Below are 288,358 nucleotides of genomic sequence, written 5' to 3'. Positions count from 1 at the left end.
TGGGTTAGGCCTCGTGGAGGTAGTGTTATGCCAAAATCCTTGTCATTAACCATCCACCACCCGACACAGATTGTCAAGTTGACACAGAGATTTGAACATTTACACGTAGCCGATGTATTCATCACATCACATTCTCACCGATGAAGATCCTCCTTCTCACCAGTGGCCTGCGACGTCTCGCGACCGAATTCAACATCGACGTGAGCTCGGAAATCGAGTGCAGCCACCTCCCTTGACTCTTGACCTTCAACGGACCTCATGGTCCACCCCAAATCGCATCCACCGCACAAACCATGGCAGATGCGGATATCTGAGGTACAAATGGGAAATTAAAAAGTCTCCAGTGTGCAGCTGTGATCATCCAGAACAGACCATACAATGCAATGCCCGATTGACAAATACGAAGGAGACATCGCAGCGATGCACTCCGCTGTTCCTGACTCGGTTATCTAGCCTGACCACCTGAATGTGAAATTGTTGCTCTGCATCTACATCAGCCATATGAAAGAAAGAAAGAAAGAAGACTTCACTCTGCTTAAATATCCGCCATGACATCACCTACTCAAAAAGCTTGGGACATTCCAATTTTTTTATCATTTGGACTTCAATACTTTTAGCATGTTACTTATTTCATATCATTGCAGTGGTTTGGTCACGAACCTCCGATTCGCATGGTTGGCTACGTACGGTGCAAACAAAGTTCAACATCTTCTTGGTTTTTTCGGTAAAGTCACGTAGAATGAAAATAATAAAGTTAATTTAGACGCTGTCTTTCTGACAGACCTGTTCTTCACCTGAGGACGGCTGCTTGCGTTGTGGCCGAAACGTCGTGAGAATTATTTTATTATGTTTTATTTTTATTATTTTATTATTTCCATTCTACGTGACTTTACCGAAAGAACCAAGAAGATGAATCCCTGCAGTCACGAAAGCTTTAAATCGAAAGTTCAACATACCTCCAAAAACAATAACTTAGCAAAGAGAATCACAGATATCGAGCAATGAGAGATCTGACTTGTGTATGTAGAATCACTGTAAGGAGATATGCATAGCCACATAATTACTTTTAAATGCCCGATAAATACAACCGAATAAAACATGCGTTCGCTAATTTGGCAAGTCTGTATCAACTAAAATGGTCTACTGCCAAAAGGGAAATTTCAAAATATTTTCACTGAGGTCTCGGTTAACTTAGCCCATCATCACTGTGGGGTTAATTAAACAGCTATCGCTTATTCCGATGAAGATACTTAACCTTACTGCAGAGATATGTCATTGAGTGGTGCTGCCTGAGGACATCTAACAGAGGGACAGAGATGTGTATTTTTATAAAGTCACACTCATCACACAAAGTGCTTGCCACAAATGAACCACAATACCTTGCTGATCTCGTCAAGGAGCAATAAACCATCATGTGAACTCCGGTCATTTTCGCAGAGGCTTTTGGCTAACCATCGAACAAATACTGTCACTGCACCGTGCGCTTTCAGATGCACTCTTAAATCTAGATTGAAAACTCATTTCTTTCGAACTGCTTTTTGTGTTTAGTCTGTTTTACTTTGCCCGCACCTCCGATTAGCATGGTTGGCTACATACTGTGCGAAAGAAGTTCCACATGCATCCATACAAGCGTTGCTGACAATGTTAATATGCTGAGGTGGCTGTATCGCTCAATGGTAAAATGGTATGATCACGTTAGAGTGCTGGGCATATCTGAGATCCTGGGTATAATCTCTGGGCTCCTCTGCAACATCGAATCAAATTCTCCTGTGTAATAAATTCCGTTGCTCTCACGGTGAGAGAAAAAAAAAACTTGCCCAGAAACTTTTTTTTCAAAACCACTCATCTGCATAAAGTAAGAGAATGCAGCTCTACCGTTAACTTAAGGGAGACTTATGAAGGTTCTCAGGCATGCAATCTAATTTCCTGGTTAGTTCACACTGACATGTATGGCTCCACTGTCTATTGGGCCTTTGAAGTGGATAAGCACTGGATTTGGAGGTCCTTAAATTCCAGTTGCACCATTTTAATGTAAGTGGTGAAAGTGAAAATGATGAAGGTATAAACGGGGAACGCATATTTCTTTGATGCTCAGCCACGGCATTTATGGATATTATCACTTATTCGTTTAATGACATGTTATCTACCAACAATAATTGGGAGTCTTTCGACTCTTTTGAAAATATAGGAGCCTCTGCTATGCTCTCTATATATTTAAACACATTTACAGACACATTTTTGGACAGATTATAACATTTCAGTATAAACAATGTGAAGTATATCTCCAAACTTGAAAAAGCTACGAGCAGTTTATATTTATATTAGTGATATAATGATCGGAATACCACAATTCAATCATGATAGCCAATTTTCTTTCCAAAGGACAGCCACTTTTTTCCACAAACATGTACCCTTTTGATCAATCCCAGAGGCATGGTGAGTTGTGATGACCGTGGGCTGGTATTTGAACTTGCAACCTTTCTGGGTTTTGAGTTAAGCCTCTATGCCACAGCGTTCAGACTGCAGTTAATGCTTCCAAAAGGGTAAAAAAATAATTTCCATTGCTTAAAGCAAATGTAAATTGTGCTCGTTTTCAATTTGGGAAGGAAAAATTGACACGGGGTTAAGCGTTGTAGATATGCGTCCAGGTGACTTTATTGGGACCATTAAACTCAGATCCACGGTCATCTGAAACTGAATAATGTGTCTGGCCAGGTACCAATTATTCAAACAATTATAAGGTTCAAAGATGGGTCACTGTAAGTTCCCTGTGAATGCGCCTTTTTACTTTCTTGGCTCTAAACCAATTCCAAGCCTTAAAGGAAATTATATGCTTTTCTAAGCACGCTTTTATTTTTTATGCATCATGCTATATTACCTGCTGTCTTAAATGCCATTCCTATAAGCAAAACCTCATTGATCCAAGCCAGCTGCAGGCTGCAAATATTTTTATTTAATAAATAATGGCTTGACGTCCTTGTACCATTATAAAATCTTTTTTTTAGTTTCGAGCAAGGGGGGGCGGGGGGGTTGTAGAAAGTGTAGTTATACGTTTCAAAAACAAATCTGTTGCCAAAGTTAAATTTTTGACTTTTTGTATATATTTATTTATTTGTCTAACAAAGGGTGTGTGTGTTAAGAGCCTTGTGGTAGTGGCATACAGGCACATGCAGCTTGGAAGAATGTGCTTTGTGGGTGTGATAGGTCAAATCCATTGTCTTAACCTCATTAGGGAATTTATAAAGGTCAGGTTACAGAGTCGCAGCCTTCTGAATGTCTTTGCAAATGTTCACCTCTTAAGGAATCCTGAGAATTCTTTGAACCTTGAAAGTCGAAGACCTCGGAACAATGAGGTTACACACGTGTGCACGTGTATGTGTGTGTGTTTGCTGCTACACCTTGGGGTGCGACAGGGATGTCCTCTGGCTCCCACATTATTTAACATCTATTTCGACTGCGTAGTTCGTGAAGCCTTCAATAGCTGTACCGGGGGAATTACCATTTGGTACAGATATAATGGGAGGCTGATCGACGCCCGGGTGCGATCAAGGGATGGCTCCCTATTGGTCAACCACGTTATGTATGCCGATGATTTGGTAATAGCTGCTCATTCAGAAGAGGAGTTGGAGACGCTGCTGCTGAGACTGGAGCGTGCCACTAAGAGGTGGGGCCTTACCATCAGCCCCACCAAAACTAAGCACCTGCCTGGGTATTTTGTACCATCTGGCACTCCACCCCCACAACTCCCAATCGGTGATGGGGCAGTTGTGGAGAGAGTGGAGAGTTTCCCATACCTGGGCAGTGTGCTTATGACCGGCTCCAGTTTATCAGCAGAGGTCTCACTCCGAATCAGTCGAGCGGCAATATCTTTTCATCGGTTGCGTAACGCTGTGTGGAAGCTACCTGGTCTGTCGCTCCGCACGAAGCTTCAGGTCTTCTCGGCCACGGTCATTCCCTCCCTTCTCTACGCTTGCGAAACGTGGACCCCCCTAGTGGAGCATCTTCGCCGGTTGGAAACATTTAGGCTGGCCTGCCTACGATCCATCCTGGGTTTAACCAGGCTGGATTGTGTGAGGAGCTCACAAGTCCTTGAAAGATCTGGGCAAAGTCCTATCAGTGAGCTCCTCCTGCAGGCAAGGCTGCGTTGGCTGGGTCATGTAGCCCGCATGCCCAGCCACCGCATGCCTAAACAGCTTTTGTTCGGCCGGATCGAGGGGGCTAAACGGGCGCGGCACGGGCTAGAGAAGAGATGGAGTGATGTGGTACAGGAGGACGTGGAGCTGAGTGGACTTGCCGATGACTGGTACCAGCGGTGTCAAGATCGGCCTCAGTGGAGGAGGCTCGTGAAGGACGCTACTGGGCAGTTGGAGGCAGTCGCCCTCCAACAACAACGGAGGGCGGAGGAGCGACGCTCACAACAACGAGCGGAGCGCTGGGTGGCTAAAGCACAGCAAGTTGGCACAGTAGGGGGCACAGGTGGTGCATCAGCCACTCGTCTCGGTCATCTCGGTCAGTCGACCCGTGGCACCTGGGTCTGCCCCGTGACCTCCTGCCAGCGGGCGTTCGACACTTCACGTGGCCTCAGGGTGCACATGGCCTGGCACAAGCGTCGTGGTGACGTCACCGCCACTTAGTGGCGAATGGCGGTTGTTGTTGTTGTTTGCTGCTACACAGGCGTAACGATGCACAACAACAGCCATTCACGTTTAGGGCCTGCGTTGCTTGTGATGCGGCTGCTATGACCAAAAGGAAGTGTTTGCACAGTCGAGTCCCTTGTCTGCCTTCCATAATGCACTCCATCATCAGCAGCAGCAGCCATGCTCAATCCACCGCTGCATGAAGGTTTCCCACAAGCCACCAACACAATACCTTGGCGATTTCGGCATAAACCATCAAGCGAACTCCGGCCATCCTCGCTTTTTTTGGATAGCGATCGAACAAAGGACGGCCACTGCATCACGCGCGCTATCAGATGCGCTTCTGCGGCCGTGGCTTCCCGATAGCCATTCGATATTCGGAAAGAGCTGGAGCTATGCACTTTTAAATCATCTGGATTGAATACTCATTTCTTGAGCTGCGTTTTGTGTGTAGTTTGTTGTCCCTCCCCCGCACATGCGATGAGCACGGTTGGCTACGTACGGTGCGAAAGAAGTTCAACGTGCGTACATGTATGACATGTTCAAGCTGTAGAATTGCTTTTGTGTGCAGACCCTTGTTGATTCGCTGCTGGATGAGCACCTCGCAACATCGTGCCGGTCGTGGGCAATATTTGAGGATACTTCAGCGCGCTCGTCACTGTGGTTTAATGAAGGCGTGAAGGGTAAATATGGTTCGCGTGAAACGTACTGCACTTTATATTTCTGAGCTGAAAACTTGGTTTGTCGTGTTTAAGTATAGACGTTTACGTTTTTGTCGCATTACATTAAACAATGTGATACTAAATCTTGACTTAAAGCTTTCGTGACTGCAGGAATTTGTATTCTTTTGGTCTTTCGGTAAAGTCACGTAGATAGGTTCAAAGAAAATAACAAAAAAATAACAAACAAAAAATGACCAAAGAACACGTGATACTAAATATATTCTATTATTTTAAAAAATACTGTGTGCTTGTTTTTAAAGTTTACATTCTCTCGAGGTTGCTGCATTGCAAAATACCCCACGATAACCTCCTTATCTTCTTTATGCTTGCAAGAAAATCTGTTTGCCTTCAACATGAACCTGCTATACATGTTTCACGTTCAGGGCAGTGTGTGTGAATATATAATGATGATGGGAAACTATTCCCAGCCTACAAGCGTGCCGCACATCCATAGCAGCACAAATGATAGGCCTGTGAGTATATCAGTGCACAGCGTGTTGTTACTGGAGGCTGGCCTTGTTCAATTTCAGTCGATGAAGAGTTGAATCTGGTCACATGATACCGAGTAGGAGCATAAGGGGGAATATAGCTCATCAAAATTATGCAAGTAAATGTGCCACTTAAATATATTTAAAGGCAAAGTAATATTTATGTATACTCTCAAATTGCAAGATACAGTGCTCATTCCTACTGCTGGCCCTGAACTAGTATTGAAACGTTTCCAAGGCCCTGGCAAGGAGTAAATCGTTGCGTACGAGCACCACTATTGATTTATCTCAAAATGGTACTCATTTGATCAACCACAAAAGTTAGACATATAACGCAACTGCAATTTACATCGTCTGATAATCAACCTCTAAAACCACTTGGGATTTGCTGAATCCTATAATTAATTCTGCCTTACGATTTATCCTATAAACTAGCCACTGTCATCGCTGTGATCATTATTCCAAGAGTATCATTTTCTTTCAACTCGGAGGGAGAGTCATTGTGCCAAGTTCATATTTAATGCATACACACATAACCCAGTCGCTTACCAGTTCACAGTGTTTGCTTAGGACCAAAACCCTCACAATCTTAGAAGCCCCACAGTCATAAAGAGCACTGTACGGAGGAAAACAATTGCACGTGGTTCTCAATCATTCTCTGTTACCACAAGACCTTTTTGATCTCGTCAAGGAGCATTAACCATCACGCAAACTCCGGCCATCGTCGCAGAGGCTTTTGGCTAACCATCGAACAAATACTGTGACTGCATCGCGCGCTTTCAAATGCACATCTGTGGCCGACTGGAATGCTCTTCCTTCCGATATTAGGAAGCCACTGGAGCTATGCACTTTTATATCATCTAGATTAAAAATGCATTTCTTTATAACAGCTTTTTGTGTTTAGTTTCTTGTCCTTCCCCTGCACCTCCGATTAGGACAGTACGGTGCAAAAGAAGTTCAGCATACATACATGCAAATGTGACATGGAGTCGGCATAAGTAAAGGCAAAGTCCATTGCTAATCCCTTAGACATATCACGGCATCGGCTGCTCTGTGTGAGCGATGTTGTCATGGGGAGGGTTACAACTGCATTCCCTCGCATTCTTATTCTTCTGACGTGGGTTGCTGCAGAATATCAGACTTATTGTAGCATTGCTTCATTGAGACACACACACATAGCTCCCATTGGAACCTGAATTCAGTGCAGTATATTGGGGAGTCACACTCAAACTTTTCTCCAATCCTGCAGGTCACCATGGGACACTCAACCGGTCCCTTGGCTGACAATTCCCCTTGCTCCTCTTCCTCCAGCCGGTCTCCATGCCTTCTCTTCCCTCTCCTGGGCCATCCAGGCTTTTCCTTCCTTCCCGTAAGCCTCTAAACAACCCCACCCATCCTAGTTGTAAGTTCAATAACATCTTCGATCAATGTTAACCGGGAATTCATCAAATTGACCCGTTTTTTTATCAGCCATGGAGAACCCCTGAAATAGCTGAGAGCCAAATCTTGTTTAAATATACAAACATTTTCTGGATTATTATTTATTTTAAGTAGTAGGAAGGCTGTGAAAAAATATGTTCCCATTTAATTCAGGAAGTTGTCTTTAGGTGCGCTCATAAAACAATGCACGAACATCTTTGGCATAACGTGGCAGATATTTCCATGGCCGTATAATTTCTTAAAGGTGTTGTCAGATGTGTTTGCTTTATGAACAGGTGAGCGTCATGTTGTATATGGATGTGTTTGCTCTAAGCATGCCACAGCAACTGTGCTGTGCCCGTTGTTAAACAAGCACTGTATGTGTGCAACACATTTCAAACTTGAAACAACACATTATGCACAAGTGTCCCACTTCATCACAAATTATTTTTTGTTAAATAATTCACTCTTTTGTGGGAGCTGGAAATAAGATAATGAAAGTAAATACTCTAACGAAGCAGCGTGCTTTACAAACAAAATGTAGGAAATATAAGTTCCAAAGCGTTGAAGCAAAACAATAGAATAGGTTTTTTTCTTCCCTAAATACAGTTGAGGTCAATGTAAAAAATAAACACTCGCTGTAGTTTTATCTCCTCAAACAAATTCTGTCAGACTAGAGAGGACATCATGGGACCTTTCTTGCCAGTACCAAAGTATTCTATTATTATTTGATTTGATTTTCTACGTGACTTTACCGAAATAACCAAAGAGTAATTCCTGCAGTCACGAAAGCTTCGAATCTAGTTTGAACCACCTCTACGGGGAGGGTTTACTCACAACTCACACTTTACTCCTAATTTAGCAATCTTTGGGAGAACGTTAATCAACCAGGCTATGCGTTAACTGTGTGTTAACCGACTCTCTGTGTCGAATTACATTACACTCTCTAATTTTGCTAAATTTGTTGCAAACTTCCTATTTCTCGCTCGGTGTGTCTTTGTGTTGTGTGTCTCTTTCTGCATGTGGGTCTGCCTCTGCTGTTTCGGTGTGACTTTGTTTTGTGTCCCTTTCTGCTTGTGGGTCTGCCGATGCTGTTTCCGTGTCTGTGTTTTATCACACTTTACTTCTAATATAGCAATCTTTGGAAGAACGTTATCAACTAGGCTATGCGTTAACTGTGTGTTAACCTACCCTCTGTGTTGCATTGAATTACACTTCTAAATTTTATAAAAAATTTCTTTCTCAAGCTTTCGAGTTTTTTGCTCTAAACCATTGTCTCTCCTCCGGCCGCTGTGGTCCGAAATTCCACACTGCTCCCTCCTTGTCCCCTCGTCTGTCAGCTGGTCCCCTCGTGTGTCTGCCTCCCCAGTCCTCTCTCTGCCCCGGCCCCTCCCCCCTCTCTCTATTTAAGGCCTCGGCACAGAGTCCTTGTCCTTCTGTTTGTCTTTGTGTGTGTCTCGCGCTGTGTGTCTTAGTGTGTGTCTCTCACTGCATGTGTGTCTGCCTATGCTGTTCCCGTGTCTGTGTTTTATCATTCATTCTTACCTGATGGCGGTTGCTTGTGTTGCAACCGAAACGTCGTATTCTACTACTATTTGATTTGATTTTCTACGTGACTTTACCGAAAGAACCAACGAGTATAATAATTGGTTTTACTATTCCTGGAAATAAAACAGTTGTGTTAAGATGTTATAACACCAAACAGAAACCTTTTGCAAGGAATCACGTCTGCATTAACCACACGTACTTGTGGTAGAACATACAAATAACAACTACATGCTCCGGCGATATATGCATTGTCCTTGAAACTGATTGGCCTACACCAGAGACAGCTTCCTGTAGAGTCTCGTCTCACCAGTGTCAGACCAGAAAAGGCCAAAAGGCTCGGGGTGAGCAGCTACATCATGGGATCTTTCTTGGCAGTATCAAAATATAAAACGTGGTTTTACCCTTTCAGTTTCAAGGACAATGCATATATTACCAGATCATGTTGTTGCTTGCATGTTCTACCACAAGTACGTGTGGATAATGCAGAGATGATTCCTTGCAAAAGGTTTCTGTTTGGTGTTTTAACATGTTAACACCTGTTTTATTGCCAGAAAGGGTAAAACCAAATCGTATAGGCTATAGATTCGTCAGAAAAAAACAAATATTTTCTCTTCATTCTAGATTTGAAACTTTCATGACTGCAAGGATTCATACTCTTTGTTTTTTTCGGTAAAGTCACGTAGGTAAAACAATTAATAAAATAAAATAAATGAAACAACTAAATTAAATCACGACGTTTTGGAGGCAACACAAGCCTCCCTCATCAGGTGTTAAAAGGCACGCTACAGTTATTTCGCTGTGCCTTTTTTACACCTGATGAAGGAGGCTTGTGTTGCCTCCGAAACATCGTGATTTAATTTAGTTGTTTTCATTTATTTTATTAATTGTTTTACCTACGTGACTTTACCGAAAAAACCAAACAGTATAAATCTCTTCTTCAGTTTAACACGTAGTAGGAGACTTTCGCGACCAATATCATCCATAATACGTATTTTTTTATTAGATCGCGTAAGTATGTAAATGCGTCGTTAAACCTCCACCACCCGACACAGCCAATAAGTAAGGGTTGTCACGTAAACATAACGTGCCAATTCGTTACTAGTACAGCACACCGGTGTGTTGGAGAGCAAATCCACAACATTTTACAATCTGAGTACGACGTTTCGCCAGCAATTACAACTAGCTTCATCAGGCGGCAGCCAGATTTGTGGAGAAATCCTCCTGTTTCGTTCTTTAAATAGAGGGGTATGTATGATGACGTCAATTGTGAGCCCTTCACGTGTGAAGGGGGGTGGGTTAATGAATGCAGAGAAATTACAATGGGTATCCGTTACCGGTCGGGTTACTCATATGGTAGTCATCGTACATTATGCATGCACATGATGCATGCACAATGTTCTTGTATATCCTGTCGTTTTTGTGCACGACAATAGCAGTACTTGATATTGTCTGCTCACATGTAATCCCCATCGACGTATAGGTGACCTGTATAGGCATGCAGTTAAACAGTGTGTGACTTGATGATTAGCTTCCAAGCAGCACTAAGCCTGCAGCTATCCGCACGGTTTCAATAAATGTTACGCCTCTCAATTTCAATATATTCTCTAATTAGTGTTGGCCAGTAGTAATTGCTTTTGCACAGAATTTCAACATTATCAGAATCAATTGAATGACATTGTTGGCACGTGCGTTCTGCCACTGCCGACAGCTGTGTTCGGGGGTATTCTCCTTCACTGTTGCATTCAAACAGCGCACAAATCAGTGGTGGCACTCGGTGTATGGATATCAAGTAAAAGCGCATGGACCCAAACGGACCAAGGTGCCCCTCAATTCGTGATAAAATAAGGGTGCGTGAAATATCAGCTCAAATTACAGTGGTACCCAGGAGATCGAATTTAATTCGTTCCAGAACGCCATTCGAACACCGATTTGTTCAAACACCGAATTAATTTTCCCCATAAGAATTAATGTAAATGACATTAATTGGTTCCAGACACAAGAAATCTCTCATTATAAAGCATTTTTACACGAAGTTTACAGTAATTACATGCATAAAATTATACAAAAAAAACAAGAAACAATAAATAAATTGAATAAATGAATAAATATATGAAATAAATGAAATAAATGAACATTGAACTTCACTTTACCTGTAGTAAGGAGAGTTGATGGCTTGAGTGGAAGGTGGTGAGGAGGTCGTGGTGTTATTGTTTGGAAGGGGAGTCCCCTTCCATAATAACGTGACTGCCCTTCTGGGGTTCTTTCTCGTTTGTGCCTCTTTTCTGCCACTAACTGTCAGTCACTTGAGCTCTTTCTGACTAAAAATGTATCTAAAGAGGTTTGTTTCTGCCTCCGTTTTAGGATGTTTCGAAAATGACACATTGCATTATCATTAAAAAGATTGCTCATTGGGTTGGCTACTGCCTTATCTGGGTGATATTTTTAACTGAGCCTCTCATACGGTAAAACCTTTGTCTGGGCAAGCGTCATGCACGCTGGCCATACGCGTCTGAGCCGTCCAGGTTCTTTCAAGTCGCAATTGCCCGTTCGACCTCCGAATTTCGTTCGTTTTCCGGGGCAACAAATGTTCGGAAATATCTCTCGAACACCGATTTGTTCGAGTTCTGGTGCGTTCGATCTCGAGGTTCTACTGTATAATAAACATCGCGAGCTGATTCGCATGAAACGACAATTAATCTCTCTCATCTCTCTTCTCTCATCTCGCCATAGCTCTATAATTGTCTATACTTTTCTTATCTCACTACGTTTACAATATATGTCTTATCTCCATCTCTTCTGTCATCTCATTAGCATTGTATTATTTGAAAGGGGCTCAAAATGAATTATACCCTCGAGAGGAACTCTCCAGAGCTTCATCTCGCGGTGGTCCTTCTGCCAGAAGTGGCATGAGCATGCAATTACAGGACTGCACCCTTACCAGAAAAATAGGAAATTAGTTCAGCAGAATACAAAGGGTTCCACCGGTCACGCAGGTTTTTTTTTTTTTGCAAACAAATAACAGCTGATGCGTTGGACGTTCTGCTGGTGCATGGATTGGCTCTGTAAAGAGCTTAAAGTGGATATTTTGTTGACGATGTTTGCGTTTGGTAGAATGAGCCAGATATATTAATTTCGTATAGTCTGCAGTTTGTTGGTTACCGACTTGTTACAGCCACTTCACACATAATTGTTGCAGTTAAGTTAGTTCCCAGTGAGGCTTTTGAGCTGACAGAAATAGGACTCATTCGGATATTGACCAAAGCAAGAGGGAGACGTTGCAGCAAATGGTATTCGGTGTGTGAATGTGCTTGTGAAATAAAAGCACCTTACAAAACCATGAAATAATTCCCTGGCATTATTAGCCCATTGTAAATTGACTCTTTAAAAAATGAAACATTATAACCATATCTTGGATACGACATTATTTACCAAGACCTAAATACGTTGCAGAATGTGAATATTTATCAAAATCTACCCGTGAAGAGTGAACCTGACTCACAAGCAAAAGGTTGTGAATTAATATTTTGGTCAGTGGGTCGTCTGAGTCTATCATCCCTCTGGAAGTTCTTAGTAGAACGTCAGTGATAGTCACATGCCATGGGTAGCGGAAATGTGGAAATCACACGATGGCTCAGATAAGTGTCACTTAATGTGCAAATTTATTGAGGGACTGCATGTTGTCTTGGTGTGCTCTGGGACGGTTCTTGCTGTTGTTTTGCTGTCTTGCCCACGCTTGAGAATTGGTGTACTTATGCAATTTGAACTTAAAAAGTTTTCTCTTTTATTTGCTTTCTTTTTAGTTATTTGCTTACCGTTATTATACTTTGCACTCCCATCGTTTTATTTGTCATGTTTGTTGTTGGAACTTTCTGACCCGCCCTGACTGGACATGTGTGAAAAAAGAGCTTCTTAGATCATCGGATTTTCCAGGATAAATATTCGGAATCTTGTTGATGCTATTATATGAGTCAATGAAGGGGATTTTAATAACAAAGCAATTCGAAATAATATCTTGGCCTTTGAATATACGTCGATGCATGTGTATGCATGTTGAACTTCTTTCGCACTGTCCGTAGCCAATCATGCTAGGGTGCTGTGGATGTTATGGCAGGAGAGGGTTGGCACATTGGATGTCCATTACAGTACGCGGCCAGAAAGCGTCCCGCAGAGGTAATCAGGAAGGGGAGGTTGTGTTGGGTGCGGCACTTGAGCAGGATGGAGGAAATCAGATTGCTGAGGTCAGTGGCAAAGTTAAAGACCTCGATCCAGATGGTGAGATACTTTATGAGCAGTCCGTGGAGGTGGAAGGTCAAATGACGACCTGCAGCAGCTGCGGGATATCTCAGAAGGCAGCAAGCGATGGCGAGGTGTGGTCGTATTCACGGCATTAACTGATACGACCTCTTGACGTTGACTAATAATTATTTTAGCGCATATGATAGACATGGATCGTTTCAGAAATGAGGGTGTAACTGGCATGAATCTAGTGTGATGCAAATGTATTGTATATTATTTGTGCTTGGACTGGCTTGGTTTGCTATCCTGTGTTGCTGGCACTGCTAGATCCGATGAATATCATGGAGCCCAATATGGAATTTGAAATGTAATGTGAAAACCACAGCTGAGTGGGCAATGCATTCAAATGAATTGGGGGTGTTTTCTGCCGGTCACTGTGTTCAGATGCAGCCCATGCCTTGCATGCAAGTAAATCAGTGACGTGCGTTATTGCTCGGTGGTAATGCTCTCAGCAGGAGAATTAAACAACCAGAAGTTGCAGTTTGTAAATATTATTTGGTTGATATAACTCTGATATATAAACAAACTTGTTTTAGATGTTGGGGATATTTTATTCATTTTAATTTCATAGGAATTGGATGCTGTATGGTATCATTATTATCAAGCCATTGACACCATCATACAAGTTCGTCATCCATAGTTTATTGTTTTATAAAAGCGGCAAGAATATTAAACGGGGATGAAATTATGATTTGTTTTTTTATATAATGCGCGCGAGGGTGTCTGAGAGCAAAATTCCACATTCCTATGGTGAGGAGCAGCCTTTGCGTTGGATAACTGTAGCTCGATGTTGCTATAATAAGCAGCGATGTTGCAAGATGAAAAGCAGAAAAATTACATTTGAAAAATTACTAATTTCAGAAAATGTACGTCTATATACAAGCTCCAAACATAATTGGCCAAATATTGACAATTGCGGTGTCATATAAAGTTAATTTACCATTGTAAGATAATTATAGTACTAAACCATGAGACGGGTTCCACGGTAATGAAACGTGTGCCTATTAAACGAAGTTGTCATTTCATGCAAAAATGGAAATTAAAACGTACTTGTGAATTTAAGTGCCACAGTGGTGACTCCTTTATTATTATGGTCACAAAGCGAGCTCATTGAACAACTGCCAGGGAATTTAGCATTGGTTTAATAATATATTCCTAGCAGTGGCCTTGCAATAAAAAACAAGACATGCTCTATTAAATGAACGGTACTAATTTTTCGATTTGAGGACGGCTGCTTGCGTTGTGGCTGAAACGTCGTGAGAATTATTTTATTATGTTTTATTTTTATTATTTTATTACTTCCCTTCTACGTGACTTTACTGAAAGAACCAAGAAGGTACTAATTTTGTCAAATTATTTAGCCATCATTCTTCCATCGCCATGGAAATTTGTACCATTTTGGAGAAAACCAGCACCATCGGAATGTTGAATTCCCAAATGACCCATACTTACTTGAGCTGGGAGATGCCTTGACTTTTGACTTGGAGCCTCCTTTGCAAGTTGAGCCAATTGTATTGTATACGAGTGCCGTGGCCTATCAATCATATTTTAAAAGATATTCCTTTAAAACCGTGCAGTGCAAATTATAATTATCATTTCGTAACTTTGGTGGCACAATGTCCTCAATGATAACCAACACTAAGTAACAATGGTCATCATATTATTTAGAGGATATTATTTTGCTACTTAGCCTAAATTCCCATTGCCGGTACTGCATGGCGTCGACTGCTATTTTTTATCTCCATGTGCGTCGATTCTATGCCTCTTCTCAAGTCAAATCCCCTTTTCGTTTTCTCTTAACACCAAACGATCGAACTCTCACCTCCATTATCTCCTCGCCAATATTCGTCACCCCGACTAAGGATCTTGCTACCGTTTCCTTAGGTGTTCCCAAAGTCCAGCATAACGTTCTCATCAGCTCTGACCTTTCAAGCACTGTTCAGCGCACATGGGCACACATAAACAGTTGGGCCTACATGCTGTAATTGTTTCTTGTGAGCTCATTCACCTCGCGGAGACTTGCTGCACAGAAAAGGAGTTCTGTGTCATCATCACTGAAGACCAGCACAGCTGGTGCATATTGCAACAGTGTCGATCACATTCTAGCCTGGGGAGTAAAGGTATCACATTGGTGGTGTTGCTGCGGTAGTTATTCAAATTACAGGGCATTTTTTGGGTCCCTTTTCCATCTCCTCAAAGATAATTGGAAAGCGAAACTGCACAGTACACAGACTACGTGTAAATGGAACATGTCAGGGGGATTAACATACACACCTGGTGTGGTGTTAGTCTGGCCCCTACGCACAGGTGTTGTATTTTACGCATTCTAGAATAAAGTGTTGCATTTGTTTAATGCGACGCGGGTTCACTTCCATCCATTTCCACGACAAAAAATGCAATCAAGCCCCCGAGCGTTCCTGGAACTCAATTCTTTGCGCAGATGTTTGGGCGTAGGAAATGTCGGCCCGTGATTGCTGGCGTGGTAATGCCAACTGATTCTCTCTGATGCGTTTTCATCTTGCTCCGCGTGTTTGTTTTTCTCTTCACAAAGTCATATACGGCACAACCTCAAACACCGCCGTAGCAATATCGCAGATTATTTCATCTTTCAAGAGGTGACACTCAAAGACGTTGATGTTGGAGATAGAACCCCTTAAGCAGCTGCCGACAGTCGACATCGTGGTGAGCAAGCTCACGTAAAAACCTCTTTATTTTGTAGCTGGTCAGTGGTAGGCTTGTGATTTTACCACCTGACATATTGATATATTTGACCCTTTCGGATGGTGGAGGTTATATGTCAATGACGTAATTAGATTAATTTATTTCATGAGAAATAAGTAAGGCTAAGTGCAAATTGTCCAGAAGTTGCATTCAAACATAAATAAAACACATGATTTTTCTGAATTGGGCTGCTATAAATTTCCACGTGATACGCCATTTTGTTGAGCTATCATTTGTGGCCACGTCGCTTCTGGGAAAAAAACTAGCTGTATAGCTCCAGTGGGCCTTAAATGGAAAAAAAATAGTTGAGTTTATAGTTTCAATATGCAGTGAGGGAAAAAGTATTTGATCCCCTGCTGATTTTGTACGTTTGCCCACTGACGAAGAAATGATCAGTCTATAATTTTAATGGTAGGTTTATTTGAACAGTGAGAGACAGAATAAAAACAACAAAATCCAGAAAAACGCATGTCAAAAATGTTATAAAATTGATTTGCATTTTAATGAGGGAAATAAGTATTTGACCCCCTCTCAATCAGAAATATTTGTGGCTCCCAGGTGTCTTTTATACAGATGAAGTATTGGAAATGACGGCAGGAAACTCCTTTGACGGGAACACACTTCTTTTATTAAATCTTGACTTGCAACGATACAACGCGTGGCCTCTCTTCTTCACAATACGGTCACCATACAACGGTACAACTCGTGACCTCTTCTCTCCGCTCCACACTTCTCTCGACTCCCGTAGATTCTGTGCTGCTGGCTCTCTGTGCCTCGTGTAGACTCCGCGCCTCGGCTACACTATTCTCTCGTCTCGTGTAGACTCTGCGCCTCGGCTACACTCTTTACTCGTCTCGTGTAGACCTTACGCCTCCGCTACACTCTTCACTTGTCTCGTGTAGACTTTACACATCTGGCTACACACTCTTCAGTACCCGTCTCGTGTAGACCTTACATCTCCGGCTACACAGTCTTCAGTACCTATCTCGTGTAGACCTTATACTCTCTCTGGCTACACCGTATGCATTACTCGGCTCGTGTAGACCTTTCTCTCTCTCTGGCTACACCTTGTACATTACTCTCCATTACTCTACATTACTCTCCCTTACTCTCCATTACTCTCCATTACTCTCCTCTCCGGGCTCTATCTCTGCACCTTCGTCTTCATTCCTAGATGGTTCCACTTCCTCCCGGGAGACGGAGCGGATGCGGACCTCAACGTCGGCACCGCTCCTCAGTTACCCAATCACCACGCGCTATCTCTACGATCCGTTTCTGCCCAGCGCGTGTTTCCACTCCTCGACCAATCACACCGCGCTGCCACCCGATCACTCCCTCTCAGCGCATCGCCGGCACACAGCCAATCAGCAGCACTACCCCCACCCGCGCGCTGACGCCTGCTCCTCCCCGTCAGCGCGCGTCACCACACACACCCACGTACATACGCGCTGGCACACGACGTATACCCCCAGCGCGTATCACCACTACATCACCCCCTCCTACATAGCTCGCAGCCGGCCCGGCTGCTAACAACAACCAACCGCAACGATAAGACGACAACCAAAACAACACAAAAAAAAACCCCGTAACCCCCCAGTGTGCCCCGTAACATAACAACAACAACAACAAGAACTATGTACAAATTGACAACGAACACAAGAAAAGTCAACAACAACACAATACAAGCGAATTCCAGAAAACGAACGCGCCCAGCGTCCCTGCGACTACACGCAGTGACGAGGCGCTCCAACTGCCCCGACTCCTCACGAGGCGGATCACGCAAAGTAGCGCGACCTGGCGCGAGTCCGTCTGGTTGGTCCGTCGTATGGGGCGGGACACTGACGACCGTCCGGCGGTTCCGGCTGCTCCAGACGGCGCGGAACGGGCCTGAAAGGGCCGGCCCCGCCGCGGAGATCCGGCCGCCGGTGGTCGGCAGCTGTCAGTTCCGAGACACCTGGGAGCAGATCAGGCGAAAATACGTGTGGATCAGGCAGAGACATTTCCCCCTGTGGGTCGCCGGTCACGTGACACGCTCGGCCCTCACGACACAAGGGGAGGCCATATGGAGGCGAGAACGGTTTCAGTCGGGAGGGGTGAACGTACCAACGGCGCTTTCCCCACTTTATCTGAACGCACTGGGGCCGTGCAACGCGCACGACCTCCACGGGTCCCCTCCACGGTCTCAACAATTTAGGCGACGTAGCCAAGGGTGCCTGAGGGCAATGCAGCCAGGCCCTGTCACCTGGTTTCCATTCGTGCATGGACACCTTCCGTGCCCGCAACCGTTCATTAGCAATTTGGCGAGCCCGCGAATTAAGCCGTGCGGCCTCCCTCGCCTCTGTCAGCTTGTGAATATTAAACTTAATATGTTCTGCCAATTTAGAATTATTTCGTGGAGCGGACAGGCCAAGTTGCGTTTCCATTGGCGGGTCAGCTTCCCGACCGTACATCAAATAGAATGGGGAAAACCCCGTAGCTGCATGGGGGGCCATTCTATACGCGGCAAGGACCCCCGGGACCTGCAGGTCCCAATCTACATGTGCCTCACACACCTGCTGGCACAGCATGGAAGTCAAAGTTTTATGAAGTCTCTCCACCATCCCGTCTGGCTGCGGGTGGTACGGGGAGGTACGCACCTTCTTGGTACCCAACAGATCGCACACCTCTTGCAACAATTTACTCGAAAATTTTTTACCTTGGTCGGTGAGCAGGCGTTCGGGAGCCCCCTTGTCCAGGACATAGCCCTGGACGAAGGCGTCCGTCACAGCCGCTGCCGACTGGTTAGCGAGAGGCCACGCCATAGGCCATCGGGTAAAGTATTCGACCCCCACTAACAAGTATTTAATCCCTCTCAGCGTGACTGGAAAGGGCCCCAAAATATCGAGTGCAACGAGCTCGTTAGTGCGCGAGACCTGAATAGATTGCAGCGGTGGATTAGCTGCCACGGGCGGTGGTTTACGTCTGGCGCACTCAACGCAACCCTTCAGAATATTTACCACATCACTTCCCATTCCCGGCCAGTAATAGTCACGCTGAAGCAGGGCAAGCGTCTTGTTAACTCCCAAATGCAAGAGACGTTCGTGGGCCGCCAAAACAACCCTCCCCCTTACAGCGGAAGGCACCACGAGTGCGTTCCGCCGGGACAAACTGTCCCATCTTAATAACATGCCCTGCTTAAGTACATAGGAGCCGGTGCGCTCCTGGTCCCCCTCGGGACCCCCCACCTTGCGGCGCAATGCTAGCAGCGAGCTGTCCGCCATCTGGAGACGGCCCCATTCGCTGAGCGACAACGAGAGCAGCGAGTCCCGACCCTGAGAGGCAGTGGAATCATCCACGATCGGTGCGCCCGCTGTCGCAACCAGTGCCCTCATCTCCCCCTCAAGCGTCGGTTTACAGCGCGCCGATCCCGACAAACACGCGCATTCATTACAAGGCAACAACCGCGACAGGCAATCGGCATTTGTGTGTCGCAACCCCTTACGGTACGTAGTCGTAAACTGATAGTCCTGGAGGACTTCCAACCACCGCGACAACTGGCCCGAGGGTTGGGCGACCCTCAATGAATACTGTAGCGCCGCGTGGTCCGTTCGGACCGTAAAGTGACGACCATAGAGATATGGTCTGAACTGTTGCACAAAAAAGACAATGGCAAGCAGCTCGCGACGGGTGACGCAGTAGCGCTGCTCCGCCGGAGACAACACCCTACTACCGTAGGCGACAACTCTTTCGACACCCCCGACGACTTGGGATAGCACCCCCCCAATGCCCGTGTTGCTAGCATCCGTGTCCAGCAAAAAGGGACTCGTAAAATCGGGATAACACAAGGGTGGGGCACCCACCAAGGCGTCCCGGAGGGAGCGAAACGCGGCTTCCTCCTCCGGTCCCCATTTGAACTTCACTCCCTTCGCCGTTAGAGCATGCAAGGGTTTTGCAATAGTGGCGAAGTGCTCAACGAACCGCCGGTAATAAGAAGCAAACCCGATGAAACTACGCACGTCGGAAACGGACGTAGGTGTCGGCCAAGAGCCGACACAATCCGTCTTCGCGGGATCGGTGGAGATCCCCGAAGAATCGACAATGTGACCCAAGTATCTAACCGACTTACGAAGGAGGTGACATTTGGCCGGTTTAAATTTTAGCTTAGCCGATCGCATTCGCAAGAACACCCCTCTCAATCACTGGAGGTGTTCTTCAAATGTTTTACTGAAAACAATGACATCGTCCATATAAATCAAGCATGTATCCCACTGCAAGCCCGACAAAACCAACTCCATAAGTCGCTGAAACGTCGCTGGAGAGAAGTGAAGTCCCATGGGTAACCGGTTAAACTGGAACAGCCCCCCTGGAGTCCGAAATGCTGTCTTAGGTTTCGACTCTTCGTCGAGTGGCAACTGCCAAAACCCCGATAACAAATCAAGAGTCGAAAAATATCGCGCACCAGACAATGCATCGAGGGACTCATCCATCCTGGGGAGCGGATACGCGTCAGCCACAGAGATCTTATTCAGGCGACGGAAATCAACGCAGAATCGCAGGGACCCGTCCTGCTTTTTAACCAGCACAATAGGCGCTCCCCACGGGCTGGAGGAGGGCGAAATAATGTCGGCTTCTAGCATTTCGTTAACAGCCGACTGAACATGTTCCTTCTCCTCAGGACTCAGTCGGAAGGGATTTAGCCTGACCGGCGCCGCATCGCCCGTTTCAATGTGGTGGTGCAACAAATCCGTGCACCCAATGTCATACTTATGTTTACTGAACACATCAGAAAATTCTATGAGCAACTCGCGCAGCGCACCCAACTGCACCGCCGACAAATCGTCCGAGGCGGCGCATAGCGAATGGACCCACTCAAGGTCCTCCCTTAGCTCAACGTTCTGCGTGGGGCTCGAGCCCACCTGCGCAACCAACCCATCATCCACAGGGACCCGCGCCGCGTGAGCCAGCACGGTGCCCTGTTGAATGACAGCTGGCCGCGACCCCGCGTTCAAAACCACTACAAACGGATCCCTGTCAGCCCGCACCAAGGTGTGAGCCACCGATAAATCAAGACCCCCGACAGCCTTGTTAGAAGGACCCAAAAGCATACTTTGTTCCGAAGCCTCCCTCACCCACGGTTTCCGCAGCCGGAGGGGAATTAACATCTGTGAACCCGGGGGCACATGCACGGTCTGTGTCGCCACCGCTTGTATCGTAGCGCACGCCGTCCGAATGTCAGTAGGGCTCGTTAAAAATGCAATCCGGCGACCCGATGGCAGTTCAATGCATCGTTGATCGATAAGAATTTTAATGGGCATTTTAGCCAAAAAATCAGTGCCCAAAAGACAAGGAACCGCCAAAGAAGACGAAACGAAAACGGGTCCCGACAATTTGATATCTCCAATGCAAATGGACGCCCTAATCTGACCGATAATGCCCAACGATCCCCCGTTAGCGGCGTAAAATGGCACATCCACCGGGAGCAGCGGACGACATTGGACTGGAAGAATATTATAAATGAGGTCCGATATAATAGTTGCCGACGCCCCCGTGTCCACTAACACCCTAATCAAGACCCCATCAATAGATCCCGTAACAACGGACGAACCCGCCGAAGCAGCCACAATTCTATGCCCCAATTCCGCCCATTCAATATCTCCCTGGTCCCGGCCGAACCCCCCTGGCCGAACCGAATCCCCGAACCTTAACCGGCCCTCCTCCGCTGCGACGCGGCGTCCCATGTGTGTCGAGCATACAGACCGAGCGTGTGAGGTGCCGCGACTTGCCGGGGATTGTAGAGATGACTTGGGCTCTCGGTCGTCGTCCAGCCGAGCCCCCATGGCGCGCTGACGCGGAGCGCGGCACCCGGACGCCACGTGGCCCCGGAGGCCGCAGTTATAGCACGTGACGAGGGTCGGAGTAGATCTCGGCTGCTCCGACTTTCGGCCTGATCGCAGAGGCGACCGAGCCCCCGGCCTCCAGTCCCCTGGTCGTCCCGCGAAGAACGCCTCCTCTCGTGGGCTGACGACTTGGGGTTCGGTGACCACCGAACCCGGAGCTGCGACGACGGCAGCGTTGCAACCAACTCCTTGTTTCCGTTGTAGGGCCTCGTGCGCTTGAATACTCGTGGCGACTCTCAAAGAAGAAATATCAATCTCGTCAGCTGTGTTGATGGGGACCCCTAGGTCCTGCGCCAACTTAAGCAGCTGCTCCAAAACCATCGCGTCTTGGCCCTCCTCGTCCATCCGAGGGAACGCAGCATCGGCAAGAGCCAGCAACGCCGTGCGATAGGCCAGCGCGGTCTCCGTGGCCGCTTTCCGTCTTGCGTAGAAATGATGGCGGCACGCCGAGGGAGGTCCGTAGACCCTGGCCAACAGACCCAGCGCATCCTTCAGCGTGGAGCGGTCCGACTTCCGTGCGGACCTGAAGGCCGCGAGCGCGTCGTCGTCCAGCATGGCAGGCAACGCCCGCAGCGCCGTGGCATCGGACCACGCGGACATCTCTTGATGCGCCAAAAACCTCCGCTGAAATTGGCCCCAGTCTCCGCCTTCCGCCTTGAAGGCTGACAACGTGGGCAGACGCTGCTGAAAAATGAAGTCATCCGCCTCGTGGTTCCTCTCCGCCTCTCCGTCGGTGTGTAAGATGGCGGCTCCAGCGGCAGACGTAAAATGGCGGACCCCATCACGCGCCGATGACGTGGATGCGCGCGCTTGGGACCCCACCACCACGTGGCGCTCGCCGTTCCCGCCAAAAGTAGGCCCAGGCGCAATGGCGGGAATCCCCCATTCGTTTTGGCGGGAATCTGCGGGGCGACCCTGTAAAATGTCCCCCACCGTCCCCGCTCCTCCCGACGAGCTGATCTCCGCCAAGATGGACGCGGCGGCGAGCAGCAGCTCCGCCAGTCGGGAGTGCGCCTCACGAAGCACGGCCTCGGTCCCCGGTCGCTCGCCCGGCGCCGTCGACGGATCCTGTAGCGTGGGCAGGTCGTCCTCCTCGTGTAGACCTTATACTCTCTCTGGCTACACCGTATGCATTACTCGGCTCGTGTAGACCTTACACTCTCTCTGGCTACACCGTATGCATTACTCGGCTCGTGTAGACCTTTCTCTCTCTCTGGCTACACCTTGTACATTACTCTCCATTACTCTACATTACTCTCCCTTACTCTCCATTACTCTCCATTACTCTCCTCTCCGGGCTCTATCTCTGCACCTTCGTCTTCATTCCTAGATGGTTCCACTTCCTCCCGGGAGACGGAGCGGATGCGGACCTCAACGTCGGCACCGCTCCTCAGTTACCCAATCACCACGCGCTATCTCTACGATCCGTTTCCGCCCAGCGCGTGTTTCCACTCCTCGACCAATCACACCGCGCTGCCACCCGATCACTCCCTCTCAGCGCGTCGCCGGCACACAGCCAATCAGCAGCACTACCCCCACCCGCGCGCTGACGCCTGCTCCTCCCCGTCAGCGCGCGTCACCACACACACCCACGTACATACGCGCTGGCACACGACGTATACCCCCAGCGCGTATCACCACTACACAGGTAACGAGCTGAGATTAGGAGCACACTCTTAAAGGGAGTGCTCCTAATCTCAACTTGTTACCTGTATAAAAGACACCTGTTCACAGAAGCAATCAATCAATCAGATTCCAAACTCTCCACCATGGCCAAGACCAAAGAGCTCTCCAAGGATGTCAGGGACAAGATTGTAGACCTACACAAGGCTGGAATGGGCTACAAGACCATCGCCAAGCAGCTTGGTGAGAAGGTGACAACAGTTGGTGCGATTATTCGCAAATGGAAGAAACACAAAAGAACTGTCAATCTCCCTCGGCCTGGGGCTCCATGCAAGATCTCACCTCGTGGAGTTGCAATGATCATGAGAACGGTGAGGAATCAGCCCAGAACTACACGGGAGGATCTTGTCAATGATTTCGACGCAGCTGGGACCATAGTCACCAAGAAAACAGTTGGTAACACACTACGCCGTGAAGGACTGAAATCCTGCAGTGCCCGCAAGGTCCCCCTGCTCAAGGAAGCACATATACATGCCCGTCTGAAGTTTGCCAATGAACATCTGAATGATTCAGAGGACAACTGGGTGAAAGTGTTGTGGTCAGATGAGACCAAAATGGAGCTCTTTGGCATCAACTCAACTCGCCGTGTTTGGAGGAGGAGGAATGCTGCCTATGACCCCAAGAACACCATCCCTGCCGTCAAACATGGGGTTGGAAACATGCTTTGGGGGTGTTTTTCTGCTAAGGGGACAGGACAACTTCACCGCATCAAAGGGACGATGGACGGGGCCATGTACCGTCAAATCTTGGGTGAGAATCTCCTTCCCTCAGCCAGGGCATTGAAAATGGGTCGTGGATGGGTATTCCAGCATGACAATGACCCAAAACACATGGCCAAGGCAACAAAGGAGTGGCTCAAGAAGAAGCACATTAAGGTCCTGGAGTGGCCTAGCCAGTCTCCAGACCTTAATCCCATAGAAGATCTGTGGAGGGAGCTGAAGGTTCGAGTTGCCAAACGTCAGCCTCGAAACCTTAATGACTTGGAGAAGATCTGCAAAGAGGAGTGGGACAAAATCCCTCCTGAGATGTGTGCAAACCTGGTGGCCAACTACAAGAAACGTCTGACCTCTGTGATTGCCAACAAGGGTTTTGCCACCAAGTACTAAGTCATGTTTTGCAGAGAGGTCAAATACTTATTTCCCTCATTAAAATGCAAATCAATTCATAACATTTTTGACATGCGTTTTTCTGGATTTTTTGTTTGTTATTCTGTCTCTCACTGTTCAAATAAACCTACCATTAAAATTATAGACTGATCATTTCTTTGTCAGTGGGCAAACGTACAAAATCAGCAGGGGATCAAATACTTTTTTTCCTCACTGTATGCCTTAAACACTTACAGCCTTAAAGGAGAAAATCACCATCGACATCCGTGATCAATCCACTGTTGGACGAAGGCTTCCTCCCCACACTATTGCCGCATCTCTTGTGGTCCCACGACCCCGGGAAATCAACCAGCCCCCTGCACGCGGACCCATCTCATTGCTCAACCTCCACGGGAGGCGTCCTCTTGGGGGTGTTCCCCTGTTTTATTTTTATTATTTTATTATTTACCTTCTACGTGACTTTACCGAAAGAACCAAGAAGGTGTTCCCCTGCTTTTGCTGCCTATCAGAACCGGAGTCATCGTCGCGCACCGGACGTCATCCCTTCGAGGAACTGTCTTCTGAAGCCAGGCCGCTTTTTGCAACGGTCACAATTGACCCATTGACCTGTGTGTGTTCCCATTTTCCGTCTCAAGCATGTATCCCTCCATTCTTGTTTGCATACTTCTTACGTTTCTTGTTCCGTCCACGACGTCTCAACGTGAGAGTTTCCAACGTCGTCGTGGCGGGCAGTTCCGTAAAAAAAAAAACACGCGGCAATCTCGAGTTCCTTGGGCGTTACACTGGGCAGACACCTCACCTTTGAGTCGTATATCAGTGCCTTAATCCGTCCATGCACTCGCCACACACGAAGCCCTACGTCACATCAGAAAATTCACAGATAAAGATGTCATAAATGCCATCGCGTGCGTGTCGAGCATGCCCCACGCCGTGACTGTTGCAGCCCCTCTGCCGTGCACGGGAGTCAACGATGGCCTCAGATGAACGTCTCCAAAAGAAACCTCCCTAGCTGGAGTCGTTTGCCTGGCCTCACCTCGAGCGAGACTCTTCAAACCCTTCTGAAGGAGCTGCACTGGCAAAGACAACCAGTAAACCAACCTACATGAGCAATGGCATCCGCCCTTAGTACCGTCACCGAAACCTACGCTCATCTGCTGTGGAGCTGCTGCAACTGCCCCTGCTGCGTGAAATCCACTCGGCTTAGGCCAGCAGGACGGAGCTGTTCATCTGCAGGCCCCCGTGGTTTGGAACAGCCTCTGGCAAAGGATGTTGTGGCGATCGGTGCTTTCAAGGCTGGACTGAACACCTTGATTTTCTCTTTTGTTTAGTTAAATTTCATTTTCTCAGTGTCATCCACGCTTCCAACTCAGCCTTTTGCTGAATATGGCACGTTACAAATATTCGATTGATGGATTATTTAGACATATTGGCACGTTGGTTCTCATTGAACAGTTCAACTTTCCAAAAACGTCCCAACCGACTCTCGTCTGCCTCTTTAATCTCGTCCTTTTGTTCTTGATCCGCCTTCGACGACTGCCCTAGGTTCACGCATCCAGCTGTGTGTTCCAGTGGCGTCCCTCCCTTACAGATATGTGCGATCATCAAACGCATTGGCATTAGTAAACTCTAAAATTGCTCAATAAATTATTATTTTTTAGATTGGGAGACAGAAAAAAATGTTCCACCAAAACGTTGACTAAGGGTATTAAATGTTGTGCTCGGCTTTTTTTTACATCAGAATCACAATATTGATTTAGAGTGCAGGAGAAATCCCATGGGCTGTGAAGCTCTTTTTCGCAGACGTCCAGTTGGGGACACGGAGTCAGAAAGTTACAACAAACAATACAAAAACCTTAGATTTAAAGCTTTCGTGACTGCAGGGATTCATATTCTTGGTTCTTTCGGTAAAGTCTTGTAGAAGGGACACAATAAAATAATACAAATATAAAACAATAAAATTCTCACGACGTTTCGATTGCAAAAATATGAATACAAAACCGATAGGAGTGCAACGTATAGGAAAGGTAAGCAAGGCACTAAAATAAACAAATAAAATAAGAAAGTATAGAAGTGCAATTCCTGCCGATTTTTCAACGATAAAAGCAAGCTTGGGCAAGGCAGCAAAACAACAGCAATAACAACAACAGTCCTAGACCACAGCAAGACAACACACAGTCGCTCAATACAATTTCACACCAAAATGTAACTATCGATACACGGGGGGTGAGCATCTGAGTTACAAATCACATTCGCCAAAGCTTCTGATTCTGATACATTACACAAGCCCAATCAGCGTTGAATTGTGAATTGACGTAGCGATGAAAGTGAACGGTCTCTCAAAAAAAAGTTCAGACCACACACAAATCTGGGTAGTGCACCGCTTATGTACTTCAACGAGGAATTCAGTGTTAATCGCAAAGCACGGTGATTACTGGAATACCGTACAGGACTTTCACAGCCGCCCCGCCCCCCCGGATTAAACTTGGTGGAGACGCTCATCGTTGCAAGTTCAATCTGGCGAGGCATCCTTTCCCTAATCGTTTCGGAATTAGCGCGCACACGTGCAAAAAACGAAAAAGATTCCATCCGACAATTACGTCGCAGCCGTCAAGCGTTACGGCCAAATTGTACGTGATTCGCTAAGCACCCGTATTTTCATTTATTGGGGATTTCCTTCTGAATTCTTGCGGCGAAAAGCGCAGCCGGTCCGGGCTCGTTGAACCAATCCCCTTTTTTGTTCCGCTCGCTAAAAAACAACGCCGATCGTCGACTCGGGGGCAGTGCGCGCGACGTTTGAGAGCGAAAACTTTTTGTTTTTTCCCCGAGCCGGGCGCTATCGTTTGTCGATTCCGTGGAAGCTGCGCAATTGCAATCTGAATACGCACCCGGCATTATCGCCGCGCGCGCGCAGTTTATTGGGGGGACGGGGGAGACGAGCTAGAAGTGGTCTGATGTAGTGCCGGAGAGCTTTTGTGCTGCCTGCCCTTCGGCCATATGGCTGTATTGTGCCGTGCGTGGACCCCCAAGCCATGCAATGCTTCTGCCCAACATATAAAGCCCCATCTGCCGGGGCGCATAAACTTGGCAATCCACCTCCCCTTTGATTTCCCTTTGCAGCAGCAGCAGCAACAGCAAAGTCGCCCGGCATTCGTAGCACATGCATCGATGTCGTGTAGAACAGCTGCCTTTGGGAACAGGAGATTCTTTGGAATTGAACAAATCAACCCGACGATGTCTCAGTCCTAGCTTCCTACCTGCATTCGTGTTTTATAGCCCAGGCGTAAAAAAACACACACACACACACCGCATTTCACCTCTTTAATTCCTGAAAAGCAGAAAGATTTTTTAAAAGTATTTTCCTTCGTTGCTCCCCATTTTCCAATACAAGTCGCCAGAAACAAGGAATTAATCACCCGCTACATGTAACGCGTGGCTCTAAGTAGAACATCAAAGACACGTACTGCAAATCATGACTTCCCCCCCATGTTAATGTGTAATCATCACTTAGCATATACTGGTTGATATACCGTTGCATGCTCGTCTCTGCAACTCGCCCTACAATAGAAGACTGATAAGGATGAGCAACGTTTGGCTACGCACAGTGTGAAAGTAGTTCAACATACCTACATGCATATTCGATTTCATGTAATGATTCTCAAACCAATTAAAAGTGATACATACTCATATTGTTAAAATCACCTAAAGCGTACAATCGTAGTGTGGTTCTGTTATTCCTGAGATTAAATTAGCCTTGTATAGAGTATATTAATGTAAATAACTGTATCTTACGCATAATCAGGTGATCGCATTAACCACTTTGAACATTAGAACTTCTGTATAGGATTGCTTTGTTACTTATGAAATGGCATGTAATCAGTAGTCAGTAGAGACGGATTACTTTTCAAGTTACCCTCAAACAATGAAACCATCGTCGGTTTAAAGCACTCCCCCCACCAAAGTAGCGCAAAGTATACCCTGGATGCGATTGCGAACTTCGGATTCGTGCAGTCACTTGTCAGAGTGGAATTAATTAAATCATAAGCACAGCGGTCATTACCTGGAATGTGTAAACCCACAGAACAAAACGTGAAGACATCGCTGCTGTTGCTTAATCTTTGTCATTCTCACAGTGAAAAAAAGGCAACGTTTAGGAGGGTAGGCGATAACAAATAAATAACTCAACCTTGCCTGTTTATAAGAGCAGGTTAAAGGTACACCGGTGCCATTGCGAAATATATACGACCTGCAGTATAGATAGAAACCTCCTATAAGTAAGTACAAGTGGTATATTGCCCTTCTGAACATTCCAATGTTTGTGTGCATTGTTAGGAGCGATAAGCAGGAGCGATTTTAGTTCACGCACAGCTGATAATGGCATTCTACTCTTGCTTATGGCAATAATGGCACTAAGGATTATGTTTATCATTACTTTAATAGGCTTTTTTATCCTGAATCGTGACTGATGACATAACTGTTGATAATGTTGGCAATTTACACACAAGAGCCAATATTTTCGTTTATTTATTTTACAGAACACATTACTACAGCCTCTGAATGCTTAATTACCTTTGCTTAAAAGGATATCTTCATACGGAGGGAATGTTGCCCCGCTGTAATGGTTAGCGCACCGGACTTGCAATCCAGATATCGCCGGTTCGATCTTGCTGCTGGCGTGGCAGTTGAAACAACGAAAGCAAAATTTTTGTTTTTCTTAAAGCCACCCCGCGCATTTGCCCACCCAGCTGTATAAATGGGCACAGCGCGAGTTCGTCTTTCCGCAAGTTGCGCGGGGTGGGGTAAAGCGTGGGTACCCCCACCTCTACCAAGACGTCTGGCCAACGTGGAAGAGCAGGCCCCCCCCCCCCCCCTCCTTGCAGAGGAGGACTGGAGGCTGTAAGTCAGCAATTTCCGGGCGGCACGTTTACCGTCATATCGATAAATACAGCATTTACTCGTATCTGTGTAAATGAGGACGAGGTTGGTGCACATCTCTCACGGTAGCCTTGAACCCAGTGGTGGAAATTCTACATTCCCATGGTAGGGGTCTAGTCGCTCAACATGATGACCGTTGTTGACTCCCGACAAATTGGGAACTCGTTCTGAAAACTCTCGAGGGGCGATAGGCCAAGTCGATAGCTGACAAGCAATTACACCTGCAAACGCCCAATTGTGAGTCTAGCACTGTTAGACTACAGTCCTTGCTGGCCAGATGAAAACAAAACACGTGCACACAAACATACCATCTCATATAACCATTCCCCTACATTGAGCAAGACGGGCCATTCACATGAGGCGCCTCCATTGATGATTGTAATTCACTACCTGCGTGACCCTAAGGGAGGCATATTGAAATTGACTCGCACGTGCCGGATACTAAACCTGGGTCATCTGAACCTCTAACCACCCACCAGGCCACTGTTTCCCGACACACGAATGAATTCGGTTCACCACGTGGGAGGAAGTTTAAAATACTTGATCCCTTTTTGCAAGGCAAACCAGAGATACCGTGCGTACGTCGTGGGAGTGGATGTCCGCACTCCACATGTTGGGCTGTGACATAGCATGTGGAAGCAAGCACAGCAAGTCTGCTTCTACAATGTTTTATTTGACTAGGTACGGCCCACTCAGCTATTAAGCTCTTTTCACAAGCGACCTGGCCACACATGATAACTCAACCAAGTGGCTTATGACGTGGAAACTCATAGCAACCAAATATTCTCAACGAATGTTGATTCTAAATGTGGACGGAAAACCCGGAGGACCCGGAGTCAAATCCACGCGACCACGGGGAGAAAATGCAAACCCCAAATATTCAGGTGGCAGAGTTGGGATCGAACCCACGACTTCCTGCATACCAGGAAAGGTAGTTAACATCTCGCCACTTTATTATTTGAATGATGCACTCGTACATAATAAGGACAACAGTCGTAGACATATCACAGCAATGGACAATGACAGCTCCACCCGATGCTTTCCAATGCTTTGAGAGACAGAAACCTCCCCCAAACAGCACTGCTGGTTTTCCTGAATTCATCCCCATACTTTGCAAACCCTTTTCCTGTACAAACAAGGACACTAGCCTCAACAGACTGTTGGGGCAAGTGCTATGAGCGAGCGCCTATGAAGGCCGGCAAAGCATACGAGGCGGGTGGGTGGTCAACACCACGCCCGGCCGCCTTTGTCTCCCCCGAGGCGATGTTCACAACTCCGCACCAGATACTCGTATTGAGGCCGAGTCCACCTAGGGGAGACCCACCCAGTACCGGTTGAGATAATCGTCACTGGCGGCCGTGGGGGCGGGAATCTCAACCGAGTCGCCGCCGGGTTCGTAGTGCAGCACACTAACTACAACACTAACTACACCACTAACTATACCACTAACTATACTAACTACACGACTAACTACACTAACTACACGACTAACTACACCACTAACTATACTAACTACACGACTAACTACACCACTAACTACACTAATCACACCACTAACTACACGTCTAACTACACCACTAACTACACTAATCACACCACTAACTACACGTCTAACTACACTAACCACCACTAACTACACAACTAACTACACTAACCACAACTAACTACACTAACCACCACTAACTACACCACTAACTACACTAACCACCACTAACTACACTAACCACAACTACACTTACCGTGTGTGGGTGAGTGTGTGCAAACATCCACCCACACACACCACGCACCCACATGCGTTTGGCGTGGTGTTTGCAGAGGGTGGGATCGGAGCAACCTGCACATGCCAATGCCCCGCATTCCACGCTTGCCCGTCTCGGGCACATGGGCAGCACGCACGGTTCTACCCCAAGGCCCGGCCACCGTCGCCCCGTGTAATGATTGACCTGGGATTCCGTGGGGCGCGCACACACAAAGTTCCGCCGCTAACCCACACAGCCCACCAGCGAGCAGGCATTCCCGCATTCCTGTGCGCGCCCCTTTGATTGGGACGGGCTTTAGTGGAGCAAAACACGGGCCAACCAGGCATGACACCGTGACGGAGTCGCAGAAGACGAATGATGCTCGCCACTTGCCCCATCCACTGGTTCGCGCTCTGAGAAATAACACATGAGCACTTGGGTAGAGCGGGCGGTTGTCCACACTGATGATGTTTTATAGCTGAGCTCAGAGCAGCGCTCCGGCTCACGAGTGGACGGTTACAAAGAGCGAACGCTGACTTGCAGGACAACTCGGACCCATCATCCCTCTGGGGTTTGAGGGAAATGAGTACCGCACATTTAGGAACGCATTATGCACTGCGGCGGAGCATTATGGGTAAAAGCAGACACATTCGTTTGCATTCTGACCACAAGTACTGTGGTTAATGCAGACATGATTCCTTGTAGAAGGTTTCAGTTTGGTGTTTTAACATCTTAACACCGGTTTTGTTGCCTAAAAAAAGGGGAAACCCTATTTTCAGCAGACACATTATCCCACAGGATTGGTTTGAACAAGCAACAGGTCTACTTCCGTGGTTCGGCTCACGACCGACAAACAGAGATGAGTTCTGGTCTGTGGTGAGCCAAGAGATGAACACAAGCCCGACATTGATTTGAGCACGAAGACTCTTTGTGACTTTGACATTTTAAACAGCAGTGTTCTTTGGACACAATTTTGGCTGCCATGGTACTGTGGAATTATCATGTGTGGCTCAGAATTGCCGATGGAGATGAGCAGCGACTTGCTAGGTTGAATATGGAAAGACATTTGCTATGTGTTGTCCAATAGTTTTCAAAACTGGGAATGTAATCAATGTTACTACTGCCCGCTTTGATAACACGATGTAACACAATTTTTGTTCCTGGGTACTAAGTGTTATTGTTTGTATTGCTTATGCCTAAAAAGTATAGAAAATGGCTATTATTCCCCACAAACTTTGCTTTTGTGACCAGGACTTTACGTAAACGAAAGACACAAATACACACGTATTCGCAATGAAAATCGGTACATTTCAAGATATCAATGTCCTGGTCACAAAAGCAAAGTTTGTTGCGAATAATAGCCATTTTCTATACTTTTGAGGCATAAGCAATTAGGAAATAACACTTACTTCCCAGGAACAAAAAAAAATGTGTTATAGTGTCAAATTCGCTGGCAGCTTTTCAGCCGTTCACCAGGCTACTGAAGCCATCGACTGGCTCTCTCACCAATCTCGATATGAACGCATCAAGACTAATATTGCTGATCAACTCCCCACCATACAAAACATGAGAAAAGTGATCACTTGATCTGTGATGCATCACATGATCGTTAGCGGCCTATTGGTGAGGTTAGTTAATGTGTTTTGCTTGGTTTTGAAGTTTGCACCATCGTTGGCAGCCTGACATTCGTGAATTTCAACAGTGATTTTTTTTATAGAAGGAAATATATTACCGTGACAGGAACATAATAATAACCATGAGCCGTGATATAAGTTAAAGGAGGAAAAACAAATTTTGTAAAATGCTTGTTTTGATCATGAATGTGTCCTGCATTCATACGGCATGTGATGTAACTGTAGTAATAAGCGGTGAAATTTTAGAAATGTGTGCTCTATCGTATTCCTAGAAATTATCAAAGTTGTGTTTTATTGCTTTAGTATATAATACAGGTCGGTTTTATTGCTTACATACCAGTCTTCAAAGTCCCAATTGTCATGCATTTTTTAAGGGGACGAAAAATACCGAAGTGAATTAAAATAATTGATGACTTGATGAATGACTTATTTTAATTAAGCCGACTGAGAGATTGTAAAGATACAATCGTTACAATTTTTTTAATGGTGGCATACACAATAACGATTATGGAATGTTTATAATTAAGCCATCAATGTCAATGTTTTTGGAGTTATATATTACATTTTTGGATTATTCTTGATAATTCCAAAGTATTATGGACTGGCAAGAAACAAGGTTCCGTTTTGTTAAAATTGCGTGTGTTTTTTTAGTCCGGTCAAATAGCCAAAGTAATGTTGTGTTCAAATGAGCATTACCGCAATGCTCATCTTCTGTTTGCAGCCCTGAGCGAGTGGTGAAAATTCCACGTTCCTATTATTATTGGGATGGGTCTGTCCATAGGACCTTCTCACAAAGTGGTACTTATTGTATAGACCTCACAATGGTGATGGGTTTAATCAACAAATAACCATGATTAGAACTCGCAATCTTCCGAATGCGAGTTGCTGTTAAAATGGGTCTATTGTTAAGGGGGAGGGGGCTTTGTGTTTTACTTAACAGGGAATTGCACCTATAATTCCACTGTAATTCATAGCTGTAAAATCGGCTTGTGCGCAGATGCTCGGTAGATTTTTGCATCCGAGAACTGTGAGGAATGGCAACGACTTGGGGAGGTCTTCATCCAGCAGTGGGTTGATCATGGCTGATGATGATGATAACCTACTCACGATCAACAGGTCATTACAGCCAGTGGCATTGATGCAAACCGTCCTATCAAAAAATGTCCTCTTCTAGATCGTGCAACTGCTGTGCAGTTGTGAGGTCCGATCTGAGGTCTTTCCTTTTTTTGACAACATGTGGGTAGCGCATCAATGCATGTTTCAGTTGCCTGCCCGACTCCGTCATGCACACGTCACACCCATCGCAACGTCCTCTTCCTCTTCACATCTCCATCAGTTGTTTTTCTCCCTTCCATTCCAGCCATGACATTCCTCTCAGCCTGAACGGGAATAGGTGTTAATTGCAGTGAGGCAATGATTAACGCAAGGCAAACAGAGCCTAAACATATTTGTGAGCGTGCACGTTCCTGTGACAGTGTTTTCGTAATAATCGAGTGGCATTGATTCGATGTATGCAAGGCGTGCCAGCATAGTTCAGAATTGTCCTTTATTTTCTGCTGTAGAATAATTGCCAATAAAAAAGATCGGCGTGTGCACACATGCTGAGAGATGACATTCGCCGGCGTGCGTTGATGTCTTCAATTCAATTTGGTAAGCGTATCCACATTCAACCAAATGAAACGTCAAGTATCAAGAAATTACAATTTACAAACATTTATCAGTTCACTGCTCGATGAATGCCTCCCCATAGCCGTGTCGGTTCTGGGGGTTGTTATCCCCGTACATGACGACTGCGAGTTGGTAAATGGGGGCCCCAAGATACCAGTCGCCACTCACGTTAGCTGCGGTTGTGAATCAAAATCACGTTAGCTGCGGTTGTGAATTAAACTCACGTTGGCTGCGGTTGTGAATTAAACTCACGTTGGCTGCGGTTGTGAATTAAACTCACGTTAGCTGCGGTTGTGAATTAAACTCACGTTGGCTGCGGTTGTGAATCAAACTCACGTTGGCTGCGGTTGTGAATCAAACTCATGTTGGCTGTGGTTGTGAATCAAACTCACGTTGGATGTGGTTGTGAATCAAACTCACGTTGGCCCTGGTTGTGAATCAAACTCACGTTGGATGTGGTTGTGAATCAAACTCACGTTGGCTCTGGTTGTGAATCAAACTCACGTTGGCTGTGGTTGTGAATCGAACTCACGTTGGCTGTGGTTGTGAATCAAACTCACGTTGGATGTGGTTGTGAATCAAACTCACGTTGGCTGTGGTTGTGAATCAAACTCACGTTGGATGTGGTTGTGAATCAAACTCACGTTGGCTGCGGTTGTGAATCAAACTCACGTTGGCTGTGGTTGTGAATCAAACTCACGTTGGATGTGGTTGTGAATCAAACTCACGTTGGATGTGGTTGTGAATCAAACTCACGTTGGATGTGGTTGTGAATCAAACTCACGTTGGCTGCGGTTGTGAATCAAACTCACGTTGACTGTGGTTGTGAATCAAACTCACGTTGGATGTGGTTGTGAATCAAACTCACGTTGGCTGCGGTTGTGAATCAAACTCACGTTGGCTGTGGTTGTGAATCAAACTCACGTTGGCTGTGGTTGTGAATCAAACTCACGTTGGCTGTGGTTATGAATCAAACTCACGTTGGCTGTGGTTGTGAATCAAACTTACGTTGACAGTTTTTTATTTTTATTTTTGTCACACAATGCGCTAACCACCGTGCCACCACTCCACCCCTCAATTCGGCTACATTTCTGAAAACGAGCGGAAGGTAAAACTCTGCATTAATGAGCTCACCCTCGGCTGCACTACAGCTCACATGTCAATCAAAACACGAGTTAACAGTAAACGTGCATTGATCAATTGGTTTTAATTATTATTAAGCACACAATACTGTACATGCATAGGATCACACGTGTAAGAATACATTTTGTGTATGCAAAATGTAATTGGTTCGTATGACTCATGCAGCCACTCGAGAAGCGACGATTCACTGCAGTGCATAACTAATCGATTTCTGAATCAAACTATGACCCTGATGTTATGCTATATCATGTTATATATGTATTACTCCTTCGGCAATTACCATGCTCCTTGGTATCAGTGTAAATGCATATTATGAGCAGTCAAACCATTTGAGAATGGTAAAACTAACCAACACACAGACTCACGGTTGTTGTATTTGCACTGTGTTAGCCCATGACACGGATGCACTTCTTCTCGGTATCACCTTGCACGATTAGTGCCTAAAGCCTCAATTCAAAACAAGCTGAACACAGGGTGGCTTGCGTGGCTCAGGGGGTTAATGCACAAGCCAGAACATTGAGCCAGTACCTTCGAGACCCTGGGTTCAAATCCGGGCAGCCACCCGCAGCGCTCTCAAGAGGCGGGCGTGCTTGGTCTCAGCCGTGCACCATGGAGGGCCTAGCCAGACCTATAACCCAAGTCACATCGTCATCATCATCATCACGTTCCTAATGCTGGATAAATGTCCAACTCTGGTGGCAGGACACGAGAAGATGGTCTCGGCAGAGTTTGCCATGCATAATAATGCAGAGTAAAATGTATAGTTTTCACTTAATTCAACCTCGTTTTCCTCGAAAGCATGCAAATTTGAAACATGTGGGATGATTGATAGGAAAAAAAAATGGCATGGCATTGGCAGTGATGCACAAGCACAAATAGCAACAACTCAACACATTGGTCACTAATACCATAACTAAAAATTTAATAAATACACACAGTAATGGGTGGCGTTGTGGGCAATGATTCCATCATGAGAGCAGAGCGAACGCAGAAGATGTTTCATAGCAGTGATCTCTGCCGTCACGAAGGCCCATTTGCCAAAACAACGTCACGTAATATATTCGTTACGTATTGAGCTTGTGTCATTCGCTGTGGAGCATGAAGGAGCAATGCCAATTGTTGGGCAAGAACACATTTCTTTGAAGCTTCTTTTTGTGTTTAGTATGTTGTCCTCCCCCCTACCTCTGATTAGCACGGTTGACTACGTACGGTGTGAAAGAAGTTAAACATACAAAAAGTTATTGGAGAAGAATGTTCCTGTCGTCATCTGCCAGGGACATTCTCTGACATCACGCGAGGCTTTTTTTTGTACGAGCGGTTAATTGAAACGTGAATTAAATTAACAATATTTATTTTCTTAAAGTCACGATAACATAATCATCAACTGACTGAAGCCACCAGAATGGCCAACGGTTCAACACAATTTACAAAAATAAATAGATTATTGACTCAAATCGCAACCCTGAATTGTGACAATTCTTGATACCACTTTTCTATTGGCACATCCGAGCGGATGCAGGACAAATGAGAGAGCAAAAACGGACACAAAGAATAATAATTCATAATGATGGTTTGTTAGGTTAGATCATGCAAGTATAAATGTGTCTTTAAATTTTAAGCTTTCGTGACTGCAGGGATTCATATTCTTGGTTCTTTCGGTAAAGTCACGTAGAAGGGAAATAATAAAATAATATAAATATAAAACAATAAAAATTCTCACAACGTTTCGACTGCAACACAAGCAATCATCATCAGGTGTGAAATCCACAGCAAGAAAATTTGAAAAAGAACCAAGAATATAAATATGTCGTTAACCCACCACTGCTCGACACAGCCAATGAGAAATATTGGTCGCAAAAGTCTACGTGTTAAACAATAAATAAATCTTCAAATTGAATCGTGACCCCGACTCTCGGGGAGATACACACTTTCCGTGCCTATCTAAAAGCCCAGCATATGATCATATCACCTGGAACGCGCCCGATCTCGCAAGATATTCGGTGGGCCAAGCAAGATTGAGCCTGAAGATGCCATGCATAAAACAGGTGTTCTCGGCTGCTGCAGGAGCTACATTGTGAGCAGCAGAGTGGCAGAGGCGGTCACATTACATGTTGTACTCTACTATCCCCCTAAGGTTCGTTCTCACCCGCCTTCACCAAACCCGCACTTAATCAGCCGTGGTAAAGTACGGTCAAAATAACCCCCATGACCCGCACGGTCTAAGTGGAGGCCCTCATCCAGCAGTGGATGGACACAAGGACCGTCCAGTAGTACACCTGGGATATTCATAATGACGTATTTTGGGTTAGATCGCGTACGTATAAATGTGTCGTAAGCCTCCAACACCGGACTAAGACAGTGAGGTTTGTAACGTAAGCAAAACGTGCCAATTATTTACTACTTCTGTCCACAGGTGTGTTGGAGAGTAAATCCACAACATTTACAATTTGAGTTAACGACGTTTCGCTGGTAATTACATCCAGCATCATCGGGCGATTTGCCAGAGTAGTGGCACGACGCATTTATGCTCACTCGATCTAACCCAAAAAAGCTTTATTATGAATAATAATAATATTGGTCGCGATAGCCTACGCGTTAAACTCACCTGGGATATGTTGCCGGCTGTAAAAACCCCATAGCAATAAGGCCGTTTGAGTTCAGCGTTTTCAGTGCACCTCATTCCGTATCCCTGTTCTGACCACCGATCACACTCGCGAGAAAAAGGTTGGGCAAAAAAACTTTTCTCAGTCACTCTTTCACGCAGAATAAAGGGCATCTATCTAGGAGAGGTGTATACAACAGAGATAGTTGTGTTTGAAAAGGGCTCTAAGTGCATTCCTGACAGTGAGTTTAGAAAGCAAGTGGCCATCTAATGGGAGAGACTTTTTTTTCTCTTGCACTCTGCCTTAAGACAGCAGCGATTACCAAGGACTCCCCGCTGTAAACATTTACCCCGGATTTTGTCAATTTCGACGTTTAGTTATATTCACGGCTTAAGAAGTAATATATTGCACGTGTGTTGTTGTATATTTTTGTTCGTTTTTTTACTAGTTCCCTATTCCTCTAGCATGTAACGTACGTACCTAATTTTGTTGTTTGCATAACCACATACTTAACCATGATTGTAACTGAGATGTGTACCATCCTAGGGCGCCGATTAAATAGAGCCTGACAGCTTATTGGGCCCTTCCTGTTGAAATAAATAAAATATGCCGCAAATCTACTTGCTCGGGATTTTGTGGGAGAGTTGAAAGATAAACCTTACAATGCCATGGCACGTTTGGTGTACATATAAACCCATGGAAATGGGTGAAGTTATTTTGATTTTATCAGCCTTCATTGCCCGAGACCAGTTCATTCATACACCATAATAGTGCTTTGTATAACCTAACCATCTCTTGTAAACATGTTACAATGCACATTTTTGACGTATCTGCGATTATACTGATAACTGGACGTCTCTGAGTTCGCGTCGGGTAAGACTCAGCCCATAATCTCTTATGGTTGTATAAATTAATACCACTTTGTGGTAAGTTATCAGTGATTTTCAAACTCAGACAGTAGCTCCCAGCCATGGGAACGTGGAGTGATATCTTCTGGCACAAAGCCACCAACAGAGATAAGTGTTTCCCCATTGTCCATTTGACTTTTTATAAACTCACTGTCGAGTAAAGGTGCAGCCCTGCAATTCCTTGCTCGCGCCACTGCCAGTGGAAGGGCCTCCACTTGGATGCGCGCCTCCAGAAGGTGTTTTGGCCTACTCTTCCATTGCTGAATTTATAATCGAGTTGATTAGTAGGATTTGGAGTAGGAACGTATGCAGTCTGGAATACCCTCCGACTCCTACGTCCGACAAATAAACTCTATCATATTGTTCCAATCTGAACTAAATATCTTTTTCATTCATCCAGGCAGAGACTGAATTTTAGGTAATCACTTTTTTGGACATTGGACCGATTGATAGAAATTTGGGCGTAACTTTTTGGCACTCCACCTGCTGAGAAGGTTTCCTGGCTTAGTTGGGAAGCTGGGTGTGTGGTCTGGGATGCTGATACCTCATGGACTAATTTCTTTGTTGTGAACAATTTTTGTTGTTGTTTGTGCTTTTTTTGGTGCCCTTTCCTATTTAGTTTCTTCATTTTAGACTTTGCTCGGCAGTGGGGTTTTCATTTCCTCGTTGCATGTGTGCGTGTTGGTCTTCTTTCGCGCTGTTTGTAGCGAACCACGTATATGGGATTTGGTCCTCATTTATAATCAATGTACAGCGTTGTGGGATGCTGTCGGCATGAATGACGCTATAGAACATTAAAGTATGACTAAACGCTTTTTAAGAGGCGCGAGGACCCACAATTTACCCCAATGCACGCGACCTGTCGATCAACAAGCTGTGGTGTGACCAATTTATATTGCAGAGTGCACAGAGGCAGAGGGAAATTTAAGAAACTTGCCCCATTGTGTCAAGTGCCGTGCCGGGGGATGATATCAATTATCCCTGGACAATAATACACGAAGAAACACAAAATACAATTTAAAAAATAATTTAACTCTCATATAAAATCCAGTTTTTATGTTACAATTTAGCCACAAACAATGCTTATTTGTTTAGAAAGTACAAAAAAAGAAATATATGTGTATACAACGAGGAACTTGTTATAAAAGCTCTCGATTATAGGGTCCCCAACTGTCCTTTTATTATCATTATTATTGTTCTGTTAGTCATGAGAAAGAGCCGCCACGTTGACGGTCACTTCAAAGACATTCCACCGGCTGTACACGCGGCACAGAGATGGGAAGGTTGAGTGGCTGTTTGCCAGCCCATGTTGCTGCCTCTGTGCTAAGCTGTGTGCAGCGATCCAAGGTGAAGCCCGGGCTATGGGAAGTGCTGATGAATGGGGGCAGTTGTGGAGGAAGGGCCCCGTGGTGGGGAGAGATTGTTTTTTCACCGCTTTGACTCATTTCCTCATAACTACAAGTCACCGCCTCACCTTCCGGCAAATGTTCAGCTGAGTGGCTTCATTATTGGACGGTTTGTTCTTTTCCATCGGTTCACGTTCAGATTGTGCAGTCTTTGTATTCTCCGAATTGTTTTCTTGCGTGTTTTGTTGCTAGGTGTAACGGCGTACGTCTCTAAGCCAGGGTTGGTGGATCACCCTTTGATCCTGTGTGAGACACGCAACCCCGGAGGGATAGTGAGATACCTGAAGGAGTCCGTATAAACGATAGCTTGATGACCAAATTTTGGGGCTAAAAGATAATTTCCCCAAACGTGATCTTATCGAAATGTACGTGTTTCTCCGCTGTAAGGAAACGTGTTTGCCGTTGATACTGATGGTAAAAAATATATCTTCAGCCATTGCTTGACACACCACGACCAAAACAATGACATTGCTAATTAATAAGACCATAATGTGCTTATATGTCATAGAAACGTCACTGCCAATGGGTAGTTATTGGCCATTTTATAGCCATTAACAACAGTCTAGAAACGCGTTTTGAAGATTGCCGTTCAAATATCAGTCATGATTCGACTAAGCCATTCATCCATCTATGTTCAATAAAATAAGTGCCACTTTTTTTGCAGCCAACCAGGGTTGTTTTATGTATGTGAATGTTGAATTTTCACCTTTTGCTCAAGGCCACTAACGAACTACCCAACTGCTCGTTTGTTCACGGTGAAACTTTAGATTTTACCTGCCTTGGATGCACGTGTGTCATAACGTCTTGGAGTCAACATTAATGCATCTAATAAGGGTGTTGTCAGGAATTAATGTAAAGTAGCTGAATCACATATTTAATAAACACATAGAAAAATAAACGCCGCTTGAGCAAGCATACCCTGTGAAATGTCGGAAGGTCATTACAGTTTAAATGTTGAAACTTATTATTTTCGTAAACGTTCTATTGCAATAATATTATCACGTGCATGATTTTAATCTCTTACATGTGCGTCTTATTCTTGTTGTTTTACAGCTGGATGTGAAAGGCATATCACTGTGAAAGAAGAACTTTGAAAATCAAGGAGCCTGATTCACATCTAACAGGAGCATGTCTGCTATTTCAATGTTTAAACTGAAAACTGTTCAAATGAATGAATGAATGGACGCTTTCACGTAACATCGCTCGCTCACACGTTCTTTCTCTAATCCGGTCACGTGCTGCTATATTGTAGGAGCACTTGGCTTACGTGATGCCGGAAGGTTGCCAATGCAAATCACGGTCAAAAATCAACTCAGCCTATAATCCCTTTGGGGTCGATAAAATACCTAACGTGCTGTGGGAATGTGGCATGTTCGCTATTGGCTGTAAGCACCAACCTTACTCATAACACTGTGTAACACATTTGTTTTTCTTTCCTGGGTAAGTGTTATTTAATAATTGCTTATGCCTCAAAAGTACAAAAAATGGATATTATTCCCCAAAAAACTTTGCTTTCTTTGTTTAATCATTTTTGTATTACGTTAGTATAAATACATGTAAATTTTGATTCATATGTTGTTTTTTATGACTTTATGTGAACGACAAGACACAAATTAGCCCGTTTTCTCATTGAAAATAGGTACATGTCAAAATATCACTGTCCTAGTCACAAAAGCAAAGTTTGTGGGGAATAATAGCCATTTTCTACACTTTTTAGGCATAAGCAATTACAAAATAACACTTACTACCCAGGAACAAAAATTGTGTTACATAGTGTAATAATTCTTCAGGCAATGGAAGGTTGACTTTAGACAAGTACATATCATGTATTTCATGAAATACTTTTGTTGAGTTCTGCATTTCATTTCAATTTGACTGTTCCATTATTTTCACTCATCTGCAGAGTAATGCAAATCCCACCTTAATTTAATGCATTTCTATATGAAGTGGACGCTCTGTAAAGGGACTGAATTAACCGGTATGTTTAAGGCACGTGGCCCGTTAACATATACTGTATGTGGAGGTCAACTTACCTGTGTATTCACAGGTTGACAAATATGACAATGATGCCTGTTCATATTCGTCATTACATAGGAATGCAATTCATTGTGAACCCTCATATATATTTTACGTAAATTTCCTCACGCTATTCTCAATGCTGTCAAAGAACTTCTCAGTATTATTGGGTGGGGTCACGAACGCCTATTAAAATGATATATATATGCATGATGGTTCGTATTGTTTTGACGCATATTAACGGTAGCAAATTTAATTAACTAAATAATTTCTAAATGCCACAATTGTAGTTAGGGCATCATATCATATATCCAGCATATCATCATTGTCAACAGCAGAAGTCGTGGTCGATCCACTGCTGGACTATGGTTCCACACCATTGCCATCTATCACATTCTCGCTAAAGGACAATCTATCGAGGCCCTGCTACAAGAGCTTATTTCGTCACTCCATCTCCATGGTGCACCACGTCCTCTAGGTCGTGTTGCTTCCTTTGACTGCCACTCCACCGTCAGCCTCAAACACCAGCCATCGTGCCTCCTAGATATGTATTCTTCTCAAGCCCACACGCATTTGTTATTTATCTTTACTATAGTTTACTCTCCTATCGCGTGTTGCTGCAACCTTCTGATCTGTGAAAAGAGCTTCATAGTTTATCCAATTTTTCCAGGATAAATAAAGATTCTGATTCTGAGTGTGATTTAACTAAATATTTACTCTGATCCACGTGTTGCTTTTTCTGTCCGTCTCAGTGTCATTCCAAGCGTGAACCTCTCAATGCATCTCTGCACACTATTTAGCATTCGTTTAATTTGTAAATCAATGTCCATGTTGATGAGCCATGTCATAGCAGGTGGCATGTACTTATTAAATCATTATTTCTTTGGAAAAATAATGGTCGAGGTTTCCCTCGCTTTATGCGGGTCCGGTTTGTATGACTTCGCACCGCATACGCAACTAGCCTTTGGCTACCAAAAATTCGCTCTCTGCAATTTGAATTCACTCTACATGTTGCTACGTGATCGGACATGGGGCAACATTGTGTCGCGTGTACTGTGCATGCTACTCGGCATGCAGCTTTTCTCCTCGTACGATGCATTGTGAGTCAGGGTGACTGTGTGGTCCATGCCACGTGATTTCGCTTTTTGTGCGGACTCTTTTTTGGAACACATTTACCGACTAAAGCGAGGGAAAGCCGTGCACTATTTTTCGTCATGAAGTTCAGTTTCCCAAAAGCACTCCAATCTTCTCTTATACATTATTCTTTATTCCTTCATTTTGATCCCACTTCACAATTATAGATACACTGCTCTGTTTAGCAGTTGTATCCCTCTGATAGTGAAATTGTTGCACTTAACTTTCTTTTTATTTCATATTCATTAAATAATTTCCTGTTATTCATTTCATTGGCTGGTGTCAGGACTGTGTCGTCAGCAAATATTAGATGTTGAATATTTTCTCCTCTTGTGTTTTTGGCTTTGTTTTTTCTTATTTTAATGTCACGATCTTTACGTGCGACGTTTGAGTGGTCATGTCATTACAAAAAAAAAATCTTCTAATGTCACTGTGAATAACTGTGGCAAAATCGTGTCACCTTGTCCGACTCATGTATCTGTTTTACTCGCGACAGAAAGAAAACACCCCATTGCAGTTGTTCTGAGATCTTGACGTTTTTATAGCACACAGAGGCCGTGTGTAATGATATTTGATATTAACTTCGCTTTTACCACAGCATGTGTACTCCATGTGCCAAGTGGCAGAGGGAGCCTTTCCATTGCGACCGTGTGAATGTGAGCTCGGCTAAACCACCGAGAGGTCAGGGGTCGCCTGTATGTGAGCGGTGCTCTCCCCACGCCCGGGCGTGGTATATTCACCGACCCACACTGGGCAAGTGAAGCATGGCCACGTGTCATTCCCTCAGCTGGTCGTGCAAACTGAAACTCCAGTCCTCAGCCACCTGCAACTGTGGGTTCAAGAAACATGGCTTCGGCAAGGTTGTTAAAGGCACTAAAACTCAACTATTTTTATGTTACCAGGTAAAGCCCACTGAGCTATAAAGCTGTTTTTTTAGAAGCGACCTGGCCACAAATGATAGTGCAACGAAGTGGCTTAGCATGCGGACATTTATAGCAGACAAATACTCTCAATGCATGTTTCTAAATGTGGAGGGAAAAGCAGAAGGACCCGGAGAAAAATCCAAGCAACCACGGGGAGAACATGCACACTCCAAATATACAGGCGTCAGGGTGAGGATTGATCTCAGGACCTCCTGTGTACCAGGCGACACAGTCAACAACATCTCGCCACCATGGCACCCTAAAGGAGAAAGGGATGTTAAGAATCACTGGGTAAAATAAACATCAGGTAATTTTCTTGGTTTGACCATGGCTACATACAACCCTGCGAACTTGCTGAGATAATAATTGAGATCGTTGTATATTGGGACATTAGTTGGTCTCATTGAGGTGAGATGAAAAGACGCAACATTTTCTATCTCATAGGGAGAATTCACAATAATTGCGGAAGAGTTGCACTTCAGCATATTGAAATAGAGGGCAAAGATAATTACAAGGAAAAGCATAATAATTTACATCACATTTTTGGTGGAGTAAATTTACATAACATAATTATAACATGGATATCACCACTAAATATACCATACAGGGATTTATTTTACTTAATTTAGAACAAAAAGTTATTTAAAATACGTCACATTTCATATCGTTCAACGTCATAATCGTATTAATAATAACCTGCTTTTCCAGGAAGGCATGAATATTTTTTAGAAATGAATTTCATGAAAGTCTTTAAATGTTTGACGGATTCCCATGTGCGCAAGAAACTGGATTTCCTGAAGCAAACCCAAACATATGAAAGAGGAGATAACACTCACCCTTCACACTTAAAGATCATAAAAATACTTTCTCTACTGCCATCCAAATGCATTAATTTGCTCTAAACATCTGCAACATTTATATGTGACCCGTCAACCATTGCTTTTAGTGTTCGTGAGCACTCAACAATGTGTCTTTCATTTACTCAAAGTAAAATGTGCCTTAATGAGTGAATTTGATCGATAGATCGGAATGTCCCACCTGTCACACCCACCCTGGTTAATGTCTGAGCCATGTTAACTATTCACAGCAGTGTTTTAATTACTTCCCTCTGGTTAACACCGCATGGCTTTCTGCCAAGTCCGTCGATGTTGTCAATCTATGTTCAATAATTTACTTCATCGTTGTTTATTAAGCAGCCATGTGAATGCGAAGTGTCCAATAATACAGCAAATGCTCCGCATTGTTGAAATATAAGTTGTGATCATTTCCCATGTATTCATTATTTTTTTATATTTTGTCTTCATTCAAAGTAGCATGCTGATGAATGTAATATCTTTGAATATTTAGTCAATTACATGTACTGTATTATCTTTCAAATAACACATAAAAGTATACATGATGTAAGCAGCAGGTCTTAGGGACATTATTTGTTATCTCTCCAACCATCTTCCTCCAGTTTTTGAGCGACTATAAATAGTTGTGGTTTCACATAATCCACGTGGTGATGTTCTCTACCCAACATATTATACATCTGCCTTTCATTAACCACAAACTGTTCATTGCAAGATTTGCGTCGGCTAAACCAGATCGATTACCTGTTGCCATAACCCTCATCATCGGACATGGTCAATCCACTGCTGGATGAATGCCTCCCCAAGCTGCCGTCATATCTCACGATCCTGAAATGCTGTGAAGTAATCTGCTTAATTATTTAAAACCTCTCGAACCGCGTTGTATTCATTGACTGCCACTGTTGACATAACCGAGGCACTAAAATGACTTTGCGATGAATTTGCTTTCATATGATCCTGTTTGTGTCTCTTTATCGTGGACAACATCATTGGTTTTGTCGATGGTGTGGTGGATGCAGGGCAGCCGCCTACAGTGCTATCTTTCAAACACAGTATATTGTCATTTTGTTCATGACTTGGAGCTATAAAGGTGGGCTTGACAAATGCACCCAATGAAGTGAAATTGTCGTGTTTCTTGTTGAAATATTTATCTTTCCACGTGATATTGAGGTTGGTTTTTGTTGCGCTGTGCAACTGTGGCTCTGATCCGCGCGTTGGATTTCTCATCGGCTGATATTGTAGAGGTGAGGAGTTTGCAAGCGGTGACTTATTCTGCGTTTCGATGCCAGCTGGTGTTTGGATCGCAAGTGTGGCACTGCACAGGCACGAGTTGGAGAACGATGCCCGGCTAACCCTCCGCCCCCCCCCCCCCCCAAATCACTTTACGCTTCGGCTTGTCAACGCGAATGAGCATTTGAAACACAGCGGCTCAGTGCCATAATTTGAATAAAACAAAGTCTGTCGGCCAAATCACCTGCACTTGTGTACAACTGGAAATGCACTTTCACCACTTGCATTGCTAATTTGAGCTGGGACAAAATAACGTTTGACTATCCCTGTCCAGTGCTCATTAAAAAAAACATTTAAACGTTTGAAATATTTACCCCCAGAAAAGCTTCACTGTGTTTAAATGCTCTCCTTTTGTTACAGGAAGGGTAGGATTGGGGTGTAAAAATGTTTTGCATTTGGAAATAAATTAGAGACTGGAGAAAACGCATGCTTCGTTCACTGCAGAGCAAAGTATTGTTTGCTTGCACTTACTGTGTTACAATATATAGAGAGATGGCACCAGGCCATTTTAGTTTTAGAGCTCGTTGAACATTGTACAGTTGAATATAAAACTATAACAATAAAACTAAACTTTATATTTTACCAGGTAAAACCCACTGAGCTGTATAGCTCTTTTTTCAGAAGCAACCTAGCCACAAATGATAGCTCAACGAAGTGGCTTATCAAGTGGACATTTATAGCAGCCAAATACTCGAAACGCACGTGTCGAAATGTGGAGGGAAAAACCGGAGGACCCAGATGGAAATCCACACAACCACAGAACAAGCAAAATCCAACTATACAGGCGTCAGGGTTGGGATGGCACCCACGACCTCCTGTATACCAGGCGAGGTAGTTAACATCTTGCCCCCGCGGTCCCTTATTGTGTACAAGGAATGACTGTGAGTTTGTGAATAAAATCCACAATAAAATCTACATGTTTGTTGCATTGAATAATTTTTTTATTATCATTGTCAGTTATTTTTTGTTAAATATAGCTGGGAGGAAATTAACACGTTACACAATCACGTTCCTGTTTGTTATGAAACCCAAGTTTAGCATGCTCTAGGTATTGTGCCCAACTGCATGCAGGAAAAGTCTCAATTTACATTGGCAGCACCGAGTGAACCAGGTTGGCTTATTCGCGATAGCTACCGCTGTGAAATGTGCTCAGAGTTCTAGTTTATTCAGCCAGAAGTAACAATACATGGCCTCTGTCTTAAGCATTAGCAATAATAACGTGAAACAGATTCAGCAGTCACTTTCTGTTCAGCTTACTAGTTTGTCTTTGTTATAGCAATACTATATTATATATTTGAATCTACAGGGTTTGTTTTTTTATTAGGTACGTATTGTCGATTGGCAAATGCATGCTAGAGACAGCATACAAACCATGCTGTCCTTATTCTCAAGTGATATTCGGTGATCCATTCAATCCAGCATTTAAGTACTATAATTGTCACTCACTCGTCACAATACTTGTGCTGCTAGAGCCTGTTGCAATGTAACGTTTAGCGTCTCGTTTATACGTAGCGAAAAGCCGTGTTGCGTCTTCTTTAAATACCGTACAACAGACCCCCAAAGTGTGCCTTGTTTGACGCGACAATAAAGTGCCATCATTTTCGAAAAGGTTGTACAAAAACGATAAAAAAAAAACGAATTTTTGTTTTCTTTCACATGGACATCATTATTATTATTAAATACATAACGCAGGAATCCCTACACAAGAGACTCCATGTAGAGGACAGTGTCAGAGTCCTGACTGTGCATGGAGCTCAGCCCCGTGTCCGAGTCATTATCATTCACCTCGCCCTTCGTCTCTATCGATAGGCATGGCGAGGCGGTGAAAAGCTCCCCGGCAAAGCTCTGCGTGGCAACGTGCGCCTGAGCTGCGCTATGCTCCTCGCTGGCGTCGATAATTGAGAGCTCCTCTTTCTCTTGTACGTGCATTGTGGACAGCAGGCTCGAGAGGTAATCGCATTCTCTCGCCCGGCACTGTAACGTGGCCTGACATCTGTACAAATCGCGTTCCACGGAGCTCATCTCCGCTTGAATAACCCCACTTTTCTTCACGCTTTCCTCCAACAGAGAATCCGTTAGTTCCGCTCCCGCGAGCAGGTCGGCTTTGGCCCGGCAACGGTCTGCGGCGCTGTGGGTGGTGGTCCTTTGCTCGTCGCTCGTGAGAGCAGAGGTCTCGTGGGGCCAAGCAGGTTCGGCGCCCGCCACATTGTCACAATCCTTAATCTGGGCCCCGCCGCCCTGCTCCTCCAGGATTTCCAAGTGCAGCCTCGCGGCGAGCTCCTCATAATAGAGCAGCTGATCTTGCAGATGCGCGATCGCCTCGAATTTCACGGCACGCTCGCAGGGGGACGCCTCGCCGACGCCCTCTGAGCCGCCCTGTGCCAGCCTCCCCGCCTGCTCCGTCTCGACGCCCCGCAGGTACGCGTCCTGCACGTAGTTGGCTCCCTCGCGCTCGCACCGGTCCATGTGGATCTTCGCCTCGTGCCTCTCGATCTCCTCGTCCATGGCTCGGATGCGCTCCTCCTGCTCGCGGATCGTCTGGTCCTGCGACAGCACCACCCTCACCAGCGTCTCTAGCCTCTGCACGGGCGACGGTTCCCGGTCGATGGCGGCCGCTTGCGTGCGCTTGCGGTTCATCCTGGCGAGCTTGCGGAATGCCTTGCGCACCATGCGCCTCTGCTTCTCCTGCAGGCCGCCGTCGGCCTCGCCATCCTCTGCGTGCCCTGACCACTGCTGCCGCTGCTGCTGCTGCTGCTGTCCCTCCTTGCTCTTCACCACCTTGGCCTCGGCGGTCCGGGGCGCGGACGACCCCACACCCTGGTGGCGGCCGGCTCTGTGCAGCGAGAAGTGGACGTTCTCCTGCTCGCTGGCCCATGCCGCCCAGAGGCGCAGCAGCTTGGTCTTGGGCGGGAGGACTCGGTCCATGCCGCGCCATCGCTCCACGATGCAGTAGGCGCCGTGGGGGCCCGCCGACGGCTTGGCGGGGCGCTGGGGAGAGCGCGCGCTCTCCTGGAGCAGGGCCCTGGTCACATCCTCACAGGTGGTGCGCTTGGTGAGGCCGGAGACCAGCTTCTCCTCGTGACCCACCACGACGGTGATTTTGACCTTGCTCTGCTCCATCCAACTCCTCGGTGGCTGCGAACATAGCAGGATCCGTGACAAAGACGCAAACACAATTACGTATTTATCCATGGTTACGGAATATATGACTGCTAAATATGGGTGCAGCGGTTTGCGCAGTCGTTATCGCACCGTGCTAGGACCCCAGCAGTTCGAGTTTGATTCTTGGCAGCGGCCAACAACAGCGGCGAGTGATATCTGAACTGATCCTGCACCGTTCCCACCCCTCACCAACCCGCACTGACCAGTACGGTGAAGTATGGTCAAACAACCCCAAAGAACACACCATGAGAAGGCCTTCATCCCACTGTGGCTTGACAAAGGGCTGTAAATTAAACCAAATTATATCCACCTCGTTGGCAACGTGGTCAGAGCATTCCATTCACAAGAGGCAATGAACGAGTTCAAATCCCAATCGCCGGTTGACTCAACACACACTCCTTTAAGGGTTGATAAAATAAAGCTCACTTAGTGACAAGTCGACACTGGTTGTTCTGTGGAGAGACTGGACTTACCATAGAAAAGTGTAATTTCCACTACATGCTCATTGGCCCAACGAATCTCAAGACCATTTTTAAGTTGGACATCGCTTGGCCAATTTCCTTAATGGATATTTGTATCCAACTCTCTTTTCTCAAGAGATTTAAAGAAGGGGGGGGGGGGGGGGCATGGCCCAAACTGTCACCAATTTATGGTTGCTTTTTTATCTTTTAAGTCCACAGTGTTATTGACGAATGCGTTGAGTTTCTTTTTTCAGAAGTACGCTGGGCGTAGACTTCACTTCTGGGCCAAACAGTCAAAAGAAATAAGTTGTCATGCCGGCTGGCAATGATGGTCATATAGCCACGCTTTCCTGTTAGAGTCGACTGTCACGAGCAGGCAGGCCACACCGCACGAATGACGACTCTTCTATTCATTGCACATAACCGCGTACAATGTTAATAGTTTCAAGGCGCATTCTTGTACGCAGTTTAATTGTGTATAGCATTCGGTATGCCGATCATTTACTCAACAATACGTGTGCATTGATGAAGCAAAATGAGTTGAATCAACAGTAGCCTTGCCTTTGACTCGGTTGAGATGTAGGAATAGAAAAGCCATCTTCTGTTACTATGCCAATATTGTCTTCCGGTATTTATTAACTTTTTGCTTGTTTGTTATGAAATAATCAAAAGCTTGTCTTCAACCGTCACGTGCTACGTGCCAGTTATTAAGTGTTTTAGTGGCACTTGCGACAAGTCCGTGCGCGCCACATCACCGGAAAAGTTTTCTCATGGAAGGTTTTATCAAGAAAAAAAAGAAAAGGTGCGATGGAAGCCTCGGCACGCGTGATACAGCTGAATGAAACTTGCCCTTGCGCAGTAAAACTAATCTGTGACGTGTTTAAAGAGGGTTTGTAATGAGAGCGCGACTGGCTCACGGAGCCGCAGGTTGGTCTCGAGTATCGATAGGTGTAGCACCCACGCTACGGACCCCGGCAATCCCGAGTTCGATTCCTGCTCACGGCCAATGAGTGGCGAACATTTTTAAGAGTCCCGGGCCTCCCCTGGGTCGACTCAGACTTAAATAAATACGTGATGCGATGTGTACGTATAAGAACTGGGGAGACAACGGCGGCCGGACACACCGCACCCTCGTGTGCTGTGCTGGCCTTCATAGGTGCCCAATGACAGCACTTCCCCGAACAATAAGTTAAAGGCTACAGTCAACAACATACAGTGATAGCTGACTTGACCACAATCACTGAATGGTACAAATAGCGTTCGCGTGTTCGGTAAAAAACGGCACATTAGTTTTGAGTGCATACATGGCATGTGTTATTAATCATAACACCAAACTTTGGTGAGACCAACACAACTTTTTGAAAGTACCGCAAACTCGTCATTTTTCCCCCCGTCATCGCTCAGCGAAGCGAATGTGAGAACTTCCTAGAACTGTCCACAGCATCACCCCGCGTCTTTACCCAGAAAGGGACCCAGCCACGCAAACTCTGCTCAGGACGCCTCTGGGGACACGAGGCCGACCTCGTCAATGTCTTAATAAACCTACAACAACAATATCGACAAGCGGACGATACGTTTCCTTCATATTTGTCTCCCTGCCACGTAACATTGCCGCGTAAATTAATTCACTGATGAAGACGCATATTAAACACGAACAAGGCACAACAATGCCGTTCTCTCGTGCGTCACTCATACCAACAATAAAAAAAAACCTCGCTGAACAGCGATAAACTCTTTTAAAATGCCGAGGGTTTCATCTCCACTTCGTCTTGAAAAATGTCCACGGGCACTGTTCAATGATTTTTCACTTCATCAAAGCGACCACCTCGCCTCGTACGGACCGGAGTCTCCCGTGCCGCCGCGGGGCTTAATGAGAATAACGCCGCCTGTGAGCGAAGAGTGGCAGGAATCCCTTACCGGCCTCCACGTGAGAGTCCCAGGTGCCGACGCAGCCGCCGCCGCCGCTTCTGCAATTTGCCGCTGCTCGAGGCTGACTTTGGACGTAGTTCAAGTCACGGAGATGTGAAACCTCCACGCACCCCGGTCACGCTGAGCCGTTCGGTTAATAAACGTGACTACCCTTAACACACCCCCCCCACACACACGCGCGTTCATTCATCAACAAGTGCACTCCACTACGGCACCAAAACAAAAAAGTGAGCGCTTCTCGCTCGCTCCTCTCAAAGGGGGCAAAAAACGCGTCCGTGTTGTTTGTCACTCACGGCAAACTGCATGGGGCGCCCTCTCCAGCACTCCTACAAATGAGCAGGGGGAGCTGTGGGTTTTTTTTTTGAAAGTCGTAAAAAGATTTGTTTCTATCCCCCCCACCCTCTCTGTCCTCTTTTTTTCTTTCTTCGAAATACTTCCAAAAGGGTCCCTCCCCTGCCACCGCAGTGTGCTAACACCCCCCAGCAAAACCCCACCCACACACGCACGCAGACAGGCACCACATCGCACATGCCACTGGCCTCTCTCTCTCTGTACATTTCTCCCCTTTTGTTCTGTTTTCTCAGCAGCTTAGGTTGGTGAATGGGGTCTGCAAAGTGAGTGACTTTACCCAGAGGTGCGTTTGCGCGCGCGCACGCATCCCAAGAGCAAATGTTAAAGCGAACCGGGAGCACCAACAGTGCCAACGAACGAGACCCAGATTTTATTAGACGGCTGTAAGTGCCCCTCTGTGCGCACCTTTGCCACGCCGTGCGTGTGTCGGCGCGTTACACTCAAGTCACGACACCGAGCACTCAAAGGGGGCGGGGGGGTGTTAGTCGTTAGCACGCTGTGATCCGAACCCGGGAGATACCAAATAAACTGAAAACTGAAACTGACCCAAGTTCCGGCCGATCCCTGAAGATGGCCAAGATCAGTGGCGAACATCCGAACCGGTCCCGGGACTTCCTCTTTAGTCGACAGCGGCTTCAATGAGGGTGCCAACGTCGGCGCTGGAGGAGACAAATGCGGTCGGGCGTTGTCCTGGCCTCACCACCCCATCGTGCGTGCCTTCGCATGCCCTCGCTAACGGTCTATGTACAATTCTGTAGGGCAATCTCAAGTCAAATATTCAAAGTTTCCCTTTTGCTCAAATGAGTATTCGTGGCCCTTATCTCCGTCGGCTGCTCACGGTCGTTGGTGAAAATGACACGTTCTCGTGGCAGGGCGAGTCTGTCCATTCGACAGACTACCAATGATTCCTTCCCTGGAACGTGCTACTTGCGTCATTGGCACAGGTAGGAACGATGAGCTGGGTTCTGTACGACCATTCTGGCAGGAGACACAGACATTCTTGAGCGACACGCACACAAACCACGGGTTATTACCGTACCAGAGAGCGTCACGTGCAATAAATGGAGACGTCCAAGAGTCTGTGACATCACCCTTCCTAAGTGGAGGCAATTTACGCAGGTGTGATGGCCCAAGTCCCAATCTAAACATTTCTAGTGCCTAAGTTGTGTCGTTTAGTAAGTGCCTCCACAAGGGACGCTGCCGTGAAGGGATGGTCTGCACAGTGGACTTCAGAGGTCGTCGGTTCGATTTCTCAGCACCGCAGTGAGAACGTTTCCTAAATTCTCGCTGTGCCTCTGGGTACACCATAGTCGCTGGGCAGCTCGCGCACGTTTGGGATCAAGTGTGGGCACTCCCACCTATCCGGACAGCATGGAACAGTTGGCTAAATACACTTTAAAGGGTCTTTCTTGAGCTCCCTTTAGTAGAGGCCCTTCTGCACGCAGTGGTGGTGAGCAAGCTATTGCAGGGCTGCGCCTACACCTTTATTTCAGGTTTTTTTCTTTTTCACCAGGTCTTATTTTCAAAATACTAAATGTTATCTTAGAGGGCTTTCACCTGGTGAAACTGACAGTGACCTGTATATTCAGCCTCTGTAATGACAGTGATCTACAGTGTCAAGATGTTCGACGCACCACAATGAGGAAATTGACCACAGCCTGTGTGAGTGTAAGATAACATATGAAAGAAAACACGGGATGACGTGAATCAATTACACAATCAGATCCTCTACTAAACGCGAGTGATAGCCAACTCAGCTGGAGAAATAAGTATAACCCGTAAAAACAAAGTTTTTCACTATAAATCCTTTATATGCGTGGCGGCTAGAGTCCTCTCGTCCTCTGGCTTGAGATGGCTGCCACCTATGGGTCAGATGATTGCATTGCACCATTAAGCAATTGGTAATTAAATATAATATTTTTGTCCTAAAAAGTGTAAAATTTTGGAAAAAAATTTTCACGAACATTAATTGTCACGCACAACGAGTCTGTGTGGAAAATGTCAGCTCGATTGGATCACGGGAAGTGGGTTAAAAAACGACCGAAAGATTTGCACGGTCCTAAGCAAGCAAGCGAACTTAATATAAAGAATTTTAAAAAAGACACACATATTGGAAGAAAAATGTGAGGGCCACTTTTAGCTTACACTTGTTTTATGATTGTTATTACACTTGGTCCCAGGAAAGTATCATTGAGTCTCGCGACTGTTTTAGGAGGGTCCTGCCAAGCTCTGTCATGAGGTGGCGATGTTTCTGGACGTAATGTGTATTTTTCCAATCGTACAATTTGCGGGCAGTGTTTTTTTTTCGTATCAAATTCGGAAAATTTAGACCATGATGCTGGCACATGACAGGCGACTCTTGCGAATGACTTCACGGGATCTTCAATGTCCATCGCTGTGAGGCAAATGGCGCAAATTGTGCACGGTCAATATGCACTCTCAGTGTTAACCAGGGCGTCCGTTGGTTTCAAACCGTGAACCTCTGCAAAAACCGTTGGGTCACGGGTCGGCAACCACAACAACAAGAAGATGCATTGTTAAATCTTGACTACAGGAATTCATATTCTTTGGGTCTTTCGGTAAAGTCACATCGATAGCTTCATTTCTGTTATTTTCTTTGAACATATCTACGTGACTTTACCGACAGACCCAAAGAATAAGATGCATTGCTTTCGAATTAGGTAAAAAAACTCAACATTTCAAGAGTACGAGATGGTGGTCCTGAATAAAGAACGTCACGAAGCGGCGACCATAAAAGAGCCTCAGGTTGCCCACCCCTGCACGAGGGTCATGTCATGGACTGTTTTCTGTGGCTATTTTCAAGAATGTCTAAATTATCTGTTCACAACTTTACAATGCCACATCATTTAACATAACGCATAACGTGTGTGTGTGTACCAACAAAGACAAACGATATTTGTCTTTGTTGGTATTTATATCCGATGTTAAATATAAATACTTACCTATATATGAATAATCGTGCGTGATGTGTGGATGTCTATTATATAGGCAGGGCCGGATTAAGATGTTGTAGGCCCCTGGGCTACAGGTACTCTGAGGCCCCCAATAATATTTTCAAAAGGAAAACAAAGTTAAAGAAAAATAGAATGTATGTTTACGAGGCTAACAACAAATACAATTCAGCATTCACAAGTGAAATAACTTTTCACTTAATCTCTGGAGGCCCTTTAGCTGGCAGAGGCCCCTGGGCTGCAACCCCTAAAGCCCCGTGCCTCAGTCCGGCCCTGGATATAGGTAGGAAACATGAATATTTTGTTAATATATTTCGAGTAGACCCTAATTTACTTTTCATAAAAGTGTAATGTAATTACCTCCTGAGTATTAGTTCAGTATGTGTAGCAGCGTGCATATGACATACTCTAACATTATTTAATTGAATCTATCCCAACGAAAAAAAGTGCATTGTACTTGAATGGGAGAGGTTATCCTGATCTATTGATGTGCACGCCGTACATCTCAGGGAGGCGTGGCACAGCGCTTAGCACACCAGCTACAAATATGTTCGATTCCAGACCACGGCTAACATCAGTGGCGAGAGTTTTCCAAACCACTCCTGGGCATCCTCCACCCCTCTCTTCACCACTCCACACTGACGATTCAGTGTTCCTGTTAACAGTTCTAAATGTTAAAAGCTCAACACATTTGTCAATAACACTGTCACCTTAAAGAGGAATACAAATTAATAATAGGCGGCGTTGCGAGAAATGGCAACTTATTTTCTAGCCAATTGTCCTTGTACATCACTGCTTATGCATCATCACCAAAAGATTTGTTATAAATATCGACTATTTTACGAAGTTTCATACTATGTGAGAAAAAAGTTTTGCTGGCTGGCTGGCTGAAGGAATGGGCAGACGCTCACGTCCCAAAGGATGTAACAGGCTGCTAGTTGTTATACAATTTCAGTGTTGGTGAAGTATGGTCAGCCAACCCCAATGACTGATACGAAGTGGGTGTGGGGAGACCATCGAAGAGTGTACTGAGAGAGCTGTAAACTATTAGTATTTTTATACAACACATTAATACATAATAAGCAAGAACGTGGATTTATCGAACATTGCATCTCAAGCAATCAGTAAGTTTAAGACTTTAAAATCGCAAAATAAATAACACGGTCTTAGCTATCCTTCACACTATACGCCGTCTGCATCACAGTGGACTCAAAAGATCCCGTGACATTTGAAAAAGAGGGCATTGTGTGCCTCCGCCACAGTCCAAATTTCCCACGTTTTAACAATGACTCGCAAGTTTATTACAGCAAACAGAATAGCAAATACAACAACGCCCCCTACTGACAGACCAATGCCCACTTGCGGGCCATTGCTGCCATCAGTAGGTCCTCTAGGGAAAATATGAAAACTACAAAGCTACATCTGTGCATTGGAATGATTGACATGATGTTGTGATGCCATGCACTTTAAGATTCTGGGTAATTTAAATGCCCAATGAATGCAAATATGTGTATCCTTATACAATAATTAAATTATCTATTATTCCAAGTTGTCCGTTGAATGTCCATCGTGTTTTGGTCTAAATCCCACGGATACTCTAGAGAATGGCTGCGTGTAGAAAACCATTCAACGTTCCACGCTTTAACGTCAGAATAACACCGTGCATTAGCACAGCTGTTTTTGAACATCCATAATCAAACGTTGGCAACATTTACATCGAGGAACAAGTCTAAAGTTTTCCACGAGTTCCATGGGCAAGCGACGGTGTTTGATGAAGATGCGCCCCCTGTTGCATTTTTTCAGTATTGCCATGCTTTATGAAATATATTCGCGGACATGCACAGCCCTTTTCGTCAATCCACTGCTGGATGAATGCCTCTCAGCGCCGTGCGTCTCGTGGTGGTTGTTTGGACCATACTTCACGAATGTCAGCGCGGGTTGGTGAATGCGGTGAGCATATAGGTGAGAGCATATAAGTGGAGTCCAACAATGTGTTTTGCTACAATGGCTTCTTACCACCCACATACTAATAAATAGAAAGGAATAACGCACAGGAATATTACCAACACAATAATAGGCATCGTGTGTTAAAGGAATGTTCGGCCATCGTGTGGTGGATTATGCAAAATCCATTGTCTTGGATGTTGGTGGGATGTGCCTGAAATCGTGCAGTACAACAAGTAGGCATCAGGCCCGCCTGTGCGACCTCTGTGTGTTATCCCCTCGTACGGGTCCTCAGGTTTACACTCACACGCCAAACACACGCAACAAATGAACATGCCAAGCAAGAACCCTCCTGCAAAAAAAGAGTGTCGAAACTCGTGATTTTCTAGGTAAATATTGAAAAAAAATATTACGTCGTTACTTTATAAAATTATACAGTACACAATTGTAATAACTTATTATTATGTATATAGCTATTACAGCATCATATCTTAACATAGCATCCCTATCATCCAAATCTGGTTACCCCATGCATTATAGCTCAATGTTACTGCGTTTATTACTTGTCACTGTGACCTCTACGCAGCGTATGCGCTCAACATAAATTATGAATTTACACCAAAACGTGCCTCTTTGTCGAAGTGTATAGTAGAGTCCCATAGTCCACACTTGTCAATGGCTAAAGGAGAATAATACATCCAGTAAGAGATCAAATTAGAGTGCGCCACGGTGGCGAGATGTTAACTACCTCGCCAGGTATACAGATGTTCGTGGGTCCGATTCCGACGCTGATGCCTGAATATTTGCAGTGTGCATGTCTCTCTCCCCGTGGTCGCGTGTATTTTTCTCCGGATCTCACAGGGGTTTCCCTCCACATGTATAAACGTACGTTTAGAGTGTTTGGTTGCTATAAATGTCCACATGATAAGCCACTTCGCTGAGCTATCATGTGTGACTAGGTCGCTTCTGAATTTTTTTTATAGCTCAGTGGGCCTTACCTCGAAAACACTTTTTTAAATAGTTTAGTTATATAGTTTTAATATGTAGGAACAATGTGAATAGTTTGCTTGGCAATTCAGAAGATAAGTCACCTTCAGTTCAGGGTTGTTCGTTTAAGATTCCTCGGACATGAGGATTCCGTGGAGTCGAGTGATGTCCCTTTGAGAATGTCTTCAGATCAACCACTGAAGCCTGGGCTCCGGGGAGAGGGTTTTCATTCCGTAGAGGAATGGCATATGTCAACGGTAAAGGTGCAGTCGTGAAATTGCTCGTCTACGACACTGCTGGCACAAGAGCCTCCACTAGAAGAAACTCTAGAGAGGATGTTCCATCTACTTTTACACGCTGGCCAGACGGGAATAGGTGAGAGTACCCACACTTTTCCCCACCATACGCGAGTTGCCGAGCGACTATGCCATACCCAAATATATAGTGCGGTAATACCCCGGGGATGCGTTCCTGACAGGTGGGAGGACGCAACGATGTAAATCAAAGCAATCTACAGGGTAGCTGGAGGCGAAGGCTGAGGCGACGGATACGATGCTGTGTGCGACGTAAATGTGGGCTTGAGGCACCGCAAATCGGGTCGTGGTAATAATAAGGTGGCGACGTATTTGCGAAGCGACGTAAAAGTAGGGAGCTATACATTGGTATACCGCTGTACTACCGAGTGGACAGAGGCAGGCAGATTTTACGGCACTATTGTAGTGTACTAATTCAGAGACACTAGTAGGAGGCACTCTCTCTCTCTTGTTTATTCCGACCTTCACAGCCATAGGGGATAACTACATACCGGGTCAGAACAGCCAACATGCTGCCAGACCCACAGCTCAAAGAGACAAAGACCATGACGACGGCAGCACAACAAGTTGTACTCTAGATGGCAGCAGCCCTGACTGTGAGTCGGAGCTCGCCTTTTATCCTCCCCAGCGTGGCCAGGCTCCGCCCTCGGCCACTCACCCTTCTACATCTCCCAGAAGGCTCCGGGCCTCGCCCACGTGTCCCACTGGTTAGACCGAGCTGCTCCCCATAATCCCTTTCTACCAGTTCCCAGTGCTACGCGCTCCAGTGACTAATTTTATGCCACTACACTATGGTTCTGTAAAATCACAAACTACATATTTTGAGATATATTACAATCTAATTGATAAGACTGCACTGTATTGATAATTATGTAATTAGGCACATCCAAGCATTCGGATTCGTTTCAACATTTCGTAATAAAATATTTTTTATCAGGCCTCATAGCGCTGATTATTGTCTACACAATTATTGTTATAATTTTAAACAGCGTTCAAATGACTAAATCTGTAGTCTATAGTGTATAGCGTGATTATTTATAATTTAGCGAGCATTGCATGTATTCATATTTACGTTTTATTTCTCGTCTCCTAGATGCTCGGGGGCTATAATGTTATTGATATTGTTGCAGTATACCAACACATGTTGTGAATTATGGCATGTAATTAATATATTTATGTATTTCTTACAGAACACTGACACTTTGGCGGTAGCAAAAGAACATTAAAAAACGAACTTCTCTTCATCCCCCGGTTTCCCGTGGCAATGTCAACGTGTTACAAAAGTTTCGCCTCAAACGCAGAACAGATAAAACAATAATTAATTCTGCCTAACTTTTAGAGTGCCCTGCTAATATATATATATTAACAATCAAACTGCTTTGAGTCCTCCTCAAGAATTTTCTAACGTCCTATTTAGTTATATGTATAACGATGCAATACAACTCTGAGCGTCCTTGTCGTTATTTCATAGTATTTCTTAAATTGTACTTTTCTCGCTTAGCATCCCCACCACGCATATTATGCGAGAATGCCACCCAGCCGGATATTGCAAGTGTCAGTTCAATCGCGATACGGCTTTGCGGCACTTTAAAATATCTTTGAAGTATGATGTTGTTGCAAATTATATGCCTACCTTTCAGAGACGATGCCACCGAAGAACGCGTTCTGATGTTATTCATGATGCGAAAAAGTGGTCGTCGCCCGAACTGGTAAGCTACGGAACGTCAGATCGGCATCGTCCTTTGATGAAGGCATCGTCAAAGCCGTCACCAGCTCTCACGACCCCGCAGAGCAGCAATCCACCTAGCACCGTCGAACACGCATTGATTTAATCGCTCCATCTCCTCTGTGGATGTGTATATAGGCTGTATTCTCAGACATTTCGTATTTTAAAGATTGCTTTTAAAAGAGAGACATTTGGTGTTTGCACTTAAACGCTGCACAAATGTGTACAGTCGCGTTATTTTGATATTCGGTTGAAATGACATGTTCATGACCACAAAAAATAAAAACGATATCCTGATTTACTCAGAGGAGTTTTGTCAAATACTAATACACATACACTCATGCATTTGTATTAATGTCATGCAGTTAGAATCCACAAGTGGTGGTATATAAACATTCGCACGAGTAAGCACAGCTTATAATTTTAGTTGATTCTCTAATGTTTCACACGCGTCCCATAACGGCCAATTCCTTACTATGAGGACATCGTGCGCTGACGCTAATTCTCATACGGGTTGTGTACAGCAACACCAGCCACTGGATTAGGGCTGAACAATTAATCAATTTCAAATCGAAATCGCAATTTGAAACAATGCGATTAGCAATTTGCAAAGGATGCGATTTTTTGCGATTTGAAAAGTACTATTACTTTCTTATTGGAATTGTTTCATTTATTATTATTAGAGCATTCTTTATTTATTTATTCAAATAATACATTTATAAAATAATAACAATATCACGACGTTTCGATCGCGACACAAGCAATCGTCATCAGGTGATGAGGCAGGAAAAATATATGTAAAGTTAAATAACTAAAAAATTGTTCTATGTTTTATTGTTCTATTTCAATTAAAGCATTTTAATAAATACATGTTGGAAGCAATTCATATATTCTAAGTTCTCATCCTTGCATTAGAATATATAGAGCAGTTTATATTTTGATGGAATCATGTGGTAATGCTCCATCACATGTTTTAAATCTATTACACAGTGAACATTGAATTGAAGCTAGACTTATAACATTTTAATCGCAAATCAAATCGCAATATCTGTCAGAAAAATCGCAATTAGATATTTTCCGCAAATAGTTCAGCCCTACACTGGATCTCAATATACAGAATAATGGATACACAGTTTAAACATTTGCAACTGCACGCGTGCCCGCGTTTCAGGAGCGACTGACCCTATCAGCAACGTCAGCAGCCATGGTCAATCCACTGCTGGATGAAGGCTCCCTCAAGTCGCCCGGCAGTCGCTCATCGCTTCTGCAAAGGCAACAATCAGCGTCGACGCGAGAGCTGATTTCATCACTCCATCTCCCCGGCGAAAGTGCCTCCCTGACGCGTCCCATTGCTCGGTTTTTTCCAACTGCGTCACCGTTTCGCAATGCTTTCATATGTTAAACATCTTACATTGGAATACGGCCGCACCCACGGTGCCCTGCTGCTGTAGATTAACCGTGGGGTTGCATTGTTGCTCGTGAAAAGATGACATTGCCATCGGGAAGGTATCTTGTTTGAATGCGTTGTCCAAAATTAAGGACCGCGTGGGCCTCACGATTACATCTCGTCGAACACGTGTGTTAAAGCTGTCGCCGTGTTAAGATCCTACGTCGAGTCCCGTCTACCACAAAGACACCGTCAATGTACATATGTGAATGTTGCCCTGGCTGTGATGATGTACTTGTTGTATTTGCGTGGCGGCGTATTTGTGAAGATGTACTTTATATTCAAGTGTGTGCGGTGATATGGTGTATATGCGTCTCTTGCACCAACTAACATAATCTACATTCTATATAATCACCATTCCACACATTCGTCAATAACACTACCCTAAAATGAAAACATCATAGGCGACCTTGATTTGAAGCTTTCGTGACTGCAGGAATCCACATACACTTTGGTTCTTTCGGTAAAGTCACATAGGTAGAAAAAATAATAGATTGCGACGTTTCGATCGCCACACAAGCAATCGTCGATTGCCGAAAGAACCAACGAGTATAATAGGCGACGTTTCGGGCATTTGCCCTTCTTAATCATCCATCATTCCACTGCTGAATGAATTTCATCGCCATCACGATCCTGAAGTGTCCATAATCAACCTCGCACCTGCACACACGAGCTGATTTAAATCGATAAATCTGGTTTACATCGTAACGTGTAAAATAAGTATACATGGTATATATCCTGCAAACGTGTTCACCTTTTCACAAACCCACGTTGTGGCATTAACAATAAGAATTTCAAACGCTCACTCGACATGCGTGCCATATAGCCTAAGCGTCATGTATCCCCTCTGCGGAATCACATTCTCAATACGGCAACCGTGAAACGCGTTACCGTCCCCACCCCCCTCCTCATCGGCGGGCATCTGGCTGCGCGAGAGGTGGCACATAAGAAATATTGCGGCGATCGCATTGATGCACAATTACTAGTTTGTTGAACAGCGTCACACACGTGCGTGCAGATAGATGCGTCTGGGGGACAAGCAAGGATTGGTGGGTGGGGGTGGTTGGTTGGTTGGTTGGAGGGAGCCGCTTTTTTATTTTTAATGGGATTCTTTTTTTTCGCTTCTTCACCAGAAGCCATGGACGTCAGGAGTGGCTATAAAAGAGCACCGAGAGAGCCAGGAAGCGCCAGTGGATGAGCAAAACGTGGTCGAGTTTGAAGGCGCATTCAGTGGGGGGGGCACCCGCTGACGCAACTGCTGATAACCGCTGACCGTCTCAACTTGTCTCGAACACCTCCAGAAGCTCTTCGCTCGTCCGAGGCGACGACGTCTGCGTGTGAAGATGCGACTGGCGGTGATAAGTTCGCTCCTTCTTCTAGCTTCTTTAGGAGAGGCGGTGTCTGGTAAGTTGACGTGATGTTCGTCGCTTGTATGTTAGGGGGGGTTTCGTAGGGTATTGCTCACTATCGCCAATGTCTCTGTAATCAGTTTGTTTACCCCCTGGGGGTAGTCTATCTACCCCTTCTTGTGATTGGGGTAGATACAATGAATAAATACAACTCGATGAGAAGCCCATGGTGTTCAGCCGTTTGATACACTTTGTCCGGCCACGGTAACGTGGAGTTTTCACCATTAGTCCACGGCTCTCGCTGGAGATGTGTGAATTCCATCGCCTGTTTGAACGGGGACACGGCGTTGTGCTGTATCATTTTGTGTTGATTTAAACGAGCACATCGACTGTAATTTGTTGTTTGCGTGCGTTGTATAAAATAGTACACATGGCTCTGCTTCATATGTGCCATTAGCAGAACGGTCGGCAATTATATATGTTTTTTTCATTTTAAGGCAGTGTTGTTCGCTAATGTGTCTAGTAGTTTACAGTTTCTCTTTACCCAAAGGTGAGAGCCCATTCATTTATTGGTTGGTCGAACCAAATTTTACTCCAAATATAGCCACGGCGAAATGTGGAAATCAGATGAAAAAAGGAAAAAAAATTGTAATTTTGAGAGAAAAAACATATTTTGCAGGAAATTCCCTTTCCACCAAGACATCAGGTATGATTTCTTGGGAGCAGATACTAAAATTAAATAAAAACGAAGCAAACATTATTACTTAGGGAAAGCTTTTTTTAAAACAAAGGCTGAATGTTGTGTTTACAAGTAGACCTATAATTACATAGCAGGTTAAAGACAAATTGCGGTCCATGCCCTTAGCACAATCGCTCTGTCGCATGTCGCTTACTGCGAATTGGTCATTTAAACGTATATTCGTGTTTACTCGTTAGCTCACGCTCGTCTACTGCCAATCTCTCAGCTGCGATGTCCGCCGCACGTCACGAGGGATTCAATGAAGGCGGTTTAAGTGTAAATGTAAATACGTTCATTATCTACGCACAGTTGGTACAAAGGTGGACTGGCTGATACCAGGACGTGTGAAAGCGCGGATGCGACACAGGGCCCGCGTGCTCGCGTGATAGTCACGCTCCTATGCGTCGCCAATTCACCGCGCATATTAAACGCATGAGCAGCTAATGCGGCTCTAAACAAAATTAACATGAAAATGAACACAATACAAACTTCAATTCAGAACCGCGGCACGGAAAAACACGTTTGGGTTTTAATCTTTCGTTTTACAATTGCTGCCACCTAGCGAAAGGCCCGGTCCGCGACAACGCGAAACATAAACGACACGACTCGCGCGCTTGTGTGTGTGTGTGACTTGTGTGTGTGTGTGACTGTGTGTGTGTGTGACTGTGTGTGTGTGACTTGTGTGTGTGTGTGACTTGTGTTTGACTTGTGTGTGTGTGACTGTGTGACTTGTGTTTGACTTGTGTGTGTGTGACTGTGTGACTGTGTGTGTGACTGTGTGTGTGTGTGTGACTGTGTGTGTGTGACTGTGTGTGTGTGTGTGACTGTGTGTGTGTGACTGTGTGTGTGTGTGACTGTGTGTGTGTGACTTGTGTGTGTGTGTGACTGTGTGTGTGTGTGTGTGACTGTGTGTGTGTGTGACTGTGTGTGTGTGTGACTGTGTGAGTTTGTGTGACTGCGTGAGTTTATGTGACTGTGTGTGTGTGTGTGACTGTGTGTGTGACTGTGTGTGTGTGTGTGACTGTGTGTGTGTGACTGTGTGTGTGTGTGACTGTGTGAGTTTGTGTGACTGTGTGTGACTGTGTGTGTGTGTGTCTGTGTGTGTGTGACTGTGTGTGCGCGTGACTGTGTGTGTGCGACTGTGTGAGTGTGTGACTGTGTGTGAGTGTGTGTGACTGTGTGTAGCGGTTAGCGCGCTGCGCTATGAACCTGGCGACTCGGGTTCGGTTCCCGCTCACGGCTAACACCAGTGACGATTATCTGAACCGGTCCTGGGCCTCCCCTAGGTCGACTCAGCCTTAAATGAGTATCTGGTGCGGTGTGTAGTAATCGCCACTGGGGAGACAAAGGCGGTCGGGCGTGGTGCTGGCCACCCACCCCCTCGTGTGCCGTTCCGGCCTTCATAGGTGCTCGCTAACAGCACTTGCCCCTACAGTCTGTTAAGGCTATACGGGGATCTTTTTATCTTTGTGCGTGACTGTGTGTGTGTGACTGTGTGTGAGTGTGTGTGTGTGTGACTTGTGTGTGAGTGTGTGTGACTGTGTGTGTGACTGTGTGTGTGACTGTGTGTGTGTGTGACTTGTGTGTGAGTGTGTGTGACTGTGTGTGTGAGTGTATGACTGTGTGTGTGTGACTGTGTGTGTGTGTGACTTGTGTGTGTATGTGTGTGACTGTGTGTGAGTGTGTGTGACTGTGTGTGAGTGTGTGTGACTTGAGCGACGTCACTCCCGGGGTTTATGTCTGATATCGTCTCAGCCGCGATGGTAAAAGGGATGTGGGAGGGTTGACATCAGACTTTCATCATCGGCAGCAGCAGCCACGACCCATCCACTGCTGGATGAAAGCTGACCCCCAAAGCCATCGCCAACTCTCTCAAGAATAGGCATCTGGCGATGTAATTATCCTACCTTGCACATATCGTCAAGGAGTATAAACCATCTCGCGAAACTCCGGTCATCCTCGCAGCGGCTTTTGTTTAGCCATCGGACAAAGACGGTCACCACAGCGCACACTCTCAGATGCGCGCTTCTGTGGCCGTTTGGAATGCTCTTGCTTCCGATATTAAAAAGCCGCTGGGGTCTACGCACTTTTAAAGAGAACCGCTTTTTTGTGTTAAGTTTGTTGTCCTTCCCCCGCACCTCCGATTAGCACGGTTGGCTACGTACGGTGCGAAATAAGTTCAACATGGTACTTACATCCACGTTGCAGATTCATGCGACCCGATTTCACCAATCACTCCATGCCCAGTGCCCTCCTCAATGGAAGTCTTCCTGTGCGTATTTAATTCCTTGGCTGCCAGCCACTCCGCTATTATTCTTGACCATCTTCGATGCTCGCAACGTGCCCAGCCCAAGCCCACCGATCGAGTTGCAGCTATAGTACGCGACAGTTTCACTGAGGTCAATTAGAACAAAGACAACGATCCCCCGTGTGGCCTTTAACACGCTGTTGAGCAAAGTGTCGTTCGCGAGCACCCATGAAAGTCAAAACAGCGTAGGAGGGGATTGTGGGTGGTCAACACCAGACCCGGCTGCCTTTGTCTTCCCCAGTGCTGTTGTTTAGACACCGCAGCAGGTACTCACTCACGGCTGAGTTGACCAGGAGAAGGGCCAAGATAGGTTCAAATGTTTGGCTGTGCGGGAATCAAACGTGGGGCGCCGGGTTCGTAGCGCAGTGCATTAACCACTGCACCGCGGCTCCCCTTAATATTAAGTCCATATTGCGAGCACTTTCACGCAGGCACGTGTAGGTGAATTATTTATAACCAGGTGAGGGATTGCGAGATCCAGAAGCAAATATTGAGTACTAAATGTGCCCTACTCTACTGAGAATACTGGCTTTTAACGCATCGCGAGTCTCATCGCTGATTGTGGCACCTCCGATTAGCACGGTTGGCTACGTACGGTGCAAAAGAGGTTCAACATGCGTGCACTGGCAAAGGCTCGCGGTGATGCCCCGTTGACTGAATGGTGAATTGCAGGAATGATTGTCACGTAACAGAAGCTTGTTGCTGGATTACAATCATTCGTGCATTCATTCGGGAAAGTATCAGCGAGTCGCAAGATCCCCTTTTCAAGACGGTCCCGCGTTGGGATGTTTGGCGAGGTCCTTAAAGGGTTTTCCGCTAACATTTACACATATATGTGTGTAATGTGCCCAGATAATGTCACGTTGTATAATTCACCAAATATAACACATTTCAGACGTGTTCACAAATGGCAATGTTGTATAATGTTAAAAAGTATGTCGAAATAACAAAACTGATCGTAATTTTCAACTGCAATTCTTCAAATACACCCCGCGTTAGTAGTAGTGTCTTATGTTGATCATCCCCACTCTAGGACGGCCTGCCAGCGTTCCGGAAAAATCAAACCCTGCGAATACAGTTCTTTAATTCAGTACCACATGGCACGAAATGTGCAAACCCTTTTATTTTAACAATTTAATCCAGCACTCTTGTATATTCTCACACCCATTACTTAACGAGTATTCACAATGATAATAATAATAATGCACACCCTCTTTGTTTATGCATTTCTGGATGAAGGCTTTTCCTTAAACCGTACCGTCGTGAAGGTTGTTTGACCATACTTCACCATTCTGGATTGTGGAGGGGGGGGGATTGTGAAGGTGGGGCACCCACACTTGTCACCATCATCAACGTCTCAGCGCAGTGCGCTAACCAATGTGCCACCGCTCAACCCCAAGATTATCCCATAAAATAAAAAACACACTGACGTCTCACGTGCGTTAACAAAAAAAACGTCGGTTCACGTCCCTAGCCAGTGTTGGAATATCTCCGTTTCTATGGCACGGACCAGTATGCCCAAAGGAAAAGCGGCTCCTGACTTCCTGTGTGCCGTGAACTGAACTGAGCAAACTTTTTAAAGCTGGCTCTAATCAGAATTTGATATCCGAACAGGGCTTTTGTTATCTCACTGCTGTCGGATATTATTGAACCCAGCTGTTTGATGTTGCTCGTGCGTCCGTGTTACCCAGGTCAGGCACGTGCAGCTCTTTGGCTTCCCCTCTTGCGGCTCTGAGCTTGAAGCCGTTTAATTGTTTTTATAATGAAACAATTAAATCTTAAACGTTAATTTACGTAAAGATAATCCATTAAATATGACAGGGAACGGGTCACTATGGAATGTCTTGGTGACCACAACATGTACACACTGTAGTGTCAAAGAATAACTTCGGGAGGACATAAATATACGCGGTTTGTTCCATCACCTATTTTGCTCCATTAAGTCAGAATGTGTGTTGTCATCTGCTGCTGTGTTCGTGTACAAGCAGCTCTGCGTGCGATGCGGCTCTCCAACTATTTTGGTCAAAGACAACAAAAAACAACGTCTCTTCTTCGTCTTCTTTCAACGGATGCCGACCCCTGGATCCAGAGCTATGTTACGGGCTGTGTACTCGCGCCGTGACATCGCGTGTGTGTGTATTCAGACACGGTCGTGTGTGTGTACTCTCACACGGTACGTCTTCTGTGAGTACGCCGTCAGGGTCGCCTGGCGCTAATTCCTGCGGACACGGACTGCGCCACTGCACATTGCTCTCCGCAATATGCAAGTCATTGAACCTCTGCGACGTTATGGCGACACCTCTACACTCATTGCGATACCATCTGAACGTTTTTTGCTCTGAAATATAAGACGCACCGTCCCCTGCCCCCTTGCATTTGAATGCAAAAAGCCAAGGCTGCGTCTTATAATCCGGTAGGTGCATGTTTACAGTATATACTGCATATCATATATACATTATCAGACATCTATACCTTTACTGACACCGGGCACAAGTTTGGGTGCGTCTTACTTCCCGGGGCGTCTTGTAATATGGAGAATACGGGATACAACTCAATAGAACTGTCGGCGTGTAGTTCGCACACAGTTCCTTGTAATCACGCTGAGCACACCAAACTAATATTCAGCCCTTTCGTTTATCCACTGCCGGATGAAGGCCTCCCCACGCCATGTCGGCGGTTATGGGTCCGTTGTTTTATTACCATACAGACTACACCACCCTCATCATTGCGGGTTGGTTAAGGAAGGGAGAGCAGTGCCCGTTCTAATATCACCGGAAATTATATCACTCACTGCATCGCGCGCTTTCTGATGCGCTTCTGCGGCCGTCTGGAATGCTCTTCCTTCCGATATCAGGAAGCCACTGGAGCTATGCATTTTAAAATTTACATTGATAACTTATTTTTTTGGAACTTCTTTTCGTTTTGAGTTTGCTGTCCTTCCCCCGCACATCCGATTGGCACGGTTGGCTACGTACGGTGCGAAAGGAGTTCAACATACATCCAGTGACCAGGAATACAACTCAGGTTAGGGGTGATAGAGCAACTAATTTCCTATCTTGTATACATGAACGTCAAAGCGTTATGGAGACGATGCTAACAGTGATATACAGCCTTCCCCCCAGTGACATTTGGAAACATTTACCAACATCATCTTCATCATCCTTTCTCCGATCAGCACGCTTGACTGTGTACGGTGCGAAAGGAGTTCAACGTAAATACAAAGTACAAAGAAGCCTCGAAATTCGATGACACCCTCAAATATAACTTGAAATGAAAGCAAATTCATCTTAAAGTTTCGATGCAATGTTGTAAAGCTCTCCGATTGCGTCGTCAAATTTAATTCAGTTACTAAAGACGGTGACAGCACTTGGAACGAAACGTCGGACATCGTGCTGAACAATAAAAACGCGCGGTACAACCCGAAAACACATCGGAGGTCTGCACAGCACAACCGAAAAAAGCTGCGCTGGTATAATGCGGCAATATTTTAGACATGAGGCTACACATGTGGATGTCACAGTGGATTGTGAATGCCTCACTTTGTGCTGCTCTGAAAGGTATTGCGATGGATTTTCATTGAGCCAGACACTTATGTCATATAGCAGTTGTATAGATGATGATGATATTGCAATGTTATATTAAGAAAAATATATCGAAATAAATTATATCATATCATTATCAGACATGCTCAAACCACTGCTGGATGAAAGTCTCCGCAAGCCGTTGACACCTCTCGCGATCCTGCGTTGCAACAGTCGCTGATTGCATCTCTCCATCTCTGCGGTGAACGCGCTCTCGGAAGCGTTCAATCCATTGGCTGCCACTCCGTCGTAATTCTTGACCGTCGGCCATCGTGCCATATCGCGAGGTGTCCTGGATAATCCCACGTCATATTCTGAACAGTATGAATTGCGTCTTTACTCAAGCGTGCGTCCTCTATTCAATGTGTTCCTCTTTCTGGCTTGCAATGTCGTTCTGAGCATCCATCGAGATACCTTAAAGGCATGTGGAGTTCACCGCTAGCTAAAATCCATCAATGCAGAGAATAACTTCGCAATCAGCCACTTTTGAGGTCCAATTTTAATGGAAACTTTAAGTGGTTAGAATATTTTTTTAGATGTTTTTTAAACTCAACCCAACAATGTCGCTTCAATTCCTGGCCATGCAATGAAGAGTGGTACGTTAACCTACCATGCACGTCACCTTTGTCGATGCAACCCTAAATGAGTACCTTGTGTGGAAACATCAGCACTGAGGAAACATACATTTAGGCTTAAAACTTTCGTGACTGCAGGAATTCATATTCTTGGTTATTTCGGTAAAGTCACGTAAATAGAAAACAAAAAAATCAATAATGAAACTAAAATAAAAATAATAAGATAAAATAAAAATACAAATAATAAATGTTAAATAATAAAAGCAAAAAAAAACACGACGTTTCGATCGCAACACAAGCGGTCATCATCAAGCGAAGAGAAAAGAGGGGACAAGCCTCCAAATGTAGCTGCTGATAAGGGCTCCAGAGTGAGTTGGCGGCGGTAAGAGCTGCGCAAGCAGCACGAGCTGCGGCAGCAGCGCGCTCACGCAGGAGCAACGCAAAGGGGGAGTTGGCGGAGGTGAGCTTGTGCAGCACAAACAGCATGGGCGGGGCAGCCAGTAGCAGACAATGGGGGGGAGGAATGGGGCAGAGACAGGGGGAGAGAGAGGGGGTGGGGCAGAGATGGGGGGGGGTAGATATGGGAGAGGGGGCATTGCACCTCGCTACACCCATCCACACTGCTGACGGTAGAGGTTGACAAGAAAACACATTGAAGTCATGACCCAAAGTGGTTGATGACATCTTTCCAATGATTCGTCTCGGTTGAAATTGTGTCTGTATATAATGGATGGCTTCGTGAACGAATCTTTGTTGATAGCCAGTCGGCTTGCAAAGTACCATCGTCTTAGACAAATCAATTTCACGTGAGCCAGCCGCATTAAAGTAATGATCAGCTACGGCAGAAGTATTGGTCTGGAACTATGTGCACTTTTAAATCTAGATTGGAAACTCATTTCTTGCGAACCGCTTTTTGTGTTTAATTTGTTGTCCTTCCCCCGCACCTCCGATTAGCAACATACAAAAAACAAAGATCCGCCGTATAGCCTTCACAGACTGTTGGGGCAAGTGCTGTTAGCGGGCGCCTCTGAAGGCCGGCACGGCACACGAGGGGATGGGTGACTAGCACCACGCCCGACCGCCTTTGTCTCCCCGGCGGCGACGTTTTCACACACCGCACCAGGTACTCATTTAAGGCCGAGTCGACCTAGGAGCGACCGAGGACAGGTTCAGATATTCGTCACCGGTGTTGGTCGTGAGCGGAAATCGAACCCGGGTCGCCGGGTTCGTAACATAGCGTGCTAACCGCTGGACTCCCGCTCCCGAACATACAAAGACAAAGATCCCCCATATAGTCGTAATAGACTGTTGGGGCAAGTGCTGTTAGCGAGCACCGACGAAGGCCGGCACGGCACACATAATACATACATGTAAAGAGGCATAACAACTCAGCAATAAAACACCACTGCTATACACGTGAGAAAGCATTCTACAGGTGATAGGGTTTCTTGGTGAGTCCATCATCGTTAACAAGGTAGATTCACAAATCAGCCCAAAAACTAGTGCAGCCATTTAACGTAAACCATGGCACAAAATGAGCATTGCTTTTCGCTTTAAAACCCATTACACTCGTAACCACGCGAGCTAATGGAAATTACAAGATTGCTTTTTTTTTGTAAACGAGACTTGATATCTTGAGCATGACAAGTTAAACGATGAATTTTTATCCAATAAGGTAGAATACGTGAGTAATGACCTTCAAATTATATGACCATCTTTCAATGCACGTGCGTATGTGTCTAATGCCTTTGAAAATGTCCGTGTGAATAAGACCGATGCTCCCTGAACGTCATTTTAATCGATACACGACATTTGACTTCTTGCCGTTTGACTCCTTAATCCTAACAAACCGAATACATAATGCTGTTTATAATGCAACATTTAATGAAAACTTAAACAATCAATACGCTTCGCTGGTTTATCTATCCACTTTTAAATTAAAAAACACTTTTCAGGACAGGGGAACTTTTTTCCCACCGAACAACCGAGACTGACCTCCTACAAAGTGGCACTACTCGATACATTTCATCGACCTCAGAGGAATGATGAAGCCGAGTCGACACCCGACTAGAATATGAACTCGTAGCTTGAACGAGCTTGTTAAGAAGATTGGTTTATTTCGCTGATTTAATCGACGAAATGTAACACTCAGCCTCTTCTTGTTTGTGGTCGATTACTGAGGTCCCTTCTTTTTTTAAATGGCGGCTGGCCCGTACAAACAGCAGCCAGTGTGACATGGCTGGGGGAATCCTATGAGCTATAAAGCTCTTTGTTCACAGATGGCCAGTCGGGCGGGTCAGAAAGTTACAACAAAACAAACAGTACACAATGACAACAGGAGTGCTAATGTATCATCAAAGATGATGTTGATGATGATAACGTCATAAATCCTCCTCCATCACATCCCGTTCAGCGGAACATGTGACAACGGAGATGAGACTTCTCCCCCCAGCTATTCGTCTGTTGTCCGATTACTTCAATAATCCAACCAACACAAGGCGATTAAACAATTGGAGAGCCCGGCTCGTGCTCGCAGCCTTCCAGCTGCAATGCAAGCACCCTCAACCACAGTGCCACCCAGCCAAATTATTATGTATTATATAAATCCAAGCATATGTAATTCCAGGAGTCACACAATGGGCCTTCAAACGGCGTTACCAGTAATTTAATGTATAATCATTTGAGTTTCCACGCTCTGGAAAGCTCGCTAGCTGTCGGGACAGCTTGCTCAATATTTTTAGTTGTTGTACCCATTACTCAGTTTAACATAATAGAGGTTTTTGGGTTTGATCGCGTAAATATAAAACGTGTCGTTAAAACCCGCCACCATCCGACACAGCCGACTGGTAAGGGCTGTCACGTAAACAGAACATGCCAATTAGTCACTAGTACAGCACACCGGTGTGTTGGAGAGCCAAGCCACAACATTTACAATCTGAGTACGACGTTTCGCCAGTAATTTCAACTAGCTTCATCAGGCGACAGACAGATTTGTGGAGAAGTCTTAATGTTTCGTTCCACAAATAGAGGTGTAGATGTGGTGACCACGCTTCTGTGCTCTTGTGCCATGTGGGGGGTGGGGGGTTACTGAGGCAACGTACATTATGCATTATGCGAGCCCTTTGAACTTGTCCTTCCTGCCTATTGTGTAATCCCTATTGAAGTAAGCTGTCCTTTGTATGCATGCATTTAAATCATGTATTATTTAATGATTCGCTTCCACGCAGCACTAAGGCGGTAGCTATCCGAACAGTTAAAGTTTGTTTTAGTTATTTCAATTTCGATAGATTATCTAATTAGGCTTGGCCAGTAGTAGCTAGTTTTGCACAGAACTTCAACATTATCAAAATCAATTGAGTGTCCTTGTCGGCACGCATGTTCTGCTACTGCTGACAGTTGCATTTGGGAGAATGTAATATTTCTCTGATGTTTTCTTAGTCTCGTGCTGATCATTCGTCCTGTTTGCCCAACATAAGATTTACCACACGTGCAGTTAATCCTCTACACACCTTCTGTTGATAGCTTCGGTAAGACATCTTTTGGTACCAGATATTAAATTTCTGTATTTTATGTACCGTGCCAAATCTGACCCGGAAGTTTTGTTATTATTATCATTACTTAGTTTGGAATTTTTAATTCACGCGATAAGAGGAGCCAGGCTGCCCCGAGAGAACCCATTCGCACGACGACAAAAATACAAAAACTCGTGCACACTCCTCACGTACAGGCTAGAAACACCTTGTCTGCGCTGCTGACTGCAGGCAGCAAGAGGCTTGACCGCACCTCCGGGTCATTTTGTCGAAAGCAGCAACAATCACGTACCACGTGCACAGTGAGCGGCGCAGCTGTAAAATGGTTTTCTTGGCACAAATATAACAATCCCTTGACGAAATGCCGAGGCTTAAATGCATTACATGCAATTATCGAATGTTTACCACGGGTCCCGTGTGGTCATTGCATTTATCCAGAGAGCTGCTCAGTGCGGTATCTATTTAGAAGACTCATTACGAAATCAATTTGTATAAAACGGCGCAATTGCCAAAGGGTAAAGTAAAGTAATTTCGCTTGTTGCTTTTGTGACCGGTGGGAGCGCTTTAGTGTTGTTCGGTTGCCAATTTTATGACACTTGTGTCTTCACACGAAAACAGTGACGACCGCGAAAGCCGCAAAACACAACGTGGAAACGTTACGTAATCTCCCATGGAATATCAATCACATTGTGTCATTACAGCGTTTGCAAGAATAAGCAACTCTTTAATTGTGCCATGAACCATAATTCTCTGCTCCAACAAGCATAGAATGGTGCTCACCTCCTTTGGCAGCTCTGAGACGTCGGTAAAAATTCAACATTCCTATGAGAGGAGCCAGCTGTCACTAATAGAACGACTGCAGACTGACCACAAAATAGTGAATCATTTATTGACCCTGGAGGGATGATTGGCTGAGTCATCTGATAAACAAGATTCTAACTCGTCTAAAATGTATATATTTGAAAGATGATGATTCCATGGTGCACCTCCGACTAGCAAGGTTGGCTACATACGGTGCTAAAGAAGTTCAACATATACACACGCACAGGTAATTGCTAGCACATTGGACATGCAATGTAGAGGTCAATGGCACGATCTCCAGGCACGGCAGTTTAAATAATTGTGCAAGTTTCTTAACTCCCGCCATCGCAGTATATCAGTGGGTCACGTGTGGTGGGGTAAAATATGGGTACTCTCACCATCTTCCAAGATGTCTGTCCAGCATGAAAGAGGATGCCAAATACATTCTAGAGGGGCTATTCCGAGCTCCCTCAAGCGAAGGCTCTTCAAAAGTAAACTAAACAATATATATTTTTTATTTTACCAGGTAACCCACTGAGCCAAATAGCTGTTTTTCAGAAGCGACCTGGCCACAAATAATAGCTCAACCAAGTGGCTTATCACGTGGAAATCTATAGCAGCCAAATACTTGAACTCATGTTTCTGAATGTGGAGGGAAAACTCGGAGGACCCGGAGAAAAATCCACGTGACCACGGGGAGAATGTGCGAACTCCAAATATACAGACGTCTGGGTCAGGATCGAACCCACGACCTCCTGTATACAAAGCGAGGTAGTCAACATCTCGCCACCTGCCAGCAGTGACATTAACAAGCAATTGAAGGGCTGCACACATACCTTTTGTCTATGTGCAAATGACAAATATGGAAGTAATATTAACTGTTTTTGCATAATGGTGATATTAAGCCGGTTGTGAATATCACGTGTGCTTCTATTTCTGCAAGGGACACAGCTTAATTGCACATGTATTCACCAATTTACATTCACCACTGCATACAAACCTATTGTGCATTCACTATAACATGGAATTGTAATAAAACTTATCTTAATCAAGGGTAAAAAAACCATTGTTTTTAATTCGTGGTTGGATAATATTATAATACTGTACATCTCTGATTTTGACAAGTCTGCTATTAAACACATGACTGAAAAATTATCATATTTAAAAATATGAATTAAAAAAACTACATTGACAACTCATATATGTTAATATGCCATTATTGACGTGTTGTATCTGTGTTGTTCTTTCTTTCGTTACCTCCACAGTGTTTGAACTCAGAGACATGGGTCACAATCAGTTGGAGACGCAGGGAAATAAACAGGTACCTTTTACACCTGCCAGTATTTATTATCATTACCATAAGCCATTGTCTATTCACGACTGGATGAAAGTCTCCCTATGTTGTCGTCATCCCTCATGGTCCTAGGATGCCACAGTCCATCGCACTCGTGCGTATGAACTCATCTCTCATCCTCCCAGCGGCTTTTGGCTAACCATCGAACAAAGATGGCCACTGCATCGCGCACTTTCAGATGCGCTTGTGCGGCCGTCTGGATCGCTCTGCCTACCGATGTTAGAAAGCGACGAGGGCTATGCACTTTTAAATCTAGGTTGAAAAATAATTTCCTGAAAACTGCTTTTTGTGTTTAGTTTGTTGTCCTTCTCCCACACATCCGATTAGCACGTTTGGCTACGTACGGTGCGAAATAATTTTAACAAACATACATACATCTCCTTGATACATTTCCGTGATACTCATCCTCTTGAGCAAATTCTCTACTTCGGCTGCCATTCTATCACTCGTTTTGTCCGTCGGCAAATAATTCCTTCTCGTAGTGTGTCCTGCCAAGGCTCGCTTCGTTTCATTTGCGTTCACTCTTCCAATTCTGTATCCATGAACTAGCATAAGTACCCGGCTTTGCCCGGGTGAAAAATATATTTCTTAATAACCTTACATATATACACAGATGGGCTGCTACCCCTGCCCCCCCCCCCCCCCAGCCACGATCTCCTCGGCCGCTGTGCAGTAATATGTACGGCCTATAGTGTGGTGGGGTGTCGAGGCCTAGTACCGTGCAGAGCCTCCGGCCTCGCCTAGATTGCCCACTCGGGTGAGGCTGGGTACCGGGGCCGTTACCCCCCCCCCCCCGCGCTACAATAATACTGTCTAATCACTATAATTTTATTATCTACCGACCCTATAATAGTAATTGCACACATTGTGGTGGGGGGGGAGTGAAGAGGACGTGAAACTTTGATGAATTTACCTCAGAGTCGCGTGGTGGGTGTCGAGGCCTAGTACCGTGCAGAGCCTCCGGCCTCGCCTAAATTGGCCACTCGGCTGAGGCTGGGTACGGGTGCCGTTCCCCCCCCCCCCCCGCGCTACAATTATACTGTCTAATCGCTATAATTTTATTATCTACCGACCCTATAATAGTAATTGCACACATTGGGGTGGGAGGGGAGTGAAGAGGACTTCAAACTTTGATGAATTTACCTCCGAGTCGCGTGTTAATGTGTGCGCATATTTTTTACGGGAATTAAAAATGGCGTCCACCCCGCAGCGAATGCGTCGCTAGCCGTTGCCAGGGGCAACCGCCGTGGAAAACCAAACGGACCAATCGTGTCTCGCAAATCCCTCACATTTCGTCCAATGAAACTGCATATGGTCCGGCGACACACAGACAGACAGACACACACACAGACACACAGACAGACAGACAGATTTGCGATTTTATATATATAGATTTAGTGTGACACATCAGTATTTAGTTGGCTGACAGCAGACAAATAATAGGCTGAGTCGAGCATTGACTGTAATTCGAACTTGTAACCTTCCAATTGTCGCAACTTTCCGAATGCAGCCACGCACTGTAACCAGCTTGTACCCCGGCTGCATATAGCATGGGCCCTACATACATATAACATTGGCCCTATATACAGCAGCCTCACTTGGAAATCTGTTACCATTAGGATGTGGGATAAAATAGATGTAGGGCCTTCATTGACAATTACAATCTAGATAAGAATACTGTTGACATTGTCAGGGGCTCTTTATTTTAAAACATCAAGGTGCAACCAAAAAGTAGACAGCTCATACTTTGCAGAAACTTACCAATACTCGCTCAGACCGACTTGAGTTTGCCGCTTTGGAATTAGGCAAAAATATATTGAAAGTGACTTTAATGAGCGTTCACGTGACGGCAGTGGGTTGTGCATTCTAAACTTTTTAATGTGAAAAAAATACGTTGTGACGTCCCAACAGCATGTCCCATGGTAGCTTCTAGTTTTTTGTATCATTAAGAAAGCTTGTAACTATTGTCATACAGCCCAAAACAGTCAGCCAAGTCAATCCTACTGCATGAGTTTTCGCAGTTGTACTGCGTAGCTCTCCCCATGTGTTTTTCGTTGCAAGACACTATGTCCAACGTTTTATTCCAGGTCCTGGTAGCTTCTTCAGGAAGTGAATTTAAGAAACTCCCAGCACACGGAGCAAAACTCTTGGACATAATTTCAAACAAAAAGTGGTACAACCCAAAAACACATCAGAGAGCTACGAAGCCTCAGCATTCAGCAATCAGATAACAGCTGCTCACGTTGCATATTTTTTTTATTTTGCCAAATAAGGGGGCACAGAAATTCCGCAGACAGAAGCCCCAAACGCAGTACTCACGGGTTGGTTGAAAGGGAGAGAAATGGGTGCGCCCACCCCAATTAACATAGCGACTGCGAGCGGGAGCACGACATTCGTTTAAGTGGAAGGGAAAGGAAAAGGAACAAAAGTGAAGGGGGAGAGAAAAGGTGTGGGGGACGTTGCATCTTTCTTAAAACCTGCTGCTCCCGCTCCCTCCTCCCCCCGCGCGCCACGCCGTCCGAGCAGTCGTCTCAGCTGCTGACCTTCATGGATCAGATTTGGAGCTTCCTCCAGAAGCGGCGGCTGCTGGAGATACCGAAGAGGCGGAGGCCGCCGTACATCCTCAAGCGAGACTACGGCACGTGGAACCCCAAGCGGCCGTACATCCTGCGCCGAGACGCCGGCGGCGTCGGCACCAGCGACGAGGAGGGCCCCGAGGCGCGAGGCAGCCAGGAGTGCCAGGAGTGGCACCAGAAGGGATACGACCTCATGAAGACGCTGTGCAAATGGAGGGGTTTCTAAAATAACAACTCGCACGAATTCAAACCACCGTCCTGTCCGTCCGTGGTGTACTGCTGTCCGTAACGCGTTCCTCACTATGATGTTTGTCACGGATTATACTTTAAGGCTTGGAAACCAGGACACTGGATTCTCAGAAGCAAGCGATCACTGTGCAGTGAAATGTCGTTATGACGCATGTATAGGGACCCTATATTGTACAACTTTACGATGCAAATACTTTAGTAATTGCTATCTGTTTTAAACTTCTCAACCTGACTAATTCGTATGTTTGTTTGCCTTGGATTGACTAATACACTCAAGAGAAAGTAAATTGGTCCAAAGCGCTACTTGTGCTATGATGTATGTTGAACTTCTTTCGCACCGTACATAGGCAACCGTGCTAATCGGAGGTGCCGGGGAAGGACAACAACCTAAACACCAAAAAAAATATGTGGCAGAGTGTTGCATGATGGGTCGTCACAAATAGCATGGACACGGGGATCACAGAGCAACACCAGACGACTTGGCAGCAGGGCCATGCTAGAATAGTGGCGAGATGTTGACTCCCTCACCTGGTATGTAGGAGGTTGTGGGTTCGATCACGAACCTGACGCCTATATATTTGGAGTTTGCATGTTCTCCCCGTGGTCGTGTGGATTTTTTCTCCAGGTCCTCCGGTGTTTCCTTCCATATTTAGAAACATGCGTTTCTAGTATTTGGCTGCAATACATTTCCAGGCAATAAGCTACTTCATTGAGATATCGTTTGTGGCCAGGTGGCTTCTGAAAAAAGCGATATAGCTCAGTGGGACTTACCTGGTAAAGTAAAAATAGGATCGTGTAAGATTTATAATGAATAGGCCATAATTTGCAGCAATCAGTTACACTAATGATCATAGCTTCAAAATTACATTAATCTGAAACGCACGTTCATGTAAATTACTTTAGTTTGATAAAAAAAAAATTAACGTTATATATCGTAAATATGCTGGGGATGTTTTTTTTTATAGTATACGTCAATGTAAAGAGTATGTTCATCTTTGTGTGGCATTATAACGAGATTTCACTGTGTTGGGCAGCATCAAGAGGAGTTACTTTTTATGTTTTCCTTATTTATTGATTAGCAAGGTAGTTAGGTGGTCAAGGAAAGCAATGCCTGCAACCCAAGCACTGAGCGAGCATTGCTGAAATCCCTGGTCTCACCAAAACTGACCACCGAGTATCCTGGAATGTAGCTAAAGTAACTTGGTCTCTGGTTTGACAAACATAACTTCGGTATAGTTGATGATTTTAAAAAACAAATATATGCGTTATGCTGTATCTACAAATGAACCTTATGGCGGGACCCTGGGGTCCCGAATACACGGAAGTCAAAATCTTAATTAATTTATTTTTGGCAACTCCGTCCCACCGTACACATAAACGCTGCGACCCACCTGGCACGGATCATTCTGTTGTCGTGTCGTCCAAGCACAGCGAGGATGAATGCGCAGAAGATACAAAATTTTGATTAGCGCATCGTGCAGAGCTCGTCGAGAGTAATAGATTCCCGTATCGTTCGCCTTCAACAGACATACAATTATGTCGCAATGCAGTTTATGCGAGAGCCGGTGGCTTATTGGACCCCGGGGTCCTGCGATAAGGTTCATATGTGGATCAGTATTTTTTTACGAGAAAATAAATCTGGCCTTTAAAATAGGTGCCTGCATTTGATACACTGCTGTGGATTTCATTGGATGATAGGCTAAGAAACAAGAGGAGGTTACAATGGAATGGGGTAGATGTACAGGGTGAAGTAGGATAGGTTACCATGAGATTTGAAGCGGCCTTTCAAAGGCTGGCAAAAAAAGTAGAAAGTCTGCAAACAGACAGATGGTGTGAGTGACAGTGTAAGAGGAGGCATTCAAATTCAAGTGGTCAACTGTGCAAGAGTGGAGGGAATCAAGCAGAAGGAAAGAAGTGAAGGTGATGTGTGGTGACGTCAAAGGCATCAGCAGCGATTACCTCTAAACCCTACCATGTCCTTGTGTACTTACCTTTGTAAAGTGTTAACGTTGGTAGTTTGCGATTCTTAATTTAAAAAAACACACTTGAAGGTAATTGCGCCCATGTAAACGCAACCAACTTCCCCGGCATTGTGTTCACGAATCGAAACTAAATTTCTCCGAAGCAAATGCAAATCAAGCCAATCTGTAACCTTGCCTCCCTGAGAATCCAGGTGTTAGGTTTTCTTAGCGCTCTTGAACAGCTGAAATTATCCACCACATTTGTTTCATAGTGAGTTTTGTTATGCCGCATGAAGAAAGAAAAATAACATTACAAAAAGTCATTCCAAATGTATTGCTTAATTTGTTTGGCACATGCAGTGGTACCTCAAGTATGACGGCTGGTTATAATTAGCAAAAGTCGTGCATTCATTTGTTGACTTCCTCTGTGTAGCGGAAACCGGGTTTGGCTTTATCTTCCTGTTTGCGTCTCACAGAGCCTTTAATCCCTGCACGTGGTCACCTATGGTGTCGTCAGCCTCCACTACCCACCTGCTCACATCGAGTTATCATGCCTGTCTCTTGGCCTCTCTCACACAGTTATCTCATGGCCTTACATCCTCTCCAACAATCTCCCAGTTTCTGACCTGTAGTTAAACATTGCTTTTAAAACTGGTTTATGTATGTATGTTGAATTTCTTTCGGAACGTACGTAACCAACCGTGCTAATCAGAGGCGCAAGCAGAAGGGATCAGTTTAAGGTTACATTCTTTTGGATATCAATTTCAGATTTCGTTTCATGCCTTCATAATAACTTCCATCATTTATGAACTACATTTGTTTATTTTAATACATGTTCATCGGTGAATAAAATGTTGAATCGTACATTTCGGGCTGTAAAATAATACATTTAATCTGATTTAAATTTGAGTTTATATGTTTTTATGTATAATTTAAGCAAAAGTGATGCCATGTGAAGAACATATTGGCGGAACGGAAAAGATGCCATTGAAGTGACGTCACTTCCTCTGATATCACGTTTTGGAATTCGGAATTTTGTATCGAAGCCCAATTTTTTTATTTTTCAAATTAATCACCAACAAGGAACATATCCCTAGTATACAGCACGGTATTTCATTGCATCGTGATTTGTATGTGTCACGTATATTTTAATCATTAGGATGACCTGAGTCTCAAGAAGGTCCTGCTAGGGATTTGGAGCCAACTTCTTGGGTATTTTTTTAAAGCAGGAAAAACACAAAGTGGCCAGAGAAAACCCACATGCATGAGAGGAGAGTCAAACCTACGTTCTTTCCTCCCTTCTACATCCACCTTATTGCCATGCAAATTATCTCCATCTTTACCTGATCCACCAAACTTGAATTCAAACCACCAAGACCCCTGTCCCATACTTTTTTTTATGAGGTACTACTGCAAATATGAATATATTCATTTTATTTCATATCATACAGTACAGTGCATATGTGGTTTTCTCAAAGTGGAAATATAGAGTGACATATCTTCTGATCAGAAATAAATTCCTGAAAGCTAGTAATATAGAATATATATTTGATTTTGTGAATAAAGTGTATAGCTATATTATGTTGTTTATATACATCATACTTTATGCACACCATAGGCATTTAACTCCACGCTAGTGCATACTGCTTAACTGCATACAATACAGTAGTTCGTCTCAGTGCAGTGCTGTGCTCGTGTACTGTTAGCACCATTTTCCCGCTGTTCAGAGCGATTGAATTCTGGATAGACTCGCCTCCACCATAGGAATGTGGAATTTACACAGCTGGCTCAGGGCCACCAAAATGGGGATGAGCACATTTCGGCGACCCCATTCGATTGGCACTTGTGTTGCCACCTGTCCGATGTTTTTACCCACACAGTCGAGGAACTGGCAAGCTGTGTTCGGGTGACAGGAATTTATTTGAACCCGAGACCTGCACAGTCTTGACAGACCTAGGGCGACTTAAGAAATATGGCTGGGTTTGGTCCGTGGAAGAGAATGTGCAAACCGTATTTGTAACTCACCACCGTTAAATTGTGTTGTCCAAAAGAATAACTACGTTGCGGACACGAGCAAGAGTCCAAAATTGACACCGTTATAAACCTTACAGATACTGTAAGTGCGTGCCCATCCCCACTACAGCATATTACAATGCACTTTGTTGCACAATAAAAGCATTTTTTGGCATCGACGATTGCACTGCAAAAGCCGGCCGTCACAGGAACATACGCGACCGTGAACACTGTTAATATACAGCAGAACTAAAAAAAGAAAATCAAAGAATCCCTGTAATTAATGGATTGCCAGCGATGTGCTTGCTCTACTCTCGCCGTGATCCGTGGGACCGCCCGTGAAAATCGACATCCACATCTCTTCCGGCAATCGGCTAATTTCTCCTATAATCTGCGGGACACAACGTCGGAGAAGATTGCAGGACTGTTGCAGTGCGCAGCAGATTACAGGATCTGTGCGATATGTTCTCTCCCGTATCACCGTGGATTATTGGAGTTGTGCTGTAGAGTAATGCCGTGTAGAAGCTTGGACATGCGGAATAAATGTACAATGCATATTTCACTTTCAATTCCAGTACAGCCACTAATGAATAGTCGTTGAACTTGTTGGGTACGGTATTGTATTGTCATCGGTTTGTCACTTCTGAGTTACAAAAAACCAGGACATATCATGAGAAGAAATATGTTCTTACATTAACATATGAATTGAGAATTACACGTAAATGTATTGTCTTGATTAGCGTACCAACTTAGGCAACTGATAAAAATTGAGGCACTTTAATTTCCTAGGAAGACTTGGACTTAAATTTCGATTTAAAGCTTTCGTAACTGCAGGGATTCATATTCTTGGATCTTTCGGTAGTCACGTAGAAGGGAAATAATAAAATAATAAAAAATAAAACAATAAAATTCTCACGACGTTTCGGCCACAACACAAGCAGCCGTCCTCAGGTGAAGAAACCGTCCCGAAAAAGGGTATGATCCTGGAAAAACCAGGGCAGCTGACAAGCCTGGCATTACATAACGTAGAGCTGGATATCCTGCTCGAGAGCACATGACGTCAACCTGGTCCCGAGGCCATCAGATAAATGGAATCATCTGTAAATGGGCACTTGTCAAGTGGTTTAACTATTGCTTTTCATTGTGTTTGGTCAAATGCTTAGAGAATGATTGCACTTCTTGATCATATGTTCTTCAGCGTCATTCTTTATTTAATGTCAATTGCTTACCACTATTGCCGTCTTGTATGTCGAACATTGCTGTTTTAATCATGGTTTACGTACATTACAAATGGTAAGTCATCCATACAAGAAGTGACCTGGACATAGAGGCCAACATTGGTTTCCTACAACTGTAATGCTAAATGTACCTATTTTAAAACTAAAGCTTCACATGTTTCATTGTCCATAATAAACTGTAGAAACAACAATGTAGCTCAATGTATTTTGTTCCCCCCCCCCCCCCCCCGAGAAGATGTAGCATCTATGTATAGAAATGTTGTCAGAAGGTCTGGGTAGTGATAGTGGGAGTTTGGCTTTCTGCAGCCCCCCCACATGCTCCAAGTAGACGTCACCTCACTCGTGCGTGGTAGTGATGCTGCTGCTGTTCCTTGTGTGAGTGTATTCGTGTGTCTGTGTCTTTGAGTGTATGTCTCCGTGTGTGTGTGTTTTTCATGCTGCCCGATACGGCTGCCCTACATGACACAATTACAACTGTCTGGACCATAGGACAGGTACCACACTGATTGCAGCAACAACTACCATGACATCTCCCTTCTCAACGTGCCAGAAAATGTCCTCCCAAAAATTATTCAACATCGCCTTGCCAGGCACGTTGAGGAAATGCTTGTGGAGCCCCAATCTGGTTTCTGAACGATGCGGTCCTGCACAAACGCTTTATTACAGGTGGGAACAACAGCTCCACACTGCCCACCAGGGATTATTTGTCTGTCTGTCGTGCATAGCCACGCCCTCGATTTGATTTCATAGAGCACTTCGGGCGGGCTCAGCACCACGTGACGCGCCGCCCCACGCAGCTTACGCCGCGTGACACGGATCGCACGAAAGCGCTGTCCAACCAAGTTCCTACCTGCCCACTCCGAAGGGACGTGTTTACACCATTGGAACCTCCTTTGCCAGTAGCAAAATATGATAATTGTTTTTTTACCCTTTTATCTGGCAACAAAACTGACACCTTCTTTTACAAGGAGTCATGTTTGCATTGACCACAATACTTGTGGTCGGAATGCAAACAAAAAACACAGCTCTGATAATGTATGCACAGTGGTTTGAAATGTATTTGTCCACACCCGAGGCAGCTTTTCTTAGAGCCTAGTCTCACATGGCGTTGGACCAGATGATGCCAAAAGGCGCACAACTCAAAGACAATGCACCATCAGAGTATGAGAGCTCAAAATAAGCATTTACACCATTGGAACCTCCTTTGCCAGTAGCAAAATATGATAATAGTTTTTTTACCCTTTTATCTGGCAACAAAACTGACACCTTTTTTTTACAAGGAGTCATGTTTGCATTGACCACAATACCTGTGATCAGAATGCAAAAAAAATACACAACTCGAATAATCTTCTTGGTTCTTTCGGTAAAGTCACGTAGAAGGGAAGTAATAAAATAATAAAAATAAAACATAATAAAATAAAAATAAACGCAAGCAGCCGTCTTCAGGTGAAGAATGAGACACTGCCAAGCTAGGAGCTTATATATAAGTTGAGTTGGAGGTGGAAGAAGAAGAGAGCCTTAACAAAAGAATATGCATATCAAGAGGAATTTAGCATATTCATGGGAAATGCGTAGGAGGTGGGTGGGGGGGTTTCAAAATCATATTATGCCCATGCATTATGTAGGATCAGCAGCACCAAGGGAGGGTGCAGGGAGTAGCATTAACAAAGGCAAGGAATGTTAATAGTATGTAGCTGCAGTTACTAAACAACCACGTAGAAAACTAAAGTATAAACTACATAAAAAACTAAAGTATAAACTGCATAACACCATCAGTATATTTACTATACTCTACAATAAGCTGAGTTACTAACAGCAAGTATTACATTACAATTCTACGTCGTAAAAATTATATAATATGCTTCCATCTAAACTTTATTCTCTTACATCACACGAGCATACACCGTACTGCCATAGATAAACCCAACATTAAATTATATACTGTCTTGCTATAAACCACCTTATACATTTTAATATAACACTATGTATTATTCTACCCACCCTAATGTGTATTACACTGCTATATGTTTACTATACAATTACGATACTATATATTACTTTGTACATTGTATTAAGCATATAAATGTTATACTATTTGTTATTATACACTGTACCATTGACCGTCGTGTCAATGGGTGAGTCGTGGGGGGAAAAAACTTGCAGCGGAGCAAAGAATCCATTCCCTGCGGAGAATACAATGCCAGTGAGTGGAACGCTGTCTGAAAGTCACCGTAAACGTGAACACAATCAGTTAAGATCCGAAATGGTTTATTACGTCCTTCCAATGATTGCTAAGCCAGAATCCATAGTTGAAATTGTCTCTGTGTTTGTATATGTGGATCGCCCCATGAACGAATCTCTCATGATAGCCAGATGGCTTGCAGAGAACCTCTGTCTTGGAGAAGTCAATGTCATGTGAGCCCACTGAGTTGTAACAGTGATCTGCCACGGCTGAGGTGTTTGTCCTACCGTGTTTCAAGTCTGCTTTATGTTCACGGATGTGGTCCGAGACATGTCGTTTGGTTTCTCCAATGTAACTGCTACCACAGAGGCAACTTAGTTTGTAGACGCCAGGGTACTGTATGTCTGGAACCACATCTTTTACAGACGGGACCAGATCACGGATTTTATGTACTGTGTTGAATCGGACCTGGATCTTGTGTTTAATCAGGATTTTGGAGATCGTGTTTGTGACCCCAGCAATGTAGGGTAAGGTGATGGTCTTGAAAGGCTCCTCAACAGGATCCTTCTTGATGGTTGGAGTGATGGCTTTGCGGATTGTGTAGTCGGAGTAACCATTAGCCTTAAGAACTTGGCGTACGTGCTTGAGTTCACTGGCAATGTGTTCCTGGTCGGAGATGCATTGGGCTCTATGGTATAGAGTCTTGATGAGGGAATTCTTCTGGGATGGATGGTGGTGGGAATCCGGTTTTAGGTAAGCATCCGTATGGGTGGCTTTCCTGTAGACAGAGTGGCTCATTGAACCATCAGGTCTCCTTTTAATTAGGACATCCAAAAAGGGTAGCTTGCCATCTTTTTCGATTTCCATGGTGAATCTGATGGCTGGGTGTATGGAATTGATGTGGTCGAGAAATTGGTCTAGAGCAGGCCGGCCATGTGGCCAGATGACAAAAGTGTCATCTACGTACCTCTTCCATAAGGTCGGGCGTAGAGTGGCAGTCTGGATGGCGAGTTAAATTTGTCAAGCAAATTTAACTCGAATAATGTTTTATCATATTTTGATACTGGCAAAGGAGGTTCCAATGGTGTAAATGCTTACCCCGAGCTCTCATACTCTGATGGTGAATTGTCTTTGAGTTGTGCGCCTTTTGGCATCATCTGGTCCAACACCATGTGAGACGAGGCGCTAAGAAAAGCTGTCTCGGGTGTGGACCAATCAATTTCAAGGACAGTGCACATTATCAGTTGTGTTTTTTGTTTGCACCTGATCATTTCTGCTGAGGCGTTGGAAACGGTCCTACTGAACCTAGAACATGCCCCATATGAGATGGGGCCTTACTTACCATGCGCCTCAATAAGACAAAGCACATGCTTGCATATTTTATGTCATAAAATACTCCACCTTCTCAACCCCTAATTGAGTGACGGGACATCTGTAGAGAGAGGGGTTCCCATATCAAGGCAGTGTGGCTATGGCCAGTTCCGGTTTTACATCAGAGGTTTCACTCCAAATCAGTCGAGCAGCATTATATTTTCATCGACTGCATAACACTGTGTGGAAACAACCTAGCCTGTTGCATCCATATTGGCTACGTACGGTGCGAAAGAAGTTCAACATACATGCATAAACATGAAGCTCCGGGTCTGCTCAGCCACAGTTATGCCCTCCCTTCTCTATGCTTGAAAAACGTGAGGCCCTTTAAAGGAACATCCACACCAGTTTGAAAAATTCAGGCAGGCGTATCCACCTCCCGATCCTGGTTTTAACCAGGCAGGATTTTATGAGCTCATAGATCCTTGAAAGATCTGGACACAGTCCCATCAGTGAGCTCCCCCAGCAGTTGAGACCGTGTTGGCTGTGTCATGTAGCACCCATTCCCATCCACATCATGCCCAAGTTAGCTTCTGTTTAGCTGAATAGGGGGGCTAAACGGGCACGGCGCAACGAGTTGAGATGTCAATATCGGCCTCTGCTAAGTGGAGACGGCTCGTGAACGACGCTCAAAATTGCGCTTTGTGTGCGTAAATACCCAGGTTATTGTCTTGGCTGTGAGTTTACAGGTTTCTTTGTGCACGGATGGCGCATTGGCCACCAAAGCGCATAGGCACGTCTTAGTGTACATTACTGAGTAAACCCTTTGCTTTGGGTCGCCCAGCACACAGCAAGGTGTTATCATCCAGGTGCAGAGGGTTGGTACCCCGATCCCACGCATGGCGACATTGAATGCCCATTGAAACTCGTAGCAGTGCTGCCTTGTTCATCATCCGCTCATCGTGACTCAGCACAGGCGGAACGCGGTCCCAAATCCCCACACTCGTGCCAACAACCGCATTGTGTGACACTGATCCAGTTTCAGTCCAAGTTTTATTTCGGTACTTCTGAAAATATGCGTTGTAAAAAATAAAACCTTTTGGTGATTAAAAAGTGTACATTTTTATATTAAAAGTCAGGAATAAGAATTATATTCATCACGGTGCTCTCGCTGCGTATTTTTATTGAGGTCAAGGAAGCGAAGGGGTGATTGGGAGAAGGCAAGAAATGTGGAGAGGTGTTGTCATACTCAGGGGTGGCCCGAAACAAGCTGCCAGCAACTGCCGCCGAGGCCCCCCATGCAATCGGCGCCCTGACCCCCAAGGGCAGACCGAGGCTGAGGTTTTTGGTAAACTGGGAAACATTTTGGCCATATTACCCGTTTAATGTTTTTTTAGCGTATTTTTTTGTTAAACAGATGCATTATTGGCGTTATCCGTCCGTCCGTCTAAGCAATGTTTTTGAGATCAGATAAAATAGAGACACGACATTTTCAGAATAGATTTGTACACGACAGCTAGACGATACAATACACGAATCCGGAACAGTACACGAGGGGGTGGGTGACCGCCTTCGTCTCCCCAGTGGTGATGTTTACACACCGCACCAAGTACTCATTTGAGGCAGAGTCAACCTAGAGGAGGCCGGGACCGGTTCGGATAACCGTCACCGGTGTTGGCCGTGAGCGGAAATCAAACCGGGACTGATAACTTTTTACAACAAACGTTAAGGTGTGTCATTATTGTCTAGCCCGTGTTGTAATAATCACTATGAGCATAATGCAGCATTGGACCATCTGTTGTTGACCAAGGGAGTTGACGTGACTCGAACTACAGGTGACATGACGCTGGATTAGAATGTAGATGAATATTACAACAGGTTTCAAGCTGCAGTATCCTACTTAAATTCCCGTGGACGCCCATGATGTTCGGTATACAAGGGGTCGGGAAAATATAGTTGTGACTGTCTGATTGCCTTTCTGTTTGTGCCTGTCCGACTGTTTGTGTGTCTTTAGGCTGCATTTGTATGCGATCGGAGATCTCAATTATTTAATAGATAAACAAGTTATCAACATTTAGGGGCTGGGACGTGTCGCCCACACACACTCTATTTTAATGTACGCTACTAATATTACTGCACTGAATTACAGACCGCCTGCCCACCCACCTGCCCAAGTGCTCAGTGACATGCCCCTGACCACCTACCCAACCATCCACCAGCCCGACCACACATTTCACACCCGCTCACGCACCCTCCCATCCACCTACCCAATCGTTCGACCGACTTACGAATTTTTATATTAATGTTAAGGATTGACATTGTATAACCTGTGTTGTAATAATCATATTAAGTATAATCCAGTGTGAAAACACACATTGTTGACCACAGAGCATGACTCAAAATACAGGTGACCTGACACTGGATTATATTGTAGATAAATATTACAACAGGTTTAAAGCTATCCTACTTAAATTCCTGTGGACGCCCATGATATTCGGTATATTATAAACATAGTATCCATGTTTATACTGTGAAATTCCTTTATTAACTGAATATTTTGCACCTGTTGACATTAATTTTTAGCAGAAAAAAATTAGGCCAACTACGCCGCGATGTGCGGTGTTTATTTTTGCAAGTAAATCCAATACTTTACGTAAATACATTCTTAGAAATGTTGAGAAAATGAATTAACGTTCATATTCCCTCTGAACGTGCATGGGCATTGAAATAATGACATCTTCGTTATTTTATTTATATTTTTTTATAGGAATATTTTTTTCCTCGAATTTGCGCCTCGTGTAACTTGGCGCACTAGGCGGTCTCGCCTGCATGAAGGAGCTGCCCTGGTCACTCGGAAATGGCAAAATAATTGGGGAAATTACATTTTTGGGTGGGACTTTACCGAACAATTACATGGCCAGGGCTTAACGTTAAAGTAAAAAAACATGGAATGTTGCACGCGAAAGAAAAGGAAATATTACTTTGGAACAAGGAAAATGCTGATACTCCGAATAATAAGCCATTCTGTTTGGTTCCTAATCACATTTATACGAATACAGTCAATTTTAAATGGTATAGTCTCACTTAAAGTTTGTGCTCTGAATTCTCCATGTACAAAATGTCCCAACATCTTAAAAGATGAGCATGATTGTTCTTTGGTATGACTGCCAACTTCCAAATAGCCGGCTTTAAGACCGTCATTTTTTCTATCAACGGAGCTCGTTAGAACCTCAATTGCATCCACTTTCTGAGGCTTCACGAATTTCAACGTGAAGTAATCTCCTGCAACGGGCGTCTTTCCCCAGAAGTAGCCACTTTCAGTGCTGTAGGCTTTCTCCGGCCGGTAGTCTTCGAATACCTTGATGTTTGTGTGAAAGGTGGCGGCAGGGTTATCGGCCACATTTGCGGTACTCTCCTGGAAATCGCCGTCCTTCAATTCATTCCGACCGCCTTTGAAGGATGAGTAGAGGCCCATGTGCTGAAATAACGCTGGCTTGAAATTTATGGGATTGTTTTGTGTTAGAATAACACGGAAGTGTGTCAGAAGCCAATCGCATGGCATCTCCTGGTAGAACAAGAGAAGGAATTGAGCAAGGGTGGGGAGGTCATGACTATGGTAGAGCTTGCCAATGTAGCCCAGTCGGGAGAATTCCAAAATGACCCAGTATGTATTTTGTCGTGAAGCAATGGCCTTTTGGATTGTGGTAAAAAAATTCTTTGCACATTTCAGATCATCTTCCAGCATGAGGTAGTAGTCAGCAAGGCTGGCACAGAAGCTAAGTAAGAAGGAGTAGTCGGCGTTCTGCTTGGAGCGGAAACGCACTCGATCTGGAGGGTCATTGTAGTTGGCCTTGAGGCCCTCAAGAGAGGGGTAGATCTCCTCTGGTGCGTGGATCAATAGAAGTCGCTTGGCTAGCACATGGCTGGGGAACATTTTCGTAATTAGACGTGCCGTCATCTCGCACCACGCCATGTTAAAGTCGCACAAGTGCACCACTACTACCATCTGCTGAAGTTCCGTTGAGCTTGACTGCTCAAATATGGACCTCAGGGTGTCTATCAAGTATGGCTCATGTTTCCGCTTTACGGAACAAAGGCCAATCGCAAGAAACTCTGAAAGACACAAAAAGCATACAGTCACATTGGGCAAGTACTCGGGGTATACAATCGTTTTTGTGGAAAATGTATAGTTATATGGCTCTTTTTCAGAAGTGACCTGGCTATAAATGATAGCTCAATGAAGTGGCTTATCATGTGGAAATGTATGGCAGCCATATACTCTAAAGCCATGTTTATAAATGTGGAGGGAAAAACCGGAGGTCCTGGAGAAAAAGCTATGCGACCACAGGGAGAATATGCAAACTCTGGTCAGTGCTATATCTATGGAAAACAACACATTATAAATAGGACAACCAAGATGGTGAAAATATAGCCAAAAGATGACAAATTATCTGAAAAGAATCACAATCTCCATTGTGGAATTAATCGTTATACACAAATACTTAATCGTGATTGAAGGTGTAATTACTTCATTCACGAATTATTTATTTCATTTTGGAAGCAAATGGAATTGATAGTGGTTGCAGGTATAGGGAGTATATTTTAATGTGTTTGCATGTGATGCATAACATTGAGTGTACACATTAGTATTATCTAGTTATTGAAATATGCTTACAATTTCTCAGGATCAGATACAAAAATCAATCCAACTCAGATCCATATTATCACAGATCAAATCAGATCAGTTGACCTTCATCACATCCGTAACTCTCTCCTCTACACCTTCTCCAAATCCCTCGTCTTCAAATTACAGACGCTCCAAAATACTGCTACCAGTCTCCGCACCCGTAAATGAGGGCACATCACCCCAATACTGCCGTCCCTCCACTGTCTTTCAATCCAATCCTGGATCAATTTAAAAAAAAAACATTCACAGTCTGCTAGATTCTCCATGGACCCATCCCTGCTTACCTCTTACCTCTCATCACACACCTAGCTCGACTTTCAGCCACACACTTTCTTGGTGTTCCCAGTGTCAGTGATGCGAATTACACATCGCAACGGTTTAGGTCAGTATCTTGACTTTACATTTCATCATCTCAAGCTTTGAAGCCACCTTACGGATGTCAATGTCTTGCGAACACAACACATCAGCTTTTTTACCGAAACAAATCGACCAAAATGTATACTCAACTCTTTTCTGTTAAGACGATATTTTTCGTGATGTTGGTGAAGAATAAACTTGTGTAATTAAACAGCAGTATTGGGGAAGCAGCCTTGTCTTGTTTTGACTGTGATGACTCAGAGATGACGTCCAGCAGTTGTTGCTTCTTTGCCGGGGAGTTTACTTGCCTCTGAGTGACGAACACAATACACAGTTAATTATCATAAGGAATTAATACAAAAATAAACAGGAAACAACCAAAGATCCATACACCCCATCACATCTGGCAGAAATAACGGTGATTCCTTCTGACAGAGTGCAGAAGCATTTGCATTGAAAGACAACGCTCGATTGTTTAACCGATACTCCACCATCCGCATGCGCATACACACACATGCCCTGATTGGCAGCAAATTCTGGTGCCAGGTCGCATATGAGATATGAAAGTGATGCCATGCCCAGGTACTCCAGTAGAAGGTGCCTGTGAGCTGCAGGGGATTCTTCCTCGCAACAGATTTGTAACAATTTGCCTTCCCAGTGTTTCGATGACCTTTCACGATTTGTAGTTGCAGTAAGATTAAATAATTGATTCGTATTTGTTTCATTATCATCAAATCTATTGCATTTAGTGTTTAGAACATTTATGTGTAGAGTATTTGGCTGTTATACATTTTCACATGATAAACCCACTTCGTTGAGCTATTATTTTAGGCCAGGTCGCTTCTGAAAAAGAGCTACATAGCTCAGTAGGCCTTACCTGGTAAATATATAAATTATTTATAGTTTGAAAATAGTATTTACTAAACATAATTTTTTTTATACCGTTTAATCCACTTCATTGCTCAAAATATGAAGTTGGTTTCTAACTAACATTAACCATGTATAACGGACTCTTACACACAAGATTTTGTACCTCGTAAGTGTAATAATCGATTAAATCAATGCACAATTACACACCTATTTGACATTCTTCTAGAGGCGCCAAATCTCAAAACACCTGGATACAAGGACAGGTGTTTGTGTATGCTCAGAAAGTACTGCATTAACATTTATTGCGTACAACATTGGCAGCAGCGGACTGCATCGTTTACGTAAACAAAGGTGGCATTACGCTTTGGTTCTTTCGGTAAAGTCACGTAGAAGGGAAAAACAATAAAAAAAAATGTACCGGAAGAACCAAGAGTATGAATCCCTGCAATCACGAAAGCTTTAAATCTAAAGGTGTCATTGTTATTTATATTTAAAATCAACAAAGCGAATCGTTAAATGAGAATACCAAAATGAGGGGAATAAAATCATTAAAAAATATGCAAGATGACACACATTACCAGTTATTCTGAGTGCCTGTTTTCTCTATACCAGTCTAAACTAATGAAGCTTTCGAAAATACCAAAGAAACAAAGGAAAAATCGCATGAATAAGCATGGATTATGTAACCCTTTTCAACATGCGTTTGTCCTCAAAAGTATTTAATTCATGACAATAACGGTAGCGCTCGTGCCAGGCTCAGTTAGCAGCAGTGCATCTGTAGCCAGTAATGCGACCCACAGACCAGCACACCAGCAAGCACTGGATCGCGTTTCCAAGTTATGGTTAACCCTTTGATCAATTTGTCCAGTTTTCTATAACTTTTTACAAATGTTGTTCAGATGTGATCATCTTTAGTGGAATTATCGTGGCTCCGTGTAACAGACGGATGGAAAGAGCTAATGCATAAAATGCGTTTCACCTTCGTTTTAAAATGCCAAAATTAACCATCGGCACACTTCGGTACAAGTGCACACCAAATCATGAGACCAGACCCTAATCATAACCCTACTAGCCAACCAAACATTACTGTAACAGTGTTATAAATGGCGATGTATATTTTTTTTATTAAAATTGGATAATAATAAGACCTCCATGCCTTTAGACCAGTTGAATGAGTAATTGAATTATAGTTACCGTATTATGCAGCGGCTACCACTTATTACTGCTGAAAACCGTATACAGTAATATATCGGTTAACGAATCCTCTGGGAAGGAAGCTCCTTTATACCGAAGTCGGCCATGGAGGCCCCCCCTTCGACCCCAAGATAATCAGATCTGTGATATACTTCCCCCACATTACCATAAATAAGAGAGGTTCTGTACTGCAACATCCTCAGAAGCACTTGTTCTTGACGTTGTTGCTGAGTTTGTGTGATGGTTTATGCTCAACAAGGAGAATAAACCATCACACAAACTCACCGGAGTGGCTTTGGCAAACGACTGAACACATTCCTGCGGAGGGAGCTGGTAGGAACGTTGGGTTGCTCGGTCAATGGCCAGGGTCAACGGGGCGTGGTGTATTCCGCAAATATGGGCGACTGTGAGGGCGGGCACAAGTCGGCGTGAGTAGGTTAAACGTTGAGTTTTACAGGTAGGAACAACAGGTTCCACACTGCCCACCAGGGATTATTTGTCTGTCGTGCATCGGAATGCAGCCCACCCATGCCCCCCCACCGACCGCCGAGCAAGACCACGATTGGTTGAGGATGTCGGGGAGGGTGGGGGGGAAGGTAAACATGCCCAATCATCCAACTCCCCCCCCCCCCCAAACGCCGAGCGGGGCAGCCATTGGTAGAGGTGGGGTGTAAACACGGCCACTCATGCAATCCCCTCCCCACCGAACACCGAGCAACGCCGCGATTGATTGACGATGTCGGGGAGGGTGGGGGGGGAAGGGTAAACATGCCAACTCATCCAACTGCCCCCCCCCCCGAACGCTGCGCTGTCCAACAAAGTTCCTACCTGCCCACTCCAAAGAAACGTGTTATAAGGGCACCACAGGGTGACCAGCCCCTCCCCACCCAGCCCCACCCCTCCCACCCTACACCCAGCCCCACCATCCCCACCCAGCCCATCCCCACCATCCCCACCCAGCCCATCCCCACCCTCCCCACCTAGCCCCTCCCCACCCTCCCCACCCAGCCCCTCCCCACCCTCCCCACCCAGCCCCTCCCTCCCCACCCAGCCCCTCCCCACCCTCCCCTCTCCACCCAGCCCCACCCACCCCTGCCATATTTGGAATGCACGACGGACAGAATAATCCCCTGTGGGCTGGTGTAACCAGAGGTTCCTACCAGTAAAATGTGGTTTAAATGTCCATCACTGACAATATATGCAGGCAAACAGGATCATCCACAGGCTTGGTATGTATACCCTTTGTCCTCTGGAGTAGAATACAGAGTTGCGCAAGCATGATTAGATGTTGAAAGAATATGTGGGGGCCTGCTTTGCTGCTATGGTTTTGCCATCATAGTCAACCAGTGGTGGTGAATCCATGAGCAAACCATTTGTTCTAAATACTATTTTTTCATCAGCTGAATAAAGCGTCGTACTGTATGGTTTAAACCATACACAAAAACTTTACAATTGAACAATCGACGTCAAACACACAAACTCACATGCATTAGATAACGTCGCGTGCATCAAGATTACACCTTTTGCTGTGCATTTCTAACTGCGTTCGTTGGTCGATTGGGGGGTGCTTTTATTATATATTCGTAATTAAATCGCCTACGTGTCAATCTTGTTACCCACAGTTTTATTTCTATTAACCAAGGAAATGTATTTATTGCTACTTTTTACACTCGTGTTGTGGTTGTAGTTTATTATGCTGTGTTAGCTCTTTGGAGTTCTACACTTTGGCATTAAAGAAAACACATTGCTAGAACTGTACTATATCCAAGACGTCGTGATTTATTTTATTTTATACCTACGTGACTTTTCCGAAAGAACCAAAGAGTATGTACTATATTTGTAATACCGACCTACACGACATTATTGTCAGAACATTTCTGGATTCCTACTTCACTTTTCTGACACGGACTGACATTTACCTGTTTTGTCCCAGAACCCCTGGGGAGGGGGGGGGTTGAATTCCTGACACACCCTCAACCACGCTCCCTTTTGAGGTTCACAAGACCATCGAATACCGTCATAATGCAGTTCACATTCCTAGCATGAGAAAAACGCGTCAAAATGTATTATTGGATTGAATAGCACCCTGAATTGTAATGACTCTCCACAGAAGCCATTACCAATAAAAATGAGTCCACCAGACAAAGTCTGAGAGGCCATAGTTGTCTTTTTCTTTTTCACGAGCTCATGCCGCACGCGATCAAAAAGCACCCCATCACCCCGCCTCACTCTGTGAAGTCAGGTCCCTCTCTCCATCGCCTCGCTTTCTCTCCCTCCTTTCCCTCGTGACGCCATTCTACCACTGGTAACCTGGGATCACGTGAGTATTTCTCACCTCGGATCACGTATTAGCAACTACACATGGTTGAATTTGATTGAGCCACACAATATATTTTCCACTGGTATTTTGGGAAATTAACTATGAATTAACCTAGATCTGGAAATCAACACTGTACATCAATAACTTACCATGATACAATAAACATAAGCATAAGGAACGAGTACTATTAAGTTACCATGGCTGTCAATATCTAATTTTAGAACATCTTTAAAAAAATCACATTTGTCAAATAATGTTTGTATCAATTGATACAATGTGTGGCTTTCACCTGGATTTGGAACATTGTGCAATGTGGCAAGACAGAAAACCCTGGAATGGAATTGGTAAAAAAAACATTTCGCAGAAGGCCATGAGATATGTATGTACGTACGTAGGTTGATAACTTATTTCTCACTTTAAGTAGCCAACCGTGCTAATTGATGTACTTTAACTTTTCTTACGTGGAGAAAGAAATAATGCAAGGAGGCATATTTGACTTCTGATTTTTGTTACTTATATTCTCCACAATGACACTAATTATGTTGTGCAACATACAGAAATCTCAAGCAAAAGGGCCTCCCTGCTTAAAGCACACTGGGGTGGCACATTTCTTTTAGCAGCCATGCGCCAATTGTGCAAAGTAAATTTTCCCTTAAGAGCGGCGATTCCGTCTCTTTATGACCACCGTTGACTTCCCACATAGTAGGACAATATTCCCTTGTTATTCGCGAGGAATACGTTCCAGAGATGCTCGTGAACAACAAATTTTGCGGATGATGATATTGGCCGATGTCAACAGATGCTTCTAAAACTTCGAGACGTTATCTCTCTTTCATCACTTTATCTCATCACTTTCTCCCTTATCATTTTATTTCATCACTCTTTCGCGTCACATTTTCTCTCATCACTTTATCACACTTTCTTTCTCTCTCTCTCGATAGTCTGGGGGAGCTCCAGATGCAATTCGTGCATAGCCAAAATCGCGGATAGCAAGTTCGTGAATAACAAGGGAAAACTACTCATTTTATCTATCCCATCTGATCTATCGCATCTGCATGATGAGTTGGTCTCTAATGAGGGATCAAAATTAAAACCTTCCGATTGTGAGTCAAGTGCGATGTCAACCTCACCACCACCTGGTTATGCGGTCAAGAAACGTTTCCGTGCCAGAATAAACGAGTGAACTGCACTGTTAGACCCCAGCACACCACAGTCTACACGGTTGTCACCATTGTACGGGACCTACCAACAGTGTATTGTATGGGCGCTCCCAGGGCAGCAAGAACGCCACTACGACCAGGAGGCTGACGACGATGGTGAAGAGAAGCACCACGCGGCCGCATTTCCACTGCAGCCTCATGCTCCTTGTAGACCTGCAAACTGCCAGAAGTGCAATATGTGCAAACCTCAACACGGGTACCTATACTTTACACCCTACCCTGCGGTGTACAGAGTAATCAGGTTATCAAATATACATTACATGAGTACGCATTGGTAGGTATTACTGCGGGGATATTCATTCATTGCACTTGGGGGCCATCCATTTAGTACGTACATATGGGGGGGGGGGGGGTTAACCCAAATGCGTACACTTGCATATGGGGGGTCTACTGACAATGTGCGTATGCATAGGAAACGGGGGGGGGGGGGGTGAAGCCTCGATAATAACTTGTCTACATTGGCCTTCAAATGAGCCACAGTTCAGTTTATTCAGCTGTCAGACAACAAGTCCTAGCGGGAGAAGTTGGACTGTGGGAGAGGTGTCACTTGTGTGCCACCGTGCCCCTGACTGCAGCTATCACGCTGCTGTGCTTCAGCCTGACATTGCGCGTGTTGACGAAATCCCTATAACATGTCACCTGTTCGACTGGGTTCAGTCGGCGTTTGAACCTAGCGGACACGAGACCAACTTTGTAAAGGTACGCAACTTCATTATTTAATGCAGCCGGCGGTGGACTATCTGTTTGCTTAAACACGTTAAACGTTTGACAGATTTTTGCGTACCTACTAAATGGATGGCCCCTTGTTGACTAGAGAAACATTTCGATGGGTCTTCATAACTTCTTCACGGAGCACCACTGGAACTGCATTTGCCAGTAGAAAAATATGATAATTGTTTTTTTTCCCTTTTTTCTGGCAACAAAACTGACACCTTTTTTTACGAGGAGTCATGTTTGCATAGACCACAATACCTGCAGTCATAATGCAAAACAAAAAACATAATGTATGCACTGTCCTTGAAGTTGATTGGTCCACACCCGAGACAGCTTTCCTTAGAGCCTAGTCTCACATGGTGTTGGACCAGTGCGCCTTTTGGCGTCATCTGGTAAAAAAGGTGTCAGTTTTGTTGCCAGATAAAAGGGTAAAAAAACAATTATCATATTCTTCACGAAGCCTAAACAGACTGAAGAGAGTGAGTGGGTTTCGGCAGATGCAACTCCCTCATGAAATCATCGGGGGGGGGGGGGGGGGGGGTGCTTCTACACAACCGACCGATGTGCTTGTCAGGAGAAGCAAACCAAATGAATCATCTCCCTGAGATGCTCTGCAGCACCACAATGCACTCCTCAAGATTTGACAATGCCAACACCCGAAGCAGTGGCCTGTGCAGAATATTGGGAAAGACCATATAGGTTGGACAGAAGATATGACGGAGAAGAAGAAGATTTCCGTTTTCTGGAGCAGCCCTGCTAAGTTTAGCAAATGGGGACGTGAACTGCTATGTAGATTGCAATTGAGTAATTTTCGGGTATTTATTTCTTCAAATGTGACATATTTGAAGATAAACGATGGGAAAACAATGGCCTACTGTTGTGAATGACATAACGTGATCTGTAACGTCCAGCGTCAAACAGACAAAGCATTTTTTGTTATAGTAAATACACCCGTAGTATTAATATTCTTAGTGGCAACCGGTTTCAACCCGTGAACCCCTGTAACGAGCGTTGAAAACCCACGACTGCTAGGCCATGTGACTGCCCTCCAATGGAATGTGCAGCGAGTGCTCTTGCAATATGCAAATATTGTGCACCTGAGGCACATTGTGTGTTATTCAGCACTAAAAATAACAACTCCCTGCCCCCCTCAGTTTAAACATGTTTAAAGAGTATTTTTAGGTATAAACCAAGTAACGATATCAGCAGTGACACACAGCTGACGTGCGTACACGCAGAGTTTGCGCAAGCCAAAGATAGGTCCATCATGTATGTAGGTATGTTGAAGTTGTTTCGCAATTCACATAGGCATGTCGTGTATTGATCGAGTTTATTGTATGGAGATTATATTTGTTGACTTGCGTTCACCATAAACATGCCAATATTACACGGCATGCACCAATTCATCAACATATATTATCAGATGTATGATATTAACTTCAAGTCACGTGTTCCTTCATTATATTATATAGTGCCTGAAAGCACAACTTTAATGCAGAAATGTGGAGGAAAGATTGAATTGATCACACAAATTTATGAAACTCCCAGATCAGCTGGCCTACGAGGTGGCTCAGGCATGGCAGTGCAGCTCGTGTATACATCTAAGTCCAACTTTAGGTTTTACCCTCATGTATGGGATTGCTCTGGTTACTCCAGTTTCCTCCCTTGTGCCAACACACCAATTACTGGCAGAGGTGGGACAAAGTCATTGTTATGCAAGTCCAAGTCGAGTCGCAAGTCATCAAATTCATGACTCGAGTCTGACTCGAGTCCAAGTCACATGACTCGAGTCCACATCTCATAGGTGGGACAAAGTCATTGTTATGCAAGTCCAAGTCGAGTCGCAAGTCATCAAATTCATGACTCGAGTCTGACTCGAGTCCAAGTCACATGACTCGAGTCCACACCTCTGATTACTGGCATTGGTGAAACATCTCTTCTCAAACATATTGAAATATGTTTTGAGTCTTAAAGACGCTCACTGCATCGCGCACTTTCAGATGCGCTTCAGCGGCCGTCTGTAACGCTAATATGAGGAAGCCACTTAAGCCATGCACTTTTAAGTCTAGAACGAAAACTACATTCTTTACAACTGCTTCTTGATGTCAGTTTTGTTGTCCTCCCCCCACATCTCCGATTAGCACGCTTGACTGTGTACTGTGCGAAGGAAGTTCAACATACATGTGGTTGCATTTAAATGACACATACTTTAAATACAAATTGAAATGTGTGGAGGACTCTGTGAGGCTTTCCTGGATTTAAAAAAACGGCATGATCGTTATTGTATGAATGATAAATAGCTTCGGATAATGACCATCATAACTTAATTTAGAAGACCGTAACTCCACTTATATCGCACAATATCCTACACGTGTGACTTGTAAGAATAATTCCACAGGTCACTAACCAGAAAGCCAAACTCCTTTCATCTCATTCGTCCTCCAGATGTGCACGTATGCTCGAAGATTGCCATCAACAGTCATGAATATCACTACCACTTTATACTTCTTGTAATAATTTGCAAATTGTAAGTTCAAGATCATTATGCAAACGTTGATGGTGCTAGCAATAAATGTTCTCGGATGGGAAAGGTAAACTGCAATGGAAAGCAAGATGCTTAAAGTAATAAGCCTCAAAGTGAATATTCTGATGGGAGGCATCAGAAAGAGCTTTGTTGAATATCTTACGTTAAATACATCTATAACCACCGAAGGGTGTTATGCCTCAAAATAAAATAACTAATTGATTTTTCCATCACAATCCTCCAGTCGCTATGATACCATTGGAACCACATTTAATATATTCGTGTAAACGTGCAGATACTATTCATGAACGCAATTACACATTATACCGTAATGATGTTGCAAAGCAGCCATGTTTAAATATGAAATATAATTGTACTGAACTTGACTAATTCAAATAATGCTGCTTTACTCGCATGTGTGAATTACATTAAATTTTATTTCGTGTGATTTATTTACATTTTATTTCTACATACGTGACTTTACCGAAAGAACCAATGAGCATAATAATTCCTGCAGTCACGAAAGCTTAAATTCCAGATACATTTAATACATTTTATATAAAACGTTCTCATTTAAGGTGCATCCCTGCAAGCTTTTGCTCTCGCCACTGCTGGCGGAAGAGCCTCCAGTCGGGTATTTAGACGAACGCTTCCACGCTGCCCAGACATTAGAAGATGTAACCATTTATAGTGCCCCTTGCAATCGCCTGTATTCTGATATCATCTACATTCGAGATCCATCATAAATGTAATAAAGCACTTTGTTAAACTGATAACAAATATGAATGTAAATTAACCGCAACATTATGCAAAATACCGAATGTAAGTAAGCAAAGTACCACATATATTCAGAAAACGCGACGGCAAAAGCTACATGACCAAATTAATGGAAGAATATCATTAACAGGTATTTGCAAGCACACTGCTCCCTTTGCAATAACTCGATGTAGTTCTAAATACACTTAAAATATATCGCACGCTTACCTTATCAACTGTATAAGGAATCTGAAAGATCACCACTGGGCCAAAAACATCCGGCGATTCTCGTTACTTCAGTCGCCTTACGACGTGTGGAGTCCCTGCTCATGTCTACGATCCGTTTGCTGTCCGAGTGCGTGGCCAATAACTATTCATGCGAGTGGGCGGATCCCACCGCACCTTGCACCGCACGTGGCGAGGTGGAGTTCGAAAGAAACCAGTCTGACAACTTCTAATCATGCTCAAGGGAGGAACTGTATTCAAGTACGGGGGGGGGACAGACAATGTTGTCATTTTTATCCCAGAATGTGAACCGATTATGTACAAATCAATCGTTTAAAATTATGTCATGCACACGTTGTAACTTCTGTGAGAAGTGCTAATAGACAATGTAGAGAGAGCCGAATGCAGGGTAATACGATACTGAAAATCACCCAGGAATGTCCTTAACGCTTGTGACGTCCCTCCACGTCGACCAGCCCCGCTAATTAATAATCATGAACAGGTTACGTCCTCCACATGGACCCGCCCCTCATTAATAATCATGAGTTGGTGACATCACTCCGCATTGAGAACCCACCTCATTAATAATCATGAACAGGTGACGTCCTATTCTTTGGTTCTTTCGGTAAAGTCACGTAGATAGAAAACTATATAATAAAAATAAATAAAGTGATTATTTTTTTTTATCTACCTGACTTTACCCAAAGAACCAAATAATATTCACAAAAGTTTGAAATCAAAGGTGGCATCCTCCAAATGGCCACGCCCCTCCATTAATAATAATTAGCGGGTGACGTCACTACACATGGGGGGGAAGGGAGGCGCCTCCTCCCCCCTCCTCGGCGTCAACTTACAACCCTCACGTCACACGATCTCTGTAACGCTATTGAGACATCAAAGTAAAAAGGACGTCATGATGAACAAGAGATTATAACCTTCATATGAAATAAGTCTGTGTCACCGCGGCCTTACAAATTGCACACGAAAGGATGCAATGAATATCACGTCGCGGTCTGCTTTTCGCTTGCAAGTTTCAGATTTACTGCAATACACCCGTCCTTGGATGGGCAAAAGGCTAGTTTTTTTATTTTACAATGTAAGGCCCACTGAGATGTACAGATATTTTTCAGAAGCAACCTGGCCACAAGTGATAGCTCAACGAAGTGGCTTTTCACGTGCAATTTGAAAGCAAAAACCGGAGGACCCGGATAAAAATACATGCGACCACGGGGAGAACATGCAAATGCCAAATATACAGCAGGCGAGGCAGTTAACATCTCACCACTGCACATGTCAAGTCTCAACGATTCCCCGTGAGACTCACGTTTTCTCACAATGTTGAGTCTCTCAAGGCCGTGCAATGGAATGTGTTTTTACCTGACAGCATACTCATCCCTATTTTCTTTCAGTACTGCACTGGCAAGCTGCTGTTAATGGTTCAGGTCTCATGAAAGGGTTGAGCTTCAGCAGCTTTCTATTTACTCACAGCGTGTGAGGGAAAAAAAGCAGGAAACGTAACTATCAATGGTTCTTACTTCATTTACAATGGGGATGTTCACGAAGTGGTGTATAATAGCCTAATGCTGCAATGCCACGGGTCGGCAACCTTTCAAAGAAGAAGATACATTTGTTTTTGTTTTTCTGCTTTGACCAAAATAGTTTGAGAGCCACATCACACGCAGAGCTACTTGGACACAAACGCAGCAGCAGGTATACAGAAGATTAGAAATTCTGACTTAAATATGTAATGCGGGCGTAAACGGCCTCGCGGATATGACGTCACGGGGGGAGGGGTTAAGTCACGTGGGGGAGAGGGGTAAGCTCTTAAGGGCGGTAACCGGAAGAGATGGGAGGAGAGTGTGGGAATAAAGACAGGAGGAGGCCACGCAGGGCAGAGGGGGAAAGTGGCGAGATCGCCACGCGGTGAGACTCGGCACCGTCGGCCAGCGGTGTCCGGGCACGGGTGGAGCTGCAGCGAGAGCAGCTGAAGGACTGCACACGGGCGGAGAGACTGAGAGGGAAGCCTGCAGCGGAGCTGCATCGGGAGTGGGGAAAGGCTACGGGAGCGACGGCAGCTGTCAAGCTGCCAAGCGGGAAGGCTCTGAGCGAGGGCCGTGTGGGACAAGTTGTAAGAACCCAAATAAAGGACAACGGAGACAGACACAGTGAAAGAGTCCTTTATTACAAATAGACAAAATAGGTGATGGAATAAACTTCGTCTATTTAGTTCCCCCATCCCCTTCCTTATTCTTTAACACTACAGTTTGTACATTTTGTTGTTACCAAGACATTCCATAGTGACTAATTCCCTGCCATATTTCATAAATTACACTGTGTAGCAATGTTTTTTGTTCCTGGGTAGTAAGTGTTATTTCCTAATTGCTTATGCCTCAAAAGTACAGAAAATGGTTATTATTCCCCAAACTTTGCTTTTTTGACCAGGACAGTGATGTTTTGAAATTTACCTATTTTCCAGAACATTCCAGATAGATTCAGTGCTGAGTAAACTTGGAGTAACTTCCAGAACATTCTAGAACTTTCCAGTAATATAAATAGTAGTATAAATACAGGTGCCTTAAGCCCATCAGTTCAGTTTAGTTCCAGCTGCCTAAGTGGATACATACTGTATCTGCATTTTTCAGAGATAGCATCAAGAGGCTGCAAGCATCCGGCAGACGCATTTTGGTATGTCTGCGGCCAATTTATGAAGACGAGCGAAAAAGTACTCTGTGGAAACATCTGCTAAGATGTGAGAGGCCTACAAGGCATTCGGCATGCCTGGCGGAGATCAAGACAAACCCTGGGCACCTCATTTCTCCTGCGAGCAATACAAAACAACTCTGGAAGGTAAGATGGACAATTGTTTCTCGGAGCTTTAAGTTACAAAATTTGTTAAAACATTTTAAATTGTAAAAGTTTTTCATTTTAAAATGTTTTACAATTTTCAATGTTATTGAAAAACACGTAGGCTTTCGCGACCAACATCATCCATAATAGGTTTTTGGGTTAGATCGCGTAAATATATAAATGTGTCATTAAAACCTGTCACCACTCGACACAGGGTTGTCACGTAAACAGAACATAACAATTCGGTGTGTTGGAGAGCCAAGCCACAACATTTACCAACCGAGTACGACTTTTTCCAGTAATTACAACTAGCTTCATCAGGCAACAGCCAGATTTGTGGAGAAGTCTTACTGTTTCGTTCCTTATATAGAGGCGTAGATGTGTTGACCACCCTTTTGTGCTCTTGCACAATGATGGAGGGGGGCGGGATTACTGAAGCAACGTACATTATGCGTGTGCATTATGCGAGCCCTTTGAACTTGTCCTTCCTATAGTTTATTAAAATAGCCCTACCAACGGTAATCCCTATTGAAGTACGCTGCCCTTTGTAGGCATGCATTTAAATCATGTATTATTTGATAATTTCTTCCACGAAGCACTAAGACGGTAGCTATCCGAACGGTGAAAGTTATTTTTATTTCTTTCAATTTCGATAGATTCTCTAATTAGTCTTGACCAAAGTAGCTAAAACTAGATTCGAAGCTTTCGTGACTGCAGGAATTACTCTTTGGTTCTTTCGGTAAAGTCACGTAGAAAGAAAATGAATTAAATAATAGAATACGACGTTTCGATTGCAGACACACAAGTAGAGAGAGAACACACATAGAGACACACAGTGTGGCGATGTGTGTCTCTGTGTCTGTGTTTTGTCTCTCTCTAAAATGTAGCATTCTTTGGAAGAACGTTAATCAACCAGGTAGGATGTTGACTGTTGTGTTAGCCGACTCTCTGGATTGTATTGCATTATATTTCTAAGTTTGCTCTGTTCGTTTTCTCATTCATTCGTACCTGATGATGGTTGCTTGTGTTGCAATCGAAACGTGGTATTCTATTATTATTTAATAGATTTTCTTTCTACGTGACTTTACCGAAAGAACCAAACAGTAGTAGCTAGTTTTGCACAAAACTTCAACATTATCAAAATCAATTGAGTGTCCTTGTTGGCACGTGTGTTCTGCTACTGCTGACAGTTGCATTTGGGATAATTTAATATTTATCTAATGTTCTTTTAGTCTCGTGCTGATCATTCGTCCTGTTTGCCCAACATAACATTTGCCACAAGTGCAGTTAATCCTATACACACCTTCTGATGATAGCTTCGGTAAGACATCTTTTGTACCAGATATTAAATTCTGTATTTTATGTACCGTGCCAAATCTGACTCGGATGTTTTGTTTTTCCAAACATCTGGCTAGTTTATCAGTTACTCCCGCAATGTACGGTATTTTGATCGTTTTAATTACTTGGGCAGTTTCAATGCTCTTTGTTATTTGATTTGGTATTCAATGCCCTGTTGATTTGTGCATCATTGTAACTGTTCATTTGCAGCGCTTCTTTGACATGTTGAATTTCACTTCTCAGACTGTCACCATCTGACACTTTCTTAGCTTGATTAATGAATGTCTTGATAAGAGCAGATTTCTGTGCGGGGTGATGGTGTGACTGCATTCAGATAGGCGTAAGTATGCGTTTTCTTTCGGCATACACTGTGTTATTTTACCATTTCTACCCCGTCCGAGCAGAATATCCAGAAATGGTAGAGTTCTGTCAGCTTCCACTTCAATGGTGAACTGGATGGATGGGTTTTGCGAGTTGAGATTATTTCGAAATGCGTTCAGTGTATCTTTGCCGTGTGGCCAGACCACCAACGTGTCATCCACATATCTAAACCAAGCAGATGGTTTTAGTGTGCTTGAAGCTATTGCTTTTGTTTCAAAATCTTCCATGTACAAATTCGCTATCACAGGAGACAAAGGAGAGCCAATTGCTGCTCCATCCTTTTGTTTATCACTTTGCCACAAGAACTAGGTGTTCTTTAAACAGCGTTCAGCTAGTCTTGGCATATATTTGGCTAAACCGTTGTTCATTACCAGAGTGTCGAGTAATTTAATTAACTCGTTATGAATTTTTTTAGCGAGAATCTCTTACACATTAGTCATGGGTGAAATAAATATTTTTTGTAGGATGGTACAGAGGGAACAAGAGGGCTATGAGGTTCGCTATCCCAAGAATTTGGCGGGAACCCACTAACCAGTCAAGCAACTGCTACATCATCATGGTGGACCCTTCCAAACGTCGGACTGGCAATAATGCACCTGCTATCACGTATCTGGATCTTCCTACATCCATCGCCCCGGTGCCACACTGCCATGAGCTCCCCGTACCACTCCTCTGGAGAGAGAGCAGCCGTCTTTAGAAGAGAGCAGTAAGTCAGAGAGCGCGGAAGATGTTGATCCATATGACAATTTCAGACGTGGAGCTGAGGAGAGAAACCCATACTACCCCAACCAAAACGACCTCAACGACTTGATCAGAAATCTTGGTCTCACCAAGTCCAATGCTGAGCTTTTGATATCTAGACTTAAGCAGGAACTTGTTGGATGAAAGTGTGCAAGTCGCAGATCAGAGGAAGTGTCACCAACCTCTTTGCAGCTTCTTCACCCGTCAAGATGGGCTCTGCTTCTGCCACAATGTGACCAGTTTGTTCGAGGCAATCGGGATCGCCTGTAACCAGAATGAGTGGCGCCTCTTCATTGACAAATCATCCAGGAGCCTCAAAGCCGTGCTGCATAATGAAAACAAGTACCCGTCTCTTCCCCTGGCTTACTCGGTGCACCTCAAAAAAGGATTACAACAGCATCAAGACCTTGCTGGACACCTTGAAGTATGAGTACGTCTGGGAGGCCATCGGAGACTTCTAAATGGTGGCATTCCTGATGGGTCTTCAAGGCGGTTTTACCAAGTTACCCAGCTATCTTTGCCTTTTGGGCAGCAGGGACACCAAGGCGCACTACCACAGGCGGGACTGGCCACAGCGGACCGAAAACTATGTTGAGCTGGTTGAGACTCTGGTGAAGAACTACGGCACAATGGGCTGTAGGATGTCCCTCAAAGTCCATATCCTTGATGCTCATCTTGATACATTCATGGAGAACATGAGAGCGTACTCGGAGGAGCAAGGCGAGCGCTTCCACCAGGATATACTAGACTTTGAACGCCGCTACCAAGGACAGTATAACGAGAACATGATGGGAGACTGCATTTGGGGGCTGATTCGTAAAAGTGATTTACATAATAATCGTAAATCGCTAAAAACTACTCGCTTCTAAATATTTTGTAGTCATTTTTGTATTACTTTAGTATAAATAGATGTTAATTTTGATTAATGTTGTTTTTCTGACTTTATGTGAACGAAAAGATACAAATTTGCCCGTTTTCTCATTGAAAATAGGTACATTTGAAATGATCACTGTCCTGGTCAGAAAAGCAAGGTTTGTGGGGAATAATAGCCATTTTCTATACTTTTTAGGCACAAGAAATTACAAAATAACACTTACTACCCAGGAACAAAAATTGTGTTACATAGTGTTATGTTTACCTTAAATTATGTTTAACATTCCCTTTTACTGGTAGGAACCTCCTGGTTACACCAGCCCACAGGAGATTATTGTGTCCGTCCGTCTGTCGTGCAGGGAGGGGCTGGGTGGGGAGGGAGGGGTTGGGTGGGGAGGGGCTGGGTGGGAAGGTTGGGGCTGGGTGGGGAGGGGAGGGAGGGGCTGGGTGGGGAGGGGCTGGTCACCCCGTGGTGCCCTTATAAAACTCAACGTTTAACCTACCCACGCCGGCGTGTGCCCACCCTCACAGTCGGGCATATTTGCGGAATACACCACGCCGCCGTTGACCCTGGCCATTGACCGAGCAACCCAACGTTCCTACCAGCTCCCTCCGTAGGAATGTGTTTTAAAATAAACGGCTGCCCGCAAAGGGGCAGCCAAAGAGCCACAAGGTGGGAAGTCAAAGAGCCAGCATGTGGCTCCGGAGCCGCAGGTTGCAGACATCTGAGCTACGTGCACTAATTTAGTAAATCCCCCCCCCACCTCTTTTTTTCCAAAAGTACAATCACAACTTGCCAGCGTGACTGTAAAATATTCCTGTGCCGCAGTTTCTTGGGAGTGGGGGGGGGGGGTTCTCTCCCAACATTTGCTGTCGGGGTCTCACCGATGTGAACCCTTTGGGATTGACGTACATGAAGGGTTCGTCAAAGCCAATAAATACATCTCCCATGGTTGCATGTCATTTGTCTGCAGTGCTCTGCGCAGACTGCAAGTCCTTTTGTGTCGGTGTTGTAGGAGGCCAAGGGTTGTCATACCGCATGTAGCATCTCTTCAATAGCTGCAAGGTTAACTTAAATCCGGCATCAGAGCAATTGCATCACCTTTACAGCACAGGGATAACTCGATTCTACAATCTAGCCGTCTTGTGTCTTTTGCATACCTCTCAACCCATGCGGTTTACCCGTATTATTGTACAGGGAAATTGAGTTTTCAGGTCCGTACGACGTACAGCCGTTTCAATACGGGCAACAAAAAATGTTTCGCCTCTTGTTTGTGTTTCTCCCTTGTGATGGAACTTTGTAGGATGAACGTCGAAATTTATGAGGGGCATGCGGTGACCAATAAGGTTGACATGTATGCTGTTGTCAACACTGTTTTGTAATCCTCCTTTGTGGGATTGTTGCAACCCCATTCTTGCTAGGAAAGTAGCTCTGTTTATTTTTTTTCCTCTCAAAATCAGCCTAACGTTTCCAACTCCACGAACACAGAATCGGTATTTTTCTCTTTCGAGGAAATATGAAGCACTTGGCATTCAGCACAGCATCCACCATTACTTATTCCTAGTTTCGTCGGTTTCATTCAGTGTCTATGATTCACATCCAATCAAGTGCAGTGTGCGAACTTCAGCATTGGGGATAGAGACAACAGACAGCAAGTTGTGATGCTCATCACAACACCTGCTGGTGTCTTTTGCTGGCAATAGAGTAGTGAGTATGTACTAAACAGCACTTACTTAATACTCAACGGGAGATCTTTATCATCGTTTCTGCGCGTGGAGGAGCCCATTGGTGCATTATTACTGACCCTGGTTCAATTGCGAACATCAAATGCAATTGATATCTACTCTTGGCACGAGCCTATTTTGGCAGATCAAACGTGAAATGGATCCGCTGTGCAGTTTATACACTACTTCTCCATAGACAAAGAAGCCAGGCGAGGTGCTGGTCACATTACACATTTTGTAATTGTTTCTATACAGCCCACATTAAGTAATTGGTAAGAGTTCTGCTGTTCAACCAAGCTTTATAAAGGTTTGTATTATAGATACACTTTCACCTCTGAATTTGAAAATCTGAGTGCTAACCATTACACCAAGGTAGCATTCTTATTTCACAAAATTGGACCCCGACAACTAGCTTTCAATAGATTTCAAAGCCTAATCATGAGTCGCCACCAGGATTAAAACTCAGAATCATTGTTCATTCTTTTTAACATTTTCCTCCTGAGTCATGCAACCAATCACATAGATCCAATTTTAAATAGCTTTAATATAGTAGAAATCTGAAAGACCAAAGCATAGGGAGTCAATGTATGGTAACTTTATAGTCATTAATTCAGCGCCTGTCAGACAGAGACTATGGTAGATTACAATAAACGTTCAAAGTTGACAGTTTATTGTCACTAATAATCCTAGAAGCTGCGAGTTTTTGCATATTAAATTTTAAATTTTTTGAGCGATAAATAATATTCCGCGTTAAAATTCACAGATTACAGTATATCAGCCGATTCCTCCAAACATTTCGTGAGACACCTTGATGGAAATTTTTGATGGAAATGTTTTGTAAGTGCAGCTGGCTTCTATCACATTGTAGTGCCCCGTGACACAAACAGAGGCAGATAGTTTCTGTACAGAAATCCAAGATACCTGAATGGAGTAAAAAAAAAACTCGCAAACAAGCACCTTGTGAAAGACCCATCACAGACAATTGCTGGGTTCCATCTTCCACGAAGGTGCACCCTAATACCGCATCCGCACAAACAATGGCAGATAAGGATAACCGATGCACAAACGGAAATTTCAAAACTTTCAAGTAGTGTGCAACTGTGGTCATCCAGAACAGACCATACAACATAAACGATACAATGCTCGATCCACGAATACGAAGGCGACATTACAGCGATACACTCCGCTATTGACGCAGTTATATTACTTATTATAACTGATTTCTTTGAACCTGCTTTTTATGTTTAGTTTGTCCTTCCCCCGCACCTCGGATTAACACGGTTGGCTACATATGGTGCGAAAGAAATTCAACATACATCCATACATCTGGCTTGACCACCTGAATTTGAGATTGTGGTTGTTGCTCTGCATCTATATCAGCCATATGAAAGACGAATAACGTAGAAGTTGTTTGAGAAGAGCGGGCAGTGGAGAGAAATGTTGCGGAGAAGCACAAATAGTTGCGGTGCCAATAAAATATAACTTATTGATTGATACAGTGCAGATATATAGAACTGTGATGTTAACAACAGGGAACAATTGTGTGCCAGTGTCATTGTGACAGAGTTGTTTTGAACGTTATTGAATAGCTTACTGGAAATATCCCAGGATCGTCCATTCTGGTGAATGCCGTTGCTTAAAGATTGACAAATTGGCTCAATTAGTAGCTCCTAGGGATACAAATTGGTAAATTTCACGCAAAAATGTGAGCACTAGCAGGGTTGAGAAAGGTGAGGTGAAAGAGGGTACATTATATTTGACTGCATGTGTGTGAGGTGTGCTTTGCATATTTGTAAGTGCAGCTGGCTTCTATAGCATTGTGGTGTCCCGTGTCACAAAAAGAGATGGATAGTTCCTGTACAGAAATACAAGAGAGCTGAATGGAGTTCAAAAGAACTCGCAAACACACACCTTGTGAAAGACCGAACGTAAACAATTGCTGGGTTCGAGCTTCCACGAACGCGCATTGTCCCTTCTAAACCGCATCCGCCTAAACCATGGCAGATACGAATACCCGTATCTGAGTTGTGCTTTGCATATGCATGTCGTTGGTTAAGAGACGCGATAAAATCATCTGGTGTATCACGTGTGAACGAACAGTCCTCATTGTGTCCGTCACACATAAGGCATTGCAGTTGACAGCCGTGTACAAATTGTAACAAGGACCATGCAAGGATATTCACAGTGACATTCGAAGACATATTCCCAAAAAATGTATTGGAGACATGAACGCATACTTGGAGAGAGTATTAACCATTTCAGATCACTGACAGTTTCGTCACCTCGGACGGGAATGAAGTACAGGAAATTTGTAAAAATAAAAGGCTTACAAGCTGAGCTAAATATTAATAAAGTACCGCATCACCAAAATAAGTCTCATCCAACAAGCTTGCTGAAAAAGAGAATAATTGTTTGTGGGAGACAACTGGAAAATACAAAAGAGAATGCATCCATATGGCAATTATTGCAGGATCAAAAATATGAAGATCAAGCAAAGCAGGATGGAGTACATTTGGGGGAAAAAATATTTGTTTTTGAAGAGTAACGTCAAATTATAAAAGTGCATATTACCTGCTGTGACGTGGAAAAGAAAAACACGGAAACAAAACAAATGGAACAAAATCTGAACAGAAGCATGGGATAATGCATCATCGTGATTACACTGAGATAGGGGACCATTTGGATCAGATAACACATGCTTATTCTAGACATTGAACTTTTGAAAATAAGAATGCGGGTTAAGGGCACTTCACGAGCGGGGATGATAGCCAATGGACAAGACTGGTGACTGAATAACAGCCAAATGAAAGAACCCACACGGGGATGACCACTATGGAGATGGAATAATAAGATCCGCTCATTCTTTCTTTGGGTCACCACATCGTAATGAGCATTTTTGACACTACTGCGTTTGTAAATTGCGTGTGCTCACTCGTGATATGAGCGGCAATTAGAATTTTCCTACAACTGGAGATGTGGTTTGATCACAAGTAACTGTCCAGATTTGAACACAGGACCTTAGCGGTGCGAGCTCAGTGCTGATAACATGTATGGCCATAATCTCCCTGAGCCACCACTATTTATAACCCACATTTAATTGTCTTATTCGTTTCCATGGGAACCTAATAATTACAGTACAGTGTAAGGACACATTTACAGTATTGGGATATATATTAGGGTGGCAATCTGGCAGTGACAAACATCAGCACTGGGGAAAACACAGAAACAAGGGCCTGGGTTCGATTCCCGACTCGGATGCCTTTCTGTATGGAGATTGTATTTTTTCTCCCTGTTATGCAATGGTTTTCCTGTGGGTTCTGCAGTTTACTTCCAATGCAGAAAAAATACTGCACGGCCCTTGCATATTTCTCGACAGTATTTGGTTCACACATTGCAACATCGCTCCCAATTGCCGGGCGGTATTGGGCATGCCAGTAATCCCGCTTTGAATTCGAGGGGCTGGTGGATCAAACGATGATGCAAAACTCTCTTCCCGTGAGCGTCGAGGTGCAATAACCCTGGTATGCTATTAGAAGACAGTCCAGAAAAATGTGGACTCCACCTGTTCCACCTGTATGGGATAGAGTGTTTTCCCCTCAATAGGCATGGATTTTTTCCGGGTGTTCCGGTTTCCTCCCACGTGTAATAAACTCATTAATTGGCCGATAACACCTAAATATATATAGAGAGCCGCAGAGCTTGGGCAATTGCTGCCGTTGGCTCGCCACACGACTACTTATTTCCCCGCTTGCCTGATGCTCCTCGCACACTCAGTCGTTCTCTGTCTTGTACAAGAGCATTTGATACTGCGCAACTCTTATGAGTCAAATCCATCACGAATGCGCATTCGTGAGCATCTGTTGCGTGCGCTACAAGTCGGCATCATGATGTATAACGTGAGACTTTCCCGGCTAACCAAGCATAAGTTACATATATTAGTCCTCCCATTATTTTGCCTTGAAATATAGTTCGAGAAACCACAATTGCAGACTGGGAGCATTTAAAGATAGCATCCACAACTCGAAGATTCACACTTTGCTGAAAAAAAAACCAGCACAATTATGTAATGTATAATACCAAGGCAGTATAATAATCGAATACTGTAAACAGGTTCCCAACCTTTTTGGCACCAGGGACCGGTTTCGTGGAAGACATTTTTTTCACGGACGGGGCGGGGGTGTCATCATTGGGTCTTTCCCCCTTTTCAAATAAGCTCTCCAGCGACGTTTGTTTCTTACTAATTTTGGCTAGGGGTTAAAGCTTGTGGGCTCACCAAAACTGTGACTGAGACAAGTGCCGCAGTACGGGAAAGAGGCGCGGAAGGAAGTAGTCAATACAATCATTGGGGTGGGACACGCGCGGACTCACCGCTCTCACCTGCTGCTGATCGGCCCGGTTCCTAACAGGCCACGGACAGGTAACTGTCCGCGGCCCGGGGGTTGGGGACCCCTGCTGTACACAGTATAACTGCTACATACACCACCAACGGGTGTTAGCCCTCTCTGCTTTCATTCGTGCTTAAAACGGCGTCTAGAGTGTCATTCACGAGTACATTTTACGGGTTCCATACACATCTGCTGGAAAAAGTTGTACCCCAAAAAATATTACTTCCATGCAGTAACTTCAGACGAATGTAGTCGGGCAATACGCGTCCCGTTAAAAAGAGAACAACAGACAGCCGAAACGAATGACCGCTTACCTCGCCGGCTAACAACGACGTCTTGAGTGAGGAACACTTCGGCATGAGCAGCTTAAATTGCACCCCCGCCTCCCGTGTCACACAGCGAGTGTGACGAGGGCTAGTTTTTCCCTTCCTGACCGCGTGTGCCCTCCGTGCAGAGAAGGGCGGGCAGGAGGGGGGTGGAAAGCCAGTCATCCACGTGGTTGCTACCATCGTAAAACCAACCTGCAGCGCAGGTGTGGCTATGACACAGCCAAGGAAAAAATTGGTAAGGGGACACCGCTGTGGTGGTGGTGTTGTTGTACAGTGTCCTTGAATTATACGCACATTTCCCAAACCACGGTGACTAATTCAATCACACATCATTGCTGAGAGAGCATTACTGCGGTTGATAAGGACTTCTGGGAATGCATAATCATTTCTGCAACATTTGTTAAATACAAACATAACTCCGGGCCGGTTTCGACACGCAATCTCTCATCCGGAGTCAGGCTTGCATGACCGTTAACATATACGCCTTTTAATGCTGATACATTCATGGATACAGTACTGTACAATGGCTGTATCCGATTGCTCAGGGCGTTGAGCAGTCGTGGGGAATCGTGTAGCTCACTCCTGTGTACTCATTGATGCATTGTGCACAAACGCACGCGCACGGATAGGCACGGTTGATAACGTGAACGCCTTCATGCTAACTGGATGGGAGCCCGTGAATATTGAATGTCTTCTCTGCTGCAGAGGAGCACTGGACACGGCGCCTTTTTATATTGTGGAAATGAAATGAGAGATTCAAACGTATACATTGTCCTAGAAGTAATAAGTTAATCGTGTTTATGCGTCTAGTCCTATGTCAATCCAAGACAAGTCTCCCCACACCTTTCAAAATGCGGTGGTACTTCACCATACTGGCTGAAGAATGGACCAGAACTGGTTTAGATGATAGTCACGGCCGGAAATCTATTTAGGGAACTAGGTTCATAGTGCGGTGCGCTAACCACAATGCCACTATTTCCCCTCAAACTACAGTACCTATAATACAGTGTTGGGAGTCAACCATGGAGATGTAAATTGAAATATACCTGGCCATAACCTGGGCAATTCTCATTTAAGTTAGGGAAAGAGAATGGCCGTTTTTGTAATGAAAATCCATTTACAAAACTGGTATGACATTACATTTTACGTAATTACGAATATAGCAGGCAGTTATATGTTTTTTTATTATTTTGCAACATTTCAATTGTTGCTCAAACGTTAATTTATTTAGCATACCTATTGCGAGGGTCGCCGAAGGACGCCATGAATAAATAAGCCCGTGTTGCCGGCTGGGTAGCTGTGAGTGGAGGGGCATGGCAATGACCCGGGCGGGTGGGGACTCAACGGGGGAGATGGGCACGGGGAAAGCAACTGGGAAAGTGAAGCACGGGTTAAGGGGGGTGCGTCAGGAGGAGGGAGGCAGGATTGGTAAGGAGCAGGAGAACTTGGACAACCTTCGAGAGATTCGAGAAGGAACAGAGGGGAAGGATGACGACAGGGGGAGGCCTGGTGTGAGGACAGGGTGTCTTGGCCCTGTGTGAAGAAAACATTCCCTGACCCGAAGGTCACCTTGTGTGAACTCCCATAATTATAATTTACATTTTTACTGTGGCGCATTTCATCCGTAGATTCCCAATGCACCACTGTGTTTGAAAGCAAAAAAAAATAAACAGGGTAAGCGGCCATAACTAGGGGGCGAAGGCCAGTTTAAAGAGGTGAGTTTTTAAAGAGAGACTTAAATAGCTTGAACGATTCTGATTGTCTTATGACCAAAGGCTAAGCGTTCAAAAGTCTGGGAACTCCACTGGCAAAAGCCCGATCATCCCAGGAAATGAGCCTTGACCTCGAAGTACAGTACACTCCAAAGGAAGGCGATGAAAATATCCCAGGGACCGCATTATAGTGTACAAATTAGCACAATGCTCCTGGAAGTCATTTAAAAAATAAATTATTTCAATACCATGTAGTTCAGAAGCAATGATATTAACAAAACTAAAGAAAAAAAGAGTTCTTGGAATTGCATTGAGATTCAGGAGCACTCGGATTAGAGAGCATACGTAGGTCAATGACATCACTTGGGCAGGACGTATCGCTAGAATTGATGATGGCCGATGGTCAACAATAATAATGAAGTGGCAGCCAAGGAACGGACTGTGACCAAGAGGGCATCCACCGTGGAGATAGAGTGATGAAATCCGTTTTCAGATATTAGGGGTGGCTTGGGGAGGTTTAAATACAGCAGCCGAATGGACATGACTGCTGCTGATGAAGACAATGTATAGCAACGCAACAGGGAACACCTCGGTGTGTGTTGCTTGGATATTCTGGAATTAAAATTACTTGGGGTTGCAAATACACTATCATGATACTTTACTCAGAATAACCTGAGATGATACTGGACAATTTCTAGGGCACTCCGTATTAAATAAGCACCTGGTAGTACAGAACACATGAGAGTTATTACATTACAATCGAGACTTCTCAAGTCAAGGGAGGAGTTTAGCCAATGGGTGGCGTGAGATTGATTAATGGTGGTGTGAGAACAGAAGTGGAGAAAGCTGGAGGAGAGCCGCTATGTTCACTGTATAACAAACCTCTCACGTTGGGAGAGTGATACGTGCAATGCTCGAAGTCTCACGCAGAACTCTTGAGACACAAGCTGATGTGGATAAATCTTAAGGTAAAGGTGTTAGTGTTGCTGTTGCCAGCAGAAGGTCCTTCACTCGAGAGCCTGTCAAGTGGGTTTGTTTGGCCAACTCTTCCACACTGGGCCAAACATTGCTGAAGACGTGGGAGTACCCACACTTTCCCCGTCGCACGTGACCTGCCGATCAACTGTAGTGTACTGATGCATATTGATCAGTGGACAGAGGCAATGTGCCCATTGTTTCAACTGCCATATCAGAAGATTGAATCGAATGGACGACCTCAGGAATGCAAGTCCAATAAGCTAACCATAACACCATGGCAGCATCTCCAATACTTTAAGTAATGTATGTATATTTATAACTGGATATTTATCCCTCGACGCTATGGTGTGCATCTATATGTAGTGGTATAGCGCTGGCTGCTGGCGGTAAAGGCTAACTGCGGTGTACGGCAGTACTCGCGTCAGCAGGTCACGATATATACGAGAGGGGGACATCTCGGGGACAGGTCACAGAAGGGGCCCATCGGTAAGCCCTAGGCACCGTTAGTCAGACAGCCTACCAACTGCTCTAAGTAGTGCCGCCGACAATAGATGGTCTTAATTATAGTGTGCACCCACATAGGGTGTATATTATCCCGATGGTGCTTGTTAAAACAGCACCCTGCAGGGTGGGCTGGTAGGAACGAATAACCAAAGAATATAAACATAATGTATTCTTACACTTGTTTAGCCAGGAAAGCCCCGCTGAGTCTAAAGGTTTTTGTAGGGTCCTGCCAAGTGTTTGCAGTAGGGGGCGATGTTGCTACACCTAATCGGACGATACGAAGGGGGAGTTTGAGGCCTAGTTCTAGGCTTTAGGCCTAGCTGTAGGCTTTAGGCCGCTGTGAGTTAATTTTTAATTTAAATGTTTTAATTATTTACGTAAAAGCTTTAAATGTAAGTGTTTCTATTTAAAAACATCAGGGAATGTAACATTGTTAAACATTAACTCCCTTTCACACACGCGGGGGTACGATACGAAGGGAGAGTTTGAGGCCTAGTTCTAGGCTTTAGGCCTAGCTGTAGGCTTTAGGCCGCTGTGAGTTAATTTTTAATTTAAATGTTTTAATTATTTATGTAAAAGCTTTAAATGTAAGTGTTTCTATTTAAAAACATCAGGGAATGTAACATTGTTAAACATTAACTCCCTTTCACACACGCGGGGGTACGATACGAAGGGAGAGTTTGAGGCCTAGTTTTAGGCTTTAGGCCTAGCTGTAGGCTTTAGGCCGCTGTGAGTTAATTTTTAATTTAAATGTTTTTATTATTTATGTAAAAGCTTTAAATTTAAATGTTTCTATTTAAAAACATCAGGGAATCTAACATTGTTAAACATTAACTCCCTTGCACACACGCGGGGGTACGATACAAAGGGAGAGTTTGAGGCCTAGTTCTAGGCTTTAGTTCTAGGCTTTAGGCCTAGCTGTAGGCTTTAGGCCGCTGTGAGTTAAATTTTAATTTAAAAGTTTTAATTAAAAGCTATCTCAGGGAATTATAAGGGAATGTTACACTTGTTTAGCCAGGAAAGCGTCACTGAGTCTAAAGGTTTTTGTAGGGTCCTGCCAAGTGTTAGCAGTAGGGGGCGATGTTGCTACATGGACGGACGGACGATATAATCTATTGTAGGCTGGTTCACTTCGTTCCTACCAGTATAAAAGTGCCTCCAGTTATTACGGTCTCCGATCTGCGTCACTTCATATATACAGCTAATAATTTTGAATACATTGAATTCATAACAGGTGAAGTTGTAAATCTACAACGTTACCCTTGTTTTCCTGTACAACGTATGCAGAAAACGGCACATTGTAAAGATAGCATAAACCTGTTTTGTGTAATGCCATGGCGTGTCACAGGTGACTGCATACATAATTTATCGTTCTGCCTCACCACTCCCTTGTAGAGAAGATGTTATCAAACGAATTTAGGGAAGATATTTATCTACTATTAAGAGTCCCGAACCCGTGGTGAACATTCCTTCTACCTATGGTGGAGGCCAGACAAAGATCCCCCGTTTACCCTTAACAGACTGGAGGAGCAAGTGCTGTTAGAAAGTAGCACGTATGAAGGCCGGCACGGCACATGAGGGGGTGGGTGGCCAGCACCACGCCCGGCAGCCTTTGTCTCCCTAGTGGCGATGTAGACACGGCACACCATTTGAGGCCAAGTTGACCTAGGAGAGGCCCAGGTACGGTTCAGATGATCGTCACTGGTGTTGGCCATGAGCCTTCAGGTTGGTAGCGCACTAACTGCTCCACACTTCAACCAGACCACTCGAAAGAACACCCTGTTTGACTCTCTTCAAAGTGGCAAACAGTACGTAGCCAACCGCGATAATCGAAGGTGTGGGGGAAAGGACAAACTAAACAAAAACAGTTCTAAAGAAGTGAGTTTTCAATCTAGATTTACTTAGTCAATCCCTCACTGGAGTTGAAACTTATTTAAGAAATAAGTGTTGCCAGCCAAACAGCCTGCACCCAATACAATCAAGAGTAATGACACCATTGTTGTTCGAGATACGTTCCAGGCACTGGAAATGAAAACATACAAACACGATCCTGTTTTTTTTTTAACAGACAACAATTTCTCACGTCCATTTCTATGTTTATATGAAAAGAATGCAGTACAAGAGTAGGTGTGGTTAACAGAGGTGTGGACTCGAGTCATGTGACTTGGACTCGAGTCAGACTCGAGTCATGAATTTGATGACTTGCGACTCGACTTGGACTTGCATAACAATGACTTTGTCCCACCTATGAGATGTGGACTCGAGTCATGTGACTTGGACTCGAGTCAGACTCGAGTCATGAATTTGATGACTTGCGACTCGACTTGGACTTGCATAACAATGACTTTGTCCCACCTCTGGTGGTTAATGCACGTACAATCGGATTGTGCAATTGATGTCCAAAACAAAGAGCTGCTGTGATTTGCTCATGCTACTCAAACACTACAGGGGCTGTCTAACACCATCCTACAGCGCCCGGTAAAAAACACAGGGGTTCGGCCAAGCACTTGGTGGATGATGGGTGTGCAGGGTCTCGGACAGGGAGATCAGTCGGAGACGGCCAGATCGCAAAAGACCACGCGGCAGGTGGAGAGAAATCATTGCCAAAGTGTCACTGGCGCTGTGGTGCAACACAAAAGCGTGGAGGCAACGATGCGTGCATCAGCCATAAATGGAGCCAGTGGAAAACAATGGCACACAATAAACAACAAATGGGCAGCATCAATTCCGTAATTGCTGCAGGCGAATAAGGTTATAAACGATTCAAATCCAATCAAAATGATTCCATAGTACTGTAATAGATTTCACATGAATCTAAATAGCGGCGCATCTTTGCTTTGATTACGTATAAGAGCACGGGATTCTGCGGTACAGTATGTGCTTGAACATGGGTCACAGCACGGAGTCGAGCTGCTGTGGGTTGGAGGATTGGGTTGAGCGTGGAATTGAACCCGTTATTGTTTTTGTCGAGTCCTGGTCCATAACTCCTAATATTGGCAAGTAAACGTGCAGGGTAACTACTATTCATTTGAGCACAACAAACCTACTGACGTTCATGTAGTTTGTTCTGCCCCACACCAGATATGGGGGTGTTTATACAGGGACTTCTTGATATGATGGTGCGAAGTTTGGTCACATAACCAGGAAGTTCCAGGTTAAGGGTCTCTAAGCCACGAGGCCAGGAGGGGGTGTCAGCCATTACAGTACAAAATGGAGGCACAATTAGCGTCTCAGTGGAAACGGGTGCATCTGTTCATTGCGGGACTTTAAGAAGCATTGTCTGTAAGTTAGTTTATGTTCTTATAATACTGGGAATGCTGTTATGCTGGGATAGCCGTTATAATGCTGTAAATGCCTTTATAATGCTGTTGAATATGGTGCCTAGTTAACAACGAAGCCTGCCACTTGCATTATTGCGAATGTTATTTGTAGTTGGATAAGTCGAGCCAGACTTATGCGCATGCAACTTTAATACGTTCTTGAGAGCAAGGATGAAGAAGTATCTCATCCACAGTTCCGTGTTATATGCAGCACTGTACATTTAGGCTGCAGTATGGTGATTACATAAAGTGACCTAATTTAACACAGTCGCTTATTCTCTTGTTGTATAGCTAGTCAGTAACATTTACCTGATATACTGAGAAGTGTTAAATCACTATGAGACCTTTACCAGTGGCAAAATATAGTAATAGGTTTTTACCCTTTCAACTGGTACAAAAACTGACACCTTTATACAAGGCATCATGTTTGCAATAACCACAACACAAGCAGTCAAAATGCAAACAAAAAGAAACAACTCTAATGATGATGATGATATGCATTGTCCTTGAAGTTGATTGGTCCACACCCGAGATGATGCCTTGTATAAAGGTGTCAGTTTTTGTACCAGTTGAAAGGGTAAAAACCTATTACTATATTTTGCCACTGGTAAAGTTCTCATAGTGTAAATGCTTACCCCGAGCTCTCAATACTCTGATAGTGCGCTATCTTTGAGTTGTACGCCTTTTGGGGTCATCTGGTCCAACACCAATGGAGACTAGGCTCTAAGAAAAGCTGTCTCGGGTGTGGACCAATCAACTTCAAGGACAGTGCATATCATTATCATCATCAGAGTTGTTTATTTTTGTTTGCATTTTGACTGCTTGTGTTGTGGTTATTGCAAACATGATGCCTTGTATAAAGGTGTCAGTTTTTGTACCAGTTGAAAGGGTAAAAACCTATTACTATAAGTGTTAAATCGTGAATGTATAATTATTATCTAGATTTATATAATTCCTTCACCAAGGCGCTTTACAGGATTGATCAAATTGTACGCAAGATGATAATGGTTTGAGATGAAGAGTGGTGTTATTAAAAGTGGCGGTGTGTAGTTTTAGTGACAGTAGAACAGGCGGGGATGGTTGGGGTAGGCCTGGTCGTATCTAAAGGGCGGATAAATATTGAGGCATCGTATTTGGAAGACAAAGGGGGATGGCCAAGGGTGGGGACTGGGCAGTGGAAGAGGGCCTCTGCGAGCGAGTCCCCTGCACCGCAGACGACGTTCACGTCCGTGCAGCACAGCAGCAGATCCCCGGCCGGACCCACAGCGAGGAAGAGCGTGTAGCGCCGACTCGGCTCGTCTTCACGCTCAGCAGGAGCTCAGTCGCAGGTCCCTCCCATGCCGGGGGCCGCACGAAGTCTCGATGCCCTTGGGTAGCTGTAGCCCAGGCGGATGTGCGGCCCAGCGAAGGAGCCGCCCGACACTGGCGACGTAGCAGCCCAGCGAGCAATGGCCGGCGGCCAGGCCGCCAAGAGGATGCCGGGTGGACGTGTGAATAGGCAGGGGATACAAAGGGGGGGGGGGGTTGCACCTCCAACCTGCCAGCTAGCGTCGTGCTTCCGCCATCCTGCTTCCAAAGTACATTCACCCATAGCCCAGTGGTGCTGGCTCAGTATTGGACTGTTGTTGGCTTCTGTAATGCACTGCCATACATATTAATGCAACAATTCTATGAGAATTGTAGATATTTAGGTCGTGTGGAATGTAACCATTGCGGGGAGCGGCAGTGTTGCGGTTGGTACGCTGCACTACGAACCCGGCCACCCGAGTTCGATTCCCACTCATGGCCAACAGTGATGATTATCTGAATCGGTCCTGGGCCTCCCCTAGGTCGATTTAGCCTCAAATGAGAATTTTTCACTTCTTTTCGCACCGTACATACCCAACCATGCGGATCGGAAATGCAGTGTGTAAACATCACCATTGAGGAGACAAAGGAGGTCGGGCGTGGTGCTGGCCTTCCAACCCCCTTGTGTGCCCTGCCGACCATAGTGCTCGCTAACAGCATTTGCCCTAACAGTCTGTTAAGGCTATACAGGGGATCTGTCTTTGGTGTAACCATAACAGTGGTATACCACGAAGGAGAGTGAACTCGGGTGGGCCAAAGGGATTCTAGATTTGAAGCTTTCGTGACTGCAAGGATTCATACTCTTAGGTTTTTTCGGTAAAGTCACGTAGGAAAAAATAAATATTAAAAATAATCATAGAAATAAAATAATAAATCACGACGTTTCGGAGGCAACACAAGTCTCCGTCATCAGTTGGGACCGTCACAGCTATAAGTCCCTCCCCCCTCCCCCTTAACTTGTATTTAAGAGCGTCTCTTGGAATTTTGCGTCACTTGATACAGTAAATTTAGCTGTGACGGTCCCACCTGATGACGGAGACTTGTGTTGCCTCCGAAACGTCGTGATTTATTATGTTATTTATATTAGTAGTTCTATCATTTTATTATTTATTTTTATCTACGTGACTTTACCGAAAATACCTAAGAGTATGAGCCAAAGGGACATTTGGTGGTGCAGGGCCTGCCCCAGCACACACCTAGCACCTTGCGTGGTGGAGAAACAAGAGCAGCACGGCATATAAAAAACACACCGAGGTCGTATCTCACAAAAGGTTTTAATGTTATGTGATCGACAAACCTCCCCCCCCCCCCCATTTGCAGGTGTGGATCCATATCTGGCATCTGGAATTAGCATTCAGGTACATTACAGGATTAACATTCATTGCATATTACCAATGTACATTGTTATAATAATAGGGTTTTCCCCTTTTTTTTCTGGCAACAAAACTGAAACCTTTTTACAAGGATTCATGTCTGCATTAATCACAATACTTGCAGTCAAATGCAAACAAAAAAACACACTATGATAATATATGCATTGTCCTTGAAATTGATTTGTCCACACCAAGGGACGGCTTTCTTTTGAGCCTCGACCCAATTGGTGCTCGACCAGAGGACGCCAAAAGGCGTACATCTCAAAGACAATGCACTATCAAAGTAATGAGGGCTCGGGGTGAGGGGAAAAACCCTATTATTATATTTTGGTACTGGCAAAGGAGGTCTAAGAATGTACATTGTTTGTTATTACTTTACATTTTCAATTCAGTTTTACATACACTACCAATATGAATCTAGATTTGAAGTTTTTGTGAATGCAGGAGCTGAGAACTGATGGGGAGAGATTTGTGTTAACTATTATAGTAAAGTCACGTAGGTATAAAATACAAGTGATTTAATTTTATTGTATACCTACGTGACTTTACCGAAAGAACCAAAGAGTATGGATCCCTTCAGTCACGAAAACTTCAAATCTAGATTATTATAGTAAACAATACAAAATGCTGCACAGTAGCAGAAAATTATACATTACTCTTCATCTTCTAGCATATGACAAGTCGGTGTAAATTATACATCCGGGGTTAAGCTTGTGAGCCATGTGATAGCTTTGGGAGTAGCGCTAATACTGTCCAGTCCAACGGAGAGCAGGCCTAAAATGCAGTTGTTTGTGATGCGGTCCATTGTTTGATTCGAGTGGCCACAGTTATTGAACTGTGGGTCATATTAACTTTTTCCACTTGAGGAAGAGGTGTGCGCAGTCACTGTTCTGAAGTGTCTTCTTGGTTCTTTCGGTAAAGTCACGTAGAAGGGAAGTAATAAAATAATAAAAATAAAACATTTATTACTTCCCTTCTACGTTACTTCCCTTCTACGTGACTTTACCGAAAGAACCAAGAAGATGAATCCCTGCAGTCACGAAAGCTTTAAATCGAAATTTGTTCTGAAGTGGTTGATGAAGCCACCACAGTTTTCTTGGTAGATCAAAGCCGTGCGGAGCAGTGGTGGTGCCCTCGTTGAGGCTATTGTTAGGAACTTCAGTAAAACTCCACAGCATTCGCCAGCGGCCTTCAGTTGATCCCGTTCCGTCCAATATCCAATTGTCTCGCGCAATCCCAGATTGGTTTCCAGGATCTCGGACGAGTTTGTGGAGGGTCGAGCAGCTCTTGGTGTAATGGGAGGACAATGCTTTCTTGGATTTTGTCCCACTTGGCTTGATATCACAGCATCCCTGTGGAAGTTTGCTGGCCCAATGTTGGCCAAAACAGGAAGCCACTTGGTGGGAGTACGTTTCAGTGTGCCCACTATTGTTCTTTACTTGTGAACAACCCAAATGCTGATACTCCTAATAATAAGCCATTCTGTTTGGGTCATAGTCACATTTATACGAATACAGCCAATTTTAAATGGCACAAATGTGCTGATATTTTTTTCTCTAAATTCACCATGTACAAAATGTCCGAGTGTGATAAAAGAAAAACACGATTGTTTGTCGACATTAGTTCCAACTTGTAACAAGCCAGCTTTCAGACCGTCATTTTTTCTTTCAAATGAACTTGTCAGAACTTCGATCACATCGATGTTCTGAGGCTCCATAAATTTCAACGTGAAGTAATCTCCTGCAACGGGCGTCTTTCCCCAGAAGTAGCCACTTTCAGTGCTGTAGGCTTTCTCCGGCCGGTAGTCTTCGAACACCTTGATGTTTGTGTGAAAGGTGGCGGCAGGGTTATCGGCCACATTTGCGGTACTCTCCTGGAAATCGCCGTCCTTCAATTCATTCCGAGTGCCTTTGAAGGATGAGTAGAGGCCCATGTGCTGAAATAACGCCGGCTTGAAATTTATGGGATTGTTTTGTGTTAGAATAACACGGAAGTGCGTCAGAAGCCAATCGCACGGCATCTCCTGGTAGAACAGGAACAGAAATTGAGCAAGGGTGGGGAGGTCATTACCATGGTAGAGCTTGCCAATGTAGCCCAGTTTGGAGAATTCTAACGTCACCCAATATTTCTTTTGTCGTGAAGCAATGGCCTTCTGAATTGTGGTCAAAAAATTCTTTGCACATTTCAGATCATCTTCCAGCATGAGGTAGTAGTCAGCAAGGCTGGCACAGAAGCCAATTATGAATGAGTAATCAAGGTTCTGCTTGGAGCGGAAGCGCACTCGATCCGGAGGGTCATTGTAGTTGGCCTTGAGGCCCTCAAGGGAGGGGTAGATCTCCTCCGGTGCATGGATCAATAGAAGTCGCTTGGCTAGCACATGGTTCGGGAACATTTTCGTAATTATACGTGCCGTCATCTCGCACCACGCCATGTTAAAGTCGCACAAGTGCACCACTACTACCATCTGCTGAAGTTCCGTTGAGCTTGACTGCTCAAATATGGACCTCAGGGTGTCTATCAAGTATGGCTCATGTTTCCGGTTAACAGAACAAAGGCCAATCGCAAGGAACTCTGAAAGAAAAAAAGCACAGGCACTTACTCATTGAAAATGTGGCACGTGTGTGTTTGAGGTTGAATTTTATATACTACTTTGTAGTTTAAAACATGTAAAAACAGAATCTCTCTAGTCAAACATGGAGTGGTTCTGCTCTGTTATGCCGGGGACGAATCTCTTAAAAATAGCCACTGTAGACTTCCTCCAAAGTCGTATCCATTTTACCAACCCTGGAGGAAAGATGACCTTAATTTTCTCCCTGTGACTGGGTTTGGAACTCACAGCCTCTGCCTTAAGCTGAGCGATCTGCCACAGTGCAGATAAATGGTTGAAGGGGTCTATTTAGAATGCTAATAACACGATCACTTGGAATCCATCAGCTGACAGCTGCATCTAAATGTTCATAGAATACATTTATTTTTAAATGTAACAAACAATATTTCAATGGCTTGCCTTGTTAAAATAATGCAATTTGGTACCTTGAATTTATGGTCAGAAGTCATCTGCAATGTCAGGCAATAAAGCTATCCAAGTGATCATCCAGTATTCAAACTTCTGTTGTTTTAGAGTATTACAACAAATAACAGAGGTGGGTAGGTGTATTTGTTTAATTGTTAAAATCCATCACAATTTCATGGTGAAATGTAATTCGTTACTAGACATTAGAGATGTCACTATACAGCACTTACCCAAAGAGTCCAACCAAGCCACAAAGATAAATTGCCATCAGTAATTGAATGTATTAGCAAATGGGGAAATAAAATGTCAAAACAAAGCAATTACAAATAAAAAATATATGGAACTCAACTCTTTTCTGTTGTCAAGATGTCCTCTGTGATGTTGCTGAATTGGAGCCTTGTGGTATTAAACATCAGTATTCGAGAAGTGGCTTTGCCCTCGTGAGGATGTGAAGCTTCAGAGATGATGTCCAGCAGTTCTTGCGTAATCACTGGCGAGTTGATGTGTCTCTAAATCACAAACAATTCATAGTGAATACAAAACTGGGAATAACAATTTATCCGAACGCTCAACAACAACTGCAAATGCCCGTCTTTGCAGCCGGAAAAATGTTATCACGATGTGCGTGGACAGATGAAACCGATGTATCAGTGCTCTAATTAAGCCCAGTAACCAGTAGGGAGGTACTCTACTCAAGCAGAAAGGCAACAAATACTGAATATGCTTCACCACACATAGTAACTGGATTTGCAGGTGGCACCTGTCTCCAATGGTAGTGTTCACACACCCACACCAGGCACTTATTTAATGGAAAGTTGACCTAGTGGAGGGCCTGGACAGATTTGCATATCTATTTGCCACTGATGTTATCATTGGGCCGGCATCATACTGGGTTACTGGGATCACATCGCAGTGCACCAACTACTACACTGCACACGTCTTACTCACCCGTTATCAGCCACCCCACTATATGCTAGCACTCCACTCGGCGTTGCAAGCCACAGTGGAGGCTGCTGGGCAGCTTTTCTTCCAAAGGTCTCCATCCTCAAAACAATTGGCAGTTAAAGGGTTAAGTTCTTAATTTCCACTGCCACCGTTTACCCAGAAATTTCAACGGGTACACCATAATCTGCAAGTCACGTGTGGTAGGGTAAAGTGTTGGTATGTGCCCATCTCTTCCATGATGCCTGGCCAGTGTGGAAAAAGTAGGTTCTCGAGAGCAGATCTCCCCAGTGAAAGCACTTGTGTGCTTGGGTCGGGAACACAATATAGTATTCATGAGCACCATGTGAGACTCCTCATTGTTTTCGGACTAAGTATGAATGCTTTCACCATTTCATGAACATACCGCCGTCTTGTATGGCTGTTCCCAGGACAGCACGAACGCCATTAAGAGCACGAGGCTGACGACGATGGTGAAGAGGAGCAGCACGCGGCCGCATTTCCATTGCAGCCTCATGCTCCTTGCAGACCTGCAGTCTGCCAGATGTGCAATATGTGCAATCCTCAACACGTGCATCCATTTACGATTATGGACATGATAAATAATTTTACCATTTTCAGAAAAAGGATGCTTTAACCTTCAACCTGTATTTGGCTCCAAATAGTAGGTTAAAGTAGGAAAGTAAATTTTTTATGGCAACTTACAAGTACAACATTTCATGGCTATAATCCATTATAAATATAGTTGGAATGTGCGTAGATTGCAATCAGCTCTATTCTATATTTACTGTGACATTAAATAGACTTTTGAGAAAATCACATCGCTCTGAACACACCAACTCCCCTCAGAGGTAGGGCCTGTAAAGTCGTTGTTATGAACTTGGGGGGCCGAGGGATATGGATGGTTCAGGGTCCATGCCAGCTCGTGCCTCGTTCCAGCCCTTGGTTATTACGTAGGTCATAAGAGTTACCCATTTATGAATGTACTTACTCAAGAAACTTCCGTTTTCCATTCAGACCAATTGTTGAGTTACAATTAGGTTGCAACAGGTTATAAGGGAGTAAAGGTTAAAATATAGTAAAGTATTCCCTCGTAAAGTATTCCCTCGTAATTCATGAACTTGCTAACCACAACTTTGGCCATCTGCGAGGGAAATAAAGTGATGAGAGATAAAGTTGTAAGATAAAGTAATGAGATACTTTCATATTTATGTATATATCATGTTTATTTGTGTTTACCATTTCTTTCGTGTTATAATAATTTGCACGTATTTAATAGCTTATGTATCTATTTAATGTAGTTCGTAAAAAAAAGGGTTTCGTAGGACAATATCATCCACGAAATTTGATATTCACAAGCATCTCTGGAACATAATCCTCGTGAATAATTAAGGAATATTGTATTATAACTTGCAGTATGCGACTAACATTTTAAAAGCCATTTTGCAGTGAGATCTAAGACTTAACTCCTGTGAAACACACTATTGATGCGAGTTATTTTATGTATTAGTATGGAATGCAGCTGTTGTGACCAGTGGCAGAAGTGAGGCCACGGATGAGAGAAAGGTGGGGGACAATGTGGCTAATAAAGGGACGTGATCATGAGTGAAAAATAATCATTACAAAGGCCTTAATTCTAGATTTGAAGTTTTCGTGACTGCAAGGATCCATGCTCTTTGGTTCTTTCGGTGAAGTTATTTTCATTTTTTTCACCTACATGACTTTACCGAAAGAACCAAAGAGTACAAAGGCCTTCTTTTGGGACCAGAGTTGATCAATAATTGAATAGTTTTCCATCTTTCAATTAACCATTTCACTGGGGGGCATGTTGGAGCTCTTCAACCACCACTTCATACAAATTCTAACACCGATATGTCCTATATGTTTGTTGTGTACGTTTACATCTGCCAGCCAGCTTTTTGTTTATGTTGTTAAATTGGAGAAAGTAGCATTGAACATTAATCTGAAATACTGCTTGATATTTTGACGTAAAATCACTAAATTAGAACAGGGGTAGGCAATCACTGCTTCGTGACGTAATGTGCATGTGTAGTGACATCACGGATGTCACTGTGTGGTGCCGGCCCTAGAGGGGCACGGCGTGCGATGTACTCACATTGCGGACATCACGTATATAGCGACATCGTGAATGTCACTGAGCAATGCCGGCTCTAGCGAGGCATGGCGTGCGATGCATTGTCATCGCGGACACCCCGTAGGTGGGTGTAGTACCAACCCTAGTGAGCGCTGGGATAGCGTAGTGGCACCACGCGTGGCGTGCAGTGCTGACTCATACAGGAGGGAGTGTGGGAGTGTCAGCCATGGGATGAGGTTACCCTAGGCCATGGCACTCTGGTTGACCCTGGAAGACACGTGACCAGCAAGATCTACACAAGGGCCCCAGGTGGGGGCTTGGGGGTGGTCACGTGTCAGGGTGAGATCCTACGGGAAGGGTCGAGGTTTCTTGAAGGTGGTCGTGGCCAAGGGCAGGGCCAGCCACATCCCAGGAGCATATAAACCGGGGGCCGCACAGGGGCCAGGGTTCAGCGTTGTTGTCGTCATCTGAAGAATCACGATCTACCTTCTACATCCAAGAAGAAGTCAACAACACGTGGATGAGGACTCCAGCCAGGGTCCTGTCCGTTGTAGCTACTCCCAGTAACCAGTGTAGTTAGCCTGGTGGTTCACCACCATAGGTTACCTGGTAAAGGGGCAGTAACCCCTTTGTGTTATGTGTTGGTGTAAATAAATGTGTTGCCTCCAAAGAGTAAGTCTGCGACTCAGTTGAATCCACTACATATGTATTCACATGCATTGTGGCTCTTGCAATAATGAGTTTTGTACCGAATTCGAATTTTTATCTTATTTTGGTTGCCAACCCCTGGCTTTTAATGGACTTTCGGTGTCTTGTGCAGTTTTACTAATCAATATATTACTACTCCGTTCTAAATCTATATCCTGCTGGAAATATATATTTCAACCTTGGGACGCAAGTTCGTACAATCGATAAATAACAAACCTCTCGAGAGCAAGTATAAATATTGTATTTAATTGATTGCACTGGTCAACACACTTTTTCTGGCATAAGGTATTCCAACGTTTGTAAGGTAATTTTGGGGTGCTGATTCCAAATCTGGCATCAGTTTTTGTTTATCACATCAGGTTTTTGAGATATGAAATATTGCATTTTCAATAAAAACGGCAGAATTAAAATATTAAATAAATGTGGATATCTACATAAAATGATATTATAAACACACTATCCTAAAAATACAGCACCATATTTTAACACTAAAACAGTCACTGACTCGCAACAACTTGCAATCATAAGTGACAGAGTTAATTTCGGGTAAAATCAATGAAAATATGGTATGCCGATAGCATAGATGTAATGGAGCAAACCTGAGACCAGATTTGGAATCAGCACCCTGAAATTAGTCTAAAACAGCTGCAAAAGTCCAGGCCAGAATTTTTTTTCTTTCTGTTGACCAGTGTTATTAAGACCCAGCTACACAACAAGAGTCAATCTTGAAGGCACCCCATAGGTTCTCCCTTATCGCCAGTGGTAGCGAATGTTTTCATGGAGAAATTTGAGACAGATGCCATCCAGACATCCACCCTACGTCCTTCCTTGTGGAAGAGATACGTACATGACACGTTCGTCATCTGGCCACATGGCCTGCACTGAACCAATTTCTCAACCACATCAATTCCATACACCCGTCTATCAAATGCATCAAGCACTGAACGAATTTCTCAACCACATCAATTCCATACACCCGTCTATCAAATGCATCATGGAAGTGGAAAAGGATGGCAAGCTACCGTTCTTGGATGTTTTGGTCGAGAAGAGACCTGATGGCTCGTTGGGACATTCGGTCTACAGGAAAGCCACTCACACGGATGCCTATATAAAGCCTGACTCCCACCACCATCCAGTCCAGAAGAATTCCCTCATCAAAACGCTACACCATAGGGCCCGTTGCATCTCCGACTACCACCACCTAGCTAGTGAGTTGGAGCACGTACACCAAGCCCTTAGGATGAACAGATACTTGGACCGTACAATCCGCAAAGCTGCCTCCCCAGCCATGGGGAGACAACCTTCTGAGGATCCAACCAAAACCATCACTTTACCATACATAGCAGGGGTTACCAAAAAGATTTCCAAAATCTTAAACAAACACAAGATCCAAGTTCGTTTCAACACAGTACACAAAATCCGTGATTTAATCCCATCTGTAAAGGATGTGATTCCTGACATGTGTAGGGGTGTTACGGAGGGGCTGTATACATAGGATCACACGGGAAACAAACACAGTGGGCGGTGCTTCGTGAGTGCACGGGGAGGTGCTCTCAACGACGTCCGCACCGGGCAGCCTGGGGGGCTGGCCCGGAGTTGTGATCCCCCGGGGGCCCCACCCCTCAGCGGGGGGTTTTGGTATAAAAGGGGATGAGCCGGAGAGCTCGGGGAACAATGTTAAAGCTAAACCAGTGAAGACCGAAGATCGTCTAGCTAGAGCCCTGGACTCCCCTGGGTCGCCGCCCTTGTCAGGGCCGCGCAGGACCGAGCCAGCGGCGTGGTCCCGAGAACCAGAGCTAGTGCTCTGGGACTCCGGGTACCGTAGCCCGACTTACCAGTGTCGGGCCAGACAGCCTCCCCTAGCCCATTAGTGGAGGACTAGGAGGCAGGTCAGAGATAGCTAGCAGTGTATTCCCAGCTAGCCGGGTGAGGGGGGCGATACCCCCTCCAGTGTTGTATGTCCGCGGTTGTGACAACTGTTGCGGAATAAATACGTGTGCCTCAACCCCGGCGTCCAAGAGTTCTCAACGATATTACATCTGGTGACAGAAGTGAACGACCACGAACATGGACACGCGCCGGACAGCTCGAGCCGGGGTACCGGAGGCGGAGGACACCGCTGAAATTGTGGAGCCCGAGACGGCTGAAGAAGGCATCGAGCAGCCGGGGCCGGACGCATCCTTACCGCAGCATCGGGATGAAGGGGAGCCGTCAACAGAAGGACTGAGGCTGGCTCACGCGAGACTGGCGGAGCTGCTGTACGCTGCTGCCGCCACGCTCGAACACATCACACAGCTGGGGGCTGGTGGACCGCCACGGGGCGAGGACAGCCGACGACCGGTGCGCCTTCCCGCCATTTCAACGGAGCCCAACTTTGAATCTCCCGCCATCGCCGCAGCAGCTGCTGAGGGCATGGCCGGCCTGCACCTCGGGTCCGACATCGGCCTCACAGGGGCTGCCGCGTCATCACCAGCGGACAGAGCGTCACCACTGGTGCGACCGGCGATGCCATCCGTCGTTCGCGCCGAAGCCCAGCCGAGTAACGGGAACAGCGGAGTGCGAGCTTCCACGGCGGCCGCTGCGCTGCACCAACGGCTACCTCCACTCAAAGAGTTTGTGGGCGAGGAGGGCGACTGGGGCGGCTTCCAGCGGCGCTTCCTTGCGCACCAGGAAATGGCGCAGTGGTCGGATGCCGAGGCTCTCTGCGCGCTGCCGGCGCTCCTCGACAGCGACGCCCTCGCCGCTTTTACATCGGCGCTGAAGGACAAACGCTCCACGCTACAGATGGTGCTGCAGTTGCTGGCTGCGGTCTACGGACCATCGTCGGAATGCAGGCAGCTCTTTTATGATCGCCAGCGGGGTGCAAAGGAGTCGCCCCTGGCGTACCGTACGAGTCTCCTGGCGCTGGCGAAGACGGCCTTCCCACGAATGGACGACGAATGTGTGGACGCGATGGTAACGGAAAAGATCCTCCTGCTGGCGGACGACCTGGACATCGCCGTCGTTGCACAGGAGGACACAGAAATGGGTTCCCTCCAGGCTGCGCGGCTCCTCCACGCCAACCTGCTGTCGCAGCGACGGAAGGCCAGCAGGGCAGCGGCCGGGCGTACGGTGGCTGCAGCCACCCTCCCGGCGGAGGAAGTTTGTGCCATCGACCATCGACTGCAGCAGAGGGTGGGAGTACGGGCGAGCCGGGATGGATCGAGCCGCTCCGACCATCCGTCATCGCCGCCTGCGCTCCCGCGCTGTTACAACTGCGGCATCCGGGGCCATGTCGCCTCGACAGGACGCCGGCCCTCCTCCCAAGCTCCATCAACATAACCCGGCGAGTCGCGGCACCCCTCATGTTTGGCCCACGCAAACACCCGTCACACACTCGCACACCGCAACGAACGGGGGGCCGACATTGCGCACCATCGCGCCAACACGCACCACTATGGGGACTCAGATCGAACCCAGGCAGTGGTCCGTGTTGGCCCATCGCGTTGTGGCTGCATCGTCGGGGTCGTCAGCCGTGGTGGGGCACATTGACAGGGTTGAGGTGCGCATCCTGGTCGATACAGGAGCATCGGCGACCATCATTTCGGAACTAATTTACAATATTCTCCCTGTCCAGAGCCGTCCTTTACTGCCGGTTAACGTCCCATTCTATGCTGCTAACGGGGGCTCACTTGGCATCATTGGACAGATTCGAGCACAAATTTGTATCGGTGATATCAAATTGTCCGGCCCGATTTTTGTTTCCTCCTCGCTGGCGGTTCCGTGCCTGCTGGGGACGGACTTCTTGGGCAAAATGCCGATTCGTATTTTAATAGACCAGGACTGCATTGAGCTCCCGTCGGGACGACGCATGGCGTTTCTGCCGTCCCCTACTGCGGCTCGGACGGCATTCGCGACGGTACCGGCGGTCGTTGTTAAAACGGTTCGCGTACCGCCGGGGGCACAAATGTTGGTGCCTCTCAAACTTCGTCGGCCCTTCGCTAAAGGCATTGGGGACCAGGGAATTCTGCTGGGGCCATCTAGGGCCGGGGTTAGCGGACCTCATTTAATTCCGGCCCAGACCATCGTAAAATGGGACGGGGACCCTTTCATCGCGGTCCTCAATGTGGGGTCGCAGACAGTGGTGGTTCCTCAAGGGACCGTGCTTGCTCACGCAACGCCGGTGCCCTGTGAGGAACCTGTCGCGAATCACGTAGGCACTGTCCCTCTGCCGCATCCACATTCGGACACCAATAAAGGGTGGCTCGAGGCGCTTTGTGCGGGATCGACGGACCTGTCGGATTTAGAGCATCAAAAGCTTAGGACACTGCTGCGTGAATTTTCCGACGTTTTCAGTCAGAACAGATTCGATTTGGGCTGTACCCATCTGCTGCGTCACCATATTGATACAGGTGACAGCGCGCCAATACGCCAAAATCCTTTTCGGTTAAGTCCCGCCGAAAAGGACCATGTCAAATCGGCTGTTGATGACATGTTAGCCGCCGACATCATTTCTCCCTCTACCAGCCCGTGGGGAGAGCCGATCGTCCTGGTTAAGAAACAGGATGGCTCGTTGCGGTTTTGCGTCAATTTTCGCCGCCTCAACAAAATTTCTGTTGCCAACGCATACCCGCTCCCACGGATTGACGAATCGCTGGACGCCTTGGCGGGAGCGCGATTCTTCTCCACATTGGATTTGCTTTCGGGATTCTGGCAGCTTCCTCTGGACAATGATTCTAAGCCTAAAACTGCATTCCGTACACCGCACGGTGTCTTCCAATTCAACCGGTTGCCGATGGGACTCCACTCGGCGCCGGCGACTTTCCAGCGATTGATGGAATTGGTTTTGGCTGGATTGCAATGGGACTCGTGCTTAATTTATTTGGATGACGTTATCGTCTTTAGCAGAACATTTGACGAGCATCTCCAGAGGTTGCGGGCGGTTTTCCTCAAAATGCGGGCTGCTAATTTGAAATTTAAACCCCAAAAATGTCATCTGTTACGCGAATCTGTGCATTATTTGGGACACATCGTTGGACGCTCAGGTATTGCTACCGATCCCGCCAAAACGCAGTGCGTCAGCTCCTGGCCGACTCCCACCTCTGTGGGAGAGGTCAGGAGTTTCATTGGATTCGCGTCGTATTACCGACGCTTTGTCGCGGATTTTGCGACAATTGCAAAGCCCCTACACGCTTTGACGTCAAAGGGGGTCCGCTTTCATTGGGGACAGGAGGAGGAGGCTGCTTTCCGCTCCCTTCGGGACGCTCTGGTTAAAGCTCCTCCCTTGGTTTACCCCGATTTTTCTAAACCCTTTGTGCTCGACACCGATGCGAGCAACACAGGTATTGGGGGCGTGCTTTCCCAGGTGGTTGACAGCGTGGAACGGGTAGTCGCGTACGGTAGTCGGGTGTTGTCTCCAGCGGAGCAAAGATATTGTGTCACCCATCGGGAACTGTTGGCAATTGTCTATTTCATCCAACAGTACCGCCCATATCTGTACGGTCAGCGTTTCACCATCCGTACAGATCATGCGGCACTACAGTACGCCCTGCGAGTTCAACAACCATCGGGACAATTGTCTCGATGGTTGGAGGTTCTCCAGGACTTTGATTTTGAAACCACGTACCGTAAGGGCGTTCGCCACACCAATGCGGACGCTCTGTCGCGCATGCCAACCACCCCTGAATGCGCATGCCTCCTGGGGTCGGGTCGTTGCAGGCATCCGGGTGAAATATCTGTTCCGGTCTTGGCGGCCGCAGACGACGCAGCGTCAATGACGAATTCGATCGCACAACAGGGATGAGATTCCCTGTTGGGGTTGCCTGTCACTGAATGGGGGCGCCTACAGATGGAGGATACCTCCCTCCTCGCGTTGCGTCGTCGCGTCGGGGATGCTGGGTGGGGGAGGGGTGATGTCGACGCATGGGAAATGGTCACGGGTCTGCTGATGAATTGGGACAGGAAATCCCATCGACACCGGCTGGTGGTCCCTTCTGGGTTACGGGGTAAGGTGGTGTGGGCCGCTCATGAGCGCCTCCTCCACCTGGGGACCGGGCATGACAAGGGATGTCGCAGATCTGTTGGGGTCATACCCTCAGTGTGCGCAACGGAAACCACCAGCACGGGAGTCTAAGCCGCCTTTGCAGTCTATCAGAGTCTCCAGAGTCAACGAACTTGTCGCGCTGGATATTCTGGGCCCATTCCCCGCCACCCCCAGGGGCAATAGATATTTGTTGACCGGGGTGGAGTACTTTACGCGCTGGCCTATGGCCTGGCCCCTGGCCAACCAGTCGGCAGCAGCCATCGTGGAGGCCTTTGTCCAGGGATACGTCCTGGACAAAGGTGCTCCGGAGCGGCTGCTGACCGACCAGGGCAAAAAATTTTCCAGCAAACTGCTCCAACAAGTCTGTGAGCTCCTGGGCATGAAAAAAATTCGTACCTCTCCCTATCACCCGCAAACTGACGGGATGGTCGAGCGTCTGCACCGAACCATCACGTCCATGTTGTCACAGCAGGTTTCGGACTCACAGACCGATTGGGACCTGCAAATTCAAGGGGTCCTGGCAGCATACAGATTGGCCCCCCATGCGGCAACGGGATTTTCCCCCTTCTTCCTCATGTATGGCCGCGAACCTGACCCACCTGTTCGGGCCCAGCTGCAGATCCCCGCGCCGCAGGGTAAAACTAAATTGGCCGACCATGTTAAATTTAACCTTGCGAAATTAACAGAGGCACGGGATGCTGCCATGCAAAATTTCGACCTACGTCAGAAAGCTAATGAGCGGCTCAGACTGGGTCGCGCGCACGTGCTACAGTGGAAGCCGGGGGACAAGGCATGGCTGCACTGTCCCCAGGTACCACTCGCGACCTCCTCTAAACTGGTGCGGCCATGGCGGGGCCCTGTCGAGGTGGTTGAGGTTTTGCGGCCTCAGTGCGTACGCATCAAATGGGGGAAGCGCCGGTGGATTGTGCACCCCTCCAGATTGAAACCCTTCGTTGCGGTGCGAAGTCCCACTCCACACACGCGTGGCCAAACATGTGGGGGGTCGACCGACTCAAAGGGTCCGTCTCCGCTGCTCTCGCCTGACGTGTTGCCGGCTGTCCCGCCCCCAGGTGCACCAGGAATGACGGGCTCACGCCCGACAACCCCTACAGGGGATGCCGAGGGTCTCGCGACATCGAGAGGAGACTCACTCGGAAGTGGACAGTTGCCACCCGATGGCCCGCCATCCGGGGTTGCCCCGTGTGACGGGCCGGCTGCAAGAACGCGCGCAAGAATGCGCAGACTCTTGTGATGCACAAAAAGAAAAAAAAAATATTTTTCACATGTTATGTTCACTGTGTGCTGCGTCGGTGGTGTGTTCCTGGCACATTGGATTGTACGTATGTTGTGATCACTGTGTGTTGTGTGTGTGCTGGGGTTCCCTGCAAATTGTATATACGTTGGTTTTACGGAATTCGTATTTATTCGGGGGTGGGGTGCGTCGGGTTATTTTCCCTTCTTGCTTTTCTGGTTCTTGTTGTTGTTCTCGTTCGCGTTATTGTTGAAAAAAATTATGAGGCACACGCGGGGTCGAGGGGTAAATAAACTTTTATTGTCGTTTGTTGCAGCCGGGACGGCTGCGAGCTGTACGGGGGGGGGTGATGTAGGGGTGTTACGGAGGGGCTGTATACATAGAATCACACGAGAAACAAACACAGTGGGCGGGGCTTCGTGAGTGCACGGGGAGGTGCTCTCAACGACGTCCGCACCGGGCAGCCTGGGGGGCTGGCCCGGAGTTGTGATCCCCCGGGGGCCCCACCCCTCAGCGGGGGGTTTTGGTATAAAAGGGGATGAGCCGGAGAGCTCGGGGAACAATGTTAAAGCTAAACCAGTGAAGACCGAAGATCGTCTAGCTAGAGCCCTGGACTCCCCTGGGTCGCCGCCCTTGTCAGGGCCGCGCAGGACCGAGCCAGCGGCGTGGTCCCGAGAACCAGAGCTAGTGCTCTGGGACTCCGGGTACCGTAGCCCGACTTACCAGTGTCGGGCCAGACAGCCTCCCCTAGCCCGTTAGTGGAGGACTAGGAGGTAGGTCAGAGATAGCTAGCAGTGTATTCCCAGCTAGCCGGGTGAGGGGGCCGATACCCCCTCCAGTGTTGTATGTCCGCGGTTGTGACAACTGTTGCGGAATAAATACGTGTGCCTCAACCCCGGCGTCCAAGAGTTCTCAACGATATTACACATGCAATACCCTGGTGTCTACAAACTGAGTTATGGTTGTGGCAGCAGTTACATTGGGGAAACGAAACGACATGTCTCGGACCGCGTTCGTGAACACAAGGCAGATCTGAAACACGGTAGGACGAATACCTCTAGTGTTGCCGATCATTGTTTTAACGCTGTGGGCTCACACAAAATAGATTTTTCCCAGACGGAGGTACTCTGCAAACCTATCGGCTACCTTCAGAGATTTGTTCATGAAGCCATCCAGATAACTAAACACAGACACAACTTCAACCGAGAAGATGGGTACAAACTGAGCAATCATTGGAAGAACGTCATTAACCAGGTAAAGTCTTAACTGACTTTGATGTTTCCATCCTACCTGCCTATGTCAGCTGTTATTTCCGACTGTGTCTCTCTCTCTAGATGCCTCTCTCTTAGATCTCTCACATGTCCTTTGGATTGCACTCTCATGCTCACATGTCCTTTGGATTGCACTCTCATGCTCACATGTCCTTTGGATTGCCTCTCATGCTCACATGTCCTTTGGATTGCACTCTCATGCTCACATGCCCTTTGGATTGCACTCTCATGTTCACGTCCTTTGGATTGCACTCTCATGGTGCTAATCTCTCATTAACACTGCTGTTGTGCGCATATGAGGGCATGATACTCTTATGCAGCGACGGAAGCTCATTCATGCTAATCTCCCTGCCTAATCCCTCCCTCCCTAATCTCCCCCATTAACACAACTGACGTATTTACGTCCATGAATGGAATTCCTTTCCAGCTCAGACCCCGCTTGCTTGCCCATCGCCACATATATAACCTCTTGTTGTGACTGCTCTCTCGCTGGTTCAGCAGTTCCACTGCTGGATTAGATTTTTTCCGCCTGAGGACGACCGCTTGTGTTGCGATCGAAACGTTGTGATTTATTTTATTTTATACCTACGTGACTTCACCGAAAGAACCAAAGAATATACAACAAGAGTCCCCGACACGTGGGGCTGAGTATGGTGAGCGGGGCTACTTGAGACAGTGGTGTGGTCGAAGCATCACGTTTCATGTTAAAAACACTTTGGCAGTTTGAATTTGCCTCACTGAAAGTTAAATTTTGTTTAAACAACAAATATAATAATTACACGAATGGACAAATAAAATGATTGCATGTGGAATTGTTTGAAAACAATCCAGTCAAAAAGACAAATGCTGCATGGGTAGATCTTAAATTATTATTATTTCGTGTCAATGCTGTACTATGCTACATTAGAGTACTCTATTGGGTTATAGTACAATGCAATGTCATGGTATATTGTATACAGATAGACTCCGAGATTATTTCGACTATAAGAGGTTTTTTTGGGCTAGAGCGCATAAATATATACGCGTCGTTAAACCCGCCAACACCCGACACAGTCAACTAGTAAGGGTTGTCACGTAAACAGAACGTGACAATTCGTCACTAGTACAGCACACCGGTGTGTTGCAGAGCCAAGACACAACATTTACAATCGGAGTACGACGTTTCGCCAGTATGTGCAGACTGAAGTCAAAACGGGGTTCCGCTTGGAAAAAGAGCTTTATAGCTCATCGGATTCCTCAATTTTAAATACATATTCTGATTCTGACATGTAATTGGCTTCCAAAGTTGCACTGAGCACAACGCGATGTCACCCATATGAGCAGACCATTGTATGCTAGTGTCAAGACATAATCACAATTTAACATGTACTATTAAGTGCCATTATACTTTACCATACAAATAATAACATTAATAAACTAATAACTTTTCCAGGTTAATACATCTGCCAGGGATTAAAATAACTAAAGGTTAAAAGGGTCTCCCTCAGCAAGGCTGGCAGAAGATAAACTGTAGGTAGCAGTGAAAATATATTGTGAGGTTAATCAAACACATTGATGTTTACACGTAGCGTTTGCAAGGTGCATGAATGCTTATCCTGCACAAAAGAACGTTCTTACTGCGTGTGTTAATTTGTTTACTTTTACTGGTAGGAACGAAGTGAACCAGCCTACAATAGATTATATCGTCCGTCCGTCCGTCCGTCCGTGTAGCAACATCGCCCCCTACTGCAAACACTTGGCAGGACCCTACAAAAACCTTTAGACTCAGTGACGCTTTCCTGGCTAAACAAGTGTAACATTCCCTTATAATTCCCTGAGATAGCTTTTAATAAAAACATTTAAATTAAAAATTAACTCACAGCGGCCTAAAGCCTACAGCTAGGCCTAAAGCCTAGAACTAGGCCTCAAACTCTCCCTTCGTATCGTACCCCCGCGTGTGTGAAAGGGAGTTAATGTTTAACAATGTTACATTCCCTGATGTTTTTTTTTAATAGAAACATTTACATTTAAAGCTTTTACATAAATAATTAAAACATTTAAATTAAAAATTAACTCACAGCGGCCTAAAGCCTACAGCTAGGCCTAAAGCCTAGAATTAGGCCTCAAACTCTCCCTTCGTATCGTCCGATTAGGTGTAACAACATCGCCCCCTACTGCAAACACTTGGCAGGACCCTACAAAAACTTTTAGACTCAGTGACGCTTTCCTGGCTAAACAAGTGTAACATTCCCTTATTTTATAATTCCCTGAGATAGCTTTTAATTAAAAAAAACCTTTAGACTCAGTGACGCTTTCCTGGCTAAACAAGTGTAAGATTCCCTTATAATTCCCTGAGATAGCTTTTAATTAAAACATTTAAATTAAAATTTAACTCACAGCGGCCTAAAGCCTACAGCTAGGCCTAAAGCCTAGAACTAGGCCTCAACCTCTCCCTTCGTATCGTACCCCCGCGTGTGTGAAAGGGAGTTAATGTTTAGCAATGTTACATTTCCTGATGTTTTTTAAATAGAAACATTTACATTTAAAGCTTTTACATTAATAATTCAAACATTTAAATTAAAAATTAACTCACAGCGGCCTCAAGCCTACAGCTAGGCCTAAAGCCTAGAACTAGGCCTCAAACTCTCCCTTCGTATCGTCCGATTAGGTGTAGCAACATCGCCCCCTACTGCAAACACTTGGCAGGACACTACAAAAACCTTTACACTCAGTGAGGCTTTCCTGGCTAAACAAGTGTAATAATACATGATGTTTATATTCTTTGGTTATTCGTTCCTACCAGCCCACCCCGCAGGGACCTGTTATTCTTTGGTTATTCGTTCCTACCAGCCCACCCCGCAGGGACCTGTTATTGTACTTTTTTCTATCTACGCGACTTTACAGAACGAACCATAGAACAGTGTTCATGTTCAAGTTAGTGTTTCCTGAGAAAAATGAGTAACAAGGAATCTTTCACTGCTGTTGGCAGCCCTGATATGCAAATCCCACGGTTATAAGTTGAGCACTCCAACCACAAAACTGGGAACAAGTTTATCCGAACGCTCAACCACGAAAGCAAATGCCTGGCTTTGCAGCCGGAAGCATGTGATCACGATATGTAGATGGAAATGGTCTGTACAATGGTTGCAAAGTGTGGGTTTGTGTTTCACTATGCAATTCAGCAATGGACTCAGACACAACAGATATTACCCCATACTTATAAACAACAACCGCCATTCATCACTAAGTGGCCAGGCGATGTGCACGTTAGGGCCTGCTGGCAGGTCATGAGACAGACCCAGGTGCCATGGCTTGACTGGTCGATACACCATCTGTGCCCCCTACTCTGCCAACTTGCTTTGTTATAAGAGCAGAGATACACTTGTGACAAGCACTGTACTCTATACCTCAATACACCTATTCAGTTACAACTCCTTTGCTTTGGGAATGTAAAAGTGCAGCACTGTAAGGCTCTTAAGGTACCTATTACAAAACTAAAATAATGCCCCCCATTTAAGCAAGCTGTGGAAACGTAAGTACTGTGCAGTGGTCATTACATATTGGCATAACATTATTTTTGGATGCCGAAAATCTATGGGATATTGCATAATAGTGTTGCTATATGCTCTATACGGTATGGCAGCAGCAGTGGAACACATTTATTGTGCATGGCACTATGAACCGAACGACCTGAATTCAATTCCGAGCCTCAGCTGATAGTGGCAATTTATATCTGAACCAGTTCTGGGCAACAACCGCACAGATCAGTAAGGTGGTTTATTATCAAGCCTCATGACACAATCATCATCCAGCAGTGGACTGACCCAGGGCTGTAAATGTATTGAATGTATGCAACAATGCAGTACAAAACTTTCCACAATCATTGTTTCAATTCCTCACCATTACTGCCATATAATGTAATAAACATGCATCATATCACATAAAAACATTTTTAAATGTTTAATTTACCTGTTCATATAATTTGTTCAGCTACTTTTAGGTCCTGCAGCGAGAAAAAACCCATCGGGTAAATAATTTCAACTATTTATCTACTTATGTCATCACATGTAATTTCTAAGAAACATTTTCACAAAGAATCAAATTTAACAGATTGCTCATAATGCAAAACTGCCTCTTGCAGCTGTCATTCAAGCTTTTAGTCCAAGTATTTAATCCAGCTTTCAATTTCCAGCTGTCAAGAGCAAGGGCTGTCATAATTTTCGCAATGGACAATAACAACTTTGGGCTTTTACAGATTTACACTCTTTGGGGTGATTCATCGAAAAGCAAATTGCCCCATACAGTGAGGGAAAAAAATATTTGATCCCCTGCTGATTTTGTACGTTTGCCCACTGACAAAGAAATTATCAGTCTATAATTTAAATTATTTGGACAGTGAGAGACAGAATAACAACAACAAAATCCAAAAAAACGCACGTTAATTTTTTTTATAAATTGATTTGCATTTTAATGAGGGAAATAAGTATTTGACCCCCTCTCAATCAGAAAGATTTCTGGCTCCCATGTGTCTTTTATACAGGTAATGAGCTGAGATTAGGAGCACACTCTTAAAGGGAGTGCTCCTAATCTCAGCTTGTTACCTGTATAAAAGAGACCTGTTCACAGAAGCAATCAATCAATCAGATTCCAAACTCTCCACCATGGCCAAGACCAAAGAGCTCTCCAATGATGTCAGGGACAAGATTGTAGACCTACACAAGGCTGGAATGGGCTACAAGACCATCGCCAAGCAGCTTGGTGAGAAGGTGACAACAGTTGGTGTGATTATTCGCAAATGGAAGAAACACAAAAGAACTGTCAATCTCCCTCGGCCTGGGGCTCCATACAAGATCTCACCTCGTGGAGTTGCAATGATCATGAGAACGGTGAGGAATCAGCCCAGAACTACACGGGAGGATCTTGTCAATGATCTCAAGGCAGCTGGGACCATAGTCACCAAGAAAACAGTTGGTAACACACTACGCTGTGAAGGACTGAAATCCTGCAGCACCCGCAAGGTCCCCCTGCTCAAGAAAGCACATATACATGCCCGTCTGAAGTTTTCCAATGAACATCTGAATGATTCAGAGGACAACTGGGTGAAAGTGTTGTGGTCAGATGAGACCAAAATTGAACTCTTTGACATCAACTCAACTCGCCGTATTTGGAGGAGGAGGAATGCTGCCTATGAACACAAGAACACCATCCCCACCGTCAAACATGGAGATGGAAACATTATGCTTTGGGGGTGTTTTTCTGCTAAGGGGACAGGACAACTTCACCGCATCAAAGGGACGATGGACGGGGCCATGTACCGTCAAATCTTGGGTGAGAACCTCCTTCCCTCAGCCAGGGCATTGAAAATGGGTCGTGGATGGGTATTCCAGCATGACAATGACCCAAAACACACGGCCAAGGCAACAAAGGAGTGGCTCAAGAAGAAGCACATTAAGGTCCTGGAGTGGCCTAGCCAGTCTCCAGACCTTAATCCCATAGAAAATCTGTGGAGGGAGCTGAAGGTTCGAGTTGCCAAACGTCAGCCTCGAAACCTTAATGACTTGTAGAAGATCTGCAAAGAGGAGTGGGACAAAATCCCTCCTGAGATGTGTGCAAACCTGGTGGCCAACTAGAAGAAACGTCTGACCTCTGTGATTGCCAACAAGGGTTTTGCCACCAAGTACTAAGTCATGTTTTGCAGAGGGGTCAAATACTTATTTCCCTCATTAAAATGTATACAAATTTTTACATGCGTTTTTCAGGATTTTTTTGTTGTTATTCTGTCTCTCACCGTTCAAATAAACCTACCATTAAATTATAGAGTGATCATTTCTTTGTCAGTGGGCAAATGTACAAAATCAGCAGGGGATCAAATACTTTTTTCCCTCACTGTATATCCACAACAACCAACCCACCGACATGCATAAAATTTGAATTAATTTAGAGTTGCCTAAGGTTGATGAATTTATACAGCAGTGTAATCGGGCACAAGGACATCACAAAGTATCGTAGATTAGTGGAAATAATGTGTAATAGGAGCCTATGTCGGATTCACATGGTGATCGGCTTTGCCGGTCCCGCTTTACAACCAATGGGGGGAGAGCCTGGGAGCATGGCCTCGGCGTGATCACGGGATGTCAGCTAGGTGATTGGTTTCGCTGGTCTTGGCCTCAGCCAATGGGAAGACAAGTCAGGGGCGTGGTCCCGGGAGTTGATGGGGGATCTGGAACATTCGGCGCAGGCTATTGAGGATTGGCTGGAGTGTACCACGTGACCCAGGCATTACATAAGGGGAGAGAGGCCACGCGCGAGTGGGGCTCCGGGTGCCACGTGGTGGTGTGTCTCTGGTGGCTGTCTGCCCACTTCCCGTTGCCTGCCAGCAACGGGGATTGTTTGTGAACTGCAAAGAAGTGAAATAAAAGGACCGATTCTACAAGCCGTCTCCAGCGTGTTATTACAAATGTACTATTTTTTTACTGGTAGGAGCCCACTGGTTCCACCAGCCCACAGGGGATTATTGTGTCCGTCCGTCGTGCAGGGAGGGGCTGGGTGGGGAGGGGCTGGGTGGGGAGGGGCTGGGTGGGGAGGGGCTGGGCTGGGTGGGGGGGTGTAAGGGGTGGGGCTGGGTGGGGAGGGGCTGGTCACCCCGTGGTGCCCTTATAAAACTCAACGTTTAACCTACTCACGCCGGCTTGTGCCCGCCCTCGGTCGGGCATATTTGCGGAATACACCACGCCGCCGTTGACCCTGGCCATTGACCGAGCAACCCAACGTTCCTACCAGCTCCCTCCGCAGCAATGTGTTTAAATACCACGTCAAAAGCTAGACATTGCAGTAGAAATGCTACACAAAAAGTAGGAAGCATTATGAATGTGATATTTTTTATATTTTAATTTATGTTACACAGCTAAACAATCTTGCGATGTTGTCTGTAAACCTAGCTGGCTGATAATACAAAAAAAAGCTTTGATGCGCTGTACAACATTAATAAGTTGCATTTCCTTAAAGCAGTATTTCACAATGCTTACTTTTAGACAACCGAATGAACCGGAAACAGCTTTGACGCATCTCCATAAGCAAGTTAACAAGGTCCATGACGTGCAAGTAAACCAATTCCTCCAGAATTAATGTGCAAGTACAACAAAAAAAGTAAAGTAAAACATGTAGTGTGTATTCACCTTTTAGAAAACGATTCTTTGACGAACGAGTCCTTTGGAAAACGCTGGGCTTTTATTCATTCCTCTATACAAATAAACGCGCAGATGAGAGACAAAGCCACACCATTCTTTCAGACCGAAGTGCGCAAAGCACCCAAGCAATTTAAAACGAAATGTACAAACCCACACTCGTGACGATGTTGCCAGCCATTCAGCAGACGTTACACGGTTAAATATTTACATAAAAAAACTGTCGCAGATAAGACCGCGTTCTAGAAACTACACTGGAAGTCAATTTATTGCTGGGGTCATAAAAGGTGTCAAATTATTAACGGATTACAGTACATGTAACTATTGACCTGTCTCTTTGGAAGAAAAACAGTCCATCGAATAAAAACAGAAAAGTGCACGATTTGTGATGAATATTGTACATAGTACACAGGCCAGCCACTTATGACTTTTTCTGAAATAGCAAAGGTACATATAACAGTATCCATAAGAGGTTTCTTGGGTTAGATCGCGTAAATATATGTGTCGTTAAACCCGCCACCACCTACGTGTTAAAATGTAAGTTTGTTCCAGCTAATTACTATCATAATTTCATATGGTACTCAAGTACTAGAAGTTTTGATGTTTGTACTTATGCATATAAACAGTACATGAGTGCAGTAGCGCTCACTTTAAAATGGTTAAAGTACAGCAATTGGCTAAACATTTGTTTTACTAAAATAATCATGTAGGTTGAATCAACCATCAACCCTAAAACCTAAAGCAACACCAATTGTGTTAATATATATAAGTCAAGACGCCTGGGCAACCGACGAGCAAACAATCGAGATTCCTGCACCTCCGATGAGTACGCTTAGCTATGTACAATGCGAAGGAGTTCAACACACGTACAGATCTGAGCAACTATTCCTCATTGGAGCAGGAGGACGCTTTGCCTTGACCCAATCGCTATTGAAGAGTGTGCGTTCATAACGCGAATTGGATATAACGTGATGTATTAGGAAGCACGTTTTTTTCTATAACGTGGATGAGAATTGGATATAATGCGATTGAATGATAAGAACGACATCGCGTGAGTAGGAATAAGCGGTTGTATGGCCACCTCGGCAACGCACAAGGTGGGATGCTGCTGGATGCTTTCAGATGCTACCCAGACGCCTCAGTCTTTGTTCAGCCTGCATACGCATCTCTCATTATCACAAGCTGTGCTTTACCCCGTATTATATATAGTTTATTACAAGAATATTTTTCCATAAAGTGGTGTTCTTCAGGAATGCAACTACCACGTTGCAGGAGAACAGACTGTCCTCCAATTCCTCTCCCGACAACAAATTAAACCCCAGATCAAGTCAATATTACTCTCACCAACATCTTCAAGAGCCTCCATGGACTTGCCTCTGCCTCTTTTCTGCCATCGCAATATTCCCTCCATGCACTTTCCTCTCCGACAACCAAGGCCTTCTGTCGAAGCAGTGGGGACAGGTGTTCTTCATTGCAAGGCCCGCGGGCCACTGGCGTCCCCTGGTGGCCTTTAGTGCGGCCCCCGACAATATACAAATGTGAAAATACCCCATGCAGGCAGTGTGACGGCCCTCACATTGATGTCTTATTCACGAAAGTACCCCCCCCCCTTCAAAATTAGTGAAGAACACTGCAGTGGGAGGTCACCTTCTAAACCACTTCCCAAATGACCTTGAAGTCTTCCCCCCAGTCATTCATCCTTTCGACACTCTTTCCCCATTCAAGTCCAGGCCACTGTCGACTGGCTCATGGTCAACAATAGAGATGATCACTGCCTAACACCTGCTTGAGAATGGACACATTTTCACTTGACGACCTTTTTCTTAAAGCAAATTCTGAGTCTCCTTGAGCACAAAAAAAATTTTGACATAGCACCCTCATATTACAGTTGAATCAATTTGACGGAGCAAACTTCCTGGAAGATATTTTTCTTGTTGGGCTCTCCATATCAAGTGTAAATTATATGGTTTTAGTATGGCCATAGAGGGAACTGTAATCCAGTCTTCATCCGAGGCCAGAAACTTGGGAGTTATCGGAGACCCCAGTTTGAAATGAGGCCCACGTATGTATAATTACCCAAAACGCATTTTTTTCCCATTCACGCAACAAAGCTCAACTAAGACCCTATGCAGTTCCTTCCTAATGTAGAGAGGCTGGTGCATGCCTTCATTTAATCAAGGTAGGATTACTGCAATGCCTTCCTTGCTGGCGTTTCTAAAAGTGTTTTAAATAGACTACAAACGCAGTTGCCCAGATTTTAAATGTAAATCGTGTGACCGTATTACTCTTTCTTCCCTGCACTGGCTCCCTATAAAGTACAGAATCGTTTTCAAGGTTATTCTTCTCACGTTTAAGGCATTAAAGGGAGGTGGTTCCGAAATCTCGCCGATCTGCTTAAGCTTTATATACCACTGAGAAAACTAAGATCTGCTGATTCTGGTCTACTCGTTAATCTAAAGACCAGCATTTGTTCTATGAGACAGAGCTTTTTGCAGCTAGGCTCTGCCATTGTGGAATTTCCTTCTTCAGTCCATTTGGGAATCTGTGTCTGTTACCCTTTTAAATCACATCTTAAAACTCACCTGTTTTTAAAAGCTTTCTCCGTAATTTACGCTTCATGTAAAACGCCTTGAGCAAATTGCGCCATAGAAAACCAAGTTTATTTTTCTCATCTTCGCAAACAGCGTCTCATTTCACATTCAGCATGGGTATTATCCAGTTGACATTAACCTTGTGATCTCTGAGCAGCAATGCTACCAAAGCATGATCCTGAGCGAGGCGGCATGTGACACATACTTTTTCAGAACACATTGTTGGCTGGTCATGCTCAGTTAAACTAGATCCATGTGATCCAGCATTACTTTTCAATGTGAACGCTTCATGCAGTCCAAATGCATAACGTTCTGGGACCCATGTGACAATTTCGTAAAAAGTTACGTGCGCTTTAAATTTCAACACGAGCCAATTTGGCTATCCTTTTAAATAAAACGATAGGAATGCAATTTTAACAGTCTGGATCATATGGTTAGCAAAAGTCTGTTGAGGCTTTGCCACAATGTAATGTTCCAAAAAGTATTTGCAGACAAGTGAAGTATGCATTCTTCACAACTTGCTCCGACTTACTCTTCACTCTTTAGAAACACTACCTTCTTAATCTTCACATTTCCGATTAACACGGTCGACAACGTACCGTGCCAAGTTCAAAATGCATACATACATACTACTTGCTTGTGTTGAACCAGTGCTGCTGAAATTACACTTTTGGAAGATTATGTGCGCTCTTGGGGTGTTAAACACGCATTTTATTTTTTATATCGAGGAACAGATATGAAGGAGGCATATTGCATATTTATTTTACCATACATTCGATTGGTGGTTCCTCTCATGTTTAACAGGTGTCTGTAATTAACCTCCGTTAAGTCTACATATTTCCATATTGACATGTATTACAATTTACCAATTTTATATTGCATGTAACATTGTAAAACCTTCTAGTCCTGCGATAATATTCTTTTTTCACCTATGATTACCCGACCCGACCAACCCATTTTAGCATTGCCAACTTACCCACGACGCGACCCACTTTTATTAGACCTGCAACCCGATCTTGCACATTTTTTATACCTCCAATTGGATACTTAGACGATTCCAGCAGTTTTAAAGCACCAACTACCAAAAAAAAAAATCTGATCATAAATATGAATTTTAAAGAGTTAACCACAAATAAAACAATATATAACCATGCCTAGCACACATTGTCGACTCTGCTAGTACATATATCTACAGAGTGGCTTGTTATGTAGCAATTAGTGTAGAAAGTTGTGCTTTATGAAAATTCATTTGAAAATGTCCCCGCTTCAAGTTCTTGTCAAATTCTGATTTACCCATCAAAAGATGTATCCTCCACACAATATAAACCTTGCTCTGACATTTGTTTTACCTCATCAGTCGACATAAAAAAAGTGGTAAAAAAAGTTAAATTAAGCTTAAAGGTCTGCTCTTTGGGTCTTTCGGTAAAGTCGTGTAGATATCTACGCGACTTCACCGAAAGCTTTAAGTCAAGATCTTACAGGTCTGGTAAGCCATCAACTCGACCACGTATTCACTTCGGCTCCAACACGCGCACTCGGACGCTGCGAGCACTATCCAAAAACAGTATGAAATGTAGTACTGTCCAATCTATAGAAAATGTTCATCTAGAAAGTGTGCGGGTCACCCGTGAGTCACCAGACATGACCCGAACTACAAGCCATTACAGTGGCTGCGTTTCGACCAGACGCGCAGGTTCCCACAGGTACCTGGCCCGAAATGCAGGACTTTAGCTCCCACCACTGTACTGTTGGCTTTATATAAAATTATTACAGTAGATGGCTTATGCCTGTGACCAAATAACCCAGTGTACCAAATATTGTCAAATATATAAGCCAAGTAGGGTTGCGCTTGGATGAAAAACCACCGTGTGCAAGATACATCTGCAACAGGCGTTGTGGGTAGTGCAGCAAACGACAATGTTCTGCAGGGCCCCCACTCCCACCAACACACATCAACCACCGTGGGCAAAATTAGTCAAATTTCTCACGGCCCGCAAGTTGTGAGGAAGCCCTCATCCAGCAATGGATAAAAACAAATGGGCTGTACAAATACATGGTTTATACAGCATCTGCTTATTCTTGACCTATTTTGCTAACGTTCTCACCGACATTTGTATAATATTTAATCTTGATCCAGTTTTCGAATTTAATGCTAAATATAGTACTCTACATATAGTCTGTGGTGTTTTATTTTGGACTGTTGATAAGGAAAGACTGGTGAATGTGAATAAATAAAATATTTACTTGATGTGCCGTTGGTATGGGATATGTGGTATATTATACCACTTCAGCCACCAACAATTAGGGAATCAATATGACCCCTAATGATGACTTGTTGGCTTTGTCATCAATTATCCTATTTCTCTCAGTAGGTATCGATTCAGTATTTTGGTTTCCCATTAAGAAATGCTGATGCAGAAACAAGAAATGCTTTATTGTATACGTGCAACTTGCTTTGTGGACATAAGGGCAATAACACATAATTTTTTTGATATGTGGTGTCCAAAGACCGCACATTGCATTGTCACAGTACAACATTCTGGGGGACAATGTATCAGTATCCATTTGCGTACAATAAGTGTTCCAACAATGTGAGGCTTGAAGGAGTTGAACAGCGTATGAGAATATTGCCTTTCTCTATACTCTTTGGTTCTTTCGGTAAAGTTATGTAGGTAGAAACAATAATAGATCACGACGTGTCGATCGCCACACAAGCAATCGTCTTCAGGTGGGAGAAGACGATTGCTTGTGTGGTGATCAAAACGTCGTGATCTATTATTTTTTCTACCTACGTGACTTTACCTAAAGAACCAAAGAGTATGAATTCCTGCAGTCACGAAAGCATCAAATCAATATTGCCTTGACCATCAGAGTAGTTTTCCACCACCATTAAATCCATGTGCCACATTTTCTGTGCATTTAATATGCTTACAAGACAGAAGGGCATGTATTAAACCGCTCTCTTGTCTGTACAGTCAGCAAAAACAGAGGACAAATATGTTGTAAGACAGGATCTTAAATACATTGCAAATAATTATGATAATCTTAATTGTCCAAAATAAAAACTTATCCCATAAAACCTTTCGAGGCTCTGGAGAGTGACATTATGTAATGGCAAATATGTAGCAAAGTTCTGAGATATAGGCACACAAGTGAAAAAGTCAGGTGTGAACCTCCATAAGAAAAACATGGTTGCTCCATGCACAAACAACAACTTAGTCACATTTAGTTCTTTCGGTAAAGTCACGTAGGTAGAAATAAAATAATATAAAATAAAACAAATCACGACCACTGCCTGAAACGTTACCGATCATATAGATATTTTATTGCTGATTGTTGAGTTATGTTATCTGCGCCTGTGCACTTCTGCCAAAGCAACAGCGCCAAATAATGTTTGTTTTAGGCCACATGCCGTTTGACAGTTTGTAATGTCAAAGGCCACTCGATTTCTGAGCTCGCTAGGTGAAGCTCAAAGTAGCTTAAGGGAAACGTCGTATGTTCATGTTAAATTTAGTCATAAAAAAGTCTGAGGGCATCTGTGAACTTTATTGGTCAGAATTTGATCAATACATTGGCACACTTCTAAACGTGACAACCTTGTCAGCTGGTTGAGGGGTGACAAGAATTTTGACATAACACGACGTGGCCTAAGCCAAAAAGAAAAGGATCAATGCATGAGTATGTAATTTTATGCAAAAACAGTGCCTTAAATAAAAACATTTAATACGTAAAATATTTCAGTTGACGTTTCAGGAAATAGTCCTTCATAGCAGACATCGATTTAATGTGATATGAAGAAGGGTCATTGTCAAAAATGTCGCCTACGAGATATATATTTTCATGGTTAGTGTTAGTGACAAATGTGTCCAGTCTTTTTGTTGATGGTGCTTGTTCACCACTGCCAACGCAATATTACCAACTAGCAGTGCGACTAACGCTCTGAACAGGTCATTACAGGTAACCCGCGCCACATCCCGCACAACACCACATGGCACGCTCGACCCGGTCCACCCCCCACGTGGAGTTTCTCGTGCTCCGGGACTCCTCCCCTGCGTGACGTCACCACGCAGCTGCTCCACGTGGCCCCGCCCCCCTCGTGCGCCGCAGAGTTGTCAACGGCGACCCCGGCAAGAAACGCGCGCGAACTTTAACAAAACCTCACCAGCCTCAGTTGTCAAAACGTTTCAGATCAAAACAACCGCAACACCTTAACCCACTGCTCCCGCAGCCGCTGTGCGAAATCAGCAAAGGTCTTAACCGCCGTATTAGAGGCAGATCCCATGTTTACCCATAGCGTGCGGTCACACACCATTCCTAGAAATCCCGCCGGAGCCTGTACGTAGGCCTCCCGCGGCATACAGCCGGGTTGGGGGTTCGGGCGACGATGTCCGAGAGCGGAGAGACTCGGCTGCCGATGCTTCAGCAGACAAAGGCGGCTTTGAGTCGATCGTGGGCCTTCGTGTCGCGGCACCTGAGTGTGTCCGAGGCGCACACGGTGGAGTTTTACAGCAGGGGGCTGTGGAGGTCATACCTGGGAGACGCAGAGCCCCGGGCGGTGCAGCAGCTGCTGCTGCGGCGAGATTCGAAGGGGAGGAATCTCGGGCAAGCGGAGACTCCGAGTGAAGGTGGAGGAGGTAACGAGGAGCCGCTCATTCATTCACACGTCAATGTTGCAGGCTACTATGACTAACCACCACGACTTCCTGTCACTACTACAACAGTACGGTTACCTAAGCAGTCTGCGTGTGAACCACACACCACTGCATTCCTATCACCAGTCGTGTATCACCACATCAACTGTCCACCACCACCACCCCTGTCCTGCATTGCCACCAGCACTGTCGCCTCTACCCACCGTCCAGTCTCCTACCACGACTGCCTCCTGTCGCCCTATCAGCACCCAGTATCCATTACATAACCCTCACCAACGATGTAATATCGCCACATGTACTCTTTTGTCACCATGACCACCACAACTACCTTCTGTACCACCACAATCCATGATAATCACCACAACCACGAATGCTTACCTGATCGTACTTTATTTATGTCCGCTGCCTCTTATCACCTACCACCACCACTTTCGCTTGGTTTGCTGAGCCTCAAGCATTTTCACTGAATCCCAAGAATCTCACTGTCGCTGTTCGGGTTGCAATTGCATCGTCGCTCTGCGTGATTGAGTCGAGTTCTGCTTCCCCCTGCGCGCGTCGGCCTTCTTATAGGAAGCAGCAGGGGAGAGATAGGGCAGCGGTAGAGGGGAGAGGGCACGGGGGTCGAGCAGACGAGGAGGCATTTAAGGGATCGATTGGACAATGGATCGCAGATGCAATTCGCTCACTCACGGTGCCATTCGGTCTAATTTGCAATTCATGGGCATCATGGCCATGGGCGCTTCGTTCGTTTGATGATGCTCGGATGCAAATCAAGTTGGTTTAAATTTGTGAGTCGTTCATTTATTGTGCTTCTATTTATTTCGCTGTAAATATCGGTCATCGTTTTCATTGTGCAGATCATTGGTTATTGCGGTCCGGTTTTGCGCGCGAGCATATTTAGAGTTTTAATTGTTACTACGACTACATTGTTGTTTCATGAACACAGGACTAGTTAGTTAAAGCACGTGTTTGAAGTGCAATTTATTGTGTTTCGTTGAGCAATTGGTGCCTTTCTTAAGTGTTATTTATTGTGATTCATTCGTTTACAAATTGGTCACGTTTTGACCGCTGAGGCTGGTGGGGTTTTGTTAAAGCATGAATTTGAGAATTCCAATTAATAAGGGCCAAAATGTTGCAGGGCAGGATTTGTAATTATTTCGGTCATTATTTTAATATGATTGTGTAGTTTGTAATCCCCGTACGGGTATTTTATTACGCGCTTTATTACGCGCGTGTGTGTATTGTGTATACATATGCTCTTTTGTGTCTATTTGTTTTGTGTGACAACCCAAAGTCCCAATCGGAATGCACCAGATAATTGCCTTATGGGGGAAATGTGCAGGCAGGAGTGAGATATTTCTGTTGGTGGGCATAAATTCAAATGAATCACACCTCCGATTAGCACGGTTGGTCACGTACGGTGCGAAAGAAGTTCAACATACATACAACTACCACTCCAAAGGAAAGCAAATATAGTAGGCTCAATCCATAATTGGCATTGAGCTCACTTATTAATAGCCACTTTAATTCAAAGCAATTGAAATGTGGAATGTACTTACATTATAGTGCACGATGTTTTATTACTATTATTAAGCAAGAGTAGGCCATTGCGTGTTTGACGTCGTCGTCCAAATTTGGTAATTTTTGAAATATTACCCGCAAATTACTCAACTTGAATATATAACACATAGCCATCATGTCCCCCGACTGTGAAAACTTGACAGGACTCTACTAAAACAAAGTCATGAGACTCGGTGAGGCTTTCCTCGATAACAAGCGTCGCTTTAAATATAATCTGTATTTTAAACCAAGCCAAGGGCTGTATACTGATGAATTAATGCATCTCAGTGTTAATTAATCCAAAGTCATGTAACCGAGTGAGAGCTCTTTGAGACAAATGAGACGTGGATATTTTAAGGCAATATATTAATTGGAAAATGCTGCAAGAAACAACCAAATATACCATTGGCTCCATCTGACATTGTTCAGTATAAGACAGAATTATTGAATGTTACTGTTGGCTATTTGCATTTTAATACTGTTATGTTCTTTGGGTCTTTCGGTAAAGTCACGTAGATAGGTTCGAATAAAATAAAATAGCAATTTTGTTTTAAACAACGGTTTTATTCACAACTTCGTTTAACTCACCCTCGAGAAGTACGTCAATGATGCGGCACCTGCTCCCACATCAACGCTTACTTGAAATAATTGGTTATTTTATAAATGAATCTTTAATGTACTGCTTTTTGTATGTGTGGAGTGATGGTAACTCGTTCACACGGAGCAGGCACGCCTGAGACGCACGGCGCCTGCATCTTGGGCGAGGCGATTCGTGAGTTTAGGGACCACGGCGTTTTTGATCTACACAAAAGTATATAATTAATAAGGCGTCCATACCAAAATGTAAATCGCTTTAAAGTAGCGAATTAGTTGATTAATTTATGCCGGTTTTGATACAGGCATGCATTCTCACCGGATCTGAGTACGTGTGCAAAATGTGGAATTGATTGGACACCAGGAAGTAGACTAAATTGTGATTACAAGATTTGACCACACAGGAATCAAGTTAAGTAAAACCGTTGGAAAACGACGTAGTTTTTTGTTATTTTTTGTTATTTTCTTTAAACCTATCTACGTGACTTTTACCGAAAGGCTCAAATAATATGAATTCCTGCAGTCACGAAAGCTTTAATACTTATTTGTTGACGGCATTTATGTAGGGCACCTTGAAAAATGTTCTCCCAGTGAACGTTCACTTGGTTCTTACAACTGATTTAAACATGGGACAAGGTCAACAGTTCTCTATGTAGCTTTCAGTCTCAAAGTACTACACTGGGATGCAGAAAATGTGTAAGCACATGTCAGTACTGTACAATATGCTGTCTATCTTAAAATTTGCTTTTAATAAAAAATTAGTATTCAAGCTTATGGATGCTGAATCAAATTGAATAAAGAAGTTGTGAAGAAAACTATTTGATTTTGATATGAATACAAGACATCAATCACACTGGGCTGTGGTCAGGTGCTGTAGTGGTTTGAAGGAAGGGTTGGTGGATCACACTGAGATTATGCATGTTAAGACACATGTTCAAAGACAAGGAGGTATCTGTATAAGAGGCATTGCACCCAATTAGTCAGCTGCCTATTTCCGTGAAGTTTGAGTGTTAACCTATTATGCTTGTGATTTCTCTGGGTACTCATGTTTTTGCATATAACCAAAACATGCTCGTTAATGAATTGGTCAAATATCCTTATAAAGCAAGAGCCTTCTGGAAATTGGTTATGAGACTTAGGGCTTGTTATGGGGGAAATGATGTACATTATAGTTACATTTTCAGATTAGAATAAAACTTGCAAAAACAAAATTCTGAAATATATTTTAAAGGAAATGTGTAGAAAAAATGTAAACACACTGCCACCACAATCCTACACGTGTACATTACATCAATACGTACACACCAATGAAACATAAACACAAACAGTACTCTAATAGGAACACATCATCCTTAAAAAATAACACTGTACTCAATCAACTTCGATTGCATTTCATTTGCATGGTAAATGGAAAACCCACACAGAGAGCGCATTACAAGTAGGGCTTTGAAATTACTTTCTCTATCCTGCAGCATGGCTGAATTCCTAAGAGGGCTGGTGCCAGGCATGTACATGCGCGATACATTAACATGTTAATTATTTACACCTGCCCTCTTTTAAGTATCCACCACTGGGGTTTCTAAGCCACATTTTGCAAATGAATACTGTAGCTGGAAAAAGCCCAAGTGTTTACGATGCTTGCCAAGGCACCAGTGACATGTTCGAAACGTGGGTTGAGAGTATTTGGCTGCTATAAATTTCCATATGATAAGCGTACTTGGTAAAGCTATCATTTGTGGCCAGGTCGCTTCTGAAAAAGAATAGCCCAGTGGGCTTTACATGGTAAAATGGAAATTTATTTATTTATTGTGAATTGCTTATCTTTCCTGTACTTTGCACTCCTTTAGTTTTTTTGTATTAATTGTTGTAACTTTCTGACCCTCCCCTACTGGGCATCTGTCTATGAAAAATAGCTTAATAGCTCATCGGATTTCTCCAGGATAAATACATACTGTATTCTAATTTTGATTATCCCTGCAGCTGTCCAGTAATAACGTAAAAAAAAACTTTGTGCTTTTATTTGCAATAATAGGCATTTTTGTGCTGGTCTCTTTTGCCGATCTCTTAGATTTTTTAAAATATCCACAACTGAATTTGAAAAAAATCTGACTTGCCTCATTTTTCTGAAATTGTAATGTTGTGCTTTATGTAAAGGCAACAGTGAAATCTCAACAATCTCATCCTGATTCATAATCAACGTTTTTGGATTTAGATCGCGTTATTTATAAATGTGTCGTAACCCTCCACCACCCGACACGGCCAATCAGTAAAAAAGTGTCACTTTGACAAAAGACAAATAGTTCACTGCTTTAGCCCACCGGTGTGTTGAAGCGTGAAACCACAACATTTACAATTTGAGTACGACGTTTCGCTGCTAATTGCATCCAGCATCATCGGGCAATTCGCCAGAATGGTGAGGCTCTGCTCTGTCTCCCGTTCTTATATAGAGTTCTATATAAGAAGCTCTGCTCTGTCTCCCGTTCTTATATAGAGTTCTATATAAGAAGCTCTATATAAGAACTGGAGACAGCAGAGCCTCACCATTCTGGCGAATTGCCCAATGATGCTGGATGCAATTACCAGCGAAACGTCGTACTCAAATTGTAAATGTTGTGATTTCACGGTTCAACACACCGGTGGGCTAAAGCAGTGAACTATTTGTCTTTTGTCAACGTGACACTTTTTTACTGATTGGCCGTGTCGGGTGGTGGAGGGTTACGACACATTTATAAATAACGCGATCTAAACCCAAAAACGTTGATTATGAATAATATTGGTCGCGAAAGCCTACGTGTTTAATTCTCATCCTGATATGCAAAGGATGTATTGTGGAAATGAACCTTGAAAACCAACAGTTGATTTCTGAGTGAGTATAACCCAATGTTTAATTCTATCCATTATTAAGAGCAACAACGTAGTTGTGAAACAGGTAAACACTAGGCTTGATTCACACAATTAGAGGTGAAACATTCCAAAGAGGCATGCTCAAACAAGTTAAGAGTGGGACTCACATCCACCGGTGGTCCTGTCTTCAGTGGTGGAACATACATTTGTTTTACAAGGAGAGCCACATGACGCTGTATTCCTAAAACCCCAAAAAGGCTGCAATTTCATTCCGTATGTATGTATGTTGAACTTCTTTTGCACCATATGTAGTCAACCGTGCTACTCAGAGGTGTGAGGGAAGGACAACAAACTAAACACAAAAAGCAGTTCTAAAGAAATTCGTTTTCAATGTAGATTTAAAAGTGCATAGCTCCAGTGGCTTCCTAATATAGGAAGCAAGAGCGTGCCAGACGGTCGCAGAAGCGCATCTGCTAGCACGTGATGCAGTGACCCTCTTTGTTCGATGGTTAGCCAAAAGTTGCTTGCGAGGATGACCGGAATTTGTATGATGGTTTATGCTCCTTGAAATCAGCAAGGTATTGTTGTTCATTCGAATAACGTTTCTGCTTTTAGCTGATGTTTAGATGGCTATTTTGGGATGTCACATTAAAAACTTTTAAAATCAAACCAATAGTTTTGAATTGGCGTCATTTGGAGCAGGAATTTAAGACTCATACTTAATTGTGGTCATGTCGTCCGATGCCTAAATGTTACTTAACACACCATTTTTGTTGATTGTATTTTGAATAATAAGTTCATATGAGATGGCTACCAACTTTTGACGTTTTGAGTTCTGCATCAATGTTCTGATGATATTTAAAAGGGACCTGTGGTTCAGTATGAAAAGCGATTAGCATGGTAGGCCACATATGGTGCGACAGAAGTTCAATATATATACATACAAAGTACAATTATGTTCTGAGACTCTTTAAGCTATCGATACATTTGGCTTTTGACTCTCAGCCAGCGTTTTGGTGAATCTGAGCCCACGATATTTACATTGACTACTACTTGCCCCACATCCTGGTTTTGTATCTATAGTCTCGTTAGATGGTATGTTTTATTATGCATCTCCGTTTAATTAATAGGCTCTGTGTCACTTACGCAATACGCTACATTAATATGACGCATTTTGTAAAGATTAAAAACCTTGCTCATTTCTGCTTTTTTTATTTTTTCACAAGTTGGTTAGATATTCAATTATGCAATTTTTGCTTTAAATTTCTGACTACAGCAATATTTTTTTTTTATTAAATCTAAATACACTATCATATACAGTGAGGGAAAAAAGTATTTGATCCCCTGCTGATTTTGTACGTTTGCCCACTGACAAAGAAATTATCAGTCTATAATTTTAATGGTAGGTTTATTTGAACAGTGAGAGACAGAATAACAACAATAAAATTACGAAAAACGCATATCAAAAATGTTATAAATTGATTTGCATTTTAATGAGGGAAATAAGTATTTGACCCCCTCTCAATCAGAAAGATTTCTGGCTCCCAGGTGTCTTTTATACAGGTAATGAGCTGAGATTAGGAGCACACTCTTAAAGGGAGTGCTCCTAATCTCAGCTTGTTACCTGTATAAAAGACACCTGTTCACAGAAGCAATCAATCAATCAGATTCCAAACTCTCCACCATGGCCAAGACCAAAGAGCTCTCCAAGGATGTCAGGGACAAGATTGTAGACCTACACAAGGCTGGAATGGGCTACAAGACCATTGCCAAGCAGCTTGGTGAGAAGGTGACAACAGTTGGTGCGATTATTCGCAAATGGAAGAAACACAAAAGAACTGTCAATCTCCCTCGGCCTGGGGCTCCATGCAAAATCTCACCTCGTGGAGTTGCAATGATCATGAGAACGGTGAGGAATCAGCCCAGAAATACACGGGATGATCCTGTCAATGATCTCAAGGCAGCTGGGACCATAGTCACCAAGAAAACAGTTGGTAACACACTACGCCGTGAAGGACAAATCCTGCAGCGCCCGCAAGGTCCCCCTGCTCAAAAAAGCACATATACATGCCCGTCTGAAGTTTGCCAAAGAACATCTGAATAATTCAGAGGACAACTGGGTGAAAGTGTTGTGGTCAGATGAGACCAAAATGGAGCTGTTTGGCATCAACTCAACTCGCCGTGTTTGGAGGAGGAGGAATGCTGCCTATGACCCCAAGAACACCATCCCCACCGTCAAACATGGAGGTGGAAACATTCTGCTTTAGGGGTGTTTTTCTGCTAAGGGGACAGGACAACTTCACCGCATCAAAGGGACGATGGACGGGGCCATGTACCGTCAAATCTTGGGTGAGAACCTCCTTCCCTCAGCCAGGGCATTGAAAATGGGTCGTGGATGGGATTCCAGCATGACAATGACCCAAAACACAAGGCCAAGGCAACAAAGGAGTGGCTCAAGAAGAAGCACATTAAGGTCCTGGAGTGGACTAGCCAGTCTCCAGACCTTAATCCCATAGAAAATCTGTGGAGGGAGATGAAGGTTCGAGTTGCCAAACGTCAGCCTCGAAACCTTAATGACTTGGAGAAGATCTGCAAAGAGGAGTGGGACAAACCTGGTGTCCAACTACAAGAAACGTCTGACCTCTGTGATTGCCAACAAGGGGTTTGCCACCAAGTACTAAGTCATGTATTGCAGAGGGGTCAAATACTTATTTCCCTCATTAAAATGCAAATCAATTTTTAACATTTTTGACATGCGTTTTTCTGGATTTTGTTGTTGTTATTCTGTCTCTCACTGTTCAAATAAACCTACCATTAAAATTATAGACTGATTATTTATTTGTCAGTGGGCAAACGTACAAAATCAGCAGGGGATCAAATACTTTTTTCCCTCACTATTTATGGACTGAAAATAAATTAATGTCTACAGTCAGACGTTTAACTGTTGTGTCATTCAGCTTGGGAATTATTTCTTTCACCTGTGTAATTTTTCTTCTTTGAAGCTGCACGTTTTTGGCAAAAATGTATTTAATTAGCAGCCGTGAAGAGCAAAGTCATTAGTTGTTGGTGTTGTTTTAGCACAGGGAATTGGCGGAGCGAGCTCTGCCGTAATGGATATCGAGCACTTCCTTCACGAGGCACAGTCCCATACACTCCCTGGCCTGGGCATCTGCGTGTCAGCGGATGAAGCCTTCACCATGTTTGGCACTGACGGATCAGTCGGTGAGTGACTACACAGGGCTGTGATGATGATTATGATTTGATGATGCCTTATCATGGAATAGCAATTTTTATAGGCTACTATACAGGACTGTGATGATGATGATGATATGATGATCCCTTATGGTGGAATAGCAATGTTGTATAGGATACTGTACTGGACACTGATGATGTGATGCCTTATGGAGGAAAATCAAAGTTTTATAGGCTACTAAACAGTGCTGTGATGATGATGTGATTATGCCTTATGATGGCATAGGAAATGTGGAGTGAATAAAAAAAAGAGTTTCTGGGGAATGATGTTCCGTTGTTTTAAGTTGCTGACCACATTTGCACTTAGAAGTGTCCTTGGACTTTATTTGAGCACAAGCGATTGCAGCGTCCGTGTGATGTATTATCACCCGCACAGGGACAACATGTGACATGTTGAGTCATTGACACGGCGGATTTTTTAGAGCAGGGGGCTGTGATGGCTAGCATGCTGGATTTGCAGTTCCGTGTTGAATCGTTCTAAATGAATGTCCCCAAAAAGAGGAGGGCCCCCCTAACAGTTGTTGCCTGTGCACTGTGTACTGTGTGTACATTACGTTTACCTGTCGATTCAACTGAGCCAAATGGTTCCATGTACGTTCATGCACAATAACTGTTAATTATACCCCATTTTGTGCAATATACAGCAGCATGGTTTTTAATGAGTTAACCAGCTCTTGTCTTCATTAGCAAATTTACTTTTGATCGTTTATAAGGGATACAATTGAATTGCAATCCACTTTAGATGTGTACAGTGTATAAGTGCAACAGCCTCTCAAGGCACTGAACAAAATAGTGGGACATGGTGCTTCACTAAGAAAATGAAGACATTCGTTTTTTTTCAGTGGAGGCAATCATAGGCACAGGAGCAGAGTACACACAGGATTTGGCAGCATGAATGAATTATCAGGGCTTGCGAGTTCCACACCACAGGAGTAACCCCCTCATAAAGCCACGTTACCTTAGGGCTTTCACAGTGGAGAGCAAGAGAAGCAGTGTAGAGCAAGATGAGAGGGGAGAAGTATAGGCAGGGGCGAGCACATGAAGGATTGTTAGAATGATATTTACGTTCTTTCGGGCCTGGAGTGGGAGTCAATGTAAGGATCAGAGTCCTGGGGTGATGTGATTGTATTTCCAGGTGCAGGTAAGAAGCCTGGTGGTGGCTTTTTTATCCATTGGATTCGGAACATAGGGGATTTGGGGAGGCCCTAGAAAACACATTTGTCATAATTGAGTCAAGGTGTGATGAAGGCCATCTGGGGCAAGGGTTGAGGTCCTGTGGAGTTGAGATACGTGGGAGTGGGAAGGGAACAGGAGCTCAAAATCAATGATGACTCCAAGGTTACGCACTTTGTTGAAGGACACACGAGTGACTGGAAATGTAGAGTAGTTTGCGTATAAATTATAAATTGCAACTATTTCGGAATAATACTTTTAAATTGTAATGTGGTTAGAGCTAATTAAAAAAAATGTGCATATAGTTTCATGAAATTATCCAAATAATGTTTTTGTAAAGGTGAATTGTGGTTCACGTTATAGCAGATGGCACGCTGTAATCAATCCACTTTAATATGTGCTGTGGCACACCAAACTCTGAAGGTGACAAGCTCAAATGCCAGTTTGGTGGTCAACTCAATCCATAATCTTTCCATTGCCAATGAACAAGTGCCACTGTTGGCATAGGGCCACCAATGGAGATGACCATAGGCCAATGCTTCTTGTGCAATGAGGCACAGTTTTGAAATTGACTTGGCATACTCTTGATGATGATACCCCCACACAAATTGTGATGTAGCTGCTTTAAAAGTACAGGTTATGTGACTAAGTAAAGCTTTCTGCTTGTATGATCTGCTTGTGTAGGTATTCCAGCCAGACCTGAGGACTTCATGAGCACCAAGAAGTCACACGAGGTGGAGCTCATGTCCAGAATGGTGGTAACGCTGGCACTGAAATGCAATGTATCACAGGTAAACGTCACGTAGGGTCACACCATAGATATGTGGGGTTGTACATGGTGATATCTTTTGTGTTTGGAAGCCAGGTCGGCTGTTTTACCTGTAACAAAAGCTTGTCCTTTTGCACGCAACAAAATTTGGTCTTGCACTTCACAAAGGTATTTATAGGTGATATAGAGACTTGATATAATAATTGATATTCAAAGGGTACAGAATAAGCATTTGATATTGGCATGATGAGTAAAAGGAGGCTTAAATCAAATAAACCATGAGCAATATAAAAGTGGTATGTTTTAAACAATCGTGTCTCTGGCTTTCATTTTGATCATTCATGACCAATATGCCTTGGCAAATGAGAGTTTTTGCCTCAGTGTCTCTTTCCTGACAAAATTAATTTCAATTCACCATTATATTTATCGTGACATCGCTGGATGTCACCATGCTGTGGGTGCAGTACCGGCCCTAGAGGGGCAAGGCGTGCGCTGAATAATAGCGCTGGATGGCACCACACTTTAAGTGCAGTGCCGACCCTACAAGACAGGGTGTGTGGGTGCCGACCGAAGGATAGGGTTGTGTGAGGCCATGACACTCTGGTTGACCTGGGAGGACACGTGACTGGTTGAGTTTACAGGGGGTCCCCAAGAGGGGACTAGGGGGGTCACGTGATTGGGACCCAGATCCTTCCTGAGGATTCTGGAAGGTGGACATGGCCAAGGGCGGAGCTGGCCACGCCACAGAGACTATGAGCCGGGTCCCGAGAGGGACCAGGGTTGTTGTTCATCCTGTAAGAAACCCTTCATCTACGATGTCCGTTCAACGAGTTTCCAACACGTGGACCCGGGCCGAAGTCGTTGGTCCCGATCCGTAGTAGCAGTTACGTAGTAACTAGTGTAGTTAGCCGGGTGGTCACCACCTTAGGTTGTTATTTTGTTAAGGGGAAGTTACCCTGTGTGTTGGAACTGAATAAATGTGTTGCCTCCAAAGTCTACGTCTGCGACTCAGTTGAACCCATTACACATTCATTACGTGTACAAAGGACATTCAAAGGTGCGGGAGAATCACAGAAAGAGAAAAGTCTGCAGATTTTAACAGAAAGTCAACACTGATGCCAACTTACGCAGTGAGAGAGGAGGGGAGTGAATTCCAGGAAACTGGAGCAACAGAGAAGCGACATTTGCCTCAGAGGCCCACTTGAGGCAGATCGGAGGTTGTGAGATGGGACAAGCAATGATACGGCAAAAGCTAAATAGGCCAGTTGACCCAGAACGTGTGTTACGTAGTTGTCGCTGGATTCATTTTGTAATGACAAGGTGCCATTTGTTGAACCAGGAGGGGTAATCACGAGTATGGGTGCGTTATTTATTAACCAACTAGAAGAGGGGCGTAACTGGGTTAAAGGTAAAAGGCGGGGTCAGTCGGGAAGCTCCGGTAACCTGCTCGAAGGTTCTGGAAGGGGGCGTGGCCGGAGGAGGGGCCTGGCCACGCCAGGAAGTATATAAGGGGTACGTGACCGAGGGTTTGGGGCTGTTGTGGGGTCCCGGGTCTTGGCTGCTGTCGCTGTGTTCGCCGTCATCTCTCTTCATCGTCAGCCACGTGGCCGATCCTCTGCACGGCTCCCATCGTTGTCGTCGTTATGTTACTCAGCCAGCTATATAGTTAGATGCCGACGATGGGGCTGTGTAAATGGGTCGGCTATGCGTAGCCGTGTATATGTGTTTGTTGCCCAGTGATTGTGCCTGAAGTGTGAGAATAAATGTGTCTTGGAAGTCGCTCACTACAATTTGATCATATTTAAACCTGAAGAAAAGCTTAAACGTACACAATGAATCATGGCGAGCTGCATGATGGAAATTACCGTACAGAGAGAGAAAGACGAACACGTGGATCAGAGAACAAATACTTTTAATAAAAGATAGTGGGCTTGGCCAAGACGCATTGCAGATGGATGAGGATGGTGATTAAATGGCAGCCGTAGGATGTAAAATACCCCAGCGCTATGACCACCACATAAATGTCGCGAATGAGTTCCGCTTGTGTGCAGGAGTAAGATAAATTGTGGCATCGCGGGATCATGAGGGATGGCAATGGCTTGGAGAGACGCACATCCAGCAGCGGATTTATCATGGCTGATGATGATGATGATGAAAACTCTTGGCAGTGCAGATAAGGAATGCCACCTAGCGTTGAGAAATGGACTACTGAAGGGGCCTCCGAAGTAGTTCTATGATTTACATTTTCTGGGGTCATCTGACACAAGGTGATTTACTGCTTTCTGTGAGTGTTTCAGATGGCATTGTCTCATGACATGGCACAAAATGAATTTCATTGGGTTAAAGATGGAAAAATGATTGGTCCTTCACATGCAGTAATGGTCACTGCAAATCTTAATGTTTTCAATTAAACAACACAACTGGGAAATGTTATTAGCTAGCAACAGGTACTATGCTTGTGTAGCTATCGATCATATTGATGTCACCTTGTTGAATCGACCCACTTTCTAGACAATTTTCTATCGAATGATCAACCACGACTTTTAAGGCTGTGTTAATTACTTTCTAATTACCAAGCTAAAGTGATGATTGCGTGTTATTTATGTACTCGACAAAAAAACAGTGTTCTGAGGTCACATTGCTCAAATGCTAAGGCTCCAATACGCTGATTTGGCATTCTGTTTATTGCCTTGACTCTTTGCGACAGGTGATAGACCTCGGCTCTGGAAAAGGATACCTAAGCTCCTATCTCTCCATGCAGTTTGGCCTGAGGGTGTTTGGCATCGATTCATCTGCTGTCAACACGAGGTGAGAACTGTCCGGTTATAACTACAGCACAAGGCATTTGAAAGTTGATTCAGCGTTACATTTGTGCATTGCTTTTCAATCAATCCGTCTACGTTTGACATCGCTAGAAGGGATGAGAATAAAAATATACAAATGCAGTGCCTGGAATGGTGGTCATGCTCTTGAATTTCAGCATAGCTTGCTCTTGCACAGCAAAACTGTCTCTCAAGACCCACATTGATCACATGGCCAATGAAATAAAAAACACATTATTGGATTCCTATACAAAAACAAAGGGTGTACCCCACCTCGACTCTGCCTGAATATAGTTAATGTCACCATCCTGCCCATATTTGGTTATTGTAACACCATCTACCACCGAGCTTCCGCGTCTACCTTAAAATGTCTCGTTCCGTTGTACGACTCCAGTCCACTCCGTTTTGCCCTTGACCTTCCCTATAGAGTCTTGAGATTCAATGAGACGTGTAATCTCCATATATATAAAAGGCAAAGTTGTGAATGTGTGTCTGGTCAAAATGTTTAGTGTACTTCCCGACATGCAGCAAACTGAAAATTTGCCATGTGGGTACTTTCCAGACTGTACACCATGCAAAAATTATAAAAATACACTTTTGGGGGGGGGGGGGGGGGGGCTCAATAATGCATATAATTTATGCACGGCAAGTGAGCTGTTACGTGAAATCTATCACGTAATCCGTGCATGTGGAAGCGTAACGCATTGTAGTGTAGTGGTTAGCGCGCTGTGCTACGAACCCGGTGACCCGAGTTCGATTCCCGCTCATGGCCACCACCAATGACGATTATTTGAATTGGTCCTGGGCCTCCCCTAGGTCGACTCAGCCTCAAACGAGTAACTGCTGTGGTGTGTGAACATTGCCACTGGGGAGACAAAGGCGGCCGGGCGTGCTGCTGTCACTCACCCCCTTGTGTGCCGTACCGGCCTTCATAGGTGCTCGATAATAGCACTTTCCCCTACAGTCTGTTAAAGCTATATGGGGGATCTTTGTCTTTGGAGCGGTAGTATAGTGGTTCGCGCGCTGCGCTACGAACCCGGCGACCAGAGTTCGATTCCCGATCACGGCCAACCCCCGGTGACGATTATTTGAACCTGTCCTGGGCCTCTCCTAGGCCGATTCAGCCTCAAACGAGTAACTGGTGTGTGAACATCGCCACTGGGGAGACAAAGGCGGCCGGGCGTGGTGGATCCAAGTCCCGGGCGAAGCCGGGTAGTACAGCTAGTTTTTTATATATGCAATTATAAACTGATATGAAACTTGGCACAAGTGCCTAGTGATGTCACCCTCACCATGCATGTAAGGCTACGACTTTGATATTGCTGCTTGTTGCTGCCTGCTTGATGTTTTGGGTCTGTGCTCAGTAACTGTGTAAACAAACTCAACTGATTCATTGCGAAGTTGGCATCGAACAGCTTCTGCTGCCTGCCACACTGGGCTGGCCCTGCCATGTCTCGGTTGTATAATACATACACATACAGAAAACCCGCAAAGAGTATTGCAACACTGATTAACCGTTGTGAATGCTTTGGGATGATTTTTTCAGGGGGGCTGCAGAGCGGAACCGCAAACTGGGCAAGTTCTGGAAGGGTTATAACAAGCGGGCATCCAAACCGGAGGAAAAATCTGCAGCCTGCAGCCCAGGGCCCAATGACAAATCTAACACTTGCAAACAGCAGACTCGTGGAGCTGTGATCAAGCTTGAAACGGCCAACGACTTCAGTTCTTCATCGACCATTGAAGTATGCGTGTGTAAACAAGGGACATTTTGCAATGAAGGCACCGTTAATGGATGTAAAGAAACGTCCTCGGATGACCACACGCAAAGTTATGAAAATGGCTTGAGCTTAACAGAAAGTATGCAAAATAAGTCTGCTGGAACAAACGTTAAACCCGAAGAAGGGTTTGTAGCTTCGTCAGAATTAAATAATTTTTTTAACAATCGAGATGGTGTGGCCTTAAGCATTGGCACAGATGTCTCTCCCGAGGGGGACCTCCTCCTAAAGGAACTTACAAAAATTATGGAAGTGCAAGATCTCCGTCCGAAAGACCTGAGTGTGGAAGAGAGGGCAAGAAGGAAGCAAGTCAACCTCGAGGCCAAGTCGAGCAAGGAAGGAGGCGTTAACGCACAGACGCTCCTCACCTGCTGGATCACTCCTGACACGGAGATTGGGCAGCTCATTACAGGGATGGAGGTAACGTCTGTGTTTATAACTACAACGTGCTGCTGACTTGCATGGTCAGCACAGTCAGGAGCAGGTTCGTTTAAGAAAAAAACAAGAGTGAATTTTCTTTTTTACTGCCACTCAGAGGAAAGGAAGATCTTGACATTTCAGTAAAATTGCCTTGAGGATTATAGGGAGACAATCTTAAATTGAAGACGATGAATGGAGTTTGGTTTATGTTGCTGATATTTCACTTCATGTCATTGGAGGGTGGTGATTGTGGCTAGCATTGGTGTACATATCAGTTTCACTTTCATTCAAGCATTTAAAGGATGATAATTGACTTCATATTCTAGTCATTAGTGCTACTCCAAGCAGTGACATTTTTATTGTGGACTTCGGGATTCTTGGTTGGCTCAGAGCGTCGATTAGATGTGTCTCAACAGTGGCCAACCATAGTAAAAACAGATTCTCATGGTTGGTGAATTCAATTATCTCAGAATAGTTTCCAATGACCACACAAACACCCATTGTATGCAATGTACTTTAACTCTTAACGTATCCACACTTTATATGTATGTACGTTGAACTTATTTCACACCGTACATAGATAACTGCTAGTCGGAGGTTGTGGGGGAACAATTCTAAATAAATGAGTTTTCAAAAGGCCCTAGGTATGTCTCTGAATACACTAGCAACTCACGAACTTAGTGTAATGAGCAACATCTGGTTGGAGTAATAGAGCCTTACTCGGTTGACAACTTGAGAGGTCCTGTGGTGTCTCTTACTGGGCCATTCCCCAGCACATGCTTCTGTCTGGGGAGAGGTCCCTATGTTGATGTTTTCAAGGAGACGCTTATAAATAGTACTCTTATTCATCCCTCACTCTCTTCAATATCATTTACTCTCACTCTTCACAATGACCCTCTCTCTTGGAAGTTGCCTTTTAAGATTGCCGATTCTCTCACCGACCTGACTGATGCACATTCATTGTTGAGAAAGTAAAACATTGGTATAAAATTGTTGCATTAGATGGCAAGAAGATCTAGAAACCTCATGAGTTGTGGTTTGTAATTGTCGTACGTGTATAGTGTACTCGTGCATAATTGTACTGCATTTTTCACCAGTCTATGCGAAGCAACATTTTTTTGTCATTCATTTATTATTATCACCCAGAGGTAACCTTCCTTAAGTCGACGCAGCATAGAACATTCTTTCAAATTAAATGACAGTGGCATAGAGGAGGTACACTTTACCTCCTAATTGCTTGGGCTAAGACATATGAGCTAACTTGCTTACTGCGCAACACTGAGTGTCCTTCAGGTCTGTCTGCTGGAGGGTCGTCTCCCTTTATGCTTACATGGAATAAAAAATGCATGAAAAATAGCCCTACCACACGAGAAGTTTGGGCAATCAGCATTACACGTTAAAGAGGGGGGGGAGAGAAAATTGGCCGAAGTCCACCTATGCCTGGTCTGCTTGTGGTTGCAACCAAAATCGTCAGCAGGATTTAACAAAACAATATTTCTGACCTAAGTAATTCTCTGACATCTCTTCCCTGTGCGGTGTGGTGGTAAGCTATTTTGTACATTGTGGCTGCTGGTAGGCCTCTTCACTTCCCTGATGTGCATCATTAGAGCTGTTGTACATGAACAACTAAATGCAAGACTGTGATGATGACGATCACTAAAATTACCAAGATGTTACTTCTGAAATGCTTTCACGGCATCTGCGTTTCTTGGCCCATCCTTGTCTAACCTTTTTGGGACAAATAGGTACACAAGCAGATTTTTAAAATATACTTATGGACATGAATGAATAGGGTGCATGTTACAGTATTAAAACAAGATGTGACCCAAGAAACTAATAGCTCCTGTAGGATACGTAACGAGGCTGTGTGTCCCGGCATGTGTGACACCACGAGATTAAAGCTTATTAATTGAGAACAATTTTTTTTTTTTATAATCACTGTCAGGATCTTGTCCTATCGATGCCATATTGACACCGCCACAATGATGCATGGCCATGTATGGGAGTGATGTCACTCGAAGTTCTTGACCGTGATTTTAATGGCCGTTTTCTTTTTGAAGAAGGTTAAAGTTCACGTCGGAGGGCAGCTTGGGAAACGTCGCCTGGGTACCATTATTGCGAGATCTCTTTGCGTTTTGGGTTGCTTTATGATACCAGCAATCTCAGCAGTCACTTTAAGTGAGGGACTATAGTGTTCAAAGAGGCCACAGAAATGTTTTTTTTTTATGGGGGGTTCTCAACTTGGCTACCATAAACCCCCAAGGGCCTGCAAAGTGGTAAAGTTTCACAGACAAAAGAGGGTCGTATGTAAATATGTTGAACTTCATTCGCACTATACGTAGCCAGCCATGCTAATCGGAGGTGCGGGGAAAGGACAGCAAGCTAAACATAAAATTAGTTCTAAAGAAATTAGTTTTCGATCTAGATTTAATAGTGCATATTAGTGGCTTCCTAATATCGAAAGGAACAGCGTTCCAATAGGCCGCAGAAGCGCATCTGAAAGTGTGTGATGCAGTGACCGTCTTTGTTCGATGGCCAGCCTGAAGCCACTGCGAGGATGAACAGATGTGATGGTATACGCTCCTTGACGAAATCGGCAAGATATTTTGGTTCATTTGTGGCAAGCACTTTATGTGTAATGAGTGTGACCTTAGAATGTATTCGTTTGGCAACTGTAAGGCAATGCAGCTCGGTGAGCACTGGACAGACATGGTCAGATCTTGCAGTACCTGTCACGATACGTGCCAGAGAATTGTGTACACGCTGCAGCTTTGTAATCTTTTTGGCAGACATCCTTTAGAGTAGTGAGTTGCATTATCGAGCCTTGTCCGTGACAAATCCACACGAGCAAGCACCCACTTGCACCAAACTGCTGATCTAGCTTAATATAATATAGCCATACATATTATACGGTCCTTTTTCTTAAAAAGCTTCAATAGGTCAGAAAACTTTTTCACAAAGTTCCTGAAATGGTACATTTTGCCAATCCCTATATAATGAGTGTTTGCATTTGAGAGTTAAACAGAACTTGAAAAAAAGCAATGCATATCAAATGATGAATCTCTAAAATCATGCATATACAAATCAGGAACCTGTTTGCTGTACTGCCATCACTTGGCCACCTTGCAGGCTAGGAGTTTAATATTTTAATTTCATTTTTTGGTGCAATTGTGAACAACAGCCATATCAGACATTAGTACATCTAATCGGCATGATCAGTGGTTCACTTCAACTCAAAGACACAGTCCTGCAAGGTGTGTGGTGAAGTTAGGAGATGTCCATGTGCCCGGCATTTGAAGGCCTGAAGACCAGAATCTGTGCTTTTTGCCGACAATGTGTTCAGGGAGGCAGTTCCATATCCGGACAGCAGAGTGAAGGGGCTTCTGCCGAGGGAGCATGATCTGGCAACTGATGACATCTGCATGTCTCCACCAATCTTAATCTTATTAGTCACAGGCCTGTGCCATGAGGGATGTACGATGGAGCCGGGATACTTCCGCTGTGATCTATCTTGAGCAGAGTTTTCTCGCTCTCGCATGTCGATATTTAGTGCTTTGGCATCTGATGTAACGGAATAACGACATGCCTCTCTTTAGGTGCAGCACTCTTACGTGAACCACTCGGTTTCCAGTAGTAGGTCTCAAATTTAACTGTTTAATTTCCCATGCAGAGAACCATCTCAGCTAGTTCCAGCTTCACTTGTGTTCTTTAGCGGCTGCTGGTATTTCCTCTGCACTATGTCTATTACTTGATCATTTGATGCAAAATCTGACAATTAATTAAATGTAAATAGGTCTTAGTGAACATTGCTATAAGTTACCATATTAGTGCATAATTGAAGTAGTAATTATAAATAATACTTTACAATTAAAACTACTATTAACAATACAAACCGAGAGTATGACTTGTAAGGTTCATAGGTAGGTTTTGTATTTTGTAAGTTGATTTGTGACAACTGATAAGCTACAATAATCCGTACCTGCTGCTTGTGTGGCTCCCAGGGCAGCAATACGCGCGCTATGCACCTCTATCTCTTCCGTATCGAAGTTTTTCCAGATGTCCCCCGAACACCTGATAGATTAAATCTAGATCTGAAGTTTTCGTGACTACAGGGATCCATACTCTTTGGTTCTTTCGGTAAAGTCACGTAGGTATAAAATAAATTAAATTATTTTATTTTATACTTAAATAAATACATTTATTTTAATTTTATTTTTATACCTACGTGACTTTACTGATAGATTAACTTCTCTTACCACAGCTCTTCCGAGCTGTTTTAGCCACGCATCAGTCTTTTTTGTTTTTGATTATTTAAACAGTGAGAACTATTGGCTGAGTGTGACAGCACTAAGCTCAGTATTGATTTTGCATCCATTATTTGTGCAAACATTGGTTGATTTGGTCAGGGAATGCATGCAAATTAAAAGCATATTTTTTTTATCTAAACTATTTTTATTTTACCAGCTAAGACCCACTGAGCTATTTAGTTCTTTTTCAGTAGCGACCTGGCCGCAAATGATAGCTCAAGGAAGTGGCTTATTACGTGGACATGTATAGCAGCCAAATACTCTTAAACGCATGTTTCTAAATGTGGAGGGAAAAACTGGAGGACCCAGAGAAAAATCCATGCAACCATGGGGAGAGCATACAAACTCCAAATATACAGCAAGCGTCAGGGTCGGGATCAAATCCACGACCTCCTGCATACCAGGCGAGGTAGTTAACATCTCGCCACTGTGACAAGATGTTAAGAAAAGCGTTTGAATTTGGACAGAGTACATTGCGAACAGGAATGGCAGCTGATTAACTTTTGACAAATGGCAGCCACAGAGGGAACTCGCCAGAGAAAATGACTACCGTGGAGGTAGAGCAATGAGATCAACTGATGTTCAGGAGATGATCGACAAGGAGCAGTAGCAATGTGTAGTGGTGAGGCCTTCATCCAGCAGTGAGTAGATAATGGCTGATCATGGAATTCAAAAGATCTTTCGCAAGCGTTATGTTGTCAAGAATGTTATCATCAACGGATGTGATAAATATGCAGGTGAATGTATAAACGTATGTTTTAAAAGCAAAACCCCACCGTTAAAAAGGGTCAAATTTAAGAGTCACTTTCACTGCTTTAGCCGCTTTGATTTTTGTTATTAGATTTCAGTTGACTTCATTGGGTCAGCATGTCGTATTTCCTCTCGTATTCCCAATCGTTATATTTAGACGATAGAAATTGATCGCCACGTTATAATGTACTCTGCATGGAAAGTCAAATTGTTTCCAAGCTCAGCTGTGAACGGCTTAGCTCCCCTCTCCAGCAGATGGAATTTGAACTTTCACAGCCTTACGATTATGAGTCATTCGCCCTTACCACGGTGCCAACCAAATCGTTTATTAGAGGACTATCAATAATACATTTGCACAGAATGATGTGCACATTCTGTGCAAATGTATCAATAATACATTTGCACAGAATGTGCAAAGAATGTGCAAATGTATCAATAATACATTTGCACAGAATGTGCACATCATTGCTTGAATAAATAATCGAGTTCTGGGCTCCCTTCACTTCTTCCCCAAGGGCTCGCCTTTTGTGCACCATTAGACTTCATGGCCAACTCTAGATTTGAAGCTTTCGTGACTGCAAGGAATCATATTCTTAGGTTTTTTCGGTAAAGTCACGTAGGTAAAACATCAAAATTAATGAAAATAAAATAAAATTAATTTTGATGTTTTACCTACGTGACTTTACCGAAAAAACCTAAGAATATGATTCATGGCCAACGACGATCCATCACAACGTTTAAGCATATACACGAAATTGTAAAAACAACACCTTTTAAATTAAACGTTCTAATATGTGCACGCGTGTAAAAAGGTGTGCTCTTTCACACCGTCAAGTACTGTCCACGAGTTGCTTAACTATAATTAGCTTTGTAGTGTGACAATTATTACAAGTCATTATTAGGTTTTCTCAGTTTCTAGGTTGTATCAAGTGTTTTTTTTTACATATAGGCTTTCGCCCGATGATGATAGATGTAATTACCAGTGAAACGTCGTATTCAAATTGTAAAAGTTGTGGATTTACTCTCCAACACACGGTGGGCTGAAGTAGTAACTAATTGGTGCGTTGTTTACGTGACAAACCTTACTCGCTGTGTCGGGTGGTGGAGGGCTATGACACATTCATACTTACATGATGTAACCCAAAAACCTTTATTATGAAGTGTTTTTGTTCTGGTAACACTTTATCAGGCTTTCTGCTACTTGTTTTCTTTTCAGTTTTCGTCTATTTTTAGAATCCATTTTTTTTCTCCTAAATTGGATCCGGAAAAGGAAGAAACTAACAGTTGAATGCATAAGAGAGCAGACACAGGGAAAGGCAAAAGAGTTGTAAGTGAGGCAACAAAACAGAGAGATAGCAATCGATGCATTAATGAGATGGAGACTGCACAGAGGCACAAGGTATATGCAACAGAAGTGTAGACAGAAAAGACAGCAGATACAGAGAAAGAATAAAAACGTGAGAGAAATATATATGGCATGCTCTTGTGTTTAGCTGCTGTTGGAAAAGTGTTTATCTGCTAATCTGGCTGTGGTAATGTGCAGAGAGGTATGTGGTTGTTAAGCCAAACTGTGCTGGGTTTGATACCCATCTGTATGCATTTTTCAAGTAGGTTTGGGTCACCAGAACCTGTACTGTTCGGCTGGCTGTCTTCAGTAAGAATCAGTTTAACACGTAGGCTTTCGCGACCAGTATTATTCATAATAAAGACTTTTGGGTTAGATCGCGTAAGTATAAATGTGTCGCAACCCTCCACCACCCGACACGGCCAATCGGTAAAAAATGTGTCACGTTAACAAAACGACAATTAGTTACTTCTTCAGCCCACCGGTGTGTTCGCAACCCTCCACCACCGTGTCGGGTGGTGGAGGGTTGCGACACGTTTATACTTACACGATCTAACCCAAAAGCCTTTATTATTCAGTCAGAATGCTTGTAGGCAGACTAAACATCAGCACTGTCATGAACGAGATCATACTTCATGAGTAGAAAGCATGATCTAGTTAATGTGAAGCATTAAGCACACGCATGGTTGAAACAAAATTACACCATATGGGCATTTTTTATATTAAACATATCAATTTTATATTAAACATATCAATAACTTGTTATATAATTACACATGTTTCGTATCGATCCTCACCAACTGCTTAACTTGCGGTGTGGAAACCATGTGCTTTAAGGTTGAATGTAATTGCCTAATTTGACCCTGAAATTCAGACTCAAATTCTAACCACTCTTGATACATTTGTTATTTCCAGTGCTCTATTAAATGTATGCTTTGCACGTGTGAATATGGTTGCTTACTATTCAACAAGTCAAAAACGTGTAAGTGATTTCTTGCTCATATGAGCATTGCGACGATTCCCATCTTCTGTTTACAGCCTTTAGCCAGTCGTAGACATTCCACATTCCTTTGGCAGAAGCCAGTCTATCCAGAGGACAACCACTGTGTACTTCCCCACAAGATGGTACTAGTTTTAATAACCCGGAAGGGTGATGGGCTGAGTCAACCCCCAACCAGGATCCGATTGCGAGCTTCTCGCTCAACCGTTGAGGCTCCTGTCCAGGGTTTATTAGAGTGCTCCGCTGTTGTGTTTCAACGATTGTAAATTGGCAAAATTCTAAACCCTGGGCCAGTGTTCTTCAAAACAAGGCCCGCCGGCCACTGGCGGCGCCTGGTGGCCTTTAGTGCAGCCCCTGACGTGCGGGCCCACCCGACAATACACAAATGTGAAAACACTCCTTGCTGGCGGTATGGCGGCCCACACACTGATGATGTCTCGGTGAAAGTGTCCCCCCCCCCCCTTCAAATTTTGTGAAGAACACGGCGCCTGCGTTAATGCACCCTGCGTTAATCCAGCCCTCCGTGTCGCCTACGGAATGAGTATCTGATGGGAGGAAGGGGGAGGCTGTGCGTGACGAGTCGAACGTGTCTGCACCGCAGACGGGGCTGCTGGTGGGGCTGCACACGTGCGGGGACCTGGCGGCCACCACGTTGCGGCTGTTCTCCGGGAGAGCGGCGCTGCGCGGCGTGTGCAGCGTGGGCTGCTGCTACCACCTGCTGACCGAGCCACCTCAGCTGCACAGCTCCCCGGCAGCAGGTACGGCCGGGTCCCCCCCCCCCCCCCTTGGCATCTGTCTCACTTGTACGTGTGCACCAAGATTCCCGCGATGTTACCGTTTCGCGATGAGATGTAAATTTTTCACGATGTGGCAATCGTCACGATATCCTTTTTCCCCGTAACTTTATGAATTTTTTTTTCACGAATGTATCGGAGAGTTTTTATGCTTTGTTGTACTTCCAGAACAATTAAGTAGCTCAAGCAATGTCTTCATATATCTGTCTCTACACGTAATATTAAAGTCTTTCAAACACAACCCATCAGCCACACAGCGAGTGCATCATTTTATCAGGATTGATGCGGTACAAGCAAAAACCCTGGACTGGTTTCGACATAGAGTGTCTCATCAGCAGAGTCAGACTCGTTTGAATCGATGCTGGTAAATTTCCAGATGTTATAGACAATGACACTCTCCTTGGGATATTGGTTCTAGTTTGATCCAAGCTTGATTGCTGATGAGATTATAATGATTTTTTTTGTGTTCAATACAAATATTGTTTACTTAAAAGTCCTTCAGCTGCAGTTCACATAAGCCTGCCTACATGAGTGGCAATCCTTTCAGTACCATTTTGTATAATTTGCAGTTGTATAGCAGTGGCACGTGTATTGCAGCTCCAAGCATCACCACAAGATCACTGGGATGGAGAACATTTTAAAAGTAACATAAACTAGCTTCTTCGGAAAAATTAAGCCATCCTTCAGTGTTACCCTTGCGAGACAGAAATTAAGCAATTACTTGCTGTTCCGATTGCATTACTACCTAACATCGATATCGTGGTTCAGTATAATTTCTACAGCTAACTCAGAACTAACAAACGAAATGGGCACCGCTCCCCACTCTCATTTTACCACAGAGACACTTTGACTTGAAAAAATCGATGCACTCCATTACATTGGTGTGCTTGGTATGCAGAGACCAAAGCTTCAAAGTAACTTCATCACAGCATTAGATTTGTAAAGTATTTTTTGTTGCCATCTCATTATCCCAACATTGTATCCTTATTAATGTCTTGTTTCGTGCGATGCAGACGATGAATCGCAGGCATATGGGTTTCCCATGAGTGACCATCTCAAGTCGCTTCACTGCACAATTGGAAGGAACGCGCGCATGTCTGCCTGCCTGGTAAGGGAGGCACGGTGTTTATTGCATACAGTACGATGTGGGTTTACCCACACCCCTTAGGAGCAAAGTGCAATGTGTGCATATGGCTCAGGTAGTGTGCTTGTATCAGTAGTTACCATTCATCTCCCACCCCCCACCTGCGTAACATAAGCATGTGTTGCTTATACCCGAACTGGGCCGGTTATGAAGTTTGCTTATAACCAGCGTCCACTGTATTGTGATGTTGGATCTGAAGCATTCAATAACACCGCGTTCAGCGAGGTTTTCCTGTAGCACAGATGGCCAGGCCTTGTGTGGTTCATGGGTCAGTCCTATTGAGTAGGTGTCTAGCTGAGTTCACTATTCTCATTCTGGTCGGACAAAGGTGTGTCTTAAGTCACGTGTTTGTTTGCATTGTCCAGTTTGCATCAGATACTGATACAATAAACTTGTGCTCAGAATGTACATCAGCTCTACAACACTGACTGATGTTAACCAACCTACAACTCAACCCCTCAAATTCCAAGACCATGGTTCCTTGCAACTCGTCAGACGTTATAATGCCTGAACGTGCCAGTTTGCATCATCGTGGAGGGCAGTTCCTCATGTTTAGTTTAATTTTCTTAGTGTCATCCGTGCATCGATGTAACCTTTTTGCTAAATATAGCATATTATATGTCTTGGATTGATTCTTTGATTGGTTTAGATAAGGGTTGGTTATCTGGATGTACTGTATACATTTGAAAAGTAGCAAATTCAAATCCTGATTATTGCCAACCCAACCCCATCATCCCTGTCAGTGCAGTAAAATAAGTATCACTTTGTGTGATGTTAACTGTATTTGTCCTTTGAAGAGAGTGGCCCCCAACCGTACAAATGGTGGAATTTCCACCTCTGGCTTGTGGCTGTTAACGTAGTTAAGCACGCCCCCGCGCTCGTGTAGCGTGGAGATGATTCCACTTTTGTCTCATACGAATTGCAACCTCGCTCGAGAGTAGAACACAAACGTGTTTGTCCTAAACTGTGCACCAATGCGCAATAAGTGACAGCTATTTATAGGAAGAATGACGGCAACACTTCCATTGAACACTTTCTAGGTAAGTTTTATTTATGTCACGTGGTGTAATTAAAACAATTCTGCTGATTCAGAGGCTTGGCAGTAATTTCTGCCATTTTGTATGCGTTTGCCCTGCATATTATCACGCTGGTGCATTGGACACAATGCCACATGCGTCATACATGATGCCTGAGCGGCGCTGATATGGCTTCTGTAAATGCTGTGTAGCAGTTAATCAGGACACTGACTGCGCAAGGAGAGTTAGTGGAGGCAAAATATCCACAAAAGTGGATTGCCAAATCTAAATGTGTGCATGTGCCTCGAGATATATAACTATGCCTAACCCAATTACAGAGATGACCATTGTTACCCCTGTAGAATATAGGAGCAAGTGCTATCATTGAGGTTATGTTAAAGCAGACACAAAACATAATGGGGTGGTATGACCAGCACCATGCTTGCTCTGGGGGATGGTGTGACCAGCACCACGTTTACAAAGAAGGTTCTTGTTTATAACATGGGGCAGTTTACCAGCATTGAATCGAGAAAGCCTGACTCAGCTGACGAGACGCTTGTGTGTCAAAACCGATCCAGAGCTTGCGTGTAGTGAATCAATACTGTTGGTGCTATGCAATGGATAGACAAAGGCAGCAGATGTGCATCGCTTAATTATCAGGTACTCATTTTGTTCCGAATTAAACGAGGTCAATCTAAGGATGACATCCAGATGCTATTCCTTGCCGATGTTGTGCCTAAACAAAAGTTGACTCGGGTCCTCGGGACTGTAGGGTAGCGGGCTGACCACCAGAAAGTGATCTTCCAGAGCTACTAAATGAATTCTGCTATACCGATTGCATGTACACGAAGGGTGACCTGAAAGCACTCACAAATGAATGGTATTATTTGTGTTTGTTCACACGTCACCACATTGGTAAATGAGGTCATTTTCACAGATAAACACGATGAATAGGATCTGCCTCTACATAGAATCGGATAACACAGCGATCACTGTATTCGTATCTTCATTTCAACTGCAATTGTCTCGAACGTTTCCGGTTTCCATGGTCATCATTGCGAATGTTGTGGTTTTGTTTTCAGGCACCCGAACGAGTTACTTCTGGAAAGGGGGTACGATTTCATGTCTTTCTATTTGAGCTTTTATGAATACTGAATTAAGTAGAGGTTACGTTTCGTATAACACTAGGATGCATAAATGACCACATGCGTCAAAGCTAGCCGACTGCTAATTGTGGTAATTGTCTAAACACTGGTATGGGAAAGCACTCACCCCCATGTGCTCAAGGGAAAGCTGATTCAATTTCGCTCTTTGGTTGTTCCCCAACCGTGGTTGTTATAACCACGGTTGGGGAACAACTCAGCACATCACTCCTCCAAGGTCAATGAAATGAGTTTAACTTTGTGGGTAGTTTACAGTGGTTGTCTTATGGAGAGAATGAATCATATTATATGAATGTGAGGATTTCACCACTGACACATGGCTACCAACAGAAATGAGAGCCACCCCATGTGCATTTGAATGTGGGAGCATTTTGACTTGTCTTTTGACAGGAACCGAATGACAGAGTGTAACAATGCAAAGTGACAGTGGCATCTTCCCCAACATCATTTGATCCAGTTGAGTTTTATTTATGGGAGTATCTACAAAGGCCGTATTTTTGTAATTCATTCAAACATTCTAATTATGAGTTAGGATACATTTCTAGTGATCATCATTCATGCTTTCCATTCAGTGGTTTGATGTATAGAATAGTGTATAATTGGTAGGGCATATAAAATAGATGCAATGCACATGAGATTGTACAATCCAAAGTGACAGTGCAACATGTAAATAATCTGCGGCAAACATTCACGTCAGCATTATTGGATGTGACAGTTGCGTTGAGTGTAACTTTATCACCTCTTAAATTGAATGTAAAATGATAGATGATAGTTTACAGCAATCTTGTCAGGGGAAAATTAAATGGATCCAACTTTGCAAATTTCAAATTAACATCGCGATAGGAGAGAATACAGACCATCAGATAATTATTGAAGATGCAAATGCACATTTGATCGCAGTGTCACTATGTACTGCTGAATCCAACATTCAGGTTATGTTGAATCTGCACATTAGTCTTTCATTGCACACAGCAAAATGACTCCAGCAGTTAATGCTTTGAAACCTGTTGTTAAATTCCTTTACGTGACCAATACGTGATTGTAACTGGCTTTGAAAGCAGCTGTCAGCACACCTAAGTGTTTGATTATAAAATCCGGATGAAGCTATGTGGGCAACTTATGCACTTTAACTACTTTTGCTAGACCACGTTAAGATGTTTGCAATTAATAATGTGCATGTTATTAGCAAACTATAATGGACAATAAAACCCTACATTTTGCTATTTTGTCCAGCTTTTTACAGAATGTAATTCAGTATTTCTTTTAATAACATGTGTTCAGTTCCATTTTATTTGGTGACGTGGGTGAGTAAGATTTAGCGAAAGGCTGCTTTGCAAGAGAGACCTGCGGAGTACTGTATTAGAGATAGCACGGCGTAAGCATACAGAACCACAGTGATTCAAAATACCAAACAACAATAATTAGTCATGATAAAGTTTTTTCATTTAGGTTAGAGCGCGTAAATATAAAAAAAAACTTTTATATGAATAATATTGGTTGTGAAAGCCTACATGTTAAACAATAGTAAAACAAATACAGAACAACAATAAAAAAAATTAACACAAGGGAGGTGCTTCAACATTCAAAGGTATACAATTGAGGGCATCACTTTACAGGACATGAGGAACAGCAATGAAAAACATCTAAGAATAAAAATATTGAGTTAGGCAGAGCATGCGAAGCACGTGCGCGTAAGTGGGTATACTAAATAAAGTAAGAAGCGTTAATAGTCTGAGGGGCGCACTTATTCTTTTCGGCAGTAAATTGCTCGATTGTGTGAAAATAACATACAGCAATTGCAGTCTCAAGAAGTTAACAGTATATGATAAAAGAGGAAAAGACGAATACAGTTTTGTGTTGTGCGTTATTGTTAAACTAATTTATTGTTCCTTTTTTGGCAGTTGCTCACTGAGTCACTGTTCTATCGAGCAGTGCTGCAGGTGCTCGTTGAAGACCATTATGGGAGCCTCAGCAGGTAGAATTATCACTGCTCACAACAGTGCGTGCTCAGCTCCCACGACCAAACTACAAGACGGTCAACACATCGCGCGCTTTCAATTGCACTTCTTCGGCCGTTTGGAACGCTCTTTCTTCCGATATTAGGAAGTCTATATTTAAACTCATTTCTCTTGGTCTGTTTGTTGTTTTTCGTTTATTGTCTTTCCCCTGTACCTCCGATTAGCATGGTTGGCTACGAACGGTGTGAAAGAAGTTCACCATACATACATCGTGATTTGCTAAGAAAGCACGAGTTGAAAATGTGGTTAGGTGGTTTATAGGGATAATTCCAATGTCAGAGTATGTAGCTGGCACTTTTGAGATCCTGGCCTTGAACAGACATAGTATATTAAATATATGTGACGCACTTTTAGTGGTTTGAACATATACAATTTATGTGCATCCACCAAAATTGGTTTACGTTTATGAACATCCTAGCCATGGCTTATTGGTACACTTACTGATGTTTTATGTTCTTTACACGTGTTGTTAGGAGTACATTTTTGAGAAATTGGATGAAAGGTTCAAACGTGTTTGTCATCACTGATCCCTCTAGCACCAAGCGTGTGGGCAAGACGTACGCAAAGTCCACCTCATTCCTGGACTACACCAGAAAGGCGCTGCAGAAGTTGGAATTGGATGACTCAAAGGTTGGTCAATGTGCATCACTCACATTTAAGAATCGGTGCGGATTTAATGGTTAGCACACTTGCACTGGACATTCCATATCCCCAGTACGGCGGTTGAAAGTGTGGGCAAGCTTTTTAAATCCACCCACCTCTGTTCTCCCAGCAGTACACGTGGTTACACCAGTTGCTTGGCAGGCCGTGTGTAATGGGGTAAAGTGTGGGTACTCCCATCTCTTTCAATATGTCTGCTCAGTGTGGAAGAGGTGGACAAATACCATCTAGGTTTTTCTAGAGCAATGGTTCTCAAACTTTTTCTGCTACTGTACCCCTATTTGAAATTTGTTTCAACCAAATATACCCCCTTGCCTGACCCAACATGGTTCTGAGCAATCAATGTATTAATAACGAACATCAATATTTTAACCAATTGCCAATTTTGTGAAGTATCCTAACAAGCAAGCAAATTAAAAAAAGTTAACGGACGCTCTGCCACGCGTAATGTAATTTGTTCGCGCTCGCTGGTTACTTTTGGAAACCATATTGTTTATGATCAATGAGTTTAGAAAGGTATTTTATATAGTTATCGGTTACCATGTGGATTTCAACTTTATTGTAGTTATTTTATATTGACAGATCCATATCATATTCATACTCTATTCACCAATGTCTCGTGTATGATATTTATTTCACACATTCATAAATCAACTCGTGTACAAACCTGGGACATTTCCACGTGTACCCCCAGGGGTTCGTTGACCTCGGTTTGAGAACCACTGCTCTTGAGCTTCCTCTAGTGGTGGCACTTTGGCCAGCAGTGGCATGAGCAAGTAAGTGCAGGGGGCTACACCTTGCCTCGATATGATAAGCATCTGAAAGAATTGTCCTCAGAAATGTTCTACTTATGCCATATAACAGCTCGTGCACTGCCTTTCTCAAAGGTATTCCTAAGTCTGAAATGTGTCAATCATGTGTGTGTGTGTGCTTGTCTTGCTTTGTACAATATAACAATGTGACTTTGCCTGTTATCATATTCTCAGTTGAGTGATGCTGACATTCAAGATTACTACAGCAAATTCCTCCCTCGCTTGCCAGAGATGGAGGCCTTTAACATGGTAGGGTGACGCACCCTGTTTGTCAGGCCACAATTCACAGTTTAAATTTCGATTTAAAGCTTCCATTACTGCAGGGATTCATATTCTTGGTTCTTTCGGTAAAGTCACGTAAAAGGGAAATAATAAAATAATAAAAATATAAAACAATTGTTTTATTTTGATTATTTTATTAATGAAACTAAAACAATTGTTTTATTTTTATTTTATAAAAATGTGTTTTATTTGTATTATTTTATTATTTCCCTTCTATTATTTCCCTTCTACGTGACTTTACCAAAAGAACCAAGAATATACTTCAGAGTTTGGTCACATTCGTAAAACACGTGGACTTGGAACTGCTTCTTCCTGTACAATTGTGCACTGATTTACGTGCATTTTTTCTCTCCTCTGTGAACAGCTCAAGGTGATTCTTGCTCCTTGCATTGAGGGCATCATCCTAATGGACAGACTGTGCTTTCTCTTGGAACAGGTACAGGACTGAACCAAAAGTAAAGTTAGTTTGGGTTAATAACAGCATTCATTGGAAAGCAATCACTACCGTTTATTTTCATTTGCATTTGTTAAACCATAACCACAATATTCTGTTTTCTAAACGCCTTGGCCACTCTACATTGTATGAACGTGCACCTAGCCTGGCACAGGCAGAGTATTTACAACTACCATCTCGTGCTAAAAGGTGGTTATCAATATATATGTCTTCTTGGTGGTGGTAAAGGCTATGACCTAATTGCTCAGAATGTGCCCGACCTCACCAGACCTTGGAGGCTAAGCAGGTTTGAGCCTGGATAGTGCTTGGAAGGGTAAACATAGAGCACAACAGTGAGGTAGTAGGTGTTGTGGGCAGTACGGCTACTCCTCCCCCCACCTTCACCAACCGGCACTAACCATGGTGAAGTACGGTCAAATAACCCTCACTGCCTGAACAGATTGGTGGAGGTTCTTGTCCAGATGTGACATGACAAATGGGCTGTAAATGGTGTACATGGTGCTAAGACTATACTACTATTTACAGCACAAGTGCCATGGATTCAATGCGTACCGTTAACAATTACATATCTGTCTTGCACAGTCCTCGACGAGGTTTACTAAGCCTCACATTGGTATCTGAAGCAGTTATATCAACACCTGCACTGGGGATTTAATGGCTACATGTTGTCTTCTGCAGCAGCTGCATACCTTAAGAGCACCTGCCCCATCATTCTAAAAGTCAGCCGCATGTGTATTGTGTGTGTTACGTGGCTAACTGGAACAGTGGGCTAATAATGCCCTTGTCAGGGCATTAGACCACAGACATATTTGGCTTGGATTCATTTCAGCCACCTACGATTTCGACCAGAAGCATGCTGGTATTTTCAGCCCTGTCGGCAAGTGCACAAATGTGTGAATGTTTTGTCTCGTTCAGTTATAACAGCTGTAATTTGCAAACATTATGCATACTCTGCCCATCAGGAGCAGAGAAAGGACCCAGATTCGTGTTGCAGAGCATCATGGTTCAATTCTAGTGGCCACCCTGGTTATTACTGCAGGTGTTAACCATTACAAATAATTTTCGATTTAAAGCTTTCGTGACTGCAGGGATTCATCTTCTTGGTTCTTTCGGTAAAGTCACGTAGAAGGGAAGTAATAAAATAATAAAAATAAAACATAATAAAATCAAATAATTCTCACGACGTTTCGGCTACAACGCAAGCAGCCGTCTTCAGGTGAAGAATGAGACACTGCCAAGCTAGGAGCTTATATATAAGCTGAGTTGGAGGTGGAAGAAGAAGAGAGCCTTAACAAAATAATGTGCATATCAAGAGGAATTTAGCATATTCATGGAAAATGCGTAGGAGGTGGGCGGGGGGGTTTCAAAGTCATATTATGCCCATGCATTATGCAGGATCAGCAGCACCAAAGGGAGGGGGGTACCATTAACAAAGGGAGGGCATGTTAATAGTATGTAGAAGCAATGAAACATGTGAATGGGAAAACGGTGGCAGGAGATCCGCAGCGGAGCAAATAATGCATTCCCTGTGGAGAACACAAGATACACAGTTAATGCCAGTGAGTGGACTGCGGTTTGAAAGTCACCATAAACGTGAACAACAATCAGTTAAGATCCGAAGTGGTTTATTACGTCCTTCCAATGATTGCTGAGCCAGAATCCATCTTCTCGGTTGAAATTGTCTCTGTGTTTGTATATGTGGATCGCCTCATGAACGAATCTCTCATGGTAGCCAGATGGCTTGCAGAAAACCTCTGTCTTGGAGAAGTCAATGTCATGTGAACCCACTGAATTGTAACAGTGATCTGCCACGGCTGAGGTGTTTGTCCTACCGTGTTTCAGGTCAGCTTTATGTTCACGGATGCGGTCCGAGACATTGACTTCTCCAAGACAGAGGTTCTCTGCAAGCCATCTGGCTACCATATTTTTTTGTGGTAATAAAATAAGCACCACCTTGCGTAATATCAATTGTAGGTTGCCAATTGATAAACCAGCCTGCCATAGGAATGTGGTATGTCCACCTCTGGTTCAGGCCTGTTAATGGAGATGAGCACTGCTCCATGCTTTTTGAGCCTCGGAGATTAATTGACTTTTGAACTTTTGTGCAATATTGTTGACATGCAACCAGCCACTCTAGAAAAACTTGAATGCACCGTTCAGTGGTGAAGAATGACACGTGAAGCAGTCGGCAGGAGGAAATTCAAACAGCCACATACATTGCGAAAAACATAAATAGACAACTTACCGAAGAGCAAATGAATAACATTAAGAAGCTGACGCTATATTTATATCTGTGCAGCTTTGTTATATGTTGCCATGAGCTGTTGCGATACGAGAAAAGTGCAATGTGTACGTGGAATACTTTTTTATCTGCTCGTGCGTTTGCAGGATTGTGTAAGCCAAGCAGCCCTGGTGCAGATGTTCCATCCGCTGACATCACCTCGCTGCTATGCACTCGTCGCTACCAGGCGGTGATATGACCTGTCCTTGGATCGATGGCAGTGGGCCGACCAATGCCCTCACAGCAATATTTATAGTGAATGCATCAGCATATCGTAATGGACAAGCTACAACCTTGTTTTTATACATATTTATTTTATACACTTTTGTCTGGAACAAGTGCTTTTACTCATGAATTACCGCAGTGAAACGAATGTAATTGCTGTGTATAATGACCATCTTGTATGTTTATTTGTACAATTCTAAAGTTGTATGGTATTGCTTCGGAATGATTATTTTTAACATTTGAGGCACCAGGCTTGATGGAAGAAACCTATGTAAAGTATTTTATAATAATATTGTAAAATAAATATTTTATATCTATAGCTGCGTCTAAAGATGTTATATTGTGTACATGTTTTGCACTCGTACAACATACTACGTGGTTTAGTACGTGTAGGCTAAGGGAAGTATATAGGGGCAATTGCTCAACATTTAGCCCAGAAAACAGCAGCACTGGGGAGACAAAGGCGGCCAAACATGGTGTTGGTCACCCACCCCATCAAATATAAATTGGCTCTTGCCTTGTGGTGGTTACTGTGGCATGCACTGTCAATTAAAATATTCACACTTACAAACCAAAGTTTTGGTTCTAGATTTGAAGCTTTCGTGACTGCAAGGATTCATACTCTTTGTTTTTTTGGGCAAAGTCACATAGGTAAAAATAAAATAAATGGAAACAACTAAATTAAATCACGACGTTTCGGGCGCAACACAAGCGTCCGTCATCAGGTGGCGGACGCTTGTGTTGCGCTCGAAACGTGATTTAATTTTGTTGTTTTCATTTTTTTTACCTACGTGACTTTACCGAAAAAAAGAGTATAAAAAGTTCTGGTACCCACTATTGGTCAGCAGGTGTCACCAAAGATCTGCAGTCTGGTTTGTTTTGACACTAAACAGTGTTGACTGACTTTTCACACAAATATTATTTCACAACCACGAGGTTATACGCGTGGTTATTTGAATCATGTTTACTGAACATTTCTTTTTTTGCTTTGCTTTGTACAGAACATTTCACCCCATAGTGTCAGTGTAATTTCAGTGATGTAAAAATGTGATTCAGTTTATGTGTCCATGCATTACATTCATGACAGAATATTAAGTCCATCTATCGTACCTGCAACTGTGTGAAGATTTCACATTGTTCCAGTTGCCTTTATCACTAATTCATACGAGTGATTGCTTTATTAAAGTATTCCTAATCTCTTAAATCAATCATGGTGTGAGAACAATTTGTAATTGTACTTCTAATATAGGATAGTTTTGGTTGCATGCTGGTTTTCAAAATTGTTAATTTATTGCACTGGCAAAAACTTCTCTTGCTCTTGCGATCAGTGTAAAAGGATGTTAACATCCACTGCAAATAACAAGACCTCTTGGTCATTACATAGAATACACGGGGCACTTTGTTTTATGTATTTTTGTTACCAAACATAGAATTTTATTAGACGAATATGCATGTAATGTCCCTGCCTCCTGTCGGCTGAAATTTCTCAGGAACAAATCGTCCAGGATAAGAGAAAAGTTTGTACTATGTTTTAAATGAATTTTCAGAGAATAGAAATGAAGTTCTCAGAAGCCATTTTCTCTATGAATCAAAGATTGCCTGCAATGTGCTCCCAATCAAAGAGAATAATGCCTCAATTCCTGCTCCCTGGGTTGTCGCTCTGACCTCTGCTCAAGTCTACGCTGTGATTGGTTCCACATAACTCTTGGCGCCAGAGTCTTGCCTTCATGTACCACACTGTGCTGTGTCTACAAGGCTCCATGTGTAGTGTCACACCCACGGAGGGCATCGAGGTGACCTTGTCTCATTTTTAGTTGTGGGCTTCTCATTTCAATCGAAATGACAGTCTTAATGTATTCTGACCCATTGGGTGAGAAACACGTTGCAACGAGGAATACGTTTCAGATTTCGTTTGTTTTTTAAAATATATTCTTACATTTTTAGGCCTAGTATCAAAATGTATGTTCTTGTTCTGATTGACTACATTTATATATTGCACTAAATATAAACATTTTCATAATTTTGCAATGTTAATTGTTGAATTTTAAGTTTACCATGAAGTTCCATCGGTAAAACAATCATTTTTTACACTATGGGAACCTCATTTGCCAGTAAAAATATGATAATTGTTTTTTTTTACCCTTCTATCTGGCAACAAAACTGACACCTTTTTACGCCTTTTGGCGTCATCTGGTCCAACCCATGTGAAACTAGGCTCTAAGGAAAGTTGTCTCGGGTGTGGACCAATCAACTTCAAGGACAGTGGACATTATCAGAGTTATGTCTATTGTTTGTATTATGACTGCAGGTATTGCGGTCTATGCAAACATGACTCCTTGTAAAAAGGTGTCAGTTTTGTTGCCAGATAGAAGGGTAAAAAAAAACAATAATCATTTTTTAGTTTTTTATTTACAAGCGTTTGAATGTAAAGGTGACGTTACATAAACAAGGATGTCACGTGGCTGCAATTTTGGTGAGCAAAATGTGGATGTGATGTCACCCAAGTGATGTGGCATTTTTGGATCCAAAACAATTAGATTATCTGAAATTATATCCAGGCCTGATTTTCATATATTTTCAGATTAATCTGAAAACTGTGTTTCGTGTGAAATGTCTGGAAGTGTTATATGACAAAATGCAAACTCGCTGACGCAACTTCATAATAGCATTGTGTAAAATAGCTAGACTAATCCTTCATGCCTTCTTTGTTCCGACGATAGTCATAGCCAAACATTTTAACCTACAGCAGATGTTTACCATGATCTTCAAGAGGTTTTGTTGATCTGTGCTTGTACACAACTGTACATGCAGTCCCCTGTATTTACACGAGTATATTTATTTGAACAGGTGCTGTGGTAATCAGTGCATCTGACTCACTCCGGAAATTGGGACTTCAAAATCTGGTTGTGGGATACCTTTACCCATCAAGCTTCCATCACCATCAGCCATAATCTATCCACTGTTGGATGAAGGCCTTGCCAAGCCATTTCCATCTCTTACATTCCTGTAATGCAAAAATCCATACAGCATTGACATATGAGCTGATTGCAATGTTTCATTGATGGTTATGCTCGTAATGTTATTGCTGCTGCTGGTGGTGGTAATGATGGCGATGTATTGATGAGTGCTGGGTTATTCACTGTCGGGTCGACTAATTCTGTATTTAGCTACATGATATTGATGATAATGCTGGTGATTACAGTGATGATGGTGATGATGATGACGATAACGATTTGCTCCGCGTCATTGCCATGACAGCGATACCTCCCATGTGATCGTATGAACAGCAGTGACCTGGAAATTATGGCAATTCCAGTATCACTGTGATTCGTGGGCTTGACCTGACCCAAAATGACCCTAAAGTGGACGGGTATCATTCTTCCTATTACCTCCTATAGTCCGAGACGTTGCATGGATAAGAGAAGTGAGCCGGAAGTGGTGGAAAGTTCATGTGATTATTTATCCGTGTTTATCCATGCTTCTCCACTTGGATAACAAAAGTCAAATGCACAGGTAAACACGGATAATAGGATCCGCACTAATCACTGACCAAAATCAAATCGGATAAGGGGACATACATTGCACATTACCTTCCTTGTAAAGTGCATGTTTCATTGCACTTTTATCCGGGTTAAATATACATATACACTTTATATTTGTCACTCTTAAAACCACTGACGTAAATGTAACTGCCATAACAGTTTGTTCAGTGTAGAAAAGTCTTCAAACTCTTTAGTTGAAGGGTTTTTTATACATGATTTATGCCATCTAACACTTACTTTTAAATGCGTGACATTTCATGAACCTGCGAATAGTTGTATTAACATTGCGTTAGCTAATTCCACACCGAGTATAATGTTTAAGTGCCAAATTAGAGTAATATTTCTTAAATTAACTAACTAGTATATCTCTAGGTGCTTTGGTTTTTCAAAGAGGATGGCTTAAATTTGTGGCCAGTGTTCTAAATTTGTATTTGTTTCATAAATCGAAGAATCGCTCATGAATGTAATTCTCATCTGCAGCTGCTGAAATGTGAAAGGGTTATATCGAAACTTTACATTCTTACGTGTGCTGTTTTTGTTTGTCCTACACAAACTCATATAGACTTGAGAATTCTGGGATGGGAAAGCATCATGAAAACAGCAGCAGGGATTGTCTTTCAAGAAAAGCTCAAAGGTCAACAGGAATGTTTTCTAAGATATGTCATATGGACAGTTTAAGAGGCTGGCAGTGCAGCATTCCTCAAAATGTGATACTGGATTTATTGTTGTGGCCTCTGGGAATGAAGGCCAAGCAGTAGGGAGCTAATTCTGTTCAATATCACACGCTGCCTGCATGCCACAAAAATGCTTGCATTTTACCAAATAGTTCGCTGAAACTCTTTAGAGTGGGATATTGAAAATACAACGTTTTGCAAATATTTCCAAATATAGTTAGCCACAATATAAATGAATCGTAATCCTTATGAACATGTCACCATTAGCAACACAATACACTCATCCATCCCCTGGATGAAGTACTGGAATTGGTGTTAAACGATATGCTTGTGGACACGTAATCATAAATACAAATAAAACATTGATACCCATAAATAGGCCAACATGAAGATAAAGTGTACAGATTCATACTATCTCCTGTCTAGCATGTTAAACTGTCTCTGGGGTCCCATGAAATCATCCATGAAATCTGTTATGCCTTCCGACGTGCATATGTCCTTAGAAGTCATTTATTTTAAATATTTTATGAATGCTTACTTCCTTCTATGACGTGGATCAGAAACATGGGCATTGATGAAGAAAATGGAATCGCAGCTAAAAACCTATCCAAAGAACCGTGGATAATTATATGCTAAGAATTACTTTGAGAGACAAAATTATGAACGCATGGATCAGAGAACGCATGCAAGCTCGAGACATCACAATGTCAATAGAAGTTAAATTGCACAAGATATGTGATGGCTATAAACGATGGCGGCTGGTGGGCAAGAATAACAGTGGAGTGGCAGTCAAAGTGGGGAACGCACCTGAGGAAATGTCCAACCGGGCATAAAGCAGTAGATCGATCATGGCTGTTGACGATGCTGCATATTGCTGCTTTCTAAGCAGCATGAGATTACGTCGCGATTGTGTCACCGCCTTGGCCGAGAATATGTTTCGTTTATTGCTGGGTGTTTTTTTTAACACAAGTTTTGGACAACACTTTAATCAGTTTTACCTGTTTATCATAAGCTCTGAATAGTAGCGCAGCTTTATACAACATTTACATTTTCATTGGAATATCTTTTAAGAATATTCTTGACCACGCGCAACAGACAGATGGACAGAGTTAACGCATTGACACTTTCAACTTTAGTTGGAAAGCAAAAAAAAACAGATTCTGGGACAATTGTAATGACAAGTCCGGTTCAGACGCCACTCTCTACTGATGTGCATGGCTTTGAAAGTTGAGCTTAGGTTTCCTGGATGTGTAGTGCATTATCCTAACCAATGCACCATTGAGAATACGTTTTTCCCCTTTTATCTGGCAACAAAACAGGTGTTGTTAAAACACCAAACTGAAACCCTTTACAAGGAATCATGTGTGCATTAACCACAATACTTGTGGTCAAAATGCAAAGGAGGTCCCATGAGCAATCCTCTTCAGGAAGACGATTGCTTGTGTGGTGATCAAAACGTCGTGATCCATTATTTTTTCAACCGACGTGACATTACCGAAATAACCAAAGAGTATGGATTCCTGCAGTCACGAAAGCTTCAAATCAAGATTGAATGCATATATTATCAGAGTGTGGTTTTTGCATTTTGACATTGTCGTTAATGCACACATGATTCCTTGGAAAAGGTTTCAGTGTGGTGTTTTAACAACTGAACACCTGTTTTGTTGCCAGATAGAAGGGGAAAACGTATTTGCATATCTTGGTACTCGCAAAGGAGGTCCCATGATGTCAATGCACCATTGTTCCCAACATGTATATGTGTGTCCTGTGATATAGAGCAACAGCAGAACTAATATATATCTTCCACACGAATTGCACATTACGAAATGCTAAATATAAAATTCAGATTGGGCAAACTCTTGAGTTTGGATTGGGATTAATTAACCAAATTTCGATTGACTTTAGGTTCAGCTATGGATTTGTTCTTAAAAATATGCATTTTTCTCATTGCTAATATTTCAACTGCGTAATTTCAGCAAGAGTTCATACATACCTCCTGTGAATATTTCAGTTTCGGTAACCACTGACTGGACCTTTGTATATATACAGTACAGGAGTCAACTTAAAATAGTGACGATATAAAACTCAGTTCACTGCCCATCTAACAACGATTCCACGTGCGGTGTCTGATGGCATGGGAATTTAGCCATTGCATGGCAGTTTGTAAGACGTAGAAGGAGGGGTGGTGTCGGAGGGAGTGGAAAGGTCGTGTGGTGGAGGCGAAGACGTGTGTTGAGACAGGTGCCCCCCTTGTCCATTACACACAGAAGCCGGCTCCCCCGGTGAGGGCAAGGGGGTAATTGAGGCCGTTCTGGGTATCGGGTGCCTTGAGCCGAGCAAAGTCTTTGATCTTTGCAATCTGACTGCCATCTCGACGTGTTGAGAACGCGCGCCATAAACATGATAGATGGTCGAATTGTGGACAGGAAGAAGAGTCACGCAATTTACGAGGCATTCAGAGGGTTGGGGGAGGGAGAACTTGAGAGCAAAACGAGGGTAGTAGGTACATTAAACAGAGGAAGCGTGTTATTACGCAGGCCGTTGTCCCATCGGACCATGCTCAATTTAGCACACGAAAAAAGGGGAATACTGTAAATCCTGCCCTGCGAGTGCATCCCATGTGCGTTGAACAAGCTATGCCGTTCACAAATGACATACCTAATGGGGTCCTATGCAATTGCGGACGTCTGTAGCGATCATTTAGTGACTGAAAAGTGTTCTGTCCTGCAATCCTGCATTTAGTGTTTTGGCAGATGTGTCAGCTTAACACACACTGACCTTCTCTACTGCAGGGACAATGCCATTGCTTGCTTTTCACCTTTTTTGTGTTTTGTTTGTTGTCCTTTCCCCGCACCTCCGATTGACACGGTTGGCTACGTACGGTGCGAAATAAGTTAAACATACATTACTTTTATCAAGTCAGTACACACAAGGATACCCTCTAAGGGTAAACTATTATAATAATTGTGTAAAGTCTGTTTCAGGGTGGGGGGGGGGCAAAGAGTTTCCTTTTTTCTAAAATCGCCCCCACCTGTCTGCCCAACGACTCCGCACACCAACAACAACGTGGCAGCCACGGTCACTCGCGATGAAAACATCGACACAACGCTGACGCGCCATCAACAACACCAATGCCAAACTAGCGCTGATCCTTCGGGGTTCCCCAATGATTCCCTTCACCAACTAACACGACCAAGCAAAGCCAAATCTGGCCCCACCTGGCTCCCACCACGAATCATCTACACCCCTTAACTAACCGAACGCCGATCTCGGGAGATCCAATCCCCCAGCCTCACCCTCCCGTGCCCCTCGTCCCACCAACAACAGCCGTCATCGGCCACTAATTGTGCCAGACTCGGTGCACTTTGAGGCCGTGTGAAGTGTGGAAGGCTCGCTGATAGGCCCTGCTGGCACCACGGATGTTTCCCTGGATGAGTGTCCTCAGAAGAGAGTGGGCCTCTCCAACCTTACGTTTGTGGAAATGTCCACAATCGGATGGAGGCCACAGATAGGAGAAGACCAGCACCCAGCGCTCACTTTGTTGTCGAAAAGTGTGTCTATCGTTCTGGATTTCAAGTTGAAAATCGGTTTTCTTGAAATGATCCTGCTTGTGAGGCAAATTTATATGGGAAATCTGCAAGTGCCGTTTTTTTTTACAAGTTGCATAATAATGCAGGACTCAAAACTGCATGTGCATGTAGTTTTCCCCTCTTGTGGTATTGTGATACCTTCCCACGATGTCCTGGTGTTTTTTTGTACCGTAGAGGTAGCAACCCCGCCCACAGCCCGTTTTACTTCAAGCCAAATGTCTCCCACTTTCAGGATTGCATATCACTTCTCATCAAAACCCATATTAGTAACGGCATGAACATTAAAGGACGCGTGAAAAACCTTAAGCTCGAAAGGAATGCTAATGCATTGTAACTTTTTTACATCTATTATAACATAAGTGGCATTTACAAGCTGTTCAGAATGTGGTTCAAGGCAATGCTGAATGCTAAGTAGTTTTGTGAAGTGAATCCACGTTCTTGTCATTCTCAATTTGGATGGGCGTTTTATTGTAATTAGAAAATGTTGCTAAACATAATAAGCTGTCAAATTCATCGGCCGAACTTTCCGGCCTGCCAACGGTATTATGTATTGTCGCCAACATTATAGCTGAGTGTACATTCAAATATTTCCATTATATGGGTGGCAGGATGGCACAGTCTCAACACCTGTGGTTCACAACAAGAAGTCCCTGGGATCAATTCCTGACTCGGACGCCTTCCTTTGTGAAGTTTAGATGCCCCCCTCCTTTTGTCCATGGGTCTCCTTTGGGTTCTCCAGTTTCTTTCCAAAGTTCAAGATGATACAATGTCACTGGTATTGGTCAAACATCTGAATGCTGAAAACGTACCTGTAAATTACTCAATTGAGATTACACAGACATCAACACCAGCCCCATCTCGAAGAACTTGACAAAACTTTGCTGAAAATAGTCTTAAGACTCAATGAAGCCTTCCTCAGTTCACAAGCGTAGTAATGCATATTCATCGAATGTTTAACACTTATCATGTGGAAATGTTTAGCAACCAAATACTCTAACCGCATGTTTCTAAACGTGAAGGAAAAAAAATCCATGTAACCACGGGGAGAACGTGCAAACTCCAAACATGCAGGCATCAGGGGTCAGGGTCAAGCCCACAACTTCCTGTATGCCAGGCGAGGTAGTTAACATCTCGCCACCGTCATTCTGGTGGGCCCAGTGGTCCTGTCCAGTGGTGGCCCTCGTGGTCGCCTCTGATGGCCTTCATGGTTCAGCGGCCCTTGTGATCTTTCCGGTGGCCCTGGTTTTGGTGGTGACAGTCCCAGTAATCCTGCTGGTGTTGGCACTACTCTCCAGTAGTGGTCCTCGTGGAGTTTCCTGTGGTCCCGATGATTGTCCTGGGTGGCCCCACTGGTGGTCCTTTATATTCATGATAGCCCAGAGGGTTCGGTGCTACAGGTGGCCATCTGGATGGTCCAGTTGGTCCGCAATGGTCGAAGGTGATAATGGTGGCGCCTGAGCAGCAGTGACGGCTGTCTCCACAGATGACACACTCAGAATTCAGTACTGTGGGCATAGAGGTTAGTGACAATGTTGCACTGTTTTCATTTGTCCACATATTTCTTGTGCGTGATAAGGAAAATGCACGAACATACATGGAAAAATAGGATCCACCAGTCCTGTATTCCTTTCACTGTGTAAATGTTGGAAGTGTTACTCGGACTTTTTAATTAATGAAACATTTAATCTAAACTTGTTCGTGTCTGCATGAAGTGATTTTGTTCAATCTGCAAAAGCTACAATGTCTCAAATTTTATGCAAATTGTGGTATTCTTAACCTCCTAAAGGAGCTTGTAATATACAACAGACTGATTTTTTTTTCTTTTAAATGCAATTTTCTGCTCAAGCAATGTTACCTTAAAGCAATTGTGAATCCGGGCTCCCTACAGATTTAATTATACCTCTATTTATAATTGAATGAATCACTTTTGTTTTCATGTTTTGCTTTGTTAACGATGGAAATTAAAAGTTTCAAAAAAACTGAGCAATGAACATGAAACATGTTCTCAAGTGTACCCACATCTGCCCAGCAGATTTCCACAAGTGATGCAAGCAATGGCTTGACATAATTAGGACTTTCTCCAAGATGTTATGGCTGCACAACGTTCTGACGTTTACACTTGCAAAGGGCTGCCCACGTTTGTAAAAGTGACTGAAGGTAGCTCATAAGAGTCACTGTTAGTTGTGTGAGCACGTGTGCTGTGATGTGCTTGGCTTTTCATTGTAAAGGCTAAATGCCAAATGTCATTACAGATGTGCGTAGGCCTTGTGGAAAATCATTAACTACTCCAACATATTCCATTGTTAAGTTCAAGAAAGTTGTTTCTATTTGTAGTGATGTCAAATAAAGCAGAGCTGGTAAAAATACAATTGTATGCACCTCTTGTTTCATTGGACCTTTGCTGCTTTAAATGTCCACAAAGATTATCCAAAAGTGTTTATAATGACATATCCGTCATCAGGTGGGACAACCCCAGCAAGAAACTATTTTTTTTGCCCACTTCAGCAATTGATGACGGGCACTTGTATTGCGCCCGAAACGTCGTGATTTAATTTATTGTATACCTACGTGACTTTACCGAAAGAACCAAAGAGTATATACTGTAGTATCCAACGGGCATATGAATGTATTGACGGTACACCCGTGCTTGGTACTGTATATGAAAAACAATGTTTAGCAATCATTTATATTCCCGAAATTCGGAACCCCGGTCAACAAATGTTGCGGTGCGTCAAAATCAGTTCTCATGATGTCGAAGCACTCGGAAGACGAATGCCATGAGCAGCTGAACACGACGCTTCACACAGCCTGTTCCCATATAGCAGCCCAGCCTGATGCCCTAAACTTGGCCGGACGGTTCCTTGATTCATATCCGAAATCGTTTCTTGGCGGACGGTGGCATCAAAAGATTATGACTCGTGTCACGTGGTCGAATGAGAAAGCGGCTGTAAGTCTTGCGGTATTATCTATCGGCGGGTCAAGACGACGAAGATGATGATGCTCTAGTCTCACCTCAGGCTCGTAAGTCAACGGCAAGGTAGCTGCTGCTGCTTCTGCTGTTGCTCCAGGGTCAATTACCGACTGATAAACAAAATTTCAGATTTACATTTTAGACTTTTCTGAGGACCGATGTGTTATGCTGCACCGGTGTACCGCCAACACGTCCATATGCTAACCCCACAGTTCGAAGATTGTCAGTTCATATCCCAGTAAAGGTTTGATTCAGCCCGTTATACCGTTGGGGCCAATAAAATAGGTACTCCTCTGTGAGAACTAACAAAAAGATACCAATATACTTATCCCAAAGACAAGGAACAAAAACGTAAAATTGCAAAAGCATGTATAGATGTATGCTTGAAATTACATTGATAGACAGAAAGAGGAACACATGGATTAATGAACATACACAGTATGGATATAGGGGGCGCCCATATATGACGTCACGCGATTTTGGACGATTTTTGACCCCCCCCCTTCGTCACACGGCGTCACAAAAAGTCAGCCCCCCCCTCAAATATGACGTCACAAAGCTCTGCCCCCCCAAAAAAAACATGCTTCAAATCGCTTTAAACTATTGTCATTGGAGTGCGTATTTAATGTGGCGCTGCACTCTGATGTTGTAGGAGAAAACATTTCTTAAAAAGTCTATTTAATTAATTAGAATGTGTTGTCTATATTTATTTAAAGTTGCGCATTTTGATGGACGTCACATTTCTAACCCCCCATCACACATCGTCACAAATGTCTGACCCCACCCCCCCCAGGTGCGTGACGTCATTTATGGACGGCCCCATACATGCAGTCATCGACTCACGAACGCCCGACTTACGAACACCCATACTTACGAAACCAGCTTCCATGAATATTTTTTTTTAAATCGACTTAAAACGCGAGCTCGCAATTGCAAACTGAACCGTGGAACTATTTTATTCAGAAGAGCCATCCTCTGCGAGATGGAATGAGTCGGCTCGCTCTGGGAGTGTTTGTGTGTGTGTGCGTGCACGTGTGTGTGTACAATTGTGCTGACTCATTGCCCCCCTTCTCACTACAGGCTCGCATCAGGGCTCAAGGTAAGTGAAAATAAACCAGTTTTTTTAAAATAAATGTTACTCTATGTTTTATTTACTATAGCGTATTTTTACAGTGTTACATGCAAATGTATATTTCTTATTAGTTATGAGTTTAACAATGCTTCCGTTTTTGTTGAACTTTAACATTTCATAACACTGACGGTATGGGAATTTACATACAGGAACACCTCGCACTTTCGTCTGGTTAGGGACCAGAGCATGGACGAATGTCAAAGCAGAGCCTTTATTTAGCCTTGCTCAGTAAGTTTGACTATGTCAAGATTTTATTGCAAATTGAGATCCTCATGGGTTCTTTTAGCTTTACTATCACCACACTTAGGACCCATTATGAATATATTAAAACACACAAATAAGTGTGTTACAGTAATCACTAAAATAAGCATAGTATGACTACTGTACACGTGTTTTATAATCACGAAAATAAATATAAACACTGTAGTACTATACTGTTATCACAAAACATATTGAATTGTTTACAGTATGCGTGTATTGCAGTAAATCAGAAACTTGCAAGTGAAAAGCAGACCGCGGCGTGATATTCATTGCATTAATGGGTGTGCAATTTGTAAGGGCGCGGTGACACAGACCAATTTCATTTTAAGGTTATAATCTCTTGTTCATCATGACGTCCTTTTACTTTGATGTCCCAACAGCGTTACGGAGATCGCGTGACGTATCCGCCTTTGCAGTGAGGGTTGTAAGTTGACACTGAGAAGGGGGGAGGAGGCGCCTCGCCCCTCATGTGGAGTGACGTCACCCGCTAATTATTATTAATGAGGGGGGCTGTTCTATGCGGAGTGACGGCTCATGATTATTAATGAGGGGGCGGGTGCTCCATGTGGAGTGACGTCACCCACTCATGATTATTAAGGAGGGGGGTCCATGTAGAGGACGTCACCTGTTGATGGTTATTAATGAGGGGGGCTGGTCGACATGGATTGACGTCACGCGCGGGACACACAGACATTATTGGCTCATTATAGTAGTAAATGCTCACTGAACGACTTCTATTCAAAGACTGAACGAAAAAGATGGCGCATGGCGCGAACATCGTGGAAGGTTTGGGATGAAATCGGACGAAAGAGGAAAGCCACGTGGACGAAATTTTAAATGTGGTTATAGTTGAAAACGGCAGAAAGAGCGAAGCGACGAAAGTCAAGTGGACGGAAGTCAAGGTATCGCTGCAGTCCATTATTGTGCTCCGACTTACGAACGAATCTCAGGTTACCTATTAGGTTCGTAACCCGAGGACTGCCCAATGTTGAAATTATTTTGCACCGTACGTAGCCAACCATTCTAATAGACTGGTTAAAGATACACCTCAAACATTGCTAGAAGGGATGATGCCCGATGGTCAAGGATAGACAGAATCAGAATATTTATGCTGGAGGAATCCGATGAGCTATGAAGCTCTTTTTCACAGATGTTCAGAATGGGCAGATTTGCGAGTTACAACAACAAAAATAGTCATTGAGTTGCAGCCAAGGAATGAAGTGCACCCAAAAGGATGTCCACAGAGGAGTGGAATGTTAAATAAAACACAGTTTGAGCTTCTGCACACAATTCAATTTATTTGTAAGATACCATACATCATATGCAGCAAGCAAATAATGTGATATTGATATGTATGAAAAAAACCACTGCAATTGTGTATGTTACGTGTTAACGTGTTTATTGTAAAGTATTACCAGTAACCAAAACACATTTCCACCACGAATATTTTTATCAAGGCTGCGTTATTTTTTATTAACATCAAATAAATCATTCGTAACGTCACAGAATCGCTATTTAACAAAAATAAAATTTCCCATAAATGCAAACCAATATAAACTCTTGTATACAAATCTGAAACAATTGTTTGCATATTTCTTAAATGATAAAATGCATATATTCCTCACTCGAAAATATATATCTTTTATACGAACTACACTTTAAAAAAACTTTACAGTCATTTCCATAGCATATAAACATAGCAGTTATACCACAATTAAATTCTGGCAGCTGGTCAAGTTGGATTTTGAAATGCTTGCAATCAGCGGTCGTGTAAATATTTTTCACACTTTACAATTCAATTCATTCTCATGCTTCTCGGTCTCAATTCAAATCAACGATTCTTTTTTTTTTGCCATTTGTGGTGAATGTAGCACCTCCGGTGGCTGTATAAATTACATAAAACCAATTGAATAAAACATAACAGGTAAAGGTGCAGCCCTGAAATTGCTTGCTCACACCACTGCGGACAGAAGGGCCTCTATTAGATGGAGCTCTAGAGAGCTGCGCTCATGGATATTTTGGTCTACTCTTCCACCCTGCCAGACGTTTTTTTAAGAGGAGGGAATACCCACACTTTACCCCACTGCACACGACCTTGATGGTCGACTAACTTACAACTTGTGAAGAATCAAAATCCATCGTATAAACTCGCAATATAAGAAGCATTCGTTACGTACAAAAGTATATTCTGCACTACGTCTTTTACGAATAGTTCACAAGTGCGGAGGGTTACCTAACCCTACCTCACAAAGGGTAGAGGGGATCGGGGACATACATGGAGGCCATGCCACATGTCTCATGGAATCTTTGCTGTAGATGTGTCCAGAGATTTGGCAGTGAGATCTCCTCACCATCCATTGATCGCTAGGGCAACCCTTGTGTGTGAAAAAATATTGGCTCCGTTGACAAGGAGACACTGTAGCCGAGGGGGTGGGATGTAAAGTCTGCAGAGTGCAACTTTCAATTCGCTGGCTCATGTTATAATGTGCTTTTTAAGACTCAGACACAATTAAATTTGTAATAAATTACAATTAATTATTGTTCAAAATGTTGTTTTACAACTCAAATTTAGTCGAATGTGTTGCCCAAACCATGTACCGATTTGATATATTTTACATGTCGAGCAAAGTTCCCTCTTGTCCCGCCTCCGTGGCTACGGCATTGCAGGTGTGATCAGTACTGTCCAACAGCTGGCCTTGGTATCCCACGGCTCTGAGCCAGTGTTTTGAAGGCAATCGTTGATAGATCATATATTCCCAAAGCTGCTGGGCTGGTAACCGATACTGTATTATAGAGCTGGCCTGAGGCTGTTATCCTCCTGTAAGCAAGGTGGGGTTTTTGAATCCAGCTACTGCAGTTTACTGCCATACCTCATTTAATAATTTGGTGATGTTGCGCTGACAGTTGTGCGCAAACACAGATTTAAAAAAACTCAACACATTCGTCAGTAACACTGCCTTAGAAGGAACACTATATAACGTGACGTTTCGGGCAATGGCCCTACTTAATGGCACATAGTCCAGAGATATGGCATGAATGATAAGAGTTTGGGATGGCAGTTTACATCATAGGAGCTGATTAAAATATATTTTTTCCGGAAAAAAAAACTTCAGGAAGCATTTCTAATATTTTCAGGAAACATTAAAAACATTTTTAATCTGGCCCCCATGGTATAAAGTGCAGTCTACAATTCTCATGCACTATACCTCTCTGGCCTCTAAATGTATGTGCTACAAAGAAGGGCCATTGTGCAAAACGCCACCGATTATATAGTTTTCTATTAAGACCACACGAAGTTATTGATAAGCGTGTTGAGATATTGTAATTATAATACAGGTGTTGATCTAATATCCCAATGCAAGACACTCCTGAAAAATAATGTTGATACTCAATTAAACTTTCTCGGATAAAATGCCCAAGTGTAATTATTACCAGCAAGATAATACAAACAAACTTACTAAATGTTAAGTTGACTCAAAGAAAGTGGTTTAAAATTATGAGTATAAAATACATTTCTTATCAATTAAACTGGAATGATAAAAATTCTAAATTATTTCACTTAAAATAACCTAAATAAAGATTATTTAAACTTTTGAGAAGTATTTTTTTCAATGTATAATCCTAAAACTTACATGTAAATAAATATTAAAATGTAATGGTAAAATTGACGGTTATTCAAATTTAGTCATTTAAATTGATCCTAATTTTTAAAATAAAAACCCAAAATTGTGCCGAAAACATCTATACATTTGAAATATGACATTTTGAATCACAATCCAAGTGGTGATAAAACAGCTATATCCAAGTGCTAATACCTAAGTGCGGGCAACTTATATTTTAATATATCATGATTCAGCTTTTACAGTGACCTATAGGTCCACCCTTTGTATGTAATTCATGCTTAAGCATATCGTTCAGATACAGGGTTTCTTCCATTTATATTTCATGATAATCATGATTGTAGAATATAATTTCCAGAAATCCTCACTGAGTCTTCAGTCTCTTCATCAGGAGTCGCATATTACAACATTCGACTAATTCTTTCTTCCTGAGAATTTGAATGTCAGTAGAAACTAGATTACATGAAAGAGACCCAAATGTATGTGGGTTAACATCCAAAACCTGGTAACCCATTTTATGTACTGCCATCACTTGGCCACTTCTCTTTCGAGCTGGTCGGGAGTCTCACAGCACATGATGAGATCCATGCAACGAATCCACCTCCCAGATTGCAGGTACCCGCCACAACGCCTGGCTTCGTCGCATCTACGGCTACACGACGCACGTCGTCCACTCGTGTTCGCAGGGCGACTCGGACTCCACCGGGTGATTCCGCCCCACCCCAGCTCCCGCTCTCAAGAGATCGCCCTCCTGGGCACCACCTGTCAGAGCCAAATTATTCTCGCACAGTGGCAGAGGGCCGCTCTGAGTCACCGGGGAAGTGGGCGATGGTGGTGGTGGTGGCCGGTACTCTGAGGCTGTTACCAACTTCCCGGGGACATGCGGACTCTGCTCTGGCAGTGGTGTGGTCATGATGGCTTCGTTCCCCTCTCCAGGGCTCTCGTGGGGCCTCAGGGCCAGGCTGCTCTCGACCAGGTTGCGCTCCACGAAGACCGGTCCGTTGATGGTCACCGTGATGAGCGGCCCATTTGGTGCTGAACAGGTTGAGGGGAGGGATGTGAGAGACAGAGTAGAGGGTGAGACAGCATTGTTTCTACTGAATATGCCAAACTCCATCATCATGCACCACTACAGTCTGCTATTCTGTTTGCCGATCTTTTTTGAAGTGCAAATCAATTAATTATATGATATAGCATATAAAAGATACTATTTAAACCTGTATTTCAATTTGGCATGACTTGGTGTTGCAAAATCATACATTGAAAGTGAATTATATGCACCAAGGGAAGTAGTATTTCAATACGTGCTTTGATGCTAAAGTAAATAAAATGCTGTATTCACAGAATTTATCTGATTAGGACAGGGGTCGGCAACCAAAATAACAAGAAGAGCCATTTCTTTCCAATTCGGTACAAAATTCAGTATTTCAAGAGCCGCAATGCATCTGAGTACATACTGTACATACGTACATATCGTCAAGAAGCAGCCCGTAAAGAGCCGCATGCGGCTCCGGAGCCGTAGGTTGCCGACCCCTGGATTAGGACAATACTGGTCCCCACCATATGAATGTGGAATTTCCATCACTGACTCAAATTTTTGAATGGAGGTGAACACTACCCTTCTTTCATATACTGTATATAAATGTACTGTAATAGATGCAACTTAAAAAAAATTGTGCTCATCACACACAAAAGTCCAAATGTCTCTCTATTTAAACGAGCAAGGAGACACTTTTCCAATATCGGGCGATGGTCGAGGCCAATTTGGTTGAATTACCATTGGTACCTTGTACACAACGCTGCCCGTTCGATGGATACCAGATTGAATAAAAACCGCAATGACAAAGTGTGAACAATGAAGGTCACACACGTGGCTCAGTGTTTTCATCCATAAACCCATGTCATGTTGCCACGGTCAATTATTGCATAAAAAATTATGCATGTAACATTATCGAATAAAAGAACATTTTAAATTGGGACAAATTGATGAAGAGCAATTTGTTATAACTATTTAAAGTAACAGATACAAATTAAACATACCAAAATAGAAATTACGAATTTCTTTTCTCGTGTCCCAAAGTAATTTACGTAATTTCACAGGATCTTTGTCTTCTGTTACATTTTGATGTTTGCATAAACATAGCATAATTATTCCCAATCTTGGTCCAATGACATGCATAAATTTCATAATTTTTGTGTAATTGGAGGCAAAGCAGTAATTATAAAATAGAGGTACATTGATGTATACAGTTTTAACAAGTCTTGTAAACATTGATTTGTCAACAACCAGGACATTATACTATCAAAATAATGTAATTGCAAGTGCAAATGTAAAATAAAATATATGCAAGACAAGACATTGGATACCTTAAATAAGCATTCATTCCATGTCAATGTCAATAACGCAAAAACAATTTTTAAGTGACACAGGATGTCTGTATCAGGTTAAAAAAACTATTGTATATCGATGACAAATCTTAGTTCGGTGTCAACTCAGCCCATCATTCTTCCAGGGTCATTAAATTAGTACCAGTTTCTTGAAAATCAATGGCAGTTATCCTATGTGTAGTGATGTATATTGAGTTACTACGGCGTCTAGCGCCAGCCACTGGAAGAAGAGTGACACTGCCCAAGTTAGCGTCTCTCTCTGGCAACAGAGGGTGTATGGCATAGAAGCGGGCCCTAGGGGGCATGCTTCTGGTGGCGGCCAGAGAGAGGGCACTTCAGCACATGGCAGTCTGGGTGAACCCGAGAGGGCACGTGACCAGGAAAGGGTAGCAAGGGGTACAAAGGGGTGGCGAGAGGGACACGTGACATAAGGCTCATATCCTTCTAGTAGGATCTAGAAGGGGGTGTGGCCTAGGGTGGAGCCAGGCCGCGCTCAGGGGCATAAAAGGGAAGTCCCGAGCGCCGATCCGGGCTGTCTTGTGGAATCAACCCACCGCGCTACATCTCCTCGATCTTCGCTCTTCAGTCATCACGTTCAGCATCGTGGGGCAGGCAGTACGTTACTGACCTGACCCGGTTATGTAGTTGCCCGTTGTGATTACGTCGTTAGTGGAAGTTGTTACCACCTATGTCGTTATCCCGTACGTTTATATAGTTACCCTGCCGGGTGTTGTAATAAACGTGATGCCTCCAAGGTCTAGTGTGTGTCTCCGTGGATGCCACTACATATGTATATACAGGGTGCTTCAAAAAATGTTCACACTTCCGAGAATTTGCAACAATCTTCTCCAGGTGGAGACCACCTGGAGAAGATTCCATGCATGTGTTGACAATGATGGCGAACAAGTGGAGACTCTTTGACTTTTTGAAGTTATTAACATACATGTGTCATCCTGTTACAGTGTATTATCCGTTCGTCTTCCATTAAAAACAAGAGTCCCATATACTTTTTTTAAACACCCTGTATGTTCCCCTCATATCAACTGTGGGATTCCTTCTACTGACCTGGAGTCACCAATGGAGATGGGCAATTAACAATGCTTATCTCCATGTCTATTTGATTCCACAAATATCTAGATGCCCCATGAACCCCTACACAGGCTCTTGGAGCAAGTGCCGTCATTGAGCTCCTGCAGGCCGGCACAGCACTAAGTGAGTGTTGTGGCTAGCACTGCAATTGTCTCTCCAGTGCTGATGTTTACACACTGCACGAGGTACGTATTTAAGGCTGAGTAGACCCAGAGAGGACCTGATCCCAGATAATTGTCTTTGATGTCAACAATAGCCGGGAATTCAATATTGGTCGCTGAGTACAAAGTGCAGACAAAATGCAGTGGATGAACAACTATGCCATCACGCAAACTCCGGTCACCCTCGCAATGGTTTTGGCGAGCCATCAAACAAAGATGGCCACTGCATTGCGCGCTTTCAGGTGCGCTTCTGCAGCCGTCTAGAATGCTCTTTCTTGAAATATGAGGAAGCCACTGGAGCTATGATGTACTTTTAAATCATCTAGATGGAAAACTAATTTCTTTAGAACTGCTTTTTGTGTTACGTTTGTTGTTTTTGCCCTGCACCTCCGATTAGCAAAATAATTTCAACACACACACTCACACGATGTGCTCACCTGCAAAGACATCGTTCTCAATGCTGCTTTGTTTCATTGGGAGAAAGTTATTCTCCTTTTGGTCGAGCGGAGATGACGACGACGCCGTCCGACCGCTGCCACCCGACAGGTTGTTGTAGCAGCTGCGAGGCGTGTCCACGTCCACTCCTCCACCGTTTATGATGCCGCTGCCCAGGCCACTGTCTCTCCGATCCGTATCGTATGTGGACGTGACCCGGGGCTCCTCTGCCGCCACCGACGGCAGGGGGGGGAGAGGGGGGCGGCCGTCGTTGCTTCTGAGGGCCACGTTACGCTCGACGCGCGGGGGCTCCTCCACCGGCCATCGGGCCACCGCCGCGTACCCCTCGTCGTCCACGTTACCAAATTGTTGCTGCTCCATGGGAATCCTGGGCCTCTGCTGAAAGAGGATTGAGATGTCTGTGACGAGGCGTCCGGCACGATGACTGGCTGTTTTGATTCACCATCACAGAATAAGTTGTCGTAGGGGGGCTTAGACTAAGGCATGACAGGCGATCATTCCCGTCACTTTTATCCTCTTTCGGGTTCTATCCCGACACCTACCCTACCGTTCCCAATTTAACCACCAATCATTGGGTCCTTCCTGCTGAAATAAATTCGATCTAAATATAAAAGCTAAAAGTTACCCGAACTGCCCTCAACCAACACATTCTCCCTCTTTGAGTTTTGGCGGTCTTTGCCCTCAAAATACTCTCGGCCAATCACCATTGAACACCCCTGTGCTTCCACTAATCAGTCACAAGCTCCACAGCCGGCCAATCGGCATTGGCAGTCTGAGGCTCGGCTTTAACAGGGCCTCAGCATGAGATGATTGGTGGCTTTCCTATCCGTTTTGCATTTCAAACAATGGAGCCATCAAGCTGCTGTTTGGACATGGAGTAATTTAGTAAATAACAAGATACGCCTGTCAGCGATCCTATGAATGTATGTGAGATTCTGCTGTAGACAAGTCATCAAGGCCATCATGACTTTCTTTTCCATCTACCGTGAACATGACCATTTTGTCATTAATATCATGTCTGCCTCCTTTGTCTTAAAACATGTAAAAAACGACAATACTTTTTGATTGTCAAAATCAAAATGTCTCCCTGATAAAATGAGGAATGGGGACGTGCCCTGTTATAACTCAGTCCGGAGCCAGTAGTGAATGTTCTTTACAGGACAACCACTGATGGCTTCACCCAAAGTCACTCATGTCATCAATATCAGAAGTATGACAGATCAGGCAACCGATCGCCAGGATTTTATTTTACACATGCAACTGTAATTTTGTGTGGTTAGGGCATAAAATGTATTTTATTTCCATCGATTGCAATAATTCGCAGGTGATTGCCATCACATTTACTCACATTTGCTGAATTACTTGTGCACTTTTCAGAAGTGCCATTAAATATTACACAAGCGTTGCTTGCATTTCTTTGTGCATTGGGAAATAAACATACTATAAAATACATGCACCAATGTACACTATCAATAATAATATTTAATATATTACTGTGACAAAAGTTAAATGTTCCTTTCCAGCAGTTAATCAGTCGTTGTGCAAAGAAATGTACACGTTTGATGCTTATAATACTGCGCGAAAAGAATTGCAGTTACACGTCTTTTTGTACTCTTTGCAACTTTACGTACCATTTCCATGGGGGTGTATATTCCATTTTCTAAAAGTGAAAAAATAAACCATGTTAACAAACGGTTAGCATTTTATTAGTTCATGCATGAATTTTGTGTTCTCAACACAAATTGCCTAGCGTTAGAATATGCACCCTTTTGAAAGCTTTCCAAACTAAGGCTGAACATCTGAATATATTATCTCTGGGTGTTTGTCCGTCTGTCTGTTCGTCTGTCTGCAGCATGGGGGTCACGGTAACTCTCGCAAAAATTATACAATCAGAATAAAATTACAACATAAACTTACATTGCATTCAAGGATTTACCCAATAGAAAGCCAGCCATGAGGATAAAAGGGTTTCCTACATCCAGTGACATCGAAAAAATGTAAAAAGGAATTTGTAAATATGTGTACACTTTTTGCCCTGAATGCTGCCCTTCAACGTCTGTGCTGCATATTTGAACACGTTACATAATCCATGGGTGGCCATGTATTAGCCTAACTTTTCAATATCTTACTAGCACAAGCCTGGCTGCCGCCACAGGCTTTGATTACCTGAAGCAGCACCTCCAGGCCAAGGCAAATACATTCTGTCCTTGGTGTTCACACTGATTACAATAGAAATTCTAAAACAAAAATACTCGCACCATCGTTTCAACTGCTGCAGTGGTAGATCGAACCAATAACGTCAAGGTTGCAATTCCATGGTGCGAACCAATACACCTGTAAAGCAGCATCCTCTTCGTGCAACTTTTCAAGTACAAATGTCATATATAGTACACGAGTGTGTATATATATACAACCGCTTATGTCAATAACTTGTTATCCAAGTGTTGTACTTTTCTCGTCAGTCGATTTTTCATCAAATTCAAACAGAAGGGTAGGGACAGGGTATTGCGAAATGAGTTCAAGTGTGCGCACACGTGTAGCTCACTTTCATTATCCATTCGTTTCTTGAAGAACTTGTAGATCAATATGCCGACGACAATGATCACAAAAACACCTCCTCCAATTGCGATTGTTTCGGCTGAGAAGAGAACAAGAGTAGATGGAATAGCAGCCCATTGAGACGCCAACATTACACGGTGTTTCCGACGTGCGAACACCCGAGTGAAATCTAGTCGTTAGCGAACACGTCAGACAATACGCAATAGACAGATAATTTAATTCATAGCAGTGGCAGCAACTAACCCCAGAGCCACCGCATCAAGCATACACCCACACACATCACTCTGACTGCTCGGCTTAGCTGGCTTTACTACATGGCCCTGGTCATAAAATAATAAAAGAGTTGCCTCGTACAAGTGCAGCACTTTGTCTCAAATTCACTAAATCGAGATTAAGGCCGAAATCGACACCCAATGACTCCTTGCTCATATGAGCACGTGGTAGTGCTCATCTCCATTGGGTGCCATGGTGGCGAGATGTTACCTGCCTTGCCTGCTATGTAAGGAGGTCGTGGGTTCGATCCCGACCTCGATTTCTGGATAATTGGAGTTTGCATGTTCTCCCCATGGTCACGTTGATTTTTCTCCAGGTCCTCCAATTTGTACCTCCTCATTTTGAAACGCGTGTTTAGAGTATATGGCTGCAATACATTACCACGTGATAAACCACTTCGCTGAGCTATTATTTGTGGCCAGGTCACTTCTGAAAAAGAACTATATAGCTCAGTGGGCCTTACCATTTTAAAATTAAACATAGTTTATGGTTGTATTTTATATCCCTGAGCCTGTGCTGGAAATTCCACACTCACTTGGCAGGGACAGTCTTGCAGGAGTGCACCATAAAATAGTACTCATTGTATTGACCCCAGCTGAGTTTTCCCCCTGACTCGGTAAAACTCATAACCTTTCAGTTGTTAATCTGCAATGGACACACCTGGTCAGATATTATATATGGTTGAACACATCTGAAATCAAGTTACGTAAGTTGAAGACTCACACTTAACACTTCATTGTTGTACCCTTAACGTGAATTGACCCTTCATACTGTATGCATTGTACATGCAGATGGAATTTGACATATTAGTCTGCCGGATAATTGTGACCCAATACAGTATACCATTCTCATAAATGTTTGCTTGGTCCTACTGTATTTAAATATGAGATACATACGGACACAGTGTAAACAGCAAAGGTACTTTGACTTGAAATATCTTGTATAATAAAACCCAATAAAAATGTAGAAACTACTGCATTAGAGAAAACTTTCTCCATATGCAGTCTTTCAAAGTCCAATAATTGCTGTGCCATATGCAGTGCACGTCAATTTCATTGAAATTGTATTAATGTTACCGATATCATTTACTTATATTTCTTCATTGTCGAATCACTGTCACTTGAGTGCACAACATTGGCTATTTCCACTGTGTGCCATTGTATTGCTATTCCAAAGCCAATCGGTTAGTTGGTGGTGTACATTTTGATTGCACGGGAGGTTAAACGACCTCTTCGTAGCCAACGATCAGCCCGAATTCACAGCACGTGCACTGCTTTCACATTGAATCTGCACTGAACTGGAGAGCGGCGAGCCCAAGTGGTGCAACTTTGCCGGACCGTGATGCACGCAGACCCGCTCGTGGCAAAAATTGATGAGAAACAGCTGCGATGAAGCCAAGCGTAAAATAAGATGTTTTTAATCATGAGTTGTTCACTTCAATGGACTGTGCACGTAGCATTCAGGACACTTGTTCCTCCTGCCACACTACAGGCATTGACAAATTGGCGCCAATGAGTGGCGCTATAGCATAAGGGAGAGGCCCTGCGTAGTGTCAGAGTACATGAGGCAAAATTGTATTTAAATACTGCACATTATATATATTAAAAGTACGTGAAGCATATATTTGCAAAAAACATCGTCTTCATATTACATTAAGTGAATCGTCTTCATTGTCCAACTGGTCTCTCGTTCGGGAGGAGTAAAACTATTGCAGAGAAAATTGCAAGATATTTGAAATCTACATTTAAGACGGCTTGTAAAAAGAATCCCAACAAATGAACACACAAAAACGGAATACGCGTCAAAAACAACGGAGCACAAAGGGATGGCTGCGGTGCACAGTGTGAACTACGGGAGCCACCCGCACTCATTACCTGCCACACCTGGAGGTTGCGCTGGCACCGCTCCACCGGTGATGGGAACGAAAGCCGTACCCGGCGCGGCTGAGCAGAGAGAGACACAGGCGGTGGTCAGCGGGTGTGGTGCAAAGTGTGAAGGCGCACAAAATGCAACTCACGGGGCCCTCAAGTTTAAAACAAAGGTAAGGGTGCAGCCCCGCAATTGCTTGCTCACATCACTGCTGGCAGAAGATCGAAAACTAATTTATTGAAAACTGAATTCTTTTGAACCGCTTTTTGTGTTTAGTTTGTTGTCCTTCCCCCGCACCTTCGATTAGCACACTTGGCCACATACGGTGCGAAATAAGTTCAACACACATACAGAAGGACCTCCACAAGAGACAGTTGTAGACAATCGCTCTCAAGGATATTTTTCTTCCACCCCAGAAGAGAAGGCAAACACACGACACGCTTTACACCACCACACGCTGCTGTGACCTGCAGATTGACTAACTGGTGTTAACCATTTACTATACGGCTGGGTGGACAGATGCAGGGCGGTTTAAACGTGCTCCTTTGTTTCAACTGCATGAATACATTGAATGGTTGAATTTCCAGATTCCTAGTCCAGTGTGCTAACCGTTACACCGCCACAGCATCGCAAACCACACTCGTACCTGGCACATTTGAAGGCTGCCCTGGCAATGCTCCACCACTGATGGTCGGAATTAAATCTGTCCTCCGGGTGGTTGAAAAGAAAGGGGCACAGGTGTCATCAGTGGTTGCGGTTCCTTGGATAAGAAGATCCCTTCCTAGGCTGGAGCAGCTGGGGAACATGAATGCAATGATCAGCACATTAAGTAATGCACATCGTTTTCCCGGCGGGGAGCAGACGCACTTTCAAAGTTCCTTTGAGAACTCCTTGTTTTTTTTTCTGACAAGCTCATTAAGTACAGTGATTTACAATGAAAATATGCTCGTTTAGGTCGCCTCTTATGTTTTTAATCTTGATTTGAAGCTTTCGTGACTGCACGAATCCATACTCTTTGGTTCTTTCGGTAAAGTCACGTAGGTAGAAAAAATTTAATAAAATCAGGTGCTTTCCCACCTGATGATGGACGCTTGTGTTGCGCCCGAAACGTCATGATTTATTTTATTTTATCTTATGTCTTTATTTTCTTTATGTCATGTGTGTTTTGGTTATACCCCTCTGTCTCTCTCCTTGTCAACCCTTCCGGCTTACTTAAAACATAAAAGGAACCCTTTCCTCTTTCAGTGGGACCCCGTATGGTTTGGGGTTGCGAGCCCGTTCTCCATCTTTTTATCCCATGACTTTTATAACCGGTTTGGCTAATGTTGACGGTGTGCACGCGCATCACAACGTGCTGTAACGGGCCCGCACAATGCCTCAATAATAAAACCTTTAAAAAGTACGGTACTTTCCAAACCTGTTGCCTTGTACGCTATAATTTCCAGCAAGTAATTCAAAGCAGAGTGTGTCTCCCCTCGTTCAAATACACGTGGGAAGGCCAAGCCCTGACACAGTTTTGGAAATTCCACATTCTCATGGGGGGGGTGAGGGTGGGGTTTAGTTTTCCCATTGGACCTAGCAAGTACACTTGTGATGAAGACCCACTGTGCACACTTTATGAATGATAAATTCTAATTTTTATACTTTTATATAATAGAATTACTGCAAGGTGGCCAGATAAAACTGTCCTAGCACAATATAAATCATTCTACAGAATTTGATACTCACTTAAGAAGTATAACAGTTATCATTAGATAATATAATCAAAATGTTTTCTACATCTGATTATTTATTAAAGTAGTTCTTAATTTTCGATTTAAAGCTTTCGTAACTGCAGGGATTCATTTTCTTGGTTCTTTCGGTAAAGTCACGTAGAAGGAAAATAATAAAAATAAAACATAATATAATAAAATTCTCACGACGTTTCGGCCACAACGCAAGCAGCCGTCCTCAGGTGAAGAAACAGAGCTGTCAGAAAGACAGCGTCTTACTTAAGTCGTGAGAATTGTATTATATTATGTTTTATTTTTATTATTTTATTATTTACCTTCTACGTGACTTTACCGAAAGAACCAAGAATATAGTTCTCAGTTTATTTCCCCGTTTAACACTCGAGCAATACATCAGAAATATAAGGTCATGTGTCATTAAATTTTCTTTGTGTCTTATTCATTGTAATTTTTTTTTAAATAACCCATTATGATAATTGATTTGATGGTCATTGTTGGCAATCTGCGTAGGTGCTCGCTAATGATAGGCGTCCCCACAGTCTGTCGGCTACATGGGGGATCTTTGTCTTTGTTGATGCAGGTGGTGTTACTGGTGTTTGTGATGCTGGTGGTACAGATGCTGGTGCTGATATGGCTGGCAGCTGCACTCATGATTGGGAGCCTGCTGCCTATGAAATAAGAAAAAAACCCATACTCCATGTTATGGTATGACTTGTTCTTTGAAAGGTGATAGGCTTACTTTGTGTGAGGGATGCATGTCTTCACTGAGGAGGTGGTGTTGGAAAAGGTCCCAGATGGACAGGGCCTGCACTGTGCATCTGAAGATTCTGTTCCTGTAGAAAGACATCAGATGGTTGTAAATTACTTCTGTATAAACGTGTCAGTCAAGAAATATGTATTTTACATATTCATTATTTATGTAACATTCCATTGTGGATCAAACACATACTCGTGAAAACTGGTTAATATGATTGCATTTATTAGGTTAAATAAAAATATATAAAAGCTGCATATTTCTCAGTCGGAGAGAAAATGAAAGCAAGGATATTTCTGCCATTTTATTTTTCTCGTTATTTTGGTCATAGTAACACAAGACTAAACCAGAGATCGAGACACAGGGCCGGTATATAAAACGGTTTACTTAATTGGGTAACACCACACAGCTACATCAGCCGCTACTGGCAGGCTATTTCTTTCTGTAACACAGCACCTTTGTGATAGCCTTGGAATAAGAGAGGCACGAATACCAAATGAACTAAATGATGATTATTCTTGGTTCTTTCGGTAAAGTCACGTAGAAGGGAAATAATAAAATAATAAAAATATAAAACAATACAAATTCTCACGACGTGTCTAGATCTCTAGCTTACAGTCTTGTGTTACTATGACCAAAATAGCGAGAAAAATAAAATGGCAGAAATCTCCTTGCTTTCATTTTCTCTCGAACTGAGAAACATACAGCTTTTATGTATTTTTATTTAACCTTGCAGTCGAAACGTCGTGAGAATTTTTATTGTTTTATATTTTTATTATTTCCCTTCTACGTGACTTTACCGAAAGAACCAAGAATATGAATCCCTGCAGCCACGAAAGCTTTAAATGCAATTATTAATTATGATTATTATTATTCTTATTTCATCAAGCATTCTGAAATTCCCAATAAGCTCAACTGTGCAGTGACCATGTCAGGAAGTAGGTTCATAACCTGCCTATGTAGACCTGTATGTATGCATGTTGAACTTCTTTCGCACCATACGTAGCCATCCGTGCTAATCGGCAGTGCGTAGAAGGACACCATTGTCACTTTACATAAGTAGCTCTCAAAAATTATTCGGATAATTGCAAAACACTCGCTAAAAATGAATTGGCCAAGTATCTCAACGCAGTACACTCCTGAAATAAAATATATCGTAACAGCCTTGGGTGGTAGTATATCTACACACACGAAACATCATAATTAAAGGAATAACGAAGTGATGTACAACTCGTGGACTTGCGCACACCACAACTAAGCAGACGTGCCTTCCCATTAAATAAAAACTGTCTCTTTACATTTCATTACTTTTATTCATTTACTACTTATCTTTCTTATGCTGTTCATTGTGCACGGTTGCACTTTATTTTCACGCGGTTGTAATTTACTTTGCTCAGGCGGTGTTAGCCGCTGAGGGCGTGACGCGTTTCTTTTACAATTCTTGTTGCTCTCTGCCCCCCTGCACCGTTCCCGTTCTGCTGTAATGTGCACTGATGCCTACTCTTTAGAGGGCGATATTGGCACATACATCTGAAAATTGATTGATTGAAGTCAAGTAAATTTGTTTTTGTTTACACACCAGCGCCTTTCTGGCACAAAGTGCTATCGTCGTATTAATACTCAAATATAAAAATAGAACATTCTATACAATGACAAACATATATCTATACTATAGTTGTTTAAATTCCAAAAATAATCACAAGTTGTGGCTTTTGTTGTATGCAAGTGCTAAGAGATGTGTTGTTGTTGTTGAGTTGTGACGTGAATGTAGTGATGATGGAGTGGAGCGTGCAGATTGCTTCGAGGAGGTTGTTCCAGAGGTGTGGTGCTGCAAATGAGAAAAATCTGTCCAACCACGTGGTTTGTGTGTTTGTGTTTTGGTGGTTGGAAGGGTGTTGGGAATGAGGAACGACGTGTTTTGTTGTTTTGCTTGACCTGTATGAGGTGTCTGATGTAAGGTGGAGCTTGGTTGTGTATTGCTTTGTATGTTAATGGGATTATTTTGAAGCAAATTCTGTGTTTGATTGGGAGCCAGTTGAAGTTTTTTAGAGTTTTGTGTGATGTCGGATGATTTGTGGAGGTTGAAAACTGTAGCTGTGTTTGAGGTATGCTGAAAAGTAGGGAGTTGCAGTAATCTAGCCGTGAGGTTATGAATGCGTGTTCAAAGAATTACCTCTCCTTCATGTAGATGTTTGGGGCGATCTGTTTGATATTGTGCAGATGGTAGTGTGCAGTTTTGTGATTTACAGTTACGGCTGGATCCTTGAGACAACGATTTATTTATAACTGCATTGGTCAAAAGAAAAGTGGTCAGCAGTTAACCACCACTAAGCCAGTGGCAATTACGTAACGCTTGACAGTTTAGTTATCACAACAGTCTTGTAACTGAAGGGCATCAGCAAATAAAATGAAATCTACCATTTGCTGTAGAGAGGACAATGAACACTGTGATGATTCACAAGCATCTGACTGCTTGTGCCAATGTCAGAACTGCAATTTCAAATACCCCCCACACACACACACACACAAATTATGAATAATGAAAGACTATCCATCTGTAGAGAGGACAATGAACGCTGTGATGATTCACAAGCAACTGACTGCTTTGTGCCAATGTCACAACTGGTGTTTCAAACAAACCCCCACAAATGATGAATAATTAATGACTCAAAGCTCTGCTGAAGACAAAAGACCCGATCTCAATTGGTTCCCATCTCATTTGAAGAATTTTTTTAAATAAGTTATTTGCTCTATGAGATCTCTTTTACCAGTGGCAAAATATAGTAGTAGGTTTTTACCCTTTTTAAACTGGTACAAAACTGACACCTTTATTCAAGGCATCATGTTTGCAATAACCACAACACAAGTAGTCAAAAAAGCAAACAAAAAGAAGCAACTCTGATAATGATAATAATATGCACTGTCCTTGAAGTTGATTGGTCCACACCCGAGACGGCTTTCTTTAGAGCCTAGTCCCCATTGGTGTTGGACCAGATGACACCAGCAGGCGTACAACTCAAACACAGTGCAATATCAGAGTATTGAGAGCTCGGGGTAACCATTTACACTATGAGATCTCTTTTACCAGTGGCAAAATATAGTAGTAGGTGTTTACCCTTTTTAAACTGGTACAAAACTGACACCTTTATTCAAGGCATCATGTTTGCAATAACCACAACACAAGTAGTCAAAAAAGCAAACAAAAAGAAGCAACTCTGATAATGATAATAATATGCACTGTCCTTGAAGTTGATTGGTCCACACCCGAGACGGCTTTCTTTAGAGCTCGGGTGTGGACCAATCAACTTCAAGGACAGTGTATATTATTATCATTATCAGAGTTGCTTCTTTTTGTTTGCTTTTTTGACTACTTGTGTTGTGGTTATTGCAAACATGATGCCTTGAATAAAGGTGTCAGTTTTGTACCAGTTTAAAAAGGGTAAAAACCTACTACTATAAGTGATTTGCTTTTACTTCACACTTGTAATGTATCATGTAATGTATCAAGCATAATGCTTGTACCTGACCATATAAATTATTCAATTCCATGCTATTGCATTGCATTCCAGGGGATAGAATTTTGGAATAAGCTTTGTCTGCAACAGATGTCACACACTACGTGTCATGGAAAGCTCATAGTTGTGTGTGCCTTCATATTGGCACACCTTCTTATGCAAGTTGGAAAAGGTGTTGTAATGTAAGCACACACTTATAGTCAGTCACCGTTCTCCTTAACCTTTCCAACATGCATGACACACTGAGACTACACAGCTCCGGATAAGCCTTCTCACGGAATAAATGAATGCCAATTTCATCTCAGCGTGGCCCAAGTCAAGTGTCTAGGCAAAGTGAAAGCTGCTGAAAAGAAATGCTCCATTCCGTTGGGATAACAGGAGCTGTTCAGTTTCACTCTTGACTGGCACACGCGTATTTTTTTTCTCTCCTGCAGAGATGACACACTCGACATGCGCAGCGTCGTGTCTCGGCTCATCTATAAGAGCCCTTGCATTGCATGCTTGAGAATCAAACCCATTATTGCAGCTAATGTGAATTCGCTGGCTCAAGGAAAGCGATATTGACTTTGTCAGATCAATGAGTCGCAATGATGAGATTTTAGAGGAGCCCTAGATAGCAGCCCATGACAAGGCCGATTCGCGTGTGCATTGAGTTTGATGTTCTTAATTAAATCAAAGGACCTCAGCTGAATTGGATCAGTACTTTGACACACAATTTGGCCAGTGTAGGAGATACATGTGTTAATAGTAACGTGCTACTTTAATCAGAATACAGTACTGAAGGCAAGTACTGGTTATTTCATATTATACATTTGTGTAATAAGATTAGCCAGCGGTTGTTTTTTTTTGTATTTCAATTGTGCTATTGCTATCAAGTCATGAGACCACGTGGCTGAATGTAAATTTGCAAAGCACTGGATAACTTGTGTTAGAGAAGAGCCCGTGGAAACAGATACTATAGAAGTGCTTTTGAACCTCCATTCACGTGACTTTTTTGTATTCACACACGAGAGGAAGCACCTTCACACACACCTTATTCTGGAAAATTGTTTATCATACTGCAGACACACTGATATGTCGAATTGTTAGAGCTAGAATCGAGTCAAACTAAGTGAAACCCGAACTTGTTTGCGTGTGAATACGGTGACTGGGCTGGGACTATGGAGGAGGCTCGTGAAGGATGCTCCCGGGCAGTTGGAGGCAGTCGCCCTTCAACAACAACTGAGGGCAGAGGAGCGACGCTCACATCAACGAGCGGAACGCCGGGTGGCTAAAATACTGCAAGTGGGCACAGTAGGGGGTACAGCTGGTACATCTACCAATCATCTCAGTCAGCCAAACCGATGGCTCCTGGGTCTGTCCCGAGTCCTCCTGTCAGCGAGCCTTCGACACTTCACGTGGCCTCAAAGTGCACCTGGCCTGGCACAGGCACCGTGGTGACGTCACCATCACTTAGTGATGAATGGCGGGTATTAGTATTGGTTTTGAGCTGGGACTACCAACTCACTACACTTGAGAATCCAGTTTAATCACAGGTGGCTGCCCGGATTCGAACCCAGGATCTGCACTGCCACCTTGTTTCCTCCATTGGACTTGTTTGTAATATTACCATGTACTTTCATTTTTTTTTTACAAATATGAAAACGTAATAATAGAGAGATGCATGTATTTGCTGACTGGATTAATTTGAGAATAGCAACCCATGAGTATAGACCATGCTTACAACCTATTAAGTGTCATTCTAATACACCAGGGTTGATTTTTATGACAGATGCTTTCCACCCCGATCATGTCACAAAGCCAACAACTTTAGTGTCGTACTATTATTACCAAGGCTACATCAAAGTAAGACCATATTTGTTAATTTGAAGAAAGTAATCATACAAGTTATTAAGTCAGCAAATTATATCGATTTTTAAACCACATGCCTGTGATTACGTTACTACTGCTAAAATCTGCAAGTTATCAGTAATGAAAAAATGTTTAATGGCGATATTTGTGATACTGCATTTGCAGTGTTGCACAATTACAATAAACAACTCAACACATTCGTTAATAACACTGCCTTAAATGGAAAAGGCAATGTCCCTGTAGTGGACATTCTCCATGTGCTATGCCGAAAGGGCCATTGCCCAAAACGGTGCCTGTTATATATGTGTAGTGTAATAGCGCCGGCTGGTGGACAGCAGCGGCAACTGTGGTGGACAGACAGCACACACGCCGGTGAGCATGAGCACGGTGTGTTGGCAGAGAGGTGGAACTAGGGTAAGGGTCACGAAGGACCCCATCTGGAGGTCTCTAGAACCTGCTAGCGGGTTCGAGAAGGGAGGCGCAGTCAGGGTGGAGCCAGGCTGCGCTGGTAGCATAAAAGGAGCTGAGAGCGGGAGCTCGAGGCTGTCGGTTCTGGGAATGGACTCGCCTCGTCCTTACTGTCGTCTCGTCGCCGTCGTCGCTAAACATCTCCGCTAGATATTGCGCTACGAAGGATAGTAGTTGGCTATCTCAGCCAGCGCCGTCAGTGTTAGATGGCCAGTATTGTGTACAGGCTGGGCTGAGCTACTGTGGGGAGTGTGTGGACGAGACCGTGAAGTTGTTAATAAAGAAGGTGCCTCCTAGAAACTCTGTCTCTAAATCGTTGACACTACATTTCTATTATTTAAGGGCCACAATGTGTTGAGTTTTTTGGTTATCTGTAAAAAAGTAGCCCACTGTGAGCACAGCTCTAGTGCATGGAGCCGCATCTCACCATGACTGGAGACCTCAGAGCCAGGGCCACAGACGCTGTATTCCTGACAGCGCAGACAGCTGCCATGTACAGCGCTGCCCTCCACACAAAACGACCCTTCCCGACAAATCACTGCATTGTCACCAGCGTCTTGAGTTACATCTGTAAATTCACATGCAAAATATACGGAATTATTAATACGGTAATTACATCATCTCAATAACAAAAAATCGTCAAATTGCAATGAGCTTCGGGAAGTACTCAATACCATTGATAGCCATAAATTAGTGGTGATGGAAATTCCACATTCCTATGGTGCAGGACAGTCTCTCCATAACAGTGATGCTTTAGGGCACTTCACTTCCCAATGCAAAAGTAATGTTGTTGGCCCTGGAGGATAATGGTATGAGTCGACTTCCGATAGAGATTTCAACCCACGACCTTTTTGTCGGTTGAGTGCTTGCCACTGTCACCTGGCTAGACAACTGTCCGTGTGCTGACAATAAATCTCGAATCTGCATGTACAGTATGTTTTCTTGCAATATGAAATGATGCATACATTGTAATGCGTAAAAAGTTTAACATTTGCCAAATGGTGGCATTTAGCACCCATATAACGCTGATAAGCATGAACATGCATGGCAAATGGCATTTAACAACACGATAAGGTGGTGAAACAAGCACCACATCCATCAATGATATGGCCACACTACTCCGTATATTTGTTTTGACCAAGGCAATGCCTAACTCAGCCTAATGTCTTGGCTCATATCTGAAATGACACTGATATTCCTATCAGGGAATGTGAAATAATTGCAGACATATAGAATAAAATGACTCGCTAAGCACGTCCCAGTTGTTGTTAAAGCACAATAAATAAAGCGGAAATGGGCAGCACACACCATGAGAAAAGCTGAATAGAGAGAAATAGATCACATTAACCAGGGAGTGGAGACTGAGAGAAGGCAAGAGATGCAGAGGAAGCAGGAAGAGATAGCAACACCTAGATCCAGCAGAAGCAGGGAAGCAATGGTGTCATATGTTGGCATCAATGGCCTAGACGAAGGTGACATCTTTAGCTCTAGATTTGAAATATAAATAAAGGATTCTCCAAAATAGAATTTACATTTTCTGTCGTTATAAGAGAGCACTTTACAACGTGACTCTTACTTCCTACAGGTATTTCAATGCCTACCACAAGGCACGATTGGTTAGCCATCACATAACGTGAGATGTTCGAAAACCTCAACTCGAATTAAGCTTCAAGTAAATGAGAGTCAGACACAGTGCTATTTATAGTACACTTCTTGGAGGTGCAGTCTACTTGAAGCCATACGACCGTTAATTGGGAACATACATCAACGCGTGACATTTTTAAGCAAATGTACATTGTCACATATTGTCAGTCACTATCGGGTAAATACTTGGATGCCTTACTTTTTGGGACCCCTGTCGTGTTTGAACTTGCACAAATTACGTCAGCCTTGCTTGTCCCAGCTTGCCACACACCTGCTTCACATCTGCCACAACACATACGCAGCATGTAGCTTGTTATATTTTAGGTACAAAACATAATTGTCATCCTTCCAGATATATGAATTGATCCGTCAGTGCCTAAAATTGTTAAAAATGTGTTATTTGTATAAAAAAAATTATACCATCACATTTATATATCATGTTATTGACAAAGATTAGAAACAAATGAAAGTAATTATTATAGTCACACGATTTTAATAATAAAAATGTGTCAATGCATATGTTGCCTTTCATATGTCTACCCACGTTGAAATATAAAATAATTATTTACGCAACCACTTTGACTCCAGATCCTTCTGGGAAAAGTATCATATCAAGCGCATTCATTCAGGACATGCCCACTCTGGACCGGTTTTGACACACAATGTTCTCATCAGCAGGGTCAGGTTTAGTTGAATCAATGCTGGTGAACCGCCAGACGTTAAAGGTAAGAACCCTCTCTTCAAGAAATCGGTCCTTGTTCAACGTACAATTACATAAAATATGACTCAAAATAATAATTAGCATCAGAATTGTGATAGATTGCTCAGAAATAGACCTATTGTGCAATTATATATCCCATTCGGAAGGGTGGTTGAGTGAATCAGTGCGCTAATGCCGTCACAATCCAATGTCTTTGCCTGTGAGATAAGGATGCAGAGCACAATTTCCAATCCCCTCTACAGTATGGTGCATCCAGAATGCCCGCCTCCACACCATTCCCACCATCTCCTTAAGGCGAATATTTTAAGCAAGATCCCATGGGTATCTCACTCTGCTGTTGCTCAATATTTGGCATTTGGAAGGAGCAGTAGGGCACTACATGCTATGCGTAGTCACTATATTGGCCTGCGGGGTGTTAATGGATAATCCCTATTTTCTATTCACTGAGGCCTTTTTCATGGCAAGAATAAGGTGTAAAAAACCCTGACAGAATTTGTGTTTGAAACATGGCATTGTCCCTTTACTAAAGGCATTCATAGGTCCAACTAATGAGCCACATAGGCTCAGTATTTCAAATACCCTACCTCAGCATTTCATTAAGGACCACACATAGCATTTCCTCTGCCACTGCATTAGTTACACGTTAAATATTTGTGCAGAACTAATATGGCACAGTACTCAGCCCACAACTAAAATAAATGAGTTCAAATCCCAGTTCGGGGTTAACAGTCTCTTGTCCCTCCCAGGTCGATTAAATATATACCAATATATGGCAAGTTACGAGTGGTCAGATCGAGAGAATGGCTTCTGCCATAAAGAAAGTGGAACGTCCAATGCTAGTATATGGCCACGAGCTCAACCCATTATCCAATTGAGTGTGGAAACACTTTCATTTTGACTCTGTATTGGACACCTTCAGAGGCCATAATTAAGCTTGAAGTGGTAGCAGCCCATGTGTAAAGCCTGCAGAGGGCCTCACCAAAGATTATTAACCTGCAGTCTTGAGCGATCACCCACGTGTTTTTATCACCACCTACCAGTAAATCAATGCATACCTTGTTTATTAACTTGCATGGAAATGTAGGTCAGAGGAATAAATACATATTTGACTTTTGATGCTCACATCACACTGAGCTGCGATGATCCCAAATACCTGGAGGTCACTCGGAGTGCTGTGGATAGGATGGACATGTACCCTGAACCAAGTGGCTGCATTTTTATTTACATAGTTATTGCTGCACAGCTACATGAAAACTGTCAAATCACACTTGGCACATGAACATCACAACTGGCAAAATATACACTCAGGATAAAAATGCAGTAGTGGGGCATTCCCAGACACCTGAAACTGTTTAACCTTATGCAAAATGTGGCAGCTTGCAGCATGTAAATAAAGTGGGTTCTGGTAGTCGTTTAATGTTTTGATTGTAACAAATGTGGCGTTAATGTGCCAATTATTTGGCAATTGAATACCACCTTGGTACCATATAATGATGAATGGTTTAAATATATATTTCAAACTCTTCACTATTACAACATAATTAAGCAGATTTATGGCCCAAATTCCCTGCAGTCATATAATATAACATATGATAAAGTGATCAAAGCCTTATGATATCACAGGGTTGTGAGAGATAGTGCTGTATTGGAGAGGCATTTATCCAGCAGTTATTTGACCATGGCTGATTGATGATGATGGTCACAGCCAGCTTTCAAAAGCCGGTATCTTGGCAATTAACCTTTGCTCATATGCATGCCGCTTTTAGAGCTTGAACAAAAAAACACATCGCACCAAATATCTACGTCATACTTTTTGGGATTACATCATTTTGTGCAATCAATAGTGTTGCACAGACTAATTATTCTTCACACGAGCCTGTGCTGTACAAGCCGCAATCAAGAGGATGCTACTGCTCTCTAACAAACACGGGCTCCACGTTTGCCAATGCAGTTTGTGTTTCTTCAAGGCCTTTGTACCACAGGAGCCTGAGGCAAAGACATTTGTAGTCTCGGCCTTGGGGTGAGCAAAGCGTTCGTTATACCCACCGGGAGTGTGGTTTGCATGGCTCCGTCTTTGAATTCTTGTTGGAGAAGCTGCCTTTCGGACATTTCTTGCAAGTTGTGTTCGTCATCTGGGTCCCTGAGAGATTGTGAGAAAGTGTAAAAGATCCCTATTGAAGATCTTACCATCACACTTAAGTTAACATCACTATAATTGCAAGTGCCTTTTCAAGGATGCAATAGGCAATGCTTGACTAGTGTCTTGTAATTCATGCGTGAAATTGCTTTTCTTGTTACAATCACCTCGGGCACTTTGTATCAGGGCATTACATATCCTGTATTTAATTCCCATGCTACAGGTTAACGTGATGTATTGCAATGTGCATGTATTAGAATTGTTGCAGAGCGGTGGTGCAGGGGCTGTGAGCCCAGTGACCCGAGATTGAGTCCTAGGCGTGACGAGCATCAATGATCCACATCCCTTCACCAACCCACACTAACCCCAATGACTCTCACGGTGTGGGCAGACCTTCATCCAGGAGGGGGCTGGCAAAGGGCCAAACATTATTACTTTACTTATTTTTACCTTTTCATGTAACTATTTTGTTTTCATCAGGTAAGCCCCACTGAGCTATGTAGCTTTTTTTCAAAAGCAACCTCTCCACAAATGATAGCTCAATGAAGTGGCTCATCATGTGGAAATGTATAGCAGCCAAATACTCTAAACGCGTGTTTTAAAATGCACAAGATGTAACATTACAAAAGCCCTGATAACCCAGAACATTGCACCAAGTTTGATATTTTCACTGCATTGTATATTCCAAATTGCATATGTCCTGGTTAAATTAAAAACACTGCTCACGTCACATGATGGAAGCAGATGCATTTTATTTACTTGTCTTACTTTTGGTTTCTTTCCATGAAGCCTCACGCAAATGAATAGCTATTAGGAGAATAATGGGTTTTGGCATCCCAATAAAATTGGTCCATAAAAAAATACCACTTGTCAACAAACCAAAGTCCAAAGCTATTATGGTGATTTAATGGATGCTTCTGTGCATGCAATGCTTTGCTCTTTTGTGCACTTCACCAATTGAATTTTAACCATGACGATGGAAATGCAACGTGCAACGTCACGGATATATAAATATAGTAAATGTTGTACTCCATTTAATTGTTATACAAACGTAATGCAATTGCAGATACAAAACAGAACAATCTGTTAACCCATGTAAATCTGTCAAATTAACCCATGTGACCCTGTCGCCAAGCAACCACACTGTTTTCCCTATCCTTATTATAACTACTACTACTACTACCCACTTTCAACATGTGGGGATACCCGATTACAGATGAATCAGAAAATCAGGGCTGGACATGAAATATTGACCTGGTGGCATTGGGTGACAGCACCTTCGTGCCCGTTAAACTGTTGCATAATGTGCACGGTCTGAGAGGCCTAAAATAAATATATGTGGAAGTCTCCATGAGATGAAAAAAATATACTTACCACTCTTTAAGTGGTTATATTTGGTTTCTGGTTTAAGCTATTATACTGGACTGGGCACCTATGAAAAAAATGCTTTATAGCTCATCGGATTCCTCCAGTATGAATAAATATTCGGATTCAATGCTCAGCACTAGATGACTACTGTATTATACCAGGTTACAGCTGACTGTGGAAGCACCAAAGTTGAAATGATGGACAAGGGCAATCGAGTTTAATTTTGGCTGCAGCAGGACCCCATCAATGAGATTTGGGAAATGTAATTTTTTTAAAATTAAAGTTACAACGGTAGTGACCTCTTAATAATAGTAGAGGACCTTGATTGTATTTACAATGTGTATTTATTTTTCGCAACATGAGGCTATGTTCCACAAATGTGCATTTTGTTTTTGCGTTCAGTTAAAATGAATGTTGAACTTTCATGCATTCAATGCCATTGTTTCCCTGACACACTTACCTCGACTGACAACGCCCTCTCCACTCGGGCAGCTTTTATGGGAAGAACACTGTTTGCAGCTGTTTTCAGAAAAATATGTGCAGTACATTCCATCCTTGCACCCACAAATGGCATTTCCTTCAGGACCGCATGGCCTCTTGACTTGCAGGGAGGCTGTACCACGACACACAACAAGAGAGAAAAGGTGAGCATTGGGCATTTCAGGAAACTATTTATGTGCAAGTGGCATTTATTTGCATGCATATCGACTCTGGTACATAGAGGCAAGGAAGACAGATATACAATGCTGAATAAAGCTAGCAGCCAAATCAGACCAAGACAACCCAAAACGGACAGCACACGGTATCCACCTGTTTTGTTGGCCAAGAACCAATGCTGGAAATTACACATTCAAGTTTTATTTAAATCAGGCCAAGCCTCCAGTAAATCACATGATGTATGCGTGGCCCTCAGACTCAAAATCCCTCCCCTATCCCCACGCCCTGTGCAAATACACGCTCCTCCCTGTATCTCACTTCATGCTCGCTCCTAATCTCTCCATCTCTTCCCTCTATTTTTTTTCGACCAGAGGAAACAAGAAGATGCTCGGTGTAGTCGGCACTTTGCTTCATTCATCATTTCGTTTTGTATGCTTTGCTTTATGTAACCCCCCCCCCCCCTTTTTTTAATGAAAGATTTAACAAAATATTTCTCGCTCTGCTCTCCTTACCCCTTCCCTCTCTCTCCACCCCCCTCTCTGCCCCCCCCTCTCTCTCTACCCCCTCTCTTCCTACTCCATGTCGCTCTCTCTCTCTCTCGCTCTCTCTTTCTTTCGTGTTGTGCGCGGTGCTTTTAGCGCCACAGCGCGTGGATTTTTAGCATTTAATTTCATTTGTTTGCTGGTGACTTTGTGTATTTCATATCGAAATCGCCTCCAGTGCTGTTGCTGCTGGCGGCAATGAAAGTTGTTTAAAATTCAAAAGTCTCTCTCTGTCTCTCTCTTTTTTCTCTCTTCCTGCTGGTCATCTTAAGCCGTGTCCTCTCTGTCCCGGCATCACTTCCCATTTGCCGGTCCTCTTGCCCTGTCTGCGCTTTTGCACAGCTAACTCCACTCCCCTTCCCATGGTGTGCCACGGGTAAAATGTCTTTTACAATGCAATTTTCACTGATCTTTACATTGGCCAAAGCGTATCACCTAGTCTGACTTAAATGCAATTTTAATGTGGCATTTCAATTTTGAAAACATGTAAAATAATAAATATATATTCATGCCTTGCTTCGTGCTTTGATTTCTACTGAGTCTTGTACAAGTGAATTGGCGATACTAAGGCATATACATGAAAATGGAGAAAACATTACCCATCTCAAATTTGCTGATGACATGGTCATTGTAACACCAATGGCAAGGAATTCGAGGAAATGTAAAAACTTTTTAACAAAGCATACAAAGTTGGATTCCAGATATTTGTACATATGTAGTGGTGATACGCGCTGGGTGTATACGTCGTGTGCCAGCGCGTATGTACGGGTGTGTGTGTGGTGACGCGCGCTGACGGGGAGGAGCAGGCGTCAGTGCGCGGGTGGGGGTAGTGCTGCTGATTGGCTGTGTGCCGGTGACGCGCTGAGAGGGAGTGATCGGGTGGCAGCGCGGTGTGATTGGTCGGGGAGTGGAAACACGCGCTGGGCGGAAACGGATCGTAGAGATAGCGCGTGGTGATTGGGTAACTGAGGAGCGGTGCCGACGTTGAGGTCCGCATCCGCTCCGTCTCCCGGGAAGAAGAGATATATAAGGTGATGCACAGAGGAGTAGGGGGGCAGAAGTGGAACCATCTAAGAATGAAGACGAAGGTGCAGAGATAGAGCCCGGAGAGGAGAGTAATGGAGAGTAGAGGAGAGTAAGGTATAAGTGTGTAGCCAGAGAGAGGGAACGGTCTACACGAGCTGAGTAATGTATAGTGTGTAGCCAGAGAGAGAGAATGGTCTACACGAGCTGAGTAATGTATAGTGTGTAGCCAGAGAGAGAGAACGGTCTACACGAGCTGAGTAATGTATAGTGTGTAGCCAGAGAGAGAGAACGGTCTACACGAGCTGAGTGATGTATAGTGTGTAGCCAGAGAGAGAGAAAGGTCTACACGAGCCGAGTATGCATACGGTGTAGCCAGAGAGAGAGAAAGGTCTACACGAGCCGAGTATGCATACGGTGTAGCCAGAGAGAGATGCAAAGTCTACACGAGGCGAGTGGAGAGTGTAGCAGAGGCGCAGAGTCTACACGAGACGAGAGAAGAGTGTAGCCGAGGCGCGGAGTCTACACGAGGCACAGAGAGCCAGCAGCACAGAATCTAAGAGAGTCAAGAGAAGCGTAGGGCGGAGAGAAGAGGTCACGAGTTGTACCGTTGTATGGTGACCGCATTGTGAAGAAGAGAGGCCACGCGTTGTATCGTTACAAGTCAAGATTTAATAAAAGAAGTGTGTTCCCGTCAAGGAGTTTCCTGCCGTCATTTTCCAATACTTCATCTGGCGTCAGAAGTGAAACGGGCTTCCAAGCATGGAGACAAGGAAGACCCGTAGGACCCACGGGATTGACCGCGAGGAAAACCTGGACGACTCGGGGCCGCTGGTGGCGGGGGGTGAGGAGGAGGACTTGCCCACGCTACAGGATCCGTCGACGGCGCCGGCCGAGCGACCGGGGACCGACGCCGGGCTTCGTGAGGCGCACTCCCGACTGGCGGAGCTGCTGCTCGCCGCCGCGTCCATCTTGGCGGAGATCAGCTCGTCGGGAGGAGCGGGGACGGTGGGGGACATTTTACAAGGTCGCCCCGCAGATTCCCGCCAAAACGAATGGGGGATTCCCGCCATTGCGCCTGGGCCTACTTTTGGCGGGAACGGCGAGCGCCACGTGGTGGTGGGTTCCCAAGCGCGCGCATCGACGTCATCAGCGCGCGAGGGGGTCCGCCATTTTACGTCTGCTGCTGGAGCCGCCATCTTACACACCGACGGAGAGGCGGAGAGGAACCACGAGGCGGATGACTTCATTTTTCAGCAGCGTCTGCCCACGTTGTCAGCCTTCAAGGCGGAAGGCGGAGACTGGGGCCAATTTCAGCGAAGGTTTTTGGCGCATCAAGAGATGTCAGCGTGGTCCGATGCTACGGCGCTGCGGGCGTTGCCCGCCATGCTGGACGACGATGCGCTCGCGGCCTTCAGGGCTGCACGGAAGTCAGACCGCTCCACGCTGAAGGATGCGCTGGGTTTGTTGGCCAGGGTCTACGGACCTCCCTCGGCGTGCCGCCATCATTTCTACGCAAGACGGAAAGCGGCCACGGAGACCGCGCTGGCCTATCGCACGGCGTTGCTGGCTCTTGCTGATGCTGCGTTCCCTCGGATGGACGAGGAGGGCCAAGACGCGATGGTTTTGGAGCAGCTGCTTAAGTTGGCGCAGGACCTGGGGGTCCCTATCAACACAGCTGACGAGATTGATATTTCTTCTTTGAGAGTCGCCACGAGTATTCAAGCGCACGAGGCCCTACAACGGAAACAAGGCGTTGGTTGCAACGCTGCTGTCGTCGCAGCCCCGGGTTCGGTGGTCACCGAACCCCAAGTCGTCAGCCCACGAGAGGAGGCGTTCGCCACGGGACGACCAGAGGACTGGAGGCCGGGGGCCCGGTCGCCTCTGCGATCGGGCCGAAAGTCGGAGCAACCAAGATCTACTCCGACCCTCGTCACGTGCTATAACTGCGGCCTCCGGGGCCACGTGGCGTCCGGGTGCCGCGCTCCGCGGCAGCGCGCCATGGGAGCTCGGCTGGACGACGACCGAGAGCCCAAGTCATCTCTACAATCCCCGGCAAGTCGCGGCACCTCACACGCTCGGCCTGTTTATTCGGCACACATGGGACGCCGCGTTGCGGCGGAGGAGGGCCGGTTAAGGTTCGGGGATTCGGTTCGGCGAGGGGGGTTCGGCCGGGACCAGGGAGACATTGAATGGGCGGAATTGGGGCATAGAATTGTGGCTGCTTCGGCGGGTTCGTCCGTTGTTACGGGATCTATTGATGGGGTTGAGATTAGGGTGTTAGTGGACACGGGGGCATCGGCAACTATTATATCGGACCTCATTTATAATATTCTTCCAGTCCAATGTCGTCCGCTGCTTCCAGTGGATGTGCCATTTTACGCCGCTAATGGGGGATCGTTGGGCATTATCGGTCAGGTTAGGGCGTCCATTTGCATTGGAGATATCAAATTGTCGGGACCCGTTTTCGTTTCGTCTTCTTTGGCAGTTCCGTGTCTTTTGGGCACTGATTTTTTGGCTAAAATGCCTATTAAAATTCTTATCGATCAACGATGCATTGAACTGCCATCGGGTCGCCGGATTTCATTTTTGACGGGCCCTACTGACATTCGGACGGCGTGCGCTACGATACAAGCGGTGGCGACGCAGACCGTGCAAGTGCCCCCGGGTTCACAGATGTTGATTCCCCTCCGGTTGCGGAAACCATGGGAGAGGGAGGCTTCGGGACAAAGTATGCTTTTGGGTCCTTCTAACAAGGCTGTCGGGGGTCTTGATTTATCGGTGGCTCACACTTTGGTGCGGGCTGACAGGGATCCGTTTGTGATGGTTTTGAACGCGGGGTCGCGACCAGCTGTCATTCCGCAGGGCACCGTGCTGGCTCACGCGGCGCGGGTCCCTGTGGATGATGGGTTGGTTGCGCAGGTGGGCTCGAGCCCCGCGCGGAACGTTGAGCCAAGGGAAGACCTTGAGTGGGTCCATTCGCTATGCGCCGCCTCGGACGATTTGTCGGCGGCGCAGTTGGGTGCGCTGCGCGAGTTGCTCATTGAATTCTCTGATGTATTCAGTAAACATAAGTATGACATTGGGTGCACGGATTTGTTGCACCATCACATTGAAACGGGCGATGCGGCGCCGGTCAAGCTAAATCCCTTCCGACTGAGTCCCGTGGAGAAGGAACATGTTCAGTCGGCTGTTAACGAAATGCTAGAAGCCGATATTATTTCGCCCTCCTCTAGCCCGTGGGGAGCGCCTATTGTGCTGGTTAAGAAGCAGGACGGGTCCCTGCGATTCTGCGTTGATTTCCGTCGCCTGAATAAGATCTCTGTGGCTGACGCGTATCCGCTCCCCAGGATGGATGAGTCCCTCGATGCATTGTCTGGTGCGCGATATTTTTCGACTCTTGATTTGTTATCGGGGTTTTGGCAGTTGCCGCTCGACGAAGAGTCGAAACCTAAGACAGCATTTCGGACTCCAGGGGGGCTGTTCCAGTTTAACCGGTTACCCATGGGACTTCACTCCTCTCCAGCGACGTTTCAGCGACTTATGGAGCTGGTTTTGTCGGGCTTGCAGTGGGATACATGCTTGATTTATATGGACGATGTCATTGTTTTCAGTAAAACGTTTGAAGAACACCTCCAGCGATTGAGAGGGGTGTTCTTGCGAATGCGATCGGCTAAGTTGAAATTTAAACCGGCCAAATGTCACCTCCTTCGTAGGTCGGTTAGATACTTGGGTCACATTGTCGATTCTTCAGGGATCTCCACCGATCCCGCGAAGACGGATTGTGTCGGTTCGTGGCCGACACCTACGTCCGTTTCCGACGTGCGTAGTTTCATCGGGTTTGCTTCTTATTATCGGCGGTTCGTTGAGCACTTCGCCACTATTGCAAAACCCTTGCACGCTCTAACGGCGAAGGGAGTGAAGTTCAAATGGGGACCGGAGGAGGAGGCCGCGTTTCGCTCCCTCCGGGACGCCTTGGTGGGTGCCCCACCCTTGTGTTATCCCGATTTTGCCAGTCCCTTTTTGCTGGACACGGATGCTAGCAACACGGGCATTGGGGGGGTGCTATCCCAAGTCGTTGGGGGTGTCGAAAGAGTTGTCGCCTACGGTAGTAGGGTGTTGTCTCCGGCGGAGCAGCGCTACTGCGTCACCCGTCGCGAGCTGCTTGCCATTGTCTTTTTTGTGCAGCAGTTTAGGCCATATCTCTATGGTTGTCACTTTACGGTCCGAACGGACCACGCGGCGCTACAGTATTCATTGAGGGTCGCCCAGCCCTCGGGCCAGTTGTCGCGTTGGTTGGAAGTCCTCCAGGACTATCAGTTTACGACTACGTACCGTAAGGGGTTGCGACACACAAATGCCGATTGCTTGTCGCGGTTGTTGCCTTGTGATGAATGCGCGTGTTTGTCGGGATCGGCGCGCTGTAAACCGACGCTTGCGGGGGAGATGGGGGCACTGGCTGTGACAGCGGGCGCACCGATCGTGGATGATTCCACTGCCTCTCAGGGTCGGGACTCGCTGCTCTCGTTGTCGCTCAGCGAATGGGGCCGCCTCCAGATGGCGGACAACTCGCTGCTAGCATTGCGCCGCAAGGTTGGGGGTCCCGAGGGGGACCAGGAGCGTACCGGCTCCTATGTACTTGAGCAGGGCATGTTATTGAGATGGGACAGTTTGTCCCGGCGGAACGCACTCGTGGTGCCTTCCGCTGTGAGGGGGAGGGTTGTCTTGGCGGCACACGAACGCCTCTTGCACTTGGGAGTTAACAAGACGCTTGCCCTGCTTCAGCGTGACTATTACTGGCCGGGAATGGGAAGTGATGTGGTAAATATTCTGAAGGGGTGCGTTGAGTGCGCCAGGCGTAAACCACCGCCCGTGGCAGCTAATCCACCGCTGCAATCTATTCAGGTCTCGCGTACCAACGAGCTCGTTGCACTCGATATTTTGGGGCCCTTCCCAGTCACGCCGAGAGGGAATAAATATTTGTTAGTGGGGGTCGAATACTTTACCCGATGGCCTATGGCGTGGCCTCTCGCTAACCAGTCGGCAGCGGCTGTGACGGATGCCTTCGTCCAGGGCTATGTCCTGGACAAGGGGGCTCCCGAACGCCTGCTGACTGACCAAGGTAAAAAATTTTCGAGTAAATTGTTGCAAGAGGTGTGCGATCTGTTGGGTACCAAGAAGGTGCGCACCTCCCCGTACCACCCGCAGACAGACGGGATGGTGGAGAGACTCCACAAAACTTTGACTTCCATGCTGTGCCAGCAGGTGTGCGAGGCACATGTAGATTGGGACCTGCAGGTCCCGGGAGTCCTTGCCGCGTATAGAATGGCCCCCCATGCAGCTACGGGGTTTTCCCCATTCTATTTGATGTACGGTCGGGAAGCTGACCCGCCAATGGAAACGCAACTTGGCCTGTCCGCTCCACGAACTAATTCTAATTTGGCAGAACATATTAAGTTTAATATTCACAAGCTGACAGAGGCGAGGGAGGCCGCACGGCTTAATTCGCGGGCTCGCCAAATTGCTAATGAACGGTTGCGGGCACGGAAGGTGTCCATGCACGAATGGAAACCAGGTGACAGGGCCTGGCTGCATTGCCCTCAGGCACCCTTGGCTACGTCGCCTAAATTGTTGAGACCGTGGAGGGGACCCGTGGAGGTCGTGCGCGTTGCACGGCCCCAGTGCGTTCAGATAAAGTGGGGAAAGCGCCGTTGGTACGTTCACCCCTCCCGACTGAAACCGTTCTCGCCTCCATATGGCCTCCCCTTGTGTCGTGATGGCCGGGCGTGTGACGTGACCGGCGACCCAGAGGGGGAAATGTCTCTGCCTGATCCACACGTATTTTCGCCTGATCTGCTCCCAGGTGTCTCGGAACTGACAGCTGCCGATCACCGGCGGCCGGATCTCCGCGGCGGGGCCGGCCCTTTCAGGCCCGTTCCGCGCCGTCTGGAGCAGCCGGAACCGCCGGACGGTCGTCAGTGTCCCGCCCCATACGACGGACCAGCCAGACGGACTCGCGCCAGGTCGTGCTACTTTGCATGACCTGCCTCGTGAGGAGTCGGGGCAGTTGGAGCGCCTCGTCACTGCGTGTAGTCGCAGGGACGTGGGGCGCGTTCGTTTTTTGGAATTTGCTTGTTTCGTGTTATTGTTGACTTTTCGTGTTCATTGTCAATCTGTACATAGTTATTCTTGTTGTTGTTGTTGTTATGTTACGGGGCACACTGGGGGGGTTACGGGTTTTTTTTGTTGGTTGTCGTCTTATCGTTGCGGTTGGTTGTTGTTAGCAGCCGGGCCAGCTGCGAGCTATGTGGGAGGGGGTGATGTAGTGGTGATACGCGCTGGGTGTATACGTCGTGTGCCAGCGCGTATGTACGGGTGTGTGTGTGGTGACGCGCGCTGACGGGGAGGAGCAGGCGTCAGTGCGCGGGTGGGGGTAGTGCTGCTGATTGGCTGTGTGCCGGTGACGCGCTGAGAGGGAGTGATCGGGTGGCAGCGCGGTGTGATTGGTCGGGGAGTGGAAACACGCGCTGGGCGGAAACGGATCGTAGAGATAGCGCGTGGTGATTGGGTAACTGAGGAGCGGTGCCGACGTTGAGGTCCGCATCCGCTCCGTCTCCCGGGAAGAAGAGATATATAAGGTGATGCACAGAGGAGTAGGGGGGCAGAAGTGGAACCATCTAAGAATGAAGACGAAGGTGCAGAGATAGAGCCCGGAGAGGAGAGTAATGGAGAGTAGAGGAGAGTAAGGTATAAGTGTGTAGCCAGAGAGAGGGAACGGTCTACACGAGCTGAGTAATGTATAGTGTGTAGCCAGAGAGAGAGAACGGTCTACACGAGCTGAGTAATGTATAGTGTGTAGCCAGAGAGAGAGAGAACGGTCTACACGAGCTGAGTAATGTATAGTGTGTAGCCAGAGAGAGAGAACGGTCTACATGAGCTGAGTGATGTATAGTGTGTAGCCAGAGAGAGAGAAAGGTCTACACGAGCCGAGTATGCATACGGTGTAGCCAGAGAGAGAGAAAGGTCTACACGAGCCGAGTATGCATACGGTGTAGCCAGAGAGAGATGCAAAGTCTACACGAGGCGAGTGGAGAGTGTAGCAGAGGCGCAGAGTCTACACGAGACGAGAGAAGAGTGTAGCCGAGGCGCGGAGTCTACACGAGGCACAGAGAGCCAGCAGCACAGAATCTAAGAGAGTCAAGAGAAGCGTAGGGCGGAGAGAAGAGGTCACGAGTTGTACCGTTGTATGGTGACCGCATTGTGAAGAAGAGAGGCCACGCGTTGTATCGTTACAAGTCAAGATTTAATAAAAGAAGTGTGTTCCCGTCAAGGAGTTTCCTGCCGTCATTTTCCAATACTTCACATATATATGAGCAAAAGACAAAATCGAATGCGACAAATACACTAATCGATTGGAAATAACTGAGAGAGACAAGTGGAAAACACGGCAAAATATTTATACATAGGGAAGTTATTGAATGCTTATCGGGATCAAGATGTATATAAAGATGAGGATGAGAGAAAAAGTTGGATGGAGCTCTTTTGGAAATCTGAACTTAATCATGAAAAATAATCCACCAATATCCATAAGAAGAAAGTTGTTTAATGAACGTCGACTACCTCCTATGACATCTTGCTCACAAACATGTTCATTAATGGAGAGAATCAAATGAAAAAAACTGAAAAGTGTACAAAGAGGCATGGTGAGATGCTTGCACTGGCAGAAAAACGTATCTTCCCTCCTAAACAACAATTGATTTCCCATCATACCTGCCCGGCTAATTAGATCATCAGTAAACGTGCCACTCTTCAATAGGAAGCACTCAAGAGATGGCTCAGGGGTAAATTGTCAGAAGACCTATTGGGAAGAACCAGCACGGCTAAAATCCTGGCTTCTTCGTTGGTCACCAGCGATAAAACATTCAACTGTAGTTAAAATTCAGGTCTGCCGCCAGTTGCTGAACAAACATCCATTGCAAAGATGATTAATTTTAACTTCACTCGCCCAACCTAGCCCAGCTCAAAAATGGAACATGCTACACAATCCACTCTTAAAGAAGCGTGGCGTGGAGCAGCATCTGGCGGCTCAGTGAACGCGATCAAATGATGAAACCTCATTTTGTAAGGTGACGATTTTGGAATGGTAAGTTTTAGTCAAAAGGCCGTGGTGTGGCAAGTCAAAGAAAGGTTATGAAATCGGGTGGCATGGTCTCCCCCACCCACTACCACCCACCCCTAAAGCCCCCACCCCATGTTTCACAAATATTTAAAAAAGGATTGTGTTTATGTATCCCCATTTCTCGGTGTTGCTATCTCTGTCTGTCCGTGTATCTCTGCGGGCTGATTGGCAGGGCTGGTTTTTCCACAGGTATAATCCTGGAAGCACCCTATCTCATGTGTTTCATCAGCCAATGTTTCACTTCAGACTTTCTAATTCACGATTTACATGGCCGTAGTGACCTCCGTGACCAATTCATAGCCTTAAGTCATTGAGTTAATATTGTTCTGTGCTATCAATTGGGATTGTGGATTTCAAACATCGCACATCCACGAAGTGCATACATGCAGATTCTAAACACGTGACTTCATGTTCTATAATCCAATATTTAATCAGTTCTAGACGTTAATAACTGTACGGTAATCAAAAGTGGCGTTGCCTTTAAGCAGGTTTTCATACGGAAAGCTTCAAATTGCATACATATGAACTGACAATTGCACACATGCAGTTTAAACCCAGGCAAATCCTTGAGATGTTTACATAAAATATTAATATTTGAATACATGCACGTTTGTTTAAAAATACAAGAACTTAGTTTGACATTATACAATATATTTTTAATACGTATATACACACACACAATATGTACGTGATTATTTCAAACGTGCATAATGAAACGTCACTGAAATTCTGAAATTGAATTTAAATGCTCTGCAAACAGAATATTCTTCGGTTATATTGAAAGGTCATGGTACAGTGAAGCCAAGTCAGTGTTAAAATCTGGCCAAGAATTTCATTATGGAAATGTCAGCCCAGCATTGTACACAGCAACAACCAAGCAGAGAAAGGGTCAGCCACAACATTTTACTTTGAATGTCAATTTTCCAAATGCCAATCACTGTGGGTGAGGCCTCTGTGCCAAGGTTTTTCAGTTGTTGCACTTCATTAAAAGTCATCATAGAACAACTTGTGAATTCGTCAGTAAATCAATCAATCGTGAGCATGATACTCTCTAGCTGCTCACTCACGCGTGCGATTCTTTTGTGCTATTATTTGATGTTCATAAAAAGGCAACGTCTCCAATGCTGAAGAGCACACGCACATATTAGAATACAAGTAGCACTTATCGGAGGTGGTTGAAATAAACACACGTGTTTCGTGCTAACTAGAACGGGGCATTCTAACGCTGGCTCAGGCTCACCAATCAATCAGAATCAGAATCTGTATTTATCTTGGAGGAATCTGATGAGCTATGAAGCTCTTTTTCACAGATGTCCAGTAAGTTACGATGAAGACAGGCACCACCAACCTATTGGCCATGGATATACGGGCATATTGCAGCAAATACACAGTCTGCATGCACACAGGTATCGTGTCCTTAAATTAATGTGATGACTATACCTGGGATAATCTTATAATATTGAATCTGTTTATATATAATAAAAAATGTTTCATTAGTTATTCACGTTAAAAATAGGAATAACCACATAGCAACATCGACCCTTACTGGCAGACTAATTTGCATCTGCGTCCCACACAGGGATAATTAACACTGGGATCCCCTTGGCTAGACTGCAGCCGGGCATTGGAATGGTTAAGTTCAGATGTGATGTAAGGCAATTGGAATCGCTAAGGCATTCAAACTCTCCGTAACAGAAACCTGCCCACTGTTCCAACTGCCCCGCGGGGAGCTTGAACCAGCGGCTTCTGGATAGCAAGTCCGCTGTGCTGATCATTAACACCACAGCAGCCTCTTAGTATTACTATCATATGTTAAACTGTTGTTAGTTTTGAGGATGAGATTTTTTATTACTTTAAATGGCAAACATATAGAATAATCAGTGACTTTCATCATCTAACTGAGGTTTCCTACTACAAGGATGTGTTTGAAAACAATTCCATAACACAATTCCATAACACATTTTAACCAATAAACACGTCAACTGTGTACGTATGCCCTTTATAGTTTACATTATTGCAACACGTACATGAGAATTTCCAATTGCGTCACATCTCACCATTCATGTATTGTGGAAACGTCCATAACTCAAAGTCATGTAGCAAGGTGACATTTGCATGATGCGTAGGCTTCCACACGCAAATGGAAAGTTCATGCTTCGTTAATCACGTCCGACCTAACCGCCACACCTCTATGCTTACTGCCTACGCACGTTGCCAAACGATTCGCAGATAAGAAATGGCATGCGATCATAAACACTGAAACACTCATTTGTATCGTGTGACGCTTGTGTGAGTGATAATTTAGCCATAGGCAATATCAGAGAGCTCATGTCACTCAATCGTAGGTCCATGCCACATTCCTTCAATATGTAATCCAAACATGAATTGCCACTGTATTTTGTTTATTGTAATAGAGTGATGCTGTGATTTCTAATCCTTCGATTAATACTTTTTTTCCCAAAAGTATTGTATTAACAAAATGACTCAAGTACACAACACAGAGGATATGAAAGGAGGTTGACACCAGCACAAACACACCACGGGTTACAGTGCAATGGAAACCTGTCTAAACCGCGTGTTTCAACTAACTGTTTTTCGATTTATACATTTAAAACTAGCTTCAGGACAACTATATTAAATTCATTATTATGCATAATTCTACGACTTTTAAAATTCTAATATTAGTACAAAGCAACGGAGTATAAATGTACATATATATCCTGTATATAAAAAAAGAACAAAATGCTTTCCCACTCAGGGTGTCAGTCATCTCATTTTCCAGCTCTGAAACAGGGGTGGAAATTCCACATTACTCTGATGGGGAGGGTAAGAGCTGTGGCTTGTGTACTGTACAATGAACCCAGCCGTCTGAGTTCTATTCTCAGTCAAGGATAACGTCAGTGGTACTGTTAACTGTTAAGTGATTTCTGAAATTGGTCTTGGTCAAATCCCCTTCACCATCTGCAGTGGTGGTCTTCAACTTATGGAAATTCCAAGTTTCTATTTGGGGGCCGAGATTCCACAGGAAACCGTTATTATTGTTCACAATGGTCACTTCTCTAATTGGCCGCCTTCAATATTCGTGGGCTGCTAATGTGAAACCAAAGTGTTTTCCACTGAATTGTGGTTTTGTGACCTCTCCACACACCAGCAGCGTGCTTCACCCGCCACAGTTTGACGTCACATCAGCTCGTTGATAAGGCATCACAAATCAGCACTTGGATTTTGAATGCAATTTGAATGAGGCAGCCTGGGGGGGAGGCCTGTGCAGGGAAGTTTCCCCTTCGTTTACATTTTTATTTGCCTCGTGGTAATGGCGTTAATATTCATCACAGTGTGCGCATTACATCACGTAACATAATGAGCAGCACGGGTGCAGCCAGAATGTCCGTTATTGACCTGTCTTGCATGGCTTACAAAGAAGCGGCATGGCAGGCACACGTCCATGAGTGTGTCAACCGTTCATTATTCACATGGCCTGCTACATGTATGTAGACCTTCTTTCGCCAACCATGCTCATCGGAGGCGCTGGGGAAGGACAACCCATTTTAGCGTGGATTTTTCTCCAGGTCCTCCAGTTTTTCCCCTCCACATTTAGAAACATGCGTTACGAGTGTTTGGCTGCTATAAATGGCCACATTATAAGCCACTTCATTGGGCTATTATATGTGGCCAGGTTACTTCAGAAAAAGAGCTATATAGCTTAGTGGGCCTTATCTGGTAAAATAAAAAAAGAGTTTAGTTTAATATGAGAAACTGTGTAAGGCCACCCTTTAGTGCTTTCCTATTACGGTTGGTATGCTTGAAGATAAAACACCAACGACCCCCACCTCTGAATTCGCTCTGGCGACTTACAGCATGACTTCAGTCCTGGGGGAAGCGTTAGCACTCGTGGGTCATCCGTGGAGTCTCTCCGAGTGACACAGAGCGAGTGCCTGAGCGAACGCGTTTGTCTGCAACTCGTTAAAACAGGCGACGGTTATCATTTGTCTCCCATTAATGTGCCTACACCATCTGAGGTTTTGTCACACTGTGGCCTCTGTGACTTTTCCGCACACGGTGTTGACTGTTAGTGTCACATCGTAGACGATGCGTACACAGGTGGGGCTCCTGTTGAGCTGTCAACAATTACATCTCAATACGGGTATCAACACTTGCAGTCTCCCACCCCCAACCTCCCGACTCTGCACAGATGTTTCCAGTCTGAGCAAGCATTCAGGAAGGGGCAATTTGATGAATCAGTAATTACGAGTAATTCTACCATTCGGCCATGACACTGGCACATAAATGGTGTGCTGTTACTAACACCATCATGGGATTTTTTTATGCCCTGCACATTATACATCACAAGTTGGTCTTGCTTGATAAATTTCCTGATATGCATTCTCGGGGTTGTGATGTTTCATATGAAACTATGCCTGAGCCTTGAACTCAAAAGCCAAATGCACTGACCATTGAGCTGCCATGACTAGGTTTTAAAAAAGAAAACACTAGTGTCAAAATTCAAATGTACTGAGTCATTGGGAAAAAACATGGATTTATTTGAATGGGGTTGGTTTAAAAAAAAATTCATTGCATAATCGCAGGGAATTATGTTTGCTGAATGGTCCGATGCATGAGGCAGCAATAGGCAGCGGCGGAACATGGTCGCTGCAAACTGAACGTATGCTTCTGTTTCATATCGTATGGAGATGCAATTTAAAGTTAAACATTTTGGAGCCTGCTTAATGCGCTTCAGCTCCATATTTTAAAAACAAACGGTATCAGTGCTAGATTTAAATTTCACATTTGACTTATCAAATACTCCTCCATTACAAAACACGCGTGTTATGTATATTAAACTTCTTTTGCACCGTACGTCGCCAACCATGCTAATCAGAGGTGCAGGGGAAGGACAACAAACTAAACACAAAACAAATCTGTTCTAAAGAAATTCGTTTTCATTCTAGATTTAAAAGTGCATAGCTCCAGTGTCTTCCTAATAATAACTTCATTACATACCGTAATTTTAAGAGTGAGAAACAATACATTTGGCTCTGCTATTTATCTCCTCCGAAGACCCAGCATTTCTGGGAACCACTCTCATTGCCAGTGGCCAGAGGTGAGACAAAGTCATTGTTATGCAAGTCCAAGTCGAGTCGCAAGTCATCAAATTCATGACTCGAGTCTGACTCGAGTCCAAGTCACATGACTCGAGTCCACATCTCATAGGTGGGACAAAGTCATTGTTATGCAAGTCCAAGTCGAGTCGCAAGTCATCAAATTCATGACTCGAGTCTGACTCGAGTCCAAGTCACATGACTCGAGTCCACATCTCATAGGTGGGACAAAGTCATTGTTATGCAAGTCCAAGTCGAGTCGCAAGTCATCAAATTCATGACTCGAGTCTGACTCGAGTCCAAGTCACATGACTCGAGTCCACACCTCTGCCAGTGGCCCCTTGTGGGGGGCTGGGCTTTGCGGGAGCCTTGCGCTCAGAATGTGTCATAACGCAGATTTCTATTCACACGTGGTTATCGACATTGGTGTAATAACAAATGTGTCTCGACGTGGCAATTTTTCTAATGATTTAAATTCCATTTGCATTCACGCGGTTGGTAAGCGATCCTAACTGTGCACCACATTTACATTGAAATTTGATTTTCACTCCAGTGTGTGTGCGTAAGACTCTGCGGGCATGAGATATTGAGCGTGTTGGTTTAGTAGACTTGTGCAGCTGTCAACGTGGATTAATTCCATTTTGGGGCACCGAGCAGCACTTGTAATTAATGCAATACACTGTGATCTGCGGTCACGTGATAGTGTGTACACGAACGTTAATGATCATCATTGTATTCAACAGCTAGTAATTACTACACTTCATTTGGCGTTGTTTTATATACGTGTTATGAAAAGTAAACATGCCTGTGATAAATAATGAAAACCATTCAATGGGATAATTTTCCATTTAACTGCAGGTAACATATTGTCGAGCAAAATTGATTTCATTCGTACAGTTTTCCATTTGCAACCTTATTGTATTTTTAATGGCATACATATAAATAAATGGTAATTTATTTATTATACAACGTGACTTTATGGTAAACAACCATTTCACTTAAAATTATAAAATAAATCCTGAATCTGAAAGTTGCTGATTTAATATTATTAACACTAGCATAGGCTTTTATTAATATGCATTTGTATTTAACACATTTGCGTCTGTATTGTGCGAAAGGAGTTAAGTCACGAAGTGAATACAAACATTCCTTCTGAGCCTTAACTCAGCAGAGCCACACATCGCCTCTAGGAATCACCGTGGATGATGAAGCCACAGAACAAATTTTAAATGTGTTCCTCTTACTCACAGCCACACCGTGCTCATTCCTGCTCTTTTAATAGTGGACACAGCCCATCATCACAACAAAATATACAGAATATAGGGAATGACAAAATTACTGTGATTTTTTTTTAAGGATAGGCTCAATGTTGCATATGAGAATGAATTTTATTCACAAGTGGCTATGCTGGTTTGAATTCTTTAATTTAGCCTGTGCAATGAAACAGACATTCCCTCTTATAAACGGGCCTGTAATTACCAACTTAATTTGTATAATGGGCGAGCTGGGTGGTGCGTGGTGCAGTGATAGATTGGTGTCTTGCATTCAGAAAAATACGGATTCATATCATTGCAAATTTTAGACAACCCTTCATCCATCTGGGGTCTATAAAATGAGTACCACATTAGTTGTTGTCCTATGGAAAGGCTCACTGCCCACCATAGGAATGTGGAATTTCCACCACTTGCTCTTCGGCATAAAGACGAGATGAGAACTACCCAACCCTTAATTCTGCAGGAAAGCAGTTTAATAGTTGTATTATGTCCTTTAGACGAACGTGGCATGCTACCATTACAATAAGAGTTACCAACATATGAATGTGTGAGTGTGAGCACGAGAGATTGAAGCAATTGAGTGTAGCCACAAAGCACGCTCACCATTGTTGCACGTTCTGCAGAGCCAGCAACTCGTCTCTGAATTCTCGTATGGTAGATAGTGGTTTGGTGGACAAGGTAAGCACTTGACGTTTGAGGTGGTCGTGCAGCGACTTTGTAAAACGTAGCCTGGGCGAAAAAGAAAACACATGTCAAAACACATTGACAGATAATTAGATGTTTATATGTTATTAGTTTAAGGGCGAAACAAATTCCAATGCAAACATTCTAGATTTCAGCATGTATTTCATTGTATTGTTTATAAAAGGTAAAGGTGCAGCCCTAAAATTTATATCTCACCCCACAACTGACGGAAGGGAATCAACCAGAGGGAGCTTTAAAGGGCTGCTCCAGAGAGAAATGTAGCCTACACTTCCATGAGAGCCAGACATCTTGGAAGAGGTGAGAGTATCCACACTTTATCCCACCACACACGCAACCAGTCTTAGATTAATTCTGGTGTACCCATTTATATTTTTGGGTGGACAGCGACAGGGGAATTTTAATGGTTCCAATGGCGAGCCAGGAGTTGGAAATGGTGACCTCTGGATCGCAAGTCGATTGTACTAAACATTACACCAAGGCGGATTATGTATAGTTCATAATTTGATGCACTTCTGCCCCTGAGCTCCACCACTCACAGCTGTTTTGATACCTTCAGATGCACAATTGAGTCAAAACTCATTCGAGCGACACAAATTAACACAAACCTCCCCTCTTGTAATGGTATTTGCCTGTGAGTGAAGGACACAACTGAAAGTGAATCCCAAGCAGGGTTTGAAAAAAAAATATGAGTGTGGATATTGCAAAATGTTTCTTTTTGTCATTAAGGGTAAAAAATAAATCTGGCTGTAATTGGATGATATGTCAATGCCTGGCTGTGGGTAGACAGGAAACACTGGTGTTTTCATGAAGAAGAAAAAAAACATGGACAGAATGTTTGACCCTAGGCTTGTTTGTGCACATTTGCATGTCTGTGGAATACAACCAAACCAAGTGGCATTTCCTTGACGTGTACCTTGATACAGATCGGCATATACCCAGAAACTGCTGGCATAAATAGCCCCCGAACCAGTTGACGTACATTTTTTAAAACATGCAATTCTTTATTTGTCAGTGTTTTTCATAAATGTTTTTGTATTTTTCTTAACTTTATCCCGATTATGCCAGCAGCATCTTCAGGAGACAACTGATCAATGTGGATCTCTCACGGAGTGGTATAACCGTTTGTGACAGCAAACGGCCCGCAAAAGTGGACATGACAGAGCTACCTCTGAAATCCCTTAAAGTGACCCACGGTACACATAGTGGGGATGCAGCACTTTCCCAGTTGGCTCTTTAACTTCGTCACATCACAATTCAAGCAAACAGTTTACATTCTTAGGGCCAGAATTTTGCCAAATGAAGTGGAGAACAACATGTCATGTGGTGGGTATTTTTTGTGTGTGCAGTAATTGGTGCCTGAGACCAATCAACTCACGACACTTGAGAATGCGGTTTAATCGCAGGCAGCTTCCTGGCTTCGAACCCAGCTTTTAACCGGAATCAGATCAGTGGTCTGACCTCTGATCCACCTGGCCCCCTCAATGTAGGGCATTATTTGCATGATATTTATAAAATACAGGCACATTTTAAAGTCATACAATCATTTATCCTGTAAAGCTACCCATAATATACGCATAACAAATATACGATTCCAACTATTTACCCATGCTAGCCTCATCGAGTCTCTTTTCTTTTTGCAAAAAGTACTACATTGGGATGTTTGGTCAATACCATTTGGCAACACTAAAAGCTGTATATATTGTCAGCGTATAAAGATGGGGCATCTAAATATGCCAAACATTTGGCCAATGCAATTTTGTTTTCCATTGATTTTGATGTTATTGTGGATCTATCTGAATGTTTCAGCTAATTTTTATGAATGTTTCTTAATACGAGTACAATACTCCACTTAATGCAATGTCATCACCCCTCTATACGCGATCATGGATCACATTGCAATGCGTCAAGCTAAAACGCCTTCGATCGTTTGAAAATTATGCCCCTATTAAAGTGGTTAATTTCTGAACAAATCCAAGTAGTTATTATACTGTAAGTAATTGTAATACAAATGTTTAGTGCACTTAAATTACGATAAGTACACCATAATTTACGAGGCTTTAATAGCACACAAATAAATATCATGTTTCTTGAGTCATTTCAAATTGTATCTTGCAGAGAGCAACTCTAATTTTACATGCTATATTTTACATGACTTTTCAACCCTGCATTGGTGTTTTTTTTATTCATTATTTAGTCAAAATAGGTGATTTTATTGTTCTTGTAAATGTCTTCAATGACATGGGCACATGCTGAGTAATGCTGCAGTGTGTTTGACGTCTCATCTATAAAAAGATGCATATTTCAGCAGGACCTGATGACATTATCAGGATGACAGTGTGCCAACCACGATGAAACCCAGAAGTTCAAACTGAAAATGTATACATGTCTTCGAGATAAACCTTCATATAAAAGTGTAACTTTACTCACTCCACTGCAACACATTATGATGATATCAGGTACAGAGTAGGCGAGCCTTTCCAAAAGCCAATATTGATAAATGTATTATTATTATTGCACAGAGTAGCTCTGTGATAGCAGACTGAGCCATATGCACATTCATGTGTTTAGAACAGGATCACTCGCAGATCCGTGTTGTGTTTCTGGGTTGTGCTGCAGAGCTTCTTCAACAGTCCCCAAAACACACACCAAGGGGCTAAACTGCACACACCGCGATAACCAAAATATGAGGGCGGCGTCTAGACAGAGTGTTTGGGAAAAAATGACTAGCCTCCTACATTTGTTAGTCACAGTGCCACACACTGACTGACATTCTCTGCATAGAATGAGGGTATTTGTATTACAATATTTCACACGTTGCCTTGAAAAAGAATTATTTTATGTCAGTGTTCTTCCTAGGCAGTCCTGAGCCAGTTCTGTAGAATTTACGATCCTATGGGGGGGAACAAGTCACTCCACATGTTGATCTTCACTCTATCAGACTTGGATAAATGAGAGGTTGATTTAACCATGGCCGACTCATGACTACTGAATCAGTGCTGTTGTACAATCTTCCGATGTAGTAATGTGTTTATGCCTTCTCATGATATCACAAGACAGTTTAACATCATCCTAATTTAATATCTTCCTGTAATAACTGCGGTAGAATTAAAATTCTAAATTAGTTAAGTGTGTTGATTTGTGATGTTCTTATTATCCAGTATACATATATATTACCAAATTCTATTAGCCAAATTAACCTTTATGTCCCATTAAACATTGTACTGAGTGCTAAAAATCAGAACACCCCCATATGGTAAGACAGGCAAGCCCGCGAATGAAAAACCACCCCATCCATTATTGGTACATTATTTAGCGCTACCTTTAAAGTCACTCGAAGTGAATTTCCCCACGTATCTTGCCATTCTTCTCAACCCATGCAACTTGACATGTTTTACCTCCCAGATGAGTTCACCCCTTAACTGTCCCTCCTACTCACTCACAGTATTTATGATTGGGGTCAGGGCAATTTCTGTTTGGCCAACTGTATGGAATGCACTAAGTCTTTTATAGTGCTCTACTAGGTACTATTGGTAACTAGATGGATATAGAGCATATTTTGTCATGGCCATTTAAGCTAAGCTAATCTTTATAGTTTCATTACGTAAGTAGTTTTTTTAATTGAATATCGACACTTTTATTGACGTTACTATTTTTATTTTACCAGGTAAGGCCCACTTAGCTATATAGGTCCTTTTCAGAAGAGACCTGGCCACAAATGATAGCCCAATGAAGTGGCTAATCATGTGGAAATTTATAGCAGCCAAATACTTGAAACACATGTTTATAAATGTGGAGGGAAAACCCAGAGGACCTGCAAAAATCCATGCGACCACGGAGAGAACATCCAAACTCCAAATATACAGGCGTCAGTATTGGAATCGAACCCATGACCTCGTGTATACCAGGCAAGGTAGTTGACATCTCGACATCGAGATATTAACACCTTATCAGTCTCACCATGAATCGAGTCGTCTTTTGCCAATGACATCTGATACACCAGCAGCATATATTTAACAAGCCTGACTCTGCTGATGATACTGTTAATGAGGTTTAGACTGCTCCAGAGTTTGCTTCTGGATAATATTTGTCTGGAGAGCCAATAGGTCGATGGAGTTCTGCTCAGATATAAATGCCTGTGCTTGTTATTCAACCAGTGCTTATGTATGATAGATTAACTTTGACAGTCATATAAAACTGATGATATGCTTGTTATTTATTCAGTGGTGTGCTAAAGTAGTTTAAGTTATATTCTTGGTTATTTCGGTAAAGTCACGTAGAAGGGAAATAATAAAATAATAAAAATAATACATTTTTCTTATTATGTAACAATAAAAAAAAAATTATTTTATTATTTCCCTTCTACGTGACTTTACCGAAAGAACCAAGAATATGAATCCCTGTAGTCACGAAAGCTTTACATCGAAAAATACTTTAAGTTATATTCATATGATAAACGTTTGTGTCCTAGACGATGGATATTTAATAGGCATGGTTCAAACCAATGATTAAAAAAATAGAATCTCTATTTATCCTGGAGGAATCCGATGAGCTATGAAGCTCTTTTTCACAAAGAACCCAAAATAAGGCTGAACTCGAGAACATGCCTGGATAATTATATATTGGTTTAGAGTGCTAAGTATGCTTAGTTGGAATGTTTTACTCACTGTGCTTTTTGCTGTGCTCGTGCATCATTAATAAAGGTGATTTATTTTTATTTTTTACAATTTACCAGACGATTAAACTGTGAATGAGGAGAGTAGCGAGTATGTTCCATACAATATGATGGTCCTTTGTTAGTCTGAAAATGATTTAGATACCGCATTACTCACGCGAAGTTTGACTTCCTCTTTAACGTCAGCAAAATTAACAGAACCTCGTAATATTCTCAATGGCTAAACGCTTGGCTCGGAATTCTGTGTGAAGTATAGCACAGTACTGTGGCTGCCATCGACAATGGAGCGCTCCAAATGACTAAAAACAATAATCCCCTGTGTGACACACCCGTGAGTGACTGTGTGCCAATTAGGTGATTGTCCAGAGTGTTGGGGAATATGTTTTTTTAACAAGGTCAGTCATTTACTCCGAGTAAAAATAGACAATGGCACCACAGTAGAGCCTTATTTCTTTATATTACAGCAGATGCATTGCTTACGAATACAATACTATGTTTCGCGTGTAATAGCAATCGTGTGAATATTACCATGGTGGAATGGTCACCACACCGGACTAGCAAACCGGAGGTCACCCGTTAAAATTGATCTCCCGGCAAAATCAGATGAAACAATGGTACAGCTTAAATTCCCTCCCTCCTCCGTCCTACCCAGCAGTGCAAATGAGCACAAGCACAGTTCGTCGATTGGCTAGCCGCGTGTGGTCCAAGAACTCTGGGCAGTGTTGAAGAGTAGGCCAAATACCCGATAGACAGCGGCTTTCTCCAGCTCACTTCAGGTTGTAAATATTTCGTGTAATGTTGCCAGAATCTATGATAATCAATGACTTAATGCATTGTCAAGTGCCTATTAATACCATTTTGTATGGCCTTGCACACTTTGCGATGCAGTGAATTGAAGGACAGGTCGATCGATCATTTGGAGATGAGTCGTGGGGTTCTTGAGACACCACCCCTGCTGGACATTGAGGTCCCTTCAGGACATAGTACAGCAAGTCGCTTTATGAGTATTTCCAGCACTGCAGGGTTTTTTTACCTCACTGGCAAAAATACAGAGAGAAAAGGGCCAAATGTCTCAAAGCAGATCTTTCCTCAAAAAGTCCCAGGAGGCTTGGTAAGGCTTTTCTGGATAACTCCCCCTGCCGCCCACCCCAAATATATGACTTGTATTACTATGACTCTCTCTCTCCCAACCACCATGATGTGCCAAAGTCCATCTGTGTTTTCCTTCAGCATGATAGTCACAACCTGACATAAGCGTGTGTCTTCTTGTCTCTCTGAGTTACCTCAAAGTACTGGTGTTCTATGCCCCGCCGTGCGCAGTTTTAACCTTCATGGATAGCCGTTGAAGCCGTTCGTTATAAGATGAAAAACAATTTACATTCACATGACTCTCTTTGGGTTTTATGAAATGCATTGATTCTACATTTCTTTATTATTTAATATACGGTAAAAATGCAATAGCTCAATGCATTCCAATTAACCTTGGGTACACATGTGCCAATATCCAGCTTTCGGTTAAAACTTAAGAAGAACGTTTTATTTACTCAATTTTTTGTTACCTATATCTACCAAATGAATTGGTAATGCTGCTGCATTGGCAGTGGTGCACAAGCACAATAAACGAAAACAAACTCAACACGTCCATCAATTCCATTGTTGCCTACAAAGAGAAATATATAATAGGCGATATTTCAGAATTACAGGTATTGCCTTTGGTAATTTGAATACAACACCACATACCGCATAACCAATTACTTCCCACCACTAAATATACATCAAAAGACATTTAAATTCACAAAGTACACGTAATAATACTGTACCTTTTGGACACTTATCTTTGATGGGATCACACCGTTTAGCCATCTTGAAAAAAAACACAAAACAGAATAAAGTTAATTTGACACAGTCCAGAAGATACGCACGAAGTTACAGTTTTATTCCCTGCAGGCAAATCCCCAGACGTCATGTAGAGTCACGATAATACTTGTACTGATGACACTCAGTTATACTTTACTCTAACCTGCGATCAGGGCCCACTCAGCCCTGCCAATTGTACATCTACCTAACAGTCCTGGTGGTAAAATTACCTTCTACATGTCAAACAATCAGCGTCATTAACTATTTTTCATTCTTCCCTAAAACTCACTTATTTAACCCTTGCTAATCCAACCTCCCCTTCCCCCTCCCTTTCCCAGCATGAACACCATCATCCCTCTTCCCAACTTTCTTACCCATTCATCACACTCACTCAACATCAACCACTCATTATCGCGCTCATCATCGTTTATTTCACCCATGATCATCATATTCATCATCTCATCTCATCACACCGTTTCAATGTAAAATTGCTAATTCTCTATTCAGTGCCTTGGTTAAGGTGATATATAAATGAAAATAAGAAGAACCCCGAAAAATCTATAGCTTTTTTCCTACGCACCAGGGAGCGGCTTACTATGACGTCGCTCCTTAAAAACCTACTCACCCCTGGCTCCACCATCAGTCCCTCAAGTCATTTGAAAATCCTCGGCATCACCTTGGATTCCACATTCTCACTCGACAACCACGTGCTCAGCATAATACAGATGTGGCAATCACCGTCTCAACAGGGCCTTATGGCACATCCACCCAATGTTGACGACTGCCGCAGCAAACATTCTGGCTCGCAGCATTGCTGGCACTCACCTTGATTAATGCAAATCCATCCTTACACGGACTGAAGTAAAACGCCTCGACAAACCACACAGCGACTTTAACAACAACCTGTCCTGGACATGAGGCATGGCCGTACGGCGTCCGTGGCTTCACTAACAACCTTCCACTTGCCTCTACCATCAAATCAAGGACACGGTGCAACATCGCTATCGTGTGCCAGCTCTCTCTATCAAGGTCTCCCGCCATACCTCCCCAACCTTCTCTCGCTCCACTGACCACGGGAAACTGCCACGTCCTGCAGAGTACATTGAGCAACTTAGTCATCGTACTCAGAACCACGACTGTCCTGCCTTAGCCATCTGGAAGTCTCTCCCACTGCACATACTCAGCATCCAGGCACCATTGTCCACCTTCAAGGGGCAGCCCAAGGCTCACCTGTTCAGGCTCTTGCTTATTCAGGCTAACTTACGAGGGACTTTAAGTTCCACGTTTCTTCGTTCTCGATCGAAAACTGTGCCCATTTCACGAACTATGCGAGCTCTATAAATAGTTCTTTATTATAATATCCACCGCTGCTGTGTCATGATTGTTTCAGTTTCCACTTGTGTCACAGGTATGTCAGGGGTTCCGCAGGGGAGGGTGTGTCATTGGGGTGGGCACCTGCTGGTTGGGTTCACCTTTAAACAGCTCTCATTTGTAACCGTGACTAATGCTCCACTTTTATTTCAATCGCATTTAGCGATATTCGTGGCCGATGTGTGGGGGGTAAAAACGATACTCTCGGAAAGATCAGAGAATAAGATGCGGCAGTGACCCCCCACATCCTGACATACGTAGAGCATTTCTGATTAAAAAGAATGATAATGTGACGCTTCCTTCGTGTGTCTTTTTCTGTGTGCATGCTTCTCTGTATTTTCGTGTGTACCTCTGCGTCTCTGTATATCTCTGTGTCAGTGCTAGTCAGCCCATGACCCATTCTGTATATCCGTGTCACTTTCTGTATATCTCCGAGCGTCTCTCTGTGCATCTCCATGAGTTAAATGCTCATGGTTTTCATGGCCGGTATAGACGCCAGTCAAAATCTGAAGAAGCCTAGTCTAACGTATTTCAAGGGCCATTTTCAAAATGTCCCTTTAGATTTTATTCAAATTCAAGTTTTCCGTGACACACCATGACCTCAATGAACAACCTGCTGCCTTAAAAGTAAATAGAGAACGTATCTTATTCCTTTTCAAAGTTGGCGTGGGAATGAACAAGGATATAGTGCCTACAATATGAACAACCCTTGGCTTTTTGATTGTGTAGGCCACACTGTCAGGCCTAGATGTGCCATAAACATGTATTACAAATGTTGCAGAATAAATAAGGCATTAGTAACTCTAAGGTATCACTAACAGAGGGACTAATTGCCAAGGCGATGCGTTTGGCTCAGTAGAGCAGTAGAGAAATTCACGCATTCCTTTGGTCAAAGACCCATTATGTCCATGCAATAATCAATTAAAATTGTTGTCAGCAAATATTGTCTGCATGCAGAAACTTCGGGATTTATGTTTACTAAAGATGGTAAACCCATAAAGTGCCGAAATGAAGAGATAAAAAATATATTTTTGTTACAGTGTCTGTTTGGTAAAAGTTCGTCGATTGGGAGGTCGCACGCGGTGGGGTAAAGTGTGGTTAATCCTGCCTCTGGTCACCCATACAGCCCTCTCGAGGGGCTCTCTAGAGCTCCCTCTCGTGGCGGCCCCATTACCAGTAGTGGCGTGGCCAAGCAATGGCAGGGCTGCACTTTACCTTTCTGAGTGTGATATTTCCCACACTTTTGTACAATAAAAATACTGTACAAAAAAAAGTATCACGTGATTTTTCAACAGGCATTTCAGAACATACATTATAAACTTTCCCATAATACACTGCTCACTTAGGTTGCGTAAAATTGAGAATGCAGAAGTGATTGAACTCCTGCCATACACACAAAAAGCCCTCCGAACATGACCAGCTATTGCGAAAGATGAGTTTTGTTTGAAGAATGGCTCATATTACTGAACAAAGGGGGGAGTGGGTGGGAGGGTGTCCATTCTTTCTCAACAATTTGTCCCCTTTCAACCACGTAAATTTGTTTTTAACAAAAAGGCTACTTGAAAAAAATAACCCTGGACACTTCTGGGTAGTAGCATCGTCAGTATGCAACCGACCAATTCCCGGTCACCCCGCATGACATACCTCGTTAAAAGTCAAACTTTTCCCCACTCAAATTAGTATATTTATCTTCGTCGGCAGTACCCTGTGACAGCAATTAAAATTCCACAATCCTATGATGGGGCCCAGTCTCCGCTTAAGACACCTAATTGCTGATGTCCCACAAGTGAATGGTACAATTTGAAGATAACGTCATGAATATTTCAATAACTTGGCTCGCCTTTTAAATTAATCTGAAACTTCCACCACGGTCTCAAGGTCACCACCAGGGTTTGTGTACCGTCCCTTTCACAGTCGGGCGTGGTGACACTCTCTTGACATGGCTTCATGACCTTTCATATTAAACTCTGGTAAACTTTTACAATCACCATTTAAACATATTAATGCTGTTCTTAATAAAGTTTTTTTGGGGTTTAATCGCGTAAATATAAATGTGCCGTTGATCCACCACAACCCGATACAGCCAATTAGGAAGGTTTGTAATGTAAACAAAACGTGCCAATTAGTTACTATTTCTGCACTGCATTTGTATACTATTTGGTACATAACTACGATACAATACACAGATATTTGTGTATGTCTGTAAGCTATTTTAGAAAAGCTGTCCCTGTTAATTTGAACCATTTAATTGGAATGATTATTTACATATTTGCTTGCAGAGGCTGCTCTTTCAGTAACCAAGCATTTTATAAGCCGTCATATATTTATAATAAAGAATATATATAAAAAATTCCACACATGCGATTAAGTCTCTGGACAAAGGTTTAAGTATTTATTTTTTCAATACATAGTTCGGGTTATGCTAATGATTGGTGGCCTTGCCCACCACCACTATCAGTCAAAAATAAACAAACCCAGAAGCGGTCATTAACTCATTCTTGCTCAACCTCATGATTTCAGGAATTCGGATAAGAAATCCCAAGAATGTATCTCCTCACTTCTGAGAATGTTCAACAATCTCTGAACACAGACGTAACATGTTAAGCTGTTATCACGTCCCCATAATTCACGATTATGGGCATGTGATGATATCTTGCCAAAGGGGTGGAGAAGTGGTGCAGTGGTGAGCACAAAAGCTACTGAGCACAAGACCTGCCAACCTCAATTTGACTTCTTGCTACGGATAACATCAGAGTCAAACGGTATCTGAACCAGTGTTGGGCCTCCTCCATTCAACCAACAATGACCAGTGCGGTAATGTATAGTCAAACAATCCCCTTGACCAACAGCAGTGGTCAACAAAATAACTCAATATTATTACTGCGCTGTGACATTTTACTTTCCAAAACTGCTTACACATGATGGTGAAATATTTGTTTTCCGGGAATTTGTATACAATCGTTTTCGCACAGAACAACAGCAATGCATGCTGTAGGATTACAAATCACATGGCAATCTTGATTCTTAAATTGGGCTTTTTTAAACAATAACTGAGAAATCCATTTTGGTGAAGTAATTGATACAAGGCTACGACTCAGTCACCCCGAATGCGTCCAATCTCGTGAGATTTCCAAACCTAAGCAGGCTTGAACTTGGACAGTGCTCAGATGGGTGACCATCAAGCTTGACAGAGGGGAGTGCAGTAAAATGTAATGTTGGACTGCACTTATATGCTCCCCTGACTATGCTCCCCACCTTCATTATCGCACAATGATCAGCATGAAGTATGGCCAAATAACCCCCACAAACTGCACAGTGTGGGGAGGACCTCATCCAGCAGTGGACTGACAAAAGGCTTGCCATGTGCATACGTACATGTATGATTGGCATACAATTATAATGCCTTATATTGTTGTCACGATGAAGTACTTGAACACTTAAATGTAAATGCTAAAAAAAAGTTTCTTCGGCATAACACGGACAACACCCTAACTATAATTTCCGAAGATGTTTTCCAATCTGCATAAAAATGCTGAAAAATCAACAATTGCAGTAGATTAAAATTAAATATGAAGAACATATGACCGGAGAGCCATGTTATTCCTACGAGGCCATGTGGGCTATTTATTAAACTCATGACCCAGCCTTTTAATGAGGTTTTAGATAAATAAACAAACATTGCACAGGAATAAAACAGTCAAACATATTAACAGACGTTGGCTTGGAACAGACACGCAATATTATTCTGTGCACAGCTTTAATTTACAAATGTGTTAATTGCATTTTTAATATTCTTCGCAAATGTTTACGGTCAACACACAAGGAAATTTCAAACATAAAGCTTAAAAATAGAATTTTTAAGCGATAAAAAATGATTCTTACCACAATTTTCTTCAAGTCTTCCTTTTCATCAAAAGCAAATCTAACACAGTGATACCTTTTTCACTTCGCAGACTGGGTTAAAAACCAAACGTTTCCTTCGAATGTGGAGCACATGTTTTTCAATTCTGCTAAACTTGACGGCAGAATTCGTATCGCATGCCACCACTGCCCGCAGCAAATGCTAAAACTGTCCTTTAGAATAACTGGGCGATGTGTGAAATGCTGTAGCTGTACGAAGCTAATGTCACGCACAAAGTTAGTAATCAGGCTCCAAGCACTCCTACTCTTACCAGAAGCCCACACCTACAAAATGCAGGAAATGCGAATCATATCCTTCCGGGTATGTGCGTCGACTGAGTCACTTACGCATGACATTTGAATCGCAAGTTTGTAAATAACATTCGAGCACCTCCACTGGTATGAAGCGAACAAAAATAAAAAAATATATAAATATATATGAATGAGGAAAAACCCAAGCTTAGCTGACTGTACAGGTTTTAGACCCTTTAAAAAGAACCAATAGGACTTTCAAAGAGTGATTGATACTGCAACTTCCCGGCTTATACAGAAACCCCTAAAACGTACCACTTGCCAGAAGGAGTACAGTTTAAAGGAAGCTTTAAAATAAATGGTCTATTACAACTAGTTCAATATGTAACAGTCTGAATATGCCTATATGAACGGATGCCTCTATGTCAGTAGCAGATTAGCAATTATAATATTTTATGAAACACATACTTAGCATTAATTACCCCTTGGTCGGAAAAAAATATATCATCTTAGGCTTTACATGAGTTTTCATATGGGATGAGCAGTGGAGAAGTGGCTCACGATCTGTGCTCTTAACTCAGTGAACCTAAGTTCGACTCCTGGCCACTGCTAACTCCAGCAATAAACAATATCTTAATCAATCAAGAGCACCTCCAACCCACACTGACCAATATGAAGTACAGCATTGTACAGTACGTTCAACTAACCCAGGGGTCGGCAACCAAAATAACAAGAAGAGCCATTTCTTTCCAATTCGGTACAAAATTCAGTATTTCAAGAGCCGCAATGCATCTGAGTACATACTGTACATACGTACATATCGTCAAGAAGCAGCCCGTAAAGAGCCGCATGTGGCTCCGGAGCCGTAGGTTGCCGACCCCTGAACTAACCGAATGACCAACACTGCATCATGGAGATTCTTCCAGCAGTAACTTGACATCAGACTTCACATTACTAAGAGTTATAAATGAAAAAAAACACGTGACTGAAAAAGAGGTTTGATTTGGTGTTCGGTAACATTTTCAAGATAGCAAGGTCAATAAAATATAACATATTTTTCAGGCGCAGTATGTACCAAGACAGTTTTGAATCACTTCAATATATTCAACGAGAGGCAACAGGGCCCGCACAAGGGCAGACGCTGTTGTGGGCCCCGCACGACCCAATGTCCCTTGGCTAACCCGAGTTGGTTGTCTTTCGTGGAAAAACACTTCAGAATCAGATCATAACGAGAATATTGATTTATACTGGAGGAATCCGATGAGCTATAAAGCTCTTTTCACAAGATGTCCGGTTGGAGTGGGTCAGAAAGTTCCACCAACAAATACAAAAACATGATAGTTTTGGAAAGGTAAGCAAATCACAAAAAAATATTTTTTATTTTACCAGGTAAGGCCCACTGAGCTATGAGCTTCTGCTGTACCCTCATCCGAGAGGATCTGGAGCCAGGAACGTGTGGCAATGTCAATCCATGTGCCAACAAGTAAAATGTGTTGCACTCTGTAGCGTAACCGTTCAGATGATTGGGTGGATCAGGGTACTAATGCAATCATGTCTCTCAATCATGTCTCTCTGCGCGCGAATCCAGGCAGCGACCCGTGAATGTACCCGATTGTTAATTGTAGCGAGTTGATTCAGCCCGGTTACCAATGATTGCACAACTACGATAAAAAAAATGTTTATTTACACTGACCTTATTCCAGTAATGGGAATAAAAAAAAATCAAGTTGAATGGGATGCACCGAACATTAAGTGTAGATGAAGAGACATGCTGAACCTAATGCAGAATGATATCAGTGGCTTCACCTTCTGGGGCTGTTCACTGACATCGGGTGGTGCACTGGTATCAGTCCCAAAAGCAAATTTATCACTCTTGGCATATGATGCCAAAAGCACAATTGGAATACCCAGTAAATTTAGAAATGCAAAATATCCACAATTTCACAGCCGTCTGATTTCATTTCCTTATTTCCATACTTGTCGTCAGGACGATTGAAATGCAAAATCGCCACAAACTAATACAATTTTCACCATCTAATGCATGATTACGCGAATGGAATTTTAAGCGGTTGGAAGGGATTGTCAGTGCTCGGTTTCAACTGAGTAAATCTGTTAATGCTAATTAACGAGGTGAGTGGCCATTAAGATTCATTTTCTAATTTGCAGCCGCCACTTGGATAATCATCGCTCATGAAGACCATTATATTCTGCTTCCAATGCTTTCCAACTGAGCTTGAAAGTTTTGAGTTATTCACTGTCTGTCCGTAGTGGGGGTGGGGGTGCTATAATAGTCGTAAAAATGATCGAGTATGAATACAAATTCCTAATGGAGATATGTTGTTGGTGGGTGCAGGGCGTGTGAGTGCCAGTGAGTATTTTAGTTAGTGTTTGTGTGGTCGAGCGTATGTTCCCGTGTGATTGTGTGATACGCCATGAGATGGCCAATCATTCCCATGCACGTTAATCCGTGGCTAATGATGGATTCATTAAGCTGATGATGATGGTGGAATGATAGAACATATGGATTGATGATGGCGATGATGAAGATAGATTAATGGTGGTGGTGAAGACGATGGTGATGATTATGACGATGCCTGTTGCTGGGCAGTATCCCGCTGAGCGTGAATGCGACCTCGATCGTGGCCGTGTGTAAGCTTCCCATTCTGCTCTCAGTCAATTTCGCTTAAAAAAACATCTATGATGGTAGTTGGGACTTCGATTGAATGTCAAAAGAAAATTATAGGCAAGCAAATATCTCGCCAAGAAGATGCTCCTTTTCCAACCAGAGTAATTTCATATCTGGACGTTTCGACAGCCAATCCTGAGACATTTCATCCCTGGCAGTCCACGCGCCAATTCCCTATGGTTAACTTGCTGATGAGATCTGCATCATGCAATGCTGTCCTCTTGTGAACTGTTACAGTTATCCATAGACAACTGGCGGGTGAACTTCTAGGAAATAAAGGTCTCAGGATTGGCTGAGACCAGACAAATGCATGCTCGTCCACTTAAACCCCCGTGAGGCAAAAGACAGCAACAGGCAATAATGGCTACACTGTACTGATGCGTTCTAACAACTCTGAACCGTAATGCGGTTGTTCGTATGCCCTGCTGGTGTCTGAAAAAAAATGGCCACGAGTTTTATTCTTTTTAGTGGGTGATCTAAAGCAAAAGCTCATAATATCTATTTTTTTGGGTTAGATCGCGTAAATATAAATGTGTCGTTATGCAATCTAACAACCCAAAAAAACTATATTATGGATGATATTGGTCGCAAAAGCCTATGTGTTAAACTAAAGCAAAGCTGCGCGCAAATTACACGCACGGCATACACGCACACCGATTTCATAGACACAATCGCGCACCCTTCTCTTTTGCATTCGTCATTACCTTTACTGACCAACTAGCATGTTTGAAGGCATTCATGTTTGACTTCACCTCCATATTTGCAAATGATCACCAGTCATATAAAGCCCTATTGAAAAGAGTCCAAACAACTGGCCGACACAGCTGACCAGTGAATGCCCAAATACAAACTCGTGACACAGTAGTACAAGTACTATTGCGTTATACTGTGGAGGACTGTCCTATAAATAGTATTGCTGTGCAAGTGCAACGTTTCACCGCATTCATGTGCAAGCAAAAATAAAAAAACGCCTCTTTGGGAAAATGCAGAAGTGAAACTGTAATTAACTACATGTAGAATAATGATCAGCATTTTCCCCGTAACAAAAATAAATCTATCAATGCCAGATATGGACAGTACATACACATACTCTATGCTAACAATCGTCAATATAGTTAGTACTTTAATATAGTAAAAAAGTAAATGTTTTGCAAAGCCTGGTATGGCAATTATCCTCCATGAAAGATCACGTAAATGAAGCTTTGGCGAGTTTCAGTTCTGCTCACACACTGTGGATCTCATATTGAAGACTTAATAATGTAAGACTTAATAATGTAAGACTTAATAATGCACTACTATTGTACGTGCTCTAGCCAACAAGTATCTCTGCTTCGTAGAAACTATTACTGAACTTACCTTTTCATGCGTGCTTAGTAGCCGATGTCCAAGCAGAAGGGCAGATACAATTCCTGTGTTCAATTGTCTTTAAAACTTCCAACACATTTAATTTTGGGGAAACCCTCTTCCCTCACCCCGCCCACTTACTGTATATTGCAGAACACTAGGAAGCCTCTTCTATCCACAAGGAATCATGGCGAGATGCACGCTAGGAATTACAATGAAAGAAAGAAGAGCACATGAATCAGAGAAACATCACACTGACTGTTAAGGAATACATTTATTTTAATTGACCGTTAGGAAAAGTAATTTGGCTCAGGATGGACACATCGCTAGAAGGGATATAAATGACCGGATGGGGCGAGACTGGTGACAGAATGGCAGCTAAAGGATGGAACACACTTGGGAAGAAAACCACTGTGAAAATTAAGCAATGAATGAGATCAGCTCATGTGCATGAGAGGGATGGATTGTGACGTTTGCAAGACCATGGGATGCCAATATTTAGCACCAATGACAAAAACTTGTGCCACTTGAGCACTTACAGTGGCATCAGCTGTGTCGGTTCTGTTTGTCCACCTCATCTGAGGATTACACTAAAGTCAACACAGACTTTTCACATGGCAGTTACGTTGACATAAATTGTGTTCATGGGTCAATGCTGACATAAACCTGTGCTTCATGAGAAGGCAAGAAGACCTTGCATTGACACAGCGATGTATCATAAATGCAGGTGTCATGATAAATAATTTAATATGAAAATTGTCTAAGCAACATGGGTTTATTGACGGGCCACGTATGGCCATAAAATTAAAATATAATTTGTTGGAAAATTCTAGGAATTGTAAGAGCAGGATTAGCATTTTTTTTATTCAATGCAGGGCATGGCTGGGGAGTACTATAGACCACCCGTGACATCTCTGTACAGTAAACCCTCTCTATCCACGAGGGTTACGAATGTAGAATTCGCAAACAGAAACCTTGTTCCAATGGGGAAGATGGGGTTATGTTCCTGGTACGAGTGAACATGGGGGGTGGGGGGCAGGGGTGGTAAATGTTTAATAGCAATGAGTACAAAAAAATAATACGTGGTAAAGAACAATTATTTTGAATTAAATTTCGATTTAAAGCTTTCGTGACTGCAGGGATTCATCCTCCTGGCTCTTTCGGTAAAGTCACGTAGAAGGAAAGTAATAAAATAATAAAAACAAAACATAATTAAATAATTCTCACGACGTTTCGGCTACAACGCAAGCAGCCGTCTTCAGGTGAAGAATGAAACACTGCCAAGCTTGGAGCGTATATATAAGCTGAATTACCTTTGATGATGATGATTTGACGACGATGGAGATGGTGGTGATGGTGAGGAATTCAGGAGGATGACTCCTTGGGAGATGCGGGCGTTTCATAACAATGCAGAGCTGTCTTCATTTTAGCACTCTTTGGAGCATTAGTCACACGACTTTCCCAGATTGCAATTCGCGTTCCTTCCAATGGACAGTCGATTCGTTTAAATCAAAATGTATAAACAAGTCGACTCTAAGTACATATAAATTAAAGATATAATTATCTCAGTGTCGTGTATATGTGCCAACCTGTATACGTTCAGCAACTAATTTTAGTGTTTAGCAACATACTACGTAATTAATGTCTATAGCATTTTAGATATTGACAAACGTAGCTAGTATCCTTAACGATTATTCAAAGAAATCTAAATCATGGCCTCATATTTTCCAATTTGTTTTTTGACGGGGGGGGGGGGGGGGGGGGTTCCAATGGGGAAATGCGTAAACAATAATACGCATTTACGGGGTAAATTAAACTGCATGGGGAAGTAACGGCCAATCTTGATAATTAACCACAATGAAAATAGAATGCGTGCAATGCATTTAAGTGTCTACTTTGTAGTGGACGTGCGCTTGCTTTACCGCCACTTCATAATCCGTTTCCATAGCTTCCATTCTTTCATTAGTGTTTAGTGCAGGACTGTTATACAAACAGGACTGTAGACGACACCACGAATGTGTGGTCAGACACAACAACAAAATGCATTTATTTCTGTTGACTGTGCCTCCATAATTTGCTTGCATCTCTTTCACTAGCGAAGCCTTAAAACGTGTTCGATTTTCACAGGTCCATTTGCTTTTGGGTTTGTCGTGCAAACTAAAGTAGTGTGCGTGTCAAATAAAATGATGAGACGTAGCTGTGTGTTAACTGAACACCGAGGTTTCCGCAGCCAACATTATGTATCATTGTGGATTTTCGAGGTCATGACACCTCTTTAAAAAGCCGTGTCACGTGACACGGTTATTCTAACTCCCTGGATTTTATCCTGACTTCCTTTATTTTCCTGAAGACGCCTGGTGCAGTTTCAAGTGTAAAACCACATCTAAGTCCAACGTTTTAGTTGTGTGAAGTGTTCTTCAACACTGTGTTCTTCAACACTTCACACAACTAATAATATTTGGTACTCGTTAAACACGTGTGCACGCGACAGTTTAATTTATTTGGCTATGTCGGGTGGTGGATGGTCAATTGACAGAAATTTGGTGAGATCGTTGCGTGGCCAAGCTGAAAAAAATTATAAGACACCTAATTATGTAGTTGTCACTCGAAAGGGTTTTCGCAGATAATTTGAATATTGCAAAGGGAAGCTGTTCTGCAAGCGATTATTCACGAAGCTCGTAAATGAATTCTCACTAACTGCAGTAACACATGTTATTGACTTTTTGGGTTTCGAATTGGTAAGGATGTTGGATGTAATGGCACCCCTCCTTACTTACTGATCTGCACGATATGGCGTGTATAAATTAAGCAGGAAGAAAGGGTAGAGTATGCAGTTAAGTTGAGTCAAAGTGTCATAAAATCACAACATAGCATGGGAAAGAGCACATCTGTGTTGGCATCCTCGAATTAATGGTGCAACTTCAACAATCCTCTGGGGTAGGGGTGGATGGATGGGGGGGAAAGGTCAGGCACTATTTACTTTCCATTGCTATTATTTAGATCTATTTACCACAAGATCTTGAAATGTGTTTACATGCTGGAATGCCGTATAACAACACGGAAAACTCTAATACACGGTGCAGTGCAAGCTGACGTGTGTCTTCCCTTTCCTATAAATGGAATTACTGTATAAGGAGCAATCATAACTCCCTACTGGCAGACTGATGTTCCGGGTCAATCGAGTAAATTAGCCTATCGTAGTAACTTGAGCTGTCACTCGGTGAAACAAAATAAACGTGAACTTGATATTTTATGGGATGGCTGGGATCTCATGTCGGGTGTTGATGATTTCAATTGGTCCATCCATTGACAAATAAAAAAAAATCACGCACAGACTCATTAGTACAGCTAAATTAGTGGGATGATGTGGTGCAAAAAGCTATGATTCCATTCATTTGTTTCAAGGTAAGTGACTAATATTGTTAAGTCCCGAAGTTAAAACAAAGAATCGTCTTCAGCTTACAAACCGAAATCACATTGGGGAAAAATAACATTCTAAACTAGAGAAAAAGATCTCCAGTATAGCCTTAACAGACTGTTGGGGCAAGTGCTGGTTAGCAAGCACCGATGAAGGTTGGTATGGCACACAAGGGGGCAGGTGGACAGCACCATACCGCACCATGTATTTATTTGGGGTTGAGTCGATCTAGGAGAAGCCCAGCACCGTTTCAAAAAATCATCAGCTGCGGTGGCCATGAGCAGGAATTGAACCCGGGTCGCCAGGTTCGTAGCACAGTGCGCTAACCACTATACTACGGATCCCACTGCGTTTCAGTCATCATAGAGGGCAGTGCATATTAGTGTAGCTAAATGGGTAGGCATTGGATGGGGGCATCATTCCAATGTGTTTTTGGACTGTCACGAGTATTGTTTGGCGCGATTTCTGAGGTTTCGCTCCAACACGTGGTACAACCAGATAACACATGGGAGAGCTATGCTCTTAATTGGATTGAATCGCACGCCTCCATGCACACGGCTGTATAAATACAACAACGTGGCAGCATTGTGGTCTGCAACATTTAAGATATGTTCCATACGAACCATCGTGCTGAAAGATTTAAAACTCTAACTGCAGTGTAATTCAATTGGTGATTATAGAGAGAGAAAAGAGCACGTGCTTTAAATAGGCATGGCATTCACCCTCGATAAAAAAACATTGTACCTTAAAATAATGTCCTGGGCCCATGTGCCATCCATTTATGTCTAGAAAGTGTATATTATATTATATTATACACCTGGAGTACATTGCAGGAACTAAATGTAGAATTATTTGCCTTTCTTGTGAAAGAAACTCATGCTATATCATGAGACCTCCTTTGCCAGTACCAAAATATACTAATAGGGTTTTTCCCCTTTTCTCTGGCAACAAAACTGCACCTTTTGCAAGGAATCGTGTTAACATTAACCACAATACTTGCGGTCAAATGCAAACAAAAAACAATACTATGATAATTTATGCATTGTCCTTGAAACTGATTGGTCCACACCAGAGACAGCTTTTCTTAGAGCCTAGTCTCATATGGTGTTCGACCAGATGGCGCCAAAAGGCGCACAGCTCAAAGACAACGCACTGTCAGAGTAATGAGAGCTCGGGGTAAGCATCGACATCATGAGGCCTCCTTTGCCAGTACCAAAAGACTAGGCTCTAAGAAAAGCTGTCTCTGGTGTGGACCAATCAGTTTCAAGGACAATGCAAACATTATCAGAGTATTGTTTTTTGTTTGCATTTGACTGCAAGTATTGTGGTTAATGTTAACACGATTCCTTGCAAAAGGTGTGAGTTTTGTTGCCAGAGAAAAGGGCAAAAACCCTATTAGTAGACTCATGCTATGTTTCCACGGCTATTGGAGAGCAGACCCCGGCCTCGCTGGAAATTGTCGGACATCATGCCGAACAACATGTGGTACCGTCGTGATCATTGGCTGTAATAAATCCACTAACGGATGAAGGCCTCCTCTATTACTTCCTAAAGGCAACACTTCATTTTTTTTACTACAGTTTTTATTAAACGCTTGCCTCCAAAAATCTGACAAGTGTACTAATTTCTTTTTCAGTTGTTTGAGCAAATACCAGTCCCATACGAGGTGACTCATTCCTCCACGTAAGCTGACTACCACTTCGTGGGAAGTCAGCAATCGTAGTCGTCTGACACAAAATCGCCTCTGGCATGAAACTGGAGCTTTTTCTTTGACCAGTGGCTCAGGGCCACGAACTAAAACTGGCACCATCTCAATGCCTGTTGAAGCAGAACGACACATTACCTTTGATATGGATGTTCAATAACAATATAAAAGTGCTGGAGCCCATAATCAAGACCCTGCATTGTGATGGCAAGATTTGGGGAAATGGCCAATTGTGCTGTATATAAAGCATTGTAATCTATTGTACATGAAACTGATTCAGTGGTAAAGCCCACGTATAACCACTATGATATACAAACCCACTTAAATGTGAGCCTGTTAATGTTTGCTAGATAATGCAACTGTAGTGGTGTTAACTACTCGCTGTTCGCAAACTGTGAGAGAGCGGATCGTAAACAAGGGTTTCCCGCTCAATCAAACGGTCAGGGTCAAATGGGGTAAGGTAGGATCCAAACGTCAGATTGGGAAGGGCCACTCAGAGGGTCCCACAAGGTGGCCGGGGATTGGACAACCCGGCCACGAATAGGTATAAAAGCCAGAGCGCTGAGAGCTCTGGAGGAGTTCTGCTACACGAAGGCCCAAGTCGGCCGAAGACGTCTAGGACCCTGGACCAAACCCTCCTGCCCTTATCAGGGCTAGGGCTCAGAGTAACCAGTGGTCTGGGAGAGATCCCCTAGGTCCAGCCAGAGGACGCTGGGAGAGCAGGGAGATTAGATAGCCTGCAAGGTCCGGAGGCTGTACCTTCTGAGGGTAACGGGTGAGGGGACCATATACCCCTTAGTGTGATAGGGACTGTGTATTAAGATAATAAACAGTGTGTGCCATAAAGAAGTTTAGAAGTTTGTCCTTTACAACACTACATTGGCGTCAGAAGATGGAAACAAGACGAACGCACGCGAGGTCCCGACGACGCAAGCTCCGACTCACCTGTGGGGGCTGACGGCGGCGCTGAAGACGCTGGCGTGCCGACAGCCGCCCCACCACCAGCGGTGCAGCCGATCGCCACAAGCGGCGGCATCCCGGCTGCTCACGCCCGTCTCGCCCAGCTGCTGCATGCTGCAGCAGCCATCCTCGAAGAGATTACCTTGGGGGCTGCGGGCGGAGCGGAGCGACCGACGGCGGACAGTCCCGCCATCACAAACCCAGAAGAGATCGTGTTTCCCGCCGATGGGTCATGTGGTTCCGCCGGAAGCGGAAGCCACGGGCATGCTGGAAACTCCGGCAGCCAATCACGGCACACAGCGTCATCAGAGCACGACGCTGCCTCTGCAGGACCCTCCAGCAACGCCACGTCATCACGGCTGCGACGCCGTACAGTAAATGTCGTGGATCAGGTGATCGCCGCGTTCGGGACTGAGTCCGACCTGGACGAAGACGACACAGCTGCTCTACAGCAACGCCTGCCCGTCTTCCGTGAATTCTCGTCCACAGGGGGCGACTGGGCGGCATTTCAGCGTCGCTTCCTCAGCCACCAGGAGATGGTGGGCTGGTCAGATGCACAGGCTCTTCGTGCACTACCAGCCACTTTGGACGACGACTCTCTTGCTGCGCTTATCTCCATTCCCAAGCGACAAAGAGCGACACTACAAGCGGCACTTCGGCGGCTGTCCGATGTCTACGGACCTCCTTCCGCCACACGCCACCAGTTTTACGAGAGACGGTGCAAGCCAAGGGAGTCGCCATTGGCATTCCGCACCGTGCTACTCGCCATGGCAAGAGCGGCTTACCCCCGCATGGACGATGAAGCCATAGACGATCTCGTCCTACAGAAGCTGGTGGAGATGGCGCGGGGGCTGCGCCTTGTCATCCAAGTCGTGGATGATGAAGACATGTGCTCATTGCGAGCTGCCCGGAGCATCCATGCTCACTTGATGCTCGACCAGGACGAGCCCATCACCGCATCGGCTACGACATCAGGGCCTGCCAGGGACGACGATTGCTCTCCAGATCGGGTCTTCTCCACGTCCAGGGCGACAAGTCGCCGATCACCGGATCGCACCAGACGCCGCGACGATCAGGAGCGGGGACGGGTCTTCCCCCGCAACGACGTGATGTGCTTCAACTGTGGCCGCCAAGGCCACATCTCAACCGACTGCCGTGCGCCTCGTCGACGCTCCTCCGGATCCCAAGACCCGGACCACACCGCGGCATAAACAGGCGAGTCGCGGCACCCCTCACGCTCGGCCCTCACTCACACCTTACACACCACAACGCACTGTTGACTTCGCTCAGGATTCGACGTATGACACGCGGTGTTCGGGCGACTCTTCACGGCCACTCCGACCTGGGCAGTGGTCAGAGCTGGCCCATAGGATGGTCGCAGCGACGGCGGGTTCCTCGGTGGTTGTTGGTTCGATCGAGGGGGTAGAGTTGCGCGTGCTTGTCGATACCGGTGCATCGGCCACTATCATTTCCGATTTAATTTATAACATACTGCCGGTGCGATGTCGATCATTGCAAAAAGTCTCTGTTCCGTTTTTTGCCGCAAATGGATGTTTTCTGGGGATTCTCGGGCAAATTCGGGCGCAAATTGCGATTGGTGATATTAAATTGGCCAGCCCTGTTTTTGTCTCTTCCTCCCTCATGGTGATGTGTCTCCTGGGTATTGATTTTCTCGCCAAAATGCCCATTAAAATCCTCATCGACCAGGGATGTATTGAACTCCCGTCGGGCTGCCGGATGGCATTTTTACCCGCAGCCACGCATTCACGGACGGCAAATGCCTCCGTGCAGGCTTTTACGGCTTACGCTGTACGCATTCCGCCAGGGGCACAAATGCGTGTACCCTTGCGGTTAAAGAAACCGCTCGCTCCCACCACCTCGGTAAATGGCATTCTGTTGGGGCCCTCCAACACAGCAGTTAAGGGCCTATCATTGGTGGCCGCACAGACTCTCGTAGCGGCCGACAGGGAGCCATTTCTACAGGTTTTGAATGTTGGTCTGACCGAAACCGTCATTCCACAGGGGACAGTGCTCGCTCATGCGACGGTGGCGCCTCTGGGGACCGGGGTTGTTGGACATGTATCCAACAGTCAGCAGCCTCGCCCTCCTCCTGAGTTAGATGAGGGATGGATAGACGCTCTCTGCGCTGACGCTGGTGATTTATCCGGGTCACAGCAGATTAAATTGCGGGCTCTTTTGCGGGAATTCTCGGATGTGTTCAGCAAATCAAAATTTGATATTGGCTGCACCAAGCTGCTGCGTCACCACATTGATACTGGTGACGTTGCCCCTATCCGTCAAAACCCATTTCGGCTCAGCCCGGCGGAGAAACAGCATGTCAAATGGGCAGTTGATGACATGCTGGCGGCTGATATAATTTCTCCCTCAACCAGCCCCTGGGGTGCTCCGATAGTGCTGGTCAAAAAGCACGATGGCAGTCTTCGATTCTGTGTCGATTTTCGGCGCCTAAATAAAATTTCCGTGGCTGACGCCTATCCTCTTCCACGTATGGATGAGTCATTGGATGCTCTGGCGTTATTTTTCCACTTTGGACCTTCTGTCGGGGTTTTGGCAACTTCCCCTCGACGATGCATCAAAACAAAAGACTGCTTTTCGGATACCACAGGGCCTTTTTGAGTTCAATAGATTGTCCATGGGTCTCCACTCGGCCCCAGCGACGTTTCAGAGGCTCATGGAGCTGGTCCTCGTTGGGCTCCAGTGGGACTCATGTCTCATCTATCTTGACGACGTTATCGTCTTTGGCCGCACGTTCAACGAACACATTGAACGGTTGCATGCTGTTTTCGAAAAGATGCGAGCTGCTAATCTGAAATTCAAACCGCAGAAGTGCCACCTTGTGCGTGAGTCTGTGCTCTATCTGGGCCACATAGTCAGCCACTCGGGAATTTCCATCGACCCTGAAAAGACAAAATGTGTCAGCCAGTGGCCTACCCCCACCTCTGCGGGGGACGTTCGCAGCTTTATCGGCTTCGCGTCGTATTACCGACGTTTTGTGGCTGGTTTCGCAACAATCGCCAAGCCACTGCATGCTCTTACGGCGAAAGGGGTCAAATTTCATTGGGGAGACACTGAACAGGCCGCATTTGACTCCTTGCGGAATGCTCTCATAGCAGCACCGCCTCTGGCTTACCCCGGTTTTGCTAAACCGTTTATTCTGGACACCGATGCCAGTAACACTGGGATCGGCGGGGTGCTGTCCCAAACCGTAAATGGCGTTGAGAGGGTCGTTGCCTATGGAAGCAGGATCTTGTCCCCTGCAGAGCAACGCTATTGCGTGACCCGTCGCGAGCTGCAGGCCATTGTTTACTTTATCCAGCAATACAGGCCATACCTGTACGGTCAACGGTTTACCGTTCGCTCCGATCACTCTGCCTTGCAATACGCTTTGCTCATTGACCAACCGTCTGGCCAGCTCTCCCGGTGGCTTGAAGTCCTCCAGGACTACAATTTCATGGTGATTTACCGTAAGGGTACACAGCACAATAATGCTGACGCGCTATCTCGTCTTCCGCCAGAAAAAAAATGCGAGTGCTTTACGGGTTCTGGCCGGTGCTAACCGCAAATGGTACAGCCGGTTGCACCTCCTGAAACATTTTCTGCCACGTTTCCCTCCGATTCTGTGCCAGAAGCGGACCACGAAAGTCCGCCAGCGAGTGACGACTTGCTGGGGATAACGCTGGACGAATGGGGTCAGCACCAAATGAACGACGCGTCATTGTTGTCTCTGCGTCGTCGCGCATGTGATACGGCCTCACGTTCTGGTAAATTGAACTCTTTCGTTCTGCGGCGGGGTCTGCTCATGCATTGGGATGCGGATTCCTGCCATTACAAAATTGTGGTGCCTTCGGCTTTGCGGTGTACGGCTGTGTGCACGGCACACGAGCGATTGTCGCACCTGGGTGTGCACAAAACCATGGGGTTGCTAAGATTGCAAGTTTACTGGCCGGGCATGCTTTGCGACGTGACTGATATTTTAATGGGCTGCACCCAATGTGCGCAACGAAAACCGCCAGCGAAGCCAGCATGCCCACCACTGCAGCCCATCTCGGTATGCCGTGTAAACGAGCTGGTTGCTCTTGACATTTTGGGGCCTTTCCCTATTACGCCTCGTGGTAATAAGTACCTTCTGGTTGGGGTTGAGTATTTTACACGGTGGCCTATGGCCTGGGCCCTCCCCAACCAGTCGGCGGCGGCCGTTGTGGACGCCTTTGTTCAAGGCTATGTGTTGGACAAGGGCGCTCCAGAATGGCTGCTGACCGATCAGGGAAGACATTTTTTGAGTACCTTGTTGAGCGAGGTATGTCGCCTGTTGGGCACTAAGAAGGTGCGCACTTCACCCTATCACCCCCAAACAGATGGCATGGTGGAGCGGCTGCATAGAACCCTCACCTCTATGCTATGCCAACAGGTTGATGAATCCCACGTAGACTGGGACTTGCAGATCCCAGGGGTCCTCACTGCTTACCGCATGGCGCCACATGCAGCGACAGGGTTCTCCCTGTTTTTCCTAATGTATGGCAGGGCGGCCATTCCCCCCGCTGACGTTCGGCTTGGGATAGAGCAGCTTCCACGGTCATCGAAGCTCGCTGATCATTTACGCTTCAATCTCTGGAAGCTGTCTGAGGCACGTGATGCGGCGATTGAAAATTCCGCCTCCCGCCAGCGGGCCAATTCGAGGTTGCAAGCCCCTCGCACGTCCATGCATCAGTGGGCTCCAGGTGATAAGGCATGGCTTCATTGCCTCCAGGTGCTGGTGTCTACATCGGCAAAGCTCCTTAAACCATGGCGAGGTCCGGTTGAGGTGGTCGAGATTGTGCGACCACAATGTATTAAAATCCGTTGGGGACGGCGTCGCTGGTTTGTGCACCCTTCTCGCCTGAAGCCATTTGTTGCTCCGCGCGGCTCTGCGTCAAACTCACAACATGAGGGCCGAGCGTGTGATGTGTCCGACGAGCCGGATGTCGCCCCGTTGGTACCTAATCCACGGCGCAGACGTGTCATTCCTCCCGCAGATGATGCAGGACTGATGGAGTCGTGCGAGCCGCGTTCTGCCGCTGGGAACCGGGGGGCACCACGAGTCTCTGCAGAGAGGCCTCAGGACCCACCCAACATTTTTGTCAGGCTTCCTGACCCGCCCGACATTTTTGCCAGGCTGCCTCACCCGCCTGCGCCTAGAGTCTCTGCAGAGAGACCTCCTGACCCACCCAACATGTTTGCCAGGCTGCCTGACCCGTCTGCACCAAGAGGCTCCGCAGAGAGGCCTCCTGACCCACCCAACATGTTTGCCAGGCTGCCTGACCCATCTGCACCAAGAGTCTCCGCAGAGAGGCCCCCTGTCCCTACCGACATTTTTGCCAGGCTGCCTGACCAGCCTGCAACCCGGATGAGGACACCCATCCCCTACGATGGGTCCGTCGGTTTTCATGATTGGCCATCATTTTTTTTTTGCAGCGGACCGCTGCATGGGTTGTTGCGTCGCGAATGTCGTTATTGGTGATTGTCTCTCACCGTGTACATATGTTGTGTTATTGGGGGGGTATTTATATTGGGGAACTTGTTGATCTTGTTGTTCTTGTGGTTATTGTTGTTTTTTTTGGCACACACATCGGTTCATTGATGGGGGGTTTTTCTCTTTGTAACAGCCGGGACGGCTGAGGCTTCCAAAGGGGGGAGTGATGTAGTGGTGTTAACTACTCGCTGTTCACAAACTGTGAGAGAGCGGATCGTAAACAAGGGTTTCCCACTCAATCAAACGGTCAGGGTCAAATGGGGTGAGGTAGGATCCAAACGCCAGATTGGGAAGGGCCAATCAGAGGGTCCCACAAGGTGGCCGGGGATTGAACAACCCGGCCACGAACAGGTATAAAAGCCAGAGCGCTGAGAGCTCTAAGAGGAGTTCTGCTACACGAAGACCAAAGTCGGCCGAAGACGTCTAGGACCCTGGACCAAGCCCTCCAGCCCTTATTAGGGCTAGGGCTCAGGGTAACCAGTGGTCGGGGAGAGATCCCCTAGGTCCAGCCAGAGGACGCTTGGAGAGCAGGGAGATTAGATAGCCTGCAAGGTCCGGAGGCTGTACCTTCTGAGGGTAACGGGTGAGGGGACCATATACCCCTTAGTGTGATAGGGACTGTGTATTAAGATAATAAACTTTGTGTGCCATAAAGAAGTTTAGAAGTCCGTCCTTTACAACACTACACAACCATCATGTTCATTATCATGAATGCAGCAGGACTCCCAACAATCGCGGATCCTGTAATCCACGGCATACTACCGAGGTTAGGGGCCGTCCATAAATGACATCACGCACTTGGGGGGGGGAGGTCAGACATTTGTGGCGAGGGGGGGTTTGAAAAATGTGCCGTCACATAAAAATGCGCAACTTTAAATAAATATAGACAACACGTTCTACTTAATTAAATATACTTTTTAATAAATGTTTTCTCCTACAACATCAGAGTGCAGCGCCACGTTAAATATGCACTACAATGACAATAGTTTAAAGCGATTTGAAGCATGTTTTATTTTCAAAATGGAAATATGGTTTTGGGGGAGGGGAAGCTTTGTGACGTCATATTTGCGGGGGTCTTACTTTTGTGACGCCGTGTGGCGAGCGGAGGAGGGGGAAATCGTCCAAAATCGCGTGACGTCATTTATGGACGGCCCCTTAGTCCGGAACATCTGTTCGTGCCGGTGCGGTATGTGACAAGTGCCTCCATTAATCTGCTAGAAATTTGCGGATTATAGGAGACATACTCTTTGGTTCTTTCGGTAAAGTCACGTAGGTGAATTTTTTTTTGTTATTTAAAAAAAAAAATTTCACCTACGTGACTTTACCGAAAGAACCAAAGAGTATGGATCCTTGCAGTTACGAAAACTTCAAATCTAGAATGAATTATAGGATAAACTATTTTAGAAATTAAACTTAAAGTTAAATTAACCAAAATGCGTGCAATTTTCAAAACACGAACCACCCTGTAAAACGATATCTAACATGTTAAACAATGTAAAATAAATTAAAATGTATATATATATTTACTGCACCATAAAGACTATGAAAGAAATTACAGGCCACAACATATCGCCACGATGCTGTATGTAACGTTTGCTGTGTACTGCAATGTACTAACGCTTATGTGCAGTACTCACTACTGTGGTAAGTCAGCCGTGTCCATGCCAAAACTGAGCGAGAAACGAATGCACTGGGTACAACATGGAGAGAATAGAAACAATACCCCAAAAAACCGTACATAGGCATTCAGTGAAGTGATTGCCTGAGGCTGCGTAGGATTAATGTTTTTTTTTGTTAAGCTGGCCTTGGCTGGCTCTGTCCAGGCACGGTTGGCTACATACAGTGCGTTAAAGAAGTTCAACATGCATACACACATAAGTGCAGAGTCCCAGAAACCGGGGTTTTCCAGTATTCACATGTCCACAACGTGCATATAGAACTCCGTCAATGATGTGTGGGACAAACATTGTGAGTCCTGGTATCCGCAAAGGTTATCTAATTTCGCCTACACTTATCCGTCAAGAAAATGGACAGTCGCGGATAATAGGATTAATTTTCAGAGGATCTCCATTAATCTGTGGAAAAATCATGGATAATCGGCGTTATGATGTTTGGACTGAGGTACATGCTGGAAAAATATCTAATCAAGACCCGCAAACAACCCGCATGTAAAATACATGATTATTTATGCACAATGTGCGGATAATAAGAATCGAGTACGCAGTTAAATTCGTGGATAATCACAGATAATCGGAATATTTTTGGGGGGGAGGTAATATAATTTGTGATAAACCCTACAGCACTCGTGCATAATAGGAGTCAAGGGTAATAGGGTCAATACAAATTTGACTGTACTTTTAAAATGACAATTTTCCCTCGACGTTATGTTAATTTAATCCTATGAAACAATTATGTAAATATATATATATCTGCTACACATGAAGATACATTTCTCGTAAGATTTCAATTGTAAACATACATTAAACTGCTCCGGTTTTGTCCAGTTTTTACGTTTGGAGGAGGTTGACTGAAGTTTGGAGGGAATTTCCGTTGTTTTGGTGCTTTCCGAACACGTGCAGCTCATGCTTGTTACAAGTGTTGTTACCAGCAGTGATGGGGGCGAACGACGGCAACACCTGCAGTGCGTGGAATTACCACGGGCATGGAGACTCCTTCAATGAGGCAGGGAATGGTTCAATTCCCAGTAGGGCGAATGAAACCTGGGGGGTGGATGGGGGTAAGTTTGTTCGTCCACGACTACTCATGTGCACACCTTGTACCGTACAGTGAAAAGCGCCACAACGAGCCTACTCGTCGTCCCACTTAATCTAGCGAGGACATGAGTGAAATGTTTCAGGTTCAAATGATTAGGTGGCATTGTGAATTAATGAAGAAGAAGAAGAAAACCGATGCGAATCTCAAGGCAGCTTCGCCGGAGGGTTTAATTTGTCATGGAGTGTTTTCTGGGACAAGTAACTCCTGATCCCCCGGGAGTGGGGAGAGGGGGAGGTGATATTGCCTGGAGCTTAGCCCCCAGACAACTCCAGCTGAAATGCAGCAGCACTGAACCTCGCTGTTAGTGTTGAGAGTGAACAAATAATGAAACACATTGCTGGGTTTACCAGGGCCTTCATTATGACTTTGCTCCCACTAACGAATTAATGGTAAGTGAACTCAAGATAATTACATACAGTTCATAACACACTGCTTAATTCTTCATGCACTAGGATCTTACAATCAAAAACCTACATTGTGTACATTTACATTAATATACTGTGCTTGTCTTATGGGTAATCTCATCCCTGCCACATGACGTGGAATGTCTATAACCGGGATACATTCTCTCAACAACAGTGTGCTTCGTTACATTTAAACGAATACATACATCCAATTTACACAGTGTTCCCATCAAACATTGAAACATCACAAAAGGGCAGTACCGAATAATATTTCACAGCGTAGGAAAATAGATATTTCAATTTTATGCAGCCACATTACATAATCAAACACATTTTTTTCAAGATAAACTCATTTGAGAGATTTTGGAATACGTTTAAGCATAACTTATACTTGAATCAAGTGTTTGTTTTGATGTACATTACTTGATTTTAACATAAAAGCCATCCATAATAAGCACATCCAAAAAAGATGAGAGGTGAACCAATTGACAAATATGTTTATCAAATGTGCAAATTTGTATGAAACTGGTTTCAGATAGAGTTGTGGTATATTTAGTTGGTGGTTTCCAAATTTCCAAAGCCCTCAATAAACATTTGAAAAGTTATGAATCATCGCTCAGACTGTGGCATGGGACGTGCGTTGTTGTGATGGAGGTTTTTCCAAGTTCGTGATGCGATACATAAATGTGAATTAACAATTAAATGTGGATTAACATTGGCTATGCAATGAGATACTAGCATACTATCAAGTTAATTGTATTCCCATATTGGTGGGAGTTTTAAACCCCCTTCTTGAATTCTGAGTTTATACTTGTGCATTTTTATGCAGGGTGGTCCAAACCAATTAACTTTACTGAAATAAAATACATGTGAAGTATTGGAAAATGACGGCAGGAAACTCCTTGACGGGAACACACTTCTTTTATTAAATCTTGACTTGTAACGATACAACGCGTGGCCTCTCTTCTTCACAATGCGGTCACCATACAACGGTACAACTCGTGACCTCTTCTCTCCGCCCTACGCTTCTCTTGACTCTCTTAGATTCTGTGCTGCTGGCTCTCTGTGCCTCGTGTAGACTCCGCGCCTCGGCTACACTCTTCTCTCGTCTCGTGTAGACTCTGCGCCTCTGCTACACTCTCCACTCGCCTCGTGTAGACTTTGCATCTCTCTCTGGCTACACCGTATGCATACTCGGCTCGTGTAGACCTTTCTCTCTCTCTGGCTACACCGTATGCATACTCGGCTCGTGTAGACCTTTCTCTCTCTCTGGCTACACACTATACATCGCTCAGCTCGTGTAGACCTTTCTCTCTCTCTGGCTACACACTATACATTACTCAGCTCGTGTAGACCGTTCTCTCTCTCTGGCTACACACTATACATTACTCAGCTCGTGTAGACCGTTCTCTCTCTCTGGCTACACACTTATACCTTACTCTCCTCTACTCTCCATTACTCTCCTTTACTCTCCTCTCCGGGCTCTATCTCTGCACCTTCGTCTTCATTCTTAGATGGTTCCACTTCTGCCCTCTTACTCCTCTGTGCATCACCTTATATATCTCTTCTTCCCGGGAGACGGAGCGGATGCGGACCTCAACGTCGGCACCGCTCCTCAGTTACCCAATCACCACGCGCTATCTCTACGATCCGTTTCCGCCCAGCGCGTGTTTCCACTCCCCGACCAATCACACCGCGCTGCCACCCGATCACTCCCTCTCAGCGCGTCACCGGCACACAGCCAATCAGCAGCACTACCCCCACCCGCGCACTGACGCCTGCTCCTCCCCGTCAGCGCGCGTCACCACACACACACCCGTACATACGCGCTGGCACACGACGTATACACCCAGCGCGTATCACCACTACACATGTACAGGCAGTCCTCGACTTACGAATGTGTTATATTCCTGAGACCCGTTGATGAGTCGATTTATTTGTATCTCGGAACTCAATATTTTATTGTATATATGGTCAGTGTTATGAAATGTGTTATGTTTCAACAAAAAAGAGAAGCATTAAATCTTGACTTAAAACTTTCGTGACTGCAGGAATTCATTTTTCTTGGGTCTTTCGGTAAAGTCACGTAGACAGGTTTTGATATTTTTTGTTATTTTATTTGAACCCATCTACGTGACTTTACCGAAAGACCCTAGAATATGAATAAGGGAGGCATTGTCAAACTCATAAAAATTGTAGATTTGCATGTAATTATGTATTAAATTCTGTATAGTTAATGAAATATCAAATAAAGTAACATGAAAATTACAGAAAATCTGTTTTATTTATATGCTGGCTTGCATGTTAAAAGGGGGGTGTAGCGGTTAGTATGCTGCGCTACGAACCTGGCCACCTGGGTTCGATTTCCGCTCATGGCCAACACCCAGTGACGATTATCTGAACCGGTCCTGGGCCTCCCCTAGGTAGACTCAGCCTCAAATGAGTACCTAGTGTGGTGTGTAAGCATCACCACTGGGGAGACAAAGGTGGCCAGGCGTGGTTGTTGGCCATCCACCCCCTCATGTGTCATGCCGGCCTTTACAGGTGCTTGCTAACAGCACTTGCCCCTACAGTCTGTTCAGGCTATATGGGGGATCTTTGTCTCTTTGTATTACATAGGATGCTGGAACTCATTACATCTCGTGAAGGATCGCTGCACCGAATGAAATAATTCCGCAGTTCGGTTCGTAAGTAAAACCGAACGTTCGCAAGTCGGATGGTTAAAAATAGTAACTTCTTATGGGATTCGTAAGTGTGTATGTTTGTAAGTCGGACGTTCATATCTCGGGGACTGCCTGTACATTTAAATTCCCATAAATGTTGGGCCTTTTGGATCAATACTCTCTGGTACCATATTTTAAAAAAACATCATGTACATATTTGCCAATCCAATGCTGGATGAAGGACTCTCCAATCCTTACACCTTGTTAGCACAGGTGTTGATTGAGTATACTTCACCATACTGGTCAAATAATTCTGAAAAGTCCTCGTGACATCCTGTAGCTCTTTAAGATTGTAATTCTCGGTTAAAAGTCACTTCCCTCTCTTAGGAACACATAGTAGTGGGTTATAAATAGGCCCACATCAAGTCTCGGAGGCAACACGTTTATTTACTAACACAACTTAAACCGGCTAATATAATAGATGCTCCGAGGTTAACTATGTACATCACGGGTTAGCAATCTACATTTCGGGTTAACTACATAGGGTGGTGGCCACTGCTCCTAACCACCTAACCACTTCAACGGGATCACTATATGAACGGGATCACTATATGGTTGGGCCAGGACAGCTAACACGTTGCCTGGTCCTCGTGCGCAAAGACCGAAGAGCGAGGATCGAAGAAAGCGGCTTCATTTCCGGGTCGAACAGCCCAGCTCCCTGTCGGGACTGGGCTTATATCCGCTGCGGTGTGACCGGGCTCCGCCCTTGGCCACGCCCCCTTCTAGATCCTTCGTGGAGGCTCTCGGTCCATACCACGTGGCCCCCTTGCCCTCTCGTCTGGTCACTTGCTCTCGCGTGTTCACGCAGGCTGTCATGTCCTGACCCGACCTCCGTGATACCTTGACCCTGCCCTCTAGTGAGCCCCTTAATGCAGTACACACACTGGTGCCATAGAACGGCACCCCACGTACAGTACCACTCTTCGCTCGGTACTGTCGCTACACTGTCGTGATACCATTCATGTCATTACAAATCTAATAGTTAAACTGTATATGTATGTACTTAAAATACACTCACATGCACATATAGCATGTATTATACATTTCCGGAAAAGCCACACATACAACACATTATAAATCTATCGCAAGACCGAAAAGAGCACAGCTCTTCTTTTTGGTAGAGGCCGGTTTTGGGTTTTGGATAAAGAGAGGGTCGAGTAATAGGCTCAATAAACAATCGGTCTCAGACCTTCTTTGGCCAGAAGGCCATATGTGGTTGTAAATGCCAAAGTCGATTGGAAGAGACTGCAGCACTAACCAAATAGCATTAGCTGCAACCAGTTTATGCATCTGTCCATTTCCCTTGCAAAGCTAGTCCCCAGCATATGCCATCCCAGCCCTCTAAACAAATGTGAGTGGAGACGGTGACCGTGGGATCCACAAACTCAATCAGGTGACAACATTCAATCTCTAGTCACCAATTGAGGCACTCTCAAGTGAATGGATGCACACACACTGACGCATCATAGTCCACTTGAAATATGTGTAAAGTTCTACTCCTCAGTTTCCTCCTCCACATGATCTGCTGAAGTTGATGTGCTGGTCGGGTCAAGTACAGCCGACCGCAGTTCCCGGATCTCAATAATGAGGTCCTGCATGGAGGGCTATTATGAAACAGCCAGGTTGGCCCGCTTCTAGCTGGGATGACGACGTGCCGGTGGGCATCTTTGGGAGCGATACTCAGTACCACTCATGCTTGCTTGCTTGCTAGGACGACTGTTCAGCCAACTCCTGGCCCGCAGAGTCACGTGGAGCCAGAGTTGGGGCTGCACTGGTTGTAGCCCAAACTTTAGGGATCGAGGCCCACAGCCAGGATATTATTCACGACAATTGTCATGGCAGAGAGGTCCTGAGACCTCACGGACAAAGACTGCCCAAGATGGCCCCATCCCACACTTTTTCAGGAGGGTAAAACTGGCACAAAATGGTATGTTGTTCTAATATGTCTTTTGTCTATTTCATTTGAACTCCTTTACCTAGAAAAGCCACACTGACTCTCAACAATCGTTTTTCAGGAGGGTGCTGTCACATTTTCACAGTAAGGTTGCGATGTTGCTGTATTTAATCCAATTGAGTAATTTGCAGGTCATTTTCATCATTTGATTGTTTGGCCAATGCCAGTTACATTCGTTTATTTTAGCAGATGGAATTGGTCAGTGTCAGCGTTGACACTCCTTTTACACATGAACAAGTAATACACAATGGTGGAATGTTCCTTGTCGGGTTGTTGCGACCCCTTATACTAACAAGCATGATGCACTGAACTAATTTGTTGTAGCTGATATAATGTAACAATAGTTGGACACTGTAATTCTCAGAATCCATTAATTAGCACTTAGTCTGGGGATGTTTTTGTGCGCTTCTTGTAAGCTGGAGCCAGCTTGGTTGGATATAACATTTCTCTTTGTATTGTATATACAAACAAAAGTGGCAGCCAGGATATCTGTTCTTGTATGTTGCCTCCTTTTCCTGGATGTGTACTGCGTATGCATTTGTAGGATGCTGGAATGGTGCCCACGTATTCCCATCTGTGTCCATGCCATATCCTGGAAGTTAATATTTGCTTATGAATTCAGAAATATAGTTTTCTGAGTAAAAACGAAGATTTCCACATTCAACCTTAGATGCCCTATAAACACACATCCGATTAGCATGGTTGGCTACGTACTGTGTGAAAGAAGTTCAACATACATACAAACAAAATAAGGCAAGTTCCATTAATGAGAACCTGTTAAAACTGTTGTGTTGTAAGTAGAGGCCCAGTACAACAAGAACCATTGTTATTCAATCTGATGCTCTAACATATATGCTCCTCACCAGCGTGGTGAATTATGGTCGATAAAAAAAGCATGAATTCCATGGAGACACGGAAACACTGAAGCGCGCTGTGTTTAAAGCACAGCAGGGATGTGCTCGCACTCACGTTTGTCCGAGCCAATGTGCACACTGCATCCAGGAAACATAGAGACATAGACACGCAGAGATGGAGACACTTAGAGACGCTCAGAGTATCTCTATCTCTTGTCTCTATACCTCCGTATCTCTCTCTGTCTCCTCCTCTGTTTGTCTCTGTCTCATGGTCTTTATGTGTGTCTCTGTCTCTCTGTATCCTTGTCCTTATATTTGTCTCCCTGTCTGGATGCATCAATTTATTTACGTCTCTCTGCGTGGATTCCTGTGTTCCTGTGTGTCTCCATGTCTCTGTGTTACTCTTGCAGTTAAGTGGAGTCATACTGAAAATGAATCCAATTAACCGCCGCCCATCTGAGGACATTGACGGGCTCTTATTCCCAGCATGCACTTTGGGAAAGTATGTGATAACTCCATTTATCTGTACATTTTGTGGACAAGAAGCGTTGAGTGGCAAATTATATATTTTTTTGTGATCATCGGAAACTTATCACACTGATAGGTGGTGTAAATTGGCAGATACCCCGCAGGTAATATAATCCGTGATATTTTATCCTGAGTCACCATGGATATGAGAAGTTCTCCTATATTCATCTTTGGCTGAAAATTACCAAGGGAGGCTTAAACAATGTTCATATTCTAATTTCCATTCATGGTCCATGTGTATAATAAGCAAACCCGGGATATTGAGATCATAGCTAACGTAGAGTAAAAGGCATAACACCCGTACAAAGCAAATGCCAAATGTGACCAATTTTATTACAATTACCCTTGTAAATTTGGTTACTGTTCAACCAAAGTATCTTTTTGTATTTTTTTTAGCATATACGTATCCTACAAACAGCAGTTTTCCTCGTAGTATCTTGTTCATAGTTGAGACTAGAATGAGTGGAAACATTGTGGAATTACAGTAATACGCAATCTTAATTGCGCCTAATGGATCATACTTCTGTAGTATTTTGTTCTGTACGCAGAATACTACCGTGTTTTTGTTTTAATATGTATTCTATTGCCATGTCAATATTGTTCTGAGTGTACATTCACAACGGTGGGGAATTCCTGTCTGATTTGTTTCATGAGAATGTTAAAAATATAGAAGGTGCCAGACACTTCCATTGAAAAAAAATAAACTCACGTCATTCTGTGTGACGTATAATTGTTTTATGCAGGCAAAGATTCGTGTAAAAAAGACAGTTACATACAATGCTTAAATTACAAAATATTTCCCATGAATTAATGGGTTATATTATGTTTAAAAGGCATTACTTAATTCACTATACCTTGTAAGCTACCAGCATACGTTACAAGAATGGTTTGCCATATTTGTTCATTCAGCCAGTTTAGTTTTTTTTTATATATACAACTACATAACATGTTGATTTGAAGCTTACGTGACTGCAGGAATCTATGCTCTCTAGTTATTTCGGTAAAGTCATCTGAAGACGGACCCTTGTTTTGCGACCGAAACGTCGTGTTTCTTTTATTATTTTTTCTATCTACGTGACTTTACCGAAATAACCAGAGAGTATACATAACATGTTTTAACATAACATGCAAATTTACTTGCTAATGCAAATTACGAACCTATAACATCATGCAGTGACTCAATAACATGATGCAGTCTGTTCTTCTGCCATATCGCTTTTCGGCGTGCTTCAATTATTTGATTAAATATATATCACCATCGGTATACACATGGCATGTGCATCAAATTATACACAATCATTAATTATTGTACTTTTGGTTTCGACAAATCGCGTGGACAAATATCTTAAGCTATTGTTCTGAATAATGAGACCGGACAAATGAGATAGAACTGACAGTCCATAATAGAGGTTTTTGGGTTAGATCGCATAAATATATAAATGTGTCGTTAAAACCCACCACCACCCGACACAGCCAACTAGCAAGGTGCACCTGGCCTGGCACAGGTGCCGTGGCGACGTCGCCGTCACTTCGGTGCGAATGGCCGAGTATTTGGTAACACCGCGACCCCGATTCCCGTAGAAGGCAAATTGATCTCCGATTGTGACGGTGAGCATTTTGTGATCAACTCGGCCCAATTCTGAGTTTCCACCCCCCTTTGTACTCTGTGTGAACATCAGCAGTGGGGAGACATCCTCTCCTTGTGTGCCATGCTGCCCTGTGTAGGCAGTCGCCCACAGCAATCCCCCAGGCAGTTGGGGACCTTTTACATTCGCATTGTAGATTGTTCGTTTCTCAGTCCGCTTGTTCTGGTGAGGGTCGCGGTGGCAGCGTGTTGAGTAGGGCGGTTCAGACCTCCCTTTCCCTGGCGACAGACTCCAGCACTACTACACTATACACTACTATACACAGACTCTAGCTCTACATTACCATACACATTATATACTACTAAACGATACACTCCTACACTACTAGACATTACTACACTGTATAATACTATACACAGACGCTAGCTCTACATTACTATACACTACTATACAATATTACACTACTATACATTACTACACTATACACTAGCACACACTACTACATTATATACGATGACACTACTAAACACAGACTTGAGCTCTTCCTGGGGAATTCCCAGGCTAGCAGAGCGACATAGTCCCGCCAGCGTGTTCTTGGGCCGGCCACAGGGTCTTGTCATGTGATATTTCTAAAGTACCTATTGCAGTATTGTCTTCACGAATAGCTCTGGTTGGTTCCCCATTCCTTGTAACCATAGTACTTTATGAGCATTACATGTCTCACCCAGATTACCTCACTGCAGACATTTTTAGCAAGTAAACATTCGAATCCACGTGCTGCAATATACTTGCACGTTCTGTGGAGAGGTTGAAACGAGTCTTAGTATATTAAGTAAAACTCTCGTCTGTACAATTTCTTTCAACGCGTCTGTGTATATTCAACTAAGAAAACTCATGCACAAGATGCGCTGGGATTTATACCAAATCTTTCTTATTCAAGTTGTTGACTGGATTGGTTTTAGGCTTGCATTCAACAGAATATTCTCTGGATCTCTACAAAATGTGTAACATGCATGGCATTTCCAGTAATTGTTGTTAAGCGAGTTTGTTTTTTGCAATAATAAGTAGCTATTTTAAGCAGCAAATTACAAAAAATAAAACATTTCCATTATCACAAAATGTATATAACCAGAGTGTTGTTTTAAATGAAGACCTGGATGACTATAGTAACATCTGAATATTATATATCAATTAATGTATTGTCCTGGCGGACCAGCTGAAACAATGGGCAAAGTCTTTTTGGTTTAAACCATCCCCTCCCCCTGTCTCTGTCCACCCAGCATTATAGATGGTTACACCACGGAAGTCGATCGACAGACAGGTCACGTGTCACAGGGTAAAGCGTTGGTACTCCCACCTCTTCCGAGGCATATGGCCAGTGCGGAAGGGTCGCCCAAAAGATCATAATCGGAATAAGCATGTATACTGGAGGACTCCGATGAGCTATAAAGATCTTTTTTCACAGATGTCATGTAGGGGCACGGAGTCAGAATGTACGTATCCTCCAGAGTGGCTTCTCTAAAGCTCCCTATGGTGAGACCTCTCCTGCCAGCAATGGGGCGTGAACAAAAACATACTGTGGGCTGCATCGTCACCTTTACCTTTTACTTTCAAATTAGTTCTGGGAAGTTGCAAAAACCATATGTAAATATGAGCTTTGACGCTGGCACAAAATTGCCACCTCTTGCAAATTATGTCACAGGACCTTTGATGTGTACTTTACTGAATGACGCACTTTGATAAGTCCCCTTTGTAAGATAGTAGGTGACTGCTGGAATCGGAGTATGGGCTTCAAGAAAAACCGTCAAATTTCCCAGCACAATTACTGCTACGCCATCGGCTTACCAAAATGCACCTTGCCAGATATTGGGTTTCAAATACTGTGCAAAGGAAACTTTTTAGTGTGTTCAGATATATTTTAGAACTTGTCATAAACCACTCTTTGGGAACGTTGTATATTGTTCCCAATGTTGCATGTAATGGTTAAAACTCTGCTCGTTGCACTTTCCAGTACAAATATGTACCTGCACTCATAAATATAGAACCAAAGTGGGGAAATAATAATTTCCATATGTAACCCTGATGCCACATTTACTTGACAGGGACCAGTCTAGCCATATGATCACCACTGTTGGCTCCCCACAAAGTGGAAATAATAGGCTAAGTTGACCCCTGAGAGGGATGTAAGCTACTACTACACTATTTATAAGAACTGGGCGAACCTCATGGTCATGATCCAAGGGATCGTTGAGCACCATTTAGACCGAGGGATGGTCTTACCTTGGATAGTGACCGTGAATTCTTCCATGATTGTTTTAGGGAGCCCTAGGAGGGGGTGGGGTGGGAAGGGGTGTCCGTACCTTGACAGCGGTCCCCGTAAAAGGAGCTGCAATCCCGGCCGACGATCTAGCCGAGGATCGCTCGCTATTGAGATCACTAGGCCTAAAAATAAAAATATAGAAGATTACCCTCTGATGTTTCCTTAACCTACCTATAAGTGAAATAATGAAGCCAGTGTAAGCCGACCCATTTGTGTGTTTACAACGAGGCCCACAGTCATATGCACAGGCGGACTAAGGGCTTGCTTGGCACCATGAGATGGCAGGATCATTGGCACTGGTAGGTAGACTGTGAAGATCGTCAACTATGGAGCGTGAACCCACGGTCCCATGATTTGAGTCCGGGCCAGGATCGCTTAGCTCTTCTGTATACATTCAGAGTATTTAGCTGCTGCTATAAATTCCCACGTGATAAGCCACTTCGTTGAGCTACCATTTGTGGCCAGGTTACTTCTGAAAATAGCTGTATAGCTCAGTGGGCCTTGCCTGGTAAAATAAACAAAAACATATGAAGTGGTAGTGCAGTGGTTAGTGCACTCTACTATGAACCTGGCCACCTGAGTTTGATTGCTATGCATGGCTAATATTAGTAGCAAATTATAATCGCCAGGGATGGGTGACCAGTGTGGTGAAGTATTTTACCACCACAATGGCCGACACAGCATGGGGAGGTCTTCACTCGCTTTGGATTGAGAAATTACTATTTTATCGGGATACTGACACAAATAAATATCAAGCGTTCATAACATTTCACATATTATCACACATTGTACAATAACACAATAGCAGGCTTTTTAGTTTTTCTGTGAAGGCTTTCAGATTATTTTTTTTACATAATTTAACACAAGGCACTGACGTGTGTGTGTTCGAGCCGTAATCATACATGGCTAACATTCCCAAGGAACTTCAGTAATTGCACACTTTGCAATGTTATCATGCACTGATTGGCATGTGTCAGTGCACAGTAATGACCAGAAAATCAGCAATTTCCTATCTTCATAAATTACCGGTGATTGGCAAGAAACAACACACTAATTAAAATAATTTAATTAGCACGCATATTTAACCACGCCAAATTTAACACAAATTACACGGCTATTACATTATCAAGACGTATATGTAGTCTGAAGGGATTTAATTTGTTATATGGTCCCGTTTAGCCGGTCGACCGGCTATTTTGCAAAGGAGATCCATGGTGCTATGTGAGCACAGCAGCAACAACAAATACAAAAGACAAAAAAACAAACATTGCATAGTACGAGTACAGGGTCCTTCAGGACTATTGCAAGCACTCGCCTCGCAATAAGGATGCAACACTTTCACCACATAACCACTGATAAAGATGAATGTCAACAAGATAAGTTATGAAAAACATTAAATGTTAACCTTTATATTTTTCATTCTCAGGATTTTGTTATAATACATCAACGCGACATTTGTCTTTGTGCGGAACAATAGCATGTATGTTTGTTGTTTTGGCAGAGATCATGTGCTGCTTCCAGAAAGAGGAAATTGTTAACTCTTAGATCATTATGGTGTCACGCCACATGACATCTTTGCTCGTGATTCTAGTGTGAAACACCCAATTATATTATTATTGTGCCAAGGGGTCTTTTAACATAATAACAAAACATGCCCAACAACAAAACAGTACAACTGGGGACAAGATCCTACTTTAGTGTATTATGCCCCCCTACAAGTACTCATTTATTTTGTGTGGAAATTAAGCTGCCAGCAACATATCCAGTGAACGGCACATGTTATAGCATCACTCCTGGTGCACATACTCGTTTCGTGCTGCGAATACTCCATTTTGAGCGAAATAAAAATGAGAGCCCTCATATGTTTGGTTCATATCCAACTCAACATAAATATTCAACTGGGTGAAAACTATTCCAGGAAAAAGATCGTGTTAAATGTAAGGTAAAGAATGTGTCTTGTTGAGTTGTTGAGGAGAAAGGTTACTGCTGAAAAGAGACCACGACTGAACTGCTGAACAGTTTAATCTCTGGAAAAGTATTGCACGTCCATGTATAAAAATTTACACTGCACGTTACATGTTTCTTTACATTTCGTGAAGTTTCTGCAGTGTCTTCATTTTTAAAAATTCAGGAATAGTAGACCAAACAATGACGTGAATTATAACGTGCGACTTGCATCAAACATCACAGTCGGGTAATAATACATTACAGCAATGCCCGGTTACTGCATGAGTCATTCAACCCTGACTTATTGGAGTGTGATTGTCAGTGGTGGTACGAGCCCATTGTGGGCCTTAAGCATTAATGTGTTTTGGGACTCCCCGCCCCCCCCCCATTAAAGCCATACAGCCTCAGTGATATGAAAGCAGAGATATAGACAAGAGATATAGAGGAATATTGACATTTCCTCAATATGCATACCATCGCTTATAACTGGCGTACTTATAGATGCATCAAATGGTGAGTGCATCGTTTTTTCCAGATATTAAATTTACTGATTGACAAATAGGACCTGAACAATAGTTGAAAATACTTCAGTTTTATCTTTAAAAACACACAATAAATGGATCACAGAAGAAAGATAAATTCCGAATGAAATGTAATGAAGATATTATTGGAAAGAATGAGAAGTGACAGCCGATGGGAAAAAAATGTCAAATGTTTCATGAATATGATATTTTAAAAAATCAGAAGGGACCAAATCAAAGTACATATACTAAATGTAATGCACAACACTATATACAATGGTAGTAAGATGTGTCAGCTTTCATCCTGCAATAGCTGAATGGTGGCTGCTGCTGCTAATGATGTAAACGAAGATATTTACATTCGCACAACAGATGTTTTAATACAATAATGTCTGACAATGTGGAGAGTGAAATTAAGCCACTGAAATATTGAAATATCTCAATATTATTATGTTTTAGATTTGAAGTTTTCGTGACTGCAAGGATCCATACTCTTTGGTTCTTTCGGTAAAATCACGACGTTTCGGAGGCAACACGAGCTTCCGTCTTCAGCTGTGGTTGTCCCACCTGATGACGGAAGCTTGTGTTGCCTCCGAAACGTCGTGATTTAATTGAGTTATTTTTTATTTTTATTTTCACCTACGTGACTTTACCGATAGAACCAAAGAGTATCATTATGTTTCTTTGCCATTACTATGCGTGTTAACAAAAAAATAACAACATATAAGCTGCGTTGAAGTGAGAAGGAAAAGCATGCATAATAAGTAATATTAAAAATACTTTAAAAAAAACAGGCTTTCATGAAATGTACCGTATTCGTAATGGCAAAACTCCACGACTACAGAAAGTGACCCCGAAGCTTGCCATAACGTAAGGGACCGTGGTGATTTACAGCCAACGTCAGTTGAGCGTGGACAATTAGACCCAAGCCGAAACATAACATATAAAACAGATGGTTTATTTTTATTTTTTTTATGATAGAATATAGTATTGTCATCAGTATGACATAAGTATACCAAGTTTGCAGTCGATAGCACATTGGGAAGTGGGTTAAAATTTAGTTACAAGATTTGAGGATACAACAACAACAGAGTGAGTTAAATAAAA

The 288,358-nt window shown here is 44.0% G+C and overlaps 5 protein-coding genes across 12 annotated transcripts; 1 reads left to right on the top strand and 4 right to left on the bottom strand.

Annotated features, from left to right (window-relative positions):
* Positions 1-47,662: 47,662 nt before the first annotated feature.
* Positions 47,663-52,600, bottom strand: RASSF9 (Ras association domain family member 9). Its single transcript, XM_078596745.1, has 2 exons — positions 52,284-52,600; positions 47,663-49,878 (listed from the first exon to the last, which is right to left on the bottom strand). Exon 2 carries the CDS (start codon positions 49,861-49,863, stop codon positions 48,442-48,444), a length of 1,422 nt encoding a protein of 473 aa, XP_078452871.1. The 5' UTR covers positions 49,864-49,878; positions 52,284-52,600; the 3' UTR covers positions 47,663-48,441.
* A 37,970-nt stretch (positions 52,601-90,570) lies between these two features.
* On the bottom strand, positions 90,571-115,385 carry LOC144720221 (alpha-1,3-mannosyl-glycoprotein 4-beta-N-acetylglucosaminyltransferase C-like). Of its 2 annotated transcripts, none has more exons than XM_078596744.1 (4): positions 115,275-115,385; positions 98,478-98,611; positions 92,998-93,157; positions 90,571-91,916 (listed from the first exon to the last, which is right to left on the bottom strand). In XM_078596744.1, exons 2-4 carry the CDS (start codon positions 98,589-98,591, stop codon positions 90,781-90,783), a joined length of 1,410 nt encoding a protein of 469 aa, XP_078452870.1. In that variant the 5' UTR covers positions 98,592-98,611; positions 115,275-115,385; the 3' UTR covers positions 90,571-90,780. The 2 variants fall into 2 exon arrangements, with proteins under 2 accessions (XP_078452870.1, XP_078452869.1); XM_078596743.1 differs by lacking the exon at positions 115,275-115,385 and adding an exon at positions 102,674-102,810.
* Positions 115,386-125,589: 10,204 nt separating this feature from the next.
* Positions 125,590-154,817, bottom strand: LOC144720220 (alpha-1,3-mannosyl-glycoprotein 4-beta-N-acetylglucosaminyltransferase C-like). 4 transcript variants are annotated; one of them, XM_078596741.1, is made up of 5 exons: positions 146,981-154,817; positions 143,775-143,808; positions 128,885-129,015; positions 127,886-128,045; positions 125,590-127,094 (listed from the first exon to the last, which is right to left on the bottom strand). In XM_078596741.1, the coding sequence occupies exons 3-5, from the start codon at positions 128,993-128,995 to the stop codon at positions 125,959-125,961; spliced, it is 1,407 nt and encodes a 468-aa protein (XP_078452867.1). In that variant the 5' UTR covers positions 128,996-129,015; positions 143,775-143,808; positions 146,981-154,817; the 3' UTR covers positions 125,590-125,958. The 4 variants fall into 4 exon arrangements, with proteins under 4 accessions (XP_078452867.1, XP_078452865.1, XP_078452866.1 ...); XM_078596739.1 differs by lacking the exon at positions 143,775-143,808 and having other exon boundaries at positions 146,981-147,044; positions 154,112-154,817; XM_078596740.1 differs by lacking the exon at positions 143,775-143,808 and having other exon boundaries at positions 146,981-147,044; positions 154,611-154,773.
* Positions 153,653-188,009, top strand: LOC144720219 (putative methyltransferase-like protein 25). 3 transcript variants are annotated; one of them, XM_078596736.1, is made up of 13 exons: positions 153,654-154,214; positions 162,309-162,452; positions 164,340-164,446; positions 167,132-167,232; positions 168,793-169,441; positions 177,445-177,601; positions 178,651-178,745; positions 180,880-180,909; positions 182,862-182,935; positions 183,515-183,608; positions 184,625-184,699; positions 185,097-185,168; positions 187,575-188,009. In XM_078596736.1, the coding sequence occupies exons 1-13, from the start codon at positions 153,965-153,967 to the stop codon at positions 187,659-187,661; spliced, it is 1,935 nt and encodes a 644-aa protein (XP_078452862.1). In that variant the 5' UTR covers positions 153,654-153,964; the 3' UTR covers positions 187,662-188,009. The 3 variants fall into 3 exon arrangements, 2 of the variants coding, with proteins under 2 accessions (XP_078452863.1, XP_078452862.1); XM_078596737.1 differs by lacking the exon at positions 162,309-162,452 and having other exon boundaries at positions 153,653-154,214; XR_013585734.1 differs by lacking the exons at positions 184,625-184,699; positions 185,097-185,168; positions 187,575-188,009 and having other exon boundaries at positions 153,653-154,214; positions 181,351-182,935; positions 183,515-183,588.
* Positions 188,010-201,244: 13,235 nt separating this feature from the next.
* Positions 201,245-256,138, bottom strand: LOC144720218 (uncharacterized). 2 transcript variants are annotated; one of them, XM_078596734.1, is made up of 14 exons: positions 255,727-256,138; positions 250,437-250,479; positions 243,843-243,968; positions 226,926-227,078; positions 225,007-225,100; positions 222,439-222,521; positions 221,023-221,163; positions 214,747-214,840; positions 212,924-213,072; positions 212,283-212,351; positions 210,122-210,214; positions 209,208-209,236; positions 207,558-207,954; positions 201,245-204,517 (listed from the first exon to the last, which is right to left on the bottom strand). In XM_078596734.1, exons 2-14 carry the CDS (start codon positions 250,477-250,479, stop codon positions 204,135-204,137), a joined length of 1,854 nt encoding a protein of 617 aa, XP_078452860.1. In that variant the 5' UTR covers positions 255,727-256,138; the 3' UTR covers positions 201,245-204,134. The 2 variants fall into 2 exon arrangements, with proteins under 2 accessions (XP_078452860.1, XP_078452861.1); XM_078596735.1 differs by having other exon boundaries at positions 207,558-207,951.
* Between the last annotated feature and the right edge of the window lie 32,220 nt (positions 256,139-288,358).

The sequence above is a fragment of the Lampetra planeri genome, chromosome 8 (genome assembly GCF_965212315.1).
Source record: "Lampetra planeri chromosome 8, kcLamPlan1.2.h2, whole genome shotgun sequence".
NCBI lineage: Eukaryota > Metazoa > Chordata > Hyperoartia > Petromyzontiformes > Petromyzontidae > Lampetra > Lampetra planeri.
The sequence above is the reverse complement of the archived record's forward strand: the minus strand, read 5'-3'. Positions and strand labels throughout refer to the sequence as shown.

Coding starts and splice junctions, on each gene's coding strand:
- RASSF9 (XM_078596745.1), bottom strand. CDS start 49,863: ATGGAGCAGAGCAAGGTCAAAATCACCGTCGTGGTGGGTCACGAGGAG.
- LOC144720221 (XM_078596744.1), bottom strand. CDS start 98,591: ATGAGGCTGCAGTGGAAATGCGGCCGCGTGGTGCTTCTCTTCACCATC. Junction 93,158..98,477: donor GCCCATACAATACACTGTTG/GTAGGTCCCGTA, acceptor TTCGTCACTCAG/AGGCAAGTAAACTCCCCGGC. Junction 91,917..92,997: donor TATCGTCTTAACAGAAAAGA/GTTGAGTATACA, acceptor TGTGTCTTTCAG/AGTTTCTTGCGATTGGCCTT.
- LOC144720220 (XM_078596741.1), bottom strand. CDS start 128,995: ATGAGGCTGCAATGGAAATGCGGCCGCGTGCTGCTCCTCTTCACCATC. Junction 128,046..128,884: donor AACAGCCATACAAGACGGCG/GTATGTTCATGA, acceptor TTTGTGATTTAG/AGACACATCAACTCGCCAGT. Junction 127,095..127,885: donor CATCTTGACAACAGAAAAGA/GTTGAGTTCCAT, acceptor TTTTTCTTTCAG/AGTTCCTTGCGATTGGCCTT.
- LOC144720219 (XM_078596736.1), top strand. CDS start 153,965: ATGTCCGAGAGCGGAGAGACTCGGCTGCCGATGCTTCAGCAGACAAAG. Junction 154,215..162,308: donor TCCGAGTGAAGGTGGAGGAG/GTAACGAGGAGC, acceptor GTGTTGTTTTAG/CACAGGGAATTGGCGGAGCG. Junction 178,746..180,879: donor CGCGCATGTCTGCCTGCCTG/GTAAGGGAGGCA, acceptor TTTTGTTTTCAG/GCACCCGAACGAGTTACTTC.
- LOC144720218 (XM_078596734.1), bottom strand. CDS start 250,479: ATGGCTAAACGGTGTGATCCCATCAAAGATAAGTGTCCAAAAG. Junction 213,073..214,746: donor ACATGCATCCCTCACACAAA/GTAAGCCTATCA, acceptor CATGTTCCCCAG/CTGCTCCAGCCTAGGAAGGG. Junction 204,518..207,557: donor TGAGAACGATGTCTTTGCAG/GTGAGCACATCG, acceptor CAACCTGTTCAG/CACCAAATGGGCCGCTCATC.